The following is a 258,314-nucleotide window of genomic DNA, read 5'->3' on the forward strand; positions in this document are numbered from 1 at the left end:
TTGTTCTTCCCTGGATGGAGTTCTACCTACATGCTTGTATAATAAACATCTACTTTTCAGTTTGGCTTCAGCAGTCAAAATGTTAGTGAAAGCCATGAGTTTTGGGTTTCCCCAACATACCAGTTCTGATATGTAGTGATAAAACTTAGTGGAATGATCACTGTAATTCTGTGCTTCTTTTTGGGTTTCCCTCTCAGATATTGGTTGTAAGTTTGTTCAATCAATTCTGATGGGTAACCTTTGTCTCTGAATTTATTCTGAAGTATCACACTTTGTGCAATATAATCTTCATCTCGGGTACAGTATTGCCGCAATTGGCAAAGCTGTCCTTTAGGGATGTTCCTCGTCCAGTTGGGTAGGTGACCGCTTCCAGAGGCTGAAAGGTTTCAGAAATGATGTGCTAGAGACCTTCTGGATGTATAATCTGGACACCGAAGCCCCAGAAGAGTTCAATGAAGAATCAGAAATCACTACCATTACGTAACATTACACACTTCAAACTACTTATAGCCCACATCAGTTTCCGTCCGTTGACCTCTCTTCCTTTTTCTACTTTAAGGCTTTGTTCAAGACGATATGAGGATATTGTAGAGTTGGTTGGGGGAGGCTGGTACATATGGGGGGGCTTCTGTTCCTGTATGTCTATTACCCCATCAATCAGTGAGTATTGAACCTAATACATTTTATCTCTTTGTATTTCCCCCACATGATACTATCAATATATGATACAGTGTACATTATCCAGGTTTTATCATTTGTATTTCACAATTCATTTATTTTATACATATCGGCTCTTGATGGATATCATTAATCAATATTGTTCACATATTCATTTTATCAGCATCTTCATCCTCTATCCATCGTTGTAATTATCCAACTTTGAGAGTTATGTCGTGGTTTTCAGAATTTTTTTTTCTTTTTTTAATTCAATTTGATAATTAAGTTTCAGTATTTATGTAATTCTCACTTATGTTTTATCCTCTTCCACATAAAATAGTCCATTTCTTTAAAGTATGTATATATATATATAAATATATATATTTTTGGTGCTATGATCTTATATAACAAACTGTTATTATAATCCCATGTAATTTAGTCACTAGCCGGGCCTCTCGGGCTCTTTAACAACCATGAAGATTAGTATTGGATACCCCATATAAGGCACAACCCCCCCTTTATCCCGTCAGCTTGACAAAGGAGTGCAATAGAATGACAATCTCACAGCACATGCTCAGGAAACGTGTCGTTACGACGCCCAGTGACGTCATCGTGAATACATTGCGCTCCATGTACAGTCCAAACCTCAGTACCATGCCCTTTCCATCTTTCCGGCTCACCTGGACGCTGACAGAAGGTCGATTACCACCTACAGCTGCACATTCTGCTACTCACCGCAGCGATCTTCCCATGAGGGATATTTATGTGTCTGGTTTATTCTACCCTCCTGTAAGTTGCTCTTCGCTGTGTGCAATACGTGTGTTTTAATGTCTAAACTTAGAGGGGCCTTCCTCCTGTTTTACATCTCTCACAGCCAGACCACTGTATGGAAAACATCAACATTTGGTTCTTAAAGAGAACTCTACAAATATTTAGGAAAGAAACACCTTTGAACTCTGAATGATAATTCTGTTTGGCAGAAGAGATGTGGCCCCCACGCTTTCTAAATCCAATAGATTTATGATCATTCCCAGCTATGTGGCTCTCTCTGCCCACCATTCAGGCCCACGTTCCACAGTCAGAACAAGGGTAACCAGGACACCTCCATCCATGTTGTTTAGAGTGGATGGAGGAATCTCCCGTGCCCAATTATTTCACTCTGACAGCCACCGACACCAGCAGTCATCAGATTACCCAAACAGTGACTGCATCTGATAGGAAGATACATCGGACAGCATGGTAGGACGATGCATCTGATTGGCTGTTCAGCTGAGTTTTCCTTTTAGCCTTTTCAAATGAAGTTTGTCGAGCCTGGTTGTGCCAATATGGCCACCACCACTTAAAATTTGTGGCAATTCTCAATCATGTAATTACACGGTTTGTCTTTTGTTAAACTGTTTGGACTGAGAAGAAGGTAGACCCCGGAAGGTTTGCCAGGGTATGAAAGGCATAGATTAGGGCCTACTGATCCCACAAAGACACCAGAGCTTCTACTAGAGATTATTCAAGTGCCTAGAGACAAACATGACCAGTTTGTTGTAGAATCTGGAGGCCATAAGGTCCACAATTGATGTCCCCTACCTACTGGTCATAGACCACCTCCGGGAGTAGGGACCACTCTCCTGCATCAGGCCCCCCCAGAAGAGTAAGTTCGCCTGCCCATAACCTACATCTAGGTGTAAAAAAATTGAGAAAATGAGGTTCTACATGGGACAAAATCCGAACATCCTGTCTCAACGAGGCAAGACTTCTGCTGAACAATGGATTCAACACTTTTGGCATGAAATGACTAAATCAAACAGGATAACCTACCAGTAGGATTGTTCAACGGAGCAGAGACAGCCAAATCACCCAACGCTTCAGGGTAACGACAGGAAGACTCAACTCGGAGTGTCCATGCCTGCAGCAACGGGGTACTCAGGGCTCGTCCCTAGCCAGATAGGGTGGCATCCGGCATGAAGATCTTACTGAAGATGGGAAGAAAATTGTTTCTCCAGATTTTTGTTTTCTCTTACAAGCTCAAATATGGACATAAAGAACACACATCAGTGTGAACAGCACTTCCTTATAGAGGAGACAGAGTCATCACCAAGGAAAAGGTAGAGAAATTCCAACCTGAATCCCAGACATCCAGCAATGCCAATAATAATATCAGACTGACCTGAATAGCAGAGTCCTGTGTAAGAACCGGGACATCGACCTCACAGGACGACTTGCAGGTCCATTGCAGAGAGATCATTGGAATAAAACCGGGAAACCCTGTGCTCAACCTCCAAACGGAGAAACTTCCAGGATTCCATGGTATGGGATGAATCTCCAATGTATGTGAATCCTCATCAGAAAACCGTTTATACCATAATATTTCTGAGTGAGATATTAGGGTGGGATATATCTTTGCACTCAGTATATATGGGTTGGTATTTGGACTTTTTGAGTGCTTTATGTTTGTATAGTAGTTTCAAGCAAGCATATACAGTGGATATAAAAAGTCTTCACACCCCCCAGGTAAAATGTTAGGTTTCTATGATGTAAAAAAATGAGACAAAGATAAATCATTTCAGAACTTCTTCCACCTTTAATGTGACCTATAAACTGCACAAAAGTTGAACAACAAACTGAAATCTTTTAGGTGGGGGAAGTAAAAATAAAAAACTAATCTGGTTGCATAAGTGTGCACACCCTTACACTAATCCTTTGGTGAAGCCCCTTTTGATGTGATTCCAGCACTGTCTTTTTGGGGAGGAGTCTATCAGCTTTTGTGAGACTTCAGATGTCTTTTTGCAAAATGTAGCCGGGCTTGGATGTTTTTCTTCAGAAGAAAAGACCTCCATCTTGCCACTGTACCCCATAGGCCAGAGAGATTGTTGTCACATGGACCACACATCCAGTACTTGCCAGATATTCCTGCAGCTCCTTTCATGTTGCTGTAGGCCTCTTGGCCGCCTCCCAGACCAGTTTTCTTCTCGTCTTTTCCTCCATTTTGGAGGGACGTCCAGTTCTTGGTGATGTCACTGTTGGTGATGTCACTGTTGCGCCATATTTTCTACACTTGATGATGACTGTCTTCACTGTGTTCCATGGTATATCTAATGCCTTGGAAATTCTTTTGTCCCCTTCTCCTGACTGATATCTATTAACAATGAGATCCCTCTGATGCTTTGGAAGCTCTTTGCGGACCATGGCTTTTGCTGTGGGATGTGACTAAGAAAATGTCAGGAAAGACCTATTAGAACAGCTGAACTTTATTTGGGGTTAATCAGAGGCACTGTAAATGATGGCAGGTGTGTGCTGACTCCTATATAACATGATTTTGAATGTGGTTGCTAAATTCTGAACACAGCTACATCCCCAGTTATAAGAGGGTGTGCACACTTATGCAACCACATTATTTTAGTTTTTTGTTTAATCCACCCCTAAAATATTTCAGTTTGTTTTTCAATTGAGTTGTACAGTTTTTAGTTGAAATTAAAAGGTGGGAAAAGTTCTGAAATGATTTATGTGTCTAATTTTTTTTATATCACAGAAACTTAACATTTTAACGGGTGTGTAGACTTTTAATATCCACTGTAAATGAACTCCCCCCTCCTTACTGTGTCAGATATTTTAGGGTAGTTATACACTAGGTATGGATCAGCTTTCTTGGTAATTAAACTGGTGGGGGGGATGTGGCAATACTAGACACAGATGAAACCTAAACCAGCCCCTCAGCGAAGGTGGGGGCAAGAAGCTGACACAAGGAGAGGCACGAAGATCTCACACACACAGCTATGCTTTTGTTTTATATTCTGTATTGTGATATTTATCCCATATCTTGCTGGCTGCAGAGACCTCCAGGATTTCCTATTTTCTTTATGAATCTACCGGTCCCGTCGGCTGGCTGCAGAGACCTCCAGGATTTCCTATATTCGGTATGAATCTACCAGTCCCGTCGGCTGACTGCAGAGACCTCCAGGATTTCCTATATTCGGTATGATTCTACCGGTCCCGTCGGCTGACTGCAGAGACCTCCAGGATTTCCTATATTCGGTATGATTCTACCGGTCCCGTCGGCTGACTGCACAGACCTCCAGGATTTCCTATATTCGGTATGAATCTACCGGTCCCGTCGGCTGGCTGCAGAGACCTCCAGGATTTCCTATATTCGGTATGAATCTACCGGTCCCGTCGGCTGGCTGCAGAGACCTCCAGGATTTCCTATATTCGGTATGAATCTACCGGTCCCGTCGGCTGGCTGCAGAAACCTCCAGGATTTCCTATATTCGGTATGAATCTACCGGTCCCGTCGGCTGACTGCAGAGACCTCCAGGATTTCCTATATTCGGTATGAATCTACCGGTCCCGTCGGCTGGCTGCAGAGACCTCCAGGATTTCCTATATTCGGTATGAATCTACCGGTCCCGTCGGCTGACTGCAGAGACCTCCGGGATTTCCTATATTCGGTATGAATCTACCGGTCCCGTCGGCTGACTGCAGAGACATCCGGGATTTCCTATATTCGGTATGAATCTACCGGTCCCGTCGGCTGACTGCAGAGACCTCCGGGATTTCCTATATTCGGTATGAATCTACCGGTCCCGTCGGCTGACTGCAGAGACCTCCGGGATTTCCTATATTCGGTATGAATCTACCGGTCCCGTCGGCTGACTGCAGAGACCTCCGGGATTTCCTATATTCGGTATGAATCTACCGGTCCCGTCGGCTGACTGCAGAGACCTCCAGGATTTCCTATATTCGGTATGAATCTACCGGTCCCGTCGGCTGACTGCAGAGACCTCCAGGATTTCCTATATTCGGTATGAATCTACCAGTCCCGTCGGCTGACTGCACAGACCTCCAGGATTTCCTATATTCGATATGAATCTACCGGTCCCGTCGGCTGGCTGCAGAGACCTCCAGGATTTAGTATAGTCGTTACTTTGACATTAAAGATTTTACGGATTGGGCTCAGCTCTTCTTTCACGGTGTGCTGCAGCGAAGGACGAGACCTCTGAATTAGGGATCACTCGTTTTCTGTGAAATCCAAACATTTTGGTTCTGTGCCCAGAATATCAGGAAGAATTCCAGTCAAAGTAAAAGAATACTCTTTTTATTAACTTTTCACATTACAAACAGGACTCCCCCGTCAGGACAGACCTGGTACCTGCAGGAGGAAGGTCCTCCAACATTTAAAGCTGAACTTCAGAATAGTTTAAGAATCTGACCAATACTCGTCTTCCTCAGACTACAGACAAACACTGTATTTTTCTCACGGTTCATATATCTTTTTCCCTGCCAAGTTCACCAATTAAAAGTCCGCTCTGATGTCACATGCTGTTCATCACGGAGGTTCCAGACTACAATTACCATCATGCAACAGAATCTGTAGTGTTCAGTGAGGGTGTGAGTTAAGGGGTGGGGGGGGGGGGTAGTAGGTGGGAAGGACGGTGAGTGGTGAGGCAATGATAATAACCATTAATAACATTCCTCCCAGAGAAGAAATCCAGATCTCCCATTGGGAGAGGCATAGACACGCAGCACACCCCCCGTCTGACCACTGCCAAGGGTCGGGCATGGCTGGTCATGTGATCGGTCACAAAGGCTGTGGCGAAGTTTCCTCTTCTGACCCCTCTTCCATCACCAACCGCGGTGTGATCAGAGAACTCCAGAGCTCATTAATCTATACGGGGGACAAATGACACAATTTATAATGAACAGAAAATACATAGAACCAAGCAGGATCACACAGAAAAATACCAGAGTCCAATGAGATATGAACTGCATGTGCTGCCACTGATCAACCAATGACACTCACAATCCTCCCCCAATTTCATTTCTTTGTGTGAGCCACCTCTCCGCTCTCTCCCCAAGCTTCCCCTGCAGGTTCATTGCTCCCCAGGTCCTTCACTCTGTGTGAGCCGCCTGTATACTCTCCCCCAATGCTTCCCCTTCCAGGTTCAATGCCCCCTGGGTCTTTCACTCTGTGTGAGCTGCCAGTCCGCTCTCTCCCCACGCTGCCCCTACCAGGTTTATTGCCCCCTGGGTTCTTCACTCTGTGTGAGCCGCCTGTATACTCTCCCCCAATGCTTCCCCTTCCAGGTTCAATGCCCCCTGGGTCCTTCACTCTGTGTGAGCTGCCAGTCCGCTCTCTCCCCACGCTGCCCCTACCAGGTTTATTGCCCCCTGGGTCCCTCACTCTGTGTGAGCTGCCAGTCCGCTCTCTCCCCACGCTGCCCCTACCAGGTTTATTGCCCCCTGGGTTCTTCACTCTGTGTGAGCCGCCTGTATACTCTCCCCCAATGCTTCCCCTTCCAGCTTCAATGCCCCCTGGGTCCTTCACTCTGTGTGAGCTGCCAGTCCGCTCTCTCCCCACGCTGCCCCTACCAGGTTTATTGCCCCCTGGGTTCTTCACTCTGTGTGAGCCGCCTGTATACTCTCCCCCAATGCTTCCCCTTCCAGGTTCAATGCCCCCTGGGTCCTTCACTCTGTGTGAGCTGCCAGTCCGCTCTCTCCCCACGCTGCCCCTACCAGGTTTATTGCCCCCTGGGTTCTTCACTCTGTGTGAAGCCATCTGCTCTCCCACGACACTCCCCTGCCAGGCTCATTGCCGCCTGTCTACTCTTCCCCCCACCACTCCCCCCCAGGTCCTTCAATCTGTGTGAACTGCCTGTCTGCTGTTCCCCCCCTCACAATGTCCATGCCAGGTTTATTGCCCCCTGGGTCCTTCACTCCATGACAGATTATTTATCTTTATTTAACATTGCTTGGCAGCACAGTGGCTAAGTGGCAGCACTTGGGTTTGTTCCAACCACGGCACCACTTGCCTGGAGTTTGCATGTTCTCCCTGTGCCTGCGTGGGTTTGCTCCCACACTCCAAGGATGAGATTTTTTTGTTTTCTTTTTTTATATGGATCATTTTTCAGTTGTATGTACTGTATATGTTTTTTTATACAATGCCTAGGCTTCATATGTATCATTAAGTCTTTCCCCGATTAGACATGTAATTTGTTACAGTCAAACCTAATGCTTTGTATGAATTTCCAAGTGAGATGCTGCTTTTTATTGGGCGCTCCCGGCCATACATGACATACACAGTGCCATCGCTCAGCTCCCATTGTCTAGGGATCACTCAGTAAAGAGGAGCTGTATAGATAGTCGATGTCCTCGAGTGTTTCAGCTGGATATAAATACTCCGTATAACCCCACCTGTCCACAGTACGAGAGTCATGACAACAAGGACACAGCGGAATGGGTCAGACCCCTCCTTAGAAGAAGACCCCCCATTCCCTGCCCATGTAAGTAGATGAATCTTGAGGTTGGACGTACCTTACAATCCGGAGGAGCAGCAAACTCTACCAACTGCTTCCCATCTTCCACGTTGTACACCAGATCAAATTTTCCCGGCTCCCTCCCTGCGACATGGAGAACACAGACAGGTCATACTGCAGTCAGATCCCAATAACAATTCTTAGAGGTCTGCACCAAATCCAGCATGTATGGGTGAGTGAAGGCAGCGCACCGACACGGCATGTAAGGTTCACATGACAAATCGTACAATAAAACACATGGAAAGGAAGGGCCCAGGCAGCCATTCTGGGACACATCACCGGCTCCTAGTCATGGATCTCCTGTTCTGGGGTTTCCTCCGATAGATCGAATGTCACAGAATCAGAACGTCCTGATCCCCCGATACTTATAATACTTTATTATATAAAAGATAGGGTTTCTTCCTGTATTTGTATTGTTTTTATATCTATCTATCCCTGCAGAAGGGATAGCTTTGCTTTGCTTCTGTGCGCACGATGACGTCATCTCTGACGAAACACATTGTGAGGAGCCGGAAGCCATGACACCACGGCGCATGTGGATTCTGAGTTTTTTTTATTTTTTAACTGCCGAATTCATGCTTCGTATTATTTTAAGTGTTTTTAAAGCGGAGTTCCACCTGAAAAAAAAAACTAAATAGAAGTCAACAGCTACAAAAACTGTAGTTTCTGACTTTTAAAATACAGACACTCACCTCTCCCGGGGTCCAGTGCAGGGGCGGACTGACCATTTGGAAACTCGGGCCCGAGGTCAGTAGGGGGCCCCATGAGATGCCCCTGGTACCTTTTTCATAGGTTTTTTTGAGTTTGGCCAAGGACACAGGGGCCCCATGATCCCCTATTGCCCGGGGGCCCCATGAGTTGTCAGTCAGCCTCTGGTCTAGCGGTGTCTGGGATCCACTTTCTCATCTGTGGGCCAAGAACCGACATGGCGGGTGCCTCTTGGGTAGAGGGGAGGGAGGAGAGAGGACACACATCCGCTCTCCTCCCCTTCTTGTTGGTGACCCGGAAAGCAACATGTATGACGTCACGTGGGTCACCTGTCACCTTCAGCCGGGAAGGAATGTATTGCAATGCGATCTGCATTACAATACATTCACTGGCGCTCAGAGGAGACATGCAGAGTCTTTTAGACCCCGGATGTCTCATTAACGAGAACCTGTCACCTAAAAATCATCACATGGGAGACTTTCTGTCCCCTAAGTGATGGAAAAAAAATAAAAAATTAAGTTAAGCAAAAATAAATAAAATTGCAAAAAATGTAAGTTACACCCAAGCACATGAAATCATATACTGGTGAGGGGGCACTGAGCGATCGGCTGCCATTGTGCTCTATGCTGGGTGTCCAGTGCGCCCCTGTACCTCTAAGGATGGGTGGGCTCCCTCCAGGCTAACCTGCCCCCAATCTATCCATTAATATACATGTGCTTCTCCTATGGGGGCTCTCAAAATTAGAAACAGCAGAAAGTACCGGGTTCCGTGAAGAGGCTCTGCAGGTTACATACGTGTTTACAAATGTGTACAAAATAAATCCCCGTGTTTGATGCAAACTTTCAGACAGGACAATCCGGTTGGTTGCGGGCTGGTCAGTAAGTTGAGCTGGGAATTTTTCTTTGTTGCTTGACATAAACCCCCCCCCCCCAGAAAAACAATCTGAGGCCTCCCACATATGCACGTATGAACATAAATGCACGCATCGGGGGGCCACTACGCATGAAAACATCGATTGTGATACACATGATCCATAACACCAGAGTGAGAAGAGGAATTCTAGCCCTCCCCTGTAATCCGAAACGGATGGCTTTTGCATCGTCACCTATAGAAATTATGGGGGACGGAAGTTTGTTGCCGTTTCACGGACGCACACAAATGTAAGGTTTGACATGTTGGGGATCTATCTACTCGCTGCAACCTCATCTCTGATATTTTACCGAACATTGGGTCATTTATTGTGTACGTTTGCCTTTTGCGGTAATATTGTGACATAAATGAAGAGTACACTATTATATTCTCCGGGGTCTCTGCTCTCAGCAAACATTTGGGGGGTTTTATGTAATCTGAAGGACTAAAATGATTATTTGTTTAAAAGTGTGCAAAAAAAACACATCACAAAACGGCTTCTGGCAGGGAAAGGGTTGATGTGTGGGGTGTCCTATACTGTGCTGGATCATACATTACAATTGGTTATTATTTCCCTGCTATACACAAAGATCACCTAGGAAACCAGTATATTCCATAAACCGTGGGAATCCCCAGCTCCACATCCACAACCTGGACCTTAAGGACACCACAAGACAGGAAGTGGTCTTCCCTGCACCTCCCACTGTACCAGGGTTCCCCTATATTACCCACATGTCCTGGGATGTGTCTGGAGGAGGACCTCCTACCTCCCAGTGACTATGGAATATACTCCCTATTTGGTGTACAGAGCTGAGAACATGTTCGGAGATGGCTGACCTGGTCCTGTATCCCATAACCCGGGATCCGCCCCCCTTCCACACGGATCACATGATCGATAGGCCTCCCTGGTCACATGGGCAGCACAATACACGGACTGTATGAACAATGAGCGTAGGTGGCGGGAGTTCCTGCATAGTGAATACAGATATCAGGACATTCATTGGACGGGAGCATTTGGAGTCTCTCACTTACTCTTCAGCTTGGAGATGAGCTCCACCTCGATCTTCTGCGTCACGGGATTAAATCTGTGGACGACCCCCTCCTGGACAAACAGGAGAATGACATTTACTGTGTGACATAAAACATGGCTGACCTCCCTGTACACATTACACCCGGCACTGCACGGATATCCCTGCTCAGAACACGGGGCCAGGACACGGAAACCCCACCGCGTACTCCGCCATGAACTGACTATACCGAAGCTGAACCCCCCCACCGCCTCCTCCACCATGAACACACTCCATGGAACCTGAACCCCTCACCACCTCCTCCGCCATGAACAGACTCTACCAAAGCTGAACCCCCCCACCGCCATGTTCAGACTACACCGAAGCTGAACCCCCACCGCCTCCTCCACTATGAACAGACTACACCGAAGCTGAACCCCCCACCGCCTCCTCCGCCATGAACTGACTATACCAAAGCTGAACCCCCCACTGCCTCCTCCGCCATGAACAGACTACACCGAAGCTGAACCCCCCACCGCCTCCTCCACTATGAACAGACTACACCGAAGCTGAACCCCCCCGCCTCCACCGCCATGAACTGACTATATCAAAGCTGAACCCCCCACTGCCTCCTCCACTATGAACAGACTACACCGAAGCTGAACCCCCCCGCCTCCTCCGCCATGAACTGACTATACCAAAGCTGAACCCCCCCACCGCCTCCTCCACCATGAACAGACTACACTGAAGCTGAACCCCCCACCGCCTCCTCCACTATGAACAGACTATACCAAAGCTGAACCCCCCACTGCCTCCTCCGCCATGGACTATACTGAAGCTGAACCCCCCACCGCCTCCTCCACCATGAACAGACTACACCGAAGCTGAACCCCCCACCGTCTCCTCCACCATGAACAGACTCCATCGAAGCTGAACCCCCCCACCGCCTCCTCCACTATGAACAGACTACACCGAAGCTGAACCCCCCACCATCTCCTCCACCATGAACAGACTCCATCGAAGCTGAACCCCCCCACCGCCTCCTCCACTATGAACAGACTACACCGAAGCTGAACCCCCCACCGCCTCCTCCACTATGAACAGACTACACCGAAGCTGAACCCCCCACCATCTCCTCCACCATGAACAGACTCCATCGAAGCTGAACCCCCCCACCGCCTCCTCCACTATGAACAGACTACACCGAAGCTGAAACTCCCACCGCCTCCTCCACTATGAACAGACTACACCGAAGCTGAACCCCCCACCGCCTCCTCCACTATGAACAGACTACACCGAAGCTGAACCTCCCACCGCCTCCTCCACTATGAACAGACTACACCGAAGCTGAACCCCCCACCATCTCCTCCACCATGAACAGAAACCACCGAAGCTGAACCCCCCCACCGCCTCCTCCACCATGAACAGACACCAGCGAAGCTGAACCCCCCCCACCGCCTCCTCCGCCATGAACAGACAGCACCGAAGCTGAACCCCCCCACCGCCTCCTCCGCCATGAACAGACACCACCGAAGCTGAACCCCCCACCACCTCCTCCGCCATGTACAGACTCCATTGAAGCTGAACCCCCCTCCACCTCCTCCGCCATGTACAGACTCCATTGAAGCTGAACCCCCCTCTGCCATGTACAGACTCCATTGAAGCTGAACCCCCCTCCGCCATGTACAGACTCCATTGAAGCTGAACCCCCCTCCACCTCCTCCGCCATGTACAGACTCCATTGAAGCTGAACCCCCCTCCACCTACTCCGCCATGTACAGACTCCATTGAAGCTGACCCCCCCTCCACCTCCTCCGCCATGTACAGACTCCATTGAAGCTGAACCCCCCTCCACCTCCTCCGCCATGTACAGACTCCATTGAAGCTGAACCCCCCTCCACCTCCTCCGCCATGTACAGACTCCATTGAAGCTGAACCCTGGCCAGAGAGATCCACAGGGGTCTCCAGTACAGGTCTCAGGGACAGTAAGAATATGAAATCATTAAACCTGTCTGTATATACAAATGTCCTCCCTTGTGCAGACATCCAAAAACCCTGATATTGCTTCTGGGTGCCGCCATCTTGGATGTGATGTCAGCAGACTCAGAACTCTCACTCTACAGCAGATGTGTCAAACACAAGGCCCTTGGCCTGAATCCAGCCCTCCAGGTCATTTCATGAGGCCCTTGCACCTCTCCTGCAATTGTGGCGCACCCCCACCCCCGTCTCTGCCTCCCTCTTGTTTGCAGTTGGCAGCGGAGAGGAGGACACAACTCTCCAGCCAGATCCTGTGCTTCTCCATGCAGCCACTGAGAGGCTTGTCTTTGCTCCCGTCTCAGCAGTCGGCAGCAGAGAGGATGATGGGATTCCTACTACCGATCCTGCGCCTCTCTGTGCAGCTGCAGCACCCCCTCGTCTCAGCAGACTCTGGCAGCTGACCTCTGGCCTCCTCTGGTCCTGCTCCAGACCTGGCACTTTCTGCTTCCAGCTCTGTCCACAGCCTATTCTCGGCAGAAGCACAAAATAAAGGGGGTGCAATGTGATGTAAGGGAGAGTGGGGGATTCCTGACTTCTGATAGTGGGGGGAGGGTGTCTGACATCTGATGTAAAGGGGGGGGGGAATTGAGTTTGACATTCCTGCTCTATATTAATATTAAAGTGTCACTAACGACCATCCAGACCTGAAGACAGCTTCCAGCACCATCCATGGTGTGTGATGAAGAGTACAAGGGGGAGTGTCCCTGACAACCAGGCCAGGGAGGAAGTGTCACTAACTATCATCCAGGCCAGAAAAGACTCGGCACCATGCAAAGTCCCCTCTGAAAAGGAGAGCGGGCAGCGAGTTCTGAGTGCACAATGTATAGAGCCGCCTACTCCGTGTCCTACTGACAGGAATCTCTCTATTGGATGCATATAAAATGACGGCATCAAAAATGCTACACGTTTCGGCTTCCTCAGCCCTCCTCATAGCGGGATTGCATTGCGTTACACTTTTGATGTGGCGCCATTTTATATGGAGCCAGTAAAGGGATTTCTGTCAGGAGTACATGGAGTAGGCGGCTCTATACATTCTGCAGACCGATGCTCTACAGCCACAGCTCTGCTCTCCAGCATTGGAATCTTGTGGAGAGCAGGTTTGGGTAAGGTCTGCTATGGTGACAACAAGGCAAGGTAGGTCAGTAGTGAGGCAGAGCTGGTCACCAATACTGGAGAGAAGGTCTCTGCCCTCTGCCTGCTCTGTAAAATGAGGAGGACACAGTCTGCATTCCATGAGTTTCATGAGCTGTGCCCACCCAATCACCATCATCTATGCCCACCCAATCACCATCTGTGCCCACCCAATCACCATCATCTATGCCCACCCAATCACCATCTGTGCCCACCCAATCATCATCTGTGCCTACCCAATCACCATCATCTATGCCCACCCAATCGCCATCATCTATGCCCACCCAATCGCCATCTATGCCCACCCAATCGCCATCTATGCCCACCCAATCGCCATCTTCTATTGCCCACCCAATTGCCATCTTCTATTGCCCACCCAATCATCACCATCTATGCCCACCCAATAATCTATGCCCACCCAATCACCATCATCTATGCCCACCCAATCACCACCATCTATGCCTGAAGATAAAGTTACCTTGTAGTCAGAGACCTCAGGTGAGTAGTTCTCATTTAATTCCAGAATCTGGGAGATGGAGACAGAGAAGGTGTCAGTGAAGATCAGAGGTGGTATACAATACTGATGGGAGCTCAGAGAAGGTGTCAGTGAAGATCAGGTGTGGTATATGATACTGATGGGAGCTCAGAGAAGGTGTCAGTGAAGATCAGAGGCGGTATACAATACTGATGGGAGCTCAGAGAAGGTGTCAGTGAAGATCAGAGGCGGTATACGATACTGATGGGAGCTCAGAGAAGGTGTCAGTGAAGATCAGAGGCGGTATATGATACTGATGGGAGCTCAGAGAAGGTGTCAGTGAAGATCAGAGGCGGTATACAATACTGATGGGAGCTCAGAGAAGGTGTCAGTGAAGATCAGAGGCGGTATATGATACTGATGGGAGCTCAGAGAAGGTGTCAGTGAAGATCAGAGGCGGTATATGATACTGATGGGAGCTCAGAGAAGGTGTCAGTGAAGATCAGAGGCGGTATATGATACTGATGGGAGCTCAGAGAAGGTGTCAGTGAAGATCAGAGGCGGTATATGATACTGATGGGAGCTCAGAGAAGGTGTCAGTGAAGATCAGAGGCGGTATATGATACTGATGGGAGCTCAGAGAAGGTGTCAGTGAAGATCAGAGGCGGTATATGATACTGATGGGAGCTCAGAGAAGGTGTCAGTGAAGATCAGAGGCGGTATATGATACTGATGGGAGCTCAGAGAAGGTGTCAGTGAAGATCAGAGGCGGTATATGATACTGATGGGAGCTCAGAGAAGGTGTCAGTGAAGATCAGAGGTGGTATACAATACTGATGGGAGCTCAGAGAAGGTGTCAGTGAAGATCAGAGGTGGTATATGATACTGATGGGAGCTCAGAGAAGGTGTCAGTGAAGATCAGAGGCGGTATACAATACTGATGGGAGCTCAGAGAAGGTGTCAGTGAAGATCAGAGGCGGTATACAATACTGATGGGAGCTCAGAGAAGGTGTCAGTGAAGATCAGAGGCGGTATACGATACTGATGGGAGCTCAGAGAAGGTGTCAGTGAAGATCAGAGGCGGTATACGATACTGATGGGAGCTCAGAGAAGGTGTCAGTGAAGATCAGAGGCGGTATATGATACTGATGGGAGCTCAGAGAAGGTGTCAGTGAAGATCAGAGGCGGTATACGATACTGATGGGAGCTCAGAGAAGGTGTCAGTGAAGATCAGAGGCGGTATATGATACTGATGGGAGCTCAGAGAAGGTGTCAGTGAAGATCAGAGGCGGTATATGATACTGATGGGAGCTCAGAGAAGGTGTCAGTGAAGATCAGAGGCGGTATATGATACTGATGGGAGGTCAGAGAAGGTGTCAGTGAAAATCAGAGGCGGTATATGATACTGATGGGAGGTCAGAGAAGGTGTCAGTGAAGATCAGAGGCGGTATATGATACTGATGGGAGCTCAGAGAAGGTGTCAGTGAAGATCAGAGGCGGTATACAATACTGATGGGAGCTCAGAGAAGGTGTCAGTGAAGATCAGAGGCGGTATACAATACTGATGGGAGCTCAGAGAAGGTGTCAGTGAAGATCAGAGGCGGTATACAATACTGATGGGAGCTCAGAGAAGGTGTCAGTGAAGATCAGAGGCGGTATACAATACTGATGGGAGCTCAGAGAAGGTGTCAGTGAAGATCAGAGGCGGTATACGATACTGATGGGAGCTCAGAGAAGGTGTCAGTGAAGATCAGAGGCGGTATATGATACTGATGGGAGGTCAGAGAAGGTGTCAGTGAAAATCAGAGGCGGTATATGATACTGATGGGAGGTCAGAGAAGGTGTCAGTGAAGATCAGAGGCGGTATATGATACTGATGGGAGGTCAGAGAAGGTGTCAGTGAAGATCAGAGGTGGTATACAATACTGATGGGAGCTCAGAGAAGGTGTCAGTGAAGATCAGAGGTGGTATATGATACTGATGGGAGCTCAGAGAAGGTGTCAGTGAAGATCAGAGGTGGTATATGATACTGATGGGAGCTCAGAGAAGGTGTCAGTGAAGATCAGAGGTGGTATATGATACTGATGGGAGCTCAGAGAAGGTGTCAGTGAAGATCAGAGGCGGTATACAATACTGATGGGAGCTCAGAGAAGGTGTCAGTGAAGATCAGAGGCGGTATACGATACTGATGGGAGCTCAGAGAAGGTGTCAGTGAAGATCAGAGGCGGTATACAATACTGATGGGAGCTCAGAGAAGGTGTCAGTGAAGGAGCGGCTGTACTGGGAAGGACTGACATGGGTGAACACTGGAAATCACCGAATCATTAGTAAAGCAGAACTAACAGAAATCGGTGAGCGGTCAGGAGACGTCTCTTCTGCAATAAAACCCACTGAGCTGCCTCTCACAGTCCTCTGCAGATTGTACATAGAGAGGTGTATGTGTGGGAGTGACGTCATCCCGCACCGCCCAATCTAGACAGCTGAAGGCTGGCTGCTGGAAGAAGATGCCGGCAAAGATCTCACAGGCATGGACCCCTTGGCACATAGAAGAGGATTCCTGCCTTTAGTTCCACTTTAATATGGCAGGAGAATTGCTTTTCCAGGGTCAGAACAGACCGCTCCCTGGCCACGCACACACACACGAGCACGCACACACACACGAGCACGCACACACACACGAGCACGCACACACACACGAGCACGTACACACACACGAGCACGTACACACACGAGCACGTACACACACACACACACAAGCACACACACGAGCACGTACACACACACGAGCACGTACACACACACACGTACACACACACACACGAGCACGTACACACACACACACACGAGCACGTACACACACACACACACACACACACAAGCACATACACACACACACAAGCACACACACACGAGCACGTACACATACACACACACGAGCACGTACACACACACACGAGCACGTACACACACACACGAGCACGTACACACACACACGAGCACGTACACACACACACGAGCACGTACACACACACACACACGAGCACGTACACACACACACACACGAGCACGTACACACACACACACACGAGCACGTACACACACACACACACGAGCACGTACACACACACACGAGCACGTACACACACACACACACACACACACACGAGCACGTACACACACACACACGAGCACGTACACACACACACACACACACACACGAGCACGTACACACACACACGAGCACGTACACACACACACGAGCACGTACACACACACACACGAGCACGTACACACACACACACACGAGCACGTACACACACACACACACACGAGCACGTACACACACACACACACACGAGCACGTACACACACACACGAGCACGTACACACACACACGAGCACGTACACACACACACGAGCACGTACACACACACACACACGAGCACGTATACACACACACACACGAGCACGTACACACACACACACGAGCACGTACACACACACACACACGAGCACGTACACACACACACACGAGCACGTACACACACACACACGAGCACGTACACACACACACACACACACACACGAGCACGTACACACACACACACACACACACACACACACACGAGCACGTACACACACACACACGAGCACGTACACACACACACACACACACACACGAGCACGTACACACACACACACACACACACACACGAGCACGTACACACACACACACGAGCACGTACACACACACACACACGAGCACGTACACACACACACACGAGCACGTACACACACACACACACACACACGAGCACGTACACACACACACACGAGCACACACACACACAAGCACATACACGTACACACACACACACAAGCACATACACGTACACACGAGCACACACGCACACACATGTAGACGACACCAATTACCTTGAAGGCGATGACTTTCCCGACTTGCGGCGGGGCGGCGAGCAGCGGGAAGGCGCTGTAATCTTTTTTCGGACTTTCAGGCGGATTCTAAGAAATACAAACAGAAGCCTGGTGTGACGTACATGTGACACGAATGTACAGATCTGAGTAGATGTGACCTGTAGAGAATATGACAAATTTAGCTCATTCCTTGTTAAAGGAATATTCAGTCCTAGGTACTCACACAGATGGTCATCAATTAGCACCTGAAAAGCCCGGCTTCCTCTGGAAGTGACACCTGGGTGCTAATAAGATTTTGTCACCTTCTGGGGAAACCGGTTGGAAGGAAATGGCTGGAGACAGTTCGGCTGCAGATGACCAGGGGGGCTCAATCTGTCTGGGGAGCTTTAAAGTGTCTCCATACATCAAAGGAGTATGTTTCCTCCCTCATAACAGCTAAAATATTAGTTGCAGAGAGATGAAAATACTCCCTTCTGATGGGAAACTCTGTGGGTCACAGCGACATATACAAACCGTATTTGTGGCTTAGATAGAAGGCCAGGAAAATGCAGGGAATGGTTGTGGCGCTGGAGTGCGATAGCAGAACAGTGATTGGTACTGTCGCGATCAGACTGATGCGCTGGTATCGGAAATCCAATCCCCAACTTGGCGTTTCAAGCCGGTCTTGGTCCGATTGAACTTTGGCAGGTCAACACCCAGAACATCCTGTAGGCGGGTACAGGCACACCCCCCAGGGTCAATTGGCCGAGGACTAATGTCCCGCCTACGTCCATATCCCCATAAATGGAGTACCCGCACATTGTGATTCATATGGAGCTGGTCGATCGACCAACAGATTGCTGACTTTTCTGACTTGCTCCAGTCGCAGGATAAATCTCGGTAAAGTGTTACTTCTGTTTTATTCCCTCTTTATTTTATAGTGAAGTCATTTGTGTGTCTTCTTGTAGTTTTAGTATTTCTGTAACTTTTTATACTTTGTACATATTTTATGCTCCGCCCACTGTCGGGAAAGTAAATCTTAAAATAATTAGTGACTTCTGTGTATTTAAGCTCGGGCTCATATCTCTGGAGGGATTGGATTGGAGAGATGAGATTGGAGAGATTGTATCGTATCTTAGTGCCTTTAAATGCTCGGTCAAGCTCATTGCCAATCTGTATGCAATTGCACTGTGTGTGGGCAGATTGCGTGCAGATTGTAAAGGTGACAGATCTGCCAGACGGAGATCTGTGTGTGGTGTCTCAACACACCGTTCTGTGGATAAACTGTTGGGTGGTGACAAGCTACCGTTTGTGGTGTGTCTGGTGTGGGGGGGTGTGGACAGTGGAAGGGTGATAACACCGGGGTTCAAGCTGGAGGGACTCTAGAAGGGTGTGATTGCTAAACTGCTCTTCAACTCTAGTCAGTGCACCAGATTGTATGTAAGAATTGTATCTGCCAGTGTGTGGTCAGCTCCACACACTGGATTGGAGTCTCCCCCCGGTGGTGGCCAGAGGTAGTGCGGGCTGTGGAAGTATCACGGCTGGTCTTATATATTCAGATTAAGTCCCCTTTATTCCCTCATAACCCCAGTCACGGCTGCACGTGCGCACCTCGGTTAGGTAGTCACTGTGGGCGTGGCGTGTGGGGGATCCGTGACAGACTGGTGGCAGCAGTAGGAAAAAGTCCTATAAATAAAAAGCACCGACACGCACCAAGAACTCACTTCCTCCCCCTCACTGACACCATAGAGGGGACTGGACTACTACAACAGTGCTGGTCCGCAAACAAAACAGAGCAACACGTGTCCATTCTCCATGTCCCGGCTCACTAAAAAAGCTGCCAGAAATCCAGGGAGCACCTAACTTCCTGGAGTGCGCGGACAATGCTGTTCTGGACTGCAGAACCACTCCTTCCAAGGGGAGGTGTTTTGTAGTCCAGTAGGGGAGAACTGGGCAGGGTTCAGAACACTGCTTGGGATTTCTGTGTAGTGTTGCCAGCCAACCAGAGGAAGTTAGGAGCTCACTGGATTTCTCTGTACTTGCAGCGATTGTTGCTGCCCACGTAATGCACATGTGCAGCAGAAAAGAAGGCGGGCTCTAAGAAAAGAAACAAACCGTCCTCTAGCTGGTGGTGCAACGGTGCTACGGCTGAGGTTCCTGCAACCCTTTCCAACCAATGAATGTTGCCGGCTTCTTGCCTTCGTAGGGTGGGCTCTAACCACCACACGTGTCTATGGGAGGCAGAGGTTTCCGTGCTGAGACCACGCTCCTGACGCAGTGACTGAGCCATCACACAGTCCACAAACTCTAGGAATGATCAGGAGCCGGTGGGGGGAGGGTACTGAATTCCAATCATGGTGATCACGTGATCAGGCAGACCTTTCCTCCTTCCGGGTGTAATAACCCGAGGGGTTAGAGAAACACCGAGCCCACTACACACGCATTGTATGTTGGGGTACGATGTACTGCAGGTGGAAGTGTGCTCAATTCTCAATGAGCACCACGGTAACCAATGATTCCCTGCCTGTTGGTGCGACACCTCAGTGGTAATGGGCCCTAAACGTACAGTTCAGGAATGGTTTAGTGTCACCCTTTTTGAGATCCCTCCCACAGCAGGACATGGACCAATCACTTGTGTTGTGTCAGATGACCCCAAGCTGAGGGCTTCATCATTCTGGACTCACCTGATATACCACGGATGTATTGGTGGCTACTTCTTCCAGCTGCTGCTTCTTCAGAGGAGGAGCATCATATTTATGGAAAAATTGGTTGCCAAACCCTCGTCCTTTCCCTCGGTTTCCCCGTCCTCTGAACCTGAGACTCCCCTGGCCCCTCCTGGGAAAGATGCCTCTTCCTCGCCCTATTCCATGATCATGCTGACCAGGGTTGGGCTCATGTTCCTGAGGAATGCCACCCGTCACATGTCCATTGTTTACACAAGATGGGACCACATTTGATATGGATGGCGCTGTGACTGGCCCCTGAATAATATTTGTATCCAAGTCAGAGACAGGATGAGAGGCTTCTCCATGTGGTTTCTGGGACATACCATTCAGAGGCGGTGCAATCCCGACATCCACCAACCTCCTTATAATGTCTCCATTGTCTGAAGAGCTGTCTGTGCTCTTCCTCATCTCAGGAGAAAAGACAATTCTCCCAGACGCTGAGTAAGAGGGGTTTCTGGTGGCCCCTGATGGGTTCTTGCTGGCAGTGGAGAGTTCCTGGTCATATGAAGATGCGGAGTAGTCAATGCTTGATCTGGCCCTATTAGCTGAAGGGTCCATGTTTGGACTAGTCTTATGTACAGAGACAACAGTCCCAGCTTTACTGATCCCCTCGGGAGGTTTCTGTAGTTTGGTGGAGGATTCTTGTTCAGATGAAGATTCTGAGGAGTCGGTGGGGGAGCTCACTGTCACATTCTTGGTCGAAGGTTCAGGATTAGGTTTCGTTTTAGTTACAGAGACAACAGTCCCGGATTTATTGAGCCCTTTGGGAGGTTTCTTTCGTTTGGTGGAGGATTGCTGATCAGATGAAGATTCTGAGGAGTCGGTGGGGGAGCTCACTGTCACATTCTTGGTTGAAGGTTCAGGATTAGGTTTCGTTTTATTTACAGAGACAACAGTCCCGGATTTATTGAGCCCTTTGGGAGGTTTCTTTCGTTTGGTGGAGGATTGCTGATCAGATGAAGATTCTGAGGAGTCGGTGGGGGAGCTCACTGTAGCACCTTCAGCTGGAAGCTCATGATTAGCTTGAGTCTTATTTCCGGCGACATTCCTGGATTTATGGAGCCCCTTTGGAGGTTTCTTTCGTTTGGTGGAAGACTCTCGGTTGGTTGAAGGCTCAGAGTCACTGTCAGATATCTGGTCTGAACTATCTGGAGGTTCACGGTTTGGTTTATTTCCAAGTTTAAGCGAGGTCTCTGAGGACTTCTTTACTGAGAGGGAGGGGGCGGGTTTAACTGATTTATTTGAGGGCTTCTTGTCAGAGTAGGTGAGGATGGGTTCAAGGGACATCTCTGAGGGGTTGTTTATAGAGAGAGTACCGATGTTTGTCACACATTTCCCTGATTTCTTCTTTACAGAAAGGGCAGCAAAGAGACTAAGAGTCATTGCTGAGGACGTATTTAAAGGAATGGTGGTGATGGGCTGAATAGAGACCTCACAGGGATCCTGGTGGGATATGGAGGGCTCCTGGTGTGAGGAGGAACTTGCCCTCACTCTCTTGGCTGAGGACCCTTGGTTTGATCCAAGTAAATTCAGAATTTTTTCGGCTGCTTTCAGAGAAGCTGAAACCTCTGAATGTTTCTTGTGTTTGCTCCTCCCCGAGGACTCTTCAGGGAACGCCTCCTGAGAACTTTCTTCCAGAACCTTCTTTTTCTTTTCTTTTCTCCTTGAACTCTTTGAGGACTCCTCCTGCTCACATTCATCTAGAACAACCATCTCCTTCCTTGGTTTCTTGGCTAATATGGGGGGTCTATCTTCTGCATCCTCCTCAAATCCCTGCCGGGACCTCTTCTTGGACGGGTGGGCTTGGCTGCCACTGTTCACGTCATCTTCTTCAGGATCATGTCCGTGCCACTGCACTCTGAGGGAGCAAAGAGGATAAATGAGTACGGCAGGGCAATATTCTGCTGGAGTAGGACATTGGGGGGGGGGGGGGGGGTAGGTCAGAGGTACACAGGGTAGGGTGGTGGGGGGACGTGTAGAAGCCAGGCACATACAGGAGTATGTATCAGTGTACCTAGAGGTAGGTGGCCAGTGACTCACCCCCAGATGGAGTATGTATCAGTGTGCCTAGAGGTAGGTGGACAGTGACTCACCCCCAGATGGAGTATGTATCAGTGTGCCTAGAGGTAGGTGGACAGTGACTCACCCCCAGATGGAGTATGTATCAGTGTGCCTAGAGGTAGGTGGACAGTGACTCACCCCCAGATGGAGTATGTATCAGTGTGCCTAGAGGTAGGTGGACAGTGACTCACCCCCAGATGAAGTATGTATCAGTGTGCCTAGAGGTAGGTGGACAGTGACTCACCCCCAGATGAAGTATGTATCAGTGTACCTAGAGGTAGGTGGACAGTGACTCACCCCCAGATGAAGTATGTATCAGTGTACCTAGAGGTAGGTGGGCAGTGACTCACCCCCAGATGGAGTATGTATCAGTGTGCCTAGAGGTAGGTGGGCAGTGATTCACCCCCAGATGAAGTATGTATCAGTGTGCCTAGAGGTAGATGGACAGTGACTCACCCCCAGATGAAGTATGTATCAGTGTACCTAGAGGTAGGTGGACAGTGACTCACCCCCAGATGAAGTATGTATCAGTGTACCTAGAGGTAGGTGGACAGTGACTCACCCCCAGATGAAGTATGTATCAGTGTGCCTAGAGGTAGGTGGACAGTGACTCACCCCCAGATGGAGTATGTATGTGTGCCTAGAGGTAGGTGGACAGTGACTCACCCCCAGATGAAGTATGTATCAGTGTGCCTAGAGGTAGGTGGACAGTGACTCACCCCCAGATGAAGTATGTATCAGTGTACCTAGAGGTAGGTGGGCAGTGACTCACCCCCAGATGGAGTATGTATCAGTGTGCCTAGAGGTAGGTGGACAGTGACTCACCCCCAGATGGAGTATGTATCAGTGTGCCTAGAGGTAGGTGGACAGTGACTCACCCCCAGATGGAGTATGTATCAGTGTACCTAGAGGTAGGTGGGCAGTGACTCACCTCCAGATGGAGTATGTATCAGTGTGCCTAGAGGTAGGTGGACAGTGACTCACCCCCAGATGGAGTATGTATGTGTGCCTAGAGGTAGGTGGGCAGTGACTCACCTCCAGATGAAGTATGTATCAGTGTGCCTAGAGGTAGGTGGACAGTGACTCACCTCCAGATGGAGTATGTATCAGTGTGCCTAGAGGTAGGTGGAGAGTGACTCACCTCCAGATGGAGTATGTATCAGTGTACCTAGAGGTAGGTGGACAGCGACTCACCCCCAGATGGAGTATGTATCAGTGTACCTAGAGGTAGGTGGGCAGCGACTCACCTCCAGATGGAGTATGTATCAGTGTACCTAGAGGTAGGTGGACAGCGACTCACCCCCAGATGGAGTATGTATGTGTGCCTAGAGGTAGGTGGACAGTGACTCACCCCCAGATGGAGTATGTATCAGTGTGCCTAGAGGTAGGTGGACAGTGACTCACCTCCAGATGGAGTATGTATCAGTGTACCTAGAGGTAGGTGGACAGTGACTCACCTCCAGATGAAGTATGTATCAGTGTACCTAGAGGTAGGTGGACAGCGACTCACCCCCAGATGGAGTATGTATGTGTGCCTAGAGGTAGGTGGACAGTGACTCACCCCCAGATGGAGTATGTATGTCTGCCTAGAGGTAGGTGGACAGTGACTCACCCCCAGATGGAGTATGTATGTCTGCCTAGAGGTAGGTGGGCAGTGACTCACCCCCAGATGGAGTATGTATGTCTGCCTAGAGGTAGGTGGGCAGTGACTCACCTCCAGATGGAGTATGTATGTCTGCCTAGAGGTAGGTGGGCAGTGACTCACCCCCAGATGGAGTATGTATCAGTGTGCCTAGAGGTAGGTGGACAGTGACTCACCCCCAGATGAAGTATGTATCAGTGTGCCTAGAGGTAGGTGGGCAGTGACTCACCTCCAGATGGAGTATGTATGTGTGCCTAGAGGTAGGTGGGCAGTGACTCACCCCCAGATGGAGTATGTATGTCTGCCTAGAGGTAGGTGGGCAGTGACTCACCTCCAGATGGAGTATGTATCAGTGTGCCTAGAGGTAGGTGGACAGTGACTCACCCCCAGATGGAGTATGTATGTCTGCCTAGAGGTAGGTGGACAGTGACTCACCCCCAGATGGAGTATGTATGTCTGCCTAGAGGTAGGTGGGCAGTGACTCACCCCCAGATGGAGTATGTATGTCTGCCTAGAGGTAGGTGGGCAGTGACTCACCTCCAGATGGAGTATGTATGTCTGCCTAGAGGTAGGTGGACAGTGACTCACCTCCAGATGGAGTATGTATCAGTGTGCCTAGAGGTAGGTGGACAGTGACTCACCTCCAGATGGAGTATGTATGTCTGCCTAGAGGTAGGTGGACAGTGACTCACCTCCAGATGGAGTATGTATCAGTGTGCCTAGAGGTAGGTGGACAGTGACTCACCCCCAGATGAAGTATGTATCAGTGTGCCTAGAGGTAGGTGGGCAGTGACTCACCTCCAGATGGAGTATGTATGTGTGCCTAGAGGTAGGTGGGCAGTGACTCACCTCCAGATGGAGTATGTATGTCTGCCTAGAGGTAGGTGGACAGTGACTCACCTCCAGATGGAGTATGTATCAGTGTGCCTAGAGGTAGGTGGACAGTGACTCACCCCCAGATGGAGTATGTATGTGTGCCTAGAGGTAGGTGGACAGTGACTCACCTCCAGATGTTCTCCTAATAAAGAAACTTCCTACCTACTTCCAAGAACGGGCACGTACACCGTGAATGAAAAGGGGAGGAGTCAGGTATACACATGGAAGATGTCAATATACACATCTGGATGGGAAGCCAGGGTGCCAAGGAAAGGGGAGGAGCCATGGATTTACATGACTGGGGGTGGACCTGTGAATACATATGAATGGGGAGGAGCCATGGATTCAAATGGATCACATGGCACCAGGGCAGAAGCAAAGTATACATATGAAGTGGGAGTGGCTAATCATACAAAGCAAATGACGAGGAGTAATGGATAGGAAAAAACTATACATGGGGGTAGTATACACTGGGGGAGGAGCCAAGTAAGGAACTAGGGAGAGGGAGGAGCCAGGTGTATACACAGGGGAGGAGCAAAGTATACACCTAGGGAAGGGGAGGAGTCGAGCACACACCCAGGGAAAGGGCCAATCATGCACCTAGGGAAAGGGAGGGGCCAATCATGCACCTAGGGAGAAGGGGAGGGGCCAAGCATTTGCATGGCAGGGGCACCTGATGACGTCATTGTCCCTGATGAGGCGGGCACTCTCCCCGGGGGGCAGCAGGCAGTCATGCAGGTACAGGCACAGCGCCCCCCTCTGCTCGGGGTAGTAGCGGCCCCGGATGAGGTCGGACAGGTCGGTGACGGTTCGCAGATGATCCGGGTTTAGTAACATCCACATCTGGCGGCTCTCCGGTCCGGCGGGTGGCGGGTAATCGAATCTCAACATCACCCTGATCTCCGCCATCTTTCAACACGTGACACCGTCCAGCCCGCCCACCACTTGTAACATGACCCGGGGCCCTCCCCCCACCACGTCATGTGACACCGACGGGACCAAGGATCGCCTGACAGTCACATGACCGGCCGGAGGATGAGGGTGATGGAGGCTCTGATCGTCCTGAGTGCTGCGCTACTACTGAGCCCCGCCCACGGTGAGTACCTCCCTCCCCCACTACTGAGCCCCGCCCACGGTGAGTACCTCCCTCCCCCACTACTGAGCCCCGCCCACGGTGAGTACATCCCTCCCCCACTACTGAGCCCCGCCCACGGTGAGTACCTCCCTCCCCCACTACTGAGCCCCGCCCACGGTGAGTACCTCCCTCCCCCACTACTGAGCCCCGCCCACGGTGAGTACATCCCTCCCCCACTACTGAGCCCCGCCCACGGTGAGTACCTCCCTCCCCCACTACTGAGCCCCGCCCACGGTGAGTACCTCCCTCCCCCACTACTGAGCCCCGCCCACGGTGAGTACATCCCTCCCCCACTACTGAGCCCCGCCCACGGTGAGTACCTCCCTCCCCCACTACTGAGCCCCGCCCACGGTGAGTACCTCCCTCCCCCACTACTGAGCCCCGCCCACGGTGAGTACATCCCTCCCCCACTACTGAGCCCCGCCCACGGTGAGTACCTCCCTCCCCCACTACTGAGCCCCGCCCACGGTGAGTACCTCCCTCCCCCACTACTGAGCCCTGCCCACGGTGAGTACCTCCCTCCCCCACTACTGAGCCCCGCCCACGGTGAGTACCTCCCTCCCCCACTACTGAGCCCCGCCCATGGTGAGTACCGCCCTCCCCCACTACTGAGCCCCGCCCATGTTGAGTACCTCCCCACTACTGAGCCCCGCCCATGGTGAGTACCTCCCTCCCCCACTACTGAGCCCTGCCCATGGTGAGTACCTCCCTCCCCCACTACTGAGCCCCGCCCATGGTGAGTACCTCCCCACTACTGAGCCCCGCCCACGGTGAGTACCTCCCCTCCCCACTACTGAGCCCCGCCCACGATGAGTTACACCCTACCCCACTACTGAGCCCTGCCCATGGTGAATACCTCCCTCCCCCACTTCTGAGCCCCGCCCACGGTGAGTACCGCCCTCCCCCACTACTGAGCCCCGCCCATGGTGAGTACCTCCCTCCCCCACTACTGAGCCCTGCCCACGGTGAGTACCTCCCTCCCCCACTACTGAGCCCCGCCCACGGTGAGTACCTCCCTCCCCCACTACTGAGCCCCGCCCATGGTGAGTACCTCCCTCCCCCACTACTGAGCCCTGCCCATGGTGAGTACCTCCCTCCCCCACTACTGAGCCCCGCCCACGGTGAGTTACACCCTACCCCACTACTGAGCCCCGCCCATGGTGAGTACCTCCCCACTACTGAGCCCCGCCCACGGTGAGTACCTCCCCTCCCCACTACTGAGCCCCGCCCACGGTGAGTTACACCCTACCCCACTACTGAGCCCTGCCCATGGTGAATACCTCCCTCCCCCACTTCTGAGCCCCGCCCACGGTGAGTACCGCCCTCCCCCACTACTGAGCCCCGCCCATGGTGAGTACCTCCCCACTACTGAGCCCCGCCCACGGTGAGTACCTCCCCTCCCCACTACTGAGCCCCGCCCACGGTGAGTACCCCCTCCCCCACTGCTGAGCCCTGCCCATGGTGAATACCGCCCTGCCCCACTACTGAGCCCTGCCCATGGTGAGTACCCCCCTCCCCCACTACTGAGCCCCGCCCATGGTGAGTACCCCCTCCCCCACTACTGAGCCCTGCCCACGGTGAGTACCCCCTCCCCCACTACTGAGCCCTGCCCATGGTGAGTACCCCCCTCCCCCACTTCTGAGCCCCGCCCACGGTGAGTACCCCCTTCCCCACTACGGAGCCCCACCCATGGTGAGTACCTACCCCTCCTCTACTACTGAGCCCCACCCACAGTGAGTACTTCCTCCTCCCCCACTACTGAGCCCGCCCACAGTGAGTACCTCCCCTACACACTACTGAGCCCCACCCACGGTGAGTACCCCCCTCCCACACTACTGAGCACCACCTGGGATGCCGGGACAAGATAAGCATACGTGGAGGGATGCCGGGACAAGGCGGGCACACGTGGAGGGATGCCAGGACAAGCTGGCCACACGTGGAGGGATGCCGGGACAAGCTGGCCACACGTGGAGGGATGACGGGACAAGCTGGCCACACGTGGAGGGATGCTGTTGTTTTAGTCATGGACTTAATCATCCAGTGCTTATCTGTTCCTGTCCAAAATTTATGACGCTGGCCAGCTTGTGGAATGTGCGCACATAAAGAAACTCACACTGACACGTTTGGTCTGTGAAAACTTCTCTCTAATTTATTGAAATGAAACCGTGAGCTTATATATGAAAAATGATGCGAACATCACGTGATAACAGCATAAGCATTATATTAGTCTTTGATTGGTCACTTTACAGGAAAACAATCTCCGTCATGGTATAGGTGTGATCTTCTTCAGTCTTATCTTAAAAAGAGAAAAACATTCTTTTGTCTTCCAAATCACACGATGGGAGGGGGTCTGTTCCTGTGAGCAAATATTTCTTAAGCAAGGATTTCTTAAAGTACCACAAAGCCCAGCAGGCAGAAAATATTCACACAACATATGTATTAAAGTATAAAAGTAAATATTTATATAACTTATAGAAATAGCGTATATATATATATTCAATAGGAAACGAAATAGGCATTTTACCAAATCCATCACAGTCCCCCCTTAAAATGACTATTTTACTCTGTCCCTATAAAACCTCGCTCATCTGTCCCTATAAGACCTCGCTCATCTGTCCCTATAAGACCTCGCTCATCTGTCCCTATAAGACCTCGCTCATCTGTCCCTATAAGACCTCGCTCATCTGTCCCTATAAAACCTCGCTCATCTGTCCCTATAAGACCTCGCTCATCTGTCCTTATGTACCTTGGAACTCTTTTGTGCTGCACGTTAGACAGGTGATGACTATTTCATCACCTCCCTTGCCACAGACTTTGTACATAAGGAAGTCAGATGCTATCCCTACAAAATTGTGAGATTACTATTGGCGGGGAGGGACCGTAATGGGGTGTAAGGTTTTTCTTCATCTATCATGTGGGGATCCTCTTGGTCCTGGTTCAGGAAGGTAGGTGTTCTGTTGTCTACAGCTTTGCTCATCAATTTCCTCACACATGGTATAACACAACATACAACCAGGACCAGGAGAATCAGAATTATTAGTACAGTTACCCCTATTTGGACAAGTATCTTCTGCCACCCACTCATCCAACTGAAATATTGATCCCACAAGTCTGTGATCCCTGAATTCTTTTTCAACTCAACTGACAGATCTTCCAATTTCTTCATAGACAGAGTAACCTTACCATTCGGGCCGGTATTGTCAGGAATATATGTACAACATGTTCCGGTTCCTTCTATCATTTTACAGACACCTCCTTTTTCTGCTAAAATCATGTCTAGAGCCATCCTATTCTGGAATGTCATGTAGGATGTAGGGGCTAGCTGGTCAACGATTCCTTGGAGGGCATCTCTGGTGTAATTCACAAACCTCTGTTGGTTGTATTATATGTAATTTATCCAATCTACATTTTTATTAACAGTTATCATGGGAATCAGGGATTCAAAACCTGCTTTACTTGGTCTTTGGCTTTAAGTTTATTAGACACCCCCCTTGGGACTCCAATGGCATCTACATACACATGTGGGTCAAAACTACCAGAAGGAGCTTTTTGTTTCCTCCTACGGCCAAGCGTTGGGTCAGGGGTATTCTCTGCTAGGATGTGGAGAGGCATAATGGCCTTTACAAGAGCACACTCACCAGTCCAAATCCCTTCCAATCTGGTTCTAATCTTTTGGTCCCCAGTAATCATCCATGACACATATGTATACCTGGGTCACTACTATCAGAACATGCTCGTTGTGTCAAGATCATATAGATTATGGTCATAGCACCACATGGGATCTGTACTACAGAAATAAAAGGTGTAAATAGCTACATGAGTGTTGGATGAGTTGTACCAAAATATAGTGGTGTCACCTATTTCCGTGATATCCACCTGTTGCCTCTGTCAGACTCATTAGAAAAAGGATATACAACATAGTTGTCATGGTGTAGATGACGCCTTTCCCTCAGGGTTCGGGACTTTCTTTCAGTGGGCGGCGTGTATCCAAGTGTTCTTCCCGGCCACCTTGTCAGAAGGGGCTGTGGTCAGCAGAACTTGGAATGGACCATCATATCTTGGCTCAAGGGAATGTTTCCTCATAAATGTCTTTACTAATACCCAATCTCCGGGTAATAGGCTGTGAGTTCCTGTATCTGACTCAGAATCTGGAATGGAGAAAACACTTGGACATGGATACGGGTTAATTCACGTGATAATACAGTCACATAATCAGTTAATACATCAAATTGTAATTGCAACTGTTGTGGAAAATAACAACCAAATATGGGGGCTGAGCTAAACAAAATCTCATAAGGGGACAGGGAGTGTTCTCTCTTGGTGTGTATCTGACACTAAATAGGGCAATAAACAGACTGTCTGGCCAACTCATGCCAGTCTCTTGGGCCATTTTTAGCATTCTTTCTACTTTCCCACTACTTTGGGGGTGATAGGGGGTATGGAACGCCAGAGTGACTCCTAATGCCGCCCATATTTCTATGGTTACTGAAGCTGTGAAGGCGGGGCCCTGGTCACTCTCTATCACCTCTGGAAGCCCATATCTGCATACAACCTCAGTGAGGAGTTTCTTCACAGTTGTTTTAGCAGTCCTGTTAGTTACAGCAAAGGCCTCTGGCCAACTGGAAAACATGTCCAACACCACTAGGGTGTACTCAACCGCCCACTCTTTGGCATCTTGATATGATCAATTTGTATCCTTTGAAAAGGGTATAGGGGTTTGGCCAAGTGTTTCTGTGGTGTCTTCTCTGTGCGTCCCGGATTGCATTTTGCACAGATGGCACATGTTCTGCAAAAAATTGTTCGTCAATGTGGTGATTCCAGGTGCTATATCGTACTTGTTGATGACAGAGTTCATGAGGCTCTTTGACAGATGGGCTGCTCCGTGTGCCCACTGAACTACAGCTGGAAACATATTCTTGGGTAAACAAAGCCTCTTGTTGCACTCAAACAGACCGTCTTTGAGAATAGCTCCTCTCCGTCTCCAGCTCTCTTTTTCTTCTTGACTTGCTGCTTCTTGGAGTTCCTTGAGGTAGTTTCTGTCCACAGGTAAGGTCTGTAAGGTAAACATTGGTTCCCACTCTCCGGTCACCTCTCCTTCCATTTCTGGTGGTCCCATGGCCGCTCGTTTTGCCGCCAAATCTGCCAGATTATTGCCTTTGGCTTCTGAAGAGTTTAATTTCCCATGAGCTTTTACCTTCAGAATAGCCACTTGAATGGGTAGAAGGAGTGCTTCCAGCAGTCGTCCAATGGCTGCTCCATGTCTTATGGATGTACCTGCCGCAGTCATAAATCCTCTTGCCTTCCATATGGGTCCAAAGTCATGGGCCATCCCAAAGGCGTATCTGGAGTCTGTGTAAATATTGGCTCTTTTACCTTCTGCCATTTTACATGCTGTAGTGAGGGCTTGAAGCTCTGCTTCCTGGGCAGATAAAGTTGGTGGTAATGCTCCTGCTTGTAGAATTTCAAATTCCGAGGTCACAGCATAACCTGTGTGGTACTTGCCTCCTTCATCTGCATATATGGAGCCATCCACAAAAAGTGTGTAGTCAGGGTTTTCCAGAGGAATTTCACTCACTGTAGGGAGATGTGTGGTTTCCATGCATCATTTCAAGGCAGTCATGTGGAGTAGTACAGGGGTCTCCTTCTTCACCTTCGCCTTCTTCTCCCCCCCTCAAAAAATGGCAGAAGGGTGGCTGGGTTGAGAGTGAGACACCTTTGGAGGGTCACATTGTCAGGAATGAGGAGGGAGATTTGCAACCGTAGATGTCTGGCCGTGGACAGGTGTCGGGGTTGTACTTGATTCAGGATGGCAGCAATGTCATGCGGTGCCAGAAGAAACGGGGGTGTGGTAAAACGAGGTCTGAAGTTCTGTCCAATAGTGCTTGAGCAGAGAAGACAGCTCTTAGAGATGAAGGACCACCCCTAGCTACGGGATCCAAATGACAAGAATAGTACCCAATGGGTCTGGTTTGCCCTCCATGTTCTTGAGCTAGGACCCCCGTGACGTGGCCTTGCTTTTCTGACACAGTTTGAAAGGTTTCTCATAATCTGGAAGTCCCAAGGCAGGAGCGGTGGATATTGCTTGCTTCAGCAGAATAAAATTATCCATGGCCTTGCTTGACAAGGTAAATGGCACAGACTTGAGAGCATCATAAAATGGTTGCATACGGACCGATGCATAAGGGATCCATGCCCTGCAGTAGGATATGAGTCCGAGAAAGGCATGCAGTTGTTTAGCTGCTTTAGGTTGGGGAATATCCTGGATTACAGCTACACGGTCCCCCAGTCTTGTTTGAAAATACTGCCATAAGGAGTGACACGGGTTTGCCCATTTCCTAACGAGAGTTGGGGCGTGGTGGTTGATATTCACGCTGCCCGTCTCGGGGGTCCCTGTCTTATCTGGGATATCTTGGGGCTCTGCATTCTCTTCTAAAGTGTCCCCGTTTCCCACAGTTATAACAGGTGATCCTTTCCCTGATATTTGGCAATGGTGGTGGACGAGTGTAGGTGGGATCTTCATCATTGACCACCATGAGGGGCGCTGGTTTTTTTTCCTTTTTTATTTTCTATGCCTCTGGCCACCAACAGTCATCAGACATCTTCATAGAGCGGTATTCAGGGCGGGCCACCATCAGACCTTTCCTGATATCCTCTTTGAGCCCTGAGACAAAAGCAGTTGAGAGCATGTGTGTTTGTGCCTTTTCATATTGAGAGAAGCCCAGATCATCAAAGGCCTGTATGAGTCTGGCATAATACTTCTCCACAGACTCCCCTTTATCTTGGGTGATGTCTTGAATTGTCTGATCCGCCAATTTCTCCTTTGCCCAGTCATGGAGCTGGACACAAAACTCCACGCCTGAAGAACAGGAAATAACACTTGTCAGGCAGGCATCATTGAAGGCCATCTGCATAACTGCCCAGAAAACATGTCCTGCTTTAATTTGGCATAGACTGAGCAGGTCTTTCCAAGCAGCTGAGTAAGTTTCTTGTATCTGCACTACCCTGCGGTAAAAGGGCATTGGCTGTTTCTCTGGGTCAGGCAGACTCGTCACTAAGGCCGCTGCTTGTGATGGGGTAAAAGCGACATACATTACCGGTGCCCCTTCCGGTAATCTTCAATGTCGGTGTTGTCTTGTGTACTGTTCCAGTTTAGTTTGTACTCCACTGTGCGTGGGTTTGGGAGTCAAATCTATTGGTGCCCTTGTCGCTTGCAGCTGTCGATCACTCCATTCAGATGCATCGTCATTCAATTGGACATCTGACATAGGTTTGGGAGTCATACCTATTGGCATCCTTCCTGCTTGAGGTTGTTGATCATCCGACTCGAATACATTGTCATTCATGTATCCGGCTTGTGAAGGTGACACTTCCATATTGGGGAAAACGGGAGTGTGGTAGGAACCATCCTGGTTTAGAACAGGGAGAACTGGGTATATGCCTTATTTAGGCCTTCCGGGTGTACCAAGATGGCCGGCGAACGGAAGTGCACTGGGCTGGGCAGGAAGTGACAACACAGGTGTAGCAAGATGGCTGCTAGCAGGAAGTGTACTGGGCAGGAAGGGACAAAGCAGGAGCAGCAAGATGGCTGCCATCAGGAAGTGCACTGGGCAGGGCTGGGGTGGTGGGCATAAAGTAAGCGTTAGACAAAGGGCAGGGCTGTCCCTCCCCTCCTCCACCCCACATTCCAACATAGGGCGGTGGTTTTAGCAAACTTCCAATTACAATTTTGTGATACAAATACATTATACAATTGCCATTTTCTTGAATTTCTTCCAACTATCCTTCTTTATACAACACTTTTCCAGTTCTGTACAAAACTTCTGTCAGGTTCAGCAAACCTTTATCACATAACATTCCTCTCTGTTCCTACAATGATTTATGCCAGTCCTGACCTTCAGCTTACAAACGTTCGCTACTTACTATAACTTTAACTGCTTCACTTCCTTCACAATATGACATGCCAGTAATCCTTTTCAATATTTTAACACATTAATGGTACACATAAACAGTTTATTTTTTATTTTTTCCCCTGTAGCAATACCTGTTCTGTCCACTACTCTTTGTGGATAACTTCGGCTACATTATACCAAACTTCTTGCTGTCCTCAAGCACATGTTTGTCAACTAAGACATCTTTCTTCTCTTTTTTTTTTTTTTTTTTTTGCCATACCTCCTTATCTTTAATTCCACATACTTTTCCTTTTCTCTCTCTGCAACCAGGTAACGTGCTAACATTCCTTTCTAGGGGTCTTATCAGCGTCTGACCCATCTCCTCCTGTCTCTGTCCTTCCTAACAGGAATCTAAGACACTTCACAGGCTGCTGTCCAGACTTTCCTTAACCCTTAACAAACCCCAACCTTCTGTTATGAATGGCAAACATTAGCTTACAGACACACATTTAGGACATAACATAGCAGTCTATCTTGGTGGGCTCTGAGTACAGACCACTGAGTAACTCATCATAACCCACACAAACAGTTACGGCACCCGCTGTCACACTACCGTGACGCATATCCGACACCTCCTCTGTTGTGGTCAACACACAAGGTTACCACACACCCAGAGAAATTATGTGTCAAAACCCTCAGTAGGTCCACTCCTCTTCCACCTCAAGACTGATACAGAAAAACACACAACAGAGACCCAGGCAACAGATAAGCACATGCAGGTATATTTAAATAAACTCCGGGCATACAAGGTTACCTGCCTTTATTGACCTTTAGCAGCCGTACTAGGCACAGGTATGAATCAACAACAAAGACAGGATAAGCAATGGTAAGATAGCAAAATATATCTTACCATGCTCCGAGAGGTGATCAAGCTCTCCGGCCTGTCCAGTTTGACTGACACCGAACGCCTTTTCATGGCGGCTGGCTGCAGGTTCATTATTCAGTTCCCGGGTTTCTTGGCACCAAATTGTTTTAGTCTTGGACTTAATCATCCAGTGCTTATCTGTTCCTGTCCAAAATTTATGACGCTGGCCAGCTTGTGGAATGTGCGCACATAAAGAAACTCACACTGACACCTTTGGTCTGTGAAAACTTCTCTCTAATTTATTGAAATGAAACCGTGAGCTTATATATGAAAAATGATGCGAACATCACGTGATAACAGCATCAGCATTATATTAGTCTTTGATTGGTCACTTTACAGGAAAACAATCTCCGTCATGGTATAGGTGTGATCTTCTTCAGTCTTATCTTAAAAAGAGAAAAACATTCTTTTGTCTTCCAAATCACACGATGGGAGGGGGTCTGTTCCTGTGAGCAAATATTTCTTAAGCAAGGATTTCTTAAAGTACCACAAAGCCCAGCAGGCAGAAAATATTCACACAACATATGTATTAAAGTATAAAAGTAAATATTTATAAAACTTATAGAAATAGCGTATATATATATATATTCAATAGGAAACGAAATAGGCATTTTACCAAATCCATCACACCGGGACAAGATAAGCATACGTGGAGGGATGCCGGGACAAGATGGGCACACGTGGAGGGATGACGGGACAAGATGGGCACACGTGGAGGGATGCCGGGACAAGATGGGCACACGTGGAGGGATGACGGGACAAGATGGGCACACGTGGAGGGATGACGGGACAAGATGGGCACACGTGGAGGGATGCCGGGACAAGGCGGACACACGTGGAGGGATGCCGGGACAAGCTGGCCACATGTGGAGGGATGCCGGGACAAGGCGGGCACACGTGGAGGGATGCCAGGACAAGCTGGCCACACGTGGAGGGATGCCGGGACAAGCTGGCCACACGTGGAGGGATGCCGGGACAAGGCGGGCACACGTGGAGGGATGCCGGGACAAGGCGGGCACACGTGGAGGGATGCCGGGACAAGCTGGCCACATGTGGAGGGATGCCGGGACAAGCTGGCCACACGTGGAGGGATGCCGGGACAAGCTGGCCACACGTGGAGGGATGCCGGGACAAGGCGGGCACACGTGGAGGGATGCCGGGACAAGGCGGGCACACGTGGAGGGATGCCGGGACAAGGCGGGCACACGTGGAGGGATGCCGGGACAAGCTGGCCACACGTGGAGGGATGCCGGGACAAGCTGGCCACACGTGGAGGGATGCCGGGACAAGGCGGGCACACGTGGAGGGATGCCGGGAGAAGGCGGGCACACGTGGAGGGATGCCGGGACAAGGCGGGCACACGTGGAGGGATGCCGGGACAAGCTGGCCACACGTGGAGGGATGCCGGGACAAGCTGGCCACACGTGGAGGGATGCCGGGACAAGGCGGGCACACGTGGAGGGATGCCGGGACAAGGCGGGCACACGTGGAGGGATGCCGGGACAAGCTGGCCACATGTGGAGGGATGCCGGGACAAGCTGGCCACACGTGGAGGGATGCCGGGACAAGCTGGCCACACGTGGAGGGATGCCGGGACAAGGCGGGCACACGTGGAGGGATGCCGGGACAAGGCGGGCACACGTGGAGGGATGCCAGGACAAGGCGGGCACACGTGGAGGGATGCCGGGACAAGGCGGGCACACGTGGAGGGATGCCGGGACAAGGCGGGCACACGTGGAGGGATGCCGGGACAAGGCGGGCACATCTGGATGGACCATTGGCATTGCTGGGTATGGGGTGATTTATCTATATCAGTGATCGGTAACTTGTGATCTGCCCGACTTTTTCTGCTCCTCGGCTCACCCTATTGTTAGGGCATTTTTCTCCTCTTCCAGTGTGACCCAGGAGGGTCAGAAGGTTAGACCTCTCTGGTGACCACCCCTCCCCTCTCCACTTTCTTCAACTCTCTCCTGGTTCCCCTCCATCCTATCACAGCGCTTCTTCAGTGTTACTGATAGCTGTCTCCTCCCCTCCCTCTCTGTAGGGGTCCCCCAAGGCTTTGACCACACACCTCTTCTCCATCTACACCTCTTCTCCATCTACACCTCTTCTCCATCTACACCTCTTCTCCATCTACACCTCTTCTCCATCTACACCTCTTCTCTAGGTCACTTGACCTCCCACCACGGCCTCAAATCTGCCTGTGTACTCCTCACCTCCTCCATCTCCTATCACTGACATATCAGTCTGGATGTCACTTCCTCACATTCAGTCTATCCAAAGCTCCTAATATAATGATACCCCTGTGGGGGGTCAGCCTGGGGCCGGTTTAGGAAGGGGTTAAAACGGTAGTAAAAACAAAAGCCTTTCTCTCTGCAAGAGAACATCATAATGTAGTATGACGATGACATCACTCCTGTGTGAGTCACTGAACTTTCTGCCAAGAGTCTTTTTACCCCTCTGGTCCTGACACCCTTCCATATTACATTGTATCCATATTGTCTCCTCTATAATGTGAAGTGCTGCACTTATTCTGGATTCAACAGATGTGACAGGCTTGGTCAGACGTGTTTTTGAGGAAAAAAACTGCATTATATGCAGATGATGTCCTCTTGTTCCTTCTAGTATCCAGACATCTCTTCCAGCAGTAATGAGGTATGTTGATGAATCTGGGAAATTTCCAGGCCTTGGCATAATCTGGGAGAAATCATTGTTAATGCCATTGGACCCTTTGTCATCTCCCTCACCATCTACACTAAGAGTTGTGTCCTCTATGAAGTCCTTGGAGGTGACAGTATCTACTCCAGTACCATTGGACCCTTTGTCATCTCCCTTACCATCCACACTGAGTTGTGTCATGTATGAAGTCCTTGGAAGTGACAGTATCTACTCCAGTACCATTGGACCCTTTGTCATCTCCCTCACCATCTACACTAAGAGTTGTGTCCTCTATGAAGTCCTTGGAGGTGACAGCATCTACTTCAGTGCCATTGGACCCTTTGTCATCTCCCTCACCATCTACACTAAGAGTTGTGTCATGTATGAAGTCCTTGGAGGTGACAGCATCTACTTCAGTACCATTGGACCCTTTGTCATCTCCCTCACCATCCACACTGAGTTGTGTCATGTATGAAGTCCTTGGAGGTGACAGCATCTACTTCAGTACCATTGGACCCTTTTCATCTCCCTCACCATCTACGCTAAGAGTTGTGTCATGTATGAAGTCCTTGGAGGTGACAGTATCTACTCCAGTACCATTGGACCCTTTGTCATCTCCCTTACCATCCACACTGAGTTGTGTCATGTATGAAGTCCTTGGAGGTGACAGCATCTACTCCAGTGTCATTGGACCCTTTGTCATCTCCCTTACCATCTACACTAAGAGTTGTGTCCTCTATGAAGTCCTTGGAGGTGACAGTATCTACTTCAGTTCAGGCATTTGTCCCAGATAATATCGCCCCATTGTTGTCTAGATTTCAAAGTAAACCTTGGAGTAAGTTACGTTTATCTTTGGTAGGTCGTGTAAACTTACTTAAGATGATATGGATGCTCCAACTCTGATGTTTTCAATGTTCCTCCCCAGATTAGATTCCTCTGTGGTTCCCCATAAAAAATTGGAGACACTACAACATCCCAGTGATGCTGGAGGATTGGAAGTCCCCAACTCAAGGTTATATTTTTTTGGCAGCTCAAATGCAGCACCTTGCGGGTTGGGAATCTGAAAGACCTCCTAGGGCTGCTCAATGACTATTTTCTTTGATCTTCAAGGGCTGGGCACCATTGCATGTTTTGGAAGGGGCATTGGGGGGCGCTTCATTAACTGCTATGCCTACTTTGTAAGGTGTGGGAGGAAACGAAGACAATGATAGGGATGTCTAACCTCACTAGATATACTGCAATATGGGGAAATGATCAGCTTCCTGAGCTTCTGGTTCTGCAGGGCTTTCAGAGATGGAAAAGATCACGGGTCTCTACCGTAGCACACCCCTGAGAATGGAACCCCTAAAACATCTGAGCAGTTGAGGACAGAGTTTTCGTCACCTCAAAGGTGGTTTTATCCATTTCTTCAACTTCGTCATGTGCTATCAGCTCAATTCTCCTCTGCGGTTGTGTTTTTATTTCCCTCCTCCATCACTGGACAGAATAGTTCAAGCAACATCAACCAAGGGACTTATCTCGGAAACCTATGTAGATCTAGTAAAGAAATTCCTGATCCCGTCCAGGGTAGGATGGGACCAGGATATCAGTTCCCTCTCGCAGGAAGTCTGGGGGAGGATCCTTCAGACCTCCTCTGGTGTCTTGTTCTCCATCACATAGATGAACACACATTTGTATTCTTCATATGGTGTATAGAACCCCTTCATTTCTCCATACCATAGCTATGAAACCTCCCCCACTTCCCTCTCACCCAGGGTGAGTGCCCCCCCCCCCACTTACTTCTCACCCAGGGTTAGTGCCCCCTGTAGCAATTATGCACACAGAGATGGACGCGGTCATCCAGTTTGCTCCAAACCCTCCATCTTGTATCTCTCTCTCCTCCAAAATCCCCCCTCCCTCTCTGTTGAGTGACATGTGGTCTGTTTGATGCAGAGATCACCGGAAATCAGGCTCAGGGGGAGAGCTCCAGGGCTATAAAATCCCAACTGATCTGGTGCCCAGATGTCTGTTAGCGTCTCAATCTGGGATATCGTAAAGCCATAAAACCAAGTCCTTCACTGAGCTCAAAGACATTCCAGGTAGTCGTAAAACGGACTCACATTTAAACATCCCCTTTTCCCCTATGATTTCATATCTTGGATTATGAAAGACTTACATAAAAACCAGGCATATATTTAGATTGGTCACTTTAATACAAGTTGCCTGATATATTACACCCCCTAGCTGACATCTACAGGAGAGCAGAAAATGATATCTCCTTAACCGTCACAACAGGTATGGCATATTTCATACATAGACGTTCAGCAGATGCGTCTGCATATTAATCTACTAGTGGCAAGGCTGCCAAACGCACCAAGGGTAAGTTATGGGTCATGATATAAGCGGTGAGGGATTTTGGTTCAAGCTGGGACCTCTGTCCACACCTCCCTCCCCAAATGAGGCGATTGATTCTCTGCTTCAAGGAGACACCCTGCTGAGTTCCTAGAAAAGCTGTTATGCTTGGAGCAGAGAGCTAAGCTGAATTGAAGTTGAAGAAGCTCCCTTTTAACATCGAAACAAACTTTGGGAGACAGCCCTTTTGCTCAGAAAACCTGAAAGCTGCTTAACTAAGGCAAGTACTCTATCTCTCTAAACTCCTTTCTGTTATCTCTTTGCTGTGTTATTGTTCTCTGTATATTTATATATATATATATTGGCTACATCTTTTCTGTAAATATTTTTATTGCACCCTTTTGACCTTTTAGTAATAAATCTTACTTTCTGAAAGTGTTGAACTGTTTCTAAAGCTCTTTAATGCAAACTAAGCACCCCTGCCTCTGAAGAGCGCTACTGTGTGTTTTTAAACGTCTGCATACATCTGCCTGCTGTGACCGTGGTATACAAACGATTATTCAACCATCATAGTGTTATTGCTGATATTGCCGAGTTTCCTCTCTCTCTGTACAAAAAGGAGGTGGTGGCAGTGTGAAGGGTTAATTGCCTAATTAACCTGACCCAGTAACAATCGCTCCCAGGCTGCCGGTAGACCACAGATTGTGGTCCATTAGCTGGACAATCTTTGTGCAGGTTGCAGGTGCAGCTGGGCGTGGCATTGTTACGCACGTGACTTCGCGGTTTAGATTGGCTAGTCCTTCGGTCACGAGTTTGGTGAGAAGGGCTGGGGTCTGATGCTGCGACTGGCACCCCCCCCCCACTTCCCTCTCACCCAGGGTAAGTGCCCCCCCCAGTTCCCTCTCACCCAGGGTTAGTGCCCACCCCACTTCCCTCTCACCCAGGGTGAGTGCCCCCCCCCCACTTCTCTCTCACCCAGGGTTAGTGCCCCCCCCCCCAGTTCCCTCTCACCCAGGGTTAGTCCCCACCCCACTTCCCTCTCACCCAGGGTGAGTGCCCCACCCCTTATTCCCTCTACTACCCTCAATATTTTTCCTTTCTCTTCCCTTCCCTGTCGTGACATTTGTCAGGTGACTGTCTGTGCTCTCCTCTGATAGGTGGGGCAGCAAAGGAGGAATGGAACTATGTGTCAGTGAGGAAGAATGCCAACATGTTCTGGTGGCTGTACTATGCCGATCACCCCACCAAGAACTACACCCAGGTGCCGCTTGTCATGTGGCTGCAGGTGACTACATGTCCTGTTTGTCCTTCTGTGTGTCCCGTGTCTGTCCTCCCATGTCTGTCCCCATGTCCCGTGTCTGTCCTCCTGTGTCCCGTGTCTGTCCTCCTGTGTCTGTCCTCGTGTCCCGTGTCTGTCCTCCTGTGTCCCGTGTCTGTCCTCCTGTGTCCCGTGTCTGTCCTCCTGTGTCCCGTGTCTGCCCTCCTGTGTCCCGTGTCTGCCCTCCTGTGTCCTGTGTCTGTCCTCTTGTGTCCCATGTCTGTACTTCTGTGTCTGCCCTCCTGTGTCCCGTGTCTGTCCTCCTGTGTCCCGTGTCTGTACTTCTGTGTCTGTGCTGTGCTCCTGTGTCCCGTGTCTGTCCTCCTGTGTCTAGTACCTGTCTTTCCCTTCCTCCTCTTTCCATCCAATCAGCTCTCCTGTCCTCCCTCAGGGTGGTCCTGGAGGTTCCGGTTGCGGGTTCGGGAATTTTGCAGAGATTGGACCCCTCGATGTTAATCTGAAGCCTCGAAACAGCAGCTGGGTATGTCACCGCATGGAACGTTCTACAAGCTGTAGGTTGCCATTCTTTTGACCCCTCCCTCTTTCCCACTATATGCTCCTTACACCCCTCCCCCTTTACCAGGCACTGGTCCTCATACTTATCACCCCTCTCCCTGTTCCCACAAAATCCCCATCATCCCTACACCCCTCCCTCGTTCCTGGTACAGGAAGTCCCCATCCTTCTGACCCTCCCCCTTTCCAACTCTATCACCCCGATGCAGTTAGCCATCCTCTTGATCTCTCCCTTTTCCCCATAATATCCCCCAGGTTCCGGTCCCCTAGTCTCCTCCTGACTCCTCCCACTATATCTCCCAGATTCCGGTCCCCGAGTCTCCTGCTGGGTTCATGATATATCCCCCAGATTCCGGTCCCCGAGTCTCTTCCTCGGTTCATGATATATCCCCGAGATTCCGGTCCCCGAGTCTCCTCCTGGGTTCATGATATATCCCCCAGATTCCGGTCCCCGAGTCTCTTCCTGGGTTCATGATATATACCCAGATTCCGGTCCCCGAGTCTCCTCCTGGGTTCATGATATATCCCCCAGATTCTGGTCCCCGAGTCTCCTCCTGGGTTCATGATATATCCCCCAGATTCTGGTCCCCGAGTCTCCTCCTGGGTTCATGATATATCCCCCAGATTCCGGTCCCCGAGTCTCCTCCCACTATATCTCCCAGATTCCGGTCCCCGAGTCTCCTCCTGGGTTCATGATATATCCCCCAGATTCTGGTCCCCGAGTCTCTTCCTCGGTTCATGATATATCCCCGAGATTCCGGTCCCCGAGTCTCCTCCTGGGTTCATGATATATCCCCCAGATTCCGGTCCCCGAGTCTCCTCCTGGGTTCATGATATATCCCCCAGATTCTGGTCCCCGAGTCTCTTCCTCGGTTCATGATATATCCCCGAGATTCCGGTCCCCGAGTCTCCTCCTGGGTTCATGATATATCCCCCAGATTCCGGTCCCCGAGTCTCTTCCTGGGTTCATGATATATACCCAGATTCCGGTCCCCGAGTCTCCTCCTGGGTTCATGATATATCCCCCAGATTCTGGTCCCCGAGTCTCCTCCTGGGTTCATGATATATCCCCCAGATTCTGGTCCCCGAGTCTCCTCCTGGGTTCATGATATATCCCCCAGATTCCGGTCCCCGAGTCTCCTCCCACTATATCTCCCAGATTCCGGTCCCCGAGTCTCCTGCTGGGTTCATGATATATCCCTCAGATTCCGGTCCCCGAGTCTCCTCCTGGGTTCATGATATATCCCCCAGATTCCGGTCCCCGAGTCTCTTCCTGGGTTCATGATATATCCCCGAGATTCCGGTCCCCGAGTCTCCTCCTGGGTTCATGATATATCCCCGAGATTCCGGTCCCCGAGTCTCCTCCTGGGTTCATGATATATCCCCCAGATTCCGGTCCCCGAGTCTCCTCCTGGGTTCATGATATATCCCCCAGATTCCGGTCCCCGAGTCTCCTCCTGGGTTCATGATATATCCCCCAGATTCCGGTCCCCGAGTCTCTTCCTGGGTTCATGATATATCCCCCAGATTCCGGTCCCCGAGTCTCCTCCTGGGTTCATGATATATCCCCCAGATTCCGGTCCCCGAGTCTCCTCCTGGGTTCATGATATATCCCCCAGATTCCGGTCCCCGAGTCTCTTCCTGGGTTCATGATATATCCCCCAGATTCCGGTCCCCGAGTCTCCTCCTGGTTTCATGATATATCCCCCAGATTCCGGTCCCCGAGTCTCCTCCTGGGTTCATGATATATCCCCCAGATTCCGGTCCCCAAGTCTCCTCCTTGGTTCATGATATATCCCCCAGATTACGGTCCCCGAGTCTCCTCCTGGGTTCATGATATATCCCCGAGATTCCGGTCCCCGAGTCTCCTCCTGGGTTCATGATATATCCCCCAGATTCCGGTCCCCAAATCTCCTCCTGACTCCTCCCACTATGTCTCCCAGATTCCGGTCCCCTAGTCTCCTCCTGGGTTCATGATATATCCCCCAGATTCCGGTCCCCGAGTCTCCTCCTGGGTTCATGATATATCCCCCAGATTCCGGTCCCCAAGTCTCCTCCTGGGTTCATGATATATCCCCCAGATTCCGGTCCCCGAGTCTCTTCCTGGGTTCATGATATATCCCCCAGATTCCGGTCCCCGAGTCTCCTCCTGGGTTCATGATATATCCCCCAGATTCCGGTCCCCAAGTCTCCTCCTGGGTTCATGATATATCCCCCAGATTCCGGTCCCCAAGTCTCTTTTTGGTTTCATGATATATCCCCAGGTACAGGTCCCCATTCTCCTGGGTTCATGATATATCCTCCAGGTACAGGTCCCCATCCTCCTGACTCCTCCCACTATACCCCCCAGGTACAGGTTCCCATCCTTGTTACTCCTCCTGCTATATCCCCCACGTACAGGTCCCCATCCTCCTGACTCCTCCCACTATAAACCCCAGGTACAGGTTCCCATCCTCCTGACTCCTCCCACGATATCCCCCAGGTACAGGTCCCCATCCTCCTGACTCCTCCCACAATATCCCCCAGGTACAGGTTCCCATCCTCCTGACTCCTCCCGTGATATCCTCCAGGTACAGGTCCCCATCCTCCTGACTCCTCCCACTATACCCCCCAGGTACAGGTTCCCATCCTTGTTACTCCTCCTGCTATATCCCCCACGTACAGGTCCCCATCCTCCTGACTCCTCCCACTATAAACCCCAGGTACAGGTTCCCATCCTCCTGACTCCTCCCACGATATCCCCCAGGTACAGGTTCCCATCCTCCTGACTCCTCCCACGATATCCCCCAGGTACAGGTCCCCATCCTCCTGACTCCTCCCACAATATCCCCCAGGTACAGGTTCCCATCCTCCTGACTCCTCCCACGATATCCCCTAGGTACAGGTTCCCATCCTCCTGACTCCTCCCACGATATCCCCCAGGTACAGGTCCCCATCCTCCTGACTCCTCCCACAATATCCCCCAGGTACAGGTTCCTATCCTCCTGACTCCTCCCACGATATCCCCCAGGTACAGGTTCCCATCCCCCTGATATAGATCCCTGTCCCCCTGACCCCGCCCCCTTTCCTGGTGTAGGTTGCCATGTTTCTGACTGTTTCTGGCACGTCCCTCAGGTGCAGGTTGCCAGTCTGCTGTTTGTGGACAATCCTGTGGGCACCGGATATAGCTACACGACAGATAGCGGAGCGTTTGCCAGGGACGTGGACATGGTCTCTAAAGACATGCTGGTTCTTCTCAAAGAATTCTTCCACTCAAAACCGGATTTCCAGGTGAGTGGTTGCAGCGGATGTAGGTAATAGGAAATGCCATGTTCCTGGCACTGGGGATAATTTGTTCCAGTTGCAGCACAACATGATACATTGTAACCCTATCTGTAGGGACACGCTGTGCACACTGAGAGACTCTTGTCTTGTTACCGGATATCTTCTGGCTGCGAAGACTTGTGGCTCCACCATCAGGGCATGTGAGGGAAATGACTTACACAGCTACAGAGGGGACATGCAGATCCTGAGTGGCCCCCTGCGTGTAGGTGGGTCCTGAGTGGCCCCCCCATGTGTGGCCCTCTGGATGAAGGCGGGTCTCATCTGTATGACCTCCATCACACTGCACCAAAATTGTGCACTTGGGCTGTATTTCAGCCCCCTCTCCACCTTCACAGGCACAGTGGTGCTCTGAGCCAAGCACAGCACATTCAGCATGCCGCTCACTTTCATGGCTCCCCGTGGGAGGGTGCTGGGGGTGCGGCCCATACGGGTGTCTCCTATAATCTCCTTACACTGTGACACCTCTGTGTGATCCCTACGATTTGTCCCCACAGGCAATCCCCTTCTACATCTTCTCAGAGTCATACGGAGGCAAGATGGCGGCAGTGATCTCCCTGGCACTACACGAGGTAAGATCCCCGGCATAGTCCGGCTGGATGGACCCGGGAAGTGCACACAAACCTTCAGCAGGGAAGGGAGGCGGCTTCCAATTTGCCACGCCCCCAGTTCATTTTAACTGCTTTTTACACAAGAAATGTTTTCTGTCTTCATTATTTTCATCGCTCACTTGGTGGGCGGCGTGTATGGTCATCGTCTAGAAGGGACCCCTCCTCTATCATGTCTCAGATATTGGAGCCCCGTGTATGGTCATCGTCTAGAAGGGACCCCTCCTCTATCATGTCTCAGATATTGGAGTCCCGTGTATGGTCATCGTCTAGAAGGGACCCCTCCTCTATCATGTCTCAGATATTGGAGTCCCGTGTATGGTCATCGTCTAGAAGGGACCCCTCCTCTATCATGTCTCAGATATTGGAGTCCCGTGTATGGTCATTGTCTAGAAGGGACCCCTCCTCTATCATGTCTCAGATATTGGAGCCCCGTGTATGGTCATCGTCTAGAAGGGACCCCTCCTCTATCATGTCTCAGATATTGGAGTCCCGTGTATGGTCATCGTCTAGAAGGGACCCCTCCTCTATCATGTCTCAGATATTGGAGCCCCGTGTATGGTCATCGTCTAGAAGGGACCCCTCCTCTATCATGTCTCAGATATTGGAGTCCCGTGTATGGTCATCGTCTAGAAGGGACCCCTCCTCTATCATGTCTCAGATATTGGAGTCCCGTGTATGGTCATCGTCTAGAAGGGACCCGTCCTCTATCACGTCTCAGATATTGGAGTCCCGTGTATGGTCATCGTCTAGAAGGGACCCCTCCTCTATCATGTCTCAGATATTGGAGCCCCGTGTATGGTCATCGTCTAGAAGGGACCCCTCCTCTATCATGTCTCAGATATTGGAGTCCCGTGTATGGTCATCGTCTAGAAGGGACCCCTCCTCTATCATGTCTCAGATATTGGAGTCCCGTGTATGGTCATCGTCTAGAAGGGACCCCTCCTCTATCATGTCTCAGATATTGGAGTCCCGTGTATGGTCATTGTCTAGAAGGGACCCCTCCTCTATCATGTCTCAGATATTGGAGCCCCGTGTATGGTCATCGTCTAGAAGGGACCCCTCCTCTATCATGTCTCAGATATTGGAGTCCCGTGTATGGTCATCGTCTAGAAGGGACCCCTCCTCTATCATGTCTCAGATATTGGAGCCCCGTGTATGGTCATCGTCTAGAAGGGACCCCTCCTCTATCATGTCTCAGATATTGGAGTCCCGTGTATGGTCATCGTCTAGAAGGGACCCCTCCTCTATCATGTCTCAGATATTGGAGTCCCGTGTATGGTCATCGTCTAGAAGGGACCCGTCCTCTATCACGTCTCAGATATTGGAGTCCCGTGTATGGTCATCGTCTAGAAGGGACCCCTCCTCTATCACGTCTCAGATATTGGAGTCCCGTGTATGGTCATCGTCTAGAAGGGACCCCTCCTCTATCATGTCTCAGATATTGGAGTCCCGTGTATGGTCATCGTCTAGAAGGGACCCCTCTTCTATCATGTCTCAGATATTGGAGTCCCGTGTATGGTCATCGTCTAGAAGGGACCCCTCCTCTATCATGTCTCAGATATTGGAGTACCGTGTGTGGTCATCGTCTAGAAGGGACCCCTCCTCTATCATGTCTCAGATATTGGAGTCCCGTGTGTGGTCATCGTCTAGAAGGGACCCGTCCTCTATCATGTCTCAGATATTGGAGTCCCGTGTGTGGTCATCGTCTAGAAGTGACCCCTCCTCTATCATGTCTCAGATATTGGAGTCCCGTGTATGGTCATCGTCTAGAAGGGACCCCTCCTCTATCATGTCTCAGATATTGGAGTCCCGTGTATGGTCATCGTCTAGAAGGGACCCCTCTTCTATCATGTCTCAGATATTGGAGTCCCGTGTATGGTCATCGTCTAGAAGGGACCCCTCCTTTATCATGTCTCAGATATTGGAGTCCCGTGTATGGTCATCGTCTAGAAGGGACCCCTCCTCTATCATGTCTCAGATATTGGAGTCCCGTGTGTGGTCATCGTCTAGAAGGGACCCCTCCTCTATCATGTCTCAGATATTGGAGTCCCGTGTATGGTCATCGTCTAGAAGGGACCCCTCCTCTATCATGTCTCAGATATTGGAGTCCCGTGTATGGTCATCGTCTAGAAGTGACCCCTCCTCTATCATGTCTTAGATATTGGGAGTCCCGTGTATGGTCATCGTCTAGAAGGGACCCCTCCTCTATCATGTCTTAGATATTGGTGTCCCGTGTATAGTCATCGTCTAGAAGGGACCCCTCCTCTATCATGTCTCAGATATTGGAGCCCCATGTATGGTCATCGTCTAGAGGGGACCCCTCCTCTATCATGTCTCAGATATTGGAGTCCCGTGTATGGTCATCGTCTAGAAGGGACCCCTCCTCTATCACGTCTCAGATATTTGAGTCCCGTGTATGGTCATCGTCTAGAAGGGACCCCTCCTCTATCATGTCTCAGATATTGGAGTCCTGTGTATGGTCATCGTCTAGAAGGGACCCCTCCTCTATCACGTCTCAGATATTGGAGTCCCGTGTATGGTCATCGTCTAGAAGGGACCCCTCCTCTATCACGTCTCAGATATTGGAGCCCCATGTATGGTCATCGTCTAGAGGGGACCCCTCCTCTATCATGTCTCAGATATTGGAGTCCCGTGTATGGTCATCGTCTAGAAGGGACCCCTCCTCTATCACGTCTCAGATATTTGAGTCCCGTGTATGGTCATCGTCTAGAAGGGACCCCTCCTCTATCACGTCTCAGATATTGGAGTCCCGTGTATGGTCATCGTCTAGAAGGGACCCCTCCTCTATCACGTCTCAGATATTGGAATCCCGTGTATGGTCATCGTCTAGAAGGGACCCCTCCTCTATCATGTCTCAGATATTGGAGTCCCGTGTATGGTCATCGTCTAGAAGGGACCCCTCCTCTATCATGTCTCAGATATTGGAGTCCCGTGTATGGTCATCGTCTAGAAGGGACCCCTCCTCTATCATGTCTTAGATATTGGGAGTCCCGTATATGGTCATCGTCTAGAAGGGACCCCTCCTCTATCATGTCTTAGATATTGGTGTCCCGTGTATAGTCATCGTCTAGAAGTGACCCCTCCTCTATCATGTCTCAGATATTGGAGCCCCGTGTATGGTCATCGTCTAGAGGGGACCCCTCCTCTATCATGTCTCAGATATTTGAGTCCCGTGTGTGGTCATCGTCTAGAAGGGACCCCTCCTCTATCATGTCTCAGATATTGGAGTCCCGTGTGTGGTCATCGTCTAGAAGGGACCCCTCCTCTATCATGTCTCAGATATTGGAGTCCCGTGTGTGGTCATCGTCTAGAAGGGACCCCTCCTCTATCATGTCTCAGATATTGGAGTCCCGTGTATGGTCATCGTCTAGAAGGGACCCCTCTTCTATCATGTCTCAGATATTGGAGTCCCGTGTATGGTCATCATCTAGAAGGGACCCCTCCTCTATCATGTCTCAGATATTGGAGTCCCGTGTATGGTCATCGTCTACAAGTGACCCGTCCTCTATCATGTCTCAGATATTGGAGTCCCGTGTATGGTCATCGTCTAGAAGGGACCCCTCCTCTATCATGTCTCAGATATCGGAGTCCCGTGTGCAGTTGTCATCTAGAAGTGACCCCTCCTCTATCATGTCTCAGATATTGGAGCCCCATGTATGGTCATCGTCTAGAAGGGACCCCTCCTCTCACATGTCTCAGATATTGGAGTCCCGTGTATGGTCATCGTCTAGAAGGGACCCGTCCTCTATCACGTCTCAGATATTGGAGTCCCGTGTGTGGTCATCGTCTAGAAGGGACCCCTCCTCTATCATGTCTCAGATATTGGAGTCCCGTGTATGGTCATCGTCTAGAAGGGACCCGTCCTCTATCACGTCTCAGATATTGGAGTCCCGTGTATGGTAATCGTCTACAAGTGACCCGTCCTCTATCACGTCTCAGATATTGGAGTCCCGTGTATGGTCATCGTCTAGAGGGGACCCCTCCTCTATCACGTCTCAGATATTGGAGTCCCGTGTATGGTCATCGTCTAGAAGGGACCCCTCCTCTATCACGTCTCAGATATTTGAGTCCCGTGTATGGTCATCGTCTAGAAGGGACCCCTCCTCTATCACGTCTCAGATATTTGAGTCCCGTGTATGGTCATCGTCTAGAAGGGACCCCTCCTCTATCACGTCTCAGATATTTGAGTCCTGTGTATGGTCATCGTCTAGAAGGGACCCCTCCTCTATCATGTCTCAGATATTGGAGCCCCATGTGTGGTCATCGTCTAGAAGGGACCCCTCCTCTATCATGTCTCAGATATTGGAGTCCCGTGTATGGTCATCGTCTAGAAGGGACCCCTCCTCTATCATGTCTCAGATATTGGAGTCCCGTGTATGGTCATCGTCTAGAAGGGACCCCTCCTCTATCATGTCTCAGATATTGGAGTCCCGTGTATGGTCATCATCTAGAAGTGACCCCTCCTCTATCATGTCTTAGATATTGGGAGTCCCGTGTATGGTCATCGTCTAGAAGGGACCCCTCCTCTATCATGTCTCAGATATTGGAGTCCCGTGTATGGTCATCATCTAGAAGTGACCCCTCCTCTCTCATGTCTTAGATATTGGGAGTCCCGTGTATGGTCATCGTCTAGAAGGGACCCCTCCTCTATCATGTCTTAGATATTGGTGTCCCGTGTATGGTCATCATCTAGAAGTGACCCCTCCTCTATCATGTCTTAGATATTGGGAGTCCCGTGTATGGTCATCGTCTAGAAGGGACCCCTCCTCTATCATGTCTTAGATATTGGGAGTCCCGTGTATGGTCATCGTCTAGAAGGGACCCCTCCTCTATCATGTCTCAGATATTGGAGTCCCGTGTATGGTCATCGTCTAGAAGGGACCCCTCCTCTATCATGTCTCAGATATTGGAGTCCCGTGTATGGTCATCGTCTAGAAGGGACCCCTCCTCTATCATGTCTTAGATATTGGGAGTCCCGTGTATGGTCATCGTCTAGAAGTGACCCCTCCTCTATCATGTCTCAGATATTGGAGTCCCGTGTATGGTCATCGTCTAGAAGGGACCCCTCCTCTCACATGTCTCAGATATTGGAGTCCCGTGTATGGTCATCGTCTAGAAGTGACCCCTCCTCTATCACGTCTCAGATATTGGAGTCCCGTGTATGGTCATCCTCTAGAAGTGACCCGTCCTCTATCATGTCTCAGATATTGGAGTACCGTGTATGGTCATCGTCTAGAAGGGACCCCTCCTCTATCATGTCTCAGATATTGGAGTCCCGTGTGTGGTTATCGTCTAGAAGGGACCCGTCCTCTATCATGTCTCAGATATTGGAGTCCCGTGTATGGTCATCGTCTAGAAGGGACCCCTCCTCTATCATGTCTCAGATATTGGAGTCCCGTGTATGGTCATCGTCTAGAAGGGACCCCTCCTCTATCATGTCTCAGATATTGGAGTCCCGTGTATGGTCATCGTCTAGAAGGGACCCCTCTTCTATCATGTCTCAGATATTGGAGTCCCGTGTATGGTCATCGTCTAGAAGGGACCCCTCCTCTATCATGTCTCAGATATTGGAGTCCCGTGTATGGTCATCGTCTAGAAGGGACCCCTCCTCTATCATGTCTTAGATATTGGTGTCCCGTGTATGGTCATCGTCTAGAAGTGACCCCTCCTCTATCATGTCTCAGATATTGGAGCCCCATGTATGGTCATCGTCTAGAGGGGACCCCTCCTCTATCATGTCTCAGATATTGGAGTCCCGTGTATAGTCATCGTCTAGAAGTGACCCCTCCTCTATCATGTCTCAGATATTGGAGCCCCATGTATGGTCATCGTCTAGAGGGGACCCCTCCTCTATCATGTCTCAGATATTGGAGTCCCGTGTATAGTCATCGTCTAGAAGGGACCCCTCCTCTATCATGTCTCAGATATTGGAGTCCCATGTATGGTCATCGTCTAGAAGGGACCCCTCCTCTATCATGTCTTAGATATTGGTGTCCCGTGTATGGTCATCGTCTAGAAGTGACCCCTCCTCTATCATGTCTCAGATATCGGAGTCCCGTGTGCAGTCGTCATCTAGAAGTGACCCCTCCTCTATCATGTCTCAGATATCGGAGTCCCGTGTGCAGTCGTCATCTAGAAGTGACCCCTCCTCTATCATGTCTCAGATATCGGAGTCCCGTGTGCAGTTGTCATCTAGAAGTGACCCCTCCTCTATCATGTCTCAGATATCGGAGTCCCGTGTGCAGTTGTCATCTAGAAGTGACCCCTCCTCTATCATGTCTCAGATATCGGAGTCCCGTGTGCAGTTGTCATCTAGAAGTGACCCCTCCTCTATCATGTCTCAGATATCGGAGTCCCGTGTGCAGTTGTCATCTAGAAGTGACCCCTCCTCTATCATGTCTCAGATATCGGAGTCCCGTGTGCAGTTGTCATCTAGAAGTGACCCCTCCTCTATCATGTCTCAGATATCGGAGTCCCGTGTGCAGTTGTCATCTAGAAGTGACCCCTCCTCTATCATGTCTCAGATATCGGAGTCCCGTGTGCAGTTGTCATCTAGAAGTGACCCCTCCTCTATCATGTCTCAGATATCGGAGTCCCGTGTGCAGTTGTCATCTAGAAGTGACCCCTCCTCTATCATGTCTCAGATATCGGAGTCCCGTGTGCAGTTGTCATCTAGAAGTGACCCCTCCTCTATCATGTCTCAGATATCGGAGTCCCGTGTGCAGTTGTCATCTAGAAGTGACCCCTCCTCTATCATGTCTCAGATATCGGAGTCCCGTGTGCAGTTGTCATCTAGAAGTGACCCCTCCTCTATCATGTCTCAGATATCGGAGTCCCGTGTGCAGTTGTCATCTAGAAGTGACCCCTCCTCTATCATGTCTCAGATATCGGAGTCCCGTGTGCAGTTGTCATCTAGAAGTGACCCCTCCTCTATCATGTCTCAGATATCGGAGTCCCGTGTGCAGTTGTCATCTAGAAGTGACCCCTCCTCTATCATGTCTCAGATATCGGAGTCCCGTGTGCAGTTGTCATCTAGAAGTGACCCCTCCTCTATCATGTCTCAGATATCGGAGTCCCGTGTGCAGTTGTCATCTAGAAGTGACCCCTCCTCTATCATGTCTCAGATATCGGAGTCCCGTGTGCAGTTGTCATCTAGAAGTGACCCCTCCTCAATCATGTCTCAGATATCGGAGTCCCGTGTGCAGTTGTCATCTAGAAGTGACCCCTCCTCTATCATGTCTCAGATATCGGAGTCCCGTGTGCAGTTGTCATCTAGAAGTGACCCCTCCTCAATCATGTCTCAGATATCGGAGTCCCGTGTGCAGTTGTCATCTAGAAGTGACCCCTCCTCTATCATGTCTCAGATATCGGAGTCCCGTGTGCAGTTGTCATCTAGAAGTGACCCCTCCTCTATCATGTCTCAGATATCGGAGTCCCGTGTGCAGTTGTCATCTAGAAGTGACCCCTCCTCTATCATGTCTCAGATATCGGAGTCCCGTGTGCAGTTGTCATCTAGAAGTGACCCCTCCTCTATCATGTCTCAGATATCGGAGTCCCGTGTGCAGTTGTCATCTAGAAGTGACCCCTCCTCTATCATGTCTCAGATATCGGAGTCCCGTGTGCAGTTGTCATCTAGAAGTGACCCCTCCTCTATCATGTCTCAGATATCGGAGTCCCGTGTGCAGTTGTCATCTAGAAGTGACCCCTCCTCTATCATGTCTCAGATATCGGAGTCCCGTGTGCAGTTGTCATCTAGAAGTGACCCCTCCTCTATCATGTCTCAGATATCGGAGTCCCGTGTGCAGTTGTCATCTAGAAGTGACCCCTCCTCTATCATGTCTCAGATATCGGAGTCCCGTGTGCAGTTGTCATCTAGAAGTGACCCCTCCTCTATCATGTCTCAGATATCGGAGTCCCGTGTGCAGTTGTCATCTAGAAGTGACCCCTCCTCTATCATGTCTCAGATATCGGAGTCCCGTGTGCAGTTGTCATCTAGAAGTGACCCCTCCTCAATCATGTCTCAGATATCGGAGTCCCGTGTGCAGTTGTCATCTAGAAGTGACCCCTCCTCTATCATGTCTCAGATATCGGAGTCCCGTGTGCAGTTGTCATCTAGAAGTGACCCCTCCTCAATCATGTCTCAGATATCGGAGTCCCGTGTGCAGTTGTCATCTAGAAGTGACCCCTCCTCTATCATGTCTCAGATATCGGAGTCCCGTGTGCAGTTGTCATCTAGAAGTGACCCTTCCTCTATCATGTCTCAGATATCGGAGTCCCGTGTGCAGTTGTCATCTAGAAGTGACCCCTCCTCTATCATGTCTCAGATATCGGAGTCCCGTGTGCAGTTGTCATCTAGAAGTGACCCCTCCTCAATCATGTCTCAGATATCGGAGTCCCGTGTGCAGTTGTCATCTAGAAGTGACCCCTCCTCTATCATGTCTCAGATATTGGAGCCCCGTGTATGGTCATCGTCTAGAAGGGACCCCTCCTCTATCATGTCTCAGATATCGGAGTCCCGTGTATGGTCATCGTCTAGAAGGGACCCCTCCTCTATCATGTCTCAGATATCGGAGTCCCGTGTGCAGTTGTCATCTAGAAGTGACCCCTCCTCAATCATGTCTCAGATATCGGAGTCCCGTGTGCAGTTGTCATCTAGAAGTGACCCCTCCTCTATCATGTCTCAGATATCGGAGTCCCGTGTGCAGTTGTCATCTAGAAGTGACCCCTCCTCAATCATGTCTCAGATATCGGAGTCCCGTGTGCAGTTGTCATCTAGAAGTGACCCCTCCTCTATCATGTCTCAGATATCGGAGTCCCGTGTGCAGTTGTCATCTAGAAGTGACCCTTCCTCTATCATGTCTCAGATATCGGAGTCCCGTGTGCAGTTGTCATCTAGAAGTGACCCCTCCTCTATCATGTCTCAGATATCGGAGTCCCGTGTGCAGTTGTCATCTAGAAGTGACCCCTCCTCAATCATGTCTCAGATATCGGAGTCCCGTGTGCAGTTGTCATCTAGAAGTGACCCCTCCTCTATCATGTCTCAGATATTGGAGCCCCGTGTATGGTCATCGTCTAGAAGGGACCCCTCCTCTATCATGTCTCAGATATCGGAGTCCCGTGTATGGTCATCGTCTAGAAGGGACCCCTCCTCTATCATGTCTCAGATATCGGAGTCCCGTGTGCAGTTGTCATCTAGAAGTGACCCTTCCTCTCACTGTCTTTCCTCGTAGGCTGCCCAGGCGGGTGACATTAAGTGTAATTTCAGAGGAGTGGCTCTTGGAGACTCCTGGATCTCCCCCATTGGTGAGTAGAGGTCACACCACCAGATTTCGGTCAGACTATACAATACACGCGGTACGTGTCACATTCTGGCCCCTCACGTCATACTGCAGAGTTGGTAGTAAAGCTGAAGGAGATTGTACAAGCAGATTGGAAGATATCACACACACAGGTACAAGCAGATTGGAAGATATCACACACACAGGTACCAGCAGATTGGAAGATATCACACACACAGGTACCAGCAGATTGGAAGATATCACACACACAGGTACCAGCAGATTGGAAGATATCACACACACAGGTACCAGCAGATTGGAAGATATCACACACACAGGTACCAGCAGATTGGAAGATATCACACACACAGGTACAAGCAGATTGGAAGATATCAGACACACAGGTACCAGCAGATTGGAAGATATCACACACAGGTACAAGCAGATTGGAAGATATCACACACACCGGTACAAGCAGATTGGAAGATATCACACACACAGGTACAAGCAGATTGGAAGATATCACACACACAGGTACCAGCAGATTGGAAGATATCACACACACAGGTACCAGCAGATTGGAAGATATCAGACACACAGGTACCAGCAGATTGGAAGATATCACACACACAGGTACAAGCAGATTGGAAGATATCACACACACAGGTACCAGCAGATTGGAAGATATCACACACACAGGTACCAGCAGATTGGAAGATATCAGACACACAGGTACCAGCAGATTGGAAGATATCACACACACAGGTACCAGCAGATTGGAAGATATCACACACACAGGTACCAGCAGATTGGAAGATATCACACACACAGGTACAAGCAGATTGGAAGATATCACACACAGGTACAAGCAGATTGGAAGATATCACACACACCGGTACAAGCAGATTGGAAGATATCACACACACAGGTACAAGCAGATTGGAAGATATCACACACACAGGCAGATTTCTGTAGAGGGATGGTGGGGACAAGTGCTGACATGATTGGATGGGGGGTGTCCAGCAGAATACATTGGGTGTGCACAGGCTGTTCTGGGCTCCATTGCTGTAGGCGGTGCAGCCAATTAGAACAGTCAGAATTTGGGTGGATTTAATGTTCTGATTAGTAGAGCCGATGCAGGTGTCATAACCAGAGCAGTGGATTCTCCCACCTGGTCCGTGATGGAGGGGTGTAGACTGTGCTGACTGTGGGGGGGTCATACTAACTGGTCACATGTTTTTCTGTGTTGGCAGACTCGGTGGTCAGCTGGGGGTCGTATCTCTACAGCATTGTAAGTACAGCCGGGGGTGTCCATGGTGTGCGTCATGTGATCTCTCTTCTTGGATTGTCCCCTTTGGATTCACAGAGGTCCCGTGTTTTGGGAGGTCCTGTCCCTGCCTTGACTGTATAGTCACCTCCTGAGCTGGCAGGGTGGGCTGTGTCTGGGCCATGTACGGAACCTTTCAGTACACAGCCTCTTATCCCCCTCAAGTATCGGCAGCTCACATACACATGGCCAAGAAGACGGTGGGGGGGGGGGGGTGCTTGGAATCTGTGGGGGAAGAGATAGATCTGGTGATCTGCTTATGTAACCGTTAAAGTGGCTGTAAACCCTCACATATCCCCAGGTGATACACAGAGATGAGACATGTCCTATGGCATAAGTTGTACCTGTTTATCTGTAGTATTCTCTTCTCTACAGCCATTCAAAGTGCTGAATTTATAAAGTTTGTCTGAGAGTTCAGAAAACGAGGTGGAGAGCTGAATTTACACTCTGCAAAGTTCAATGAGGAGAGCTCTGAGGTCCCTCCCCTGTCACCATTTTTCTCAGGAAAACTTGTCTGAAGTGACCTATGCTGACAGCAGAAGAAAGAGGCAGCAGACAGAAATGACACTCAGTGCTCTGGACTCGTACACACTGTAGAGGGATGTGCTTTGTTCATATTTCATGGCTGAGCTTTACAACCACGCAGGGGCGGACTGACTATTTGGAAACTCGGGCACGGCCCGAGGGCCCAGGGTCAGTAGGGGGCCCCATGAGATGCCCCTGGTACCTTTTTCATAGGCTTTTTTGAGTTTGGGCAAGGACACAGGGGCCCCATGATCCCCTATTGCCCGGGGCCCCATGAGTTGTCAGTCCGCCCCTGCAACCAGGTTAAGCCTCTTGTCAGGTTCAGTGTTGTAGTCTTTGCATTACTATAGAGCACCATGGTATGTGATGGCGATATATGCGTAGTTCCAAGGTGGGTAATATCTGTGCTGTGTTGTGCCGCAGTCTCTGCTGGATGACAACGGTCTGGTGGCAGTTCAGAAAGCAGCCGACTCCGTCCAGGATGCCATCAACAAAGGACAGTATGAACAGGCCACACAACTCTGGTCCTTGACAGAAGATGTCATAGAAGAGGTGAGCATTGGCTGCTGTCCACCTGGGGGGCACCCCCACATTCTGACTACACTGTATATACCAGTCCACCTGGGGGGCACCCCCACATTCTGACTACACTGTATATACCAGTCCACCTGGGGGGCACCCCCACATTCTGACTACACTGTATATACCAGTCCACCAGGGGGGCACCCCCACATTCTGACTACACTGTATATACCAGTCCACCAGGGGGGCACCCCCACATTCTGACTACACTGTATATACCAGTCCACCTGGGGGCACCCCGACATTCTGACTACACTGTATATACTAGTCCACCTGGGGGGCACCCCCACATTCTGACTACACTGTATATACCAGTCCACCTGGGGGGCACCCCACATTCTGAATACACTGTATATACCAGTCCACCTGGGGGGCACCCCGACATTCTGACTACACTGTATACACCAGTCCACCTGGGGGGCACCCCCACATTCTGAATACACTGTATATACCAGTCCACCTGGGGGGCACCCCCACATTCTGACTACACTGTATATACAAGTCCACCTGGGGGGTACCCCCACATTCTGACTACACTGTATATACCAGTCCACCAGGGGGGCACCCCGACATTCTGACTACACTGTATATACCAGTCCACCTGGGGGGCACCCCCACATTCTGAATACACTGTATATACCAGTCCACCTGGGGGGCACCCCCACATTCTGACTACACTGTATATACCAGTCCACCAGGGGGGCACCCCCACATTCTGACTACACTGTATATACCAGTCCACCTGGGGGGCACCCCGACATTCTGACTACACAGTATATACCAGTCCACCAGGGGGGCACCCCGACATTCTGACTACACTGTATATACCAGTCCACCAGGGGGGCACCCCGACATTCTGACTACACTGTATATAGCAGTCCACCTGGGGGGCACCCCCACATTCTGACTACACTGTATATAGCAGTCCACCTGGGGGGCACCCCCACATTCTGACTACACTGTATATAGCAGTCCACCTGGGGGGCACCCCCACATTCTGACTACACTGTATATACCAGTCCACCAGGGGGGCACCCCGACATTCTGACTACACTGTATATACTAGTCCACCTGGGGGGCACCCCCACATTCTGACTACACTGTATATACCAGTCCACCTGGGGGGCACCCCACATTCTGAATACACTGTATATACCAGTCCACCTGGGGGGCACCCCGACATTCTGACTACACTGTATACACCAGTCCACCTGGGGGGCACCCCCACATTCTGAATACACTGTATATACCAGTCCACCTGGGGGGCACCCCCACATTCTGACTACACTGTATATACAAGTCCACCTGGGGGGTACCCCCACATTCTGACTACACTGTATATACCAGTCCACCAGGGGGGCACCCCGACATTCTGACTACACTGTATATACCAGTCCACCTGGGGGGCACCCCCACATTCTGAATACACTGTATATACCAGTCCACCTGGGGGGCACCCCCACATTCTGACTACACTGTATATACCAGTCCACCAGGGGGGCACCCCCACATTCTGACTACACTGTATATACCAGTCCACCTGGGGGGCACCCCGACATTCTGACTACACAGTATATACCAGTCCACCAGGGGGGCACCCCGACATTCTGACTACACTGTATATACCAGTCCACCAGGGGGGCACCCCGACATTCTGACTACACTGTATATAGCAGTCCACCTGGGGGGCACCCCCACATTCTGACTACACTGTATATAGCAGTCCACCTGGGGGGCACCCCCACATTCTGACTACACTGTATATAGCAGTCCACCTGGGGGGCACCCCCACATTCTGACTACACTGTATATACCAGTCCACCAGGGGGGCACCCCGACATTCTGACTACACTGTATATACCAGTCCACCAGGGGGGCACCCCGACATTCTGACTACACTGTATATACCAGTCCACCTGGGGGCACCCCGACATTCTGACTACACTGTATATACCAGTCCACCTGGGGGGCACCCCGACATTCTGACTACACTGTATATACCAGTCCACCTGGGGGGCACCCCGACATTCTGACTACACTGTATATAGCAGTCCACCTGGGGGGCACCTCGACATTCTGACTACACTGTATATACCAGTCCACCTGGGGGGCACCCCGACATTCTGACTACACCGTATATACCAGTCCACCAGGGGGGCACCCCGACATTCTGTATACACTGTATATAGCAGTCCACCTGGGGGGCACCTCGACATTCTGACTACACTGTATATACCAGTCCACCTGGGGGGCACCCCCACATTCTGACTACACTGTATATACCAGTCCACCTGGGGGGCACCCCGACATTCTGACTACACTGTATATACCAGTCCACCTGGGGGGCACCCCCACATTCTGACTACACTGTATATACCAGTCCACCTGGGGGGCACCCCCACATTCTGACTACACTGTATATACCAGTCCACCTGGGGGGCACCCCCACATTCTGACTACACTGTATATACCAGTCCACCTGGGGGGCACCCCCACATTCTGACTACACTGTATATACCAGTCCACCTGGGGGGCACCCCGACATTCTGACTACACTGTATATACCAGTCCACCTGGGGGGCACCCCGACATTCTGACTACACTGTATATACCAGTCCACCAGGGGGGCACCCCGACATTCTGACTACACTGTATATACCAGTCCACCTGGGGGGCACCCCGACATTCTGACTACACTGTATATACCAGTCCACCTGGGGGGCACCCCCACATTCTGACTACACTGTATATACCAGTCCACCTGGGGGGCACCCCGACATTCTGAATACACTGTATATACCAGTCCACCTGGGGGGCACCCCGACATTCTGACTACACCGTATATACCAGTCCACCTGGGGGCACCCCGACATTCTGACTACACTGTATATAGCAGTCCACCTGGGGGGCACCCCCACATTCTGACTACACTGTATATAGCAGTCCACCTGGGGGGCACCCCGACATTCTGAATACACTGTATATACCAGTCCACCTGGGGGGCACCCCGACATTCTGAATACACTGTATATACCAGTCCACCTGGGGGGCACCCCGACATTCTGACTACACTGTATATACCAGTCCACCTGGGGGGCACCCCTACATTCTGACTACACTGTATATACCAGTCCACCTGGGGGGCACCCCGACATTCTGAATACACTGTATATACCAGTCCACCTGGGGGGCACCCCCACATTCTGACTACACTGTATATACCAGTCCACCTGGGGGGCACCCCCACATTCTGAATACACTGTATATACCAGTCCACCTGGGGGGCACCCCCACATTCTGAATACACTGTATATACCAGTCCACCTGGGGGGCACCCCCACATTCTGACTACACTGTATATACCAGTCCACCTGGGGGCACCCCGACATTCTGACTACACTGTATATACCAGTCCACCTGGGGGGCACCCCCACATTCTGACTACACTGTATATACCAGTCCACCTGGGGGCACCCCGACATTCTGACTACACTGTATATACCAGTCCACCTGGGGGGCACCCCGACATTCTGAATACACTGTATATACCAGTCCACCTGGGGGGCACCCCGACATTCTGAATACACTGTATATACCAGTCCACCTGGGGGGCACCCCGACATTCTGACTACACTGTATACACCAGTCCACCTGGGGGGCACCCCGACATTCTGACTACACTGTATACACCAGTCCACCTGGGGGGCACCCCGACATTCTGACTACACTGTATACACCAGTCCACCTGGGGGGCACCCCGACATTCTGAATACACTGTATACACCAGTCCACCTGGGGGGCACCCCGACATTCTGACTACACTGTATACACCAGTCCACCTGGGGGGCACCCCTACATTCTGACTACACTGTATATACCAGTCCACCTGGGGGGCACCCCGACATTCTGACTACACTGTATATACCAGTCCACCTGGGGGGCACCCCGACATTCTGACTACACTGTATATACCAGTCCACCTGGGGGGCACCCCGACATTCTGACTACACTGTATATACCAGTCCACCTGGGGGGCACCCCGACATTCTGACTACACTGTATATACCAGTCCACCTGGGGGGCACCCCGACATTCTGACTACACTGTATATACCAGTCCACCTGGGGGGCACCCCCACATTCTGACTACACTGTATATAGCAGTCCACCTGGGGGGCACCCCGACATTCTGACTACACTGTATATACCAGTCCACCTGGGGGGCACCCCGACATTCTGAATACACTGTATATACCAGTCCACCTGGGGGGCACCCCCACATTCTGACTACACTGTATATACCAGTCCACCTGGGGGGCACCCCCACATTCTGACTACACTGTATATACCAGTCCACCTGGGGGGCACCCCCACATTCTGAATACAATGTATATACCAGTCCACCTGGGGGGCACCCCGACATTCTGAATACACTGTATATACCAGTCCACCTGGGGGGCACCCCCACATTCTGACTACACTGTATATACCAGTCCACCTGGGGGGCACCCCCACATTCTGAATACACTGTATATACCAGTCCACCTGGGGGGCACCCCCACATTCTGAATACACTGTATATACCAGTCCACCTGGGGGGCACCCCCACATTCTGACTACACTGTATATACCAGTCCACCTAGGGGCACCCCGACATTCTGACTACACTGTATATACCAGTCCACCTGGGGAGCACCCCCACATTCTGACTACACTGTATATACCAGTCCACCTGGGGGCACCCCCACATTCTGACTACACTGTATATACCAGTCCACCTGGGGAGCACGCCGACATTCTGACTACACTGTATATACCAGTCCACCTGGGGGGCACCCCCACATTCTGACTACACTGTATATACCAGTCCACCTGGGGGGCACCCCGACATTCTGACTACACTGTATATACCAGTCCACCTGGGGGGCACCCCGACATTCTGACTACACTGTATATACCAGTCCACCTGGGGGGCACCCCGACATTCTGACTACACTGTATACACCAGTCCACCTGGGGGGCACCCCGACATTCTGAATACACTGTATACACCAGTCCACCTGGGGGGCACCCCGACATTCTGAATACACTGTATATACCAGTCCACCTGGGGGGCACCCCGACATTCTGACTACACTGTATATACCAGTCCACCTGGGGGGCACCCCGACATTCTGACTACACTGTATACACCAGTCCACCTGGGGGGCACCCCGACATTCTGAATACACTGTATACACCAGTCCACCTGGGGGGCACCCCGACATTCTGAATACACTGTATATACCAGTCCACCTGGGGGGCACCCCGACATTCTGACTACACTGTATATACCAGTCCACCTGGGGGGCACCCCTACATTCTGACTACACTGTATATACCAGTCCACCTGGGGGGCACCCCGACATTCTGAATACACTGTATATACCAGTCCACCTGGGGGACACCCCGACATTCTGACTACACTGTATATACCAGTCCACCTGGGGGGCACCCTGACATTCTGACTACACTGTATATACCAGTCCACCTGGGGGGCACCCCGACATTCTGACTACACTGTATATACCAGTCCACCTGGGGGGCACCCCGACATTCTGAATACACTGTATATACCAGTCCACCTGGGGGGCACCCCGACATTCTGACTACACTGTATATACCAGTCCACCTGGGGGGCACCCCGACATTCTGAATACACTGTATATACCAGTCCACCTGGGGGCACCCCGACATTCTGACTACACTGTATATACCAGTCCACCTGGGGGGCACCCCGACATTCTGACTACACTGTATATAGCAGTCCACCTGGGGGGCACCCCGACATTCTGACTACACTGTATATACCAGTCCACCTGGGGGGCACCCCGACATTCTGAATACACTGTATATACCAGTCCACCTGGGGGGCACCCCGACATTCTGAATACACTGTATATACCAGTCCACCTGGGGGGCACCCCTACATTCTGAATACACTGTATATACCAGTCCACCTGGGGGGCACCCCTACATTCTGACTACACTGTATATACCAGTCCACCTGGGGGGCACCCCTACATTCTGACTACACTGTATATACCAGTCCACCTGGGGGGCACCCCCACATTCTGAATACACTGTATATACCAGTCCACCTGGGGGCACCCCCACATTCTGAATACACTGTATATACCAGTCCACCTGGGGGGCACCCCCACATTCTGAATACACTGTATATACCAGTCCACCTGGGGGGCACCCCCACATTCTGAATACACTGTATATACCAGTCCACCTGGGGGGCACCCCGACATTCTGACTACACTGTATATACCAGTCCACCTGGGGGGCACCCCTACATTCTGACTACACTGTATATACCAGTCCACCTGGGGGGCACCCCGACATTCTGAATACACTGTATATACCAGTCCACCTGGGGGGCACCCCGACATTCTGACTACACTGTATATACCAGTCCACCTGGGGGGCACCCCGACATTCTGAATACACTGTATATACCAGTCCACCTGGGGGGCACCCCCACATTCTGACTACACTGTATATACCAGTCCACCTGGGGGGCACCCCCACATTCTGACTACACTGTATATACCAGTCCACCTGGGGGGCACCCCGACATTCTGAATACACTGTATATACCAGTCCACCTGGGGGGCACCCCCACATTCTGACTACACAGTATATACCAGTCCACCTGGGGGGCACCCCGACATTCTGAATACACTGTATATACCAGTCCACCAGGGGGGCACCCCCACATTCTGAATACACTGTATATACCAGTCCACCTGGGGGGCACCCCGACATTCTGAATACACTGTATACACCAGTCCACCTGGGGGGCACCCCGACATTCTGAATACACTGTATATACCAGTCCACCAGGGGGGCACCCCCACATTCTGACTACACTGTATATACCAGTCCACCAGGGGGGCACCCCCACATTCTGACTACACTGTATATACCAGTCCACCTGGGGGGCACCCCGACATTCTGACTACACTATATACCAGTCCACCTGGGGGGCACCCCGACATTCTGACTACACTGTATATACCAGTCCACCTGGGGGGCACCCCCACATTCTGAATACACTGTATATACCAGTCCACCTGGGGGGCACCCCTACATTCTGACTACACTGTATATACCAGTCCACCTGGGGGGCACCCCTACATTCTGACTACACTGTATATACCAGTCCACCTGGGGGGCACCCCCACATTCTGAATACACTGTATATACCAGTCCACCTGGGGGGCACCCCCACATTCTGAATACACTGTATATACCAGTCCACCTGGGGGGCACCCCCACATTCTGAATACACTGTATATACCAGTCCACCTGGGGGGCACCCCCACATTCTGAATACACTGTATATACCAGTCCACCTGGGGGGCACCCCCACATTCTGACTACACTGTATATACCAGTCCACCTGGGGGGCACCCCTACATTCTGACTACACTGTATATACCAGTCCACCTGGGGGGCACCCCGACATTCTGAATACACTGTATATACCAGTCCACCTGGGGGGCACCCCGACATTCTGACTACACTGTATATACCAGTCCACCTGGGGGGCACCCCCACATTCTGAATACACTGTATATACCAGTCCACCTGGGGGGCACCCCCACATTCTGACTACACTGTATATACCAGTCCACCTGGGGGGCACCCCCACATTCTGACTACACTGTATATACCAGTCCACCTGGGGGGCACCCCCACATTCTGACTACACTGTATATACCAGTCCACCTGGGGGGCACCCCCACATTCTGACTACACTGTATATACCAGTCCACCTGGGGGGCACCCCGACATTCTGAATACACTGTATATACCAGTCCACCTGGGGGGCACCCCCACATTCTGAATACACTGTATATACCAGTCCACCTGGGGGCACCCCTACATTGTCATTCTGGGCGTCTTGTTCAGGTAATCTGCATATCAGTAGCTCGCGGGGTCAGACAGAAGTGTCAGGTGACATCTTCCCAATCATTCAGCCAATAGTAAGAGCAGAAATGGTTTGGTGGTGCTCAGTCTCGCTATGATTGTATTTGCAGAATACGGATGGAGTGAACTTCTACAACATTCTGACCAAAGATTCTCTGATGTCAGGAAGTGGTGGGAAGAACTCTCCAAAGTTCAGAAACGTGGCTCTCGGTGAGTACATCTCGGAGTCTCCCAGCATCCCTCACTGCCGGAGCTCATCACTTCACCTATTCATCCTCCTACAGGAAGCCTTTACTGGCGCCATGTACTGCCTCTGCAGGCTGATGATCTGTCAGAGTTGATGAATGGACCAATCAGAGCCAAGCTGAAGATCATTCCAGATTCTGTCACATGGGGAGGTGAGATGCCTGGCTGGGGGCACTGCAGCAGTTGTCTGACTCCACACATATCCTGATGTTCTCTCTGTCCTCCAGGCCAGGCAGCAGAGGTCTTCTCAAACATGGCCGGAGACTTTATGAAGCCGGTGGTGAGTGTTGTGGACGACCTCCTGTGTGCGGGGATAAACGTCACCGTGTACAATGGGCAGCTGGACCTCATCGTGGACACTGTTGGTAAGCAGGACGGGAAGTCACGGCTCACTCTTTCAGAGGTCCCTCCACCCAAACATGACATTTCACGGCTCAGGTGTTGTTTTAGGTGGTTCTGTCAGCAGTGATCAGTTACTGTTCCCTCTCCTCTCTTCCAGGTCAGGAGGGATGGGTCAAGCAGCTGAAGTGGAAGAAGCTGGACCAGTTCAAGAGCCTGCGCTGGAAGCCACTGCACCTGCAGTCCAGAGAAACGGCTGCTTTCTACAAATCCTGGGAGAACTTCAGCTTCTACTGGATTTTAAGAGCAGGGCACATGGTAAGAGGACCTGTATACCAACACACACTCCTCTGTATTCACCTTCACAGGTTGCACCCCTATGATAGGTCGGCACGTTTCCTGGTTTGCTTTGTACGCATTGCAGGCGTCCACTCCGGGATTGACATGTGCTGGGGTGGGGTATGTACGTAGGTTCTGTACGGCATGTACTGTGGTTATCATTGGGGCCGGGCACTGCTGAAACACATTCGCTGCATTGTAAGTTCCGTGACCTCAATAGTAAGTGGTGGACTTTGGATGGTAGATCTACACTGGGAGGTGTTCCCGAGCACCGCACTACATAATGGTCGCAGCTCAGCTCTTGTTTTGGACAACATTGATAAGTGCTGGAGTTTTGCATTCTTCATAGTGGAACTACACGGCATCTGAGGACCTCAAACCAAAAGCACAATTTAACCTATTGTTAATATTCAAAGCAAACTCCCCCATCCATCCATCCATGCTTTAGTTTGCTGAGAATACCCTTTGAACCCCCCCCCAGCATTTCTAGCTACAGCCATCTTGAGTAAGCACATAGGATTCATGTAGCATTTACTTCCTGGAATCCACCTGCCCTTAGCTCAGGCATGCAGATGGGAGGACGTACGTAGCTGAGAAAGCCCCTCCCCTCCTCCTGAAGACTCCTGGGATGTATGACCTCATTTTGCCCTAGGCCAGATACCAGGAATGTAAAGGAAAAGTTTCCAAGACAGTAAATCTGATCTCCTCTCCTGTCTGTTTACTACCAATAGCAGCATAAGGATTACAGATCGTCCACAATGACTGGGAGAGGGACGTTCGCCTTTCAGATAAACCATTCCTTTCCTATAGGAAGAAAGGAAAGCTCTCTAGGATTGCTCCAGTCCCTAAAGTGGTCCTGTACATTTTTAAGTCCAACCAGGACTCTGGGGACAGTAATGGTCCTTCATTAAAGCAAGGCTGTGATCTGCTGATAACTGGTCATGTGATCCTGTCATCCCATTGGGCTCTACTGTAAGACAGCCAATCAGCAGCTGTGATCCAATGGTACAGAGCTATGAGCAGCATTCCAGGCTCCTCCCCCGCCATGGTAAGGGATGAGTTTTTCGCCATGGTCAGAGAGGTCATCTTCTCTACAATGCAGACTGGACATGTGAGATTCTTGTATTTTATAGAATTACTATCAGTGAAGTTGGATTTCTGTCCTGAACAGGGACCTGCTGCTTGGCCAAAGACACAGAATGATAGTATTTTCTGCATCCTGATGTCTGCCTCTTGTCTCCTTGTGGTAGGTGCCATCCGACCAGCCAGAAACATCCCTGAAAATGCTGCGAATGGTCACCAACCAGGACAAGTAACTCCAAGAGGAGCCAGCGGGATCCTGGCTACAAAGAACAAAATGGCTGCACTGCTGCCTTCATACGGGTTCCAGAATGCTTTGCTGTGGATCGGCACCAAACCTGTGATTTCTCTCTCCACTATGGCACTTACACTCACCGGCCACTTCATTAGGTTCACCTGTTCAATGGCTCGGTAACACAAATTGCTAACCAGCCAATCACATGGCAGCAACTCAATGCATTTAGGCATCTAGACATGGTGAAGATGACTTGCTGAAGTTCAAACCAAAGAAGAAAGGGGATTTAAGTGACTTTGAACCTGGCATGGTTGTTGGTGCCAGACAGGATGGTCTGAGTATTTCAAAAACTGCTGATCTCCTGGGATTTTCCCTCACAACCATCTCTGGGGTTTACAGAGAATGGTCCGAAAAACAGAAAATATCCAGTGAGTGGCAGTTGTGTGGAGGAAAATGCCTTGTTGAGGTCAGAGGAGAATGGGCAGACCAGTTGGAGATGATAGGCAACAGTAACTCCAATAACCCCTCGTTACACCCAAGGTATGCAGAATACCATCTATGAACACACAACACGTCCAACCTTGAAGCAGATGGGCTACAGCAGCAGAAGACCACACCAGGGCCACCAATTCACACAGGGTCACCAATATTGGACACTAGAAGATTGGGGATACGTTGCCTGGTCTGATGAGTGTCGATTTCCCTAGAGATGGTTGTGCATGAAAATCCCAGGAGATCAGCAGTTTTTTAAATACTCAGATCAGCCCATCTGGCACCAACAACCACGCCACGTTCAAAGTCACTTAAATCCCCTTTCTTCCCCATTCTGATAAAGTGGCCAGTGAGTTTATATCACCCTCCCCGCTTACTACTAGGATCGAACAAATGGAAATCTGATTCTGTGTGCATGTTTTTATAATAAATTGGTCATTAAAAAAGTGTGTGCTTCCTCAATGTTACACATTATTCATGACACCAAAGGATACAACTTCATATCACTTATCTGTGTGTCTGGAGGACTCTAACTCTGCTCTCCTGAAAAACTCTGCACTGCTGGAGGACTCCGCCCCTTCCTCTATAACTCTCCTCTCCTGGAGGACTCCGCTCCTTCCTCTATAGCTCTCCTCTCCTGGAGGACTCCGCTCCTTCCTCTATAGCTCTCCTCTCCTGGAGGACTCCGCCCCTTCCTCTATAACTCTCCTCTCCTGGAGGACTCCGCTCCTTCCTCTATAGCTCTCCTCTCCTGGAGGACTCCGCTCCTTCCTCTATAGCTCTCCTCTCCTGGAGGACTCCGCTCCTTCCTCTATAACTCTCCTCTCCTGGAGGACTCCGCCCCTTCCTCTATAACTCCTCTCCTGGAGGACTCCGCTCCTTCCTCTATAGCTCTCCTCTCCTGGAGGACTCCGCTCCTTCCTCTATAGCTCTCCTCTCCTGGAGGACTCCGCTCCTTCCTCTATAGCTCTCCTCTCCTGGAGGACTCCGCTCCTTCCTCTATAGCTCTCCTCTCCTGGAGGACTCCGCTTCTTCCTCTATAGCTCTCCTCTCCTGGAGGACTCCGCTCCTTCCTCTATAGCTCTCCTCTCCTGGAGGACTCCGCTTCTTCCTCTATAACTCTCCTCTCCTGGAGGACTCCACTCCTTCCTCTATAACTCCTCTCCTGAAATACTCTGCACTGCCGGAGGACTCCGCTCCTTCCTCTATAACTCCTCTCCTGGAGGACTCCGCTCCTTCCTCTATAGCTCTCCTCTCCTGGAGGACTCCGCTCCTTCCTCTATAACTCTCCTCTCCTAGAGGACTCCGCTCCTTCCTCTATAGCTCTCCTCTCCTGGAGGACTCCGCTCCTTCCTCTATAACTCTCCTCTCCCGGAGGACTCCGCTTCTTCCTCTATAACTCCTCTCCTGAAATACTCTGCACTGCTGAAGGACTCCGCTCCTTCCTCTATAACTCCTCTCCTGAAATACTCTGCGCTGCTGGAGGACTCCGCTCCTTCCTCTATATAGCTAGGTCCATATATATTTGGACACAGGCACAATTTTCATTCTTTTGGCTCTGTATGCCTCCAGAATAAATTAAAACAAAACAATCCAAATGAATGTGAAGTGCAGACTTTCAGCTTTAATTCAAGGGGTTGAACATAAATATCAAGTACAAATTTTAGGAACTGCAACCATTTTTATACAAAGTTCCTCCAATTTCAGGGGCTCAAATGTAATTGGACAAATGAATATAATCAGAAATAAAATGCTCATTTATAATATTTTGTTGAGAATCCTTTACTGGCAATGACTGCCTGAAGTCTGGAACCCATGGACGTGACCAGAGACTGGGTTTCCTCCTTTCTGATGCTTTGCCTGAAGTCTGGGACCCATGACCGTGACCAGAGACTGTGTTTCCTCCTTTCTGATGCTTTGCCTGAAGTCTGGGACCCATGGACATGACCAGAGACTGGGTTTCCTCCTTTCTGATGCTTTGCCTGAAGTCTGGAACCCATGGACGTGACCAAAGACTGGGTTTCCTCCTTTCTGATGCTTTGCCTGAAGTCTGGAACCCATGGCCGTGACCAAAGACTGGGTTTCCTCCTTTCTGATGCTTTGCCTGAAGTCTGGAACCCATGGACGTGACCAAAGACTGGGTTTCCTCCTTTCTGATGCTTTGCCTGAAGTCTGGAACCCATGGACGTGACCAAAGACTGGGTTTCCTCCTTTCTGATGCTTTGCCTGAAGTCTGGAACCCATGGACGTGACCAAAGACTGGGTTTCCTCCTTTCTGATGCTTTGCCTGAAGTCTGGAACCCATGGCCGTGACCAAAGACTGGGTTTCCTCCTTTCTGATGCTTTGCCAGGCTCTAACTGCAGCTGTCTTCAGTTGTTCTTTATTTGTGGGTCTTTCTGCCTTTAGTTTTGCCTTCAGCAAGTGAAATGCATGCTCAATTGGCTTGAGATCAGGTGATTGACTCGACCATTGCAGAATATTCCACTTCTTTTCCGTCAGAAGCTTCTGGGTTGCTTTTGCAGTGTGTTTTGGATCATTGTCCATCTGTACTGTGAAGCGCCGTCCAATCACCTTTGCTGCATTTGGCTGAATCTGGGCTGACAGTATATCTGTAAACACTGCAGAATTCATCCGGCTGCTTCTGTCACATCATCAATAACCACCAATGACCCAGTGCCACTGGAAGCCATGCATGCCCATACCATCACACCGCCTCCACCCATGCCATCACACTGCCTCCACCCATGCCATCACACAGCCTCCGCCCATGCCATCACACTGCCTCCACCCATGCCATCACACAGCCTCCACCCATGCCATCACACTGCCTCCACCCATGCCATCACACAGCCTCTGCCCATGCCATCACACTGCCTCCACCCATGCCATCACACAGCCTCTGCCCATGCCATCACACTGCCTCCACCCATGCCATCACACTGCCTCCGCCCATGCCATCACACTGCCTCCGCCCATGCCATCACACAGCCTCTGCCCATGCCATCACACTGCCTCCACCCATGCCATCACACTGCCTCCGCCCATGTCATCACACTGCCTCCGCCCATGCCATCACGCTGCCTCCGCCCATGCCATCACGCTGCCTCCGCCCATGCCATCACACTGTCTCCACCATGTTTTATAGATGACATTGTGTGCTTTGGATCATGAGCTGTTCCAAGCCTTCTCTACACCTTTCTCTTCCCATCATTCTGGTACAGATTCATCTCAGTTTCATCCGCCCAAAGAATGCTTTTCCAGAACTGGTCCGGCTTTTTTAGGTGTTTTTTGGCTAATCTGGCTTCTCTATTCTTCAGGCTTATGAATGGTTTGCACCTTGTGGTGAACCCTCTGTATTTGCTCTTGTGAAGTCTCCTCTTGATTGTAGACTTTGACAATGATCCGCCCAGCTCCTGGAGACTGTCCTTCACTTGTCTGGATGTTGTGAATGGGTTCTCTTTTACCATAGAGAGGATCCTGTGATCATCCACTGCTGTTGTCTTCTGTGGACGTCCATGCCTTTTTATGTTGCTGAGCTCACCAGTGCGTTCTTCTTTCCTCAGGATGTACCAAACTGTTGATTTGGCCGCTTCTAATGATGCTGCGATCTCACTGATGGATTGGTGTCGTTTTGAAGCCTTACAATGGCCGGTGTCACTTGCATGGACAGCTCCTTTGAACTCATGATGGAAGTTCACAGCAATAGATTCCGAATGCAAATCGCGCACTTAGAATCAACTCCAGACCTTCTATCTGCGTAATTGATGAAGAAATAAAGGAGTAGCCCACACCTGGCCAGGAAACAGCTTTTGATTCAATTGTCCAATTACTTTTGGTCCCTTGAAAAAGGGGGGGATGGCTGTTCTTAAGAGCTGTAATTCCTAAACCCTTCCTCCAATTGGGATGTACATACCCTCAAATTACACCTGAGAGTGTGCACTGTCTGCCCAGATCCATCACAGAACCAGAGCTGGAATAGGTTTTGGTAAATGCCTGAAGAAATCTAAAACTGTGCCTGTGTCCAAATATATGGACCTAACTGTAACTCTCCTCTCCTGAAATACTCTGCACTGCTAGAGGTGGAGAATGTCATACAATGACTATATTCTCCTATCAGATGTGACATTATGCAGTGTACAGTTGCTGGGGTCCCCGTCCCTCCTGTCTTCTACTGGTCTGAGATGAGAATTTGGAGATTTGTTTCTTAGCAACTGAACTGAGGAATCCAGGAGCTGAGGGACCAGCACTGGCATGTATGTGAGGAGCATTATCTTGCCTGCCACATTATATTCCTGACGCTGCCTGTGTATTATGCCATCCGCCGACACCCCCCCCCCCCCACAATGTCCCATCTTGTTGTCTCATTTATCACTTTGATTGTATTGGATGATCTGAAGAAAAATCATTCTTGAGCAGAACTGTCCACCCGGCTGGCTCTGATCGTGGAGTGCGGATGGAATGCAAACCATTGCATCCCTTTATGAAAATATGTTTTAAATGGGAAAATTCATCACAAAATAAGAAGTTGCTGGGATCGTTGCAATACACAGGTGGAACGGTCATGGTCTGTATCTCTCTCCCCTTCTGAATTCTTTCTTCCTGTATCTCTCTCCTTCTTAATTCGCTCTTCCTGTATCTCTCTCGTCTTCCTAGTTCTCTCTCCATATCTGTCTCCTCTGCATCCTAATTCTCCTCGTATCTCTCTTCTTCCCATTTCTCTCTCCCCGTATCTCTCTTCTTCTGAATTCTCTCTCCCCGTATCTCTCTTCTTCTTCCTAATTCTCTCTCCCCGTATCTCTCTTCTTCTTCTGAATTCTCTCTCCCCGTATCTCTCTTCTTCTTCCTAATTCTCTCTCCCCGTATCTCTCTTCTTCTTCCCAATTCTCGCTCCCCGTATCTCTCTTCTTCCCAATTCTCTCTCCCCGTATCTCTCTTCTTCCCAATTCTCGCTCCCCGTATCTCTCTTCTTCTTCCCAATTCTCGCTCCCCGTATCTCTCTTCTTCTTCCCAATTCTCGCTCCCCGTATCTCTCTTCTTCCCAATTCTCTCTCCCCGTATCTCTCTTCTTCTTCCCAATTCTCGCTCCCCATATCTCTTCTTCCCAATTCTCGCTCCCCATATCTCTCTTCTTCCCAATTCTCGCTCCCCGTATCTCTCTTCTTCCCAATTCTCTCTCCCCGTATCTCTCTTCTTCTTCCCAATTCTCTCTCCCCGTATCTCTCTTCTTCTTCCTAATTCTCTCTCCTCGTATCTCTCTTATTCTTCCCAATTCTCTTTCTGTGTATCTCTCTTCTTCTTCCGAATTCTCTCCCCCCGTAACTCTCTTCTTCCTAATTCTCTCTCCCCGTATCTCTCTTCTTCTGAATTCTCTCTCCCCATATCTCTCTTCTTCTTCCGAATTCTCTCTCCTCGTATCTCTCTTCTTCTTCTTCCTAATTCTCTCTCCCCGTATCTCTCTTCTTCCTAATTCTCTCTCCCCGTATCTCTCTTCTTCCTAATTCTCTATCCCTGTATCTCTCTTCTTCCTAATTCTCTCTCCCCGTATCTCTCTTCTTCCTCCGAATTCTCTCTCCCCGTATCTCTCTTCTTCTTCTGAATTCTCTCTCCCCGTATCTCTCTTCTTCTTCTGAATTCTCTCTCCCCGTATCTCTCTTCTTCTTCTGAATTCTCTCTCCCCGTATCTCTCTTCTTCTTCTGAATTCTCTCTCCCCGTATCTCTCTTCTTCTTCCTAATTCTCTCTTCCCGTATCTCTCTTCTTCCTCCGAATTCTCTCTCCCCGTATCTCTCTTCTTCTTCTGAATTCTCTCTCCCCGTATCTCTCTTCTTCTGAATTCTCTCTCCCCGTATCTCTCTTCTTCTTCTTCTGAATTCTCTCTCCCCGTATCTCTCTTCTTCCTAATTCTCTCTCCCCGTATCTCTCTTCTTCCTAATTCTCTCTCCCCGTATCTCACTTCTTCTTCTTCCCAATTCTCTCCCCCCGTATCTCTCTTCTTATTCCCAATTCTCTCCCCCCGTATCTCTCTTCTTCTTCCCAATTCTCTCTCCTCGTATCTCTCTTATTCTTCCCAATTCTCTTTCTGTGTATCTCTCTTCTTCTTCCGAATTCTCTCCCCTCGTAATTCTCTTCTTCCGAATTCTCTCTCCCCGTATCTCTCTTCTTCCTAATTCTCTCTCCCCGTATCTCTCTTCTTCCTAATTCTCTCTCCCCGTATCTCTCTTCTTCTTCCTAATTCTCTCTCCCCGTATCTCTCTTCTTCTTCCTAATTCTCTCTCCCCGTATCTCTCTTCTTCTTCCCATTTCTCTCTCCCCGTATCTCTCTTCTTCCTAATTCTCTCTCCCCATATCTCTCTTCTTCTTCCTAATTCTCTATCCCCGTATCTCTCTTCTTCTTCCGAATTCTCTCTCCCCGTATCTCTCTTCTTCTTCCGAATTCTCTCTCCCCGTATCTCTCTTCTTCTTCCGAATTCTCTCTCCCCGTATCTCTCTTCTTCTTCCGAATTCTCTCTCCCCGTATCTCTCTTCTTATTCCCAATTCTCTCCCCCCGTATCTCTCTTCTTCTTCCCAATTCTCTCTCCTCGTATCTCTCTTCTTCTTCCCAATTCTCTCTCCCCGTATCTCTCTTCTTTCCAATTCTCTCTCCGTGTATCTCTCTTCTTCCTAATTCTCTCTCCTCGTATCTCTCTTATTCTTCCCAATTCTCTTTCTGTGTATCTCTCTTCTTCTTCCGAATTCTCTCCCCTCGTAATTCTCTTCTTCCGAATTCTCTCTCCCCGTATCTCTCTTCTTCCTAATTCTCTCTCCCCGTATCTCTCTTCTTCCTAATTCTCTCTCCCCGTATCTCTCTTCTTCTTCCTAATTCTCTCTCCCCGTATCTCTCTTCTTCCTCCGAATTCTCTCTCCCCGTATCTCTCTTCTTCTTCTGAATTCTCTCTCCCCGTATCTCTCTTCTTCTTCTGAATTCTCTCTCCCCGTATCTCTCTTCTTCTTCTGAATTCTCTCTCCCCGTATCTCTCTTCTTCTTCCTAATTCTCTCTTCCCGTATCTCTCTTCTTCCTCCGAATTCTCTCTCCCCATATCTCTCTTCTTCTTCTGAATTCTCTCTCCCCGTATCTCTCTTCTTCTGAATTCTCTCTCCCCGTATCTCTCTTCTTCTTCTTCTGAATTCTCTCTCCCCGTATCTCTCTTCTTCCTAATTCTCTCTCCCCGTATCTCTCTTCTTCCTAATTCTCTCTCCCCGTATCTCACTTCTTCTTCTTCCCAATTCTCTCCCCCCGTATCTCTCTTCTTATTCCCAATTCTCTCCCCCCGTATCTCTCTTCTTCTTCCCAATTCTCTCTCCTCGTATCTCTCTTCTTCTTCCCAATTCTCTCTCCCCGTATCTCTCTTATTCTTCCCAATTCTCTTTCTGTGTATCTCTCTTCTTCTTCCGAATTCTCTCCCCTCGTAATTCTCTTCTTCCGAATTCTCTCTCCCCGTATCTCTCTTCTTCCTAATTCTCTCTCCCCGTATCTCTCTTCTTCCTAATTCTCTCTCCCCGTATCTCTCTTCTTCTTCCTAATTCTCTCTCCCCGTATCTCTCTTCTTCTTCCTAATTCTCTCTCCCCGTATCTCTCTTCTTCTTCCCATTTCTCTCTCCCCGTATCTCTCTTCTTCCTAATTCTCTCTCCCCATATCTCTCTTCTTCTTCCTAATTCTCTATCCCCGTATCTCTCTTCTTCTTCCGAATTCTCTCTCCCCGTATCTCTCTTCTTCTTCCGAATTCTCTCTCCCCGTATCTCTCTTCTTCTTCCGAATTCTCTCTCCCCGTATCTCTCTTCTTATTCCCAATTCTCTCCCCCCGTATCTCTCTTCTTCTTCCCAATTCTCTCTCCTCGTATCTCTCTTCTTCTTCCCAATTCTCTCTCCCCATATCTCTCTTCTTCCCAATTCTCACTCCCCGTATCTCTCTTCTTTCCAATTCTCTCTCCGTGTATCTCTCTTCTTCCTAATTCTCTCTCCTCGTATCTCTCTTATTCTTCCCAATTCTCTTTCTGTGTATCTCTCTTCTTCTTCCGAATTCTCTCCCCTCGTAATTCTCTTCTTCCGAATTCTCTCTCCCCGTATCTCTCTTCTTCCTAATTCTCTCTCCCCGTATCTCTCTTCTTCCTAATTCTCTCTCCCCGTATCTCTCTTCTTCTTCCTAATTCTCTCTCCCCGTATCTCTCTTCTTCTTCCTAATTCTCTCTCCCCGTATCTCTCTTCTTCTTCCCATTTCTCTCTCCCCGTATCTCTCTTCTTCCTAATTCTCTCTCCCCATATCTCTCTTCTTCTTCCTAATTCTCTATCCCCGTATCTCTCTTCTTCTTCCGAATTCTCTCTCCCCGTATCTCTCTTCTTCTTCCCAATTCTCTCTCCCCGTATCTCTCTTCTTCTTCCCAATTCTCTCTCCCCGTATCTCTCTTCTTCTTCCAAATTCTCTCTCCCCGTATCTCTCTTCTTCTTCGTAATTCTCTCTCCCCGTATCTCTCTTCTTCTTCCTAATTCTCTCTCCCCGTATCTCTCTTCTTCTTCCTAATTCTCTCTCCCCGTATCTCTCTTCTTCTTCCTAATTCTCTCCCCGTATCTCTCTTCTTCTTCCTAATTCTCTCTCCCCGTATCTCTCTTCTTCTTCCTAATTCTCTCTCCCCGTATCTCTCTTCTTCTTCCTAATTCTCTCTCCCCGTATCTCTCTTCTTCTTCCGAATTCTCTCTCCCCGTATCTCTCTTCTTCTTCCGAATTCTCTCTCCCCGTATCTCTCTTCTTCTTCCGAATTCTCTCTCCCCGTATCTCTCTTCTTCCTAATTCTCTCTCCCCGTATCTCTCTTCTTCTTCCTAATTCTCTCTCCCCGTATCTCTCTTCTTCCTAATTCTCTCTCCCCATATCTCTCAGGTTGTGGTGTGTCTCTCCCTTTCTTTCCCATGCAGCCTTGGTCTCTCTTACATTCTAATCCCTATTTCTCTGCTCACTCTCTCTGCTTTGTCCTCCCCCAGCCTCCATCCCTCTCCCCCTCCCCTCTCCAGCTGATGTCAGATGTGGTCCTGTGGAGGGATGCAGCAGTGATGAAGAGGAGGGTGAAGATGGCGCTGGCAGTATTGGGGCTCAGTCCTATGTAGTCTCCCTGATGGAGGGAGGAGGGGGGGCAGCGGAGGATCCAGGAGGTCATCATGTCCTGCACTTTGTCCAACGACTCCGCCACGTCTTCGATGTTTGTGACGAGGATGCTGATGGGTTCATCAAGGTGGACGATTTCATAGACCTGGGCCAGCAGTTCATCCAGGGGGAGGAGGTGAGGTTCTGCTATGTCCCCCCCCCCTCTCTCTATATATACATACCTTCTATAATAATATAGGTGATGAGGTATATGCACATTCTTCCTTCTGAATGTCTCAGCAATGAAATATCACCTTGTGTTGACACCTGTAGTGTGAATCGTCCCTCCAGTAGTTATTAGAACAGAATCGTAATGTCGATGGGTTGGTATCATTCAGAACAGAGAGAACGGTGGAGATGCCTGAAATGCTCATTTATGTCAATGTCATTTCCTATGATATACGCAGATTGTACGTTCCGTCTCCATTGGTCTGATCACTTGTAGCCTTTGTAGTACCCACTCCTCCCTACGTACAATATCTATTCTTCTGTATCCCTCCTGTGATGTCACTCTGTATGGGCTCTATACATAGAAACCATTCCGTATGCTGACAACCTGGAGCTGCCTTTTCCTTAGAAGAAACCTTCAAATCATTTTACCAAGGTCTCCATAAACCCCATCTTCAACAAATTCAGCGATCCATGGGAAGAATGTCCCTTACATTGGTGATCAGTGGGAAGAGTGTCCGTTACATTGGTGATCAGTGGGAAGAATGTCCGTTACATTAGGGGTCGGTGGGAAGAGTGTCCGTTACATTGGGGGTCAGTGGGAAGAACGTCCCTTACATTGGGGGTCAGAGGGAAGAATGTCCCTTACATTGGGGGTCAGTGGGAAGAACGTCCCTTACATTGGGGGTCGGTGGGAAGAATGTCCCTTACATTGGGGGTCAGTGAGAAGAATGTCCCTTACATTGGGGGTCGGTGGAAAGAATGTCCCTTACATTGGGGGTCAGTGGGAAGAATGTCCCTTACATTGGGGGTCAGTGGGAAGAATGTCCCTTACATTGGGGGGTCAGTGGGAAGAACGTCCCTTACATTGGGGGTCAGTGGGAAGAACGTCCCTTACATTGGTGGTCAGTGGGAAGAACGTCCCTTACATTGGGGGTCAGTGGGAAGAACGTCCCTTACATTGGTGGTCAGTGGGAAGAACGTCCCTTACATTGGTGATCAGTGGGAAGAACGTCCCTTACATTGGTGGTCAGTGGGAAGAACGTCCCTTACATTGGTGATCAGTGGGAAGAATGTTCCTTACATTGGTGGTCAGTGGGAAGAACGCCCCTTACATTGGTGGTCAGTGGGAAGAATGTCCCTTACATTGGTGGTCAGTGGGAAGAACGTCCCTTACATTGGTGATCAGTGGGAAGAATGTCCCTTGCATTGGTGGTCAGTGGGAAGAACGTCCCTTACATTGGTGGTCAGTGGGAAGAATGTCCCTTACATTGGTGATCAGTGGGAAGAACGCCCCTTACATTGGGGGTCAGTGGGAAGAATGTCCCTTACATTGGAGGTCAGTGGGAAGAACTTCCCTTACATTGGGGGTCAGTGGGAAGAACGTCCCTTACATTGGTGATCAGTGGGAAGAACGTCCCTTACATTGGGGGTCAGTGGGAAGAACAACCCTTACATTGGTGATCAGTGGGAAGAACGTCCCTTACATTGGGGGTCAGTGGGAAGAACAACCCTTACATTGGGGGTTAGTGGGAAGAACGTCCCTTACATTGGGGGTCAGTGGGAAGAACGTCCCTTACATTGGGGGTCAGTGGGAAGAACGTCCCTTAAATTGGTGGTCAGTGGGAAGAACGTCCCTTACATTGGGGGTCAGTGGGAAGAACGTCCCTTACATTGGTGGTCAGTGGGAAGAACGTCCCTTACATTGGTGGTCAGTGGGAAGAATGTCCCTTACATTGGTGGTCAGTGGGAAGAATGTCCCTTACATTGGGGGTCAGTGGAAAGCATGTCCCTTACATTGGGGGTCAGTGGGAAAAATGCCCCTTACATTGGTAATCAGTGGGAAGAATGTCCCTTACATTGGTGGTCAGTGGGAAGAATGTCCCTTACATTGGAGGTCAGTGGGAAGAATGTCCCTTACATTGGGGGTCAGTGGGAAGAATGTCCCTTACATTGGGGGATCAGTGGGAAGAATGTCCCTTACATTGGGGGTCAGTGGGAAGAATGTCCCTTACATTGGTGATCAGTGGGAAGAATGTCCCTTACATTGGTGATCAGTGGGAAGAATGTCCCTTACATTGGGGGATCAGTGGGAAGAATGTCCTTTACATTGGGGGTCAGTGGGAAGAATGTCCCTTACATTGGGGGATCAGTGGGAAGAATGTCCCTTACATTGGGGGTCAGTGGGAAGAATGTCCCTTACATTGGGGGGTCAGTGGGAAAAACGTCCCTTACATTGCTGATCAGTGGAAAGAATGTCCCTTACATTGGGGGTCAGTGGGAAGAATGTCCCTTATATTGGTGGTCAGTGGGAAGAATGTCCCTTACATTGGGGGTCAGTGGGAGGAATGTCCCTTACATTGGGGGTCAGTGGGAAGAATGTCCCTTACATTGAGGGTCAGTGGGAAGAATGTCCCTTACATTGGGGGTCAGTGGGAAGAATGTCCCTTACATTGGGGGTCAGTGGGAAGAATGTCCCTTACATTGGTGATCAGTGGGAAGAATGTCCCTTACATTGGGGTCAGTGGGAAGAATGTCCCTTACATTGGAGGTCAGTGGGAAGAATGTCCCTTACATTGGTGATCAGTGGGAAGAACGCCCCTTACATTGGGGGTCAGTGGGAAGAATGTCCCTTACATTGGGGGTCAGTGGGAAGAACGTCCCTTACATTGGGGGTCAGTGGGAAGAACGTCCCTTACATTGGTGATCAGTGGGAAGAACGTCCCTTACATTGGGGGTCAGTGGGAAGAACAACCCTTACATTGGTGATCAGTGGGAAGAACGTCCCTTACATTGGGGGTCAGTGGGAAGAACAACCCTTACATTGGGGGTTAGTGGGAAGAACGTCCCTTACATTGGGGGTCAGTGGGAAGAACGTCCCTTACATTGGGGGTCAGTGGGAAGAACGTCCCTTAAATTGGTGGTCAGTGGGAAGAACGTCCCTTACATTGGGGGTCAGTGGGAAGAACGTCCCTTACATTGGTGGTCAGTGGGAAGAATGTCCCTTACATTGGGGGTCAGTGGAAAGCATGTCCCTTACATTGGGGGTCAGTGGGAAAAATGACCCTTACATTGGTGATCAGTGGGAAGAATGTCCCTTACATTGGTGGTCAGTGGGAAGAATGTCCCTTACATTGGAGGTCAGTGGGAAGAATGTCCCTTACATTGGTGGTCAGTGGGAAGAATGTCCCTTACATTGGGGGTCAGTGGGAAGAATGTCCCTTACATTGGGGGTCAGTGGGAAGAATGTCCCTTACATTGGGGGTCAGTGGGAAGAATGTCCCTTACATTGGTGATCAGTGGGAAGAATATCCCTTACATTGGGGGTCAGTGGGAAGAATATCCCTTACATTGGGGGTCAGTGGGAAGAATGGCCCTTACATTGGTGGTCAGTGGGAAGAATGTCCCTTACATTGGGGGTCAGTGGGAAGAATGTCCCTTACATTGGGGGTCAGTGGGAAGAATGTCCCTTACATTGGGGTCAGTGGGAAGAATGTCCCTTACATTGGGGGTCAGTGGGAAGAATCCACCTTACATTGGTAGTCATTAGGAAGATTTGCCACCAGTTAGTGAGGTCATTAGTGTCCTGCAGCCAGCTCTGCCAAGTGAGTGGGAGGTCAACCAATGATGGCTGAAGGAACCCCCAGCAACCTCTGAAGGACCTCTGGCTGAGAATGGCTGATGTAGAGCGTTCTTGCGATGGGTTGTAGTGGGACGCATGAAATGACAACAAACATCAGCTGATCAGTGGAGAATTAAATTGCACATCATGCAGTGGAGGATTCCCCCAACAACAACCAATCAGACAACTTGTGTTGAGCAACCTGAAGGACAAGTACAACTGGTGGAATCTTCGTATATAAACTCTGCTGGTCTATATTTACAGACTGAAGTTGTGGAAATCTGTCCGTCAGTAGAAATATAAAAGGAAGGTGATGGGGAGATGATTTCCTGCAGACATCATAGAAGAATATAGCTGACTGTAGCCTGCTATGGTGGACGGTGAAGGACCTACATATGAAGGTGGGATGTCCATGAACAGGACCTTTTCTACGTGGATGGCTTTAGCAGCTCTCACATAGGATAACATTTCCTTTCCTTCGGAGGAGATGGAAATAACCAATCTGCTATGGAATTATAATACAGCAGCCATTAGTAAGTGTGCGATGAGGACAGCCAGTCGCCATATTGAAGATTGGAAGAGTGCTAGGCACGGCAGATGGAGGTACAATATGGTCAGTGGTGGGATTGAACCATAAACACCAGATTGTTCAGATTGGTATTATGACGGAGCTGCTGCTGTGCATTTCCTTCTCCAATATGTGTGAATGTGACATCAGAGATGTGTGTTCGTCCTACTTTGCTGTGTGCTGCATCCCATTGTCTGATGGAGGAAAAGATTTCATGTTTTTCAAGTCATATAGATTTTTATTCTGGTGTCAGTGCACCCCAGGACCTCCACTGGAAAGGGGAGCTTTTATGCCTACTGTAGGTGACACAGTCAATGCTGAATAAGCATGATGGGAGGCTCCCACCATCCCTGTGCTGAGTTCCTGGGTCTGTACGCCCGCTGTGCCCATTATGAGGGGTTCCACCATCCCTGTGCTGAGCTCCTGGGTCTGTACACCCGCTGTGCCCATTATGGGGGTTTCCACCATCCCTGTACTGAGCTCCTGGGTCTGTACACCCTCTGTGCCCATTATAAGATGAGGGGTTCCCATCATCCCTGTGCTGAGTTCCTGGGACTGTACCCCCGCTGTGCCCATTATGAGGGGTTCCCACCATCCCTGTGCTGAGTTCCTGGGTCTGTACCCCCACTGTGCTCATTATGAGGGGTTCCCACCATCCCTGTGCTGAGTTCCTGGGTCTGTACCCCCACTGTGCTCATTATGAGGGGTTCCCACCATCCCTGTGCTGAGATCCCGGGTCTCTACGCCCGCTGTGCCCATTATGAGGAGTTCCCACCCCCCCGTGCTGAGATCTCGGGTCTCTATGCCTGCTATGCCCATTATGAGGGGTTCCCACCATCCCTGTGCTGAGATCCTGGGACTCTGCGCCCGCTGTGCCCATTATGAGGCGTTCCCACCCCCCCCCCCGTGCTGAGATCCCAGGTCTCTACGCCCGCTGTGCCCATTATGAGGAGTTCCCACCCCCCCGTGCTGAGATCTCGGGTCTCTATGCCTGCTATGCCCATTATGAGGGGTTCCCACCATCCCTGTGCTGAGATCCTGGGACTCTGCGCCCGCTGTGCCCATTATGAGGAGTTCCCACCCCCCCCCCCCCTGTGCTGAGATCCCGGGTCTCTACGCCCGCTGTGCCCATTATGAGGAGTTCCCACCCCCCCGTGCTGAGATCTCGGGTCTCTATGCCTGCTATGCCCATTATGAGGGGTTCCCACCATCCATGTGCGGAGTTTCTGGGTCACAGGCTCACTGATGTTCTGAGGACATGTGAGCTCTAATGGCACGAGGGATCTTGTGAATATTGAGGGCAAGATAAATACAGCATGTTATCAGGAAATACGGGCAGACAATTTACATTCTTCGGCACGAAAGCTGTGTGTAGGACGTTCTTGGACTTTCCAGCAGGACACTGACCCCGAGCACAAGGCCAAGCTGACCCTCCAGGGGTTCCAGCAGGACATTGACCCCGAGCACAAGGCCAAGCTGACCCTCCAGGGGTTCCAGCAGGACATTGACCCCGAGCACAAGGCCAAGCTGACCCTCCAGGGGTTCCAGCAGGACATTGACCCCGAGCACAAGGCCAAGCTGACGCTCCAGTGGTTCCAGCAGGACATTGACCCCGAGCACAAGGCCAAGCTGACCCTCCAGGGGTTCCAGCAGGACATTGACCCCGAGCACAAGGCCAAGCTGACCCTCCAGGGGTTCCAGCAGGACATTGACCCCGAGCACAAGGCCAAGCTGACCCTCCAGGGGTTTCAGCAGGACATTGACCCCGAGCACAAGGCCAAGCTGACCCTCCAGTGGTTACAGCAGGTAAAGGTGAAGGTTCTGGAGTGGCCATCACAGTCTCCTGACCTTCCTATCATTGAGCCGCTCTGGGAGATCTCTGGGTGCGGTTCATATAAGACTCTGCATGGCCTGGAGGCATTGTGCCAAGATGAATGAGTGGCTCTACCACCGGCAAGAATTGGGGGGCCTCATAGACAACTAATACAGAAGACGGCACGCTGTCATTGATGGTAAAGGGGGCGATACACGGGATTCGGAACTTGGGGTGCAGACTATTGAACAGGGGGCGTGTCATTGGTTTACTTGTCGCCATGTTCTGTTTTATGATTGGCCCATTCTGTTATCACAGAATAGGAATCCCATAAGAAATGGGTTGTGCCGGCTCACTCATCATCCATCCTGTATATTCCCGATTCTCCAAGGGGGGGCAGACATTTCACCACAATTGTATAGAAGACTTAGTGAGGGGGGAGGGATGGTGCAGATGTGATATTTATAGAGGTGACAATGAATGAGAAGCTGAAGAACCCAAACACTAAATTCATCACCTTCTGATAATTAGGGGGAATGGTTGCTAGGCAACAAGGCAGCATGTCGTTAACTCTCCGTTTCCTGGATGGTTGTCTGGGGAAGTGTCCACTAACATTATAGGGAGCTATGTGTGGTCACCCTTCTTCCATTGACCCGCCTCTTGAGGTAACATGTGACTGATAGAGGCAAATGTCAGACTACTGATGGCAAGACAGATAAAAGTGTTCATCAGATTACAAGGAAAATATCCAACACATCCCGAGGTCACGCCTTGATGAAGCGCAGAAATCCCGGCATGTGTCGGAGTTTTTGTGTCTTTGATCGGGATGAGGACCTTTTATCTGGACTGACTACAACAGCTGGGAGCTTCCTGTGGTCTGCCAAATCCACGATTCACATGAAGAACCCGGATATTCCAGGGACATCACAACCAGAATGGGGGCAGAGAACAGAAGTGGAGATGACACGTCTATCAGATGAGTGGATTGAGAAGTGCAGAGGAGACAGTAATGGAGAGGGTGAATGAAGGAGAGGAGACAGTAATGGAGAGGGTGAATGAAGGAGAGGAGACAGTAATGGAGAGGGTGAATGAAGGAGAGGAGACAGTAATGGAGAGGGTGAATGAAGGAGAGGAGACAGTAATGGAGAGGGTGAAAGAAGGAGAGGAGACAGTAATGGAGAGGGTGAATGAAGGAGAGGACACAGTAATGGAGAGGGTGAAAGAAGGAGAGGAGACAGTAATGGAGAGGGTGAATGAAGGAGAGGAGACAGTAATGGAGAGGGTGAAAGTAGGAAAGGAGAAAGTGATGGATAGAGAGGGGGTGAATAAAGGAGAGGAGACAGTAATGGAGAGGGTGAATGAAGGAGAGGAGACAGTAATGGAGAGGGTGAATGAAGGAGAGGAGACAGTAATGGAGAGGGTGAAAGAAGGAGAGGAGACAGTAATGGAGAGGGTGAAAGAAGGAGAGGAGACAGTAATGGAGAGGGTGAATGAAGGAGAGGAGACAGTAATGGAGAGGGTGAAAGAAGGAGAGGAGACAGTAATGGAGAGGGTGAAAGAAGGAGAGGAGACAGTAATGGAGAGGGTGAATGAAGGAGAGGAGACAGTAATGGAGAGGGTGAATGAAGGAGAGGAGACAGTAATGGAGAGGGTGAATGAAGGAGAGGAGACAGTAATGGAGAGGGTGAATGAAGGAGAGGAGACAGTAATGGAGAGGGTGAATGAAGGAGAGGAGACAGTAATGGAGAGGGTTAAAGAAGGAGAGGAGACAGTAATGGAGAGGGTGAATGAAGGAGAGGAGACAGTAATGGAGAGGGTGAATGAAGGAGAGGAGACAGTAATGGAGAGGGTGAATGAAGGAGAGGAGACAGTAATGGAGAGGGTGAATGAAGGAGAGGAGACAGTAATGGAGAGGGTGAATGAAGGAGAGGAGACAGTAATGGAGAGGGTGAATGAAGGAGAGGAGACAGTAATGGAGAGGGTGAATGAAGGAGAGGAGACAGTAATGGAGAGGGTGAAAGTAGGAAAGGAGAAAGTGATGGATAGAGAGGGGGTGAATAAAGGAGAGGACACAGTAATGGAGAGGGATGGGGTGAATGAAGGAGAGGACACAGTGATGGAGAGGGTGAATGAAGGTGAGGAGACAGTGATGGAGAGGGTGAATGAAGGTGAGGAGACAGTGATGGAGAAGGAAGGGATGAATAAAGGAGAGAAGACGGTGAATGAAGGAGCAGAGACAGTGATGGAGAGAGAGGAAGTGGTGAATGAAGGAGAGGAGACAGTGATGAAGAGGGAGGGGAGGTGAATGAAGTAGAGGAGACAGCAGTGCGGAGAGGGTGGTGAATGAAGGAAAGGAGACAGTGATGGAGAGGGAGGGGGTGGTGAAGGAAGGAGAGGAGAAAGTGATGGCGAGAGAGGGTTCGGTGAATGAAGGAGAGGAGACAGTGAATGAAGGAGAAGAGACAGCGATGGATAGGGAGGGGGCAGTGAAGGAAGGAGAGGAAACAGCGGTGGAGAGAGAGAGGGTGAATAAAGGAGAGGGGAGAGTAAATTAAGGAGGAGAGTCAGTGATGGAGAGGGTGAATGAAGTAGAGGAGACAGCAATGCAGAGAGAGGGGGTGAATAAAGGAGAGGAGACAGTGAATGAAGGAGGAGAGACAGTGATGGAAAGAGTGACTGAAGGAGAGGAGACAGTGGTGCAGAGGGAGTGGTGAATGAAGGAGAGGAGACTGTGATGGAGAGGGAGGTTAAGGAAGGAGAGGAGACAGTGGTGGAGAGGGAGGGGGAAGTGAAAGAAGGAGAAGAGACAGCGGTGGTGAGGGGGCGATGAAGGAAGGAGAGAAGATGGTGATGTAGAGGGAGGGGAGGTGAAAAAAAAAATAGAGGAGACAGCAATGCAGAGGGGGTGGTGAATGAAAGAGAGGAGACAGTGATGGAGAGGGAGGGGGAAGTGAATGAAGGAGAAGAGACAGTGGTGGAGAGGTGGCGATGAAGGAAGGAGAGAAGACGGTGATGGAGAGGGAGGGGGTGGTGAATGAAGGAGAGAAGACAGTGATGGAGAGGGGACTAGTGGGGAGGAGATGGTGGATATTGGAGAGAAGATGGTGAATGACAGAGAGGACATGGTGAATAATGTCGAAAAGACAGTGAATATTGGAGGAGATAATTAATATTGGAGAGGATAGAGTGAATGACAGAAAGGAGAGAGTGAAGAATGGAGAGGAGATTGTGAATATTGGGGAGGAGATGGTGAATGATGGCGAGGTGATGTTGAATATTGGAGAGGAGATGGTGAATGATGGAGAGGTGATGTTGAATATTGGGGAGGAGATGGTGAATATTGGGGAGGAGATGGTGAATGATGGAGAGGTGATGTTGAATATTGGGGAGGAGATGGTGAATATTGGGGAGGAGATGGTGAATGATGGAGAGGTGATGTTGAATATTGGGGAGGAGATGGTGAATATTGGGGAGGAGATGGTGAATGACGGAAAGGAGATGGTGAATGACGGAGAGGTGATGTTGAATATTGGATAGGAGATGGTGAATATTGGAGAGGAGATGGTGAATGATGGAAAGGAGATGGTGAATGATGGAGAGGTGATGTTGAATACTGGAGAGGAGATGGTGAATATTGGGGAGGAGATGCTGAATGATGGAGAGGAGATGGTGAATATTGGGGAGGAGAAGGTGAATGATGGAGAGGAGATGGTGAATATTGGGGAGGAGATGGTGAATGATGGAGAGGTGATGTTTAATATTGGAGAGGAGATGGTGAATATTGGGGAGGAGATGCTGAATGATGGAGAGGAGATGGTGAATGATGGAGAAATGATGTTGAATATTGGAGAGGAGATGGTGAATAATGGAGAGGTGATGTTGAATATTGGGGAGGAGATGGTGAATATTGGGGAGGAGATGGTGAATATTGGGGAGCAGATGCTGAATGTTGGAGAGGAGATGGTGAATATTGGAAAGGAGATGGTGAATATTGGAGAGGAGATGTGAATATTGGAGAGGTGATGTTGAATATTGGAGAGGCAATAGTGAATGATGGAGAGGAGATGGTGAATATTGGGGAGGAGATGGTGAATGATGGAGAGGAGATGGTGAATGATGGAGAGGTGATGTTAAATATTGAAGAGGAGATGGTGAATATTGGAGAGGAGATGGTGAATGGTGGAGAGGAGATGGTGAATATTGGGGAGGAGATGGTCAATATTGGGGAGGAGATGGTGAATATTGGGGAGGAGATGGTAAATATTGGGGAGGAGATGGTGAATGATGGAGAGGTGATGTTAAATATTGGAGAGGAGATGGTGAATGATGGAGAGGAGATGGTGAATGATGGAGAGGAGATGGTAAATATTGGGGAGGAGATGGTGAATGATGGAGAGGTGATGTTAAATATTGGAGAGGAGATGGTGAATGATGGAGAGGTGATGTTAAATATTGGAGAGGAGATGGTGAATGATGGAGAGGAGATGGTGAATGATGGAGAGGAGATGGTAAATATTGGGGAGGAGATGGTGAATGATGGAGAGGTGATGTTAAATATTGGAGAGGAGATGGTGAATGATGGAGAGGTGATGTTAAATATTGGAGAGGAGATGGTGAATGATGGAGAGGAGATGGTGAATGATGGAGAGGAGATGGTAAATATTGGGGAGGAGATGGTGAATGATGGAGAGGTGATGTTAAATATTGGAGAGGAGATGGTGAATGATGGAGAGGAGATGTGAATATTGGGGAGGAGATGGTGAATGATGGAGAGGAGATGGTGAATAATGGAGAGGTGATGTTAAATATTGGAGAGGAGATGGTGAATGATGGAGAGGTGATGTTGAACATTGGAGAGGAGATGGTGAATATTGGGGAGGAGATGGTGAATATTGGGGAGGAGATGGTGAATGATGGAGAGGTGATGTTAAATATTGGAGAGGAGATGGTGAATGATGGAGAGGAGATGTGAATATTGGGGAGGAGATGGTGAATGATGGAGAGGAGATGGTGAATGATGGAGAGGTGATGTTGAACATTGGAGAGGAGATGGTGAATATTGGGGAGGAGATGGTGAATATTGGAGAGGAGATGGTGAATGATGGAGAGGAGATGGTGAATGATGGAGAGGTGATGTTGAATATTGGGGAGGAGATGGTGAATGATGGAGAGGTGATGTTGAATATTGGGGAGGAGATGGTGAATATTGGGGAGGAGATGGTGAATATTGGGGAGGAGATGGTGAATGATGGAGAGGTGATGTTGAATATTGGAGAGGAGATGGTGAATATTGGAGAGGAGATGGTGAATGGTGGAGAGGTGATGTTGAATATTGGGGAGGAGATGGTGAATATTGGAGAGGAGATGGTGAATGATGGAGAGGAGATGGTGAATGATGGAGAGGAGATGGTGAATATTGGAGAGGAGATGGTGAATATTGGGGAGGAGATGGTGAATGATGGAGAGGTGATGTTGAATATTGGGGAGGAGATGGTGAATATTGGGGAGGAGATGGTGAATATTGGAGAGGAGATGGTGAATGATGGAGAGGAGATGGTGAATGATGGAGAGGAGATGGTGAATATTGGGGAGGAGATGGTGAATGATGGAGAGGTGATGTTGAATATTGGAGAGGAGATGGTGAATGATGGAGAGGAGATGGTGAATATTGGAGAGGAGATGGTGAATATTGGGGAAGAGATGGTGAATATTGGACAGAAGACTTTGATTGATGGGGAGGAGAAGATGTATATTAGAGAGGTGCTGAAAAGAGAAGTCTGATTAGACTCCACCATGCCACAGCAGCCAATCAGATCTCAGTTCTCATTCTCTAGCGGTCATTTCCTGTCCGGCTTGGACTGGATGGTGTAACCACATAAGGCTCGCATTGGTGCTTCTGAGTGTGTCCCTGTCATGAGCAGCCCAGAACGCCTGCTGATAAATAATATAATGGGATTACACCGTCAGAGCGTCCTCCGTGTACAGGGAGGTGACAGAATCAGGACGAGTTCTACTTCAAAGAGGAATGTTCTGATTATTGTCATGGAGGTGGAAATAAAGAGGAACTCTGCTGGAGTGTCCTGTGTGATGTATGTACTGATCATAGACACCAACACTGCACTCATACCTGTCTGTGGGGGGATCACTGCACTCATACCTGTCTGTGGGGGGATCACTGCACTCATACCTGTCTGTGGGGGGATCACTGCACTCATACCTGTCTGTGGGGGGATCACTGCACTCATACCTGTCTGTGGGGGGATCACTGCGCTCATACCTGTCTGTGGGGGGATCACTGCACTCATACCTGTATGTGGGGGGATCACTGCACTCATACCTGTCTGTGGGGGGATCACTGCACATATATCTGTCTGTGGGGGGATCACTGCGCTCATACCTGTCTGTGGGGGGATCACTGCACTCATACCTGTCTGTGGGGGGATCTCTGCGCTCATACCTGTCTGTGGGGGGATCACTGCGCTCATACCTGTCTGTGGGGGGATCACTGCGCTCATACCTGTCTGTGGGGGGATCACTGCGCTCATACCTGTCTGTGGGGGGATCACTGCATTCATACCTGTCTGTGGGGGGATCACTGCACTCATACCTGTCTGTGGGGGGATCACTGCACTCATGCTTGTCTGTGGGGGGATCACTGCACTCATGCCTGTCTGTGGGGGGATCACTGGGCTCATACCTGTCTGTGGGGGGATCACTGCACTTATACCTGTCTGTGGGGGGATCACTGCGCTCATACCTGTCTGTGGGGGGATCACTGCGCTCATACCTGTCTGTGGGGGGATCACTGCGCTCATACCTGTCTGTGGGGGGATCACTGCGCTCATACCTGTCTGTGGGGGGATCACTGCACGTATACCTGTCTGTGGGGGGATCACTGCACGTATACCTGTCTGTGGGGGGATCACTGCACTCATACCTGTCTGTGGGGGGATCACTGCACGTATACCTGTCTGTGGGGGGATCACTGCACGTATACCTGTCTGTAAGGGGATCACTGCGCTCATACCTGTCTGTGGGGGGATCACTGCGCTCATACTTGTCTGTGGGGGGATCACTGCGCTCATACCTGTCTGTGGGGGGATCACTGCGCTCATACTTGTCTGTGGGGGGATCACTGCGCTCATACTTGTCTGTGGGGGGATCACTGCGCTCATACCTGTCTGTGGGGGGATCACTGCGCTCATACCTGTCTGTGGGGGGATCACTGCGCTCATACCTGTCTGTGGGGGGATCACTGCGCTCATACCTGTCTGTGGGGGGATCACTGCGCTCATACCTGTCTGTGGGGGGATCACTGCACTCATACCTGTCTGTGGGGGGATCACTGCACTCATACCTGTCTGTGGGGGGATCACTGCACGTATACCTGTCTGTGGGGGGATCACTGTACTTATACCTGTCTGTGGGGGGATCACTGCACGTATACCTGCCTGTGGGGGGATCACTGCGCTCATACCTGTCTGTGGGGGGATCACTGCGCTCATACTTGTCTGTGGGGGGATCACTGCGCTCATACCTGTCTGTGGGGGGATCACTGCACTCATACCTGTCTGTGGGGGGATCACTGCGCTCATACCTGTCTGTGGGGGGATCACTGCATTCATACCTGTATGTGGAGGATCACTGCGCTCATACCTGTCTGTGGGGGGATCACTGTGCTCATACCTCTCTACGGGGGGATCACTGCACATATACCTGTTTATGGGGGGATCACTGCACGTATACCTGTCTGTGGGGGGATCACTGCGCTCATACCTGTCTATGGGGGGATCACTGTGCTCATACCTCTCTACGGGGGGATCACTGCACGTATACCTGTCTGTGGGTCACTGCAGCATGTAGGAAAATGAGCCAGTCATTACCTCTCACAGCGTTTATGTAATGAAATGTGACTGGCTGCTATGGGTCACCCATACATTGATAGATTGGGGACATTTAGCATTGCTAATCAGGAGCAGAGGGCAGATTGACTACAAGGTTCCAGCGTGGTTCATAGATTCCTCCCTCTGTTCTGTAGTACTGGGACAGTGAATGGCCTGACCCTGACCACGTCCTCACTGTGTAGCTGTGGAATGTGAAGGTCTGTCTCATCTCCGGGTGCAGAGTCACTCATACAGACAATCTGTCACCTGTGATAAATGACAAGCAGTCCGATTCCCTTCTGATTGTTATATGTCCCCTATGGCATCTCTGCACGTCTAATGTCAATCTCCTGCCTTCCTGTTACAGGTGGAGAAAGTGGTGCGATATTTGGACCCCAATGAACTGGGCCGCATCAACTTCAAAGACTTCTGCCATGGTGTTCTGGCCATTAAAGGTGAGGCTGGGGGTCAGTAAAGTGATATCCACCCTTTCCATAATGATTAGTGACATCATCCATACAGCGACCTGCACTACAGGCAGCATGCACTCACCTCCCACACACTCCTATAAAGGGTTAATTGCTGCTCATATCCTTCCACAGTGTAGCGTCTGGCCTGGGATGAGGAGGAGGACAGCTTGGGGGGCTCAAAGAAGCCTTTCCTCCACTAAAGGACCTTCTCCTCGCACTGTGTAGCAGTGTTCAAGTAAAGATGATGAAAAACAATATATACCCTATATTGCCCCCAGTATTGGGCTGCCGGCCTTTCCACACACATGACCTTTAATAGCCCCCCAGTCTTAGTCCGTAGGGTTAAATATTGAGTTGGCCCCGCCCTTTCCCCCGCACATGACCTTTATTGGCCCCCCAGTCTTAGTCCATAGGGTTCAATATTGAGTTGGCCCCGCCCTTTCCCCCGCACATGACCTTTAATGGACTCCCAGTCTTAATCCGTAGGGTTCAATATTGAGTTGGCCCCGCCCTTCCCACACACATGACCTTTAATGGCCCCCCAGTCTTAGTCCGTAGGGTTCAATATTGAGTTGGCCCCACCCTTTCCCCCCGCACATGACCTTTAAAGGCCTCCCAGTCTTAGTCTATAGGGTTCAATATTGAGTTGGCCCCGCCCTTTCCACACACATGACCTTTAATGGCCCCCCAGTCTTAGCCCGTAGGGTTCAATATTGAGTTGGCCCCGCCCTTTCCACACACATGACCTTTAATGGCCCCCCAGTCTTAGCCCGTAGGGTTCAATATTGAGTTGGCCCCGCCCTTTGCAGCTATAACAGCTTCAACTCTTCTGGGAAGGCCATCCACAAGGTTTAGGAGGGTGTCTATGGGAAGGTTGGACCATTCTTCCAGAAGAACATTTGTCAGGTCAGGCACTGATGTCGGGGGAGGAGGCCTGGCTCGCAGTCTCCGCTCTAATTCATCCCAAAGGTGTTCTATGGGGTTGAGGTCAGGACTCTGTGCAGGACAGTCAAGTTCCTCCACCCCACTGCTCTAGAGTCCAGTGGCGGCGTGCTTTACACCACGGCATCCGACGCTTTGCATTGCACTTGGTGATGGAAGGCTTGGATGCAGCTGCTCGGCCATGGAAACCCATTCCATGAAGCTCTCTACGCACTGTTGTTGGGCTCATCTGAAGGCCACACCAAGTTTGGAGGTCTTTAGCTATTGACTCTGCAGACACTTCTGCGCACTGTGCGCTTCAGCATGCATTGACCCCGCCCTGTCATGTGACGTGGCCTACCACTTGGTGGCTGAGTGGCTGTTGTTCCCAGTTGCTCCCACTTTGTTATAATCCCACTAACAGTTGAGCGTGGAATATTTAGTGGCCAGGAAATGTCACGGATGGACTTATTGCACAGGTGACCACCTATCACGGGACCACGCTTGGAGTCACTGAGCTCCTGAGAGCGACCAATTCTTTCACCAATGTTTGTAGAAGCAGTATGCATGCCTAGGGGCTTGATTGTATACACCTGTGTCCATGGAGGGGATTGGAACACCGGAATCACATGATATGGAGGGGATTAGGAACACCTGAATCACATGATTGGGAGGGGATTGAAACACCTGAATCACATGATATGGAGGTGGTTGGAACACCTGAATCACATGATATGGAGGGGAATGGGACACCTGAATCACATGATATGGAGGGGGTTGGAACACCTGAATCACATGATATGGAGGGGATTGGGACACCTGAATCACATGACATGGAGGGGATTGGACCACCTGAATCACATGATATGGAGGGGATTGGACCACCTGAATCACATGATATGGAGGGGATTGGAACACCTGAATCACATGATATGGAGGGGATTGGAACACCTGAATCAAATGATTTGGAGAGCTGGCCCAATATTTTTGGCAATATAGTGTGTGTATGTATATATATACAGTTGCAAGAAAAAGTATGTGAACCCCTTGGGATTACGTGGAGTTTTGCATGAATTGGGCATAAAATGTGCTCTGAACGTCATCTAAGTCACAACAATAGAAGAACACAGTCTGCTGAACATAATACTACACAAACATTAGATGTTGCCATGGTTTAATTGCACATAACATGTAAACATTCACAGTGCAGGGAGGAAAAAGTATGTGAACCTTTGGACTTAATAACTGGTTGACCCTCCTTTGGCAGCAATAACCTCAACCAAACGTTTCCTGTAGTTGCAGATCAGACCTGCACAATGATCTGGAGTCATTTTGGACCACTCCTCTTCACAAAACTGTTTCAGTGTAGCAATATTCTTGGGATGTCTGGTGTGAATCGCTCTCTTAAGGTCATGCCACAGCATTTCAATCGGGTTGAGGTCAGGACTCTGACTGGGCCACTCCAGAAGGCGTATTCTGTGCTGTTGCAGCCATTGTTTTGTTGAATGACTTGTATGCTTTGGGTCATCATTGTCCTGTTGCATCACCCATCCTCTGCGGAGCTTCAGTTGGCGGACAGATGGTCGTACGTTTTCCTGCAAAATGTCTTGATAAACTCTGGAATTCATTTTCCCATCAATGACAACAATCCGTCCAGGCCCTGAGGCAGCAAAGCAGCCCCAAACCATGATGCTCCCTCCGCCATGTTTCACAGTGGGGATGAGGTTTTGATGTTGGTGTGCTGGGCCTTTTTTCTTCACACATAGTGTTGTGTGTTCTTCCCAAACAACTCAATCTTGGTGTCATCTGTCCACAGTATATTCTGCCAGTAGTGCTGTGGAACATCCAGGGGCTCTTTTGCAAACTTCAAACATGCTGCAATCTTCTTTTTGGCCAGCAATGGCTTCCTCCGTGGTGTCCTCCCATGTACTCCATTCTTGTTTAATGTTTTCCTGATTGTAGATGTGTCAACAAAAATGTTAGCATGTGCCGGAGATTTCTGTAGGTCTTTAGCTGACACTCTGGGATTCTTCTTTACCTCATGCAGCATTCTGCGCTGTGCTCTTGCAGTCATTTTTACAGGACGACCACGCCTAGGGAGAGTAGCAACAGTGCTAAACTTTCTCCATTTGTAGACAGTCTGTCTTACCGTGGACACATGAACATCAAGGCTCAAGGAGATACTTTTGTAACCCTTTCCAGCTTCATGCAAGTCAACAATTCTTGATCGTAGGTCTTCTGAGAGCTCTTTTCTGCGAGGCATGGTTCACATCAGACAGTGCTTCTTGAAACCAGTAAACCCAAAACAGGTGTGTGTTATTTAAGGGCAGGACAGCTGTCAGCAACACATCCAATATCATCACACTGATTGGAGTCAAGGTTGGCTCACTCCTGGCTCCAAATAGCTCTGGGAGAAGTCATTAAGCTAGGGCCTCACATACTTTTTCCTCCCTGCACTGTGAATGTTTACATGTTATGTGCAATGAAACCATGGCAATATCTAATGTTTGTGTAGTATTATGTTCAGTAGACTGTGTTCTTCTATTGTTGTGACTTAGATGACGTTCAGAGCACATTTTATGCCCAATTCATGCAAAACTCCACGTAATCCCAAGGGGTTCACATACTTTTTCTTGCAACTGTATATATATATATATATTCTGAAAGTGTAACCCTGAACACAGTATTGTTTCTCTGTCAGCCCTTCCATTGGATAGGTGACAACAGTCTGATTTGGCCAGTGAATAGCCCCCTGTGTTGTCACCTGTCCATGATTATATTACACTGTATCATCCCATGACGTGTCACGTGGGGCTCCCCATTATTGTCAGCACCACCCTGAGCTTCATATCGATACCTACCTCCACCGATTGTTTAAAGGCCGACTCCCGCGACCACACACTGCATTAAAGTACAGTCTTTAGGTAAATTGCATGTAAAGGATTGTAAGATTACCCCCCACACGCATACAAGGAGTCTGATTGTACGCTGCTACTAACTTCCACAGGGAATATTCCCCAACACAATATCATCTACTCTGCTCTAATCAATATTCACCAGCTTGTACACTGCTTTATATAACCTCTTCCAACATTTGGAATTCACATGGCTGCTGGATTTCTCTGATCCGCCCCCCCCCCCCCAATACCTGTACACCACCACTGTAACGTGGGGGCAGGTAAAGTCACTGCATGCCCAGCCAAGCAGCATGTATGATGACATCACATTGCAGGGAATGGGAGAGGTGTAACATTGACCCTATGATGTATTATATTTGGTGTGTGTCTGGGGGCAGCTCATGTGATGGTCTCCCTGATGAGATGCTCTGTCCTCTTTCAGGATGTAACCAGCTGCTGAGAGGAGTGCTGGGGGTGAGCGGAGTGCAGCCTCCACCATACCAGGCGCAGTATGCCGGATACTACTACCAGGTTAGTCTACACATATAACTGCTCAGAGTTTTCTCAGTTAAATGTGTTACTGCCAATTTCCACATTTCCTGGAACCAATGTGTATTTTTATATAATTATCTCTATATGGAGAAGTCAGAAATTGCACCCTGTCCATTACTTTCCAGCCCAGGTTTTCCTAACATATGCATTTTGTATAAAATGTATACTTTTTGATCCTGTGTTGGACCTCTATGGCTGCCATGGGTGATCCTGTGTTAGACCTCCATGGTTGATCCTGTGTTGGACCTCTATGGCTGCCATGGGTGATCCTGTGTTGGACCTCCATGGTTGATCCTGTGTTGGACCTCTATGGCTGCCATGGGTGATCCTGTGTTGGACCTCCATGGTTGCCATGGATGATCCTGTGTTGGACCTCTATGACTGCCCTGGGTGATCCTGTGTTGGACCTCTATAACTGCCATGGGTTATCCTGTGTTGGACCTCTATAACTGCCATGGGTTATCCTGTGTTGGACCTTTATGACGGCCATGGGTGATCCTGTGTTGGACCTCCATGGTTGCCATGGATGATCCTGTGTTGGACCTCTATGACTGCCCTGGGTGATCCTGTGTTGGACCTCTATAACTGCCATGGGTTATCCTGTGTTGGACCTTTATGACGGCCATGGGTTATCCTGTGTTGGACCTTTATGACGGCCATGGGTTATCCTGTGTTGGACCTTTATGACGGCCATGGGTTTTCCTGTGTTGGACCTTTATGACTGCCATGGGTTATCCTGTGTTGGACCTTTATGACGGCCATGGGTTATCCTGTGTTGGACTTCTTTGACTGCCATGGGTTATCCTGTGTTGGACCTTTATGACTGCCATGGGTTATCCTGTGTTGGACTTCTTTGACTGCCATGGGTGATCCTGTGTTGGACCTTTATGACTGCCATGGGTGATCCTGTGTTGGACCTCAATGACTGCCATGGGTGATCCTGTGTTGGACCTTTATGACTGCCATGGGTTATCCTGTGTTGGACCTTTATGACTGCCATGGGTTATCCTGTGTTGGACTTCTTTGACTGCCATGGGTGATCCTGTGTTGGACCTCAGTGACTGCCATGGGTGATCCTGTGTTGGACCTCAGTGACTGCCATGGGTTATCCTGTGTTGGACCTTTATGACGGCCATGGGTTTTCCTGTGTTGGACCTTTATGACTGCCATGGGTGATCCTGTGTTGGACCTCAGTGACTGCCATGGGTTATCCTGTGTTGGACCTCTATGACTGCCATGGGTGATCCTGTGTTGGACCTCTATGGCTGCCATGGGTGATCCTGTGTTGGACCTCAGTGACTGCCATGGATGATCCTGCGTTGGAACTCTAAGACTGCCATTAATGACCCTGTGTATGCCAGTCAGACAATGGGGATGCAATATCATAAGGCACAGCTAGATGTCACTAATGTCTCGTAAATGTGAAATATTAGTTGAAGATTTAGGAATGACCACTAGGTGTCGCCAGTGATGGTTGTCTATATTCCTGCACAGGACAGACCTCAGATTCCAGCCTACATTGTGGGGGGGATTGATCACTGGAGCATTTTGGGGGCTGATGGGGCATGCCATGCTGAGAGATTCAGTAGGACACTTTTTGAGGATGGCACATGGTTACCGGTTAAGAACTGGAACACTTATGAAATCAGATAAAATGTAATCAATTTAACCGCAAACAGGGAGTAAAAGGGTGTTCAGCGTACACACAGCAGACTGGCTTGGAGTATATGTAAGAATTCTACATCAGTCTGATCACAGGAGGACCTTCAACAGAACCAGAGACCAAACTCTGACCACAAAGATTCCATACCTTCCCTCTGATGGGTCATATGAGATTCCATATCTTCCCTCTGATGGGTCACAAGAGACTCCATACCTTCTCTTTGATTGGTCACAGGAGATACCATAACCTCTCTCTAATGGGTCACAGGAGATTCCATAACTTCCCTCTGATTGGTCACAGGAGATTCCATACCTTCTCTTTGATCGGTCACAGGAGATTCCATACCTTCTCTCTGATGGGTCGAAGGAGATTCCACACCTTCCCTCTGATGGGTCAAAGGAGATTCCACACCTTCCCTCTGATGGGTCGAAGGAGATTCCACACCTTCCCTCTGATGGGTCATAAGAGACTCCATACCTTCCCTTTGATTGGTCACAGGTGATTCCATAATTTCCCTCTGATGGGTCACAGAAGATTCCATACCTTCCTTCTGATGGGTCAAAGGAGATTCCACACCTTCCCTCTGATGGGTCAAAGGAGATTCCACACCTTCCCTCTGATGGGTCAAAGGAGATTCCACACCTTCCCTCTGATGGGTCGAAGGAGATTCCACACCTTCCCTCTGATGGGTCATAAGAGACTCCATACCTTCCCTTTGATTGGTCACAGGTGATTCCATAATTTCCCTCTGATGGGTCACAGAAGATTCCATACCTTCCTTCTGATGGGTCAAAGGAGATTCCATACCTTCTCTTTGATCAGTCACAGGAGATTCCATACCTTCCCTCTGATGGGTCAAAGGAGATTCCATACCTTCTCTTTGATCAGTCACAGGAGATTCCATACCTTCCCTCTGATGGGTCACAGGAGATTCCATACCTTCCCTCTGATGGGTCAAAGGAGATTCCATACCTTCCCTCAGATGGGTCACAGGAGATTCCATACCTTCCCTCTGATGGGTCACAGGAGATTCCATACCTTCCCTCTGATGGGTCACAGGAGATTCCATACCTTCTCTCTGACCATCCACAGGAGATTGCATACCTTCCCTCTGACCGTCCACAGGAGATTCCATACGTTCCCTCTGACCGTCCACAGGAGATTCCATACGTTCCCTCTGATTGGTCACAGGAGATTCCATACGTTCCCTCTGATGGGTCACAGGAGTTCCCATACGTTCCCTCTGATGGGTGACAAGAGATCCCATACGTTCCCTCTGATGGGTCACAGGAGATTCCATACCCTCCATCTGATGGGTCACAAGAGATTCCATACCCTCCATCTGATGGGTCGCAAGAGATTCCATACCCTCCATCTGATGGGTCGCAAGAGATTCCATACCCTCCATCTGATGGGTCACAAGAGATTCCATACCCTCCATCTGATGGGTCACAAGAGATTCCATACCTCCATCTGATGGGTCACAAGAGATTCCATACCTCCATCTGATGGGTCACAAGAGATTCCATACCTCCATCTGATGGGTCACAAGAGATTCCATACCTCCATCTGATGGGTCACAAGAGATTCCATACCTCCATCTGATGGGTCACAAGAGATTCCATACCTCCATCTGATGGGTCACAAGAGATTCCATACCTCCATCTGATGGGTCACAAGAGATTCCATACCTCCATCTGATGGGTCACAAGAGATTCCATACCTCCATCTGATGGGTCACAAGAGATTCCATACCTCCATCTGATGGGTCACAAGAGATTCCATACCTCCATCTGATGGGTCACAAGAGATTCCATACCTCCATCTGATGGGTCACAAGAGATTGGGGGCAGCCACTTTGTTTACACAGCAGACCTTGCATCATAATGCAACTTCACTTCACTGCTAATTCAATTCTCTGCTAATTCCACATCAGCTGCAATTAATTAGCTGCCAGTAAATGGATTTCTGTGTCCATCTGGATTATATCTGTACAGGATCTGATACACCCAGTGTATGAACAGATACCGAGAATGACACCCGGCATCCGGGACAGGGGAAGTGGGACCGTGCAGAGTCCATACATACAGAGCAGGGACAGATACCGAGAATGACACCCGGCATCCAGGACAGGAGAAGTGGGACTGTGCAGAGTCCATACATACAGAGCAGGGACAGATACCGAGAATGACACCCGACATCCAGGACAGGGGAAGTGGGACTGTGCAGGGTCCATACATACAGAATAGGGACAGATACCGAGAATGACACCCGGCATCCGGGACAGGAGAAGTGGGACTGTGCAGAGTCCATACATACAGAACAGGGACAGATACCGAGAATGACACCCGACATCCAGGACAGGGGAAGTGGGACTGTGCAGGGTCCATACATACAGAATAGGGACAGATACCAAGAATGACACCCGGCATCCGGGACAGGGGAAGTGGGACTGTGCAGAGTCCATACATACAGAATAAGGACAGATACCGAGAATGACACTCGGCATCCGGGACAGGGGAAGTGGGACTGTGCGGAGTCCATACATACAGAATAGGGACAGATACCGAGAATGACACCCAGCATCCAGAACAGGAGAAGTGGGACCGTGCAGAGTCCATACATACAGAATAAGGACAGATACCGAGAATGACACCCGGCATCCGGGACAGGAGAAGTGGGACTGTGCAGAGTCCATACATACAGAGCAGGGACAGATACCGAGAATGACACCCGACATCCAGGACAGGGGAAGTGGGACTGTGCAGGGTCCATACATACAGAATAAGAGGAGATACCGAGAATGACACCCGGCATCCAGGACAGGGGAAGTGGGACTGTGCAGAGTCCATACATACAGAGCAGGGACAGATACCGAGAATGACACCCGACATCCAGGACAGGGGAAGTGGGACTGTGCAGAGTCCATACATACAGAGCAGGGACAGATACCGAGAATGACACCCGACATCCAGCACAGGAGAAATGGGACTGTGCAGAGTCCATACATACAGAGCAGGGACAGATACAGAGAATGACACCCGGCATCCGGGACAGGAGAAGTGGGACTGTGCAGGGTCCATACATACAGAGCAGGGACACATACCAAGAATGACACCCGGCATCCAGGACAGGGGAAGTGGGACTGTGCAGGGTCCATAGTACACAGTATTTGTGTCTATTATGTATAATAATATGTAGCAGATATATCTGAGACACAGCTGTTGGCCTAGGTTGCCCTGAGAAGCCCCAGGAGCTGGCACTCTATTACATGGAGACTTTCCCTTTCAGGAAGTATTGTGCAGATCCTCTGACTGATCGGACTTCCTGTCATTGTCGGTGATATCTGTTCTTCCCAGTGTACTGCTGACTCTGCACATTCCTGTTATCCCCCATACAATGCACACAGCCTGACCAATCGGCTCTCTGCCTCTCCTCCTGCTGGAATCTGGTTGCCAGGGGTTACAGCACATTCCTTGTATGATGACATAAAAGGGGAGGGTCACTGGCAGGACACAGATTGTACTGAGTATAGAAGAGGAAGAAAACCTGCAACTTCGTAAAAGCGAGACAACCACTTTTATCTGGTGGTGGTGGTGGGGGTCATTTTCCCTAAATGTAGGGATTTATACTCTGGGGTCCCCCCACCCCCAGATCATATATATGCTGAGGTCATCTTCTGCCGCCTTCCTTCCCACCCAGATCTCACATATCACAATGACTTCACCAGGAAAGTCCATTGATACAAACCATTGTTTGTGTGTGGAGGATAGACAATTGGCAGATAAAGGTGGACTCTTCATTGACAAGATGCAAATATTCAAAAATAAATAACCCTGGTGATATGAGCCCACCCCTGCCTGTATGGGGGTGGAGCCATGGTGTTTTTTCCATCCTCTCTGTCTGTAACATTGGTGTCTTCATTGTAATGATTAAGTCTCAGTAGAGGTGTGAAACGCGTCGGAGATGCTAGGTGGCGTTGTCTCTACTATGCTGGAACAATAAAGTTGGTTTGAAGGTTCCTGGGAGTAATGGTGTGCAGCATCATTACACTGCACTGGTCTGTGTGGGTACAAATGACTACTGAAGATGCTAGTACCCGTAGCTGAGATGTTTACAGTGGGTGACCTCAGAGCTGTACCAAGTCAATACTTATAGAATATTCATCAGTTATATAAAACACATCTGACTCTAGTTCTTAGTAGTGATCTGTTACTTGAGGTTCTCGGTCTGCTTTGTAGGAGATCTGTTACTTGAGGTTCTCGGTCTGCTTTGTAGGAGATCTGTTACTTGAGGTTCTCGGTCTGCTTAGTAGGAGATCTGTTACTTGAGGTTCTCGGTCTGCTTTGTAGGAGATCTGTTACTTGAGGTTCTCGGTCAGCTTTGTAGGAGATCTGTTACTTGAGGTTCTCGGTCAGCTTTGTAGGAGATCTGTTACTTGAGGTTCTGGGTCTGCTTTGTAGCTGATCTGTTACTTGAGGTTCTCGGTCTGCTTTGTAGCTGATCTATTACTTGAGGTTCTTGGTCTGCTTTGTAGGAGATCTGTTACTTGAGGTTCTCGGTCTGCTTTGTAGCTGATCTGTTACTTGAGGTTCTCGGTCTGCTTTGTAGGAGATCTGTTACTTGAGGTTCTCGGTCTGCTTTGTAGGAGATCTGTTACTTGAGGTTCTCGGTCAGCTTTGTAGGAGATCTGTTACTTGAGGTTCTGGGTCTGCTTTGTAGCTGATCTGTTACTTGAGGTTCTCGGTCTGCTTTGTAGCTGATCTATTACTTGAGGTTCTTGGTCTGCTTTGTAGGAGATCTGTTACTTGAGGTTCTCGGTCTGCTTTGTAGCTGATCTGTTACTTGAGGTTCTCGGTCTGCTTTGTAGGAGATCTGTTACTTGAGGTTCTCGGTCTGCTTTGTAGCTGATCTGTTACTTGAGGTTCTCGGTCTGCTTCGTAGCTGATCTGTTACTTGAGGTTCTCGGTCTGCTTTGTAGGAGATCTGTTACTTGAGGTTCTCGGTCAGCTTTGTAGGAGATCTGTTACTTGAGGTTCTCGGTCAGCTTTGTAGGAGATCTGTTACTTGAGGTTCTGGGTCTGCTTTGTAGCTGATCTGTTACTTGAGGTTCTCGGTCTGCTTTGTAGCTGATCTGTTACTTGAGGTTCTCGGTCTGCTTTGTAGGAGATCTGTTACTTGAGGTTCTCGGTCTGCTTTGTAGCTGATCTGTTACTTGAGGTTCTCGGTCTGCTTTGTAGGAGATCTGTTACTTGAGGTTCTCGGTCTGCTTTGTAGCTGATCTGTTACTTGAGGTTCTCGGTCTGCTTCGTAGCTGATCTGTTACTTGAGGTTCTCGGTCTGCTTTGTAGCTGATCTGTTACTTGAGGTTCTCGGTCTGCTTTGTAGGAGATCTGTTACTTGAGGTTCTCGGTCTGTTTTGTAGCTGATCTGTTACTTGAGGTTCTCGGTCTGCTTTGTAGGAGATCTGTTACTTGAGGTTCTCGGTCTGCTTTGTAGCTGATCTGTTACTTGAGGTTCTCGGTCTGCTTTGTAGGAGATCTGTTACTTGAGGTTCTCGGTCTGTTTTGTAGCTGATCTGTTACTTGAGGTTCTCGGTCTGCTTTGTAGGAGATCTGTTACTTGAGGTTCTCGGTCTGCTTTGTAGCTGATCTGTTACTTGAGGTTCTCGGTCTGCTTTGTAGGAGATCTGTTACTTGAGGTTCTCGGTCTGCTTTTTAGCTGATCTGTTACTTGAGGTTCTCGGTCAGCTTTGTAGGAAATCTGTTACTTAAGGTTCTCGGTCTGCTTTGTAGCTGATCTGTTACTTGAGGTTCTCGGTCTGCTTTGTAGCTGATCTGTTACTTGAGGTTCTCGATCAGCTTTGTAGCAGATCTGTTACTTGAGGTTCTCGGTCTGCTTTGTAGCTGATCTGTTACTTGAGGTTCTCGGTCTGCTTTGTAGCTGATCTGTTACTTGAGGTTCTCGGTCTGCTTTGTAGGAGATCTGTTACTTGAGGTTCTCGGTCTGCTTTGTAGGAGATCTGTTACTTGAGGTTCTCGGTCTGCTTTGTAGCTGATCTGTTACTTGAGGTTCTCGGTCTGCTTTGTAGGAGATCTGTTACTTGAGGTTCTCGGTCTGTTTTGTAGCTGATCTGTTACTTGAGGTTCTCGGTCTGCTTTGTAGGAGATCTGTTACTTGAGGTTCTGGGTCTGCTTTGTAGCTGATCTGTTACTTGAGGTTCTCGGTCTGCTTTGTAGGAGATCTGTTACTTGAGGTTCTCGGTCTGTTTTGTAGCTGATCTGTTACTTGAGGTTCTCGGTCTACTTTGTAGGAGATCTGTTACTTGAGGTTCTCGGTCTGCTTTTTAGCTGATCTGTTACTTGAGGTTCTCGGTCTGCTTTGTAGGAAATCTGTTACTTGAGGTTCTCGGTCTGCTTTGTAGCTGATCTGTTACTTGAGGTTCTCGGTCTGCTTTGTAGCTGATCTGTTACTTGAGGTTCTCGATCAGCTTTGTAGCAGATCTGTTACTTGAGGTTCTCGGTCTGCTTTGTAGCTGATCTGTTACTTGAGGTTCTCGATCAGCTTTGTAGCAGATCTGTTACTTGAGGTTCTCGGTCTGCTTTGTAGCTGATCTGTTACTTGAGGTTCTCGGTCTGCTTTGTAGGAGATCTGTTACCTGTAGTTCTCTGTCTGCTTTGTAGGAGATCTGTTACCTGTAGTTCTCGGTCAGCTTTGTAGGAGATCTGTTACCTGTAGTTCTCGGTCTGCTTTGTAGCCGATCTGTTACCTGTAGTTCTCGGTCAGCTTTGTAGCCGATCTGTTACCTGTAGTTCTCGGTCAGCTTTGTAGCCGATCTGTTACCTGTAGTTCTCGGTCAGCTTTGTAGGAGATCTGTTACCTGTAGTTCTTGGTCAGCTCTGTAGGCGATCTGTTACCTGTAGTTCTCGGTCTGCTTTGTAGGCGATCTGTTACCTGTAGTTCTCGGTCAGCTTTGTAGGCGATCTGTTACCTGTAGTTCTCTGTCAGCTTTGTAGGCGATCTGTTACCTGTAGTTCTCGGTCAGCTTTGTAGCCAATCTGTTACCTGTAGTTCTTGGTCATCTTTGTAGCAAATCTGTTACCTGTAGTTCTTGGTCAGCTCTGTAGCTGATCTGTTACTTGAGGTTCTTGGTCAGCTCTGTAGCTGATCTGTTACTTGTGGGTTTGGTCAGCTCTGTAGCTGATCTGTTACCTGTAGTTCTCTGTCTGCTTTGTAGCTGATCTGTTACCTGTAGTTCTCGGTCTGCTTTGTAGCTGATCTGTTACCTGTAGTTCTTGGTCTGCTTTGTAGGAGATCTGTTACCTGTAGTTCTTGGTCAGCTTTGTAGCCAATCTGTTACCTGTAGTTCTTGGTCAGCTCTGTAGCTGATCTGTTACCTGTAGTTCTCGGTCAGCTTTGTAGCCAATCTGTTACCTGTAGTTCTTGGTCAGCTCTGTAGCTGATCTGTTACCTGTAGTTCTTGGTCAGCTCTGTAGCTGATCTGTTACTTGAGGTTCTTGGTCAGCTCTGTAGCTGATCTGTTACCTGTAGTTCTTGGTCTGCTTTGTAGTTGATCTGTTACTTGAGGTTCTCGGTCTGCTTTGTAGGAGATCTGTTACTTGAGGTTCTCGGTCTGCTTTGTAGCTGATCTGTTACTTGAGGTTCTCGGTCTGCTTTGTAGCTGATCTGTTACTTGAGGTTCTCGGTCTGCTTTGTAGGAGATCTGTTACCTGTAGTTCTCGGTCTGCTTTGTAGCCGATCTGTTACCTGTAGTTCTCGGTCTGCTTTGTAGGAGATCTGTTACCTGTAGTTCTCGGTCAGCTCTGTAGGCGATCTGTTACCTGTAGTTCTCGGTCAGCTTTGTAGCTGATCTGTTACCTGTAGTTCTCGGTCAGCTTTGTAGGCGATCTGTTACCTGTAGTTCTCGGTCAGCTTTGTAGCTGATCTGTTACCTGTAGTTCTCGGTCAGCTCTGTAGGCGATCTGTTACCTGTAGTTCTCGGTCTCCTTTGTAGGCAATCTGTTACCTGTAGTTCTCGGTCAGCTTTGTAGGAGATCTGTTACCTGTAGTTCTTGGTCAGCTCTGTAGGCGATCTGTTACCTGTAGTTCTCGGTCTGCTTTGTAGGCGATCTGTTACTTGAGGTTCTCGGTCTGCTTTGTAGGCGATCTGTTACCTGTAGTTCTCGGTCTGCTTTGTAGGCGATCTGTTACTTGAGGTTCTCGGTCTGCTTTGTAGCCAATCTGTTACCTGTAGTTCTTGGTCATCTTTGAAGCTGATCTGTTACTTGAGGTTCTTGGTCAGCTCTGTAGCTGATCTGTTACCTGTAGTTCTCTGTCAGCTTTGTAGCTGATCTGTTACCTGTAGTTCTTGGTCAGCTCTGTAGCTGATCTGTTACCTGTAGTTCTCGGTCAGCTTTGTAGCCAATCTGTTACCTGTAGTTCTTGGTCAGCTCTGTAGCTGATCTGTTACTTGAGGTTCTTGGTCAGCTCTGTAGCTGATCTGTTACCTGTAGTTCTCGGTCAGCTCTGTAGCTGATCTGTTACCCGTAGTTCTCGGTCAGCATTGTAGCTGATCTGTTACCTGTAGTTCTCGGTCAGCTCTGTAGCTGATCTGTTACCTGTAGTTCTCGGTCAGCATTGTAGCTGATCTGTTACCTGTAGTTCTCGGTCAGCTTTGTAGTTGATCTGCTATTATTATTATACAGTATTTATATAGCAACAGACAGTTTGCTCAGCGCTGTACATTATAGTGGGGACAGAACATGAGACAATACAGTAACAAAACAAAACACGAGGGGGTCAAGGGCCCTGGTCTTTCGAGCTTACAATCTAGGAGGGAGGGGACTGGGACTACTACTGTTGCTTGTAGTTCTACAAACATGTGCTCTGTTCTTACTTTGTTCCTACATAGAGCAGATTTATAGGCATCTCACTTTCTAATGAACATTATCAGCCCCCAGCTTGGCCATCTACATCTCTATTTAAGCTGGATTCAATCTTACATTCCTTACCTGGGCAATAGGTTGTCTGAGGGTCACAACCTGGGAGCTTGTCTGCAGCAAAGCCCATCACCTTTTCCAGGGTGTGCTGGTAATATCAGGTGGCTCCGTAGGTTCTGTGCCTTGGCTCTTGCCTCCATCCTATGTGCAGATGGCACAGAAGATCCCCCAGACCTTACAGTTTGCTCAGGTCACGAATTCTCCTGACATTCTTTGCCAGAGACCAAATCCCTACAGTTTAACAGGCCCCGCAATTACACCATCCATCATGTATCAGTTCTCTGTGCATGTTCGGTCTCTTTGTACTGGTGGTATACTTGGTAAAAGTAATGTCCTTGTTGTAAAATTTCTGCTTCCTGGGACATCAGCCAAGTGCGACACATCATCCCCAGAACACCCATCTGTTCCTTCAGGCTGTCTTCCGGCTGCTTCATGAACCCTTCATCCTGCCGTTGCCCTTGGCAGCTCAGTCATATCATATTGTATTTTTCTATCTTAAAGGAGATTGGGTCGAGAAGATGAACACTTTTCTAGATCACAACCACTGTCTGCATAAAGATCCTGTTATTTCTAGTCTGTAATAAGGGTCACTTGCAGACTCCTCCACAGTTCCTTTCAGATCAGACTGCCACTTTTCAAGCTCTGAAGCAGAATTCGCCCTATTCCAAAGACTTTTTCCCTGACCAATAAACCTGTTTTTAATGGAAATTTACTAATTCATTCTGCTGTAGCAAGAGCTCATGTCAGAAATTGTTACATCTATCTCCAAGGATGTCCAGCCCAACAGTCCTTCTAGTCCCTTCCATAAGTATCAGATGGAAACAAGGAAACCCAAAGACTGGACTGATTGTTCTGAGGATGAGGTATCAGGAGAAGTGGATCCTGAAGACTGGACTAACTGTTCTGAGGATAAAGCAGGAGAAGAAGCGGATCCTGAAGACTGCATCAACTGTTCTGAAGATGAGACAGCAGAAGTGGATCCTGAAGACTGGACTGACTGTTCTGAGGATCAAGGAGAAGTGGATCCTGAAAACTGGACTGACTGTTCTGAGTATGTTGTAGTAGGACAAGTGCACCCTGAAGATTGGACTGACTGTTCAGGGGATGAAGGAGAAATGGATCCTGAAGACTGGACTGACTGTTCTGAGGATAAAGGTAGCAGAAGTGGACCGTGAAGACTGGACTGACTGTTCTGAAGATGAGACAGCAGGGAAGCGGTCTATGAAGCCTGGACTAATTGTTCTGAGGATAAGGTAGCAGGAGAAGTGTACCCTGAAGACTGGACTGATTGTTCCAAAGATGAGGTAGCAGAAGCAGTGGATCCTGAAGACTGTACTGTTTGCTCTGAGGATGGGGCGACAGGGAAGGTGGATCCTGAAGGATTGACTGACTGTTCCGAGAATGAGGTAGCAGGAGAAGTGGATCCTGAAGACTGGACTGACTGTTCCAAAGATGAGACAGCAGAGAAGCAGTCCACAAAGTTGGGACTGATGTTCTCAGGATGAAGTAGCAGGAGAAGTGGATCCTGAAGACTGAATTTACTGTTCTGAGGATGACACAGGAGGAGAAGTGGATCCTGAAGACTGATTTTATTGTTCTGAAGATGACACAGGAGGAGACGTGCATCCTGAAGACTGGACTGACTGTTCCAAAGATGAGACAGCAGGGAAGCGGTCCACGAAGCCTGGACTGATGTTCTAAGGATAAAGTAGTAGCAGAAGTGTACCCTGAAGACTGGACTAATTGTTCCGAGGATAGGGTGACAGAGGAATTGGATCCTGAAGACTGGATTGACTGTTTTGAGGATGAGGCGACAGGAGATGAGGCAGAAGGAGAAGTGGATCCTGAAGACTGGAATGACTGTTCTGAGAGTGAGGCAGCAAAGTGGATCCTTAAGACTGGACTGACTGTACCGAGGATTAAGCGGCAGGGAGGTGGATCCTGAAGGCTGGACTGATTGTTTACAGGAAGAGACAGCTGGGAAAGTGGATCCTAGACTGGATTGGCTATATTAAAGATGAGGCAGCAGGAGATAATGGATCCTGATGATTGGACTGACTGTTTTGAGGATGAGGTAGCTGGGGAAAGTGGATCCTGAAGACTGGACTGAATGTTCTGAGGATGAGGTAGCAGTAGTGTACCCTGAAGACTGGACTGATTGTTCTGAAGATAAGTCAGCAGTGGAAGCAGTTCCTGGAACCCTTACTAATTATTCTGTGGATGAGGCTGAAGATGACCATTTTAGTGTATCCAGTACTATGTGTCCATTTCCTGGGACATTTTCCTCACTCATGGACTCCAGTTTTGATGTAGTGCTTTCTGATTCTTATTCTTTTAGGGGTAACAGTTTTGGGTTCTTTTCTGTTGATAAGACACTTGTCTGCCACTCACATATAATTCTGTCCCAGCATGCTCAGATGCTACTTTGGTCCAAGTATGCCCATGACCAGACTTGCGCAAATGTTGCCTATACCCTAGAATGTCCTAATACTGGAGATATCTTCTGTTAGCTAGGTCTTGAGGAGTACTTATGGGCTACAGCGGGTTCCTATATGTTCTTTTGTGCCCCTGGAAAAGTCCCTCAGCTCTTGGAGTGACCTGGTTTTGGCCATTTAGGCTTGGTTTCCAGCAGGCATTACTCTGACACCAGTAAATATAATACGACCTAATCCCTATCTTGGGGACAGATATAGCGGTGCACAGATACAACGTAATCATCCTGGGGACAGAAATCGCCATGCACAGGTATGATGCAATCAATATCTCTGGGGGACAGAACGAGGAGCACAGATAGGAAGTAACACTATCCCGGGAAACCACATGAAGTAATCTCTATGCTGGGGACGCAGAAAGCAGTGCAGAGATGTGATGTAACAGTTATCCCAGGGACAGAGATAGCAGATGACAGTGCAACAAGAAGAGTGAGACTCCTGGCAGAGACAGAAATGTTAATGATGGAATGCTGTAAGAAGCCAGCAGTCTCCCCACCCCTGATCTGTAAATGGCATTTTTGTTTGTAGTGACGCGTCAGTCTTCCATAGATCTCAGTCATGACTAAGGATCAGTTTGCGGAGTAGAAGGTACTTCCTGTATGGTGGCAGAGCCCCCTCCCAGCAGGCCAATGGTAATAAACACACAATGGTGGCACAGCCTGGATTACAACATTATACAATGAAATGTTTATGTCTCCAGTACCAGAGACGCTGTGCCTTTGTTACTGGGCAACCAGTCCATGGGGGGGCTGGCACCCCCAGGGAGCCACACAGGAATGTAATAATGCTGGAGCAGATCCAGTGCATTGAGGGTGACACAAAGGGCCTGCCTGAGCAGAAAGTACACAGACGGGGACACTCGGCGTAGTACGGGAGGTGATAGGAGAACGGGCACCGTACGGGAAGTACACAGACGGGGACACTCGGCGTAGTACGGGAGGTGATAGGAGAACGGGCACCGTACGGGAAGTACACAGACGGGGACACTCGGCGTAGTACGGGAGGTGATAGGAGAACGGGCACCGTACGGGAAGTACACAGACGGGGACACTCGGCGTAGTACGGGAGGTGATAGGAGAACGGGCACCGTACGGGAAGTACACAGACGGGGACACTCGGCGTAGTACGGGAGGTGATAGGAGAACGGGCACCGTACGGGAAGTACACAGACGGGGACACTCGGCGTAGTACGGGAGGTGATAGGAGAACGGGCACCGTACGGGAAGTACACAGACGGGGACACTCAGTGTAGTACGGGAGGTGATAGGAGAACGAGCACCGTACGGGAAGTACACAGACGGGGACACTCAGTGTAGTATGCACACAGCAGATTGGATCATGTGGGGAGGAAGTAGAAGTTGAGGGTTTCGGTGACAGGAATGTACTGCAGCATCGGGAAGTTACACAATATTTTGCTCCAGGACATTGTTATTTATATACAGTATATGGAGTGTCAGCAGAACAAGACTGCATTGTATGTGGCTACATCTACTAAACCTGCAGATTGCAGGGTCACTGATTATGTTTCCACCATGTAAAGAGCATTCATTATAATAATATTGGTATTATTAGACAGCCATCACCAGTGTCCCCATTGGAAGATGTCCCCTCTGTCCCTAGACAGCCATCACCAGAACTTGTGTCCCCATTGGAAGATGTCCCCTCTGTCCCTAGACAGCCATCACCAGAACTTGTGTCCCCATTGGAAGATGTCCCCTCTGTCCCTAGACAGCCATCACCAGAACTTGTGTCCCCATTGGAAGATGTCCCCTCTGTCCCTAGACAGCCGTCGCCAGAACTTGTGTCCCCATTGGAAGATGTCCCCTCTGTCCCTAGACAGCCGTCGCCAGAACATGTGCCCCATTGGAAGATGTCCCCTCTGTCCCTAGACAGCCATTGCCAGAACTTGTGTCCCCATTGGAAGATGTCCCCTCTGTCCCTAGAGATCCGTCACCAGAACATGTGCCCCATTGGAAGATGTCCCCTCTGTCCCTAGACAGCCATCACCAGAACATATGTCCCCATTAGAAGATGTCCCCTCTGTCCCTAGACAGCCGTCACCAGAACTTGTGTCCCCATTGGAAGATGTCCCCTCTGTCCCTAGACAGCCGTCACCAGAACATGTGTCCCCATTGGAAGATGTCCCCTCTGTCCCTAGACAGCCGTCACCAGAACTTGTGTCCCCATTGGAAGATGTCCCCTCTGTCCCTAGACAGCCGTCACCAGAACTTGTGTCCCCATTGGAAGATGTCCCCTCTGTCCCTAGAGATCCGTCACCAGAACATGTGTCCCCATTGGAAGATGTCCCCTCTGTCCCTAGACAGCCGTCACCAGAACATGTGCCCCCATTGGAAGATGTCCCCTCTGTCCCTAGACAGCCGTCACCAGAACATGTGCCCCCATTGGAAGATGTCCCCTCTGTCCCTAGAGATCCCTCACCAGAACATGTGTCCCCATTGGAAGATGTCCCCTCTGTCCCTAGAGATCAGTCACCAGAACATGTGTCCCCATTGGAAGATGTCCCCTCTGTCCCTAGACAGCCATCACCAGAACTTGTGTCCCCATTGGAAGATGTCCCCTCTGTCCCTAGACAGCCATCACCAGAACATGTGCCCCATTGGAAGATGTCCCCTCTGTCCCTAGACAGCCGTCACCAGAACATGTGTCCCCATTGGAAGATGTCCCCTCTGTCCCTAGACAGCCGTCACCAAAACATGTGTCCCCATTGGAAGATGTCCCCTCTGTCCCTAGAGATCCGTCACCAGAACATGTGTCCCCATTGGAAGATGTCCCCTCTGTCCCTAGACAGTCGTCACCAGAACATGTGTCCCCATTGGAAGATGTCCCCTCTGTCCCTAGAGATCCGTCACCAGAACATGTGTCCCCATTGGAAGATGTCCCCTCTGTCCCTAGACAGTCGTCACCAGAACATGTGTCCCCATTGGAAGATGTCCCCTCTGTCCCTAGACAGCCGTCACCAGAACTTGTGTCCCCATTGGAAGATGTCCCCTCTGTCCCTAGACAGCCATCACCAGAACATGTGCCCCATTGGAAGATGTCCCCTCTGTCCCTAGACAGCCGTCACCAGAACATGTGTCCCCATTGGAAGATGTCCCCTCTGTCCCTAGACAGCCGTCACCAGAACTTGTGTCCCCATTGGAAGATGTCCCCTCTGTCCCTAGACAGCCGTCACCAGAACTTGTGTCCCCATTGGAAGATGTCCCCTCTGTCCCTAGACAGCCGTCACCAGAACTTGTGTCCCCATTGGAAGATGTCCCCTCTGTCCCTAGACAGCCGTCACCAGAACTTGTGTCCCCATTGGAAGATGTCCCCTCTGTCCCTAGAGATCCGTCACCAGAACATGTGTCCCCATTGGAAGATGTCCCCTCTGTCCCTAGACAGCCGTCACCAGAACATGTGCCCCCATTGGAAGATGTCCCCTCTGTCCCTAGACAGCCGTCACCAGAACATGTGCCCCCATTGGAAGACGTCCCCTCTGTCCCTAGAGATCCGTCACCAGAACATGTGTCCCCATTGGAAGATGTCCCCTCTGTCCCTAGAGATCCGTCACCAGAACATGTGCCCCCATTGGAAGATGTCCCCTCTGTCCCTAGACAGCCGTCACCAGAACTTGTGTCCCCATTGGAAGATGTCCCCTCAGTCCCTAGACAGCCGTCACCAGAACTTGTGTCCCCATTGGAAGATGTCCCCTCTGTCCCTAGAGATCCGTCACCAGAACATGTGTCCCCATTGGAAGATGTCCCCTCTGTCCCTAGACAGCCGTCACCAGAACATGTGTCCCCATTGGAAGATGTCCCCTCTGTCCCTAGACAGCCGTCACCAGAACATGTGCCCCCATTGGAAGATGTCCCCTCTGTCCCTAGAGATCAGTCACCAGAACATGTGTCCCCATTGGAAGATGTCCCCTCTGTCCCTAGAGATCCGTCACCAGAACATGTGTCCCCATTGGAAGATGTCCCCTCTGTCCCTAGAGATCCGTCACCAGAACATGTGTCCCCATTGGAAGATGTCCCCTCTGTCCCTAGACAGCCATCACCAGAACTTGTGTCCCCATTGGAAGATGTCCCCTCTGTCCCTAGACAGCCATCACCAGAACATGTGCCCCATTGGAAGATGTCCCCTCTGTCCCTAGACAGCCGTCACCAGAACATGTGTCCCCATTGGAAGATGTCCCCTCTGTCCCTAGACAGCCGTCACCAGAACATGTGTCCCCATTGGAAGATGTCCCCTCTGTCCCTAGAGATCCGTCACCAGAACTTGTGTCCCCATTGGAAGATGTCCCCTCTGTCCCTAGACAGTCGTCACCAGAACATGTGTCCCCATTGGAAGATGTCCCCTCTGTCCCTAGAGATCCGTCACCAGAACATGTGTCCCCATTGGAAGATGTCCCCTCTGTCCCTAGACAGTCGTCACCAGAACATGTGTCCCCATTGGAAGATGTCCCCTCTGTCCCTAGACAGCCGTCACCAGAACATGTGTCCCCATTGGAAGATGTCCCCTCTGTCCCTAGACAGCCGTCACCAGAACATGTGTCCCCATTGGAAGATGTCCCCTCTGTCCCTAGAGATCCGTCACCAGAACATGTGTCCCCATTGGAAGATGTCCCCTCTGTCCCTAGACAGTAGTCACCAGAACATGTGTCCCCATTGGAAGATGTCCCCTCTGTCCCTAGACAGCCGTCACCAAAACATGTGTCCCCATTGGAAGATGTCCCCTCTGTCCCTAGAGATCCGTCACCAGAACATGTGTCCCCATTGGAAGATGTCCCCTCTGTCCCTAGACAGTCGTCACCAGAACATGTGTCCCCATTGGAAGATGTCCCCTCTGTCCCTAGAGATCCGTCACCAGAACATGTGTCCCCATTGGAAGATGTCCCCTCTGTCCCTAGACAGTCGTCACCAGAACATGTGTCCCCATTGGAAGATGTCCCCTCTGTCCCTAGACAGCCGTCACCAGAACTTGTGTCCCCATTGGAAGATGTCCCCTCTGTCCCTAGACAGCCATCACCAGAACATGTGCCCCATTGGAAGATGTCCCCTCTGTCCCTAGACAGCCGTCACCAGAACATGTGTCCCCATTGGAAGATGTCCCCTCTGTCCCTAGACAGCCGTCACCAGAACTTGTGTCCCCATTGGAAGATGTCCCCTCTGTCCCTAGACAGCCGTCACCAGAACTTGTGTCCCCATTGGAAGATGTCCCCTCTGTCCCTAGACAGCCGTCACCAGAACTTGTGTCCCCATTGGAAGATGTCCCCTCTGTCCCTAGACAGCCGTCACCAGAACTTGTGTCCCCATTGGAAGATGTCCCCTCTGTCCCTAGAGATCCGTCACCAGAACATGTGTCCCCATTGGAAGATGTCCCCTCTGTCCCTAGACAGCCGTCACCAGAACATGTGCCCCCATTGGAAGATGTCCCCTCTGTCCCTAGACAGCCGTCACCAGAACATGTGCCCCCATTGGAAGACGTCCCCTCTGTCCCTAGAGATCCGTCACCAGAACATGTGTCCCCATTGGAAGACGTCCCCTCTGTCCCTAGAGATCCGTCACCAGAACATGTGTCCCCATTGGAAGATGTCCCCTCTGTCCCTAGACAGCCGTCACCAGAACTTGTGTCCCCATTGGAAGATGTCCCCTCAGTCCCTAGACAGCCGTCACCAGAACTTGTGTCCCCATTGGAAGATGTCCCCTCTGTCCCTAGAGATCCGTCACCAGAACATGTGTCCCCATTGGAAGATGTCCCCTCTGTCCCTAGACAGCCGTCACCAGAACATGTGTCCCCATTGGAAGATGTCCCCTCTGTCCCTAGACAGCCGTCACCAGAACATGTGCCCCCATTGGAAGATGTCCCCTCTGTCCCTAGAGATCAGTCACCAGAACATGTGTCCCCATTGGAAGATGTCCCCTCTGTCCCTAGAGATCCGTCACCAGAACATGTGTCCCCATTGGAAGATGTCCCCTCTGTCCCTAGAGATCCGTCACCAGAACATGTGTCCCCATTGGAAGATGTCCCCTCTGTCCCTAGACAGCCATCACCAGAACTTGTGTCCCCATTGGAAGATGTCCCCTCTGTCCCTAGACAGCCATCACCAGAACATGTGTCCCCATTGGAAGATGTCCCCTCTGTCCCTAGACAGCCGTCACCAGAACATGTGTCCCCATTGGAAGATGTCCCCTCTGTCCCTAGACAGCCGTCACCAGAACATGTGTCCCCATTGGAAGATGTCCCCTCTGTCCCTAGACAGCTGTCACCAGAACATGTGCCCCCATTGGAAGATGTCCCCTCTGTCCCTAGAGATCAGTCACCAGAACATGTGTCCCCATTGGAAGATGTCCCCTCTGTCCCTAGAGATCCGTCACCAGAACATGTGTCCCCATTGGAAGATGTCCCCTCTGTCCCTAGAGATCCGTCACCAGAACATGTGTCCCCATTGGAAGATGTCCCCTCTGTCCCTAGACAGCCATCACCAGAACTTGTGTCCCCATTGGAAGATGTCCCCTCTGTCCCTAGACAGCCATCACCAGAACATGTGCCCCATTGGAAGATGTCCCCTCTGTCCCTAGACAGCCGTCACCAGAACATGTGTCCCCATTGGAAGATGTCCCCTCTGTCCCTAGACAGCCGTCACCAGAACATGTGTCCCCATTGGAAGATGTCCCCTCTGTCCCTAGAGATCCGTCACCAGAACATGTGTCCCCATTGGAAGATGTCCCCTCTGTCCCTAGACAGTCGTCACCAGAACATGTGTCCCCATTGGAAGATGTCCCCTCTGTCCCTAGACAGCCGTCACCAGAACATGTGTCCCCATTGGAAGATGTCCCCTCTGTCCCTAGACAGCCGTCACCAGAACATGTGTCCCCATTGGAAGATGTCCCCTCTGTCCCTAGAGATCCGTCACCAGAACATGTGTCCCCATTGGAAGATGTCCCCTCTGTCCCTAGACAGTAGTCACCAGAACATGTGTCCCCATTGGAAGATGTCCCCTCTGTCCCTAGACAGCCGTCACCAGAACATGTGTCCCCATTGGAAGATGTCCCCTCTGTCCCTAGACAGCCGTCACCAGAACATGTGTCCCCATTGGAAGATGTCCCCTCTGTCCCTAGAGATCCGTCACCAGAACATGTGTCCCCATTGGAAGATGTCCCCTCTGTCCCTAGACAGTCGTCACCAGAACATGTGTCCCCATTGGAAGATGTCCCCTCTGTCCCTAGACAGCCGTCACCAGAACTTGTGTCCCCATTGGAAGATGTCCCCTCTGTCCCTAGACAGCCGTCACCAGAACTTGTGTCCCCATTGGAAGATGTCCCCTCTGTCCCTAGACAGCCGTCACCAGAACTTGTGTCCCCATTGGAAGATGTCCCCTCTGTCCCTAGACAGCCGTCACCAGAACTTGTGTCCCCATTGGAAGATGTCCCCTCTGTCCCTAGAGATCCGTCACCAGAACATGTGTCCCCATTGGAAGATGTCCCCTCTGTCCCTAGACAGCCGTCACCAGAACATGTGCCCCCATTGGAAGATGTCCCCTCTGTCCCTAGACAGCCGTCACCAGAACATGTGCCCCCATTGGAAGACGTCCCCTCTGTCCCTAGAGATCCGTCACCAGAACATGTGTCCCCATTGGAAGACGTCCCCTCTGTCCCTAGAGATCCGTCACCAGAACATGTGTCCCCATTGGAAGATGTCCCCTCTGTCCCTAGACAGCCGTCACCAGAACTTGTGTCCCCATTGGAAGATGTCCCCTCAGTCCCTAGACAGCCGTCACCAGAACTTGTGTCCCCATTGGAAGATGTCCCCTCTGTCCCTAGAGATCCGTCACCAGAACATGTGTCCCCATTGGAAGATGTCCCCTCTGTCCCTAGACAGCCGTCACCAGAACATGTGTCCCCATTGGAAGATGTCCCCTCTGTCCCTAGACAGCCGTCACCAGAACATGTGCCCCCATTGGAAGATGTCCCCTCTGTCCCTAGAGATCAGTCACCAGAACATGTGTCCCCATTGGAAGATGTCCCCTCTGTCCCTAGAGATCCGTCACCAGAACATGTGTCCCCATTGGAAGATGTCCCCTCTGTCCCTAGAGATCCGTCACCAGAACATGTGTCCCCATTGGAAGATGTCCCCTCTGTCCCTAGACAGCCATCACCAGAACTTGTGTCCCCATTGGAAGATGTCCCCTCTGTCCCTAGACAGCCATCACCAGAACATGTGCCCCATTGGAAGATGTCCCCTCTGTCCCTAGACAGCCGTCACCAGAACATGTGTCCCCATTGGAAGATGTCCCCTCTGTCCCTAGACAGCCGTCACCAGAACATGTGTCCCCATTGGAAGATGTCCCCTCTGTCCCTAGAGATCCGTCACCAGAACTTGTGTCCCCATTGGAAGATGTCCCCTCTGTCCCTAGACAGTCGTCACCAGAACATGTGTCCCCATTGGAAGATGTCCCCTCTGTCCCTAGAGATCCGTCACCAGAACATGTGTCCCCATTGGAAGATGTCCCCTCTGTCCCTAGACAGTCGTCACCAGAACATGTGTCCCCATTGGAAGATGTCCCCTCTGTCCCTAGACAGCCGTCACCAGAACATGTGTCCCCATTGGAAGATGTCCCCTCTGTCCCTAGACAGCCGTCACCAGAACATGTGTCCCCATTGGAAGATGTCCCCTCTGTCCCTAGAGATCCGTCACCAGAACATGTGTCCCCATTGGAAGATGTCCCCTCTGTCCCTAGACAGTAGTCACCAGAACATGTGTCCCCATTGGAAGATGTCCCCTCTGTCCCTAGACAGCCGTCACCAGAACATGTGTCCCCATTGGAAGATGTCCCCTCTGTCCCTAGACAGCCGTCACCAGAACATGTGTCCCCATTGGAAGATGTCCCCTCTGTCCCTAGAGATCCGTCACCAGAACATGTGTCCCCATTGGAAGATGTCCCCTCTGTCCCTAGACAGTCGTCACCAGAACATGTGTCCCCATTGGAAGATGTCCCCTCTGTCCCTAGACAGCCGTCACCAGAACATGTGCCCCCATTGGAAGATGTCCCCTCTGTCCCTAGACAGCCGTCACCAGAACATGTGTCCCCATTGGAAGATGTCCCCTCTGTCCCTAGACAGCCGTCACCAGAACATGTGTCCCCATTGGAAGATGTCCCCTCTGTCCCTAGACAGCCGTCACCAGAACATGTGTCCCCATTGGAAGATGTCCCCTCTGTCCCTAGAGATCCGTCACCAGAACATGTGTCCCCATTGGAAGATGTCCCCTCTGTCCCTAGACAGTCGTCACCAGAACATGTGTCCCCATTGGAAGATGTCCCCTCTGTCCCTAGACAGCCATCACCAGAACATGTGCCCCCATTGGAAGATGTCCCCTCTGTCCCTAGACAGCCGTCACCAGAACATGTGCCCCATTGGAAGATGTCCCCTCTGTCCCTAGACAGCCGTCACCAGAACATGTGTCCCCATTGGAGCAGGGACAGAGGCAGACAATGATAACAATTGTGCAGGGTTTTCATTATTCTAGATTTTACCAAACCACATAAAGGCCTTGCCTTGGGGGATGGGAGGTCATATCAGAACCCTGATACTTGTGAGTCCACAGTGAGTATGCAGCATTGCATAATGTGTGTGTGTCATCCCCATCCTCTCATATCCAGCAGATTAGGTCCATCTTGTTCTGACGTGCTGGCGCAGCATACTACATTCCTCCAATCTCATTAATATTCATGAGGCTGCGGCTTGTACAATCAGCCAGATATCACGGAGATCAGATCCCACATACATTTCAGCCACAACCTGCCAAAGAGGCCCTGTCTATTCTGAGTCTGAGCCATACACCAGCATATCCCCTGTGAGGGACGAACGGTCACATCATGGCATGAACTGAGCACAGGAGCTGTGAGCTGAGAATGCTAAAGCCTGATAAAAATGTTTAAAGCTACAGCTACGTTGTCATTGGTAACTTCCTTCAGCACTGGAGGCGGGTCTGTGACCACGCTGTATTGCTTCATTACAGGGGAGAAAAGTGAGGTCACTGAGATGGCTGCGCTGTCTGGTAGAGGGGTCCAAAAGCTGCTGCGCCCTCAACCAAAAATCCACAGCACAATGCACTCTGAATACATGTAAATATTCAAACAAACGGCCCCCCAAGGTGGGAGATACATTATAGCAGGTTGTACATAGAATATTAGGAGTGACCCCCCATAACAGCCAGCAATTCATATAGGAGAGATGGGTTATAGTGCGTGCAGGATTTCCCCATCCACTACACGAGGAGAAGGAGAAGTATTCATAGTAGTGGGCCACCTACCTGATAATTATACAATGATACAGTATGTAATCCCAGCACACGGCTCCCTCCCATCACGAGAACCGCGTCTGTGCCTCACTATAGTACAAGCACTGCTATGGTGTGCAAAATCACTTATATACACCATTTTGCAGTCCCGTGTAGAGGGTGCGTGTGCACTGTGCGCACGCCCTACCCGCACTGCCATTCACAGCCTCGGCTGTCAATCACCGGGTCTTGTCCGGTGATTCCCCGCCGGCACCCAGCCATCTCCAAGGGGGGAAGAGACCTGTATGCAAACAACACAGATCAGCTCCTTCACACTGCTTTGTATGGCTCTGCACAGCAGCATGTGTACAGTGAAACACACCTAGCACACTGAAGTCTTTTATCGCCCCCCATGTGAACCCCTTCTTGCCCAGTGCCACTAGTACAGTGTCAGTGCTTTTTATTAGAAATGATCACTGTTTTGGTGTCACTGGGGATGTCAGTAACACCAAGTCAGTTCCCCCTCCAGTGTCAGAATGCTGCCGCAGTCCCGCTATAAGTCAGACCACCACCATTACTAGTAACAAAAAAAAAGAAAGGAAGAAATCCCATATCTGGAGGAGGAGTGGGTGGGGGATCCTCTGGAGGAGGAGGGGTAAATCCTCTGGAGGAGGATCCTCTGGAGGAGGAGTGGGTGGGGGATCCTCTGGAGGAGGAGGGGTAAATCCTCTGGAGGAGGATCCTCTGGAGGAGGAGTGGGTGGGGGATCCTCTGGAGGAGGAGGGGTAAATCCTCTGGAGGGGGATCCTCTGGAGGAGGAGTGTGAGGGGGATCCTCTGGAGGAGGAGGGGTAAATCCTCTTGAGGAGGGGTAAATCCTCTGGAGGAGGAGGGGTGAATCCTCTGGAGGGGGTTATAATAATAATGTGTTTATAGTAGCTGGAATGTTTCATCATAGGAAGGAGGAGTAATGGTGGGTCTATCTGTAGGGATCAGAGGGAATATGATATGAAATAGGTCAGTATGGACACCTCTGGGATGATGTAGTGCAGTAATGGTAGGTACAGTTGTGGTGAAATGTCTGCCCCCCCTTGGAGAATCGGGAATATACAGGATGGATGATGAGTGAGCCGGCACAACCCATTTCTTATGGGATTCCTATTCTGTGATAACAGAATGGGCCAATCATAAAACAGAACATGGCGACAAGTAAACCAATGACACGCCCCCTGTTCAATAGTCTGCACCCCAAGTTCCGAATCCCGTGTATCGCCCCCTTTACCATCAATGACAGCGTGCCGTCTTCTGTATTAGTTGTCTATGAGGCCCCCCAATTCTTGCCGGTGGTAGAGCCGCCCATTCATCTTGGCACAATGCCTCCAGGCCATGCAAAGTCTTATATGAACCGCACCCAGAGATCTCCCAGAGCTGCTCAATGATAGGAAGGTCAGGAGACTGTGATGGCCACTCCAGAACCTTCACCTTTTCCTGCTGTAACCACTGGAGGGTCAGCTTGGCCTTGTGCTCGGGGTCAATGTCCTGCTGGAACCCCTGGAGGGTCAGCTTGGCCTTGTGCTCGGGGTCAATGTCCTGCTGGAACCCCTGGAGGGTCAGCTTGGCCTTGTGCTCGGGGTCAGTGTCCTGCTGGAAAGTCCAAGAACGTCCTACACACAGCTTTCGTGCCGAAGAATGTAAATTGTCTGCCCGTATTTCCTGATAACATGCTGTATTTATCTTGCCCTCAACTTTCCCATGACTCCCCCGTGCCATTAGAGCTCACACACCCTGAAAACATCAGTGAGCCACCACCATGCTTCACAGTGGAGAAGGCTATAGGCCTTGTTGACCCCTCAGCAAACATAACGCTTATGGTTGTGATCATGAGCCTCGGTTCACACCCAACGCCCACATCATAAGCCCCGGTTCACACTGAATGCCCGCATCATAAGCCCCGGTTCACACCCAACACCCGCATCATAAGCCCCGGTTCACACCCAACGCCCGCATCATGAGCCCCGGTTCACACCCAACACCCGCATCATGAGCCCCGGTTCACACTAACTGCCCGCATCATGAGCCCCGGTTCACACCGAACGCCCGCCTCATAAGCCCCGGTTCACACCCAACGGCCGCATCATGAGCCCCGGTTCACACTAACTGCCCGCATCATGAGCCCCGGTTCACACTAACTGCCCGCATCATGAGCCCCGGTTCACACTAACTGCCCGCATCATGAGCCCCGGTTCACACTAACTGCCCGCATCATGAGCCCCGGTTCACACTAACTGCCAGCATCATGAGCCCCGGTTCACACTAACTGCCAGCATCATGAGCCCCGGTTCACACTAACTGCCAGCATCATGAGCCCCGGTTCACACTAACTGCCCGCATCATGAGCCCCGGTTCACACTAACTGCCCGCATCATGAGCCCCGGTTCACACCGAATGTGGCTTTGAAATCACTCTACTTCAGCTGAAGCAGCACAATTTCAAAGCCGCCAGTCAGCACAAGTGCCAACATCTCTGCGACTTCATGCACAGATGTCAATGCAAGCCGCACATGAAATCACCAAAAATAGTGCAGGAACAAAATTGGTGCAAGGCAGAGTTGCACAGAATTGAACAGTTCCATAGGAACACAGAGTGCGACTTGTGCGATTGTGAACTGTCAAAGTGTATGACAAATCACATTGGTGTGGTCGGGGCTAAAGCTCTGTTTTGGCCTCATCACTTCAGATTACAGTGTGCCAGAAGCTGTGAGGCGTGTCCAGGTGTTGTCGGCCATATTGTAACCAGGCTTGTGGCATTGACACAGTAAAGGCTTATTTCAGGCAACTTAACCATGCAGCTCATTTTTGTTCAAGTATCGTCATAATGTGCTCCTTCAAAACAACCACACCGGCCTTATCCAGAGAGGCCTGGATTCCTCCTGAGGTCCCCTTTGGAGTTTCTTTGTATCTCAAACAATTCTTCTGCCAGATGTGACCAATCTTTCTTGGACGTCCTGACCTTGGCTTGGTATCAGGAGATACCTGAATTTTCCACATCTTAGCAAGTGATTGAACGGAACTGACTCGCAGATTCAAGGCTTTGGATATCTTTTTCCACTTTTATGAAGCTCCTTTACCTTGTTATGCAGGTCTTTTGACAGTTCTTTTTCCAATCCCCATGGCTCAGTGCATCCACGTGAGAGCTAACAAACACATTGACTATTTATACACCGACACTGATTGCAATGTAAAAAGCCACAGATGTGGGAAATGACCCTTTAATTGCCATGGTAACCTATCTGTCACCTTGTGTGTCTGTACCAAGGCCGAACATTCCAGGGGGCGGAGACTTCTGATCCATTTGGAGGATTTCTGTTCTGTAGCCAATCAGCTATGTGATAATAAACGGCTTCATGTCATCAGTGTCACTATTATCATTGATAAGATCAGTCAGATTTGCATATCAATGCCAGAATGGCACCATTTCTGCCAGGGGAGGGAGACTTCTGAGTACAACTGTATATCTATAGAGATCAGAGGAATACGACTGATATGATATCCCAGAAATGTCAGGTTGGTATGGACAGCTTGGGGTGATTTCGAGCCCATTCACGCTTGTGCGACTTGTCATGTGACTTTGGGGTCCGAGCCCCTTTGAAAGTCTCTGTAGACCTAGACCCCATGCTCCGGGCTTAATGTCTCGTTTACTCCACTATTATTTCATAGAGAACGCCCCCGGTTCGTTCTTACCACCAGCATTGGCAGTTGGGACTCGGGGGAAGTCTGGTGGATCATGAGCCAGGCATTGTCTAAATGTTCCAGGAATGTTCTACTAGACAATGCCTACAAGGTCCTCTATAGATGGTATTACACGCCTGACCGTCTGGCCCGTTTTATCCCCACATACGCCCCGACTTGCTTTTGGGGTTGTCAATAAATAGGCACCATGGCCCATATTTGGTGGACCTGCCCCAAGGTGTACAGACTATGGATTAGGGTTTACACCGTTCTCCGCACTATGCTTCACACAAACAGCAAGCGCAACCCATACACGGCCCTATTATTCAAACCATGAATGGGCCTACTTCGTCCTGAGCGGCAGTTGGCATCACATCTATTCATGGCTACCAAACTAACAATCGCGAGAGCTTGGAAGACCCCCCCCTCAGCTTCCTCGGGAGTCCTGGGTGTGGAGTACCAATGTGTATTCAGTGAGGCTCCGTGTTTTATTTCTCCTGTCCTCTCTGTGAATTTTGTGATCATTTTGGCTCTTTGTTTATGAAATCATTGGTCTCCATTGCCTGCCGGCCATTTAATTGATTCTGTTTTATTGTATCTCTTCCTATACTGCGATTGTGTACTCCGCTCATTCCCGTCACTGCATTTATGGTACTAATCCTCAGAAAACGTGGATGTCTCATTGGTCAGCGATCTTGTTTATGACGGCTTCTCTGATGTTGTCTCTTCTAGAATACAATCCATTGTACAAGAAAGGATTGTGGACCGGCACCAATCCCCCTCCACACTGGGGGTGCAGCTGTGGAGGTGGTCTCGTGGTGTAGATGTTTGGGGGTGCACATCTCTGAGCACCAGTACAGGAGATAGAAGAGTGTCGGGTGTTGTGGTCCTCATGTGGGTGTGCTGGGTGGTGGAGGGCACCCGTACTTCTTCCATCACTGTGTGGTGATTGGTCTACAGGTAGGACACTATCCCTCTGTATTAGTCTGGACTCCTCCCATCCTTCCTATGGATTGCTTGTCCTCCTTGTTTCAGGTTGGAGGTTCCACAGCATCAGGACCACAACCACCAGGCTGGGGGATCCTAAAAATGGGGTCAGCAACCTCCGTGTTCCAGCCGTGGTGAAACTACATGTTTTGTGGGACTTGTAGTTCTACAACCTCCGAAGTGTGGAGAAGTCCTAGACGGACCAGTACTGTCAGACACTCTGCCCTTCATATGTACAATATGAAGTCTATAGGTCTGCCCACTATATCGCCTGCAGAGGCGGTCACCAGTCCAATGTTCAGCGGTATACAGTGACCACACACAGGATAGGAAGTGTCCGGGCACCTCAGTGATCTCCATTGTTGTCAGCTACTTCCCATGTGTTGGGGGGGGGGGGGGGGGGGAGTCTGATGGTTTGTATGTGACGTGGTAGGAGATGGAATCTCCCATTGTGTGTGTCACTATGCAGGCCATTGCATTGCAGCTATGTGTGAACAGGGGGAGGGATTTTTTCCAACTGAAACTCCCCTCCCCCACTCCCCTCCCCAGTGACATCAGGCATGATGGACAGGCGGACGGTTGCCTGGTAACGAAGACGGGGGCGGTCTGAGATAAAGCCGTGTCCTCACACACAGTCGGTGCATTCAGTGTGGTGTTGCCGTAGGATTGCAGACGCCTGTGTAGGAGTAGGAGGGCGCAGTGCTGTATTGGGTGAATGTCGGCCCTGGTGACCCACCGACCACCATATGACACCCCCGACCACCTCCGCTCCAAGGTAACGGGGAGGGAGGGGGAGGGGGGAGTCTGCGGGACTGCACTACCCCCATCAGCAACACCCCAAAACTCCCTATTCCCACCACCAGTGTCAAACACAACGCTGTCTACTATCACCCCAATACACCCTCTGGGATCACCCCAATATACCCTACACTATCACCCCAATATACCCTACACTATCACCCCCATACACCCTCTGGGATCACCCCAATATACCCTACACTATCACCCCAATACACCCTACACGGTCTACCATCACCCCAATACACCCTACACTATCACCCCCATACACCCTCTGAGATCACCCCAATATACCCTACACTATCACCCCAATATACCCTACACTATCACCCCCATACACCCTCTGGGATCACCCCAATATACCCTACACTATCACCGCAATACACCCTACACTGTCTACCATCACCCCAATACACCCTACACTATCACCCCCATACACCCTCTGAGATCACCCCAATACACCCCACACCCTCTGAAATCATCCCAATACACCCTACACTGTCTATCACCCTAATACACCCTACACCCTCTGATATCACCCCAATACTCCCTACACCCTCGGAGATCACCCCAATACACCCTACACTGTATTATCACCCCAATACACCCTCTGAGATCACCCCAATACACCCTCTGAGATCACCCCAATACACCCTACACTGTCTATCACCCTAATACACCCTACACCCTCTGAGATCACCCCAATACTCCCTACACCCTCTGAGATCACCCCAATACACCCTACACTGTATTATCACCCCAATACATCCTACACCCTCTGAGATCACCCCAATACACCCTCTGAGATCACCCCAATACATCCTCTGAGATCACCCCAATACACCCTACACTGTCTATTATCCCCCCAACAGACTCCACAATGCCTATTCCCTATGCTGTCTGTGACTGCCCCAAATGTTTCCATTGTTGTCTGACAACATAATACATTCTACATTGTAATCACCCCAACAATGGCTTCACAGCGATCTCCCCACTACACCCTACCATGTCTGCTACATACCACCACACGTTTACATTCAGCCTGACCCGTGTTTCAACGGTTACAGACAGCCAGAGCCGTGTTAAGACCTTTACATTCAGACAGTCAGAGCCGTGTTGAGACGTTTACAATCGGACAGAGCCGTGTTACGACCTTTACAAATCGGACAGTCAGAGCCATGTTGCGACGTTTACAATCGGACAGAGCCATGTTACGACCTTTACAAATCGGACAGAGCCGTGTTGCGACGTTTACAATCGGACAGTCAGAGCCGTGTTGCGACGTTTACAATCGGACAGTCAGAGCCGTGTTGCGACGTTTACAATCGGACAGTCAGAGCCGTGTTGCGACGTTTACAATCGGACAGAGCCATGTTACGACCTTTACAAATCGGACAGAGCCGTGTTGCGACGTTTACAATCGGACAGTCAGAGCCGTGTTGCGACGTTTACAATCGGACAGTCAGAGCCGTGTTGCGACGTTTACAATCGGACAGTCGGAGCCGTGTTGTGACGTTTACAATCGGACAGTCGGAGCCGTGTTGTGACGTTTACAATCGGACAGTCGGAGCCGTGTTGTGACGTTTACAATCGGACAGTCGGAGCCGTGTTGTGACGTTTACAATCGGACAGTCGGAGCCGTGTTGTGACGTTTACAATCGGACAGTCAGAGACGTGTTGTGACGTTTACAATCGGACAGTCAGAGACGTGTTGTGACGTTTACAATCGGACAGAGCCGTGTTGTGACGTTTACAATCGGACAGTCAGAGCCGTGTTGTGACGTTTACAATCGGACAGTCGGAGCCGTGTTGTGACGTTTACAATCGGACAGTCGGAGCCGTGTTGTGACGTTTACAATCGGACAGTCGGAGCCGTGTTGTGACGTTTACAATCGAACAGTCGGAGCCGTGTTGTGACATTTACAATCGGACAGTCGGAGCCGTGTTGTGACGTTTACAATCGGACAGTCGGAGCCGTGTTGTGACGTTTACAATCGGACAGTCAGAGACGTGTTGTGACGTTTACAATCGGACAGTCAGAGACGTGTTGTGACGTTTACAATCGGACAGTCAGAGACGTGTTGTGACGTTTACAATTGGACAGTCAGAGACGTGTTGTGACGTTTACAATCGGACAGTCAGAGACGTGTTGTGACGTTTACAATCGGACAGTCGGAGCCGTGTTATCCATGGAGAAGGAGAGGTGAGATTGGCCGGTGGGTGTACAGAGGAAGTCCCTGCACTGCACACATCTCGCTCTCTCCGTGACACAATGGTGTGTTCATCTGATATTGCTCTTTGCATTGTTAATAAATAACGAGGGTGTCAGCCAATCAGATTGTACCTTTGCAGTGAAGCCAGGGGAGTTTCTGATTGGTCGCTCAGGTTACATGGTTCTGCTCACTGAATAATCCAGCATGTTGGAGTGTCGGCCAATCCTCTGCAGGGATCTCACAGAAGTCGGCTTTATTACACAATTGTCAGACATACAGTACGGGAGACGGTTATGTGGCTGCAATATACTGTCACCTCCTCACATTCCACCATCGCAGGCACCCACACGCTGCTCTCTCTCTGCACTCACGTGACTGCAGCTTCTGCATAGGAGCTTACAATCTAGGAGTACAGGAATCACACTGACCCATGGAGCTTACAATCTAGGAGTACAGGAATCACACTGTCCCGTGGAGCTTACAATCTAGGAGTACAGGAATCACACTGACCCATGGAGCTTACAATCTAGGGGTACAGGAATCACACTGACCCGTGGAGCTTACAATCTAGGGGTACAGGAATCACACTGACCCATGGAGCTTACACTCTAGGGGTACAGGAATCACACTGACCCATGGAGCTTACACTCTAGGAGTACAGGAATCACACTGACCCATGGAGCTTACAATCTAGGGGTACAGGAATCACACTGACCCATGGAGCTTACACTCTAGGAGTACAGGAATCGCACTGACCCATGGAGCTTACAATCTAGGAGTACAGGAATCGCACTGACCCATGGAGCTTACAATCTAGGAGTACAGGAATCACACTGACCCATGGAGCTTACACTCTAGGAGTACAGGAATCGCACTGACCCATGGAGCTTACAATCTAGGAGTACAGGAATCGCACTGACCCATGGAGCTTACAATCTAGGGGTACAGGAATCACACTGACCCATGGAGCTTACAATCTAGGAGTACAGGAATCGCACTGACCCATGGAGCTTACAATCTAGGGGTACAGGAATCGCTCTGTCCCATGGAGCTTACAATCTAGGGGTACAGGAATCACACTAACCCATGGAGCTTACAATCTAGGAGTACAGGAATCGCACTGACCCATGGAGCTTACACTCTAGGAGTACAGGAATCGCTCTGTTCCATGGAGCTTACAATCTAGGGGTACAGGAATCGCTCTGTCCCATGGAGCTTACAATCTAGGGGTACAGGAATCACACTGACCCGTGGAGCTTACAATCTAGGGGTACAGGAATCGCTCTGTCCCATGGAGCTTACAATCTAGGAGTACAGGAATCACACTGACCCATGGAGCTTACAATCTAGGGGTACAGGAATCACACTGACCCATGGAGCTTACAATCTAGGGGTACAGGAATCACACTGACCCATGGAGCTTACAATCTAGGGGTACAGGAATCACACTGACCCGTGGAGCTTACAATCTAGGGGTACAGGAATCACACTGACCCGTGGAGCTTACAATCTAGGGGTACAGGAATCACACTGACCCATGGAGCTTACACTCCAATCAGACTGCTTTGTATAATTGTGGGTCCCATATAGGTGAAGTCATGTTCCGGAAGCAGAATGATGAGGGTTAGTAGATAATGAAGACCCCGCCCCTTCTACAACACGTGTGATGTGCAGCTGCTGCGCTGTGTGGATCAGGGTGCATGCTCCTCTTACAGGGACCGTGGTCATGTGACCGGAGGAATGGGACCGACCCAGGCCGGGGAGGATAGTTCCGAGCAGAATTTAGGAAGTAAGGATCAGGTGTGGTCCTGAGCCTGAGGGTGACACCACCTCCCCTGTCAGAGTGTATTGGTGTCACTCTTCCCTCTCCATACACTCAGCTCTCCTTGTTTAGTATGAGCAGGAAAGGGTTAGAGCCCCAACACTCAAGGATGCTGCAGACTGGATTCTGTGCCGACTATTCCTTCCCCCAGAACATCCCGGATTATCCATCTTCCTGACAGCACCTGATGTCACATATGGTAGAGTCTCTGACCCTCTCCCGTACCGCGTCCTCTGGTCATCTCCCGTACCGCGTCCTCTGGTCATCTCCCGTACCGCGTCCTCTGGTCATCTCCCGTACCGCGTCCTCTGGTCATCTCCCGTACCGCGTCCTCTGGTCATCTCCCGTACCGCGTCCTCTGGTCATCTCCCGTACCGCGTCCGCGGTCTCTGACCCTCTCCCGTACCGCGTCCGCGGTCTCTGACCCTCTCCCGTACCGCGTCCGCGGTCTCTGGTCATCTCCCGTACCGCGTCCTCTGGTCATCTCCCGTACCGCGTCCTCTGGTCATCTCCCGTACCGCGTCCTCTGGTCATCTCCCGTACCGCGTCCGCGGTCTCTGACCCTCTCCCGTACCGCGTCCGCGGTCTCTGGTCATCTCCCGTACCGCGTCCTCTGGTCATCTCCCGTACCGCGTCCTCTGACCCTCTCCCGTACCGCGTCCGCGGTCTCTGACCCTCTCCCGTACCGCGTCCGCGGTCTCTGACCCTCTCCCGTACCGCGTCCGCAGTCTCTGACCCTCTCCCGTACCGCGTCCGCGGTCTCTGGTCATCTCCCGTACCGCGTCCTCTGGTCATCTCCCGTACCGCGTCCTCTGGTCATCTCCCGTACCGCGTCCGCGGTCTCTGACCCTCTCCCGTACCGCGTCCGCGGTCTCTGGTCATCTCCCGTACCGCGTCCTCTGGTCATCTCCCGTACCGCGTCCTCTGACCCTCTCCCGTACCGCGTCCGCGTCCTCTGACCCTCTCCCGTACCGCGTCCGCGGTCTCTGACCCTCTCCCGTACCGCGTCCGCGGTCTCTGACCCTCTCCCGTACCGCGTCCGCGGTCTCTGACCCTCTCCCGTACCGCGTCCGCAGTCTCTGACCCTCTCCCGTACCGCGTCCGCAGTCTCTGACCCTCTCCCGTACCGCGTCCGCAGTCTCTGACCCTCTCCCGTACCGCGTCCGCGGTCTCTGGTCATCTCCCGTACCGCGTCCTCTGGTCATCTCCCGTACCGCGTCCGCGGTCTCTGACCCTCTCCCGTACCGCGTCCGCAGTCTCTGACCCTCTCCCGTACCGCGTCCGCAGTCTCTGACCCTCTCCCGTACCGCGTCCGCGGTCTCTGACCCTCTCCCGTACCGCGTCCGCGGTCTCTGGTCATCTCCCGTACCGCGTCCTCTGGTCATCTCCCGTACCGCGTCCGCGGTCTCTGACCCTCTCCCGTACCGCGTCCGCGGTCTCTGGTCATCTCCCGTATCGCGTCCTCTGGTCATCTCCCGTACCGCGTCCTCTGACCCTCTCCCGTACCGCGTCCTCTGACCCTCTCCCGTACCGCGTCCGCGGTCTCTGACCCTCTCCCGTACCGCGTCCGCGGTCTCTGACCCTCTCCCGTACCGCGTCCGCGGTCTCTGACCCTCTCCCGTACCGCGTCCGCGGTCTCTGACCCTCTCCCGTACCGCGTCCGCGGTCTCTGACCCTCTCCCGTACCGCGTCCGCGGTCTCTGACCCTCTCCCGTACCGCGTCCGCGGTCTCTGACCCTCTCCCGTACCGCGTCCGCGGTCTCTGACCCTCTCCCGTACCGCGTCCGCGGTCTCTGACCCTCTCCCGTACCGCGTCCGCGGTCTCTGACCCTCTCCCGTACCGCGTCCGCGGTCTCTGACCCTCTCCCGTACCGCGTCCGCGGTCTCTGACCCTCTCCCGTACCGCGTCCGCGGTCTCTGACCCTCTCCCGTACCGCGTCCGCGGTCTCCGACCCTCTCCCGTACCGCGTCCGCGGTCTCCGGTCATCTCCCGTACCGCGTCCGCGGTCTCCGGTCATCTCCCGTACCGTGTCCGCGGTCTCCGGTCATCTCCCGTACCGTGTCCGCAGTCTCCGGTCATCTCCTGTACCGTGTCCGCAGTCTCCGGTCATCTCCTGTACCGTGTCCGCAGTCTCCGGTCATCTCCCGTACCGTGTCCGCAGTCTCCGGTCATCTCCCGTACCGTGTCCGCAGTCTCCGGTCATCTCCCGTACCGTGTCCGCAGTCTCCGGTCATCTCCCGTACCGTGTCCGCAGTCTCCGGTCATCTCCCGTACCGTGTCCGCAGTCTCCGGTCATCTCCCGTACCGTGTCCGCAGTCTCCGGTCATCTCCCGTACCGTGTCCGCAGTCTCCGGTCATCTCCCGTACCGTGTCCGCAGTCTCCGGTCATCTCCTGTACCGTGTCCGCAGTCTCCGGTCATCTCCTGTACTGTGTCCGCAGTCTCCGGTCATCTCCTGTACCGTGTCCGCAGTCTCCGGTCATCTCCTGTACCGTGTCCGCAGTCTCCGGTCATCTCCTGTACTGTGTCCGCAGTCTCCGGTCATCCCCTGTACTGTGTCCGCAGTCTCTGGTCATCTCCTGTACTGTGTCCGCAGTCTCTGGTCATCTCCTGTACTGTGTCCGCAGTCTCTGGTCATCCCCTGTACTGTGTCCGCAGTCTCTGGTCATCCCCTGTACTGTGTCCGCAGTCTCTGGTCATCTCCTGTACTGTGTCCGCAGTCTCTGGTCATCTCCTGTACTGTGTCCGCAGTCTCTGGTCATCTCCTGTACTGTGTCCGCAGTCTCTGGTCATCTCCTGTACTGTGTCCGCAGTCTCTGGTCATCCCCTGTACTGTGTCCGCAGTCTCTGGTCATCTCCTGTACTGTCCGCAGTCTCTGGTCATCTCCTGTACTGTCCGCAGTCTCTGGTCATCTCCTGTACTATGTCCGCAGTCTCCGGTCATCTCCTGTACTGTCCGCAGTCTCCGGTCATCTCCTGTACTATGTCTGCAGTCTCTGGTCATCTCCTGTACTGTGTCCGCAGTCTCTGGTCATCTCCTGTACTGTGTCCGCAGTCTCTGGTCATCTCCTGTACTGTGTCCGCAGTCTCTGGTCATCTCCTGTACTGTGTCCGCAGTCTCTGGTCATCCCCTGTACTGTGTCTGCAGTCTCTGGTCATCCCCTGTACTGTGTCCGCAGTCTCTGGTCATCTCCTGTACTATGTCCGCAGTCTCTGGTCATCCCCTGTACTATGTCTGCAGTCTCTGGTCATCCCCTGTACTATGTCTGCAGTCTCTGGTCATCCCCTGTACTGTGTCCGCAGTCTCTGGTCATCTCCTGTACTATGTCCGCAGTCTCTGGTCATCCCCTGTACTATGTCTGCAGTCTCTGGTCATCCCCTGTACTATGTCCGCAGTCTCTGGTCATCTCCTGTACTGTGTCCGCAGTCTCTGGTCATCTCCTGTACTGTGTCTGCAGTCTCTGGTCATCTCCTGTACTGTGTCCGCAGTCTCTGGTCATCTCCTGTACTGTGTCCGCAGTCTCTGGTCATCTCCTGTACTGTGTCTGCAGTCTCTGGTCATCTCCTGTACTGTGTCCGCAGTCTCTGGTCATCTCCTGTACTGTGTCCGCAGTCTCTGGTCATCTCCTGTACTGTGTCCGCAGTCTCTGACTGTTATCTGTGGTGCATCTGCAGTCTTTGATCCTCTTCAGCCACATGGCATTTACTGAAATCAGGTATATCCAGACACCCAGGCCTGTCAGTGATCAGCCTCCTGATGTTGTAGATCAGGTGGGTGGACATGTGATCATGATGGGGTTGCACAGGTGATCCAATCCCAGGAAGGTGATCCAATCCCAGGAAGGTGATCCAATCCCAGGAAGGTGATCCAATCCCAGGAAGGTGATCCATCTGAGATGGAATGGTGGAGTCTAGCCCAGTACATGGCCATCTGCCAGGAGGAAGGGGAGGACAAGAGGCAGAGACTGACCTGGAGGCCTCTTCCAGGAATATGGAGGTCTATGGGAACCAAAAGGCTCTGGACTGGGACTACTCTATGGAGACAGAGGTGAGTGGATGTGACCAGAAATGAGATCAGGGAAACTATTGAGACTCGGATGGTCAGAGGGTCACAGACCAGACACCCATCAGGGGGCGGAGTCACTGCAGGTTTCTGAATGTACAGATCTTCACACCCTCTGAAATTCATCTCTGAGCCAATCGGAGATCTCTATTGTGTGAATTAGAATGTTTGCCAGACAGAATATGACAGGAGCATGTGAAATGGACTCTGCGCAGTCCCACTTCTCCTGTCCCGGATGCCGGGTGTCATTCTCGGTATCTGTCCCCATTCTGTATGTATGGACTCTGCACGGTCCCACTTGTCCTGTCCCGGATGCCGGGTGTCATTCTCGGTATCTGTCCCCATTCTGTATGTATGGACTCTGCACAGTCCCACTTCTCCTGTCCTGGATGCCGGGTGTCATTCTCGGTATCTGTCCCCATTCTGTATGTATGGACTCTGCACAGTCCCACTTCTCCTGTCCTGGATGCCGGGTGTCATTCTCGGTATCTGTCCCCATTCTGTATGTATGGACTCTGCACAGTCCCACTTCTCCTGTCCTGGATGCCGGATGTCATTCTCGGTATCTGTCCCTGCTCTGTATGTATGGACTCTGCACAGTCCCACTTCTCCTGTCCTGGATGCCGGGTGTCATTCTCGGTATCTGTCCCCATTCTGTATGTATGGATATTTTTATTTGTATAAACAAACAAATTACAAGGTAACAAAACTGTAACCATCATAAAAACAAACAGCACATAAACCAACAATCTAACAACTGCTTACATATTCTTCACGTCAAAAACACATCAGTTTAAATGAAATGAAAAGTTATACACAGAATTTTGATACTATAAATAAATTCCATCCCATAATTTTATATTCCTCCAGTATTTCCTTAGCTCTACCCTGCACAGTCCCACTTCCCTGTCCCGGGTGTCATTCTCGGTATCTCCTCTTATTCTGTATGTATGGACTCTGCACAGTCCCACTTCACCTGTCCCGGATGCCGGGTGTCATTCTCGGTATCTCCTCTTATTCTGTATGTATGGACTCTGCACAGTCCCACTTCTCCTGTCCCGGATGCCGGGTGTCATTCTTGGTATCTGTCCTTATTCTGTATGTATGGACTCTGCACAGTCCCACTTCTCCTGTCCCGGATGCCGGGTGTCATTCTTGGTATCTGTCCTTATTCTGTATGTATGGACTCTGCACAGTCCCACTTCTCCTGTCCCGGATGCCGGGTGTCATTCTCGGTATCTCCTCTTATTCTGTATGTATGGACTCTACACAGTCCCACTTCCCTGGTGATCACTGTTGTGGTTACTATGTATCAGTGCTGGGATTGTTTTGGCTCTGTAGACAGAACACAGAGGACTGTGGGTATTTCCCGTGATGTCAGGTCTCTATGAGGTATGGTGTTGTCAGGTGATAGGTCTATAATAGTCCTGGGGGTGTCATGTCTCTATAATAGATTGGTGGGCGGGGTCAGGTCTCTATGAGGTATGGTGTTGTCAGGTGATAGGTCTACAACACTCCTGGGGGTGTCATCTCTCTATAATAGATTGGTGGGCGGGGTCAGGTCTCTATGGGGTATGGTGTTGTCAGGTGATAGGTCTATAATAGTCCTGGGGGTGTCTTCTCTCTCTAATAGATTGGTGGGCGGGGTCAGGTCTCTATGGGGTATGGTGTTGTCAGGTGATAGGTCTATAATAGTCCTGGGGGTGTCATCTCTCTATAATAGATTGGTGGGCGGGGTCAGGTCTCTATGGGGTATGGTGTTGTCAGGTGATAGGTCTATAATAGTCCTGGGGGTGTCTTCTCTCTATAATAGATTGGTGGGCGGGGTCAGGTCTCTATGGGGTATGGTGTTGTCAGGTGATAGGTCTATAATAGTCCTCAGGGTGTCATTTCTCTAGAATGGTTTCTATAAATAAACTGTTTACATTTCTTTTGTGCTATTTGTGTTCCCTTTTGTTGTTTCCATGATCCTCTCCTCCCTGAGGTCACACACACAGTGGGGTTTGTAGTAGCAGCTGGTGATTGGTATGGCCACCTGGCAGCACTGCAGTCCCACGTTCATCTCCCCCCAGACCTCTCTCTTCTATCAGGTTGTATGGGTTCTGTAAGGTCACAGTGGTCGGTGATGGATGATTGGAGACTCGGTGAGAGAGGTCACAGTGGACGGTGAGGGATGATTGGAGACTCGGTGAGAGAGGTCACAGTGGACGGTGATGGATGATTGGAGACTCGGTGAGAGAGGTCACAGTGGACGGTGAGGGATGATTGGAGACTCGGTGAGAGAGGTCACAGTGGACGGTGAGGGATGATTGGAGACTCGGTGAGAGAGGTCACAGTGGACGGTGAGGGATGATTGGAGACTCGGTGAGAGAGGTCACAGTGGACGGTGAGGGATGATTGGAGACTCGGTGAGAGAGGTCACAGTGGACGGTGAGGGATGATTGGAGACTCGGTGAGAGAGGTTCTAGTGGTCAGTGACGGACGATTGGAGACTCGGTGAGAGAGGTTCTAGTGGTCGGTGACGGATGATTGGAGACTCGGTAAGAGAGGTTCTAGTGGTCGGTGATGGATGATTGGAGACTCGGTGACGGATGATTGGAGACTCGGTGAGAGAGGTTCTAGTGGTCGGTGACGGATGATTGGAGACTCGGTGAGAGAGGTTCTAGTGGTCGGTGACGGATGATTGGAGACTCGGTGACGGATGATTGGAGACTCGGTAAGAGAGGTTACAGTGGTCGGTGATGGATGATTGGAGACTCGGTAAGAGAGGTTCTAGTGGTTGGTGATGGATGATTGGAGACTCTGTGAGAGAGGTTCTAGTGGTCGGTGACGGATGATTGGAGACTCGGTGAGAGAGGTTCTAGTGGTTGGTGACGGATGATTGGAGACTCGGTAAGAGAGGTTCTAGTGGTCGGTGACGGATGATTGGAGACTCGGTAAGAGAGGTTCTAGTGGTTGGTGATGGATGATTGGAGACTCTGTGAGAGAGGTTCTAGTGGTCGGTGACGGATGATTGGAGACTCGGTGAGAGAGGTTCTAGTGGTTGGTGATGGATGATTGGAGACTCTGTGAGAGAGGTTCTAGTGGTCGGTGACGGATGATTGGAGACTCGGTAAGAGAGGTTCTAGTGGTTGGTGATGGATGATTGGAGACTCGGTGAGAGAGGTTCTAGTGGTTGGTGATGGATGATTGGAGCCTCGGTAAGAGAGGTTCTAGTGGTCGGTGACGGATGATTGGAGACTCGGTAAGAGAGGTTCTAGTGCTTGGTGATGGATGATTGGAGACTCTGTGAGAGAGGTTCTAGTGGTTGGTGATGGATGATTAGAGACTCTGTGAGAGAGGTTCTAGTGGTTGGTGATGGATGATTAGAGACTCTGTGAGAGAGGTTCTAGTGGTCGGTGACGGATGATTGGAGACTCGGTAAGAGAGGTTCTAGTGGTTGGTGATGGATGATTGGAGACTCGGTAAGAGAGGTTCTAGTGGTTGGTGATGGATGATTGGAGACTCTGTGAGAGAGGTTCTAGTGGTCGGTGACGGATGATTGGAGACTCGGTAAGAGAGGTTCTAGTGGTTGGTGATTGATGATTGGAGACTCGGTGAGAGAGGTTCTAGTGGTCGGTGACGGATGATTGGAGACTCGGTGAGAGAGGTTCTAGTGGTTGGTGATGGATGATTGGAGACTCGGTAAGAGAGGTTCTAGTGGTTGGTGATGGATGATTGCAGACTCTGTGAGAGAGGTTCTAGTGGTCGGTGACGGATGATTGGAGACTCGGTAAGAGAGGTTCTAGTGGTTGGTGATGGATGATTGCAGACTCTGTGAGAGAGGTTCTAGTGGTCGGTGACGGATGATTGGAGACTCGGTAAGAGAAGTTCTAGTGGTTGGTGATGGATGATTGGAGACTCGGTGAGAGAGGTTCTAGTGGTTGGTGATGGATGATTGGAGACTCGGTAAGAGAGGTTCTAGTGGTTGGTGACGGATGATTGGAGACTCTGTGAGAGAGGTTCTAGTGGTTGGTGATGGATGATTGGAGACTCTGTGAGAGAGGTTCTAGTGGTTGGTGATGGATGATTGGAGACTCGGTAAGAGAGGTTCTAGTGGTTGGTGATGGATGATTGCAGACTCTGTGAGAGAGGTTCTAGTGGTCGGTGACGGATGATTGGAGACTCTGTGAGAGAGGTTCTAGTGGTTGGTGATGGATGATTGGAGACTCTGTGAGAGAGGTTCTAGTGGTTGGTGATGGATGATTGCAGACTCTGTGAGAGAGGTTCTAGTGGTCGGTGACGGATGATTGGAGACTCGATAAGAGAGGTTCTAGTGGTTGGTGATTGATGATTGGAGACTCGGTGAGAGAGGTTCTAGTGGTCGGTGACGGATGATTGGAGACTCGGTGACGGATGATTGGAGACTCGGTGACGGATGATTGGAGACTCGGTGAGAGAGGTTCTAGTGGTTGGTGATGGATGATTGGAGACTCGGTAAGAGAGGTTCTAGTGGTCGGTGATGGATGATTGGAGACTCGGTAAGAGAGGTTCTAGTGGTCGGTGATGGATGATTGGAGACTCGGTAAGAGAGGTTACAGTGGTCGGTGATGGATGATTGGATGCTTGGTCATGTGTGTGTTGATTGGAGAGGTTTCTGGTCAGGGAGTGTTGATTGGATGATTGATAAGTTTCAGTAGCACATGATGGTTGGAGAGCCAATGAGTGAGCTATGACTGGACAGGCAGTGAGTTGGTTACAGAGCAGTTAATAGGAATTGCGGTCACGGTTTGGTGCACTGAGCTAACAAGCATCTAAATATAGAGCGTATGTCCTGCAGTGCCCTAAATATTGTATGAATGTAGAGAGGCTGGAGGAGGACAGCGCCCTCTGATGTCACTCTGTATACAGATGTATAGAGATGACATCATACATATTTGATGGCACTGATTGGTGACTCCTCTCCCATTCTCATGTTGATGTCACCTAAATCATAGCAGTCTGGTGACACATCATCTGCTGTATAATGAGGGCTGTGTGCTCCTGGTTATTCATAGAGAAGCTCTGTAGCTGTACAGGGAGCTGTGTGTGTGACCTGTATAGGTGGTGTAAGTGGGAGGGGGAAGTTGCAGGCAGCAATGTCTGTGGCTGGGAGTTTCCAGCTCACATATTTGATCCCAGAGCTTCCCAACTTCCTTTATAGAGGGTGGCTGCTCGTGTCTTCCTTCTAATGGGGAATGAAGTTTCTTGATTCCAATAGGTGAGGAAATCTATTTTATGGAGAAATAAATGTCCAATAAATCTTTCTGCTCTGTTATGTCTGGCGTCCTGGGAGCAGCAATCTTGTAGACCACACTCCCTCTGTACAGATAGCTGGCCTCCATCGGGCACCATGATCAGATATCAGCCCAATCTTGGCCACCTTCCCATTTATTATATTTTGTAAATCATCGTATTTGAGGTTTACAATGTTTTACAGTCGGATATAAAATGACATAATCGAATGAGGGTGTATAGATTAGGAACGATCGATGATTGGGGATAGAGGTCACATGTGACAGGCTGTCATTCTTGTCTGACGTCATCCAATGAGATTGAATAGACTGGGAACGATCGATGATTGGGGATAGAGGTCACATGTGACATGCTGTCATTCTTGTCTGACGTCATCCAATGAGATTGAATAGACTGGGAACGATCAATGATTGGGGATAGAGGTCACATGTGACATGCTGTCATTCTTGTCTGACGTCATCCAATGAGATTGAATAGACTGGGAACGATCGATGATTGGGGATAGAGGTCACATGTGACATGCTGTCATTCTTGTCTGACGTCATCCAATGAGATTGAATAGACTGGGAACGATCGATGATTGGGGATAGAGGTCACATGTGACATGCTGTCATTCTTTCCTGATGTCATCCAATGAGATTTTATAGACTGGGAGGGATCGATAATTGGGGATAGAGGTCATATGGCAATGTGCTGTCATTCTTGTCTGATGATGTCGTCCATGGTGTGTCATTCTTGTCTGATGATGTCGTCCATGGTGTGTCATTCTTGTCTGATGATGTCGTCCATGGTGTGTCATTCTTGTCTGATGATGTCATCCGTGGTGTTGAGCTGTATCTGTAGGGCTCCAGTTAGGTGTGTACCGGCTGGCTCCTATAAACCTTTTATGGCCGACCTGTGATCACACCGACTTGTTTATGGTGATGGTTGTAAATCTGTGTGCTAATACCTTGATCTCTTCTAGCAGAACAGCCCCATCACTCATGGGATGTATGTCGAGTCGGAGGCGACCTTCAGCGACTCTGAGCTCTTCCCAGATGAAGAGAGTTTAACACTGGGCCATCAAGATGTCCACCATGAATCGGACTTGGACAGTGCCATCGAGAGCACGCCAAGCTCGGAGGTTTCTGATGAATACCGCAGTGATGGGAAGGCAGAGGATGTTCATGGGCTCTACCTCCCTGAAGAGCGGTAAGTAGCCTATACGAGGAGATCTGTGAGGCAAACCGTGATCCTAGTTCTAGACTAGATATCCTAGGTGCTGGGAACAGGAGCTGCAATTTCGGCTTCTCACTCCATTGTGTGCTTGGGTTCTTGTTGTCTGACTGTCCCAATTTTCCATCTCTCTCAGGAACCTCCTCAACCCTTCAGCCTTGTCAGAGTTCTCCAGCCATTCTACGGCCTCTGTGATCAGTGCCGAGGAACAGTTTGAGGACTATGGAGAAGGAGATGATGTGGATTATGCCCCCAGCAGTCCATGTCCTGATGATGAAAGTCGAACCAATGCCTTATCTGACCTAGGCTCCTCCGTCCCCTCCAGGTGAGCATAAAAATAACTTGTTGGCCTCTTGGTGGATGACAAATACAAGGCTAAAATCTCTGTAACCACTCTAAGGACTATGGTCACACCAACAACTGTTCTGGGCTCCAGGCTGCTCTTCCTCAGGTCTGGGAGAGCTAGTGACACCTTGCTGCTTTGTTTACACACATAGACTGGACCTTTTTTATTTACAATGGTAAACATTCTCCATATAGCCTCCAGCCTCTGATCTCTGCAGCAGATATCGCCATGCCTTTGTCCCTGCATATGGCCAACCTTATGGTGCCCACAGTCCTCAGTGGGGAGTTGACTGGACAGGAATGATCCCACCATCTGTGTGGAGACAAATTTGTGTCAATGGAGAGAGACACTTGAAGACACTGCCTATCATGAGGGAACTCATCTGATTGATCCTCCACCGCAGCAAGGTTGCCTGCCCTCAGACTTCATAAACTTCTCTAATACATTTCCTGTGCATATTCTAGAACCGGGACCAGGAATGGGACAAGGTCCTGCCCACAATATCTTTTTTTTTTTCCCCCACAACTTCTATAAAAATAAGTGTGTCTCCCTGTGTTATCACCCTTCTGCTGTCCAGTGTTTTTACGGAGAAACCAAAATGGGACAATAAGCACATAGTGACCATTTTCTCTTTCCTCAAAAAATATAAGTAGGATAATGGAGAATATGGCATGGCTTCTATAGAATGCCCTATAGGGCGGGCGGGATGAATCACGTCTGTTTATGTATGGTAGCAGCTCCATCTAGAAGTGGTTTGTGTATAGTGGCAGCTCCGTCTAGAACCATAGTTTGTGTATAGTGGAAGCTCCATCTAGCACCGTAGTCCTTTGTATGGTGGCAGCTCCGTCTAGCACCATAGTCCTTGTATGGTGGCAGCTCCGTCTAGCTCCGTATTCAGTGTATAGTGGCAGTTCTGTCTAGAACCCTATTCGGTGTATAGTGGTAGCTCCGTCTAGCTCCGTATTCAGTGTATAGTGGCAGTTCTGTCTAGAACCATATTCAGTGTATAGTGGCAGCTCTGTCTAGCACCGTATTCAGTGTATAGTGGCAGTTCTGTCTAGAACCCTATTCGGTGTATAGTGGTAGCTCTGTCTAGAACCCTATTCGGTGTATAGTGGTAGCTCCGTCTAGCACCGTATTCAGTGTATAGTGGCAGCTCTGTCTAGCACCATATTCAGTGTATAGTGGCAGCTCTGTCTAGCACCATATTCAGTGTATAATGGCAGTTCTGTCCAGAACCCTATTCGGTGTATAGTGGCAGTTCTGTCTAGCACCGTAATCAGTGTATAGTGGCAGTTCTGTCTAGCACCGTATTCAGTGTATAGTGGCAGCTCTGTCTAGCACCCTATTCAGTGTATAGTGGCAGCTCTGTCTAGCACCGTATTCAGTGTATAGTGGCAGTTCTGTCTAGAACCCTATTCAGTGTATAGTGGCAGTTCTGTCTAGAACCCTATTCGGTGTATAGTGGCAGTTCTGTCTAGAACCCTATTCGGTGTATAGTGGTAGCTCCGTCTAGAACCCTATTCAGTGTATAGTGGCAGCTCTGTCTAGAACCCTATTCAGTGTATAGTGGCAGCTCTGTCTAGCACCGTATTCCGTGTATAGTGGCAGTTCTGTCTAGAACCCTATTCAGTGTATAGTGGCAGCTCTGTCTAGCACCGTATTCCGTGTATAGTGGCAGTTCTGTCTAGAACCCTATTCAGTGTATAGTGGCAGTTGTGTCTAGAACCCTATTCAGTGTATAGTGGTAGCTCCATCTAGCACCGTATTCAGTGTATAGTGGCAGCTCTGTCTAGCACCGTATTCAGTGTATAGTGGCAGCTCCGTCTAGCACCGTATTCAGTGTATAGTGGCAGCTCTGTCTAGCACCGTATTCAGTGTATAGTGGCAGCTCCGTCTAGCACCGTATTCAGTGTATAGTGGCAGTTCTGTCTAGCACCGTATTCAGTGTATAGTGGCAGCTCTGTCTAGCACCCTATTCAGTGTATAGTGGCAGCTCTGTCTAGCACCGTATTCCGTGTATAGTGGCAGTTCTGTCTAGAACCCTATTCAGTGTATAGTGGCAGTTGTGTCTAGAACCCTATTCAGTGTATAGTGGCAGTTGTGTCTAGAACCCTATTCAGTGTATAGTGGTAGCTCTGTCTAGAACCCTATTCAGTGTATAGTGGCAGCTCTGTCTAGAACCCTATTCAGTGTATAGTGGCAGTTCTGTCTAGAACCCTATTCAGTGTATAGTGGCAGTTCTGTCTAGAACCCTATTCAGTGTATAGTGGCAGCTCCATCTAGCACCATAGTCAGTGTTTACCTGGATTTGCATTACACAGGAACTGTACACAGCTCATCTGGGAGTCCCTGACCATCAGCATCACAAAGAAGTGCAATTGTCTCTTTTCCTATCTGCCACTTTAGTAAAGAGAAGGGTAACAGCAGTGTGTATGTTTGGAGAAGGGTAACAGCAGGGTGTATGTTTGGAGAAGGGTAACACCAGGGTGTATGTTTGGAGAAGGGTAACACCAGGGTGTATGTTTAGAGAAGGGTAACAGCAGGATGTATGTTTGGAGAAGGGTAACAGCAGGGTGTATGTTTAGAGAAGGGTAACACCAGGGTGTATGTTTGGAGAAGGGTAACACCAGGGTGTATGTTTGGAGAAGGGTAACACCAGGGTGTATGTTTGGAGAAGGGTAACAGCAGGATGTATGTTTGGAGAAGGGTAACAGCAGGGTGTATGTTTGGAGAAGGGTAACAGCAGGGTGTATGTTTGGAGAAGGGTAACAGCAGGATGTATGTTTGGAGAAGGGTAACAGCAGGGTGTATGTTTGGAGAAGGGTAACAGCAGGGTGTATGTTTGGAGAAGGGTAACACCAGGGTGTATGTTTGGAGAAGGGTAACAGCAGGGTGTATGTTTAAAGAAGGGTAACAGCAGGGTGTATGTTTAGAGAAGGGTAACAGCAGGGTGTATGTTTGGAGAAGGGTAACAGCAGGGTGTATGTTTAGAGAAGGGTAACAGCAGGGTGTATGTTTGGAGAAGGGTAACAGCAGGATGTATGTTTGGAGAAGGGTAACAGCAGGGTGTATGTTTGGAGAAGGGTAACAGCAGGGTGTATGTTTGGAGAAGGGTAACAGCAGGGTGTATGTTTGGAGAAGGGTAACAGCAGGGTGTATGTTTAAAGAAGGGTAACAGCAGGGTGTATGTTTAGAGAAGGGTAACAGCAGGATGTATGTTTAGAGAAGGGTAACAACAGGGTGTATGTTTGGAGAAGGGTAACACCAGGGTGTATGTTTAGAGAAGGGTAACAACAGGGTGTATGTTTAGAGAAGGGTAACAGCAGGGTGTATGTTTGGAGAAGGGTAACAGCAGGGTGTATGTTTGGAGAAGGGTAACAGCAGGGTGTATGTTTGACACCCATCTAATCTATTTATAACAATTTGCACCCAATGCCTGTCTGTGATGCAATAGATTTCCTGTATATTGATGCTGATTTTTCCCTCTCAGTGCCGGACAGACACCTCGTAAAATGAGGCACATGTACAACAGCGAGTTACTGGACATGTACTGCACACAGTGCTGCAAGAAGATCACCCTGCTGAACGACCTGGAGGCCCGGCTAAAGAACCTCAAAGCCAACAGGTGATTCTTCCCACCAGCCTGATCTCTGCCTCACATGTCCTGTTTTCTGGACCCTAAATCTTCCTTGTACCCCATAGATGGGAGGGATGGGCTCCAGTGCTTAATAGATTAATAGAAGGATGTGTGAGATAAACCTCCTGGCCCGGGTGGATGGCGCGTCCAGGGGTCTGTCTCGGGTGGACGGCGCGTACAGGGGTCAGGCTCGGGTGGACGGCGCGTACAGGGGTCAGGCTCGGGTGGACGGCGCGTACAGGGGTCTGGCCCGGGTGGACGGCGCGTACAGGGGTCAGGCTCGGGTGGACGGCGCGTACAGGGGTCTGTCTCGGGTGGACGGCGCGTACAGGGGTCAGGCCCGGGTGGACGGCGCGTACAGGGGTCTGTCTCGGGTGGACGGCGCGTACAGGGGTCAGGCCCGGGTGGACGGCGCGTACAGGGGTCAGGCTCGGGTGGACGGCGCGTACAGGGGTCTGTCTCGGGTGGACGGCGCGTACAGGGGTCAGGCCCGGGTGGACGGCGCGTACAGGGGTCAGGCCCGGGTGGACGGCGCGTACAGGGGTCAGGCCCGGGTGGACGGCGCGTACAGGGGTCAGGCTCGGGTGGACGGCGCGTACAGGGGTCTGGCTCGGGTGGACGGCGCGTACAGGGGTCTGGCCCGGGTGGACGGCGCGTACAGGGGTCTGGCTCGGGTGGACGGCGCGTACAGGGGTCAGGCCCGGGTGGACGGCGCGTACAGGGGTCAGGCCCGGGTGGACGGCGCGTACAGGGGTCTGGCCCGGGTGGACGGCGCGTACAGGGGTCTGGCCCGGGTGGACGGCGCGTACAGGGGTCAGGCCCGGGTGGACGGCGCGTACAGGGGTCTGGCCCGGGTGGACGGCGCGTACAGGGGTCTGGCCCGGGTGGACGGCGCGTACAGGGGTCAGGCCCGGGTGGACGGCGCGTACAGGGGTCAGGCCCGGGTGGACGGCGCGTACAGGGGTCAGGCCCGGGTGGACGGCGCGTACAGGGGTCAGGCCCGGGTGGACGGCGCGTACAGGGGTCTGGCCCGGGTGGACGGCGCGTACAGGGGTCTGGCTCGGGTGGACGGCGCGTACAGGGGTCAGGCCCGGGTGGACGTGGTGATTTGAGTTCAGTTAGTGTTCATTCTGTATATATTAATGTGTCTTTATTGTTTATTTCACACCTGCAGCCCAAACAGAAAGATCACCAGCACAGCCTTTGGGAGGTAAGTCCCACCTACTGTATATATTTAATAATGGGGTTCTATAGAAGATTTTGGGTACTGGCTTAGACCGGTGTAGACCTATGGAGAGAAGCTGGGTTTGGTGACAGTCATGCGACTCTTCTTTTCCAGGCAGCTCTTCCACAACAGTAACCTGAGTAGCAGCAATGGCAGCACAGAGGACCTCTTCCGTGACAGCATTGACTCCTGTGACAATGACATCACCGAGAAGGTGAGCGCCGCTGCTTCTCATATGCTGCAAGTCTGGGGGTTTTCTTTAGATTCTTTGTCCTTTCATCGTGATGAAAATGTTGACATTATTTATTATCTTCAGCAATGGTGAATGATTAGCAATAATCCCTTCAGTTTCTAACAAAGATTTCTGATTGGCCTCTGAGTTTCCATATTCCCCCCACATCGTGTTCCGTCCATCACTAAATATGGCAGCCAAGTGCTTCTCACACTGCAGTATACCATATCTTTGTTGTTGCTGTGTGACATCAGCCTCTCCAGCTACCCTACAGGATACATTCATTTGGGCATTGTGACACCTTTTATTCCCCCCCCCCCCCCCCCCCGTTATACAGGATCCCTCCACCCTGGTGTTGTGACGCCTCTTCCACCATTATACAGGATCCCTCCACCCTGGCGTTGTGACCCCTCCTCTTCCACCATTATACAGGATCCCTTCTTCCTGGTGTTGTGACCCCTCCTCTTCCACCATTATACAGGATCCCTCCACCCTGGTGTGACCCCTCCTCTTCCACCATTATACAGGATCCCTCCACCCTGGTGTTGTGACCCCTCCTCTTCCACCATTATACAGGATCCCTTCATCCTGGTGTTGTGACCCCCTCCTCTTCCACCATTATACAGGATCCCTCCACCCTGGCGTTGTGACACCTCTTCCACCATTATACAGGATCCCTCCACCCTGGTGTTGTGACCCCTCCTCTTCCACCTTTCTGTATAATGTGGTCAGAAGCCCAGCTTGTGGCCTCAGCTGATTTGTACTCTTGTTTACCATCCGCTAAGGACGCGCTGGATTAATTGCAGGGTTCCCGACACACTTTGTCTCCTGTCCTGGATTTCCATAAACCACCTTAAGTCAAATCTCCAGAATGCGGTCAAACTTTTTAATTCCTCCAGAAAGCAGCATTCGGGTTCTCGCAGCGCATTTCCTGATGAAATATTTTAGCCTGTCTTGAAGAAATGAATGGGGAGTGCGCTCCTAACATTCACCATGGTGAAAAGTCACCAACCTGGGAGCCGCTGCATCTATCTCCCCGGTGCCCATGTGTGATCCCCATTGAATCCCAGTGCTCTATTAGGATAGAAGCGTGTACAGTTGTGTTCCAGAGCAATATCCCCATGTGGGGCGTCCCCCCTAACCCTATCCTAAAGCTGGGTATAGTGGAGTGTAGCGTCCCCCCTAACCCTATCATAAAGCTGGGTATGGAGGGGTGTGGCGTCCCCCCTAACGCTATCCTAAAGCTGGGTATAGTGGAGTGTGGCGTCCCCCCTAACCCTATCATAAAGCTGGGTATAGTGGAGGGGTGTGGCGTCCCCCCTAACCCTATCATAAAGCTGGGTATGGAGGAGTGTGGCGTCCCCCCTAACCCTATCATAAAGCTGGGTATAGTGGAGTGTGGCGTCCCCCCTAACCCTATCATAAAGCTGGGTATAGTGGAGTGTGGCGTCCCCCCTAACCCTATCATAAAGCTGGGTATGGAGGGGTGTGGCGTCCCCCCTAACCCTATCATAAAGCTGGGTATGGAGGGGTGTGGCGTCCCCCCTAACCCTATCATAAAGCTGGGTATGGAGGGGTGTGGCGTCCCCCCTAACCCTATCATAAAGCTGGGTATGGAGGGGTGTGGCGTCCCCCCTAACCCTATCATAAAGCTGGGTATGGAGGGGTGTGGCGTCCCCCCTAACCCTATCATAAAGCTGGGTATGGAGGAGTGTGGCGTCCCCCCTAACCCTATCATAAAGCTGGGTATGGAGGGGTGTGGCGTCCCCCCTAACCCTATCATAAAGCTGGGTATGGAGGAGTGTGGCGTCCCCCCTAACCCTATCATAAAGCTGGGTATAGTGGAGTGTGGCGTCCCCCCTAACCCTATCATAAAGCTGGGTATAGTGGAGTGTGGCGTCCCCCCTAACCCTATCATAAAGCTGGGTATAGTGGAGGAGTGTGGCGTCCCCCCTAACCCTATCATAAAGCTGGGTATAGTGGAGGAGTGCGGCGTCCCCCTAACCCTATGATAAAGCTGGGTATAGTGGAGTGTGGCGTCCCCCCTAACCCTATGATAAAGCTGGGTATGGAGGGGTGTGGCGTCCCCCCTAACCCTATGATAAAGCTGGGTATGGAGGGGTGTGGCGTCCCCCCTAACCCTATCATAAAGCTGGGTATGGAGGGGTGTGGCGTCCCCCCTAACCCTATCATAAAGCTGGGTATGGAGGGGTGTGGCGTCCCCCCTAACCCTATCATAAAGCTGGGTATGGAGGGGTGTGGCGTCCCCCCTAACCCTATCATAAAGCTGGGTATAGTGGAGGAGTGTGGCGTCCCCCCTAACCCTATGATAAAGCTGGGTATGGAGGGGTGTGGCGTCCCCCCTAACCCTATCATAAAGCTGGGTATGGAGGAGTGTGGCGTCCCCCCTAACCCTATCATAAAGCTGGGTATAGTGGAGTGTGGCGTCCCCCCTAACCCTATCATAAAGCTGGGTATAGTGGAGGAGTGTGGCGTCCCCCCTAACCCTATCATAAAGCTGGGTATGGAGGGGTGTGGCGTCCCCCCTAACCCTATGATAAAGCTGGGTATGGAGGAGTGTGGCGTCCCCCCTAACCCTATGATAAAGCTGGGTATGGAGGGGTGTGGCGTCCCCCCTAACCCTATGATAAAGCTGGGTATGGAGGGGTGTGGCGTCCCCCCTAACTCTATCATAAAGCTGGGTATAGTGGTGGAGTGTGGCGTCCCCCCTAACTCTATCATAAAGCTGGGTATAGTGGAGGAGTGTGGCGTCCCCCCTAACCCTATCATAAAGCTGGGTATGGAGGAGTGTGGCGTCCCCCCTAACCCTATCATAAAGCTGGGTATGGAGGAGTGTGGCGTCCCCCCTAACCCTATCATAAAGCTGGGTATAGTGGAGTGTGGCGTCCCCCCTAACCCTATGATAAAGCTGGGTATAGTGGAGTGTGGCGTCCCCCCTAACTCTATCATAAAGCTGGGTATGGAGGGGTGTGGCGTCCCCCCTAACCCTATCATAAAGCTGGGTATGGAGGGGTGTGGCGTCCCCCCTAACCCTATCATAAAGCTGGGTATAGTGGAGGAGTGTGGCGTCCCCCCTAACCCTATGATAAAGCTGGGTATGGAGGGGTGTGGCGTCCCCCCTAACCCTATCATAAAGCTGGGTATGGAGGAGTGTGGCGTCCCCCCTAACCCTATCATAAAGCTGGGTATAGTGGAGTGTGGCGTCCCCCCTAACCCTATCATAAAGCTGGGTATAGTGGAGGAGTGTGGCGTCCCCCCTAACCCTATCATAAAGCTGGGTATGGAGGGGTGTGGCGTCCCCCCTAACCCTATGATAAAGCTGGGTATGGAGGAGTGTGGCGTCCCCCCTAACCCTATGATAAAGCTGGGTATGGAGGGGTGTGGCGTCCCCCCTAACCCTATGATAAAGCTGGGTATGGAGGGGTGTGGCGTCCCCCCTAACTCTATCATAAAGCTGGGTATAGTGGTGGAGTGTGGCGTCCCCCCTAACTCTATCATAAAGCTGGGTATAGTGGAGGAGTGTGGCGTCCCCCCTAACCCTATCATAAAGCTGGGTATGGAGGAGTGTGGCGTCCCCCCTAACCCTATCATAAAGCTGGGTATGGAGGAGTGTGGCGTCCCCCCTAACCCTATCATAAAGCTGGGTATAGTGGAGTGTGGCGTCCCCCCTAACCCTATGATAAAGCTGGGTATAGTGGAGTGTGGCGTCCCCCCTAACTCTATCATAAAGCTGGGTATAGTGGAGGAGTGTGGCGTCCCCCCTAACCCTATCATAAAGCTGGGTATAGTGGAGGAGTGTGGCGTCCCCCCTAACCCTATCATAAAGCTGGGTATGGAGGAGTGTGGCGTCCCCCCTAACCCTATGATAAAGCTGGGTATGGAGGGGTGTGGCGTCCCCCCTAACCCTATCATAAAGCTGGGTATGGAGGGGTGTGGCGTCCCCCCTAACCCTATCATAAAGCTGGGTATGGAGGGGTGTGGCGTCCCCCCTAACCCTATCATAAAGCTGGGTATGGAGGAGTGTGGCGTCCCCCCTAACCCTATCATAAAGCTGGGTATAGTGGAGTGTGGCGTCCCCCCTAACCCTATCATAAAGCTGGGTATAGTGGAGGAGTGTGGCGTCCCCCCTAACCCTATCATAAAGCTGGGTATGGAGGGGTGTGGCGTCCCCCCTAACCCTATGATAAAGCTGGGTATGGAGGAGTGTGGCGTCCCCCCTAACCCTATGATAAAGCTGGGTATGGAGGGGTGTGGCGTCCCCCCTAACCCTATGATAAAGCTGGGTATGGAGGGGTGTGGCGTCCCCCCTAACTCTATCATAAAGCTGGGTATAGTGGTGGAGTGTGGCGTCCCCCCTAACTCTATCATAAAGCTGGGTATAGTGGAGGAGTGTGGCGTCCCCCCTAACCCTATCATAAAGCTGGGTATGGAGGAGTGTGGCGTCCCCCCTAACCCTATCATAAAGCTGGGTATGGAGGAGTGTGGCGTCCCCCCTAACCCTATCATAAAGCTGGGTATAGTGGAGTGTGGCGTCCCCCCTAACCCTATGATAAAGCTGGGTATAGTGGAGTGTGGCGTCCCCCCTAACTCTATCATAAAGCTGGGTATAGTGGAGGAGTGTGGCGTCCCCCCTAACCCTATCATAAAGCTGGGTATAGTGGAGGAGTGTGGCGTCCCCCCTAACCCTATCATAAAGCTGGGTATGGAGGAGTGTGGCGTCCCCCCTAACCCTATGATAAAGCTGGGTATGGAGGGGTGTGGCGTCCCCCCTAACCCTATCATAAAGCTGGGTATGGAGGGGTGTGGCGTCCCCCCTAACCCTATCATAAAGCTGGGTATGGAGGGGTGTGGCGTCCCCCCTAACCCTATGATAAAGCTGGGTATGGAGGGGTGTGGCGTCCCCCCTAACCCTATCATAAAGCTGGGTATGGAGGGGTGTGGCGTCCCCCCTAACCCTATGATAAAGCTGGGTATGGAGGGGTGTGGCGTCCCCCCTAACCCTATGATAAAGCTGGGTATGGAGGGGTGTGGCGTCCCCTAGAGGTGAAAGCAGTAGTGACACTTCTGTAGTTTATGATCACCTTATGGTTAGAAATTCCTGCCATACAACGCTGCCCCCTGCTGGCTGCTTGATTGAACTGCAGAATGCAGGGATAATAGAAAAGTAACAATGACTGTGTCTATATCTGTCTGTCATTTATCACAGGTCAGTTACCTGGAGAAGAAGGTGACAGAGCTAGAGAATGACAACCAGACAAATGGAGACGTCAAGAGCAAATTAAAACATGAGAACACCCAGCTGGTGCATAGGTAAGACACAGAGAAGACAGGACAGAGGAGGAGAGAGACCCGTGATAGACTGCTGTGATATAATAAGGTGAAGAGACAAAGGGGACAGACGGGCACAGGAGACAAAGAAGAGACTACAAGGACAGGGGACAGGTAGTGGGCAGAAGGGGCACAGGGGACAGGTAGTGGGCAGAAGGGGCACAGGGGACAGGTAGTGGGCAGAAGGGGCACAGAGGACAGGTAGTGGGCAGAAGGAGAACAGGGGACAGGTAGTGGGCAGAAGGGGCACAGGGGACAGGTAGTGGGCAGAAGGGGCACAGGGGACAGGTAGTGGGCAGAAGGAGAACAGGGGACAGGTAGTGGGCAGACGGAGAACAGGGGACAGGTAGTGGGCAGAAGGAGAACAGGGGACAGGTAGTGGGCAGACGGAGAACAGGGGACAGGTAGTGGGCAGACGGAGAACAGGGGACAGGTAGTGGGCAGACGGAGAACAGGGGACAGGTAGTGGGCAGAAGGGGGACAGGTAGTGGGCAGAAGGGGGACTGGTAGTGGGCAGAAGGGGGACTGGTAGTGGGCAGAAGGGGCACAGGTGGCAGACAAGTAGGAAAGACAAAAGGAACAAAAAATGGCAGACGAGATGAGCAGCCAAGACACAGGGGACAGGTGATGGCAGATGATACACATGGGACAGGAGGTGGACAGATAGGCAGACAAAACACGGGGGACAAGCGGCGGACAGATGGGAAGATGAGACACGGGGGACAGGGGGCGGACAGACGAGACACGGGGGACAGGCGGTAGACAGAGGGGAAGATGAGACACGGGGGACAGGCGGCGGGCAGACGAGACATGGGGGACAGGCGGTGGGTAGACGTGACACGGGGGACAGGCGGTGGGCAGACAAGACACGGGGACAGGCGGTGGGCAGACGAGACACGGGGGACAGGCGGCGGACAGACTGGCAGACGAGACACGGGGGACAGGCGGCAGACAGACTGGCAGACGAGACACGGAGGACAGGGGACAGGCGGTGGGCAGACGAGACACGGGGGACAAGCAGCGGGCAGACGAGACACGGGGGACAGGGGACAGGCGGCGGGCAGACGAGACACGGGGGACAGGCGGCAGGCAGACGAGACACGGGGGACAGGCGGCGGGCAGACGAGACACGGGGGACAGGCGGCGGGCAGACGAGACACGGGGGACAGGCGGCGGGCAGACGAGACACGGGGGACAGGCGGCGGGCAGACGAGACACGGGGGACAGGCAGCGGGCAGACGAGACACGGGGGACAGGCGGTGGCCAGACGGGCAGACGAGACACGGGGGACACACGGGAAGATGGGACACAGGGGACAGGCGGCGGACAGATGGGAAGATGAGACGGGGGACAGATGGGACACAGGGGACAGGCGGCGGACAGATGGGGAGATGAGAAGGGGGACAGATAGACAGATGAGAAATGGGTGACTGGTGGCGGACAGATTTGATTGTGATGGAATACGGATTGTGGTCTGCAGGGTTCATGAATTGGAAGAGTTGCTGAAGGACCAGGAGACCAGGTCGGAGCAGATTCTGGATGAGGAGCTGAAGCGGCACAGGGAAACGTACTCCAGGCTGGAGAAGGAGAAGGGAACAGAGCTAGAGCTGCTGAATGCCAGGTAAGATCTCCTCCACCATTAAGCATTCTCCTAGTAAAGGCCAAGTCAAAATTGTGTATCCAAAAAGTAACTGATAAGGCTGATGGTAACCCCAGTGCACACCCTGAATTCAGTGAATTCCCAGAATCCTCCTGTCCGCTGCTCCAGCATGGAAGAATAATGTAAGCTACCTAATGGTTAGGTAGTGAAGTTGAATGAAGATGATGTAATGGTTCAACCATACTCCACTCCACACAGACCCCTAATAGACAGCAATTCCTACCACGCTTTATTCCATTGTCAGGGCTTCCTGTGTCAGGTCCTTGAAGAGGACCTGTCTATATACCATGATGAGACAACCTTCTGTCTTTGTTTCAGGATTCAGGAGCTGGAGGAGGAGAATGAAGAGTTACTAACTGCCATCACCAGACTGAAGTCTCATACAGAGAGGATAGATGAGGTGAGGAGATTCCGCTAGGGGTGCGAGGAAGCCATGGGGTGTTCTGTGGGGGGAACCTACATGGAGTACTGGAGGAGGGGAGCTCACAGGGTGCTCTGTGGGGGAAGGAGTCTGCTGGAGGTATTGGGTGTGGGGGGACTTTGATTCTCCCTGTACATACACATAGGGTAGGTGCGAGGTGTTCCATCTTTCCCTTAAAGCTGTTCTTTATGGTCTTCAGGAGAGGCAGCGCATGTCTGATAAGCTGGAGGACACCAGCCTGCGGCTGAAAGATGAGATGGATCTGTACAAGAAAATGATGGATAAATTGCGGCAAAACCGGCAGAACTTCCAGCGGGAACGTGAAGCTACGCAAGAGGTGAGAATGTGTGGTGTGTTCTTCGTATTCGGAACCTTTTGGGCGCTGCCTGTATATTTGGAATACTTCATAATATATTAGCCTCTAGGTGGCGCTGGTCCTATTTTTCGGACAGCATTCAGTGTGTCATTTTAACACATATTATGTGATGTCACAGCCTGACTCCACCCACTATTCTAGGAAGACTCTCCCAGTACAGGGGCTGCTGTGTGTTCTATGACGAGGTCCGCCTGTCCCCATACTGTCTCCCACAATTGCTGCTCAATGATTCGCTGTGATGAGATCTGATCACTTTGTACATTTGCAGCTGATTGAAGATCTACGGAAGGAGCTGGAGCACCTACAGATCTACCGCTTAGACTGCGAGCGGCACGGTCGGGGGCGGAGCTCATCGGTGGGACTGTACGAATATACTGCCAAAACCCGCGAATCCGAGCTCGAGCAGGAGATCAGACGCCTCAAACTGGTAAGGACTGTCCCACCTCTGGGGGGCGCTCTCTCTTCATTCTTGTCTGCCATCTATAGAGACCAGAGACCCCTGTAACATGACAATCTGGGACACAAACTCTGATTTATCAAACGGAAATGATGATCTGTCCTTCCTGTCACTGTCTGACCTACAGGGGAGGAATGACAGCTGGAATCTGATTGGCTGCCACTTTCATAGTTACACCAAACTCTACATTTTCATCATTTAGATCAGGGGGCCCCAACTATGGCCTACCGCAACATTGTATCCAGTTCTCTGATGTGAGGGGGGGGAGGACCCTGAAGGGAACCCTGATGTGGGGGGGACTGTGATAGGGACCCTGATGTGGGGGGGGGGGGGGAACTGTGATGTGGGGGGGGACTGTGATGGGGACCCTGATGTAGGGGGGGGGGGACTGTGATCTAGGGGGCACTCTGATGTAGGGGGGGACTGTGATGGGGACCCTGATGTAGGGGGGACTGTGATGGGGACCCTGATGTAGGGGGGACTGTGATGGGGACCCTGATGTAGGGGGGGACTGTGATGGGGACCCTGATGTAGGGGAGAGACTATGATGGGGACCAGGATGTAGGGGGCACTGTGATGAGGACCCTGATGTAGGGGGGAGGACTGTGATGGGGACCCTGATGTAGGGGGGGGGGGGACTGTGATGGGGACCCTGATGTAGGGGGGGGGACTGTGATGGGGACCCTGATGTAGGGGGGGGGACTGTGATGGGGACCCTGATGTAGGGGGGGGGACTGTAATGGGGACCCTGATGTAGGGGAGAGACTATGATGGGGACCAGGATGTAGGGGGCACTGTGATGAGGGGGGGGACTGTGATGGGGACCCTGATGTAGGGGGGACTGTGATGGGGACCCTGATGTGGGGCACTGTGATCTGTGGGGGGAACTGTGATGAGGACCCTGATGTAGGGGGCACTGTGATGTAGGGGGCAGACTGTGATGGGGACCCTGATGTAGGGGGGACTGTGATGGGGACCCTGATGTAGGGGGGACTGTGATGGGGACCCTGATGTAGGGGGGGACTGTGATGGGGACCCTGATGTAGGGGAGAGACTGTGATGGGGACCAGGATGTAGGGGGCACTGTGATGAGGGGGGCAGACTGTGATGGGGACCCTGATGTAGGGGGCACTGTGATGAGGACCCTGATGTAGGGGGGAGACTGTGATGGGGACCCTGATGTAGGGGGGAGGACTGTGATGGGGACCCTGATGTAGGGGGGGGGGGGACTGTGATGGGGACCCTGATGTAGGGGGGGGACTGTGATGGGGACCCTGATGTAGGGGGGGGACTGTAATGGGGACCCTGATGTAGGGGAGAGACTATGATGGGGACCAGGATGTAGGGGGCACTGTGATGAGGGGGGGGACTGTGATGGGGACCCTGATGTAGGGGAGACTGTGATGGGGACCCTGATGTGGGGCACTGTGATCTGTGGGGGGAACTGTGATGAGGACCCTGATGTAGGGGGCACTGTGATGTAGGGGGCAGACTGTGATGGGGACCCTGATGTAGGGGGCACTGTGATGGGGACCCTGATGTAGGGGGGAGACTGTGATGGGGACCCTGATGTAGGGGGGAGACTGTGATGGGGACCCTGATGTAGGGGGGAGACTGTGATGGGGACCCTGATGTGGGGGGGGGACTCTGATGGGGACCCTGATGTAGGGGGGGACTGTAATGGGGACCCTGATGTAGGGGAGAGACTATGATGGGGACCAGGATGTAGGGGGCACTGTGATGTAGGGGGGGGGGGACTGTGATGGGGACCCTGATGTAGGGGGGACTGTGATGGGGACCCTGATGTGGGGGCACTGTGATCTGGGGGGGGGGACTGTGATGGAGACCCTGATGTAGGGGGCACTGTGATGTACGGGCAGACTGTGATGGGGACCCTGATGGAGGGGGGAGACTGTGATGGGGACCCTGATGTAGGGGGGAGACTGTGATGGGGACCCTGATATAGGGGGGGGGGGGACTGTGATGGAGACCCTGATGTAGGGGAGGGGCCTCTGATGGGGACCAGGATGTAGGGGGCACTGTGATGTAGGGGGGGGGGGACTGTGATGGGGACCCTGATGTAGGGGGGACTGTGATGGGGACCCTGATGTGGGGGCACTGTGATCTGGGGGGGGGGGGGACTGTGATGAGGACCCTGATGTAGGGGGCACTGTGATGTAGGCGCAGACTGTAATGGGGATCCTGATGTAGGGGGCACTGTGATGGGGACCCTGATGTAGGGAGGAGACTGTGATGGGGACCCTGATGTAGGGGGGAGACTGTGATGGGGACCCTGATGTAGGGGGGGGGTCTGATGGGGACCCTGATGTAGGGGGCACTGTAATGGGGACCCTGATGTAGGGGAGAGACTATGATGGGGACCAGGATGTAGGGGGCACTGTGATGTAGGGGGGGGGGACTGTGATGGAGACCCTGATGTAGGGGGCACTGTGATGTAGGGGCAGACTGTGATGGGGACCCTGATGGAGGGGGGAGACTGTGATGGGGACCCTGATGTAGGGGGGAGACTGTGATGGGGACCCTGATATAGGGGGGGGGGGGGACTGTGATGGAGACCCTGATGTAGGGGCAGACTGTGATGGGGACCCTGATGGAGGGGGCAGACTGTGATGGGGACCCTGATGGAGGGGGGAGACTGTGATGGGGACCCTGATGTAGGGGGGAGACTGTGATGGGGACCCTGATATAGGGGGGGGGGACTGTGATGGAGACCCTGATGTAGGGGGCACTGTGATGGGGACCCTGATGTAGGGGCAGACTGTGATGGGGACCCTGATGTAGGGGGCACTGTGATGGGGACCCTGATGTAGGGGGGAGACTGCGATGGGGAGACTGTGATGGGGACCCTGATGTAGGGGGGATACTGTGATGGGGACCCTGATGTAGGGGGGGGGGCTGTGATGGGGACCCTGATGTGGGGGGGGACTGTAATGGGGACCCTGATGTAGGGGAGAGACTATGATGGGGACCCTGATGTAGGGGGCACTGTGATGTAGGGGGGGGGACTGTGATGGGGACCCTGATGTAGGGGGGACTGTGATGGGGACCCTGATGTGGGGGCACTGTGATCTGGGGGGGACTGTGATGAGGACCCTGATGTAGGGGGCAGACTGTGATGGGGACCCTGATGTAGGGGGGAGACTGCGATGGGGAGACTGTGATGGGGACCCTGATGTAGGGGGGATACTGTGATGGGGACCCTGATGTAGGGGGGGGGGGGCTGTGATGGGGACCCTGATGTGGGGGGGGGGGGACTGTAATGGGGACCCTGATGTAGGGGAGAGTCTATGATGGGGACCAGGATGTAGGGGGCACTGTGATGTAGGGGGGGGGGGGACTGTGATGGGGACCCTGATGTAGGGGGGACTGTGATGGGGACCCTGATGTGGGGGCACTGTGATCTGGGGGGGGGGGGGACTGTGATGAGGACCCTGATGTAGGGGGCAGACTGTGATGGGGACCCTGATGTAGGGGGCACTGTGATGGGGACCCTGATGTAGGGGGGAGACTGTGATGGGGACCCTGATGTAGGGGGGAGACTGTGATGGGGACCCTGATGTAGGGGGGAGACTGTGATGGGGACCCTGATGTAGGGGGGAGACTGTGATGGGGACCCTGATGTAGGGGGCACTGTGATGTAGGGGGGGGGAGACTGTGATGGGGACCCTGATGTAGGGAGGAGACTGTGATGGGGACCCTGATGTAGGGGGCACTGTGATGTAGGGGGGGGGACTGTGATGGGGACCCTGATGTAGGGGGGACTGTGATGGGGACCCTGATGTGGGGGCACTGTGATCTAGGGGGCAGACTGTGATGGGGACCCTGATGTGGGGGCACTGTGATGTAGGGGGCAGACTGTGATGGGGACCCTGATGTAGGGGGGGACTGTGATGGGGACCCTGATGTAGGGGGGGACTGTGATGGGGACCCTGATGTAGGGGAGAGATTGTGATGGGGACCCTGCTGTGAGCAGGGGGATTGTGATGGAGACTCTGATGTAAGGGAGGACTGTGGTGGATTGTGATGGGGGGGACTGTAATTAGGGGGACCCTGATGTAAGAAAATGGGGGACCCTGATGTAATGGAGGGTTAGGGGGACCCCGATGTAAGGGGGGGCTGTGATGGGCATTTCTTATGTTCTTTCTCTGTTGCTCTGAATCCTGTTTTGCTGATTTTCCAAAAAAAAAAAAAAAAAAAAAAAAGCTTGAAGGAAATCTTTCATTTGTATAATTTCATTCATTTCTAGAAGTGATATTTGTGATACTTCCAGCGCGGTCCTCGTAGTGAACAGTTTGGAGACTCACAGTACTCACTCATTATGCCAATACAGGGTGGCAGTTCCTGTGATACGGACCCTCCATTGTTGGGTCTCTGTCCAACCAATTTGTAACCTTGTGCTCCTCTCCCAGGACAACCAGAAGCTCCGGGACCAGAACGATGATCTGAGCGGGCAGATTCTCAGTCTCAGCCTATATGAAGCCAAGAATCTCTTCTCCACTCAGACAAAGGCGCAGTCACTGGCAGCCGAGATTGACACCGCCTCGAAGGACGAGGTAAGATGGCCGTCTGACGGTAGAGGCTGGAGACAGACATTTGGCTCTTCCTCGCCTCTATAAATATTGGTAATGATATCACTGCTGTACTCCAAGTCTCCTATGAGGCTCAGTCTTTAATTTTCTTGGCCTCCCACATACTAGGTAAGGTGGAGGTGCTGCCCTCTAGAGGACTTCTTCAAAATCCTTGTCTGGGTTGACCTCTCCCCAGAATGCTATGACATGACCCCTTCACAGAGGTAGTTCTGTTCCAGAATTCTGTTTTTTTTTCCTGGCCTGGAGGGGATAGCACCACCCAAATTTAGAGGATCCACTCATATCTTTAGGTATAGGGGCTGCCCCCTAGAATCCTTAGTTGTGGGCTCCCCACTGGTATAGAGAAGGCAAATGTTGGGTGTTTGGGCCACAAGGAACAGCCAGGTTCAATAATCAATTTTTTTTTTTCCATTTTCCTTTCAGTTGATGGAAGCTTTGAAGGAACAAGAGGAGATCAACCTGCGTTTGCGGCAATACATGGACAAGATTATTCTTGCTATCCTAGACCACAACCCCTCCATCCTGGAGATCAAACACTGACCAGCTCACCCTGCTGACACTCCTCATACTCCATTGACTGTCCTGTCCTTGTCTAGGAATAGGTTTTCTAGAGTCCATGTCCTTGGTAGAGTTCTCCTGGGACCAGTCTCCACACTGACCTCCATGCTTCCCCTCCAAGACACTTTAAGACTTGACGCTGCTACAGTACACCTGGATCAAACTGGAAGAACCTTGTATGACTGGGAAGATGGGTGTCGTGGCTCAGGCCTGGATCAAACTGGAAGAACCTTGTATGACTGGGAAGATGGGTGTCGTGGCTCAGGCCTGGATCAAACTGGAAGAACCTTGTATGACTGGGAAGATGGGTGTCGTGGCTCAGGCCTGGATCAAACTGGAAGAACCTTGTATGACTGGGAAGATGGGTGTCGTGGCTCAGGCCTGGATCAAACTGGAAGAACCTTGTATGACTGGGAAGATGGGTGTCGTGGCTCAGGCCTGGATCAAACTGGAAGAACCTTGTATGACTGGGAAGATGGGTGTCGTGGCTCAGGCCTGGATCAAACTGGAAGAACCTTGTATGACTGGGAAGATGGGTGTCGTGGCTCAGGCCTGGATCAAACTGGAAGAACCTTGTATGACTGGGAAGATGGGTGTCGTGGCTCAGGCCTGGATCAAACTGGAAGAACCTTGTATGACTGGGAAGATGGGTGTCATGGCATTGTGGGAAGACACCGGACCATGATGTGACTACCTCTCCTTGGACTTTATACTCTGTTTGAAATGAATTGTGGGACTCGTTCAGACTGGTGTCTCCAGAAAAGATCAAAAACCACATTGCAGCTTTCACTCCTACCAGGAGGAGCGGGCCTGTGCGTCATGTGAACCCTTCCTCACCTGAATTACTCCACACTCCCCAATGATCACATCACCATACCCTCCTTCTTCATCATCTGACAAACCCTTTACAGGGGTCTCCACTTCCCTTGCTGGATATTTCATTATGTGGAAAATGCAGCAGGAGCAGTGAGACTCTGATGATGGACACAACTATAATCTTACTGTAGGAAATCCATCCCAGCAGATGCCGTTATAATCCACCGAAGACTGAAATATTGCTGTCTGGTAGGGTGATGCTATAAATGACAGCTAAAACTAAAATACACCTGTACAAATATTATGGGAGAGGACCCGGTGTACACCACACAGACCTGTAATATGGGAGAGGGGACCCGGGGTACACCACACAGACCTGTAATATGGGAGAGGGGACCCGGGGTACACCACACAGACCTGTAATATGGGAGAGGGGACCCGGGGTACACCGCACAGACCTGTAATATGGGAGAGGGGACCCGGTGTACACCACACAGACCTGTAATATGGGAGAGGGGACCCGGGGTACACCACACAGACCTGTAATATGGGAGAGGGGACCCGGTGTACACCGCACAGACCTGTAATATGGGAGAGGGGACCCGGGGTACACCACACAGACCTGTAATATGGGAGAGGGGACCCGGGGTACACCACACAGACCTGTAATATGGGAGAGGGGACCCGGGGTACACCACACAGACCTGTAATATGGGAGAGGGGACCCGGTGTACACCACACAGACCTGTAATATGGGAGAGAGGACCCGGTGTACACCGCACAGACCTGTAATATGGGAGAGAGGACCCGGGGTACACCACACAGACCTGTAATATGGGAGAGAGGACCCGGGGTACACCGCACAGACCTGTAATATGGGAGAGAGGACCCGGGGTACACCGCACAGACCTGTAATATGGGAGAGAGGACCCGGGGTACACCGCACAGACCTGTAATATGGGAGAGAGGACCCGGGGTACACCACACAGACCTGTAATATGGGAGAGAGGACCCGGGGTACACCACACAGACCTGTAATATGGGAGAGAGGACCCGGGGTACACCACACAGACCTGTAATATGGGAGAGGGGACCCGGGGTACACCACACAGACCTGTAATATGGGAGAGGGGACCCGGGGTACACCACACAGACCTGTAATATGGGAGAGGGGACCCGGTGTACACCACACAGACCTGTAATATGGGAGAGGGGACCCGGTGTACACCACACAGACCTGTAATATGGGAGAGGGGACCCGGTGTACACCACACAGACCTGTAATATGGGAGAGGGGACCCGGGGTACACCACACAGACCTGTAATATGGGAGAGGGGACCCGGGGTACACCACACAGACCTGTAATATGGGAGAGGGGACCCGGGGTACACCACACAGACCTGTAATATGGGAGAGGGGACCCGGGGTACACCACACAGACCTGTAATGTGGGAGAGGGGACCCGGGGTACACTACACAGACCTGTAATATGGGAGAGGGGACCCGGGGTACACCACACAGACCTGTAATATGGGAGAGGGGACCCGGGGTACACCACACAGACCTGTAATATGGGAGAGGGGACCCGGTGTACACCACACAGACCTGTAATATGGGAGAGGGGACCCGGGGTACACTGCGCACAGACCTGTAATATGGGAGAGGGGACCCGGTGTACACCACACAGACCTGTAATATGGGAGAGGGGACCCGGGGTACACTGCGCACAGGCCTGTAATATGGGAGAGAGGACCCGGGGTACACCACACAGACCTGTAATATGGGAGAGGGGACCCGGGGTACACCACACAGACCTGTAATATGGGAGAGGGGACCCGGGGTACACCGCGCACAGACCTGTAATATGGGAGAGGGGACCCGGGGTACACCGCACAGACCGGCAATATTCACCAGAAGAGGAGGGTAGAGGACCCTGCACACAGACCCCCTCCAGTCCTCCTGGGGGCTGTATATAGAAGCGGCCAGTATGTTTCAGTACTGAATGTATGACAGATTTTCCATGTGCAATGTTGAGTTGACTGGCGCTGTGCCTTCCGCCCGTACACCGCCACCCCATATGGTGCCATCCTTCACTGCCTTCCGCCCATACACCACCACCCCATATGGTGCCACCCTTCACTGCCTTCCGCCCGTACACCGCCACCCCAGATGGTGCCATCCTTCACTGCCTTCCGCCCGTACACCGCCACCCCATATGGTGCCATCCTTCACTGCCTTCCGCCCGTACACCGCCACCCCATATGGTGCCATCCTTCACTGCCTTCCGCCCATACACCACCACCCCATATGGTGCCACCCTTCACTGTATATATGTAAATAAATGGACATTTCTACACTTTGTGCCACATTGATAATTCCAGAAATCTTCTGTTCTTTCTACGGATAGGTGGTGTGTCGTGTCGGAGGGGCGTAGTGAAAGGCACACTGGGAGCCCACTACAAGTGATGTATTGGGGTGTTCTGGGGGGAGGGTACCAAATGACACCCTCAGATTTATCCTGAAATTCTGTAAATAAAGTTCATTGTGTCCCTGGCCAACTGCTGTCACCTGAACACTGCAGCCAATGGGTTGGGGAGGGGCTCTCCGCACCTTGTGATGTCACCAGTGACACGAGCAATATGTTCTTGTCACCGTGTACAGGTACGCTTTGGTACCCATGATTCCTGCCCACCCCTTTATAGATGATTGCACTAATGACATCACAAAGTGGGCGGGATGTTAATGAAACACGCCCCTCCGACATTTCTGAATTGTGCTATGTTTACAATTTGTGTAAATAAATGATTTGACTTCTGTCTGGTCTCTGTGTGCTTCTATATATTGTGTGTGTGTGTGTGGGGGGGGGGGGGGTCCTATCACATGTATAATGTACAGTATGGGGGGAGGGTCCTATCACATGTATAATGTACAGTATGGGGGGAGGGTCCTATCACATGTATAATGTACAGTATGGGGGGACGGTCCTATCACATGTATAATGTACAGTATGGGGGGAGGGTCCTATCACATGTATAATGTACAGTATGGGGGGAGGGTCCTATCACATGTATAATGTACAGTATGGGGGGAGGGTCCTATCACATGTATAATGTACAGTATGGGGGGGCAGTCCTATCACATGTATAATGTACAGTATGTGTGTGTGTGGGGGACGGTCCTATCACATGTATAATGTACAGTATGGGGGGGACGGTCCTATCACATGTATAATGTACAGTATGGGGGGGACGGTCCTATCACATGTATAATGTACAGTATGGGGGGAGGGTCCTATCACATGTATAATGTACAGTATGGGGGGGACGGTCCTATCACATGTATAATGTACAGTATGGGGGGGGGTCCTATCACATGTATAATGTACAGTATGGGGGGGACGGTCCTATCACATGTATAATGTACAGTATGGGGGGGACGGTCCTATCACATGTATAATGTACAGTATGGGGGGGACGGTCCTATCACATGTATAATGTACAGTATGGGGGGAGGGTCCTATCACATGTATAATGTACAGTATGGGGGGGGTCCTATCACATGTATAATGTACAGTATGGGGGGAGGGTCCTATCACATGTATAATGTACAGTATGGGGGGGGGGACGGTCCTATCACATGTATAATGTACAGTATGTGTGTGTGTGGGGGGGGCAAAGTCCTATTAGGGTGGAGGCGGGGGGGGGGCAGACAACATCCTATTAGGGTGGAGGCGGGGGGGGGCAGACAACATCCTATTAGGGTGGAGGCGGGTGGTAACAAAGTCCTATTAGGGTGGAGGCGGGGGGCAGACAAAGTCCTATTAGGGTGGAGGCGGGGGGCAGACAAAGTCCTATTAGGGTGGGGTAAGGTGGCAGACAAAGTCCAGTTAGGGTGGAGGCGGGGGGCAGACAAAGTCCTTCTAGGGTGGGGTAAGGTGGCAGACAAAGTCCAGTTAGGGTGGAGGCGGGGGGCAGACAAAGTCCAGTTAGGGTGGAGGTGGGGGGCAGTTAAAGTCCTTCTAGGGTGGAGGCGGGGGGGCAGACAAAGTCCAGTTAGGGTGGAGGCGGGGGGCAGACAAAGTCCAGTTAGGGTGGAGGTGGGGGGCAGACAAAGTCCTTCTAGGGTGGGGTAAGGTGGCAGACCAACAAGAAGCAGACAGTGTAAATATTGATAGGAATTTGAAGGGTCATTAGTAAGGCCTTGTTCACACTGGCTTCAAAATGTGGCATTGAGGACACTTTTTCAAAGCACTCTGAATGCCAATCAAAGCCCCGGCACTAAATAAAATGGTCACCTTACAGTCCTGTTCACACGTTGTGTTTGTTTTGCTTCAAACATTATCCCCCACCTCTCTTTCTTGGTGCTTCTGCACAATCCAAACGCACACGTTCCTGCGTTACAAATGGCGGTGTGTATATCGGGTGCTGCAGTGACCGTCGTCTGGAACAGAATCAGCGAGGGAGAATGTCACCAGCACACCGAGGATCACCAATACGGGGCCAAATGTTTTAATGAACGATCACATAGTTACAGCAAGGCAACGTTTGGGAGTCACGCAGGACCCCTTCATCAGGCATGTGCCAGGACGCCCCGGGAAACCAACAACCGAGCCGGAAAGACGTCACCCGCAGTCAGTCCCAATTCATGTGTCTATATTCTGGGAGTGTGTGGTGCAGACGTCACATCTGCTGTGTAGTGTGGAGCAGCAGGAAGGTGAGCGGGGTCCGCATTGTGGTGGAGCAACTAGCACATGTCACACATGGTGTGAACTGTGGGAGCAATAGGGTGGGAACCAGAGAGAGAGGAGAATCAGCAAACCAGAGGAGGTACGGAGTGGGAGATCAGCAGGAGAGAGGGTTACTACTAAATTGGGGGTCAGCAGAGGCGGGGGTTACTAATGAGTTGGAGATCAGCAGAGCTGGGGGTTACTAATGAGTTAGGGATCAGCAGAGGCGGGGGTTACTAATGAGTTGGAGATCAGCAGAGCTGGGGGTTACTAATGAGTTAGGGATCAGCAGAGGCGGGGGTTACTACTGAGTGGGAGATCAGCAGAGCTGGGGGTTACTAATGAGTTAGGGATCAGCAGAGGCGGGGGTTACTACTGAGTGGGAGATCAGCAGAGCTGGGGGTTACTACTGAACTGGGGGTCAGCAGAGCTGGGGGTTACTACTGAGTTGGAGATAAGCAGAGCTGGGGGTTACTATTGAGTGACAGATCAGCAGGGTGGGGGTGTTACTACTGAATGGGGGATCAGCAGAGCTGGGGGCACTACTGAGCGGAGGATCAGCAGAGCTGGGGATTACTACAGAGTGGGGATCAACAGAGTGGGGGATAAGTAGAGGTGGGGGTTACAACTGAGTGGGGGATAAGTAGAGCTGGGGGTAACAACTGAGCGGGGGACAAGTAGAGGTGGGGGTAACAACTGAGCGGGGGATCAGTAGAGCTGGGGGTAACAACTGAGCGGGGGATAAGTAGAGCTGGGGGTAACAACTGAGCGGGGGATAAGTAGAGCTGGGGGTAACAACTGAGCGGGGGATAAGTAGAGCTGGGGGTAACAACTGAGTGGGGGATAAGTAGAGCTGGGGGTAACAACTGAGTGGGGGATAAGTAGAGCTGGGGGTTACAACTGAGCGGGGGATAAGTAGAGCTGGGGGTAACAACTGAGCGGGGGATCAGTAGAGCTGGGGGTAACAACTGAGCGGGGGATAAGTAGAGCTGGGGGTAACAACTGAGCGGGGGATAAGTAGAGCTGGGGGTTACAACTGAGCGGGGGATAAGTAGAGCTGGGGGTAACAACTGAGCGGGGGATAAGTAGAGCTGGGGGTAACAACTGAGCGGGGGATAAGTAGAGCTGGGGGTAACAACTGAGTGGGGGATAAGTAGAGGTGGGGGTAACAACTGAGTGGGGGATAAGTAGAGGTGGGGGTAACAACTGAGCGGGGGAACTGCTGAATGAGAGTACCAATGAGCTGGGGTTCTACTGGGTCCCTTTAAAACAAATAGAAAATGAAGAAGTTTCAGAAAGCATGAGAGAAGCATTGTCAAGGATCTGTCATAGATCACCCTGTCACGTGTCCCCCACATGCCACGCCCACAGCGACTAGCTAACCGTGACACACGCGTGCGGCCGTGACAGGGTGGTAATGAGGGGATAATAAAGGGATTTACACTTAAATATCTCAAACCGTATATAAGATCAGCCGTGATACACTGTCACACCCCGCACTACCTCTGCCCACCACCAGATGGAGACTCCACTCCAATCCAGCTGGTCGGCCACACACTGGCAGATATGATCTTACATACAACCTGGTGCCCTGATTAGAGTTGAGGACCAGCTTAGTAATCACACCCTTCTAAAGGTCCCTCCAGGTATCCTAGCTTGAACCCCGGTGTTATCACCCTTCCACTGTCCACCCCCCCCCCACACCAGACGCACCACAAAGGTAGCCTGCCACCACCCAACAGTATATCCGCAGAATGGTCTGTTGAGACACCCCACACACACAGATCTCCATCTGGCAGATCTGTTACCTTTACAATCTGCGTGCAATCTGCCCACACACAGTGCAGTTGCATACAGATTGGCAATGAGCTGACCGAGCGTTTTAAAGGCACTAAAATACAATACAATCTCATCTCTCCAATCTAATCCCTCCAATCTGATCTCTCCAATCTGATCCCTCCAATCTGATCCCTCCAATCTGATCCCTCCAATCTGATCCCTCCAATCTGATCCCTCCAATCTGATCCCTCCAATCTGATCCCTCCAATCTGATCTCTCCAATCTGATCTCTCCAATCTGATCCCTCCAATCTGATCCCTCCAATCTGATCCCTCCAATCTGATCCCTCCAATCTGATCCCTCCAATCTGATCTCTCCAATCTGATCCCTCCAATCTGATCCCTCCAATCTGATCCCTCCAATCTGATCCCTCCAATCTAATCTCTCCAATCTAATCCCTCCAATCTGATCCCTCCAATCTGATCCCTCCAATCTGATCCCTCCAATCTGATCCCTCCAATCTGATCCCTCCAATCTAATCTCTCCAATCTGATCTCTCCAATCTGATCCCTCCAATCTGATCCCTCCAATCTGATCCCTCCAATCTGATCCCTCCAATCTAATCTCTCCAATCTAATCCCTCCAATCTAATCTCTCCAATCTGATCTCTCCAATCTAATCCCTCCAATCTAATCTCTCCAATCTAATCCCTCCAATCTAATCTCTCCAATCTAATCCCTCCAATCCAATCTCTCCAATCTAATCCCTCCAATCTAATCCCTCCAATCTCGTCTCTCCGGAGATATGACCCCGAGCTTAAATACACAGAAGTCACTAATTAATTTTAAGATTTAATTTCCCGAAGTGGGCGGGGCATAAAATATGTACAAATATAACAAGTTCCAGAAATACAAAGATATAAGAAGACACCTAAATGACTGATTACTATAAAAGGGAATAAAAGACAGAATAACACTTTCCCCTGCGGCTGGAGCAAGCCAGAAACTCAGCAATCCATTGGTCGATCCACCAGCTCCGTACGGATCACCCTGTCCAAATGTCCGTGTACCCAATTTATTGGGATTAGGAGATGGGCGGGTGTAAGGGACCGCCCGGCGGTACCACTAGCACTCCACTGATTGGCCGTCCCCAGCGTACGGAGTCTAAGCCCCAGAGTACTTGTTCACCAGAGCCCCTGATGGTGGGGATGGACTTGGAGTACCCCGGGACCAGGTCGTGACTACTGAGGACACCCGTCAGTGGTAGGGGTATTCGCCAGGGGCTCCCACGGGAGAGAGCCAGGTATGAGGAGGTCTGGAGACCCCGTTGAGAGGGATGGATGGATGGCTGAGCAAGTGCAAGGTCAGACAAGCCGGGTCGGTAACTATGGGGACGGTGCGGTACAGAGCAGCGGGCAAAGAATAGTCGGGTCACACGCCAGGTCAGCAACAGCAGGTCAGATCCAATAGGGGGCATCCAGGAGAGAGGTCAGGCAAGCAAGGGTCAGGACAGGAGAAAACAGCAAGGTCAGGGTACAATCCGGGTCAGCAACAGCAGGTCAGATCCAATAGGGGGCATTCAGGAGAGAGGTCAGGCAAGCCAGGGTCAGGACAGGAGAAAACAGCAAGGTCAGGGTACAATCCGGGTCAGCAACAGCAGGTCAGATCCAATAGGGGGCATTCAGGAGAGAGGTCAGGCAAGCCAGGGTCAGGACAGGAGAAAACAGCAAGGTCAGGGTACAATCCGGGTCAGCAACTTACTACAACAGGTACACAGGATTCAAGGAGACCAGAAGGCACTGAATGACAGCTCAGGGCCCTTTAAATATCCCGCCCTGTGCTGCCATCGGTGCCAGGCGCGCGCCCGCGATCTCTACTGCGCATGCGTGAACTTGGTTGCCGGGGTTGGCCAGGTCCCGGCGCCCGCGTTCCTGCACAGGGCGGCGCACTGCGCCTGCGCCGAGCCCAGCGGCGCGGCGATCCCCGACAGCGGGACATTAGTCTTCAGCCAATTGACTCTGGGGGAGGTGGTCCTGACCCGCCCACAAGAGGTACTGTGTATGGACCTGCCCAAGTTCAATTGGGCCGAGACTGTCCTGAACACCAAGTCAGGGATTGGATTTCTGACACCAGCATGTCAGCCCAATCGCAACAGTACCAAACACCATCCGACTGTCCAATCCAGTGCCACCTAACCATTTCCTGCATTTTCCTGGCTTCCTCCCCAAGCCACCAATATGATTGTTATATACAGATGCAGCGCACAGAGCGCCCTACAAGAAGGAAGTATGTTCATCTCTCCAACTAATATTTCATCTTTTATAAGACATTAAACACCCCCCTTTGATGAATACATAACCCAGCCGTCCCTCTCCATAACCCAGCCGTCCCTCTCCATAACCCCGGCCGTCCCTCTCCATAACCCCGGCCGTCCCTCTCCATAACCCAGCCGTCCCTCTCCATAACCCAGCCGTCCCTCTCCTATAACAGATTCCTAAACAGGTTTCCCAGCAGGTGATCATCTCATTAACACAAAGGTGTCACCTCCAGGAGGCGGGGCTTGTGACTAATTGATGCTAAACGATGATTGGGTCTGTAAGGCCTATGGAGTAATTGTGTATAATACACCTCTGTATCCCAGACCATTGTCTGTACCTTCTATTCATTTCCCTACTGCCCAGGGGCCCCATATACATCCTTACCCTCCTGCCCAGGGGCCCCATATACATCCTTACCCTACTGCCCAGGGGCCCCATATACATCCTTACCCTCCTGCCCAGGGGCCCCATATACATCCTTACCCTACTGCCCAGGGGCCCCATATACATCCTTACCCTACTGCCCAGGGGCCCAATATACATCCTTAATGACCAGACTGTTCCTGCACACACCTTTGTAATGAGAGGGCGTGGCCTCATCTCATCTACTCACCTGTCATGGCTGACTCCATATTTCCACTCAAATCTTACATGTCCGTTACATACATACACACCATATCAGAAAGGCATGCTGAAGTGGACGGCACTTTCATGTGTTTAAAGGTCAAAGCAAGTGTACACGAGCGGGTCCCGAGGACTGACACTTACCTCTTCCTCCGCTCCTCACACTTACCTTGAGTAGAATTTGAGCGGACGCCGTGCTGTGGCCTGTCTGTGTGCAGTGCTTGGGATTGGCCAGTAGATGATGTACCTGAGAAACACAGACAGAGTGCGGCATGAGAGGCAGGACAGGTAGGTGACACCATGGAGGGGGGAGGGGGAGCTGCTGGTCCTGTACAATCATTTTCAGAATCCAGAGACATGTGACCTGCGACTCCACAGCCTCCAATTACAGTCCATCAGTGAAAGACCAATGACAGAGCCTGAAACACAGTGTGGTGGGACCCCACAGCAGAGTCACCTGACAGTGATGTCAGTACAGAGAGGGAGCTGTCTGCAGTGCTCTCAGTGCAGAGGGGGAGCTGTGTGCAGTGCTGTCAGTACAGAGGGGGAGCTGTGTGCAGTGCTGTCAGTGCAGAGGGGGAGCTGTGTGCAGTGCTGTCAGTACAGAGGGGGAGCTGTGTGCAGTGCTGTCAGTGCAGAGGGGGAGCTGTGTGCAGTGCTGTCAGTACAGAGGGGGAGCTGTGTGCAGTGCTGTCAGTACAGAGGGGGAGCTGTGTGCAGTGCTGTCAGTACAGAGGGGGAGCTGTGTGCAGTGCTGTCAGTACAGAGGGGGAGCTGTGTGCAGTGCTGTCAGTGCAGAGGGGGAGCTGTGTGCAGTGCTGTCAGTGCAGAGGGGGAGCTGTGTGCAGTGCTGTCAGTGCAGAGGGGGAGCTGTGTGCAGTGCTGTCAGTGCAGAGGGGGAGCTGTGTGCAGTGCTGTCAGTACAGAGAGGGAGCTGTGTGCAGTGCTGTCAGTGCAGAGGGGGAGCTGTGTGCAGTGCTGTCAGTACAGAGGGGGAGCTGTGTGCAGTGCTGTCAGTACAGAGGGGGAGCTGTGTGCAGTGCTGTCAATATACGGCCCAGTCTATAGATATATATAGCCCCACTCCCCCTGTATACGGCCCAGTCTATAGATATATATAGCCCCACTCCCCCTGTATACGGCCCAGTCTATAGATATATATAGCCCCACTCCCCCTGTATACGGCCCAGTCTATAGATATATATAGCCCCACGCCCCCTGTATACGGCCCAGTCTATAGATATATATAGCCCCACGCCCCCTGTATACGGCCCAGTCTATAGATATATATAGCCCCACTCCCCCTGTATACGGCCCAGTCTATAGATATATATAGCCCCACTCCCCCTGTATACGGCCCAGTCTATAGATATATATAGCCCCACTCCCCCTGTATACGGCCCAGTCTATAGATATATATAGCCCCACTCCTCCTGTATACGGCCCAGTCTATAGATATATATAGCCCCACGCCTCCTGTATACGGCCCAGTCTATAGATATTTATAGCCCCACTCCCCCTGTATACGGCCCAGTCTATAGATATATATAGCCCCACTCCTGTATACGGCCCAGTCTATAGATATATATAGCCCCACGCCCCCTGTATACGGCCCAGTCTATAGATATATATAGCCCCACGCCCCCTGTATACGGCCCAGTCTATAGATATATATAGCCCCACTCCTCCTGTATACGGCCCAGTCTATAGATATATATAGCCCCACTCCTCCTGTATACGGCCCAGTCTATAGATATATATAGCCCCACGCCCCCTGTATACGGCCCAGTCTCCGCTCCCTCCCCCATGCAGGCAGTATGGGGCCTCTACAGCCCGGATAGGCGGAGTCTCCGGCCATTGGCTGGGCGGCGCGGTGGCCAAGTGGTAAGGCGTCGGTCTCGTAAACCGAAGATCGCGGGTTCGATCCCCGTCCGTGCCTGGTGGGAGGGGCGATGTTTTATAATGAGGTAGGTGGGCGTGTACACGAGGGCCCCGACCCCTCCCCATAGATAGCTCCGCACACAGCTGACCGTCACTTTTCCCGCACACCGATCCCTGGTCGGCCACTCATCGCATTGGTGACATGATCGCACACAGATCGGTGCACTGCCATGCCCGGCGCGGCCAGCAGAGGGCGCCACGCCCCCGCGTGTCCCAATCAGCGGTGCGGAGTGATCGGCCAGAGGAGGAGAGACAGTCGGGGAGTGAGGGGCCCCTCCGCATGTGTCACCCCACACGCGGGGGACCCTCTACAAGAGGCTGTCACACCCCCACCTGCCTGAAGACTCAGGGGCCCCACTGAAGGGACACCCCACCACCTGCCCGAAGAGCCAGGGGCCCCACTGACGAGACACACCCACCACCTGCCCGAAGAGCCAGGGGCCCCACCGACGGGACACACCCAACACCTCCCCGAAGAGCCAGGGGCCCCACTGAAGGAACCCCCACCCCTACCTGCCCAAAGACTCAGAGGCCCCACGAACGGGACACCTCCACCTGCCCGAAGATTCAGGGGCCCCACTGACGGGACACACCCACCACCTGCCCGAAGACCCCTCTGACAGAACACCCCCCCACCTGCCTGAAGACTCAGGGGCCCCACTGAAGGGACACCCCACCACCTGCCCGAAGACTCAGGGGCCCCATTGATGGGACACCCCACCACCTGCCTGAAGACTCAGGGGCCCCACTGATGGGACACCCCACCACCTGCCAGAAGACTCAGGGGCCCCACTGACGGAACCCCCACCCCTACCTGCCCAAAGACTCAGAGGCCCCACGAACGGGACACCTCCACCTGCCCGAAGATTCAGGGGCCCCACTGACGGGACACACCCCCCCCCCACCTGCCTGAAGACTCAGGGGCCCCACTGAAGGGACACCCCACCACCTGCCCGAAGACTCAGGGGCCCCACTAATGGGACAACCCCACCACCTGCCCGAAGACCCCACTGATGGGAGACACCGCCCACCTGCATGAAGACTCAGGGGCCCAGCACCCCACAACAAGACACTCCTACCACCTGCCTGAAGATTTAGGTGCTCTTCCCTGGAGACACGGGACCCGAGGACCCCACTGACCGTACACCCCAATCACCTGCCTAGAAACACGGGACCCCAGCACCCCCTGGAGGACCTCACTAATAGGACACCCCAGCATCTGCCTGGAGACACGGGACCCCAGCAGCCCCTGGAGGACCTCACTAATAGGACACCCCAGCAGCCCCTGCCTGGTGTAGCAGACCCACGCCCCCCTTGCCATGGAAGGGGACAACCTACAGGTAGGCAGGCTGGCAGTGGAGGGGTTAAACTTTGTTACATTGTATGTGAGCTGGAGGAAGAGTGAGGATGGGGATGACTGATGGGGAGGGGCAGCCACAGGAGACATTATAATATATATATGTTACATTGTATGTGAGCTGGAATCAGGATGGGGGGCGTGTCTTTATAATGGGGGGGTGACATTGGCTGTAGTGGGGGGGGACTATATTATGAGGACACTTTCCCTTTAATTGCCTGGCCAGGAGTTATCCATGGCCTGTCCTTGTAAGTGGATGGGGGGGGGGATTTGGAAGGAACAGTGTGTATACGGGACACCCTCCATGTGTGCAGGTGACTGTCCTCCATACTTGGTGACACTTTGGGGTCCTGTCATTCCTGGAGATATAACCTCCCTTTATGACCCCCCTGGGGTCCCTGTAAAAGTTGTGGGAAAGACGCAGGAGCGGGGACGCAGCTCAGGAGCGGGGACGGAGCGCAGGAGCGGGGACGCAGCTCAGGAGCGGGGACGCAGCTCAGGAGCGGGGACGCAGCTCAGGAGCGGGGACGGAGCGCAGGAGCGGAGACGCAGCTCAGGAGCGGGGACGAAGCGCAGGAGCGGGGACGCAGCTCAGGAGCGGGGACGCAGCTCAGGAGCGGGGACGCAGCTCAGGAGCGGGGACGGAGCGCAGGAGCGGAGACGCAGCTCAGGAGCGGGGACGCAGCTCAGGAGCGGGGACGGAGCGCAGGAGCGGGGACGCAGCTCAGGAGCGGGGACGCAGCTCAGGAGCGGGGACGAAGCGCAGGAGCGGGGACGCAGCTCAGGAGCGGGGACGAAGCGCAGGAGCGGGGACGCAGCTCAGGAGCGGGGACGCAGCTCAGGAGCGGGGACGCAGCTCCGGAGCGGGGACGAAGCGCAGGAGCGGGGACGCAGCTCAGGAGCGGGGACGCAGCTCAGGAGCGGGGACGAAGCGCAGGAGCGGGGACGCAGCTCAGGAGCGGGGACGCAGCTCAGGAGCGGGGACGGAGCGCAGGAGCGGAGACGCAGCTCAGGAGCGGGGACGCAGCTCAGGAGCGGGGACGGAGCGCAGGAGCGGGGACGCAGCTCAGGAGCGGGGACGCAGCTCAGGAGCGGGGACGAAGCGCAGGAGCGGGGACGCAGCTCAGGAGCGGGGACGAAGCGCAGGAGCGGGGACGCAGCTCAGGAGCGGGGACGCAGCTCAGGAGCGGGGACGCAGCTCCGGAGCGGGGACGAAGCGCAGGAGCGGGGACGCAGCTCAGGAGCGGGGACGCAGCTCAGGAGCGGGGACGAAGCGCAGGAGCGGGGACGCAGCTCAGGAGCGGGGACGCAGCTCAGGAGCGGGGACGAAGCGCAGGAGCGGGGACGCAGCTCAGGAGCGGGGACGCAGCTCAGGAGCGGGGACGCAGCTCCGGAGCGGGGACGAAGCGCAGGAGCGGGGACGCAGCTCCGGAGCGGGGACGCAGCTCAGGAGCGGGGACGAAGCGCAGGAGCGGGGACGCAGCTCAGGAGCGGGGACGCAGCTCAGGAGCGGGGACGCAGCGCAGGAGCGGGGACGCAGCTCAGGAGCGGGGACGAAGCGCAGGAGCGGGGACGCAGCGCAGGAGCGGGGACGCAGCTCAGGAGCGGGGACGCAGCTCAGGAGCAGGGGCTGAGCGCAGGAGCAGGGGCTGAGCGCAGGAGCAGGGACACAGCGCAGGAGCAGGGGCTGAGCGCAGAAGCAGAGCGCAGGAGCAGGGCCGCAGCTCAGGAGCAGGGGCTGAGCGCAGGAGCAGGGCCGCAGCTCAGGAGCAGGGGCTGAGCGCAGGAGCAGGGGCTGAGCGCAGGAGCAGGGACGCAGCGCAGGAGCAGGGACGCAGCACAGGAGCAGGGACACAGCTCAGGAGCAGGGGCGCAGGGGCAGGGGCTGAGCTCAGGAGCAGGGACGGAGCTCAGGAGCAGGGACGGAGCGCAGGAGCAGGGACGGAGCGCAGGAGCAGGGGCGCAGCGCAGGAGCAGGGGCGCAGCACAGGAGCAGGGGCGCAGCACAGGAGCAGGGACGCAGCTCAGGAGTAGGGGCGCAGGGGCAGGGGCTGAGCTCAGGAGCAGGGACGGAGCTCAGGAGCAGGGACGGAGCGCAGGAGCAGGGACGGAGCGCAGGAGCAGGGACGGAGCGCAGGAGCAGGGACGGAGCACAGGAGCAGGGACGGAGCACAGGAGCAGGGGCTGAGCTCAGGAGCAGGGACGGAACTCAGGAGCAGGGACAGAGCAGGGACGCAGCGCAGGAGCAGGGACGCAACTCGGGAGCAGGGACGGAGCTCAGGAGCAGGGACGCAGCGCAGGAGCAGGGACGCAGCGCAGGAGCAGGGACGCAGCGCAGGAGCAGGGGCTGAGCGCAGGAGCCGGGACGCAGCTCAGGAGCAGGGACGGAGCTCAGGAGCAGGGACGGAGCGCAGGAGCAGGGATGGAGCGCAGGAGCAGGGACGCAGCGCAGGAGCAGGGACGCGGCTCAGGAGCAAGGACGCAGCGCAGGAGCAGGGGCTGAGCTCAGGAGCAGGGACGCAGAGCAGGAGCAGGGACGCAGCGCAGGAGCAGGGACGCAGCTCAGGAGCAGGGGCTGAGCTCAGGAGCAGGGACGCAGCGCAGGAGCAGGGACGCAGCTCAGGAGCAGGGATGGAGCGCAGGGGCTGAGCGCAGGAGCAAGGACGGAGCGCAGGGTCGGGGAGCAGGGGCTGAGCGCAGGAGCCGGGACGGAGCTCAGGAGCAGGGATGGAGCTCAGGAGCAGGGACGGAGCGCAGGAGCAGGGACGGAGCGCAGGAGCAGAGGCTGAGCGCAGCAGCAGGGATGCAGCTCAGGAGCAGGGACGCAGCTCAGGAGCAGGGACGCAGCTCAGGAGCAGATACGCAGCGCAGGAGCAGGGACGCAGCGCAGGAGCAGGGACGCAGCGCAGGAGCAGGGACGGAGCGCAGGAGCAGGGACGCAGCTCAGGAGCAGGGACGCAGCTCAGGAGCAGGGACGCAGCGCAGGAGCAGGGGCTGAGCGCAGGAGCAAGGACGGAGCGCAGGGGCTGAGCGCAGGAGCAGGGACGGAGCGCAGGAGCTGAGCGCAGGGACGGAGCGCAGGAACAGAGCGCAGGAGCAGGGGCGGAGTGCATGGGCTGAGCACAGGAGCAGGGACGAAGCGCAGGAGCAGGGGCGGAGCTCAGGGGCTGAGCGCAGGAGCAGGGGCGGAGCGCAGGAGCTGAGCTCAGGAGCAGGGGCTGAGCGCAGGAGCAGGGGCTGAGCTCAGGAGCAGGGGCTGATCTCAGGAGCAGGGACGGAGTGCAGGAGCAGGGACAGGGAGCAGGGGATGAGCGCAGGAGCAGGGACGGAGGGCAGGAGCAGGGATTGAACGCAGAAGCAGGGATTGAACGCAGGAGCAGGGATTGAACGCAGGAGCAGGGACTGAACGCAGGGGCAGGCACTGAGCTCCTCGCATGTCGTGGGATGTGAGTGTCAGAGCTGGCGAGGAGATGGATGGAAAACCCCAGAAAATCTCACAAAAGCCATTTTTTCCCCCAGATCCGGAGCTGAGGTGCAGCAATTAACCCCTGGTGTCCCCTCCTGGGACGGTGTGCGCACAATGCCGAGGAACGCAGGAATCAGCAGGTCAGTGCCATGGGAAGAGACGATTCCTCACCTACAAGGGGCCCCGGAGATGGACGGGGGTTTGGCCCTGGGTCTTTGCGGGCGAGGTGAGTGCTCCTTCAACTGGCCTACAAAGTCCCAGTGTCCGGCTTTCCCAACCAGCAGCTGCTACCCCAGGAAGATGTGGTGTCCGGAGGGCCGGGGGTCTCCTCTCCATGTACACTATATACAGATAATAGGAATACATTGTGCCGTCTTCTGTCCTATGCCGTACTGATACATTGTGATGTCTTCTGTCCTATGCCGTACTGATACATTGTGCCGTCTTCTGTCCTATGCCGTACTGATACATTGTGCCGTCTTCTGTCCTATGCCGTACTGATACATTGTGATGTTTTCTGTCCTACGCCGTACTGATACATTGTGATGTCTTCTGTCCTATGCCGTACTGATACATTGTGATGTCTTCTGTCCTATGCCGTACTGATACATTGTGATGTCTTCTGTCCTATGCCGTACTGATACATTGTGATGTTTTCTGTCCTATGCCGTACTGATACATTGTGCCGTCTTCTGTCCTATGCCGTACTGATACATTGTGATGTCTTCTGTCCTATGCCGTACTGATACATTGTGATGTTTTCTGTCCTATGCCGTACTGATACATTGTGCCGTCTTCTGTCCTATGCCGTACTGATACATTGTGCTGTCTTCTGTCCTATGCCGTACTGATACATTGTGCCGTCTTCTGTCCTATGCCGTACTGATACATTGTGATGTCTTCTGTCCTATGCCGTACTGATACATTGTGATGTCTTCTGTCCTATGCCGTACTGATACATTGTGATGTCTTCTGTCCTATGCCGTACTGATACATTGTGATGTCTTCTGTCCTATGCCGTACTGATACATTGTGCCGTCTTCTGTCCTATGCCGTACTGATACATTGTGATGTCTTCTGTCCTATGCCGTACTGATACATTGTGATGTCTTCTGTCCTATGCCGTACTGATACATTGTGATGTCTTCTGTCCTATGCCGTACTGATACATTGTGCCGTCTTCTGTCCTATGCCGTACTGATACATTGTGATGTCTTCTGTCCTATGCCGTACTGATACATTGTGATGTCTTCTGTCCTATGCCGTACTGATACATTGTGCCGTCTTCTGTCCTATGCCGTACTGATACATTGTGATGTCTTCTGTCCTATGCCGTACTGATACATTGTGATGTCTTCTGTCCTATACATTGTGCCGTCTTCTGTCCTATGCCGTACTGATACATTGTGATGTCTTCTGTCCTATACATTGTGATGTCTTCTGTCCTATACATTGTGATGTCTTCTGTCCTATGCCGTACTGATACATTGTGATGTCTTCTGTCCTATGCCGTACTGATACATTGTGATGTCTTCTGTCCTATGCCGTACTGATACATTGTGATGTCTTCTGTCCTATACATTGTGATGTCTTCTGTCCTATGCCGTACTGATACATTGTGATGTCTTCTGTTCTGCTGGATCCTATACATTGAGGAGATGAGGCACAGAGGAGGGTGTATGGGGCAGGGAGATCCTTCCTTGGATTCCACGATCTGTGTGTCTATGGGTGGGTGGAACGGACAGATTCGGAGGTATTCTTTGGCTGATATCAGTGGAGAGGGATTTCACCCAAACACACTTCTCTCCTTGTACAGCGCCGTGCAGACTGCCGTCACTACACCCGTCTGGTACAATAATAATAGTAACATGTTTTCTATCACGGAGCTGAGCGCACTGTTGGCAATATATACATTGTGAATAACAGCCTGCTGGCACCATGCAAGTCTGGTATATTCATCACCTTGTCACAGGGTGTCTGACAATATTCCTGTGTACAGTGTGCTGGGGGTTCTCCCATGTATGCTGGGGGTACTCCTATGTATGCTGGGGGTACTCCTATGTATGCTGGGGGTACTCCTATGTATGCTGGGGGTACTCCTATGTATGCTGGGGGTTCTCCCATGTATGCTGGGGGTACTCCTATGTATGCTGGGGGTTCTCCCATGTATGCTGGGGGTTCTCCCATGTATGCTGGGGGTACTCCTATGTATGCTGGGGGTACTCCTATGTATGCTGGGGGTACTCCTATGTATGCTGGGGGTTCTCCCATGTATGCTGGGGGTTCTCCCATGTATGCTGGGGGTTCTCCCATGTATGCTGGGGGTACTCCTATGTATGCTGGGGGTTCTCCCATGTATACTGGGGGTTCTCCCATGTATGCTGGGGGTACTCCTATGTATGCTGGGGGTACTCCTATGTATGCTGGGGGTTCTCCCATGTATGCTGGGGGTTCTCCCATGTATGCTGGGGGTACTCCTATGTATGCTGGGGGTTCTCCCATGTATGCTGGGGGTTCTCCCATGTATGCTGGGGGTACTCCTATGTATGCTGGGGGTTCTCCCATGTATGCTGGGGGTTCTCCCATGTATGCTGGGGGTACTCCCATGTATGCTGGGGGTACTCCTATGTATGCTGGGGGTTCTCCCATGTATGCTGGGGGTTCTCCCATGTATGCTGGGGGTACTCCTATGTATGCTGGGGGTTCTCCCATGTATGCTGGGGGTTCTCCCATGTATGCTGGGGGTACTCCTATGTATGCTGGGGGTTCTCCCATGTATGCTGGGGGTTCTCCCATGTATGCTGGGGGTTCTCCCATGTATGCTGGGGGTACTCCTATGTATGCTGGGGGTACTCCCATGTATGCTGGGGGTACTCCTATGTATGCTGGGGGTACTCCCATGTATGCTGGGGGTTCTCCCATGTATGCTGGGGGTTCTCCCATGTATGCTGGGGGTACTCCCATGTATGCTGGGGGTTCTCCCATGTATGCTGGGGGTTCTCCCATGTATGCTGGGGGTACTCCCATGTATGCTGGGGGTTCTCCAATGTATGCTGGGGGTTCTCTCATGTATGCTGGGGGTACTCCCATGTATGCTGGGGGTACTCCCATGTATGCTGGGGGTACTCCCATGTATGCTGGGGGTTCTCCCATGTATGCTAGGGGTACTCCTATGTATGCTGGGGGTACTCCTATGAGAGGCTCATAGGAGAAACCCCCATAGGAGTACCCCTGTGTACATAAGAGAACCCCCCATAGGAGTACCCCCGTGTACATAAGAGAACCCCCCATAGGAGTACCCCCCGTGTACATAGGAGAACCCCCCCCCCCATAGGAGTACCCCCGTGTACATAAGAGAACCCCCCCATAGGAGTACCCCCAGCGTACATGGGAGATGTACGCTGGGGGTTCTCCTATGTACACGGGGGGTACTCCTATGGGGGTTTATCCTATGTATGCTGGGGGTACTCCTGTGAGGGGTTCTCCTTTGTACGCAGGGGTTACTCATATGGGGGGTTTTCCTATGTATGCAGGGGTTCTTCTATGGAGGTTCTCCTATGTACGCTGGGGGTTCTCCTGTGTACGTGGGAAGTACTCCCACGTACGCTGGGTGTTCTCGTATGTACGTGGGGAGTACTCCCATGTACGCTGGGTGTTCTCGTATGTACGTGGGAAGTAGTCCCATGTACGCTGGGTGTTCTCCTATGTACGTGGGGAGTACTCCCATGTACGCTGGGTGTTCTCCTGTGTACGCTCCATAGTTCTCCTATGTATGTGGGGAGTACTTCCATGTACGCTGGGTGTTCTATGTATGTGGGGAGTACTCCCATGTACGCTGGGGGTTCTCCTGTGTACGTGGGAAGTACTCCCGTGTATGCTGGGGGTTCTCCTGTGTACGTGGGAAGTACTCCCATGTACGCTGGGGGTTCTCCTATGTACGTGGGGAGTACTCCCATGTACGCTGGGTGTTCTCCTGTGTACGCTCCATAGTTCTCCTATGTATGTGGGGAGTACTTCCATGTACGCTGGGTGTTCTATGTACGTGGGAAGTACTCCCATGTACGCTGGGGGTTCTCCTATATATGTGGGGAGTACTCCCATGTATGCTGGGTGTTCTATGTATGTGGGAAGTACTCCCATGTATGCTGGGTGTTCTCCTATGTATGTGGGAAGTACTCCCATGTATGCTGGGTGTTCTCCTATGTATGTGGGAAGTACTCCCATGTATGCTGGGTGTTCTCCTATGTATGTATGAAGTACTCCCATGTATGCTGGGTGTTCTCTTATGTATGTGGGAAGTACTCCCATGTATGCTGGGTGTTCTCCTATGTATGTGGGAAGTACTCCCATGTATGCTGGGTGTTCTCTTATGTATGTGGGGAGTACTCCCATGTACGCTGGGTGTTCTCCTATGTATGTGGGAAGTACTCCCATGTATGCTGGGTGTTCTCCTATGTATGTGGGAAGTACTCCCATGTATGCTGGGTGTTCTCCTATGTATGTGGGGAGTACTCCCATGTACGCTGGGTGTTCTCCTATGTATGTGGGAAGTACTCCCATGTATGCTGGGTGTTCTCTTATGTATGTGGGAAGTACTCCCATGTATGCTGGGTGTTCTCCTATGTATGTGGGAAGTACTCCCATGTATGCTGGGTGTTCTCCTATGTATGTGGGAAGTACTCCCATGTATGCTGGGTGTTCTCCTATGTATGTGGGAAGTACTCCCATGTATGCTGGGTGTTCTCCTATGTATGTGGGAAGTACTCCCATGTATGCTGGGTGTTCTCCTATGTATGTGGGAAGTACTCCCATGTATGCTGGGTGTTCTCCTATGTATGTGGGAAGTACTCCCATGTATGCTGGGTGTTCTCCTATGTATGTGGGAAGTACTCCCATGCATGCTGGGTGTTCTCCTATGTATGTGGGAAGTACTCCCATGTATGCTGGGTGTTCTCCTATGTATGTGGGGAGTACTCCCATGTACGCTGGGTGTTCTCTTATATGGGGGGGGGGGTTAGTGCCAGGAGCTGAGAGAAGAGCTGTGCAGGATCTGGAGTCTCCTTTTGTACATCCACAGACAAGCTGTTTAGCGGTGTACGCACTGAGACGACTTCTATGGCCTAGAACATTCATTTATTCTATGCACTGGAATACATTTCTTCATGTTTGTATGGATAGAAAATGTCAGCAAGTGGCTCTCTGAATGCAGGTTTGGGGCATTTTATACCCCTGATATATGAATGTAAACCCCTCAATATACCTGGACACAATGCCTGTATACAGCTCTATACACAGGAAGACAATGTGAAAAATGTTTCTGAAAGGTTCCTCTGGCCATGTGCTGGAGGCCCCGATGTACAGTGCTGTGCAGACCACTGCCACTAAACCTGTATAATAATAATATCAACCTCTCTAAACATCTACAACACCACATAAAGCTTGTATTATGACATTCCCACATAATGATCTCTGATTGTACAGCGCTGTGTAGACTGTCAGCACTATATACATCTTGTATAATGATCTCTGATTGTACAGCGCTGTGTAGACTGTCAGCACTATATACATCTTGTATAATGATCTCTGATTGTACAGCGCTGTGTAGACTGTCAGCACTATATACATCTTGTATAATGATCTCTGATTGTACAGCGCTGTGTAGACTGTCAGCACTATATATACATCTTGTATAATGATCTCTGATTGTACAGCGCTGTGTAGACTGTCAGCACTATATACATCTTGTATAATAATAACCTTTTACTGTACACATGGGTAAAGGCCCTCCTATGTGTGTGTGAAGACCTTCAGTATGGGTGAAGGCCCTGTATGTGTGTGAAGACCCTCAGTATGGGTGAAGGCCCTGTATGTGTGTGAAGACCCTTGGTATGGGTGAAGGCCCTCCTATGTGTGTGTGAAGACCCTCGGTATGGGTGAAGGCCCTCCTATGTGTGTGAAGACCCTTGGTATGGGTGAAGGCCCTCTGTGGGTGAAGACCCTTGGTATGGGTGAAGGCCCTGTATGTGTGTGAAGACCCTTGGTATGGGTGAAGGCCCTCCTATGTGTGTGTGAAGACCCTTGGTATGGGTGAAGGCCCTGTATGTGTGTGAAGACCCTTGGTATGGGTGAAGGCCCTCTATGTGGGTGAAGGTCCTCAGTAGGGGTGAATGCCCTCTATGTATGAAAGTCCTCGGTAGGGGTGAAGGCCCTCTGTGTGTGAAGGCTCTCTATATGTATGAAAGTCCTCGGTAGGGGTGAAGTGTGTGTGTGTGTGTGCGTGTGCGCGTGCGTGTGCGCCTTCTATGTGGGTTAAGGTCGCCCTGTATCGGTGAAGGTCATTTATACGGGTGATGCCTGAAAAGGTCATGTGATGTAGATGTCTTGTACATTTACATGTAGACTGGCCGTGTGGTATTCTGTCCCACCATGATATACAAAGCAATGATCTGCAGCATCTCGGAGAGTCTGGTCTGTAGAGTTGGTGGAGTACAGAGAGTGTGCACTGTGACATTTGGGTGGAGTTGTACAGAGGCTTGGGTCATCCCAGAAGGTTCCAAGTGAGTAAACAAAGGATGAAACTTTGGCATATGTTGGTATATTTGTATCATTTTAGACAATAGGACAGATGGGTGAGAAGAGGTCTCCTGGTTGTGCAGGGAACGCTCTGCTGTGGTATAGGCGGGGCAGGAGTGACTGCGCTGTAGCTCTTGTGTGACTTGCCGCTGCCTGTAATGGGTTAATCTGCGCTTGTCTTGGTGCTGTAGTGACCAATGCACACCAGCAGGGGGCAGCAGAGCTGATGTGAAGTGATGGTTACACAGGATCCTGCTGAGTTTCAGCTGAACAATCAGGACACTCAGCACAGTGTGCACCACTCCGGAGAGTAACCCCTGTGGGCAGAGGGACTGTGTGCAGCACTCCGGAGATTACCCCCTGTGGGCAGAGGGACTGTGTGCAGCACTCCGGAGATTACCCCCTGTGGGCAGAGGGACTGTGTGCAGCACTCCGGAGATTACCCCCTGTGGGCAGAGGGACTGTGTGCAGCACTCCGGAGAGTAACCCCTGTGGGCAGACGGACTGTGTGCAGCACTCCGGAGATTACCCCCTGTGGGCAGACGGACTGTGTGCAGCACTCCGGAGAGTAACCCCTGTGGGCAGAGGGACTGTGTGCAGCACTGCGGAGAGTAACCCCTGTGGGCAGACGGACTGTGTGCAGCACTCCGGAGAGTAACCCCTGTGGGCAGAGGGACTGTGTGCAGCACTCCGGAGAGTAACCCCCTGTGGGCAGAGGGACTGTGTGCAGCACTCCGGAGATTAACCCCCTGTGGGCAGACAGACTGTGTGCAGCACTCCGGAGATTAACCCCCTGTGGGCAGACGGACTGTGTGCAGCACTGCGGAGATTAACCCCCTGTGGGCAGACGGACTGTGTGCAGCACTCCGGAGATTACCCCCTGTGGGCAGAGGGACTGTGTGCAGCACTCCGGAGATTACCCCCTGTGGGCAGACGGACTGTGTGCAGCACTCCGGAGATTACCCCCTGTGGGCAGTGTCCTTCTGCACCCACCGCTACTGCACCACAGTATCCTGCACCCACCGCTACTGCACCACCGTGTCCTTCTGCACCCACCGCTACTGCACCACCGTGTCCTTCTGCACCCACCGCTACTGACCCACCGTGTCCTTCTGCACCCACCGCCACTGCTCCAGTGTCCTTCTGCACCCACCGCCACTGCTCCAGTGTCCTTCTGCACCCACCGCTACTGACCCACCGTGTCCTTCTGCACCCACCGCCACTGCACCATCGTGTCCTTCTGCACCCACCGCCACTGCACCATCGTGTCCTTCTGCACCCACCGCCACTGCACCACCGTGTCCTTCTGCACCCACCGCCACTGCACCACCGTGTCCTTCTGCACCCACCGCCACTGCACCACAGTGTCCTTCTGCACCCACCGCCACTGCACCACCGTGTCCTTCTGCACCCACCGCCACTGCACCACAGTGTCCTTCTGCACCCACCGCCACTGCACCACCGCGTCTTTCTGCACCCACCGCCACTGCACCACCGCGTCCTTCTGCACCACCGCGTCCTTCTGCACCCACCGCCACTGCACCACCGCGTCCTTCTGCACCCACCGCCACTGCACCACCGCGTCCTTCTGCACCCACCGCCACTGCACCACCGTGTCCTTCTGCACCCACCGCCACTGCACCACCGTGTCCTTCTGCACCCACCGCCACGGCACCACCGTGTCCTTCTGCACCCACCGCCACTGCACCACCGTGTCCTTCTGCACCCACCGCCACTGCACCACCGTGTCCTTCTGCACCCACCGCCACTGCACCACAGTGTCCTTCTGCACCTACCGCCACTGCACCACCGTGTCCTTCTGCACCCACCGCCACTGCTCCACAGTGTCCTTCTGCACCCACCGCCACTGCACCACAGTGTCCTTCTGCACCCACCGCCACTGCACCACAGTGTCCTTCTGCACCCACCGCTACTGCACCACCGTGTCCTTCTGCACCCTACGCTATTGCACCACCGTGTCCTTCTGCACCCACCGCCACTGCACCACCGTGTCCTTCTGCACCCACTGCTACTGCACCACCGTGTCCTTCTGCACCCACCGCCACTGCACCATCGTGTCCTTCTGCACCCACCGCCACTGCACCACCGTGTTTTTCTGCACCCACCGCTACTGCACCACCGTGTCCTTCTGCACCCTACGCTACTGCACCACCGTGTCCTTCTGCACCCACCGCCACTGCTCCACAGTGTCCTTCTGCACCCACCGCCACTGCACCACCGTGTCCTTCTGCACCCACCGCCACTGCACCACCGTGTCCTTCTGCACCCACCGCTACTGCACCACAGTGTCCTTCTGCACCCACCGCTACTGCACCACCGTGTCCTTCTGCACCCACTGCACCAGTGTCCTTCTGCACCCACCGCCACTGCACCACAGTGTCCTTCTGCACCCACCGCCACTGCACCACAGTGTCCTTCTGCACCCACCGCTACTGCACCAGTGTCCTTCTGCACCCACCGCCACTGCACCACAGTGTCCTTCTGCACCCACCGCTACTGCACCACCGTGTCCTTCTGCACCCACCGCCACTGCACCACAGTGTCCTTCTGCACCCACCGCCACTGCACCACAGTGTCCTTCTGCACCCACCGCCACTGCACCAACGTGTCCTTCTGCACCCACCAAGGACGATGACAAGGACGTGTCTCTTTGTGGGAACATTATTTCCTCCGCCTGGGTGGGGTGTTCACAGAAATATAGAAATGGACAAACATAAAGCCAGGCCGAGGAAGACTGACACAACCTCCCCTGACTGGGTGAGCCGGGATTCATGTCGATTTCGTGCCTGGAGGGGGTCACGTGATACGTGTAGCAAGAATATCGCTGATTCAGCAATAGTCATACATGTAGTGGCCTGTTTGCATTGTATGACACATGATGACCCCCCCCCCCCCCCCCACATACACACAAAACGATTACCTCCTTTATGGGTACATTTAACACCTTCTAACACCCGGAGACAAGTTGTCGGCTGACATTAACCAGTTGTGGGGGCCCATCTGCTCGTCGGGTGTACGCTGTGCCACAAGCTGAGGGGATGTACAGCATGGAAGGAAGGCAGACGTGTGTATAGAAATCCCAACAACCCCCTCAAACCCTCAACCGGGCTACAGAACTAGTTGTTTACTGTGAGAATTATCCATACTTTGCCATGAAAACTAATACATTATGACCACCAGAATCCCAGACCAATGGAACCCCTCAGACCAATGGTGCCCCCCAGATCACTGGAACTCTTCAGACCAATGGACCCCCCCCCCGACCAACCAATGGAACCTCCCAGATCACTGGAACCCCTTAGGCCAATGAAACCCCTCAGATAACTTGACACCCCTCAGATCACTGGAACCTCTCAGACCCCTGGAAGCCATCAGACCAATAAAACCCTCCAGATCACTGGAACCCCCCGACCAATGGAGCCCCCCCCCCCCAGATCAATGGAATCCATCAAACCAATGGAGCCCCCCAGATCATAGGAACATCTCAGACCACTGGAACTCCCCAGAACACTCAAACCTCTAGACCAGTGGAGCCCCCAGATCACAAGCTCCTCAGACCAATGTAACCCCTTAGACCACTGGAACCCCCCATACCACTCAAATTTCTACACCACTTGAACTCCCCAGACCACTGGAGCTCCACCCCAGATCACTTGAACCCCCAGACCACTCAAACCTCTAGAACACTGGAAGCCCTAGGTCAGTGGAACCCATTGACTACTCAAACACTCAGACCAGTGGAAGCCCCCCCAACCACTCAAACCCCTAGACCTCAGATGACAGGAACTCCCCAGACCAATGGAAGCCCCAGACCACCGGTACCCTTTAAAGAATTGGACCCCCCCTCCAGACCACCAGGACCACAGTGGCAGCAAGAAAAATGAAGGACTTTGAGGGGCAGCTGTGTTTTACTATAGCTGTCATAATGCCCCTAAAAATCCTTCTTGTTCTTGCAATATTCAGCTCTACAGCAGCGGCGGAGCTATTGTTGGGATTTATTGACGTGTGTGATTTTGTCAGTATGTTCTTCTTGCTCTCTGATCTGATTATTTGTTTCAGTTCATAAAGTTATGACTGCAGAGGGTCAGCATTATAACCAGGATACGATCACCTTCAGGAGGAGAGGTCAGTAAGGGCCTTCACACAATGGTGGTGCAGACATGTGCAGTACGATGTGACACCGAGCACACTTCATTCACAATAACCCCCAACACACCCGCCCTGCGGGACAAATCAAGTGGACATTATTGTTCTGGTTTTGGGTCCGATGTAAAATGAATTGGCTGTGTTAACTTAGCGTGCTGTAATGTACTTGGAGGCGCGGTGCAGCTCCCGAATTCCTGTATGATAGGCCCATATGACACCCCTATGTGTCCTCAGTATATAACATTCATGATTTCTGTCATACATTGGGTGGAGTTACTAAAACTGGAACAAATGGTATCTGGGGCAGCTGTGCAGGGTAACCAATCCGCTTCCACTCATGTAAGCTTTGAATGTGATTGGTAGCCACGCACAGCTGCTCCAGCTCACGTCTTCCTTGTTTAGGTGGTTTTGTCTTTGTAATTGTTTTAGTGTAAGTTCTGTAGATGCAGTTTTGTCTGATTAATAATACATATAAATTGAGCATGCTCCCCTTCCAGATGGCTCCCTCAGGGGTTGTGAAGACCCCAGCCTGACCCCTGGTCACAAAATGTGGAGAGGAGGAGAAGGCCGTGTCCTGGTGAGTTTTATCCATTTAATTCTAATATGGAGGGTGAAAGAAATCTTCTCCTACATCAGGTGAGTGTAGATGATGCAAGGTGAGTGTGACGTTGTATTACAGGAGGTAATGGTGTACAGCAGGGGCCTTCATACTTTCTAAACAAAGGACCATGTCCTTCAGGCGGAGCTGAACTGTGGCCCCCATCCCCGGCTTCAGTGTCAGTAAATTATGTCCCTTCATTGATTTTAGAGGGAGGAATAGTTCTTCAGCATTGGTGTCAGTTGGAGAAATGGTCCCGATGTACAGATGGAATGACGATGGTCCCGATGTACAGATGGAATGACAATGGTCCCAATGTATGGATGGAATGACAGTGGTCCTGATGTACAGATGGAATGACAATGGTCCCAATGTATGGATGGAATGACAGTGGTCCCGATGTACAGATGGAATGACAATGGTCCCAATGTATGGATGGAATGAAAATGGTCCCGATGTACAGACAGAATGACGATGGTCCCGATGTACAGATGGAATGACGATGGTCGCGTTGTACAGATGGCATGGCGATGGCGTGTTGTACAGATGGAATGAAGATGGTCCCGTTGTACAGACGGAATGACGATGGTCCCGTTGTACAGACGGAATGACGATGATCCCATTGTACAGACGGAATGACAATGGTCCCGTTGTACAGACGAAATGACGATGGTCCCGATGTACAGACGAAATGACGATGGTCCCGATGTACAGACGGAATGACGATAGTCCCGATGTACAGATGGAATGATAATGGTCCTGTTGTACAGATGGAATGATGATGGTCCCGATATACAGATAGAATGACAATGGTTGTGTTGTACAGATGGAATGACGATGGTCCTGTTGTACAGATGGAATGATGATGGTCCCGATATACAGATAGAATGACAATGGTTGTGTTGTACAGATGGAATGATGATGGTCCCGATATACAGATGGAATGATGATGGTCCGGTTGTACAGATGGAATGATGATGGTCCTGTTGTACAGATGGAATGATGATGGTCCTGTTGTACAGATGGAATGATGATGGTCCCGATATACAGATGGAATGATGATGGTCCTGTTGTACAGATGGAATGATGATGGTCCCGATATACAGATAGAATGACAATGGCTGTGTTGTACAGATGGAATGATGATGGTCCTGTTTTACAGATGGAATGATGATGGTCCTGTTGTACAGATGGAATGATGATGGTCCTGATATACAGATAGAATGACAATGGCTGTGTTGTAGAGATGGAATGATGATGGTCCTGTTTTACAGATGGAATGATGATGGTCCCGATATACAGATGGAATGATGATGGTCCTGTTGTACAAATGGAATGATGATGGTCCTGTTGTATAGATGGAATGATGATGGTCCCGATATACAGATGGAATGACAATGGTTGTGTTGTACAGATGGAATGATGATGGTCCTGTTGTACAGATGGAATGATGACGGTCCTGTTGTACAGATGGAATGATGATGGTCCCGATATACAGATGGAATGATGATGGTCCTGTTGTACAGATGGAATGATGATGGTCCCGATATACAGATGGAATGATGATGGTCCTGTTGTACAGATGGAATGATGATGGTCCCGATATACAGATGGAATGATGATGGTCCTGTTGTACAGATGGAATGATGATGGTCCCGATATACAGATGGAATGATGATGGTCCTGTTGTACAGATGGAATGATGATGGTCCCGATATACAGATGGAATGACAATGGTTGTGTTGTACAGATGGAATGATGATGGTCCCGATATACAGATGGAATGATGATGGTCCTGTTGTACAGATGGAATGATGATGGTCCTGTTGTACAGATGGAATGATGATGGTCCTGTTGTATAGATGGAATGATGATGGTCCCGATATACAGATAGAATGACAATGGTTGTGTTGTACAGATGGAATGACAATGGTTGTGTTGTACAGATGGAATGATGACGGTCCTGTTGGACAGATGGAATGATGACGGTCCTGTTGTACAGATGGAATGATGATGGTCCTGTTGTACAGATGGAATGATGATGGTCCTGATATACAGATAGAATGACAATGGCTGTGTTGTACAGATGGAATGATGATGGTTGTGATATACAGATGGAATGATGATGGTCCCGATATACAGATGGAATGACAATGGCTGTGTTGTATAGATGGAATGATGATGGTCCCGATATACAGATAGAATGACAATGGCTGTGTTGTACAGATGGAATGATGATGGTCCTGTTGTACAGATGGAATGATGATGGTCCCGATATACAGATAGAATGACAATGGCTGTGTTGTACAGATGGAATGATGATGGTCCCGATATACAGATAGAATGATGATGGTCCCAATATACAGATAGAATGACAATGGTTGTGTCGTACAGATGGAATGATGATGATCCTGTTGTACAGATGGAATGATGATGGTCCTGTTGTACAGATGGAATGATGATGGTCCTGTTGTACAGATGGAATGATGATGGTCCCGATATACAGATAGAATGATGATGGTCCCGATATACAGGTGGAATGATGATGGTCCCGATATACAGGTGGAATGATGATGGTCCCGATATACAGGTGGAATGATGATGATCCCGATATACAGATGGAATGATGATGGTCCTGTTGTACAGATGGAATGATGATGGTCCTGTTGTACAGATGGAATGATGATGGTCCCGATATACAGATGGAATGATGGTCCTGTTGTACAGATGGAATGATGATGGTCCCGATATACAGATGGAATGATGATGGTCCTGTTGTATAGATGGAATGATGATGGTCCTGTTGTATAGATGGAATGATGATGGTCCCGATATACAGATAGAATGATGATGGTCCCGATATACAGGTGGAATGATGATGGTCCCGATATACAGGTGGAATGATGATGGTCCCGATATACAGGTGGAATGATGATGATCCCGATATACAGATGGAATGATGATGGTCCTGTTGTACAGATGGAATGATGATGGTCCTGTTGTACAGATGGAATGATGATGGTCCCGATATACAGATGGAATGATGGTCCTGTTGTACAGATGGAATGATGATGGTCCCGATATACAGATGGAATGATGATGGTCCTGTTGTATAGATGGAATGATGATGGTCCTGTTGTATAGATGGAATGATGATGGTCCCGATATACAGATAGAATGATGATGGTCCAGATATACAGATGGAATGACAATGGTTGTGTTGTACAGATGGAATGATGATGGTCCCGATATACAGATGGAATGACAATGGTTGTGTTGTACAGATGGAATGATGATGGTCCCGATATACAGGTGGAATGATGATGGTCCCGATATACAGGTGGAATGATGATGGTCACGATATACAGGTGGAATGACAATGGTTGTGTCGTACAGATGGAATGATGATGGTCCTGTTGTACAGATGGAATGATGATGGTCCCGATATACAGATGGAATGATGATGGTTGTGTTGTACAGATGGAATGATGATGGTCCTGTTGTACAGATGGAATGATGATGGTCCTGTTGTACAGATGGAATGATAATGGTCCCGATATACAGATGGAATGACGATGGTCCTGTTGTATAGATGGAATGATGATGGTCCTGATATACAGATGGAATGATGATGGTCCCGATATACAGATGGAATATTGATGGTCCTGTTGTACAGATGGAATGATGATGGTCCTGTTGTACAGATGGAATGATGATGGTCCTGTTGTACAGATGGAATGATGATGGTCCCGATATACAGATGGAATGACGATGGTCCTGTTGTACAGATGGAATGATGATGGTCCTGTTGTACAGATGGAATGATGATGGTCCCGATATACAGATGGAATGATGATGGTTGTGTTGTATAGATGGAATGATGATGGTCCTGATATACAGATGGAATGACGATGGTTGTGTCGTACAGATGGAATGATGATGGTCCCGATATACAGATGGAATGATGATGGTCCCGATATACAGATGGAATGAAGATGGGCTGGTTGTATATGACTCTATCTGTAATAAAAAGCTGAGTACGTGAAGACAGCAATGTGTCTGTTAATGTATACTCTCACAGAAAGTATATAATAAGGTATATCATCTGCAGGTACACCTTCTGGGGACAGTATATAATAAGGGGTATCATCTATATGTCCCTCCTCATGGACAGTATATAATGAGGGGTATCATCTATATGTCCCCCCTCATGGACAGTATATAATGAGGGGTATCATCTCTATGTCCCCCCTCATGGACAGTATATAATAAGGTGTAATGTCTATATGTACACCCTCGGGGGGCAGTATATAATTAGGTGTAATGTCTATATGTACACCCTCGGGGGGCAGTATGTAATAAGGTGTAATGTCTATATGTACACCCTCGGGGGGCAGTATGTAATAAGGTGTATCGTCTATATGTACACCCTCGGGGGGGGGGGGCAGTATATAATAAGGTGTAATGTCTATATGTACACCCTCGGGGGGGGGGGGGGGCAGTATATAATAAGGTGTAATGTCTATATGTACACCCTCGGGGGGGGCAGTATATAATAAGGTGTAATGTCTATATGTACACCCTCGGGGGGGGGGGTGGGCAGTATATAATAAGGTGTAATGTCTATATGTACACCCTCGGGGGGGGGGGCAGTATATAATAAGGTGTAATGTCTATATGTACACCCTCGGGGGGCAGTATATAATAAGGTGTAATGTCTATATGTACACCCTCGGGGGGGGGGCAGTATATAATAAGGTGTATCGTCTATATGTACACCCTTATGGCGCAGTATATAATAAGGTGTAATGTCTATATGTACACCCTCGGGGGGCAGTATATAATAAGGTGTAATGTCTATATGTACACCCTCGGGGGGCAGTATATAATAAGGTGTAATGTCTATATGTACACCCTCGGGGGGGGGGGGGGGTGGGCAGTATATAATAAGGTGTAATGTCTATATGTACACCCTCGGGGGGCAGTATATAATAAGGTGTAATGTCTATATGTACACCCTCGGGGGGCAGTATGTAATAAGGTGTAATGTCTATATGTACACCCTCGGGGGGCAGTATATAATAAGGTGTAATGTCTATATGTACACCCTCGGGGGGGGGGGGGTGGGCAGTATATAATAAGGTGTAATGTCTATATGTACACCCTCGGGGGGCAGTATGTAATAAGGTGTAATGTCTATATGTACACCCTCGAGGGGCAGTATATAATAAGGTGTAATGTCTATATGTACACCCTCGGGGGGGGGGGGGTGGGCAGTATATAATAAGGTGTAATGTCTATATGTACACCCTCGGGGGGCAGTATATAATAAGGTGTAATGTCTATATGTACACCCTCGGGGGGCAGTATATAATAAGGCGTAATGTCTATATGTACACCCTCGGGGGGGGGGGGCAGTATATAATAAGGTGTAATGTTTATATGTACACCCTCGGGGGGCAGTATATAATAAGGTGTAATGTCTATATGTACACCCTCGGGGGGCAGTATATAATAAGGCGTAATGTCTATATGTACACCCTCGGGGGGCAGTATATAATAAGGCGTAATGTCTATATGTACACCCTCGGGGGGCAGTATATAATTAGGTGTAATGTCTATATGTACACCCTCGGGGGGCAGTATATAATAAGGCGTAATGTCTATATGTACACCCTCGGGGGGCAGTATATAATAAGGTGTAATGTCTATATGTACACCCTCGGGGGGCAGTATATAATAAGGCGTAATGTCTATATGTACACCCTCGGGGGGCAGTATATAATAAGGTGTAATGTCTATATGTACACCCTCGGGGGGCAGTATATAATAAGGTGTAATGTCTATATGTACACCCTCGGGGGGCAGTATATAATAAGGTGTAATGTCTATATGTACACCCTCGGGGGGCAGTATATAATAAGGTGTAATGTCTATATGTACACCCTCGGGGGGCAGTATATAATAAGGTGTAATGTCTATATGTACACCCTCGGGGGGCAGTATATAATAAGGTGTAATGTCTATATGTACACCCTCGGGGGGCAGTATATAATAAGGTGTAATGTCTATATGTACACCCTCGGGGGGCAGTATATAATAAGGTGTAATGTCTATATGTACACCCTCGGGGGGCAGTATATAATAAGGTGTAATGTCTATATGTACACCCTCGGGGGGCAGTATATAATAAGGTGTAATGTCTATATGTACACCCTCGGGGGGCAGTATATAATAAGGTGTAATGTCTATATGTACACCCTCGGGGGGCAGTATATAATAAGGTGTAATGTCTATATGTACACCCTCGGGGGGGCAGTATATAATAAGGTGTAATGTCTATATGTACACCCTCGGGGGGCAGTATATAATAAGGTGTAATGTCTATATGTACACCCTCGGGGGGCAGTATATAATAAGGCGTAATGTCTATATGTACACCCTCGGGGGGGGGCAGTATATAATAAGGTGTAACAAAGTATATAATCTACGCACACCCTCAGGTGTTGGGGCAGCATATAATGGACTATATCATATACATAGTGAGTCAGGTGTTTCCCGTGTTCCGGGAATCGGGTGTATTGTTCATATAGAGGAAATGTCTCTTCTGAACTCTGTATTGTTCTCTTTCCTATTTACATTACAAATTCACCTCAATTCACACTTATAATAGCAGCGGATCCCAGCTATTACTTCACCAGAGTATTCTGCATGAATCACACGGCGCTCTATAGGGCAGGGTTCCCCTTCTATTCTATATCAGATATTATAGTATGAGCTCTCTTATATCACACGGACTGATTGGTTTCATCTGTTATGTCACATAGAATGACTTGTATGAACTATAAACTTTGGGGAGAAGTTTGATTTGTTCTTTCTGTGTGTGTCCATTTCCTGTGGTATGTCATATGTAATTGAGTCTAATCCAGGAGAAACGGGCCATCTCCCACACTGCAGTGGGTTGAGTGGTGGAGAGACTGTCCACATGTCATGTGTGGTAGGGTCTAATCCAGGAGAAAATGGCCATCTCCCACATTGCAACGGGTTGGATGGTGGAGGGGCTGGTCACATGTCATGTGTGGTAGAGTCTAATCCAGAAGAAAAGGGCCATCTCCCACATCTCAGTTGGTTGGGCAGTTGAGGGGCTGGTCCCATGTCATATGTGGTTGGTTTTAATCCAGGAGAAAAGGGCCATCTTTCATATTTTAGTGGGTTGGGTGGTGGAGGGGCTGATCACATATGTCATATGTGGTTGGTTCTAAAGCCGGAGTAAAAGGCCATCTCCTATATGTCATTGGGTTGGCTGGTAGAGGGACTGGTCACATATGTCATGTGTGGTTGGATCTAATCCAGAAGAAAAGGGCCACCTCCCATATTTCAGCAAGTTGGGTGGTGGAGGGGCTGGTCACATAGTTCCTGGGTATTTGAGATGATCTCCCATCTCTTGGTTAGATATAATTGAACAATCCTCTTTTCTTCTCTTTGCAGGGATGAAGGTTAGACCGCCCTGAGGGATTATGGTGGTGAGTCACTGAGGGCCTGGTGAAGCCGGTTTGGTTGCCATCCAGTGGTGCTCACCAGAGTTCTAGTGGGTGAGTCAGCCATTGTCTGATATCTCACCTCAGCCAGACGTATTAATTGCTCCAAACATGGCAAAACCTTCCCAAGAATGCCTTCCCTGCAGGCTGTACTGTCTGTGGTCCCCATCGTTCAATGAAATAACTTCATTGTCTTGTGTTGTGGTCCACATTAAGGAGAGCTGGGTTCATGCTCTGGTGAGCAATGGTTTTAGCAAGGTAAAAGTTATGTTTTCCTTAATTTGTTTAGAAGGAATTCTTTCTTTCTCTCTCAGGTCCGGCCATGGTGGCACCAGTCATTGAGAAGTTATAATGGGTGCAGGTTTGTCCAGCAAGGATACAGAAAGCCAGTCTAAGGTTCTACTCCTTTATGTTTTGGCTGTACATCCATTATGAATGTATTTAAAAATAAAAGCTGTGAGTACATGAATCTGTCTTTGTATTAGCTTCCTTTGATTTCCGCTGCAGTCAGACCAGGAGACGGAGAGTCGGCAGTGTGAGAATTGTGTTGCACAGGTCACATGATCGGCTGCTATTAGATTTACATTTAATGACAGGACAACCCCTGATCTTCATATATGCAGTGTGATGGGTCAGGTATAATGATGATGACCCTCTCCACACATCATGGAAATAGAAGTATGACTCCATGGGTGACAGGCTGCAGTGCAGATCATGTGACTCTGGATACCAGGGGTTAAGCGGGAACTTTCAGAAATGATGGGATGTTTCTGTTTGAGTGAAATATATAAAAAGATATAACCCAGTTGTCATATTTAGCTCAGCAAGGCCCCTGGTGAGAGGAGGATTCAGAATGTGACCTGATACTTCTTCTCATTAAGTATCCATCGGGCTAATGAGTGGAGGGCCCTGTGTGCTGGAACACTGGGGGCCCATCGCCTGGACTGGGGGAGAGGAGCTCTAGGCCACATAGAGATGTGTAGAGAAGAATTTAGCCACATATTGGTCCGGGACACTGATACTTCATCCTGGAATCGCTATCCCCAATGTCCTGTAATCGAAATCTAGGCAACGCAGGCCAGCATGGTCCCTGTGGAGTCATAGAGGCTGCAATCTCACCCAGAAGCACTGTGTAAATCCTGCTAAATCTGTCTGCAATGATTTACATACAAGTATATTACTGTAAGTGGAGGGTCTCATTTTACCAGAGCTGCAGTGTTTGCTGGATCTCAGATTCTAACGGATTGCATTCACTCGGTGCTGGCAAATACTGGAAGTTGATCACATGATCTTTCTCACCTCCAGAGGACAGTGTTTGGACGGGTGACCTCTAATAGGGGTGTGGCCAGTAACACCCAATCCAGTTTTGCTTTTCATGGTCTGAGACATGGATGGAGAATAATTTGCCATTGGTTACTCTAAGGGGTAGAAACAAACACCTCCTGCGCTCAGGGACCCAGATCAAGGGTGGATAGGTGGGAAGACCACTTGTGGAAGTTCTTCCACCAATGGATCAAAGGTTGTGCAGCTCCTAACAAGGCTGGGGAAGCCCGACCAGTACTGCAAAGTAAAAGAACAAGAGAGCGCATCAACCTTGCACATTACCTCAATAAACTGATTTTATTAAACGAGATATATACTCACAAAGAATGAGCTCTGAGGAACTAGGGACCCCCTTCGAAACGCGTTAGTGGAACTTTGAGAGTCCCTCTCTGGATGTGACTCACACTGGTTTTGTACTTGAATGTTCCTTTGAGGACCCTATACGCTCGTGTTACTTCTTTGTGAGTGTATATCTCTTGTAATAAAATCACAGTTTATTGAGGTAATGCGTAAGGTTGGTGCGCTCTTCCTTTTACTTTGCATTACTCTAAGGGGTGGCAAAGGCAAATAGACTCTTCACTCTGCAAGGGAATTATCCCCGGAGTTTCGTAAATGAGGTGAAGCTCTGCTGACTTCCATCATCCAATCATGTGCGAGCAAATATGCTGGGTTTTGTTTTCCTTGCATGTGATTGGGTATTCTTTGCAAAGAGTGAAATTTCACCTCATTTACTAAGCTCTGGGGAAACGTCCTTTGCAGATTTTCAGGGTGAACAGTGTTCTTAGTAAATCCATGACGAAGACACTGAAGGTCCTGTGGAATGGGAGGTGTCAGGAATCAGAAGATTTCTACGAGTCCCATTTGTCTGAGTGACGTAAGAAGATGACATAGAAGCAGCACATTGGTGCAACACCCAGCAGCAGGTGAGGTCACGCCTGGTAACTATGGTCACTGAGACCTCATAGATCATTTCCAGAAGATTCTGTCAGTGGGTGAACTAGACCCTCCAGTCTATAAATATATATAAAAAGACGGTCTCAGGTGGTGGTCTTCTTCTATATCTCCAGACCAAGAAAGGAGACGATCCTGTAATCTCATCGGCCTTGCTGCCCACTTCACAGAGGGGACTCCATACACCACCAAGCCTAGTGCTTTATCCTGGGGCCATTTTATTGTAAAAATATATAAATCCAGTATACTCACAAAGGTAACCATCTGCACACATACAAATCAATCCAGCCCAATGGTGATACGATGCCCATCTAAAAGGCCTGGTTTACGCGTTTCACTGACCATGACCTCTTCATCAGAGCTCAGATGAAACATGTAAGCTACATCCCTTTGGATGGCCATTGTTTCAGCATTGGGCTGGATGGCTTATATGCTTGTAGTTGTTCACCTTTCTGAGTACACTGGATTTACACTCACCGGCGACTTGATTAGGACCACCTTGCTAGTCTTGGGTTGGACCCCTTATACAAGGTGTTGGAAACATTCCTCAGAGATTTTTTTGGTCCATATTGACATGAGTTACTGTTGCCTTTCCATCATCTCCAACTGGTCTGCCCATTCTCCTCTGACACCAACAAGGCATTTTCCTCCACACAACTGCCACTCACTGGATATTTTCTGTTTTTCGGACCATTCTCTGTAAACCCTAGAGATGGTTGTGCGGGAAAATCCCAGTAGATCAGCAGTTTTTGAAATACTCACACCAGCCCATCTGTCACTGACCACCATGCCACGTTCAAAGTTACTTAAATCCCCTTTCTTCCCCATTGTGATGGGGAAGTCGTCTTCACCATGTCTAGATGTCTACATGCATTGAGTTGCTGCCATCTTATTGGCTGATTAGCAATCTTTGTAACCAAGCAATTGAACAGGTGTACCTAATAAAGAGGCCGGTGAATGTATATTTTTCTACAATAAAATGATCTCAGGATAAAGCATTAGGCTGGTGTACCCTCTCTTTGTGTATTTGGTGTGGTCAGAGATCACTTCCTGTCACACCATGGAGAGATTATTGGGCCTGGGGCATTGTGTCCTGACCCCAGTGAAGACTTGGGGAACGTCTCTTTAAGGTGGGTGACTCAAAATCACCATATGTACCATCCGGGTCAGACCATTTGGCTTCTGTATTCATCACACAAAGGGCGTCTATATGAAGGAGATGTTGAGACTTGTAGTTCCTGGCAGGGGCGGACTGACAACTCATGGGGCCCCCGGGCAATAGGGGATCATGGGGCCCCTGTGTCCTTGCCCAAACTCAAAAAAGCCTATGAAAAAGGTACCAGGGGCATCTCATGGGGCCCCCTACTGCCCCCGGGCCAAATGGTCAGTCCGCCCATGGTTCCTGGTGACCCGGAGGTGCACACACTTCAATCATTTGGATGTGTGGTGACCAGAATCAGACTCCACAACAATGAGAGATGAGATTAGGTTGTTGCGTTTGTCGGGGGGTGCGATGGCGGTGTGCGTTGCCACTCACATATGTATAGGTGACTGTGTGATGCAGGCGGAGGCGGGCGCCGTTTCCTGAAGCTGATTCTCCTCTTCTGTGAAATAAAACTTGTGATGGTCAGTGAGAAATTCTAAGAATTAGTGGCGAGGCGGACAATGATGTCTCTCTGCGCTGCGCACAGATCACCATTGTACGCCATCAATGTGCTCCTTTTACTCCATGCTCTCCGTATAAATAAGTCCTCTAAGTGGACAAATTGCACTTTTACCCCCCAGCAGAGTTCAGCCTAATGTACAGTTCTCCAAATATTAGGTCACCCTCATGATGCCAGAGCTGGAGGAGATTGATGGGACTTGTAGTCCACCAGAGGGGGAGGTACACAATGGGGGGGGGGGGTCACAGATCATTAGTTGGTAGTATGAAACGATCCCCTCGGTGTAAATCATCTTCTTTGTGGGATTATTTGTTCTGGGTAACAAGCCAGTCCAGAAATCTCTCTCTGTAGAAGGCAGTGCCGCGAGGACAGACAGGAGACAGCGAGGACAGAGAGGAAGGGAGAAGACACAGATCACCAGAACAATCAAAGTGTGGAGCTGCTGAACTCCCCCAACATAGTTCCTGACACCCTGATAAATGATGTGTGAGCCTAGCCCCCCAACAACATAGGTTACACACAGACAAATGCCTGTACTGCCTGCTAGGAACTCATCTGCTCCAGGCTCCCTCAGCCATGAAGAGTGGCCGCACACAGCAGCACATATTCATATCTCTCCCCATGGCTGGGGTTGTGAAGAGGGCATTTCATTCACAAACACGACTCCTGGGCCATGAGTCATGTGACTGCACAGCACAACGTCATGAGTCATGTGACTGCACAGCACAACGTCATGAGTCATGTGACTGCACAGCACAGCACCATGAGTCATGTGACTGCACAACGTCATGAGTCATGTGACTGCACAGCACAGCGTCATGAGTCATGTGACTGCACAGCACCATGAGTCATGTGACTGCACAGCACAACGTCATGAGTCATGTGACTGCACAGCACAACGTCATGAGTCATGTGACTGCACAGCACAGCGTCATGAGTCATGTGACTGCACAGCACAATGTCATGAGTCATGTGACTGCACAGCACCATGAGTCATGTGACTGCACAGCACAACGTCATGAGTCATGTGACTGCACAGCACAACGTCATGAGTCATGTGACTGCACAGCACAACGTCATGAGTCATGTGACTGCACAGCACCATGAGTCATGTGACTGCACAGCACAACATCATGAGTCATGTGACTGCACAGCACAACGTCATGAGTCATGTGACTGCACAGCACAACGTCATGAGTCATGTGACTGCACAGCACAACACCATGAGTCATGTGACTGCACAGCACAACGTCATGAGTCATGTGACTGCACAGCACAGTGCCATGTGTCCAGGACCAGGGAATACAAGGTGGCAGCTATGAAAGTCCAGTCTATATATTGCTGGACCAAATGAAGGAGCTCTTGGAGTTTATGTGAAGCATTGTGATGTCATGACTTGTATGTGTGATGTCACATGACTCCATGGTGGAAGGTAGAGCTGTGTATGAAGGTGTACCACACCCGGACATCAGGAACACTTTCCATGTTGGATTTCTTCCTATTATGCCCCTGTGAGTGTGCAGTTGGCAGTGGAAGTGAGCCGGTCTGGTGGCAGGCCACAGACACGACACCACGCCGACTCCTAACGTCACATATTATTATTGTGTATGTGGCCACAATGTGCATTCTTCTGCTGACAGGAGTGATAGAACACAATGTATAGAGAGGCGCCCGCACTCCCAGCGCTCTACATGTGGTTGTGGTTAAAGAAACTTCCAGACTCTAACTTATCACACATCGTCTGTCAGCGGAGATCACAATCTGTCCATACACTCATGGTATATGTTCAAGGGTTACACGCAACGTGTCGGGTCAGACATGGGAGGACTATATGTACAGAATCCAGTGGGGGGGTAATATGGTGGGTCAGACATGTGAGGACTATATGTACAGAATCCAGTGGGGGGGGGGGGGGGGGGTAATATGGCGGGTCAGATATGTGAGGACTATATGTACAGAATCCAGAGGGGGGGGGGGGGTAATATGGTGGGTCAGACATGTGAGGACTATATGTACAGAATCCAGAGGGGGGGGGGGGGTAATATGGTGGGTCAGACATGTGAGGACTATATGTACAGAATCCAGAGGGGGGGGGGGGTAATATGGTGGGTCAGATATGTGAGGACTATATGTACAGAATCCAGTGGGGGGTAATATGGTGGGTCAGACATGTGAGGACTATATGTACAGAATCCAGTGGGGGGGTAATATGGTGGGTCAGATATGTGAGGACTATATGTACAGAATCCAGAGGGGGGGGGGGGGGTAATATGGTGGGTCAGATATGTGAGGACTATATGTACAGAATCCAGAGGGGGGGGGGGGTAATATGGTGGGTCAGATATGTGAGGACTATATGTACAGAATCCAGTGGGGGGGGGGGTAATATGGTGGGTCAGATATGTGAGGACTATATGTACAGAATCCAGTGGGGGGGGGGGGTAATATGGTGGGTCAGACATGTGAGGACTATATGTACAGAATCCAGTGGGGGGGTAATATGGTGGGTCAGATATGTGAGGACTATATGTACAGAATCCAGGGGGGGGGGGGGGTAATATGGTGGGTCAGATATGTGAGGACTATATGTACAGAATCCAGAGGGGGGGGGGGGGGTAATATGGTGGGTCAGATATGTGAGGACTATATGTACAGAATCCAGTGGGGGGGGGGGGGTAATATGGTGGGTCAGATATGTGAGGACTATATGTACAGAATCCAGTGGGGGGGGGGGGGGGTAATATGGTGGGCCAGATATGTGACGACTATATGTACAGAATCCAGAGGGGGGGGTAATATGGCGGGTCAGATATGTGAGGACTATATGTACAGAATCCAGAGGGGGGGGGGGTAATATGGTGGGTCAGATATGTGAGGACTATATGTACAGAATCCAGTGGGGGGGGTAATATGGCGGGTCAGATATGTGAGGACTATATGTACAGAATCCAGTGGGGGGGGGGGGGGGTAATATGGTGGGTCAGATATGTGAGGACTATATGTACAGAATCCAGAGGGGGGGGGGGGGGGGTAATATGGTGGGTCAGATATGTGAGGACTATATGTACAGAATCCAGAGGGGGGGGGGGGGGTAATATGGTGGGTCAGATATGTGAGGACTATATGTACAGAATCCAGTGGGGGGGGGGGGTAATATGGTGGGTCAGATATGTGAGGACTATATGTACAGAATCCAGTGGGGGGGGGGGGTAATATGGTGGGTCAGATATGTGAGGACTATATGTACAGAATCCAGTGGGGGGGGGGGGGTAATATGGTGGGTCAGATATGTGATGACTATATGTACAGAATCCAGAGGGGGGGGGGGGTAATATGGTGGGTCAGATATGTGAGGACTATATGTACAGAATCCAGTGGGGGGGGGGGGGGGGGGGTAATATGGTGGGTCAGATATGTGAGGACTATATGTACAGAATCCAGAGGGGGGGGGGGGTAATATGGCGGGTCAGATATGTGAGGACTATATGTACAGAATCCATTGGGGGGGGTAATATGGTGGGTCAGATATGTGAGGACTATATGTACAGAATCCAGTGGGGGGGGGGTAATATGGTGGGTCAGACATGTGACGACTATATGTACAGAATCCAGTGGGGGGGGGGTAATATGGCGGGTCAGACATGTGACGACTATATGTACAGAATCCAGTGAGGGGGGGGTAATATGGCGGGTCAGACATGTGACGACTATATGTACAGAATCCAGTGGGGGGGGGGGTAATATGGTGGGTCAGACATGTGATGACTATATGTACAGAATCCAGTGGGGGGGGGGGGTAATATGGCGGGTCAGACATGTGAGGACTATATGTACAGAATCCAGTGGGGGGGGGGGTAATATGGCGGGTCAGACATGTGAGGACTATATGTACAGAATCCAGTGGGGGGGGATATGAAGGACCATCTTTGTACAATTAGGGGAAGTAGTCAGAGATGTTGGAGGTCAGATGACCCTCCCTGGGGGGACAAGGTAAGTACCCTCCCCGGGGGGACAAGGTAAGTACCCTCCCCGGGGGGACAAGGTAAGTACCCTCCCCGGGGGGACAAGGTAAGTACCCTCCCCGGGGGGACAAGGTAAGTACCCTCCCCGGGGGGACAAGGTAAGTACGGGGCCCACACAGCCATTCTTCAGGAGCCTCCATTCACACAGATATCAGATTGGATGGATTGGATGAACATCATTGCTGCTGTAAGACTTGTGATCACCCTTTCCTGCTCTCCTCAATGGACACGTCATCCAGGACACATGTAGCACTATGACGTCCCTTCTCCAGTGCAGACCCCCCCCTTCCCCCAGATATCAGGTACATTGTATTTCCACTGTAAGGTCCTCGGTAGGCACTCATGGGGGGGAACGGTCCTTTGGAAGCACATGCCTCTGCCCTGCTGTCCTCCTGTAGTCCCATGTATACACCTCTAGATCGGCTCAGCAACCTCCTCCATGTTATGGGGCCTAATATGTGTATTTCATGGGATCACCAGCTCCATCTAGAGGCCATAATGTGCTATTTACAAAAAAACTAAATAAGGCCACTAGATGGAGCTGCTGATCATAGGAAAGCACACATTAGACACATTACGGGGATTGATGGTGATGTTCGGGGCATTTACAGGGCAAAAAAACAAAACCCTAATTGTCAATTTACACCCATCAGACCAACCAGCGATCCAATGTATAATACTGTGCCTGAGACCAGCCCCCATTCCTGTACCCCCACCTCTCCGATCACCCCAATTCCTGTACCCCCACCTCTCCGATCACCCCAATTCCTGTACCCCCACACCTCCGATCACCCCAATTCCTGTACCCCCACCTCTCCGATCACCCCGATTCATGTACCCCCACACCTCCAATCGCCCCGATTCCTGTACCCCCACACCTCCGATCACCCCGATTCCTGTACCCCCACACCTCCGATCACCCCAATTCCTGTACCCCCACACCTCCGATCACCCCGATTCCTGTACCCCCACACCTCCGATCACCCCGATTTCTGTACCCCCACACCTCCGATCACCCCGATTCCTGTACCCCCACCTCTCCGATCACCCCAATTCCTGTACCCCCACACCTCCGATCACCCCAATTCCTGTACCCCCATCCCTCCGATCACCCCGATTCCTGTACCCCCACACCTCCGATCACCCCGATTCCTGTACCCCCACACCTCCGATCACCCCGATTTCTGTACCCCCACACCTCCGATCACCCCGATTCCTGTACCCCCACCTCTCCGATCACCCCGATTCCTGTATTCTTACCTCTCCGATCACCCCGATTCCTGTACCCCCACCTCTCCGATCACCCCGATTCCTGTACCCCCACCTCTCCGATCACCCCGATTCCTGTACCCCCACCTCTCCGATCACCCCGATTCCTGTACCCCCACCTCTCTGATCACCCCGATTCCTGTACCCCCACACCTCCAATCACCCCAATTCCTGTATTCCCACCTCTCCGATCACCCCAATTCCTGTACCCCCACACCTCCGATCACCCCAATTCCTGTATTCCCACCTCTCCAATCACCCCAATTCCTGTATTCCCACCTCTCCAATCACCCCAATTCCTGTATTCCCACCTCTCCGATCACCCCAATTCCTGTACCCCCACCTCTGCGATCACCCCGATTCCTGTACCCCCACACCTCCAATCACCCTAATTCTTGCACCTTCAGATCTCTCCATTTCCTGTACCCCCACACCTCCAATCACCCCAATTCCTGTACCCCCACACCTCCAATCACCCCAATTCCTGTACCCCCACACCTCCAATCACCCCAATTCCTCTACCTCCAAACCTCTGATCACACTGATTCCTGCACCTTCACACCTCCGATCACTCCATTTCCTGTACCCCCACACCTCTGATCACCCCAATTCCTGTACCCCCACACCTCCAATCACCCTGATTCCTGCACCTTCATACCACAGATCACCCCAATTCCTGTACCCCCACACCTCCAATCACCCTGATTCCTGCACCTTCACACCACGGATCACTCCATTTCCTGTACCCCCACACCTCCGATCACCCCAATTCCGTTACCCTCACATCTCAGATCACCCCAATTCCTGTACTGTGTCAGTCCTGGTGACTCTGGAAATGATATGGTATAAGCCTGCTGTGACATGTGTGTTTTTGGTTGGTTATCCCTCCTCTACAATAGTCCATTTATTTGTAAAAGAAGTAAGTAGTAGAACATAAAGCCCTTGTGGAGCTATTCATCCCTCAGGGACCATGTGACTGTCCTTTACGTAGCCCATTGGATACAAGGCCTGTGCACACCTGTACAATCAGGATGCTGCTTTTCTGTAAGATGTGGTCCCAATCCTGGAAAAACTGCAAACCTTGTTTTCTCCACTCCGAACAGACATCCTAGAGCTCCTGGAGCTGCACCTGTGACAACCATGGATGACACCATGACAAGGCACAGCTTGGCACACAACATACTTAGTTGTAACGGGTGCCCATTTTCTCACCTTTAAACCTTGGGAGCTATGCATGTGCCAATGTATTTAGGGACATACGAATCACAGATGACACACCTTAGTGTAGATGACTGGCCAGTCACATGAAGCTACAGAATGGTCCAAAGATACATGGACATGAGGCTGGAACACGGTGCTGAAAGTTTTCATGGCACCTAAATTGTCAAACGTTCTACACATGGCGGCCTACCGCAAACCCTACTAAGGAACGTCTCCCACTCTCAATACAAAGAAGACTTTTTTTTCTTGCAATGCTGGGATTTGTCTGCCTCTGAGAGGAACATTTTGGTTTCGGCAGGTCCTGGGTTAATTAAAAGTGCATTTAGAATGTGGCGCGATCCTTGGAAATCCCTCTTTGTTGGTGTTGGGGATGGGAATCTGATGAGTCACGGCTCTGTCTCCAGCATTACTGTGCAATAAAAGAGGAGACATTGCCAGCCTATGAATCAAACTCTCCCATCACCGACAATTAATCTGGGTTATACACAAGCTGCCTGTTTCATGTGTGATGGGGAACAATCAAAGTCTTAAGATTTATGGTAAAGCCACATCAAAGGCCGGGCCTGATCACACAGCACAGAGTCTGAGGAAGCCAACACACCACCATCCTAATCTCCTCCAGGATTCTGCACCGTCCTTGGCTGTGCGCTCACCAAGCTCTCGGATGATGTGGTTTTCTGGGTGAGGCTGGCTTTCTTCTGGCTGTCGCACACACATTCGGTTTATAGGATGTTGGGTGTCCTAAGAATACAATAGCTGTTCACACAATTGAAATCTCTTCCAGAACATGGAGTTGGGACACTTAGCTGGGAACCATACCAGACCATTAGGTCCCTCAGAAGCCATGTATGGAAAGTTCTCCATCATCTAATATACTCTGATAACACTATGGAATGAGGTCCACACCCCATATTTCAGATCTATCCCCCATTCAAGGACCAGCAGGAGGTGGGCAGGGTGATACCCCATGCATGTTGTTCATAAAGCATCACATGGCTGATTCCCGAATACCCACCCTCAGTAAGGGACTGTGTAGGCCTACAAGGTCTCAAGAGTCTGGACTGTATGCTGACCAAAACTTTCCAATCTTCTCATTCGTCTCACTAAAGAATACAATACCTAACCCACGTGGGAGTACTGCAGAGAAGATTTATCAAGCAGGTTAGTGGTGGAATCTGGAACACAGTTATGGTATACCAGGCTGCCTCTCGTTTAGGAAAGCTTGGTTTTGTGACCCCTGCCTGTACTAGCAGGCAGCCAACGTTTTGTACAGATCTACCACCGGACTGGCCATAGTCATGGTGTAACACACAGCTAACTAATGGTCAGGTATTGGTCAGTGCTAACAAGTCTCCTATCTTCTTCTGATAACACAGAGCTGCTCATGTCTCCAGGTCACACCTTACAACACAGAAATGAAAAACATCGACGTACTTCGAAGAAGCACAACATTCTGAGATCAATGGGGAGCAGGCATGTAGTCCATCTACTAAGTCTACCGATCAGACCAGCCAGGCTATGGATAACAATATACATGCAATGGGGTGGATTTACTCACGGGAAATAGACTGTGCACTCAGCAAGTGCAGCTGCACTCAGTTTTCTTTGTAAATGTGGTGAAGCTTCACTTTGTAAAGAACAACCAAGAAGGTGCAAGGAAGATTAAACATAAATAAATCATTTTTGCTTTCACATGATTGGATGAGAGAATTCAGCAGAACTTCACCACATTTACTAAGCTCCGGGGAAAATAAGTGCATCTGCTCTTACAGAGTTTGCCTTTAGTAAATCGACCCCGGAATGTACTCAGTCACCATATTCACGAGTCAGGAGATATCTATACATAGACAGTACATTCTACGCCCAGTATTATCATTGATGGTGCATACGTACACCCCAATACCGACATTAATAAAGGAAATATCTTTCTATGTACAGTATATGTTGTACAGGACACCAGACAAGGGTTCTGGATGGCAAATATATGTTCCCAGTAAATGGGCAGTGGTCCCTTTAAGGAAGAACTGAACATTTTCAGCAGTCGGGGTTCTCACCCATGCCGAATGAGGGGTTCTGGGGTAGTCGGGTTGGAGAGGACTGATTTGCAGTTCTCTCTGGAAGGGTAAATCCGCTTAGGGACCTGGCATTCAGATGTTTGGGGATCTTTGGGTAGGAGAGAACCTCTAAACCCTCATTACTGGGACTTTGGCTCTGAAGGGGCTAACTTGTCTGCATGGGAGTCCAGAAAAGGAAGAAGAAGCAGCCAACACGTGTCTGTGAGGTGGAGCAGAGCAGAACACAGCTGAGCGAGCAATGTGGGTGAGCTTGTGGCTGGGACAATGTTGCTGAACTGTGGTGGCCTCCTCTTTGGAACCCCATGAGGCAGACGGGAAGTTTCAAACACCCTGTGATGGGATGAGCGAGTGGTGGTGATCTGACCCTTTATTTTGTTGCACCAACAATCGATGGACTGTTTTTGTTTGCTGTTTGTCTGTTTTGTTACTATAAAGGACTGTTTGCTTTTACCAATGTGCTTGGCTGCTGATCTGGGACGGCTCCTCCAGGTCACAATGTTCTGTATACACTTTCTGTGGTCCTCCTTTATATGTGCACATATTTATTGTGTTATGTACATGTTGGATGTACAGCATCTTCTCCACATTTACATACAGGCCAGCAGAAGTGATAGTTCCGGGGTTGGGACAAACCATGTACCACTACCGGGGGTGCTTACCATGGTCAGCTTTTATTCCTATGGTTTCAACCTTTTTTCCAGAAGAGAAAACACAACCTATTGCTGTAACAGCTTAGAAGTGTCAGCTGGAGTTGGGCTTTAACATATTGCTCTAGAAGTCCCCTGCCACAAGGTGACAACCCTGCTGTGTGACTTCACTGCAGAACAAACAGTGTTGTCACCCTGTTATAGGAAGTGAAAAAAAAAGCTAGATCTACTGGCACTGGCAGGATCAACATATAATAAAACTGGAGGTCACCAAAACCAGGACTGATGTGGTATTGCCCATGACAGGGGGCCTCATATATGTCATCTTTAAATTTTGTTGGTGAGATCCCCCTGTAACATGTCCAGACTGGGCTGATGATCACCTCGGTGTGGAAGTGGAATGTTCTGATCGGGGTTAGTTGGATCGGATGACAGAAGAAATCCGGGACCTTCCTCCTGACTGTATCCTCTGAGACCATTCTATCCTGCAATCTGGAGATGACTGCTCTGTCCATGAAGCAACAAGGGACGCTATACACATGGAAATCTGCAGGCAGCAGCATGCAGTATGGAGGCGCTCACAATATCCTTCGTCTAGCTGGAATGTGAAGTTTTCTAATCCCTCGGCTGTGGGGATCTGGAGGGACGCCAAACAGATTCCTGTACCATGAACAAAGTCATAACTAAAAATCCACATTTCCGGAAAAATCCTTCATCACCATTTATTCATGACATGAATAGGGACAAGGCTTTGGCCCCACCTCTCCATACAATGTCTGTGACGGGAGTGACTTTTGGGGCTGGGGGGACCGCTTGGTCAGCTCATGTCCCCCTCATTATGTTTAACCCACCCTGTGCCTGTTAAGGGGTACAGGGTGTGAATGTCCCAGTATTGTGTATAGTGTGTGTTCCTTTGTCCCTGCCATGTGGTTGCCCATTGTCTACTGCCATGTGTCCATTCCTTTGTACTGGGCCACATGGCTGTCCATTGTTTGTTTGCCATGTGCTACCCCCCATTGTGCTGTGTCTTCCTGTCCAGCCAACTATTATGGGATGTACTGTTTGTGTATTAGTGTGGGGGTTGGTCAATGTCCTTTGCCACATGGCTGCATCCCATTGTTCTGTGTCTTGGGTTGGTTGGGGTGGTTCCCTGTAGCCCTTCCCACTGATAGGGCGGGCTGATGATGTATTTCCTGTTCCTGGTTGTGTTTCCCCGCCCTCTGTATATATCCTGTGTTTTGTGTTAAAATAAAGAGTTGGCTTTCTGTTTTAAGAGCTGGGTGATGTCTGTTTCCTGAAGGATTTCAGGGTGTGGTCCATGGATGGTGTTCGGACAGCGGAAGCTGCAGGATAACAGAATATACCCAAGTGCGGTCGGGTACCGGTTCCGTTACAATGTCTGCATAATAGGCTGGTGGAAGCCAAGAAAAGGGTCAGCGCCAGGAATGGTGGTCTCAGCAGAACTCAGTGATTGCCTACAGACAACCCCACATCCTTCACACATTACATTCAATGCTGTGTCCTAGATCCCCACTTCTAGGAGATGACCTTATGATAATAGATCATAGCCATCTGCTCAATCAGATCTCATTCCGTATATTATGCCGTCATTTATGAAGACAATGGAGGAGACAACGGAGAAGACAATAGAGAAGAAAGTGTAAAATACGTTACTTGTGTGTTACTCTCACTCTTTATAACCAAGACCAAACATGGCTGCCTTGGGTCACCTCCTATGGATGTCACAATCGAATCTGCAGCAAGAAGAATGATAAACTGATTTTAATGTGCAAGAGGAAGCAATCAGAAATATTCTTGTCCTGCCCCGACCATGCTGATAAACAGTGAAATCCTATTGGTTGCTGGTGAATAGTCTTTGCTGTGTTATCAGTGGGCTATGGGTCACAGCTGTCTGCCCAGCCTGTTTGTATAACAGAAGAAGCTTGGTGCTGCCCTTTCACCAGAGTCCTCCGCTCACAGCAACTCTCCCGGGAACCTGTGTCGCTGTAAACTCAACCGGCCATCATGATGATCCTGCCCAAAGGCCTCTATGTCGGCCAGCAGTGAGGAAACTGGACTAGACGACACTGGAGGATAACATCATACAAACAACGGAAAGGGTGGACATGGCTGACAGCATAAACAGATCATTATGGACTATAGATATCACCCTCCATCTCTCCACAAATACAGTTGTAGGAGAATCCATGGAAAGTGGCTGCTGGGATACAGAGGTGGGGATAAGGATGGATTCTGAGGGGGCACTCATAGACATGGAGGCTAGCTGATTATCTGGTGGCATCTAGAAGACAGCTCCATAGAAAAAAAGCAGCACCTGTGTCAGGTGAAGGTTGTAGATGGTACATTCTGAGATAACGAGAAGATATAGAAGTCATCTTTATACAACAGAAAAAGGTTTTTGTATGTGTCATATTATGGGATAGCAGTGCAGGCAGACAGAGACAGAGCAGGACTCTGAGATGGGGTGTGGGTTGGGTTCCCAGTTCTTTGTCCAAATTCCTAAAAACACACATTATTTACTTCTGGAGAGGAGCAATTCTACAGCAGGGTCCCAATAGACCAGGGGACCCTTTGGGCACACAGATTAAAATGTTGAAGGGCTGGTATGAAGAAGATCTGGGACATTCAGTAGCAGTCCTGAGGCGCTCAGCAGTAGACCTAGAGCACTCAGCAGTAGACCTAGAGCACTCAGCAGTAGACCTAGAGCACTCAGTAGTAGACTTGGGGTATTCAGCAGTAGACCTAGAGCACTCAGTAGTAGACTTGGGGTATTCAGCAGTAAATCTACAGAACTCAGTAGTAGACCTCAAGCACTCAGTAATAGACTTGGGGTACTCAGTAGAAGACCTGGGGTACTCAGCAGTAAACCTACAGAACTCAGTAGTAGACCTCGGGAACTCAGTAGGACACCTAGAGCACTCAGTAGAAGACTTGGGGCACTCAGTAAAACACCTGGTACACTCAGTGGAAGACTTCGGTCACTCAGTAGACGATGTGGGGGACTCAGTAGAAGACCTGGGGCACTCAGTAGAAGACTTGGAGCACTCAGTAGAAGACCTGGCACACTCAGTGGAAGAGTTGGGGCACTCAGTAGGAGACTTGGGACGCTCAATAGAAGACTTGGGGCGCTCAGTAGGAGACTTGGGGCACTCAGTATAAAACTTGGGGCACTCAGTAGACCTAGGGAACTCAGTGGAAGAGTTGGGGCACTCAGTGGAAGAGTTGGGGCACTCAGTAGGAGACATGGGGGACTCAGTAGATGATGTGGGGGACTCAGTAGAAGACCTAGGGCACTTAGTAGAAGACTTGGGGCACTCAATAGAAGACCTGGGGAACTCAATGGAAGAGTTGGGGCACTCAGTAGAACACCTGGGACACTCAGTAAAAGACCTGGGGTATATTATAAAGAACAGAAAAGGTGCGGCCTAGATGGGGGCAGCAGCTGAGAGGTTAAATTCTACATACATATATCCTGACTCATAAAACGGAGACAGACATGTCAGACGGGTCACGGTGCTGGGTCTATCAGTGACTCAGTTCCTGCTCTTTCCCCACTCAGCACAATTTTTATTCCAAGTCCAACATCCAGTGCCAGAACATCTGAATCCTGGGAGCGTCATCAATGGGAACCCTCTGCATTCCTGCATGAGAGACGCTGAGCCCTGGTCCTGGTTCTGCACCAAGCATATCTTCCTGTGTTTAGTGACACTTTACGATGTACAGCTGGGGTTTTATTAGACATAATAATCAAAGTCCAGACTGAATAAATAGATTCCCCACAATGGCAGAACTTGTGTGTCTTTGTTTAGACTGTGTGGATTGGCACCTGTGTGTGTAAATAGGGATCATGTCCGAGCGATAAATGTCCTCTTCCATAACTGTCAGGATGGCTCTATGGACGGCACTGGCAGAACGTCTTCTATTCCTCTAACTGCACAACAGACATGGATCGTCCTCCATCAAACCTTCTATACCCTCCAGCAGGTCTGTTCTACAACGCAGTGCCAAAAACTGGACCTCTTATTCTAGATATGTAATTACAGGTGATCAGCACAGAGACCATAATATACTGTATAATACAGAGACCATACTATACAATACAGAGACTACTGTATAATACAGAGACCATACTATACAATACAGAGACCATACTATACAATACAGAGACTACTGTATAATACAGAGACCATACTATACAATACAGAGACTATACTATACAATACAGAGACTATACTATACAATACAGAGACCATACTATACAATACAGAGACTACTGTATAATACAGAGACCATACTATACAATACAGAGACCATACTATACAATACAGAGACCATACTATACAATACAGAGACTACTGTATAATACAGAGACCATACTATACAATACAGAGACCATACTATACAATACAGAGACCATACTATACAATACAGAGACTACTGTATAATACAGAGACCATACTATACAATACAGAGACCATACTATACAATACAGAGACCATACTATACAATACAGAGAATATACTGTATAATACAGAGACCATACTATACAATACAGAGACCATACTATACAATACAGAGAATATACTGTATAATACAGAGACCATACTATACAATACAGAGACCATACTGTATAATACAGAGACCATACTATACTGTATAATACAGAGACCATAATATACTGTATAATACAGAGACCATACTATACAATACAGAGACCATACTGTATAATACAGAGACCATAATATACTGTATAATACAGAGACCATACTATACAATACAGAGACCATACTATACAATACAGAGACTATACTGTATAATACAGAGACTATATTGTATAATACAGAGACTATAACATATAATACAGAGACTATACTGTATAATACAGAGACCATACTATACAATACAGAGACTATACTGTATAATACAGAGACCATACTATACAATACAGAGACCATACGGTACAATACAGAGAATATATTGTATAATACAGAGACTATAACATATAATACAGAGACCATACTATACAATACAGAGACCATACTATACAATACAGAGAATATACTGTATAATACAGAGACTATACTATACAATACAGAGACTATTACTATACAGTACAGAGACTATACTGTATAATACAGAGACTATAATATATAATACAGAGACCATACTATACAATACAGAGGTCTAGGAGGTAAACAATGATCAACAATGATCCACCTATGATCCAACTTTGATTTATCAATTGTCAAACTATGATCCATCAATGATCCAACTATGATCCAACAATAATCCATCAATGATCCAACTATGATCCAACACTGATCCATCAATGATCCATCAATGATCCACCTATAATCCAACAATAATCCATCAATGATCCAACTATGATCCATCAATAATCCAACTATAATCCAACAATAAAATCCATCAATGATCCAACTATGATCCAACAATAATCCAACAATAATCCATCAAGGATGCAACAATAACCCAACAATGATCCATCAATGATCAAACGCTGATCCAACAATGATCCATCAATGATCCAACTATAATCCAACAATAATCCATCAATGATCCATCAATAATCCAACTATGATCCAACAATAATCCAACTATGATCCAACAATAATCCATCAATGATCCAACAATAATCCATCAATGATCCAACTATGATCCATCAATAATCCAACTATAATCCAACAATAATCCATCAATGATGCAACTATGATCCAACAATAATCCATCAATGATCCAACAATGATCCATCAAGGATGCAACAATAACCCAACAATGATCCATCAAGGATGCAACAATAACCCAACAATGATCCATCAATGATCAAACACTGATCCAACAATGATCCATCAAGGATGCAACAATAATCCATCAATGATGCAATAATCCATCAATGATCCAACAATGATGCAACAATAACCCAACAATGATCCATCAATGATCAAACACTGATCCATCAATTATCCAACGATGATCCATCAATGATCCATCAAGGATGCAACCATAACCCAACAATAAAAAATAAAAATGGTGAAGCACTATGAAATAAATACATAAACAATTAATACCATAAACATACTATAATCCACAAACAGTGCTCTGATCCTAACTGGATCCAATCTGTGAATACGCAGGTGCACACTAGTGAAAAAAACAGGAATAACCTGTATATATATATATATACACCTAAATATTCAAATAAATCAATATATATATCAAAATATAAACAAAGATAAATATGTATACACCCCCCTGCCCCAATAATGGGACTATTCAAAACCAAATATAAGGCGTACCAACAATGATCCATCAAGGATGCAACAATAACCCATCAATGACCCATCAATGATCCATCAAGTATGCAACAATAACCCAACAATGATTCATCAATGACCCATCAATGATCCATCAAGTATGCAACAATAACCCAACAATGATTCATCAATGACCCATCAATGATCCATCAAGGATGCAACAATAACCCATCAATGACCCATCAATGATCCATCAAGTATGCAACAATAACCCAACAATGATTCATCAATGACCCATCAATGATCCATCAAGGATGCAACAATAACCCATCAATGACCCATCAATGATCCATCAATTACGCAACAATAACCCAACAATGATCCATCAATGACCCATCAATGATCCATCAAGTATGCAACAATAACCCAACAATGATCCATCAATGATGCAACAAAAACCCAACAATGATCCATCAAGGATGCAACAATAACCCAACAATGATCCAACAATGACCCATCAATGATGCAACAATAACCCAACAATGATCTGTCAATGACCCAACAATAACCCAACAATGATCTGTCAATGACCCAACAATAACCCAACAATGATCTGTCAATTATCCAACGATGATCCATCAATGACCCATCAATGATCCATGAAGGATGCAACAATAACCCAACAATGATCCATCAATGATCAAACAATGACCCATCAATGATGCAACAATAACCCAACAATGATGCAACAATAACCCAACAATGATCCAACAATAACCCAACAATGATCCAACAATAACCCAACAATGATCTGTCAATGACCCAACAATAACCCACCAATGATCCATCAATGATGCAACAATAACCCAACAATGACCCATCAATGATGCAACAATAACCCAACGAGGATCTGTCAATGATCCAACAATAACCTAACAATGATCTGTCAATGACCCAACAATAACCCAACGATGATCTGTCAATGATCCAACAATAACCCAACGATGACCTGTCAATGACCCAACAATAACCCAACAATGATCCGTCAATGATCCATCAATTACGCAACAATAACCCAACAATGATCCATCAAGGATGCAACAATAACCCAACAATGATCCATCAATGACCTATCAATGATCTATCAAGGATGCAACAATAACCCAACAATGATCCAACAATGACCCATCAATGATGCAACAATAACCCAACAATGATCTGTCAATGACCCAACAATAACCCAACAATGATCTGTCAATGACCCAACAATAACCCAACAATGATCCAACAATAACCCAACAATGATCTGTCAATGACCCAACAATAACCCAACAATGATCTGTCAATGACCCAACAATAACCCAACAATGATCTGTCAATTATCCAACGATGATCCATCAATGACCCATCAATGATCCATGAAGGATGCAACAATAACCCAACAATGATCCATCAATGATCAAACAATGACCCATCAATGATGCAACAATAACCCAACAATGATGCAACAATAACCCAACAATGATCCAACAATAACCCAACAATGATCTGTCAATGACCCAACAATAACCCACCAATGATCCATCAATGATGCAACAATAACCCAACAATGACCCATCAATGATGCAACAATAACCCAACGATGATCTGTCAATGACCCAACAATAACCCAACGATGATCTGTCAATGATCCAACAATAACCCAACGATGACCTGTCAATGACCCAACAATAACTCAACGATGATCTGTCAGTGACCCAACAATAACCCAACAATGATCTGTCAGTGATCCAACAATAACCCAACAATGACCTGTCAATGATCCAACAATAACCCAACGATGATCTGTCAATGATCCAACAATAACCCAACGATGACCTGTCAATGACCCAACAATAACTCAACAATGATCTGTCAATGATCCAACAATAACCCAACAATGATCTGTCAATGACCCAACAATAACCCAACAATGATCTGTCAGTGATCCAACAATAACCCAACAATGATCTGTCAGTGATCCAACAATAACCCAACAATGATCTGTCAATGATCCAACAATAACCCAACAATGATCTGTCAATGATCCAACAATAACCCAACAATTATCTGTCAGTGATCCAACAATAACCCAACAATGACCTGTCAATGATCCAACAATAACCCAACGATGATCTGTCAATGATCCAACAATAACCCAACGATGACCTGTCAATGACCCAACAATAACTCAACAATGATCTGTCAATGATCCAACAATAACCCAACAATTATCTGTCAGTGATCCAACAATAACCCAACAATGATCTGTCAGTGATCCAACAATAACCCAACAATGATCTGTCAATGATCCAACAATAACCCAACAATGATCTGTCAATGATCCAACAATAACCCAACGATGATCTGTCAATGATCCAACAATAACCCAACGATGATCTGTCAATGACCCAACAATAACCCAACGATGATCTGTCAATTATCCAACAATAACCCAACAATGATCTGTCAATGACCCAACAATAACCCAACAATGATCTGTCAGTGATCCAACAATAACCCAACAATGATCTGTCAGTGATCCAACAATAACCCAACGATGACCTGTCAATGATCCAACAATAACCCAACAATGATCTGTCAATGATCCAACAATAACCCAACAATGATCTGTCAATGATCCAACAATAACCCAACAATGATCTGTCAATGATCTAACAATAACCCAACAATGATCTGTCAATGATCCAACAATAACCTAACAATGATCTGTCAATGACCCAACAATAACCCAACGATGATCTGTCAATGATCCAACAATAACCTAACAATGATCTGTCAATGATCCAACAATAACCCAACAATGATCTGTCAGTGATCCAACAATAACCCAACGATGACCTGTCAATGATCCAACAATAACCCAACAATGATCTGTCAATGATCCAACAATAACCCAACAATGATCTGTCAATGATCCAACAATAACCCAACAATGATCTGTCAATGATCTAACAATAACCCAACAATGATCTGTCAATGATCCAACAATAACCTAACAATGATCTGTCAATGACCCAACAATAACCCAACGATGACCTGTCAATGACCCAACAATAACCCAACAATGATCTGTCAATGATCCATAATAACCCAACAATGATCCATCAATGATCCAACAATAATGATCCAACAATAACCCAACAATGATCCATCAATGATCCAACAATGAACCAACAATAACCCAACAATGATCCATCAATGATCCAACAATGATCCATGAATGATCCAACATTGATCCATCAATGATCCAACAATGATCCATCAATGATCCAACAATGATCCATCAATGATCACACAATGTGATAAAGGTAAGGTAAATGTGATGTACACTGTGTGTTCTACCTCTGGGATGATGTCTGATGACTCCTCTCATACAAGGACATACAATGACAACTGCACACCGCCTCCTAAGACAATGCCCACAAGTGTACTATAATTTTTTTTCTTGTGTTTATAAATAGTTTATCATACCTGGTATCATGGCATGGACTCTTTCACCGCGCCAGGATGGCAGTTTTAAGGCCCTCTTACTGCCCACCTAAATTCAAACATTACAACCTGATGGGGCTTTATTTCACATTTGCAGCAATTTTAACTTGGGCTACAGAGTTGGACGGGCAACATTGCCTGTCACACTCGCCCACTGAGATCAATGTGGCTGCACAATTGGCAGCCAAACACTTGGCTCGCATTTGTGGCATAGTCTTGCAATGTAAAACTGCTGTACAGCCATTTTTTTTTAATGAAAGGAAAAAAGAAAAACAGTCTCTCTCTTATATAGGTGAACAGTAGTAGAGGGAGAGGACCAGTCACACTGCTCTAAAAATGAACAGTAGTGGAGGAAGAGGACCGGTCACACTGCTTTATAAATGAACAGTAATAGAGGAAGAGGACTGATCACACTCCTCTATAGATGAACAGTAGTGGAGGAAGAGGACTGGTCATATTGCTCTAGAGATGAACAGTAGTGGAGGAAGAGGACCGGTCCTACTCTAATACAGCATATATGAACAATAACAAAAGGGAGAGGACTGGTCACACTGCTTTATAAATGAACAGTAATAGAGGAAGAGGACCGGTAACACTGCTCTATAGGTAAACAGTAGTGGAGGAAGAGGACTAGTCACATTGCTCTATAGATGAACAGTAGTGGAGGAAGAGGACCGGTCCTACTCTAATACAGAATATATGAACAATAGTAAAGGGAGAGGACTGGTCACACTGCTCTATAGATGAACAGTAATAGAGGAAGAGGACCGGTAACACTCCTCTATAGGTGAACAGTAGTGGAGGGACAGGACAGGTCAAGAGAAGAAAAAAAAAGAAAAACAATATTTCACATGGGCATTACTTCTCTATATTAATAGGTCAGAGATTACAGTGAACCGTGAATAAGTGCTCACCATTTTCATGTAATTTCTGTAATATCTGAGATGTTTTCTCTCTTCTGTCTCTTAGTTATTCCCATAAAAGGAGGCAATCATATTTCTCCCTAAGCCAACAGGCCGGGAATTATTAAATGTTCCTCCACAATTTTGCTTTTATTTCTCTGTTAGTCGAACTCAGAGAGTAATTCAGTATTTGTATCCCGACAAAAAATTGTGTTATGTCACTTGGTTAGAAATCTGCCCGAGATCCACCAATATACAGTATACCATCCATCAGACAGGGTCATCTCCACCACACTCCTCTCCTATCTCCCCTACACTGTCTCTCCACCAACACACTGCCATCGTCTCTACATTGTATCTCCTCCACCACACTGCCATCTCCTCTACATTGTATCTCCTCCACCACACTGCCATCTCCTCTACATTGTATCTCCTCCACCACACTGCCATCTCCTCTACATTGTATCTCCTCCACCAAACTGCCATCTCTACATTGTATCTCCTCCACCCTAACCCTAACCCTAACCCTTTTGGTTAACCCTAACCCCTAACCCTAACCCAACACACCATCATCTCCTCCACATTGTATTTCCACCAACACACTGCCATCTCCTCTACATTGTATCTCCTCCACCACACCGTCATCTCCTCCACCACACTGCCATCTCCTCTACATTGTATCTCCTCCACCATAACATCATCTCCTCTACATTGTATCTCCTACATAACACTGCCATCTTCTCTACATTGTATCTCCTCCACCACACCGTCATCTCCTCTACATTGTATCTCCTACACAACACTGCCATCTTCGCTACATTGTATCTCCTCCACCACACCGTTATCTCCTCTACATTGTATCTCCTCCACCATAACATCATCTCCTCTACATTGTATCTCCTACATAACACTGCCATCTTCTCTACATTGTATCTCCTCCACCACACCGTCATCTCCTCTACATTGTATCTCCTCCACCATACCATCATCTCCTCTACATTGTATCTCCTACACAACACTGCCATCTTCTCTACATTGTATCTCCTCCACCACACCGTTATCTCCTCTACATTGTATCTCCTACACAACACTGCCATCTTCGCTACATTGTATCTCCTCCACCACACCGTTATCTCCTCTACATTGTATCTCCTCCACCATAACATCATCTCCTCTACATTGTATCTCCTACATAACACTGCCATCTTCTCTACATTGTATCTCCTCCACCACACCGTTATCTCCTCTACATTGTATCTCCTCCACCATACCATCATCTCCTCTACATTGTATCTCCTACACAACACTGCCATCTTCTCTACATAGTATCTCCTCCACCACACTGCCATCTCCTCTACATTGTATCTCCTCCACCATACCATCATTTCCTCTACATTTTATCTCCTACACAACACTGCCATCTTCCCTACATTGTATCTCCTCCACCACACCGTCATCTCCTCTACATTGTATCTCCTCCACCACACCATCATCTCCTCCACCACACTGCAATCTCCTCTATATTGTATCTCCTCCACCACACCGTCATCTCCACCACATAGTATCTCCTCCACAACACTGCCATCTCCTATACATTGTATCTCCTCCACCACACTAACATCTCCTCTACATAGTATCTCCTCCACCATACTGTCATCTCCTCTACATTGTATCTCCTCCACCGCACGGTCATCTCCTCTCTCCTCTATATTGTATGTCCTCCACCACACTGCCATCTGCTCTACATTGTACAGTGGATATAAAAAGTCTACACACCTCTGGTAAAATGTCAGGTTTCTGTGATGTAAAAAAATGAGACAAAGTGGGAGGGCACTCGTGAGCAACGTCCAAGATGGCCACTCAGTAGGCATGCTCCTCACCTACCAGACACATCGGCCGACCTGCCATCTTCTCAGGCGGGGGCCACCAGCTTCATCGCCTATCGCCCTGATAGGCAAAAAAAACGGGGGCCGCCCTGTGCCTCCAACGCTCAGCAGGCCACGCCAGAGTTGCGGCCTACCACCGGAGGCCGCAACTGAAGCCCCTGCCTCGATTTTGGGTCCCCCGCTGCCCGCGGGTGAGCCAGATGCCGCCGATGGGGCGGATTTTGCCTCAGAGGCACTCCTGCAGTCCCCTGCTCCAGCTCTGAGGGTTGCTGAACTCCTGGGTAGCTTCAAGTCCATGCTACAGACGGAGTTGTCCTCAACTTCTTCCAAGCTGGGGGAGCATCGAGCATCTTTCAAGAGAAATTTGGGAGTTTGGCAAGAGGACAAACGATCTTGAGGATAAAATGGACGCTGCGGCCACAGTCATTGAAAGCCATGAACAGGATCTGTGCAACCTTAAGGAAGGATTGGCAGACATGCTGCTCCAACTTGAGGATTTTGAGAACCGTTCCTGCTGTGGCAACCTACGCTTACGGGGTATTCCGGAAACCATCACGGATCTCACCTCAACAGCTACTGCCTTGTTTCAGGAGCTGACTCCCACCATTCCCATTGACTGACTCGAATTTGACCGCATACACCGTTCTTTGGTCCCAGACGACCAGAGGGGCCTCCAAGAGACATTATCATCAAATTTACCTATTACCGCACTAAGGAAACTATCCTCTTGGAGGCCAGAAACAACCCAGACCTCAGCTTCCAGGGACATCGCTACCAGCTCTTTGTGGACCTCTCCCCGATCACTCTTCAGATGCTCTGCCAGTTGAAGCCCTTCACCTCGGTCCTGGTGAATTGCCGAATTAAATACGCATGGGGCTTTCCATTCCGCCTCACCTTCAACTAACAGGGCCGCAGCCACTCTGTTGCCACGCTGGAGGAGGCCCACTCTCTCCTAGAATCTTTACACCTTCTTCCGCCGGGAGGCGCTACGCAGAGCCTGACTCATTCATCTGGATGCCCGGTGAGGCCACTTCCTCTGCACTGCCTCTGGGAGAAGACATCCAACAGGAAGAGGGCCCTCCTAAGGACCCCTCTATGATCAAGTCCATCCTCCTCTTCTCCGGGCTGAAGCTGTATCCAGGACTTCCCCCATTGTGTTTCCCCGCTGGACCCGTGAATCTGGCATTTTAGGCATCCCCAGTTTGATAGTGTTACAGGATTGGGCCTAGTCCTGTCAGCTCCCCTGGGTTCCGTCTTTGAGTGGGGGGGGGTCACCTCCTGTACTTGAGGTCTATGACTTTTTGCCATTGCAGACTGCCACGGGTCCGGGCGATATTGGTTGGGTTCCCGTTAGTGGAATGGGCCAATAGTTCCCTTTGGGCTCCGGGAGAGAGGTTTGCTGAGGTATGCCCTAGTTTGTTGCAAGAATGTCGGTCCTGCTGGGAGGCTAGGGTAGGGGACCACCTGGGCTGCATTGTTTGGGTACCATGGCGGCCTCTAGTCGTCCCCCCGGAGGGGGTTGGGCCCCCAAGCCTAGCTGGGTTTCTGATGGGGAGGTTTCCGCGGATGTACCCACTTCCGGGGACTCATATCTCTATTACTATGGGACTCCATTATGTTGTTTATTGCCTTTTTGCCCCCTGAGGGCTGATGATTTTGAAGTATCCATTTGCAGCCATGTGTCCAATGGTAGAGCCACCCCCAACTGGTATCCTTCAAGTGTAGGATGCACTCCACCATTAGTGTGATATGACTGTTCTATTGTACATACTCCTTGTGTCTTCTTCTTTTCTTTCCTTGTCTTCTTTTCTTTTCTGGTCCTTCTGTTCTTGTTTTATGCAGGGTTTCGGGACACCATGGTCTGACCGTACTTGGGAGTAGAAATTGTTGGCTGACTTATGCTTGTTCTGTGTGAGTGTGCTACGCCGTTCCCGCCATGGCCTCACCCCTCTTGAAAGTACATTCACAAAATATTCAAGGCTTCAATTCGCCTCAGAAGTGGTCTAAAGTTTTTTATCACCTCAAATCCTAACAAATTGACGTGGTATGTTTGCAGGAAACCAGGTTTTATCAGTCCTCTGCCCCATGGTATCTTTGGCCTCATTATCCCACTTTTTACATGGCCTCGGCTCCTGAGAAACGTCAGGGTGTGTTGATAGCTTTCAAATGCAATCTCCCCTTTGTCTGTGCTTGGAATATAGCGGATCCCACGGACAGGTACTTGCTCCTGCAGGGCACCCTCTGAGATCAGGAGGTTACTTTTGTCTCTTACTATGCCCCCAATCACTTTCAGCATACATTTTTTTCTCATCTTTGCACCATCATTTCCCGACACTCCAAGGGTCTTCTTCTTTTGGGAGATTCAAATGTTACCTTGGATTCCATCTTAGATAGGCGCTATGCCCGACTTAGTGCTGCACGTATGCGCTCTCTCTTGCAGATGGCGGGGCTGGCGGATGTTTAGAGGGAACTTCAACCAACTGAGGGCGACTTTACGTTCTACTCAAATCCCCATGACAGTCTTTGTAGAATTGACCACGCATTTATGCATGTGCAACCGCATCCCTTGGTCAGGCGAATATCTATCCCCTCCTCGCCCTGGTCAGACCATGATCCCCTGGTACTACTCCGTGCCCTCTCGGGGTCGGTACAGCGCCCCTTTCACTGGTGCATTAACAAATCTTTATTGACCACTCAGGTTACCTGCCAACAAATAGAATCTTTCTTACATACATACTTTGCTGAAAACTCAGGATCTGTCTCTTCAGCAGGGCCCCTGTGGGAGGCGCATAAAGCCACTGTGCGGGGTCACATTATACAGCTGCCATCAGCTCGGAAGCAGGAGCGCCGTCTTTTGGATCTGCACTCTCAACTGGCCTCTGAGGATGCTCGTTGGAAGTTGCTCCCATCCATGGCCCATAAACGCTCTGGCTGCAGAGTTGGACCTACTTGCTTCTTCAGAGGCTGAATGGACCTTGCGTTGGACCAAACATAAATTTTATTTCTGTGCTAATAAGCTGGGTCCGATGCTGGCCAGAAAACTCAATACTTTGGGGAAACCCCGATTGCGACTTCCTGCAGGAGGCTGTACTTCCAATCCCCAGCAGATTGTTTCCCGGACTTCCTTTTACACCTTTACCCTACATCAAATCCCTTCCCTGTAGCTCAGGCAGAGGCGTTCTTTCAAGATCTCAGACTTCCTGGTTAGTCCGAAGCGGTGCGGATGCCCATCAATGCCAGTGTAACTATATCGAAAGTGTGTCTTGGATAGGACAGGTTAATTCAGTGAAAATGACGATCCTGCTTAAAATTGTTGTACTATTTTCGCACCCTCCCAGTGCGGGTTCCTCCTCATTTTCTTCGGTTGATTTAGGAGACAATTATGCGATTTATCTGGGCCGACAGGTGCCCCAGAGTCTCCAGAAATACACTTTTTGACCATAGACTCCAGGGAGGTCTTGGGGTGCCTACTGTAACTAAGTATTATCAGGCAAGCCAGATTGCCCCACTGTCTATGTTGCACGCTTCCTCTGATGTTCCTCTCTGGGTCCTGCTGGAACTACCTAATTGTGCTCCTATTGTGAAATTGACGCTTCTATGGCTCCCTCCTGCCCTGCGCCCTACGACACTGAGTCCGAATTCGCTCCATGGCCTACAAGTGTGGCACTCGGTATGCTACCCCAGTGGCTTGATGTCACCTTTCCTACCTTTGCTTCCAATTATTAACAATCCTCTCTTCCCATCGGGTTTAGATCAACCAAGGGCATTCTCTTGGTAGGTAGCCAATGGTTTTTGACCAACACTTTTTGACTTATTGGTCCTTCCCCACCTGGAATTCTCTTTGGGAGTCACGGGATATCCCTCAGGCAGAATTTTTCCGTTACCTTCAATTGCGGCACTGGCTAACCTCATTGCGGGGCATGTCCGCTTCCTATATCAGAAATCTGCCTTTGAACAGCTTTGCCAACAGCGTCTGGGTGTCCCGGGCCTTATTTCCCTACTTTATGCATCTTTAGACGCTCGACGGGAGGTGGTCGTGGATCTGAAGGACTGGAATAGGGCCTGGTCATTTATAGCTAATTGTTCATTTAATAGAACCATGCTGGAGGCGGCATACAAAGTATTGTTTCGTTGGTATTGGGTCCCGGCTTGTTTGGCCCAGGCATACCCTGCCTGCAGTGATCGTTGCTTTCGGGGTTGTGGTCATCATGGAGATGTGTTGTATATATGGTGGTCATGCCCGAAACTAATTCATTTTTGGTCTTGTGTATTTGGCCTCCTTTTCACCTTGTTCAATCTCTCCATATGCCAGGATGCTTGGTACACTTTGCTTCATTGTCCCATACCGGGCCTGTCGGCTCACCAGCAGAAGTCGGCTTCCTATTTGTTCTTGTCGGCAACTAGAATAATTGCTCAGGCATGGGAGAGCCCGTCTGTCCCTCTTCAGGGGGTGCGGGACTGTATGACCACTCTGATGCTCAATGAACAGATGTCGAGTATCTGTAACGACTCCCAATGGAAATTTTTGAAAATATGTGAGCCGTGGTTGACATATGCTTTTCTCACGCTCCCCCCGGCTAGTCTGGGTTTGTGATGTTGTTCTGTATTGAAGTTCCCGGGCCCCTGCTCCTGCTCTTGTCTTCTTCTTACTTTTCTACTCCTGTTTCCTTTCTATCATTGCTTGCCTTTTGTGAGGTGGTGGATAGCTGCCTTTGGTTTGAGCTACTGTCAGTGTTATATCACTGTTTTTGTAATTTATGTGCTATTGATAGCCCCTGCGTGGGCACACCTTTTGCTTTGTTTGAACAGTGTTTTTGTTGCTTTTTATGTGCCACTGATAGCCCCATGCGTGGGTGTGTCTTGTTGCTCAAGTCTTGTTGAAATGCTTACAAATAATAAAAACCATTGAAATATTATTATTAGGAGTCAGCACACACCTTCCATCATTTACAGTGCCTCTGATTAACCCCAAATAAAGTTCAGCTGTTCTAGTCGGTCTTTCCTGACATTTTCTTAGTCGCATCCTACAGCAAAAGCCATGGTCCTCACACAGCTTCCAAAGCATCAGAGGGATCTCATTGTTAAAAGGTATCAGTCAGGAGAAGGGTACAAAAGAATTTCCAAGGCATTAGATATACCATGGAACATGGTGAAGACAGTCATCATCAAGTGGAGAAAATATGGCGCAACAGTGACATCACCGACAGTGACATCACCAAGAACTGGACGTCCCTCAAAAATGGAGGAAAAGACGAGAAGGAAACTGGTCTGGGAGGCGGCCAAGAGGCCTACAGCAACATGAAAGGAGCTGCAGGAATATCTGGCAAGTCCTCGCTGTGTGGTCCATGTGACAACAATCTCCCGTGTTCTTCATATGTCTGGGCTATGGGGTACAGTGGCAAGATGGAGGTCTTTTCTTAAGAAGAAAAACATCCAAGCCCGGCTACATTCTGTAATAACACATATGAAGTCTCCCAAAAGCATGTGGGAAAATGTGTTCTGGTCTGATGAAACCAAGGGTGAACTTTTTGGCCATAATTCTAAAAGATATGTTTGGCGCATAAACAGCACTGCACATCACCAAAAGAACACCATACCCACCGTGAAGCATGGTGGTGGCAGCATTACACATTGGGGCCGTTTTTATTCAGCTGGAACTGGGGCCTTAGTCAAGGTAGAGGGAATTATGAACAGTTTCTAATACCAGTCAATATTGGCACCAAACCTTCAGGCTTCTGCTAGAAAGCTGAACATGAAGAGGAACTTCATCTTCCAGCATGAGAACGACCCAAAGCATACATCCAAATCAACAAAGGAATGGCTTCACCAGAAGAAGGAGAAAGTTTTCGATTGGTCCAGTCAGAGTCCAGGCCTGAATCCGATTGAAAATCTGTGGGGGGATCTGAAGAGAGCTGTGCGCAGGAGATGCCTTCGCAATCTGACAGATTTGAAGTATTTTTGCAAGGAAGAGTGGGCAAATGTTACCAAGTCAAGATGTGCCATGCTGATAGACTCATACCCAAAAAGACTGAGTGCTGGAATCAAATCAAAAAGGTGCTTCAACAAAGTATTAGTTTAAGGGTGTGCACACTTATGCAACATCATTATTTTAGTTTTTTATTTTTACTTCCCTCCACCTAAAAAAATTCAGTTTGTTGTTCAACTGTTGAACAGTTTATAGGTCACATTAAAGGTAGAAATGATTTATTTTTGTCTCATTTATTTTACATCAGAGAAACCTGACATTTTACCAGGGGTGTGTAGACTTTTTATATCCACTGTATTTCCTCCATCACACGGTCATCTCCTCTCTACGCTACATTGTATCTCCTCTACCACACTGCCATCTCCTCTACATTGTATCTCCTCCACCACACTGCCATCTCCTCTACATTGTATCTCCTCCACCACACTGCCATCTCCTCTACATTGTATCTCCTCCACCACACTGTCATCTCCTCTACATTGTGTCTCCTCCACCACACTGCCATCTCCTCTACATTGTGTCTCCTCCACCACACTGCCATCTCCTCTACATTGTGTCTCCTCCACCACACTGTCATCTCCTCTACATTGTGTCTCCTCCACAACACTGCCATCTCTACATAGTATCTCCTCCACCACACTGCCATCTCCTCTACATTGTGTCTCCTCCACCACACTGTCATCTCCTCTACATTGTGTCTCCTCCACAACACTGCCATCTCTACATAGTATCTCCTCCACCACACTGCCATCTCCTCTACATAGTATTTCCTTCACCACACTGCCATCTCCTCTACATTGTGTCTCCTCCACAACACTGCCATCTCTACATTGTAGCTCCTCTACCACACTGTCATCTCCTCTACATTGTATCTCCTCCACCACACTGCCATCTCCTCTACATTGTATCTCCTCCACCACACTGTCATCTCCTCTACATTGTGTCTCCTCCACAACACTGCCATCTCTACATTGTATCTCCTCCACCACACTGCCATCTCCTCTACATTGTATCTCCTCCACCACACTGCCATCTCCTCTACATTGTGTCTCCTCCACCACACTGCCATCTCCTCTACATTGTGTCTCCTCCACCACACTGCCATCTCCTCTACATAGTATCTCCTCCACCACACTGCCATCTCCTCTACATTGTATCTCCTCCACCACACTGCCATCTCCTCTACATTGTGTCTCCTCCACCACACTGCCATCTCCTCTACATAGTATCTCCTCCACCACACTGCCATCTCCTCTACATAGTGTCTCCTCCACCACACTGCCATCTCCTCTACATAGTATTTCCTCCACCACACTGCCATCTCTACATTGTATCTCCTCTACCACACTGTCATCTCCTCTACATTGTGTCTCCTCCACCACACGGTCATCTCCTCTACATTGTATCTCCTCCACCACACTGCCATCTCCTCTACATAGTATCTCCTCCACCACACTGCCATCTCCTCTACATTGTATCTCCTCCACCACACTGTCATCTCCTCTACATTGTATCTCCTCCACCACACTGTCATCTCCTCTACATTGTATCTCCTCCACCACACTGTCATCTCCTCTACATTGTATCTCCTCCACCACACTGTCATCTCCTCTACATTGTATCTCCTCCACTACACTGTCATCTCCTCTACATTGTATCTCCTCCACCACACTGCCATCTCCTCTACATTGTGTCTCCTCCACCACAATGTCATCTCCTCTACATTGTGTCTCCTCCACCACACTGCCATCTCCTCTACATTGTGTCTCCTCCACCACACTGCCATCTCCTCTACATAGTATCTCCTCCACCACACTGCCATCTCCTCTACATTGTGTCTCCTCCACCACACTGCCATCTCTACATTGTATCTCCTCCACCACACTGCCATCTCCTCTACATTGTGTCTCCTCCACCACACTGTCATCTCCTCTACATTGTGTCTCCTCCACCACACTGCCATCTCCTCTACATTGTGTCTCCTCCACCACACTGTCATCTCCTCTACATTGTGTCTCCTCCACCACACTGCCATCTCTACATTGTATCTCCACCAACACACTGTCATCTCCTCTACATTGTGTCTCCTCCACCACACTGCCATCTCTACATTGTATCTCCTCCACCACACTGTCATCTCCTCTACATTGTGTCTCCTCCACCACACTGCCATCTCTACATTGTATCTCCTCCACCACACTGTCATCTCCTCTACATTGTGTCTCCTCCACCACACTGTCATCTCCTCTACATTGTGTCTCCTCCACCACACTGCCATCTCCTCTACATTGTATCTCCTCCACCACACTGTAATCTCTTCTACATTGTGTCTCCTCCACCACACTGTCATCTCCTCTACATTGTGTCACCTCCACCACACTGTCATCTCCTCTACATTGTATCTTCTCCACCACACTGCCATCTCCTCTACATTGTATCTCCTCCACCACACTGCCATCTCTACATTGTATCTCCTCCACCACACTGTCATCTCCTCTACATTGTGTCTCCTCCACCACACGGTCATCTCCTCTACATTGTATCTTCTCCACCACACTGCCATCTCCTCTACATTGTATCTTCTCCACCACACTGCCATCTCCTCTACATTGTATCTTCTCCACCACACTGTCATCTCCTCTACATTGTATCTTCTCCACCACACTGTCATCTCCTCTACATAGTATTTCTACCACACTGTCATCTCCTCTACATTCTATCTCCTCCATCACATGGTCATCTCCTCTACATTGTATCTCCTCCACCACACTGTCATCTCCTCTACATTTTATCTCCTCCACCACACTGTCATCTCCTCTACATTGTGTCTTCTCCACCACACTGTCATCTCCTCTCTCCTCTACATTGTATCTCCTCCACCACACTTTCATCTCCTCTACATTGTATCTCCTCCACCAAACTGTCATCTCCTCTCTCCTCCGCATTGTATCTCCTCCACCACACTCTCATCTCCTCTCTCCTCTACATTGTATCTCCTCCACCAAAACTGACATCTCCTCTCTCCTCTACATTGTATCTCCTCCACCACACTCTCATCTCCTCTCTCCTCTAAATTGTATCTCCTCCACCACACTGTCATCTCCTCTCTCCTCTACATTGTATCTCCACCACCACACTCTCATCTCCTCTCTCCTCTACTGGAAAAAACACATTTTATAGGACTTTGAGAATTTTGTTTCCCAAAAGTGCAATGTCAAGGTGTTTGAAATCTGCTGAATATGGGCAGAGGGTTAAGGACTCACCCCCTCCCAGGCTTACTCAGAGTAGTCTTCTCCTCAATATAAAGTACTTGGCATTGCACCTTTAAGATTCCAGAGAGGGAGTAACCTAACCCAGAGTATAATGGAATTCCTAGAATTGGCTTCGGGAAATGTGAAACTTCAGTTCCAAGAATCCCCAGCCTGTCAACCAGCTCTATCCTTGTTTGTATAGAGCTATAGGTTACAGCAGGAACGCTGTGCGCCCATATAGAGAGGTGGACCCTCCAATTACCGTCCTTCCTCTACAGTACATATAATTAGAGAACTTTACTGTCTGCCTGCCTGCAATGGTTTGCATCGGGGACATTACGGATGCCCATGGAGACGGACTTGCTCCATAATGGAAAATAAAGCGGATGAACTTTAACTTTTGCAGCATTTCACTGGAGCATAGGAAGGAAATGCTGTGTGATTAATGTATATTCTATATAGACCCGAAACAATACAAAGAGATTGCATTGCATACCAGTGCTAGAAAAATAGCAGAACTAATCCATGTGTTGATATGATCATCAACAAACATTACACGCCTCCAGGATGGGTCATATGCACACACACTAATGGGCATAATCCAGCAATGTTGGTTCATGTGTATGGTGACCACATACACAGGCAGATACCATCATTGTACAAACTGGCTCCTCTGCCAGATATGCTATTTCAAACATGACCAACTGTTCACCAAAAGTATGACTGACTGACTGTCTTTCAGAATTTCAGTAATGCTGCAATTCCAACCTAATCTGAGAAATTGTCTTGTCTTTATCATCACTGTCCCTCAACCACCATCTCTTAACATATGTTTTCCTGCATAGTTGTGTCACTTGGTTATGTTTCCACGTCCTATGCAGGAAAACATTGGAACTGGGAGGCAGAAAAATAACAGCAGGTGCTCTGGACTGATGAGTGAAGATGTAAAATAATTGGCTGTAGCCGGAGGCAGTTTGTTGGTGAAGGGCTGGAGAGCGGTTCAATAATGAGTGTCTGCAGCCAACTGTGAAGCATGGCGGATGTTCCTTGCAAGTTTGAGGCTGCATTTCTGCAGATGGAGTTGGGGATTTGGTCAGGATCAGTGGTGTGCTCAATGTTGAGAGATACTGTCAGATACTTCTTCATCATCCATGCCATCAGGGAGGCGTGTGATTGGCCCCAAATTTATTCTTCAGCAGGACAACCACCCCAAACATCCAGCCAATGAAGAACTATCTTCAATGTAAAGAACAAGAAGTCCAGGAAGGGATGGTTTGGCCCCCACAGAGCCCTGACCTCACCATCATGGTGTCTGTCTGGGACAGGGGCGGACTGACAACTCATGGGGCCCCCAAGCAATAGGGGATCATGGGGCCCCTGTGTCCTTGCCCAAACTCTAAAAAGCCTATGAAAAAGGTACCAGGGGCATCTCATGGGACCCCCTACTGACCCCGGGCCCTCGGGCATTGCCCGAGTTTCCAAATGGTCAGTCCGCCCCTGGTGTGGGATGACATGAAGGGACAGAAGGATTGGAGGCAGCCGACATCCATAGAAGATCTGGGCTTAGTTCTCCAAGATGTACAGAGAACAACCTACCTGCCGACTTCCTTCACTGGGTGCAAGTCTACCTAGAAGAAGGCGAAGGGTGTTCACATCAAATATTAATTGGATTTGTATTTCTCTTCCTTTACTTTCCATTTTGTTACTTGATAAAAATAAACTATTAACACTTCGATTTCTGAAAGACTTCTTCATGTACAGCGTTAGCATCACACCTGCCTAAGACTTTTGCACAGTAGTGCCTATTGAGGGGTGTACGCACATATGTTAGTCTCTCATTGCCATCTGCTGGCTAACAGGAAGAACTACATCAAATGTTTTCATGGAACTCTTTCAACAGGTAAACCTTACTCTGCAGGGCATTAACCGATGTTTATCTCATGAACAATTCTGTGTACATAGTGACCCAAATCCCATTAAGTCTTGTACCAAGAAACACCACCAACCACCCGGTATAAAGGTATGCTCCAGTGACAGTCTCATTTCCGTTATGGGTGAAAGCTCCCTCTGTCATTTCAATATTCAAGATTCCCTGGCCAGTGTTATTGGCTCTGACCAACCCAACCAGGAAGAATTCTCTCTACAAGAGGAAAATGATGAAAAATCTCTGCGCCTCACATGTTTCACAGTGCGACTGGAACTCCACTTTAAATAGGAAGTTCATGGGAGGAGCAAGGAGTTCAAGGTTTACCAGAAACAAAAGGTAAAAGGCAGGATTGTCCAAAGGATAAGACAGGGTGCTTTCTAGTATCTCAGGTGGTACAACAAGAAGATCTACTGCCAGATGCAGCAGACGTTGTGGGTTCAGATCCCAGACCTGACATGTCACGGGGGAAAAATGAAAAAGCAAATGGATGAAATATTATGGGCATACCCCTGAGGACGTGCTGTCGCACGAAACGCGTTGGGAGCCTACATTGTTGACGACACACCGCCACTACCGAGGAGTGGCGGCCATCTTGCACTTTCTGGCTCCTGTGGTTGAGCTGATTCCCCCCAGGATTAGCTGACACCTGCCCCAACTGATGGATGGAGGGAGCTGCAGGAGTAAATCCGGAGCTGTCATTATACCCCCAGATGTGAGATATAAACAGATGCGCTGATATACTTATATATATAATTGCAGTCTGGTGAGTGTCCATCCATCGGAGGCGGTGGATTCTCTTCATCAATAGCCGCACATTTGCACTTGCACACTTGGATAAAGGACATTAGCAGTTTTCGCTGCCTGCTCTATAATATTTGTGGTTGTCATGGACTCTCAGTGATTCATTTATTTATTTGATTGCACTATTCACGCACTTGTTTGCACTTTATATATTGGAGTATGATGTAAGATATTTATGTTTCTTGAGTTTACATCGCTGCACGTTTATGATATACACAATATTGTATCTTACTTAGCTTTGTACATACTAAAGAGAGTGGTGGAGCTGATGGTACAGTATGAAGACGGTACATACATTCAAAGGCACTACACTGGCTCAACACTGCTGTGACCCAGAAACAAATGTACAAAATAAATGTGAATAAAGCACTGTGACAAGATGGCTTACACCCATGGCTTCTTCAAGAGTTGAGCTCTGTTATCTGTAAACCATTGTTTCCCATTTTAGAGGCTCTTTAATGACTTGGTATCATAGGTGTGATAGAAAAAAGATGCCAATAATGTCACTGACTTCAATGCAAAATCACGTCCCATTGGCTCCAATATAAAAACACCCCCTATTGACATCAATGCATCATTGACTCCATAGCAAACTTGCACCTCATTAACTCCATAGTAAAATTAAATAAAACTTATTAATGTTACTAGACTGTATTTAAAAAAAAAAAAATGAATTCACATTCATTTAAATTCATGATGTTATTTAAAAAGTTGAATATATATAATTCTATATAAAAAAAAGTCTATTTCAGCAACTGTTTTCAGCCAAGTTCATCCTGAATTTTCGATACCGGTCTAACATTTTCACTAGTCATAGGATTAGCACAAGGCAAATGCCGTGCCTATATTTATCCATTGACTACAGACCTGTAAGTTTTACTTCTCTCATAGGGAAGATATCTGAGGAATCAGACCACCATCAGAGGCAATACCCAACATAAAATTAACAAAGACATGTAAGATACAACCGATCACCGGCACGGGGTTGTGTAAGATACAACCGATCACCGGCACGGGGTTGTGTAAGATACAGCCGATAACCGGCAAGGGGTTGTGTAAGATACAACCGATAACCGGCACGGGGTTGTGTAAGATACAACCGATAACCGGCACGGGGTTATGTAAGATACAACCGATAACCGGCACGGGGTTGTGTAAGATACAACCGATAACCGGCACGGGGTTATGTAAGATACAACCGATAACCGGCACGGGGTTGTGTAAGATACAACCGATAACCGGCACGGGGTTGTGTAAGATACAACCGATAACCGGCACGGGGTTGTGTAAGATACAACCGATAACCGGCACGGGGTTGTGTAAGATACAACCGATAACCGGCACGGGGTTGTGTAAGATACAACCGATAACCGGCACGGGGTTGTGTAAGATACAACCGATAACCGGCACGGGGTTGTGTAAGATACAACCGATAACCGGCACGGGGTTAGGTAAGATACAACCGATAACCGGCACGGGATTGTGTAAGATACAACCGATCACCGGCACGGGGTTATGTAAGATACAACCGATAACCGGCACGGGGCTGTGTAAGATACAACCGATAACCGGCACGGGATTGTGTAAGATACAACCGATAACCGGCACGGGATTGTGTAAGATACAACCGATAACCGGCACGGGATTGTGTAAGATACAACCGATAACCGGCACGGGGTTGTGTAAGATACAACCGATAACCGGCACGGGATTGTGTAAGATACAGCCGATAACCGGCACGGGGTTGTGTAAGATACAGCCGATAACCGGCACGGGGTTGTGTAAGATACAACCGATAACCGGCACGGGGTTGTGTAAGATACAACCGATAACCGGCACAGGGTTGTGTAAGATACAACCGATAACCGGCACGGGGTTGTGTAAGATACAACCGATAACCGGCACGGGTTGTGTAAGATACAACCGATAACCGGCACGGGGTTGTGTAAGATACAACCAATACCCGGCACGGGGTTGTGTAAGATACAACCGATAACCGGCACGGGGTTGTGTAAGATACAGCCGATAACCGGCACAGGGTTGTGTAAGATACAGCCGATAACCGGCACGGGGTTGTGTAAGATACAACCGATAACCGGCACGGGGTTGTGTAAGATACAACCGATAACCGGCACAGGGTTGTGTAAGATACAACCGATAACCGGCACGGGGTTGTGTAAGATACAACCGATAACCGGCACGGGGTTGTGTAAGATACAACCGATAACCGGCACGGGGTTGTGTAAGATACAACCGATAACCGGCACAGGGTTGTGTAAGATACAACCGATAACCGGCACGGGATTGTGTAAGATACAGCCGAAAACCGGCACGGGGTTGTGTAAGATAGAACCGATAACCGGCACGGGGTTATGTAAGATACAACCGATAACCGGCACGGGATTGTGTAAGATACAACCGATAACCGGCACGGGGTTGTGTAAGATACAGCCGATAACCGGCACGGGGTTGTGTAAGATACAGCCGATAACCGTCACGGGGTTGTGTAAGATACAACCGATAACCGGCACGGGGTTGTGTAAGATACAACCGATAACCGGCACGGGGTTGTGTAAGATACAACCGATAACCGGCACGGGGTTAGGTAAGATACAACCGATAACCGGCACGGGATTGTGTAAGATACAACCGATCACCGGCACGGGGTTATGTAAGATACAACCGATAACCGGCACGGGATTGTGTAAGATACAACCGATAACCGGCACGGGGCTGTGTAAGATACAACCGATAACCGGCACGGGATTGTGTAAGATACAACCGATAACCGGCACGGGATTGTGTAAGATACAACCGATAACCGGCACGGGATTGTGTAAGATACAACCGATAACCGGCACGGGGTTGTGTAAGATACAACCGATAACCGGCACGGGATTGTGTAAGATACAGCCGATAACCGGCACGGGGTTGTGTAAGATACAGCCGATAACCGGCACGGGGTTGTGTAAGATACAACCGATAACCGGCACGGGGTTGTGTAAGATACAACCGATAACCGGCACAGGGTTGTGTAAGATACAACCGATAACCGGCACGGGGTTGTGTAAGATACAACCGATAACCGGCACGGGTTGTGTAAGATACAACCGATAACCGGCACGGGGTTGTGTAAGATACAACCAATACCCGGCACGGGGTTGTGTAAGATACAACCCATAACCGGCACGGGGTTGTGTAAGATACAGCCGATAACCGGCACAGGGTTGTGTAAGATACAGCCGATAACCGGCACGGGGTTGTGTAAGATACAACCGATAACCGGCACGGGGTTGTGTAAGATACAACCGATAACCGGCACAGGGTTGTGTAAGATACAACCGATAACCGGCACGGGGTTGTGTAAGATACAACCGATAACCGGCACGGGGTTGTGTAAGATACAACCGATAACCGGCACGGGGTTGTGTAAGATACAACCGATAACCGGCACAGGGTTGTGTAAGATACAACCGATAACCGGCACGGGATTGTGTAAGATACAGCCGAAAACCGGCACGGGGTTGTGTAAGATAGAACCGATAACCGGCACGGGGTTATGTAAGATACAACCGATAACCGGCACGGGATTGTGTAAGATACAACCGATAACCGGCACGGGGTTGTGTAAGATACAGCCGATAACCGGCACGGGGTTGTGTAAGATACAGCCGATAACCGGCACGGGGTTGTGTAAGATACAGCCGATAAGCGGCACGGGGTTGTGTAAGATACAACCGATAACCGGCACGGGGTTGTGTAAGATACAGCCGATAACCAGCACGGGGTTGTGTAAGATACAGCCGATAACCGGCACGGGGTTGTGTAAGATACAGCCGATAAGCGGCACGGGGTTGTGTAAGATACAACCGATAACCGGCACGGGGTTGTGTAAGATACAACCAATAACCGGCACAGGGTTGTGTAAGATACAACCAATAACCGGCACAGGGTTGTGTAAGATACAGCCGATAACCGGCACGGGGTTGTATAAGATACAGCCGATAACCAGCACGGGGTTGTGTAAGATACAACCGATAACCGGCACGGGGTTGTGTAAGATAGAACCGATAACCGGCACGGGGTTGTGTAAGATACAGCCGATAAGCGGCACGGGGTTGTGTAAGATACAACCGATAACCGGCACGGGGTTGTGTAAGATACAACCAATAACCGGCACAGGGTTGTGTAAGATACAGCCGATAACCGGCACGGGGTTGTATAAGATACAGCCGATAACCGGCACGGGGTTGTGCAAGATAGAACCGATAACCGGCACGGGGTTGTGTAAGATAGAACCGATAACCGGCACGGGGTTGTGTAAGATACAGCCGATAACCGGCACGGGGTTGTGTAAGATAGAACCGATAACCGGCACGGGGTTGTGTAAGATACAACCGATAACCGGCACGGGGTTGTGTAAGATAGAACCGATAACCGGCACGGGGTTGTGTAAGATACAGCCGATAACCGGCACGGGGTTGTGTAAGATACAGCCGATAACCGGCACGGGGTTGTGTAAGATACAACCAATAACCGGCACGGGGTTGTGTAAGATACAACCGATAACCGGCACGGGGTTGTGTAAGATACAACCGATAACCGGCACGGGGTTGTGTAAGATACAGCCGATAACCGGCACGGGGTTGTGTAAGATACAACCGATAACCGGCACGGGGTTGTGTAAGATACAACCAGTAACCGGCACGGGGTTGTGTAAGATACAGCCGATAACCAGCACGGGGTTGTGTAAGATACAACCGATAACCGGCACGGGGTTGTGTAAGATACAGCCGATAACCAGCACGGGGTTGTGTAAGATACAACCGATAACCGGCACGGGGTTGTGTAAGATACAACCGATAACCGGCACGGGGTTGTGTAAGATACAGCCGATAACCAGCACGGGGTTGTGTAAGATACAACCGATAACCGGCACGGAGTTGTGTAAGATACAACCGATAACACTGTTCAACAGGTAAAAAGTTTTGGGCATAAAATTAGCTAATCTTACATAATTTTGGGGTGCTGAAAACGAAAATGACCCTAAAAAATGTTGATTGGCTCTAGTTTCCATGATATATTCACCCATCTAATGACGTAAGCCATTCAAAATGATGATGCAACTTCAGCTGCATATTGCGCAATTGATACTGGTGACCAATAGAAAATGTCATGTATACTGAGATGATGCAATATTAGCCTTTAATTGCATCACTTCACTGCATAAAAGCTGCAGTATCTGTAGCTGCTTGGAGTTCGTCTTTACATTTGGTTTTCTGCTTATATAGGCTACTCAGTAATGCCTCGAACTTGTGTGAATAAAGCAGATAATTTCTGCTATATCTGCGGTGAAATAACTTTTATCTCACAAAAAAGGAGGATAACAGGAATGATTAAGAAAGCCTACAACTTGTATTTTGGCTGCAAGATAGGAGACCAGGACAAGAGCTGGGCACCACATATATGCTGCAATTCTTGTGGGACGGCACTGGAGCAATGGTTGAATGGGAAAAAGGCATCTATGCCTTTCGCTGTGCCAATGATTTGGAGAGAGCCAACAGATCATGTTAGTAATTGTTACTTTTGTATGGTGCCTCCAATTGTAAAAGGGCTAAATAAGAAGAAAAAGTTATCTGTGCACTATCCAAATATTCCATCGGCAATACGTCCAGTTCCTCATGGAGAGGGGCTACCAATTCCTAAAGCCCCAGAATCCTTCGTGGTTGAGTCAAGTGAGGAAGAACCTGAAGCGTGTCGTCACGTGCAGTTGTAAGAGATAGCCCTTTCCTCGAATACAAGAGAAAAGCCAAGAGAAGCAAAACCGACACAAACTGAAGACAAAACTAGTGAGAATCCTAAGTATTAAAATGATTCAACTTAGCTTATGGCTATAATTTTTCTTGGTAATCCTATGCAATATATTCTGCCATTTAGGCTTTGTTATGTCGTCATATCACTTGCTTTATATTTGTGGAAAGACATCTATCTATATAATTATTGTGCATTATGTAGTCATTACGCCTATAGTAGAAAACTTTCCGTTTACAGAAAAACTAGAGCCAATTGACAAATTTCATTGTTATATTTGAACTCAGAATGTGAAATTCATTAAGAAATGGATCCTTTTGTTTCCAAAACTGGCAAAAAATAAAAATTTGTTGAACAGTGTAACCGGCACGGGGTTGTGTAAGATACAGCCGATAACCGGCACGGGGTTGTGTAAGATACAGCCGATAACCGGCACGGGGTTGTGTAAGATACAACCGATAACCGGCACGGGATTGTGTCAGATACAGCCGATAACCGGCACGGAGTTGTGTAAGATACAACCGATAACCGGCACGGGGTTGTGTAAGATACAACCGATAACCGGCACGGGGTTGTGTAAGATACAACCGATAACCGGCACGGGGTTGTGTAAGATACAGCAGATAACCGGCACGGGGTTGTGTAAGATAAAACCGATAACCGGCACGGGGTTGTGTAAGATAGAACCGATAACCGGCACGGGGTTGTGTAAGATACAACCGATAACCGGCACGGGGTTGTGTAAGATACAACCGATAACCGGCACGGGGTTGTGTAAGATACAACCGATAACCGGCACGGGGTTGTGTAAGATACAGCCGATAACCGGCACGGGGTTGTGTAAGATAGAACCGATAACCGGCACGGGGTTGTGTAAGATACAACCGATAACCGGCACGGGGTTGTGTAAGATACAACCGATAACCGGCACGGGGTTGTGTAAGATAGAACCGATAACCGGCACGGGGTTGTGTAAGATACAACCGATCACCGGCACGGGGTTGTGTAAGATACAGCCGATAACCGGCACGGGGTTGTGTAAGATACAACCGATAACCGGCACGGGGTTGTGTAAGATACAACCGATAACCGGCACAGGGTTGTGTAAGATACAACCGATAACCGGCACGGGGTTGTGTAAGATACAGCCGATAACAGGCACGGGGTTGTGTAAGATACAACCGATAACCGGCACGGGGTTGTGTAAGATACAACCGATAACCGGCACGGGGTTGTGTAAGATACAGCCGATAACCGGCACGGGGTTGTGTAAGATACAGCCGATAACCGGCACGGGGTTGTGTAAGATACAACCGATAACCGGCACGGGGTTGTGTAAGATACAACCGTTAACCGGCACGGGGTTGTGTAAGGTACAACCGATAACCGGCACAGGGTTGTGTAAGATACAACCGATAACCAGCACGGGGTTGTGTAAGATAGAACCGATAACCGGCACGGGGTTGTGTAAGATACAACCGATAACCGGCACGGGGTTGTGTAAGATACAGCCGATAACCGGCACGGGGTTGTGTAAGATACAACCGTTAACCGGCACGGGGTTGTGTAAGGTACAACCGATAACCACAAAGCATGATTGGTCAGTTATGAGGCACATGGGCTTCTACAAGTTCTGTATTTGGGGACTACACACATGTACACAATACACTGTTTGGGTGGGGGGAGTGAATTCTGCTATACCAGTGATGGAGAAGGATCTGGCTGTCTTTGTAAACCATAGACTTAGATGAATCCATTTTGTTTCATGTAACCACGACTGGGAGAAAAGCAAATCACTAGATTCCACCATGAACAATCAATGTTGATGCAGGACTTCCTCCCACAGCTCTACAGTGTTCTGCCGATGGGATCCTTCCCTGCCAGTAGAACACAATGATTATAGCTAGCACCTATGGCCACCAGCTGTAATTTCATGCAAATAATCTGACAGGCTGGTTGAACTGAAGTCGATGGATGGGTCAATGTCAGTACAACCTGCCTGGCTATAGATGGATCGATTTGATCCATCTATGGCCGGCTTTACTCACCACTTGCAGTGCCAATCTACATCATATAAAGTGGGGATGGAAAGTTTGGGCACCCCAGCTAAAAATGTGTATTAATGTGCATAAAGAAGCCAAGGAAAGATGGAAAAATCTCCAAAAGGCATCAAATTACAGATTAGACATTCTTATAATATGTCAACAAAAGTTAGATTTTATTTCCATCATTTACACTTTCAAAATAACAGAAAACAAAAAAATGGCGTCTGCAAAAGTTTGGGCCCCCTGCAGAGTTCATATCTTGTACTGCCCCCTTTGCCAAGCTGAGACCTGCCAGTGTCATGGATTGTTCTCAGTCATCGTCTGGGAAGACCAGGTGATGTCAATCTCAAAGGTTTTAAATGCCCAGACTCATCGGACCTTGCCCCAACAATCAGCACCATGGCTTCTTCTAAGCAGTTGTCTAGAAAACTGAAACTGAAAATAGTTGACTCTCACAAAGCTGGAGAAGGCTATAAGAAGATAGCAAAGCGTTTTCAGATGTCAATATCCTCTGTTCAGAATGTAATTAAGAAATGGCAGTCATCATAAACAGTGGAAGTTAAAGCAAGATCTGGAAGACCAAGAAAAATATCAGACAGAACAGCTCGCAGGATTGTGAGAAAAACAATTCAAAACCCACGTTTGACTGCACGATCCCTCCAGAAAGATCTGGCAGACACTGGAGTTGTGGTCACTATTCCACTATAAAGAGATACTTGTACAAATATGGTCTTCATGGAAGAGTCATCAGAAGAAAACCTCTTCTACCTCCTCACCACAAAAATCATCGTTTGAACTTTGCAAATGAACATATAGACAAGCCTGATGCATTTTGGAAACAAGTTCTGTGGACCGATGAGGTTAAAATTGAACTTTTTGGCCGGAATGAGCAAAGGTACGTTTGGAGAAGAAGGGGCACAGAATTGAATGAAGAGAACCTCTGTCCAACTGTGAAGCATGGGGTTGGATCAATCATGCTTTGGGGTTGTGTTGCAGCCAGTGGCACAGGGAACATCTCACGAGTAGAAGGAAAAATGGATTCAATAAAATTTCAGCAAATTTTGGATGGTAACTTGATGCCATCTGTGAAAAAGCTGAAGTTAAAGAGAGGATGGCTTCTACAAATGGATAATGATCCTAAACACACCTCGAAATCCACGGGGGATTACATCAAGAGGCGTAAACTGAAGGTTTTGCCATGGCCTTCACAATCTCCTGACCTCAACATCATTGAAAATCTATGGATAGACCTTAAAAGAGCCGTGCGTGACAGACAGCCCAGAAATCTCAAAGAACTGGAAGACTTTTGTAAGGAAGAATGGGCAAAGATACCTCAAACAAGAATTGAAAGACTCTTGGCTGGCTACAAAAAGCGTTTACAAGCTGTGATACTTGCCAAAGGGGGCAGTACAAGATATTAACTCTGCAGGGGGGCCAAACTTTTGCAGACGCCATTTTTTTGTTTTCTGTTATTTTGAAAGTGTAAATGATGGAAATAAAATCTAACTTTTGTTGACATATTATAAGAATGTCTAATCTGTAATTTGTTGCCTTTTGGAGATTTTTCCATCTTTCCTTGGCTTCTTTATGCACATTAATACAAATTTGTAGCTGGGGTGCCCAAACTTTCCATCCCCACTGTAGATAGCAGGACAGCGTCACTTTGCTCCGTCACAAACTAGGAGAATGGTCAGGGCTGAATATGAAGTTCAGTTTTGGTAAACATTTCACAAAAAGACAACAGAAGACCCGGGATGGCTGTATTCCCACTTTACATTGTTCAGTAAAGATGGTGATGTACGTGTGGCCTCAGTGTGCCGTCATTCAGGTATTGCAGCAGGTATGGCGAGGGAGAACAAGAGCTGTCAGTGATGTTGCCTGGCTATAGAGCCCTAGGACCAGCTTCTGGATAACGTTGGGGATGATGGGGTAAGGTCACACAACCAGGGTGGACAGGGGGTCCAGTCTCCGACCACAACCCACCCATCAAGAAAGAGTGAGAGATGCTGGGCCAACAGGTCATATTGCCTGGAAGGTTAGTCCAAGTTGGGGGTGCTCGTGCTGCCTGCTATGGCCACACAAAAGGCAGGCCATCACTCACTAACAGGCATGGTGCCACAGAAAAGTGAGGGTCCAAGGTTGGAAGTGCACCAAAGACTGGAAAACATGGTCACGGCAGTAAAGAAGGGGCTGCTTTCCTCTATAAACCCAATGAAAGGGTTACTTACTGTACATTTCTAAGGCCTTTTCACACGGGTCTTCCCTCAGTCCATTGTTGGTCCATGATTAGACAGATTAAAAACTGAACTCTAATGTATTCCTATGGGAGGATGGATGTATACAAATATGCAATCGTTTACACCTGGCTCCTTTCAGGTCCAAAGCAGCACATGGATTTGTGTCCAGGACCTGATACAAGAAGACACATTTCTGCTTACCTCCGGCCACCCACAGGGGTTACATGGGTCCCGATTTCCTCCATCATAAGGGCAGAACAGATGTCACTTCCATTACCATTGTGATCTGACTCAGCAGGGAGGAGAATAGAGGCACCATGGGAACGGGGCCTACAGAACACAGTCCCGGGACTTTGACTACTGCCAGGCACCAGGATGGAGGACCTGTAAAAACGGCGCTTCACATCGCCCCAGCAAATCACATTATTACTACTGAGTAAATGAATGCTTTCTCCATGCTGCTCCTAGGCTGTATTGTGTGACTTGTACTGTATCTACACCCAAAGGGGGAGATGTACTAATACTGGGGGGTGCAAAATCTGCAGCAACCAATCCGCTTCCAGGTTTTATTGTCAAAGCTTCACTGAACAAGCTGATGGTAGAAGCTGATTGGCTGCCATGCACAGCTGCCCCGGGTTCTGCACTCTCCAGGTTTAGTAACTCTCCCCCATACTGTCTGGTCGAGGTTCATGAAGAAAACAGGCCGGGCAGGAAGGAGCGCCAGCAATGTGTACTGAGTAAACACGGCCACCCCATGTACAAATATAGTCATATATGACACAGAAATGGGGGCATGTAACATGAAGACACAATAAGAATCATACTTACAGGGAGCTGATCTCTTTCATGTGTATATCTAAACAAAAACAAATGACAAATATTACTTACTGAACGTTCTCCCAGAGGATATGTAAAGCCAACATTCCCTCCCCTGATCTGTGCCGGCTGTACCATGTACTGGTCTCCTCTTCTCTCTGGATTGCTTCCTGTGTGTGTAATCCCTGGAGTTCCTTTCCTATTACTGACCACACTAGGCATGAGAGCAGAGTGTGGTCAGTTCTCTAGCTGTGCTGGGAACTCAGCCTGCTCTTCTCCAATCATCCGACTTGTCATGACAAAATCCCCCCACCCACACGGCGGTCGTATATAGTGAATGTGGGGTCCGGGGAGAGCGGATATAGTGAATGTGGGGTCCGGGGAGAGGGGATATAGTGAATGCGGGGTCCGGGGAGAGCGGATATAGTGAATGCGGGGTCCGGGGAGAGCGGATATAGTGAATGCGGGGTCCGGGGAGAGCGGATATAGGGAATGCGGGGTCCGGGGAGAGCGGATATAGTGAATGCGGGGTCCGGGGAGAGCGGATATAGGGAATGCGGGGTCAGGGGATATAGGGAATGCGGGGTCCAGGGAGAGCGGATATAGGGAATGTGGGGTCCGGGGAGAAGGGATATAGTGGATACGGGGTCCGGGGAGAGGGGATATGAGGAATGCGGGGACTTGTAGTTCCATTTTGATTCTTGGCTGCATGCATTATATGGAACTGTCTTCTGTCCACAGAGTGGAGTCATTGCCGGCATCAGACTGGTGGGTGGAGCGCCCACACCTCCACTCTTTGAATTTCTGGACTTTGGCTGTTCCCACCTCCACCTGCTCCCTCCTTCCCGGCGGTGTGTGGAGACCTCTCCAGTAAACTCCGGGCACATTGCGTGCTCAGTCTCGCCACGCTCCCAGGTCATCACAGGGGCCCATCAGACAGGTAAGAAGCCATAAAGGTGAGGAGTATAGAGAACAGCCCTCCTCCACTCTACTGATGACCCCGGGGACCTATTTTGAGGGGCCCAAGAAGGCTCTGTACCATGGGACTTAGGATAGTCCGATGTAAAGCATGGCTCTGAATGGAGGAACACATCTGTTATTGAGGACACCAGGAGGACTCCCCTATACTGGAGGCAGGGCAGGCCCATACCTGCAGAAATCAGGAGGTTTGTATTGGGTAGGGCATGGAGGAGATTTGATATCACAGTCTGTGTCTCTGCTGGTGCAATTCTTTCTCTGTACTGGTGACCATTATCACTGGAACTGAAAGTGAGGGGGAATCCAACATTTCATAGTTGTCACTGGAACAGGAAGTGAGGGACATTCTTGCAATGGGGACACCTGCTCTGGGGGCAGCGGTTTGAGGCTTGGTTCAAAGGTTGCCCCCACGTTTCCAGCAGCAAAGAAGGTGCAAGCACCATTTTGGAAACACTGCAGTTAGAAATTCATGGGGGTGCGATGAAGAATGAATGTGAATGTTTGAACAGCAGTGCGTGTTGCCTGCAGGTGGTTGTGGGAATTGCTGCGATTCTCGCTCCCGCAGCGATAGTATGATCCAAGGGTAAGAAGACTGAACCTCCTGATTCTCTGAGATGGGAAACAGGATAGAAGGTACAACAGCAAAGGACATGGCAAACAATGCAGGATATGATTGGGTAAACCCATTGTCAGTGGCTGCTGAAAACATCCAATGAGAGGACAGAACAGCACACCATAATAGTGTGACATGCCATGCGTGTTTCAGATCGCACCCTATAGTCTGCAATGAAATGGGTCATATGACTTGGTCAGAGTTGTGCTGTGAAAGTAGAACATGCACTACTCCAGGTGTGACCCGTACAGACATCTGTGCCTTGTGAGTGACACCAGACATCCCACTGAAATAATGCGACTTCCCTGGAAGCTGTACAATTATAACGCATGAGTGGGACCGGGACTAAGGGATAAACAATGTATCCATTCATAGGGACATCTTATACCTGGATTGTGTGTAATATGTGACATGTTCCTTCCCACCCCCAGAGCCCCCCACCTACAGCATGTAGAACATTGCTTCTCAACCACAAGAAGTCCCCACGGGTTCTGCCACAAATCAACATTCCGGCAGATGTATACCACCCAATGCTGTTTCCAGTAGTGTTCTTAATGCACTCTGACAGTCAGTACTGTCAGCGTGCATCGATACCCGATGTCTCCACTGTAGTTGTGGCTCCTGTGAAGTCAGAAGGAGGTGCAGGGAGTACTGCACAGAGCAGGAGCTGAAGGGAGAGGTGTCACTTTCAATGGCAGCGCTGATCACGGTGGGAGGCAGCACAAAGCGCGAGCCCATGACTGGATCACCAGGTGAGATCCCTCAATGACTGTGTGTAGGGCAGCAGGCAATATGGACTGGAGATGGAGGAGAGAGAAGGAGCACATGGCTGGATCACCAGGTGAGATCCCTCAATGACTGTGTGTGTAGGGCAGCAGGCAATATGGACTGGAGATGGAGGAGAGAGAAGGGGCACATGACTGGATCACCAGGTGAGATCCCTCAATGACTGTGTGTGTAGGGCAGCAGGCAATATGGACTGGAGATGGAGGAGAGAAAAGGAGCACATGGCTGGATCAGGAGGTGAGATCCCTCAATGACTGTGTGTGTAGGGCAGCAGGCAATATGGACTGGAGATGGAGGAGAGAGAAGGAGCACATGGCTGGATCACCAGGTGAGATCCCTCAATGACTGTGTGTGTAGGGCAGCAGGCAATATGGACTGGAGATGGAGGAGAGAGAAGGAGCACATGACTGGATCACCAGGTGAGATCCCTCAATGACTGTGTGTGTAGGGCAGCAGGCAATATGGACTGGAGATGGAGGAGAGAGAAGGAGCACATGGCTGGATCAGGAGGTGAGATCCCTCAATGACTGTGTGTAGGGCAGCAGGCAATATGGACTGGAGATGGAGGAGAGAGAAGGGGCACATGAGTGGATCACCAGGTGAGATCCCTCAATGACTGTGTGTGTAGGGCAGCAGGCAATATGGACTGGAGATGGAGGAGAGAGAAGGAGCACATGGCTGGATCAGGAGGTGAGATCCCTCAATGACTGTGTGTGTAGGGCAGCAGGCAATATGGACTGGAGATGGAGGAGAGAGAAGGAGCACATGACTGGATCACCAGGTGAGATCCCTCAATGACTGTGTGTGTAGGGCAGCAGGCAATATGGACTGGAGATGGAGGAGAGAGGAGCACATGGCTGGATCAGGAGGTGAGATCCCTCAATGACTGTGTGTGTAGGGCAGCAGGCAATATGGACTGGAGATAGAGAAGAGAGAAGGAGCACATGGCTGGATCAGGAGGTGAGATCCCTCAATGACTGTGTGTGTAGGGCAGCAGGCAATATGGACTGGAGATGGAGGAGAGAGAAGGAGCACATGGCTGGATCAGGAGGTGACATCCAGTGTTCAGCAGCAATGATGCAGGCTGCAGAGAGGAGGAGCGCACAGCTGGATGAGACTGAATATGCCAGGAGCTGAGGTCCTACATACTCCATGTTATGCCATAACTCTACAGGAAGCCATTCTGATCTCACCTCCTGCTACATTCAGTCTCATCCAGCCATGGTCCCCATAGTCTGCATTCACCACTGCCATACCCATACACTGGGTGTACCCTCTGCTACATCACTCCATGTGCTCCCGCTCTCATACACTGGGTGTAACCCTCTGCTACATCTCTCCATGTGCTCCCGCTCTCATACACTGGGTGTAACCCTCTGCTACATCTCTCCATGTGCTCCCGCTCTCATACACTGGGTGTCACCTCCTACTACATCACTCCATGTGCTCCCGCTCTCATACACTGGATGTCACCTCCTGCTACATCACTCCATGTGCTCCCGCTCTCATACACTGGATGTCACCTCCTACTCCATCATTCCATGTGCTCCCGCTCTCATACACTGGGTGTCACCTCCTACTACATCACTCCATGTGCTCCCGCTCTCATACACTGGGTGTCACCTCCTACTACATCACTCCATGTGCTCCCGCTCTCATACACTGGATGTCACCTCCTACATCACTCCATGTGCTCCCGCTCTCATACACTGGATGTCACCTCCTGCTACATCACTCCATGTGCTCCCGCTCTCATACACTGGATGTCACCTCCTACTACATCACTCCATGTGCTCCCGCTCTCATACACTGGATGTCACCTCCTACATCGCTCCATGTGCTCCCGCTCTCATACACTGGGTGTCACCTCCTACTACATCACTCCATGTGCTCCCGCTCTCATACACTGGGTGTACCCTCTGCTACATCACTCCATGTGCTCCCGCTCTCATACACTGGGTGTCACCTCCTGCTACATCACTCCATGTGCTCCCGCTCTCATACACTGGATGTCACCTCCTACTATATCACTCCATGTGCTCCCGCTCTCATACACTGGATGTCACCTCCTACTACATCACTCCATGTGCTCCCGCTCTCATACACTGGATGTCACCTCCTACTACATCACTCCATGTGCTCCCGCTCTCATACACTGGATGTCACCTCCTGCTACATCACTCCATGTGCTCCCGCTCTCATACACTGGATGTCACCTCCTACTACATCACTCCATGTGCTCCCGCTCTCATACACTGGATGTCACCTCCTACATCACTCCATGTGCTCCCGCTCTCATACACTGGGTGTCACCTCCTGCTACATCACTCCATGTGCTCCCGCTCTCATACACTGGATGTCACCTCCTACTACATCACTCCATGTGCTCCCGCTCTCATACACTGGGTGTCACCTCCTACATCACTCCATGTGCTCCCGCTCTCATACACTGGATGTCACCTCCTACTACATCACTCCATGTGCTCCCGCTCTCATACACTGGGTGTCACCCTCTGCTACATCACTCCATGTGCTCCCGCTCTCATACACTGGATGTCACCTCCTACTACATCACTCCATGTGCTCCCGCTCTCATACACTGGATGTCACCTCCTACTACATCACTCCATGTGCTCCCGCTCTCATACACTGGATGTCACCTCCTACTACATCACTCCATGTGCTCCCGCTCTCATACACTGGGTGTCACCTCCTGCTACATCACTCCATGTGCTCCCGCTCTCATACACTGGATGTCACCTCCTACATCGCTCCATGTGCTCCCGCTCTCATACACTGGGTGTCACCTCCTACTACATCACTCCATGTGCTCCCGCTCTCATACACTGGATGTCACCTCCTACATCACTCCATGTGCTCCCGCTCTCATACACTGGGTGTCACCTCCTACTACATCACTCCATGTGCTCCCGCTCTCATACACTGGATGTCACCTCCTACTACATCACTCCATGTGCTCCTGCTCTCATACACTGGATGTCACCTCCTACTACATCACTCCATGTGCTCCCGCTCTCATACACTGGATGTCACCTCCTACTACATCACTCCATGTGCTCCCGCTCTCATACACTGGATGTCACCTCCTGCTACATCACTCCATGTGCTCCCGCTCTCATACACTGGATGTCACCTCCTACTACATCACTCCATGTGCTCCCGCTCTCATACACTGGATGTCACCTCCTACATCGCTCCATGTGCTCCCGCTCTCATACACTGGGTGTCACCTCCTACTACATCACTCCATGTGCTCCCGCTCTCATACACTGGGTGTCACCTCCTACATCACTCCATGTGCTCCCGCTCTCATACACTGGGTGTACCCTCTGCTACATCACTCCATGTGCTCCCGCTCTCATACACTGGGTGTCACCTCCTGCTACATCACTCCATGTGCTCCCGCTCTCATACACTGGATGTCACCTCCTACTACATCACTCCATGTGCTCCCGCTCTCATACACTGGATGTCACCTCCTACTACATCACTCCATGTGCTCCCGCTCTCATACACTGGATGTCACCTCCTACTACATCACTCCATGTGCTCCCGCTCTCATACACTGGATGTCACCTCCTACATCACTCCATGTGCTCCCGCTCTCATACACTGGATGTCACCTCCTACTACATCACTCCATGTGCTCCCGCTCTCATACACTGGATGTCACCTCCTACTACATCACTCCATGTGCTCCCGCTCTCATACACTGGATGTCACCTCCTGCTACATCACTCCATGTGCTCCCGCTCTCATACACTGGATGTCACCTCCTACATCACTCCATGTGCTCCCGCTCTCATACACTGGGTGTCACCTCCTGCTACATCACTCCATGTGCTCCCGCTCTCATACACTGGATGTCACCTCCTACTACATCACTCCATGTGCTCCCGCTCTCATACACTGGGTGTCACCTCCTACATCACTCCATGTGCTCCCGCTCTCATACACTGGGTGTCACCTCCTACTACATCACTCCATGTGCTCCCGCTCTCATACACTGGGTGTCACCCTCTGCTACATCACTCCATGTGCTCCTGCTCTCATACACTGGATGTCACCTCCTACTACATCACTCCATGTGCTCCCGCTCTCATACACTGGATGTCACCCTCTGCTACATCACTCCATGTGCTCCCGCTCTCATACACTGGATGTCACCTCCTACTACATCACTCCATGTGCTCCCGCTCTCATACACTGGATGTCACCTCCTACTACATCACTCCATGTGCTCCCGCTCTCATACACTGGGTGTCACCCTCTGCTACATCACTCCATGTGCTCCCGCTCTCATACACTGGATGTCACCTCCTACATCACTCCATGTGCTCCCGCTCTCATACACTGGGTGTCACCTCCTACATCACTCCATGTGCTCCCGCTCTCATACACTGGATGTCACCTCCTACTACATCACTCCATGTGCTCCCGCTCTCATACACTGGATGTCACCTCCTACTACATCACTCCATGTGCTCCCGCTCTCATACACTGGATGTCACCTCCTGCTACATCACTCCATGTGCTCCCGCTCTCATACACTGGATGTCACCTCCTACATCACTCCATGTGCTCCCGCTCTCATACACTGGATGTCACCTCCTACTACATCACTCCACGTGCTCCCGCTCTCATACACTGGATGTCACCTCCTACTACATCACTCCATGTGCTCCCGCTCTCATACATTGGATGTCACCTCCTACTACATCACTCCATGTGCTCCCGCTCTCATACACTGGATGTCACCTCCTACTACATCACTCCATGTGCTCCCGCTCTCATACACTGGATGTCACCTCCTACTACATCACTCCATGTGCTCCCGCTCCTATACACTGGGTGTCACCCTCTGCTACATCACTCCATGTGCTCCCGCTCTCATACACTGGATGTCACCCTCTGCTACATCACTCCATGTGCTCCCGCTCTCATACACTTGATGTCACCTCCTACTACATCACTCCATGTGCTCCCGCTCTCATACACTGGGTGTCACCCTCTGCTACATCACTCCATGTGCTCCCGCTCTCATACACTGGATGTCACCTCCTACTACATCACTCCATGTGCTCCCGCTCTCATACACTGGGTGTCACCCTCTGCTACATCACTCCATGTGCTCCCGCTCTCATACACTGGATGTCACCCTCTGCTACATCACTCCATGTGCTCCCGCTCTCATACACTGGATGTCACCTCCTACTACATCACTCCATGTGCTCCCGCTCTCATACACTGGGTGTCACCTCCTACTACATCACTCCATGTGCTCCCGCTCTCATACACTGGATGTCACCTCCTACTACATCACTCCATGTGCTCCCGCTCTCATACACTGGATGTCACCCTCTGCTACATCACTCCATGTGCTCCCGCTCTCATACACTGGATGTCACCTCCTACTACATCACTCCATGTGCTCCCGCTCTCATACACTGGGTGTCACCCTCTGCTACATCACTCCATGTGCTCCCGCTCTCATACACTGGATGTCACCTCCTACTACATCACTCCATGTGCTCCCGCTCTCATACACTGGGTGTCACCCTCTGCTACATCACTCCATGTGCTCCCGCTCTCATACACTGGGTGTCACCCTCTGCTACATCACTCCATGTGCTCCCGCTCTCATACACTGGTGTCACCCTCTGCTACAATCACTCCATGTGCTCCCGCTCTCATACACTGGGTGTACCCTCTGCTACATCACTCCATGTGCTCCCGCTCTCATACACTGGATGTCACCCTCTGCTACATCACTCCATGTGCTCCCGCTCTCATACACTGGATGTCACCTCCTGCTACATCACTCCATGTGCTCCCGCTCTCATACACTGGATGTCACCTCCTACTACATCACTCCATGTGCTCCCGCTCTCATACACTGGATGTCACCCTCTGCTACATCACTCCATGTGCTCCCGCTCTCATACACTGGATGTCACCTCCTACTACATCACTCCATGTGCTCCCGCTCTCATACACTGGGTGTCACCTCCTACTACATCACTCCATGTGCTCCCGCTCCTATACACTGGGTGTCACCCTCTGCTACATCACTCCATGTGCTCCCGCTCTCATACACTGGGTGTCACCCTCTGCTACATCACTCCATGTGCTCCCGCTCTCATACACTGGGTGTCACCTCCTGCTACATCACTCCACGTGCTCCCGCTCTCTGCTCCCTGCCACCACAGTCTGCATTCAGCACTGCCATACACTGGATGTCACCTCCTGATCAATCCACCTGTTCTCACTCTCTGCACTCCACTTGATGCCGCCCTCTGAGTTCACAGGAACCACAACTACAGAGGAGGCATCGGGTATCCATGCGCATGGTCAGTGCCTATTAAGAACATTTTTTTTTTCCTTGCAAAAATATCTTTATTTATTATTTTTTATAAAAGGTGAACTTATCCTTTAACAAGATCCCAAAAAGAGGAACAAATGAGGAAGTAAGAGGGACAGAGGGATTTCATCCCTGGAATTGAGTGACAGTTGGGGGCTATGGAAGACAGTTCCCTCCAGGTGAGATCGATGGTTTCCTGTATGGATGGCCTATACAGTCACAGCTTGTCCAGAATAAGTAGGAGGGGCTAAACCTGACCGTGAATATAACACAATGTACTGAGATTCAAACAAAAACAAAACACGACTACTTCCTCCTCCAGTGAGCTGAGCTCTCTCCTCTGACTTCCTGCTGAATGCTCCGTTCTCTCCTCAGTGACTGGACCTCTCTCCTGCGACCTGTAAGCTTGCAATCCATTGGAGAGCTCACCCAGGTGATCAGGTCAGTTGTAAGTCTTTGTCTCTGTGGAATCTAATGCTCTCACTGATCTCTACGCACAGTTCACATTCTTCCAGCATCTTGGAGGATATGGTGGGGTCATGCCAGCACTTGTCTCAGGTACTATGGGGGTTAGTTACTAAAATTGGAGCGTGCAACATCTGGTGCAGCTCTGCATGGCAACCAATCAGCTTCCAGGTTTTATTGCCAAAGCTTTATAGAACAAGCTGAAGTAAGAAGTTGATTGGCTGCCATGCAGAGTTGCACCAGGTTCTGAGTGCTCCAGTCTTAGTACATCTCCCCTCGGTGTAGTACCCTGTGCTCTCTAGGTCGGGGACAGTGTAATAGGGACTTGCTGGTTGATGAAGGAGGAAGAAGGAGAATAGTGCATGCAGCTATCACACATAGGATATTGTTCAATGTACAGAGAGGGACAGACTCTTCAGGACACGTTGTGATGTCATGTCTTCTCCTGACTAGGATGAGGTCCGTCCTGCACCAAGCGTGGTTCCTCCTCGCCGATCATGCAGTCACGATGACGTTGGGGTTTGTGGCTCTTATCGCTCTACTTCAGGTTCTTTACCGTTTGGTATCTACCAGGAAGCTGCAGACAGAACACAAGCAACTGCTGCAGGACGTGGCCTACCTGGCCCTAGAGAAGGAACAAATGGAGGAGGACACTCTGCATCTAATAGAGGAGAACTATAATCTGACACAGAGGATGGCCACTCTCAGGTAAGTGCACCATTCACCTTGTACTAGGTGTGTACGGGGCAGGCGGGGAGGGCAGAAACTTGCATGCTGAAGAGACACAATATATACAGTACATCTCTCTACATCACACATTAGACCAGAGGATTCCAAACATTCCAAACCAAGGGCCACTTTACTGTCCTTCAAAGTATAAGGGGGCAGGATTGTGGCCAGTGAGGGTACAAATGTCCAGATTCAGTGGGAAGAATCAATACCTCAGGCTCGGTGGTCAATGGGAGGAATAGCGCCACATCATTGGTGTCACTGAAAGGAATAGTGCCCCGTCATTGGTGTCATTGAGAGGAATAGTGCCCCATCATTGGTGTCATTGAAAGGAATAGTGCCCCGTCATTGGTATCAGAGAGAGGAATAGTGCCCCGTCATTGGTGTCATTGAAAGGAATAGTGCCCCATCATTGGTGTCATTGAGAGGAATAGTGCCCCATCATTGGTGTCAGTGGAAGGAATAGTGCCCCATCATTTGTATCAATGGGAGGAATAGCGCCACATCATTGGTGTCACTGAAAGGAATAGTGCTCCGTCCTTGGTGTCATTGAGAGGAATAGTGCCCCATCCTTGGTGTCAGTGGGAGGAATAGTGCCCCATCATTGGTGTCAGTGGGAGGAATAGTGCCCCATCATTGGTATCAGTGGGAGGAATAGTGCCCCATCATTGGTGTCAGTGAGAGGAATAGTGCCCTATCATTGGTATCAGTGGGAGGAATAGTGCCCCATCATTGGTGTCAGTGGGAGGACTAGTGCCCCATCATTGGTATCAGTGGGAGGAATAGTGCCCCGTCATTGGTGTCATTGAGAGGAATAGTGCCCCATCATTGGTGTCAGTGGAAGGAATAGTGCCCCGTCATTGGTGTCATTGAGAGGAATAGTGCCCCATCATTGGTGTCAGTGGAAGGAATAGTGCCCCATCATTTGTATCAATGGGAGGAATAGCGCCACATCATTGGTGTCACTGAAAGGAATAGTGCTCCGTCCTTGGTGTCATTGAGAGGAATAGTGCCCCATCCTTGGTGTCAGTGGGAGGAATAGTGCCCCATCATTGGTGTCAGTGGGAGGAATAGTGCCCCATCATTGGTGTCAGTGGGAGGAATAGTGCCCCATCATTGGTGTCAGTGGGAGGAATAGTGCCCCATCATTGGTGTCAGTGGGAGGAATAGTGCCCCATCATTGGTATCAGTGGGAGGAATAGTGCCCCATCATTGGTGTCAGTGAGAGGAATAGTGCCCTATCATTGGTATCAGTGGGAGGAATAGTGCCCCATCATTGGTGTCAGTGGGAGGACTAGTGCCCCATCATTGGTGTCAGTGGGAAGAATAGTGCCCCATCATTGGTATCAGTGGGAGGAATAGTGCCCCCTCATTGGTGTCAGTGGGAGGAATAGTGCCCCATCATTGGTGTCAGTGGGAGGAATAGTGCCCCATCATTGGTGTCAGTGGGAGGAATAGTGCCCCATCATTGGTGTCAGTGGTAGGAATAGTGCCCCATCATTGGTGTCAGTGGGAGGAATAGTGCCCCACCATTGGTGTCAGTGGGAGGAATAGTGCCCCATCATTGGTGTCAGTGGTAGGAATAGTGGCCCATCATTGGTGTCAGTGGAAGTAATAGTGCCCTATCATTGGTGTCAGTGGGAGGAATAGTGCTCTATCATTAGTGTCAGTGGGAGGAATAATGCCCCATCATTGGTGTCAGTGGGAGGAATAGTGCCCTATCATTGGTGTCAGTGGGAGGAATAGTGCCCCATCATTGGTGTCAGTGGGAGGAATAGTGCCCTATCATTGGTGTCAGTGGGAGGAATAGTGTCCCATCATTGGTGTCAGTGGGAGGAATAGTGCCCTATCATTGGTGTCAGTGGGAGGAATAGTGCCCCATCATTGGTATCAGTGGGAGGAATAGTGCCCCATCATTGGTGTTAGTGGGAGGAATAGTGCCCCATCATTGGTGTCAGTGGGAGGAATAGTGCCTCATCATTGGTGTCAGTGGGAGGAATAGTGTCCCATCATTGGTGTCAGTGGGAGGAATAGTGTCCCATCATTGGTGTCAGTGGGAGGGATAGTGTCCCATCGTTGGTGTCAGTGGAAGGAACAGTTCCCATCATTGGTGTCAGTGGGAGGAATAGTGCCCCATCATAAGTGTCAGTGGGAGGAATAGTGTCCCATCATTGGTGTCAGTGGGAGGGATAGTGTCCCATTGTTGGTGTCGGTTGGAGGAATAGTGTCCCATCGTTGGTGTCAGTGGGAGGGATAGTGCCCCATCATTGGTGTCAGTGGGAGGGATAGTGCCCCATCATTGGTGTCAGTGGGAGGGATAGTGCCCCATCATTGGTGTCAGTGGGAGGAATAGTGTCCCATCGTTGGTGTAGGTGGGAGGAATAGTGCCCCATCATTGGTGTCAGTGGGAGGGATAGTGCCCCATCATTGGTGTCAGTGGGAGGGATAGTGTCCCATCGTTAGTGTCGGTTGGAGGAATAGTGCCCCATCATTGGTGTCAGTGGGAGGAATAGTGCCCCATCATTGGTGTCAGCAGGAGGAATAGTGCCCCATCATTGGTGTCAGCGGGAAGAATAGTGCTCCCTCATTGGTGTCAGCAGGAGGAATAGTGTCCCATCATTGGTGTCAGCGGAAGGAATAGTGTCCCATCATTGGTGTCAGCGGAAGGAATAGTGTCCCATCATTGGTGGCAGTGGCAGATTATGCTCAATTGTTGGTGTCAGTGGAAGGAATAGTGCCCCATCATTGGTGTCAGTGGGAGGAATAGTGCCCCCTCATTGGTGTCAGCAGGAGGAATAGTGACCCATCATTGGTGTCAGCAGGAGGAATAGTGTCCCATCATTGGTGTCAGCGGAAGGAATAGTGTCCCATCATTGGTGGCAGTGGCAGATTATGCCCAATTGTTGGTGTCAGTGGAAGGAATAGTGCCCCATCATTGGTGTCAGTGGGAGGAATAGTGCCCCCTCATTGGTGTCAGCGGGAGGAATAGTGTCCCATCATTGGTGTCAGCGGGAGGAATAGTGTCCCATCATTGGTGTCAGTGGGAGGAATAGTGCCCCCTCATTGGTGTCAGCAGGAGGAATAGTGTCCCATCATTGGTGTCAGCAGGAGGAATAGTGTCCCATCATTGGTGTCAGCGGAAGGAATAGTGTTCCATCATTGGTGGCAGTGGCAGATTATGCCCAATTGTTGGTGTCAGTGGAAGGAATAGTGCCCCATCATTGGTGTCAGTGGGAGGAATAGTGCCCCCTCATTGGTGTCAGCGGGAGGAATAGTGTCCCATCATTGGTGTCAGCGGGAGGAATAGTGTCCCATCATTGGTGTCAGTGGGAGGAATAGTGCCCCATCATTGGTATCAGTGGGAGGAATAGTGCCCCCTCATTGGTGTCAGTGGGAGGAATAGTTCCCCATCATTGGTATCAGTGGGAGGAATAGTGCCCCATCATTGGTATCAGTGGGAGGAATAGTGCCCCCTCATTGGTGTCAGTGGGAGGAATAGTGTCCCATCATTGGTGTCAGCGGGAGGAATAGTGTCCCATCATTGGTGTCAGCGGGGAGGAATAGTGTCCCATCATTGGTGTCAGCGGGAGGAATAGTGTCCCATCATTGGTGGCAGATTATGCCCAATTGTTGGTGTCAGTGGAAGGAATAGTGTCCCAAGGGCCTGATAAAGGCAAGCAAAGGGCCACAGTTTGGAGATGACTATGTTAGGACTGGATGACAGTTTTTCCGTGGTACTTTGTTGGCCATGTTAGTTCGCTGGCTGCCTCCCCCCACACTGAGCTATGACCAGTGCAGGCCTGTGGGATGAGGTGAGGCTCTGGCCTTGTTAGTCTGTGTAGTTTCTCAGTGTCCTCTATGTTGTATGTTCTCTTACAGGGAGAGGAACTTGTCTGATGTCAACGAGGAGAACAATCAGCTGTTCCATGACGTGGCTCTGCTAACACTAGAAAAGCAGGAAATCCAGGAGAAAAAATCAATTTCTGCAGTTGGAGAACCAAAACCTGCTGCAGACTGTGTCACAGCTGAGGTACGGGGGCAGATGTGAGGGACAATATGCAGAGTATTGCACCAAGGCTGGGCTATTCCTACACCTTTGTATACGGAGCACCTATTACTCACTAATATTCCTTCCTCTGTAGTGCCAGGAGCCCAGCAAAGAACAATGAGGATGTCCCAGCACAGATGTGGCAGAACTACACCACCCTGCTGGAGGAAAACGAGAGACTGAAGACTAAATATGAAAATCTAAAACTTCAGAGAGATCAAGCCCTGCAATATTATCAACACGGGGACAGGCCCCGGACCCAGAACAGATGTCCACTTTCCTAACAGAGGGAGGGGCAACATGTTCTCCATCTGGACTACATAGCCCATGTGTAGACGGACCATCCCTCTATTATCCCGATCTGGAGGCTCCGTGTGTAGACGGACCGTCCCTCTATTATCCCGATCTGGAGGCTCCGTGTGTAGACGGACAGTCCCTCTATTATCCCGATCTGGAGGCTCCGTGTGTAGACGGACCGTCCCTCTATTATCCCGATCTGGAGGCTCCGTGTGTAGACGGACCGTCCCTCTATTATCCCGATCTGGAGGCTCCGTGTGTAGACGGACCGTCCCTCTATTATCCCGATCTGGAGGCTCCGTGTGTAGACGGACCGTCCCTCTATTATCCCGATCTGGAGGCTCCGTGTGTAGACGGACAGTC

At 50.2% G+C, this 258,314-nt stretch overlaps 3 protein-coding genes, 1 long non-coding RNA gene, 1 other non-coding gene and 1 pseudogene across 11 annotated transcripts; 5 read left to right on the plus strand and 1 right to left on the minus strand.

Annotated features, from left to right (window-relative positions):
* Positions 1–5,727: 5,727 nt before the first annotated feature.
* Positions 5,728–26,537, minus strand: COIL (coilin). Its single transcript, XM_089662920.1, has 7 exons — positions 26,122–26,537; positions 20,828–22,727; positions 18,165–18,251; positions 14,232–14,279; positions 10,611–10,680; positions 7,960–8,045; positions 5,728–6,313 (listed from the first exon to the last, which is right to left on the minus strand). Exons 1-7 carry the CDS (start codon positions 26,355–26,357, stop codon positions 6,227–6,229), a joined length of 2,514 nt encoding a protein of 837 aa, XP_089519046.1. The 5' UTR covers positions 26,358–26,537; the 3' UTR covers positions 5,728–6,226.
* Positions 26,204–70,361, plus strand: SCPEP1 (serine carboxypeptidase 1). Of its 2 annotated transcripts, XM_089662921.1 has the most exons (13): positions 26,209–26,544; positions 41,544–41,671; positions 42,096–42,185; positions 45,332–45,487; positions 46,036–46,110; positions 55,401–55,473; positions 56,702–56,739; positions 57,724–57,852; positions 65,975–66,074; positions 66,149–66,262; positions 66,338–66,475; positions 66,610–66,767; positions 68,039–70,361. In XM_089662921.1, the coding sequence occupies exons 1-13, from the start codon at positions 26,469–26,471 to the stop codon at positions 68,102–68,104; spliced, it is 1,341 nt and encodes a 446-aa protein (XP_089519047.1). In that variant the 5' UTR covers positions 26,209–26,468; the 3' UTR covers positions 68,105–70,361. The 2 variants fall into 2 exon arrangements, with proteins under 2 accessions (XP_089519048.1, XP_089519047.1); XM_089662922.1 differs by lacking the exon at positions 46,036–46,110 and having other exon boundaries at positions 26,204–26,544.
* A 7,128-nt stretch (positions 70,362–77,489) lies between these two features.
* Positions 77,490–162,704, plus strand: RAB11FIP4 (RAB11 family interacting protein 4). 4 transcript variants are annotated; one of them, XM_089662923.1, is made up of 15 exons: positions 77,490–77,905; positions 92,191–92,278; positions 96,554–96,642; positions 139,947–140,173; positions 140,334–140,522; positions 144,037–144,171; positions 145,358–145,393; positions 145,523–145,622; positions 150,868–150,971; positions 152,470–152,610; positions 152,968–153,049; positions 153,270–153,407; positions 153,715–153,873; positions 158,334–158,477; positions 158,937–162,704. In XM_089662923.1, exons 1-15 carry the CDS (start codon positions 77,741–77,743, stop codon positions 159,051–159,053), a joined length of 1,914 nt encoding a protein of 637 aa, XP_089519049.1. In that variant the 5' UTR covers positions 77,490–77,740; the 3' UTR covers positions 159,054–162,704. The 4 variants fall into 4 exon arrangements, with proteins under 4 accessions (XP_089519049.1, XP_089519050.1, XP_089519051.1 ...); XM_089662924.1 differs by having other exon boundaries at positions 139,950–140,173; XM_089662925.1 differs by lacking the exons at positions 77,490–77,905; positions 92,191–92,278; positions 96,554–96,642 and adding an exon at positions 125,423–125,587.
* Positions 162,705–171,201: 8,497 nt separating this feature from the next.
* On the plus strand, positions 171,202–171,273 carry TRNAT-CGU (transfer RNA threonine (anticodon CGU)). Its single transcript has one exon. It is a non-coding gene; the product is annotated as a tRNA-Thr (tRNA).
* Positions 171,274–171,423: 150 nt separating this feature from the next.
* Positions 171,424–195,443, plus strand: LOC149435186 (uncharacterized). 2 transcript variants are annotated; one of them, XR_016308535.1, is made up of 5 exons: positions 171,424–172,615; positions 176,152–176,238; positions 187,336–187,415; positions 194,925–195,028; positions 195,289–195,443. It is a non-coding gene; the product is annotated as an uncharacterized LOC149435186 (long non-coding RNA). The 2 variants fall into 2 exon arrangements; XR_016308534.1 differs by lacking the exons at positions 171,424–172,615; positions 176,152–176,238; positions 187,336–187,415 and having other exon boundaries at positions 193,806–195,028.
* A 57,271-nt stretch (positions 195,444–252,714) lies between these two features.
* On the plus strand, positions 252,715–258,255 carry LOC149435187 (uncharacterized; annotated as a pseudogene). The gene is made up of 4 exons (XR_016308533.1): positions 252,715–252,853; positions 253,331–253,585; positions 257,486–257,636; positions 257,749–258,255. The product of XR_016308533.1 is annotated as an uncharacterized LOC149435187 (transcript).
* Positions 258,256–258,314: the final 59 nt, after the last annotated feature.

Source organism: Staurois parvus, unplaced genomic scaffold, assembly GCF_062004578.1.
Source record: "Staurois parvus isolate SC_StPar_1 unplaced genomic scaffold, SC_StPar_1.0 ptg001589l, whole genome shotgun sequence".
Lineage (NCBI taxonomy): Eukaryota > Metazoa > Chordata > Amphibia > Anura > Ranidae > Staurois > Staurois parvus.

Bases quoted from the DNA above. Each gene is read 5' to 3' on its own strand.
- RAB11FIP4 (XM_089662923.1), top strand. From the start codon at position 77,741: ATGGAGGGAGGAGGGGGGGCAGCGGAGGATCCAGGAGGTCATCATGTC. The intron at 92,279-96,553 runs GTGAGGCTGGGG...GTCCTCTTTCAG, and splicing joins TGGTGTTCTGGCCATTAAAG to GATGTAACCAGCTGCTGAGA. The intron at 145,623-150,867 runs GTGAGCGCCGCT...CATTTATCACAG, and splicing joins ACAATGACATCACCGAGAAG to GTCAGTTACCTGGAGAAGAA.
- SCPEP1 (XM_089662921.1), top strand. From the start codon at position 26,469: ATGACCGGCCGGAGGATGAGGGTGATGGAGGCTCTGATCGTCCTGAGT. The intron at 46,111-55,400 runs GTAAGATCCCCG...CTTTCCTCGTAG, and splicing joins TCTCCCTGGCACTACACGAG to GCTGCCCAGGCGGGTGACAT. The intron at 56,740-57,723 runs GTAAGTACAGCC...GTTGTGCCGCAG, and splicing joins GGTCGTATCTCTACAGCATT to TCTCTGCTGGATGACAACGG.
- COIL (XM_089662920.1), bottom strand. From the start codon at position 26,357: ATGGCGGAGATCAGGGTGATGTTGAGATTCGATTACCCGCCACCCGCC. The intron at 22,728-26,121 runs GTGCCCCTGCCA...TTGCTCCCTCAG, and splicing joins AGGGACAATGACGTCATCAG to AGTGCAGTGGCACGGACATG. The intron at 10,681-14,231 runs GTAACTTTATCT...CTGTTTGTCCAG, and splicing joins CTGAGGTCTCTGACTACAAG to GAGGGGGTCGTCCACAGATT.